The sequence below is a fragment of the Equus quagga genome, chromosome 15 (assembly GCF_021613505.1).
Source record: "Equus quagga isolate Etosha38 chromosome 15, UCLA_HA_Equagga_1.0, whole genome shotgun sequence".
Lineage (NCBI taxonomy): Eukaryota > Metazoa > Chordata > Mammalia > Perissodactyla > Equidae > Equus > Equus quagga.
Window position 1 is genome coordinate 11,300,588 of NC_060281.1, and position 288,358 is coordinate 11,588,945.

The 288,358-nt window shown below is 37.4% G+C and overlaps 1 protein-coding gene across 1 annotated transcript; it reads left to right on the forward strand.

The window, feature by feature from the left end:
• The first annotated feature begins 73,813 nt into the window (after positions 1-73,813).
• On the forward strand, positions 73,814-226,193 carry HMGCLL1 (3-hydroxymethyl-3-methylglutaryl-CoA lyase like 1). The gene is made up of 9 exons (XM_046640555.1): positions 73,814-74,266; positions 114,151-114,231; positions 114,462-114,569; positions 132,261-132,356; positions 134,356-134,504; positions 144,671-144,734; positions 147,874-148,062; positions 222,251-222,376; positions 225,174-226,193. Exons 1-9 carry the CDS (start codon positions 73,901-73,903, stop codon positions 225,294-225,296), a joined length of 1,302 nt encoding a protein of 433 aa, XP_046496511.1. The 5' UTR covers positions 73,814-73,900; the 3' UTR covers positions 225,297-226,193.
• Positions 226,194-288,358: the final 62,165 nt, after the last annotated feature.

Here is a 288,358-nt window from a genome sequence, read left to right on the forward strand (position 1 = left end):
AATATTAAAAAAATAGACGTTTGAGCATTGGAACGCATTTTTTGTGAAACTGTAAATTCATGAATGCCCCTTCTTTCTACGACATTTTTCCCTGACTTTCATAGGTTTCTTTTCTGTTATTTATTCATAATCCTATGAACATATATAAAATTCTCCAAATTCTTCACACGCCAACTCATTTTCATTGTCTATTCAGGATTTTAGCAACTTTAAAATTTTAAACGTGATCCTAATCATTGCTACACATCATGAGAATACTCTAGCCTGTGGTTTTTTAAAATGGAACTTTTATACTTCTTTTTCTGATTAAATTCCTCTCCACATCAATCCACTGAAGTTGACAAAATATTATCGTGTTTCTCGTTAGGAAACAGAGAGACAGAAAAGTGAATTTCGCTTAAGGTAAATTAGAGAAACCAATCATCTGCCTCTCCCTCTGTTTTTCTAGGGTGTCGGGGGGAGGCTATTTCAGTTTTCTCATGAGTGATGTAGTATGAAGCCACTCCTCATCTCACAGGCGCACCCATGCTGCATCACGGAAAACTTTTTACTAAATGTTTTTTTTTTACTAAATACCTAATGTTTCCAGACTCGGTTCCCTAAAAAGATACTATTCTTCACCAGAAGATCGAGCAGAGAATTTGTTCTGGGGTACAATGTCTTCAATTTACCAACTTTTCCCTTCCTCCACGTCACTACCACTCAACCTATGGCTTTATCAGATTTTTCTCAAAATTTGGTGGCAATTGTAAGGGAATCAAATCATAGGAGAAGAAGAAAACATAGGAGAATTGAACTTTATTGTTAAATTGCATTTCCCCATGCACCAATCAGTCTACTTTTTGGGGTACCCATTTTTTGAAGTCAGCTTTCTCTATTGCCAGTCCCCTGCTGGCCCCTGCCCAACGTTGCTTTTCTTTTAACCTCTATCATGTAAATATCCACTTTCTTTTAGGATACTCCACCTTCTATCTTCTTTAGGGTTACTTTGTCTCAAGACTCACCATCTTCCCACTGCCAAACCTTAATCAATCTAGAGATTAATAATTCCAAAGCTCCATGTGATTGGTCATTAAAAACCCAGGTCCTCCTGAGTGGTGTGGGACATATACGGCTTTGTCCTTGTAAGTCTCAACAGGAGACCTGGACATAATTCTGATACCATTGACATCTCTCCACCAATGTGATTCTTAGAAACTGTTTATTCTCCCCATAGTCTAGAAAATAACTGTAGACCCTCCCACACTCTGCTGTCTTAAAGATAAGCATTAATTCCCAAAGCAGTAGAGTTTAACTCCATAGTGAAGAAAGAAAATTTTCTTTCTAACTGCTTCATGCTCCATAATTTATAAAGTATTTCCCTCAGAGTAGGAGTTTGTCAACCTTGAGGAATGGGTGATGATGGACACTTATAGCATAACCTTTTCATTTAAGTCTTCTAAAAATTATTCCATTTATAAAACAAACATTTACTAATTACCAATCACCTATAGGCACTGTGTTCTAAAGGTGAAAGCCTTGGTTAGATGCTCTTCTCATGTACACTCCTAGTCTCCTGTACTTCTCAGTACAGTATTTGAAATGCTACATTTTAATTGCCTATTTACTTGCATGCATCTTCCATCAGATTACAAGCATCATGAAAGTGGGGATTTATAGGTTCTTTTTCTGTTATCACCAGCATTTAGCACAGTGTATACTACACAGTGTAGATTACATGTACAACATTAGCATATTCAGAGTAGTTGCTTAATGTGTGTTTTTGAATGAATGAGCTATAGATCTCATAACAAGGCCATTGACATTCTAGAAAGACAAACAGACATCTCTGTAACTAATTAAAAGTTGTGTGATGGGGGGCCAGCCCGGTGGAGTAGCCATTAAGTTTGTGCACTCTGCTTTGGTGGCCTGGGGTTCACCAGGTCAGATCCTGGGCATGGACCCACACAGCACTTATCAAGCCATGCTGTGGCAGGCGTCCCACATATAAAATAAAGGAATATGAGCAGACATGTTAGCTCAGGGCCAATCTTCCTCAGGAAAGAGAGGAGGATTGGTGGTGGATGTTAGCTCAGAGCTAATCTTCCTAAAAAAAAATTGTGTGATGGGATAATACATTGAGAGGTTATTTTGCAGTTTATTTTTGTTGTTCTGGTGACAGGAAAGCATCAGAAGTACATTTGCCTCCTTGAAAGAGCCCAAAAGTGTATATATAGACCTGTGTTCTGAATTCTAGGCTCCTTTTTAGTGGGGTAGGAAATAAGAACTCCTTCATGATCTTTGGAAATTCTTAATGATCCTTACACAGGTTGTATCTTGGAGACTGAATCCCATTGAGAAACTCATTCTAGGAATTGAGTAAGTAGAAGGTGCTAATCCAGGAGGACCAAATCTAGGTTCTCTCTCTCAGACTGTGGGAGGGATAGCTGTGTACCGTGCCTGGAGGCTGGACACTCAGCTGTGGTTAGAGAGCTCAAGACTTCTACTTTGTGTGGGAGGAGAAGAGCCATTTGAATGCTCCTGAGGGTCTGGGCATTCTCAATGAAGACAAGATGACCCTTGTCTGCCCGGTCTAAGTCCTTTATAACGTCAGCAGTTCTCTAGTAATGAGTTATGTTGGAATCTCCTGGCAATTGAGGGCTTGGAACCAAGTTTAATGTGCTGCAAAGTGTTCTGAAGTAACACAATCTCGTTAACTATAAATGAAGTGATTTAGGAGAGGGCAGAGAACAATGAATTTTTTCTGGAAACTTTAGTGTTGGAGAGAGGAATGTAAAACTTGGGTGGAATCTGTAAGCTTCGATTAGAAATAGAAGGGGGAAAGAGCATTTGAGGAGGAAGGAGGAGAATAAGCAAATGTGTGGAGGTAAAAAAATACATGTTGGAAGAAAAGTGTGTAGTTTGGTGTAACTAAAGCAGTGCTTACTCCCATTGGCTGGGCATGGGAACAATCGGTAGTATTGCGTATATGGTACATAGACCAGCAAAGTAAGTGGGATAGTCTGAATCAGTAGGTCTGGAATGGGGCTCTATTAGGTGGACTTTGAAGAAGTTCTACAGGTGTGTCTGATGCACTCAAAAAGGGTGAAAAACATGGGGATGGAGGGGTGAGTCAGCTTGAAAGAATGATGGGACTTTAGCCAAAATCTAGATAGATCTGGATTTTGAAGAATGCTGAACAACTTGCTCAGAAGTTTGGTCTTTGAATGGAGGTAGTTCCATCATTCTCTGTGTATTGCGTTGTATTTTATCATAAGAGTAGGTGTCATTTTTGTATTTTATATTGTTGCTCATGTTTATCATTTATGAAAAGTGCCCCCACAGCCTCATTCCTTCCTTCCTTTCTCTATTCATTCATTTAACAAGCATAAGTTGAGCACCTATTATGTGCTAGAGAGAGATAATGGATATGGATAAGTTCTTAGTATGGTTCTCTTAATACTTTACTAGACTCTTAGTAAAGATGTTACCATTGGTTAACGATTTAGAATTCATATCAACTAGTTACTTATGTAGGGAAGCTTAATCTATTTCCAACCAAAAAACCATACTTTCTCACAAAGACTTTGAACATTTTACCTCTGAAAGCAAAATTCTGCCTTTCACAGCTACCTAAAGGTACAAAATACTAAACTAAATCATAAGATCATTGTAATGAAATTCTAAATGAACCTGCTGAAACTCTTACCACACTGGTAGGCCTTTCTCATTTACATATTTACTATATATGATAAGTATCTTTAAGAAATTTCACTCTTCATAGGCTCCTAAAGAGTGGTGGTTGAGGGGCCAGCTCGGTGGCGCAGTGGTTAAGTGTGCACCTTCCTCTTCAGTGGCCCAGGGTTCACCGGTTCAGATCCCAGGTGTGGACATGGCACGGCTCGGCAAAAGCCATGCTGTGGTAGATGTCCCACATATAAAGTAGAGGAAGATGGGCATGGATGTTAGCTCAGGGCCAGTCTTCCTCAGCAAAAAGAAGAGGAGGATTGGTGGCAGATATTAGCTCAGGGCTAATCTTCCTCAAAAAAAAAAAAAAGAAAAGAGTGGTGGTTGAAAGTAGTTTTTGACAGTGACTTGTTCTACATAACCTGATATATTTTATGTGTGTGTGTCTGTGTGTGTGTACACACTTCAAGGCAGAATTAGTTACAAATGGTTCCGGCTTCCGATTCAGACCTCAGAAAACGACTTAATTCCATACCCTGACAATTCCACTGTTATAGGTTAATCTTCCATCAACTTATTTTAAAAAGATGTATTATAGTTATCCCAAAACTCCTTAAAGTAGAAATATTTCAAAAGTATAAAATGTTAATCATAGAGAATTCAAAGAACACATTTCTTCCCTCATGAAAATTTTGGTCACTCATGCAAAAGCCAAAGAAATACATTCCATAAAATGCTGAAATAACATATGGAAAATACGTGAAAGTAGAACCACCACACAATCTAAGTTCCATGCCCATATTTATTTATATAATGAGAGTACAGAAGATGTCTCTTTTGTTGACTGTGGTTTTCTTGTGTGAAGGAACATTGTGTGGCCGGTATTCTACTTAATTAAAAGCAATGGAGGGCCTTCCCAGATGTTAAAAGGGCCTGAGCTGAACAGTGTGTTGACATCAGATGAACGGGCAAGGCCACCTGCTAGCTCCACTCTTGGCTTTGTGGATGGTTTGCATTCCTGTGGCCTGTTGCTCGGCGTGGCCACTCTCAGCACTTCACAGCCCCCCGGCCTGTTTAATGTCATGGATGCCTTCCAGCCGTGAAGTCTCTCTTCCATATTAACATCAGCACACAATAGGGAGGGGCTTGTTCCATGATTTCCCTGCTTAGAGTATGATGTTTTTACTTAATTTCGGCAACATAACAGAAAAGGAAATGCTTTTCTACAGGCTGGATTAAGAGAAAATAAATTTCTTCTTTTGTTTTCCGTTTGTTCTTTCATGAAGATAACGCTCCTCGTTTTAATAGAGAAACAGTGTAAGTTAGACAAAAATATAAATCTTGACATTATTAATATCCACAGAGTGTTTCGATATTGTTTCTTTAATTTTTTGTTGTCGACAGAGTAAGTCACTCAAGTATGTTAAGATTAGACCACAAAGGCTGTGATGGTATTAGTCTATAAACCTAAGAAATTTCATGTTTCAGAGAGAAGAAATCGTAGGGGGCAACAGAAGTGAAGGGAATGATTCATAACACTGCAATCTAAAATATATTAAGGGGGCCGGCTCCGCGGCAGAGTGGTTAAGTTCGCGCACTCCGCTGCGGTGGCCCAGGGTTCGGATCCTGATCGCGGACATGGCACTGCTCGTCGGGCCACGTTGAGGTGGCATCCCACATCCCACAACTAGAACGACGTGCAACTAAGATATACAGCTGTGTACAGGGGGGGTTTGGGGAGATAAAGCAGAAGGAAAAAAAAAAAGATTGGCAGCAATTGTTAGCCCATGTACCAATCTTTGAAAAAAAAAAAAAAAGGAAGATTGGCAACAGTTGTTAGCCCAGGTGCCAATCTTTAAAAAGATAAATAAATAAATAAAATAAAATATATTAAGAACACAAAGAGAAAGAAAGGGATAATATCAAAGGAACTTGCCAAACAGTTCATTTTAAATTATTTTAAGAACAGTAAAACTTAGGGAATGTATATCGATAGACTTGGTGTATTGCCCGTGAGAAATCGAAACAACAGCTTCTAGCAAGCACCAGCAGAAGCACTGACCTTATGCGTGGAGTGCATCTGTATTGCTTTTTCAATAGTTATGGCTTTATATTAAAATGGAGAATTTATATTTAATTTTGTACTTACTTGTTAAAATAAAATGTTTGACTAATAATATACCTGACGCATTTTGCATATGTCTATCTGGGTTTGAGGTACAATTATTTAAATTGAGTCAACATTATTTAAGATACAAGTGACTCATGAGGGAAAGATTTCACTATTTTGAGATTGTCTAAAATGTCAATAATTGTCCATACATAAACCACTTATTACAGATCGAAAATCCATAGATGATAAAAGATTGCATTTTCATGCAGCATTTAAACCTAGCTGGACCCTGATTTTAAATAATGTCACCTGTGGCCTAAACAAGCATAGATGTGCTAATAGAAAAATGGTGTAACAAACAATACTTCCAAATGTGTTTATAATATTGTTTGAAAAATAATCATTGCCATTCTTTACAAAGTAACCCATTTGAATTTTATCAGTTATGAGGTAATGAAAAATTAGTATAATTGAAAATTTTATGTAATATTATTTATACTTATTACCTAGAATACTATTTTATGTTTAATAGTCAAATTTAGTTTTCAAGGGGTTGTACATTTTTTTTCAACTAAGCACTATTTTTAAAATTTTTACTCTCAATTATTTCATTATAATTTACCCACATTTCTTCTTTTTGAAATGCTAAGTTTCATACTTTTGTTTTTCTTTCCACAAGAACTACGAGCTTGTAACAGGTATTTGTAAGTAAGGCTATTGAAATAAATGTGAATGAAATTTGGCCTTAAAAATGGTTATTATTCTCTAGTTTAATTCTGTGTCTTTCACTTATTTCTTATGGGAGCTTGTGTTTAATCTATAGTGTCACATAGGAAACCAAATTGAATTCTGGCAACATGGTGGAATGACTGAGGCAGATAGTTTTCCCACTTCTATAAACACGGGAACTGTTGGATGAAGTAAAGTTATTAAAAATGCATAGCTGAAATTTCCACTTCCAGACAAGATGGAATAAAGGAGACTGGATTTATGCTCCCAACTGGAATAGCCAAAAAGGGACAAAGCACATGAAACAATGTTTTTCAAGACAGTGAGCATCACTCAAAGAAGGAGAGTGATCCCTGAGATATAGGATACAAATGAGGTGAGTCCTATGATTGCCCTGGTATCCTGCCTCGGGAGAAATTTCTAAGTCACAATGCAGGGAGTAGGAACCCAGAAATTTATATCCAGCTAAAATATCTTTTAAAAACAAAGATGAAATGAAGACTGTTTTGGAATCTAAAAGCTGAAAGAATTCATCACCAGCTGGTTCATAGTACAAGAAATGTTAAAGGAAATTCTACAGACAGAAGAAAAATGACTCTAGATGAAAAGACAGATTTACACAGAGAAATGAAAATTACCAGATATGGTAACTACGTGGGTAAATATACAAGATTTAAAAAAATTAAATATCTTTAAAGTAATTGACTGTTTAAACAAAAATAATAGCAATATAATATGGAGTTATAACATATGAATAAGTAAAGTGTATGCAACAATATAGTCTGGTAGGAAGGAAATAGAAGTATACCATTTTACACTTTTTATACTGTATAAGAAAGAGTATTAATATCAGTTGAATGTAGACTGTAATAATTACTATCAATCCCAAAGCAACCACTGAAATAATAGAGTTATAGCCAATGTCAATAAAGGACATAAATTGGAATAATGAAAACTATGCAACTAATCCAAAAGAAGGCAGAAAAAAGAGGATAAAGAGAACAGATGGAACAAACAGAAAACAAATAGCTAGATGATAGACTCAAACCTAATGATATCAATAATCACATTAAATGTAAATGGTCTAAATACTCCAGTTAAAAGATAGACTTTGTCAGATTGGGAAAGAAAGCAAGACCAACTACATGCTGCTGTAAGAAACAACGTGTAAACATAAAGAACAAATGAGTAAAAAGTGAAAGGATGGAAAAAAATGTACTCTGTTCACAGAAGTAAAAATAAAGCTGGAGCAGCCACATTAATATTAAGTCAAATATTTAGAACAGAGACTATTACTGGGCTAAAGGGAGTCGTTACATAAAGATAAAGTGGTCAGTTCTTGAGAGGATGGAACAGTCTTTAAGGCTGTGCTCCTAATAACACAGCTTGAAAATACATGAAGCAACAACTAACAGAACTGAAACAAGTAAAAGACAAATCCGCAATCATTGTTGGAGATTTGAGAACCCCTCCTCAATGAGTAACAGAACAAATAAACAGAAAATCAGCAAGGACAGAGAAAACTTGAATTACTACTATCAACCAACTTGACTTCATTGACATTTATAGAGCACTTCACCCAGTAAGAACAGTATATGTATTATTTTCTATGAACCAGACCACTTCTGGGATATAAAACAATTCTCAATAAATACAAAAGTATGAAGGTGATAACGAAGTATGTTATCTGACCATGGTGGAAATAAATTAGAAATATACTAGAATAAACAGTAGAAAGACATCTGGAAAGTCTTCAAATATGAGGAAATGAAATAACACACTTTTAAATAATTGATGTCAAAGGAGTGGAAAGGAAAATTGGAAATTATTTGTAACTAAAAAAATGAAACACAAGATGGCAACATTTGTGGAAAGCTGCTACAAAATGCAAAGCAATACAAAAGGGAAATTTATAGCCCTAAATTTCTCTAATTAATGAGAAATTAATTTCTACCTTAAGATAGAAACAAAGAAAAAAAGAGCGAGAAATAACAAAGACTTTAGCCAGGGGCCAGCCCCATGGCCGAGTGGTTAAGTTCGAGCGCTCCACTTCATGGCCAGGGGTTTTACCAGTTGGAGGACATGCCACTGCTCATCAGGCCATGCTGAGGTGGCATCCCATGTAGACCAACCAGAAGGACCACAACTACAGTATGCAGCTATGTACTGCGGGGCTTTGGGGAGAAAAAGAAGGAAAAAAAAAAGAGATTGGCAACAGGTGTTAGCTGATGGGGAATCTTTCCCAGCAAAACAAAATAAAAAAACGTCTCACCAAAATAGGAGAAGAAGGAAACATTCTCAAACCAATAAAGGACATCCACAAAAACCATACAGCTAACATCACACTTAATAGTGTTAAATGCTTTTACACTAAGATCAAGAACAAGACATGAAGGTCAGCTCTCACCACTTTGGTTCAGTATTGTACGAAAAGGTTTTGACAGTGCAATAAGGCAAGAAGGAGAAACAAGAGGAATCTGATTAAAATGGAAGAAATATGGGCTGGCTCAGTGGAGTAGTGGTTAAGTTTGTGTGCTCTGCTCTGGCGGACCAGGGTTCTTGGGTTTAGATCCTGGGTGTGGACCTATACACCGCTCAGCAAGCCATGCTGTGGCGGTGTTGCACATACAAAATAGAGGAAGACTGGCACAGATGTTAGCTCAGGGCCAGTCTTCCTCAAAAAAAGGAAAGAAAGAAAGAAAGAAAATTATATTAATTTAATTTAACACACTTATTTATATAGAATATCCAAGAAAATAAAAAAAGCTACCAGAACTATTTATTTCATCAACATTACATGATACAGGATCACTATACAAAATTCAAGTGTGTTCTATACACCACTAGTGAAAAATGGCATATTGATATAAAATAAACAATACGTTGAAAACATGGGATAAATAATTATGGGACAAATCTTAGGGATAAATGTGACAAGAGATGTACAAGATCTGTAAACTGAAAGCTATAAACATCGTGGAGAGAAATTTAAAAACCCAAATGGAAAGATATATATATATATATATATATATATATACATCTTGTTCACGGCTTGGAAGACTAAATAATGTTAAGATGCCAATTCATCCCAAATTGATATATAGATTCAATATAATCCCTACCTAAACTTGGGCAGTTTTTTAAATTAGAAATTGACAAGCTGATTCCCAAATTCATGTGGAAATATAAAGGTGTAAAATAATAAAAACAACTTTGAAAAAGAACAAAGTTCAAGGCTTCACATTTTCTGATTTCAAGATTTAGCTATAGTGGTATTGGAATCAAGACAGACAAATGGATCAGTGGAACAGAATAGAGTCCAGACATAGACCCCTGCATACACAGACAAGCAATTTTTGGCAATGCCCAGGAAATTCAGTGAAGAACTGCTAGTCTTTTCAACAAATGAACAGTTACATACTCATATGCAACAAATGCATTGTACACTTACGTAAAAATCTTAAAATAATATAACTTTACAGAGAAAAATCTTTGTGACCTTAGGTTAGGAAAATATTTCTTAAATATGACACCAACAGTATGATCCATAAAAGACAAAAATTGATAAGTTGTACTTTATCAAAATTAGAAACTTTTGCCCTTCCATAGTTACTGTTTGGAGAAAAAAAAGACTTGCTGTACACTGAGAGAAAATATCTGATACAGGACTTATGTCCAAATATATGTGCTCAATCACAATAAAGCTTACAACCCAATAAAGAAATGGGCAAAGATTTGAGGTGACAATTTATCAAAGACATATGGATGGCACTGCACATGAAAAGATGCTCAACATTACTAATCATTAGGTACATGCAAATTAAAATCACAAAGGGTCAACACTACATCCCTGTTAGGATCAAGAAAACTGAGAAGTTTGACCTTAGCTAATGTCAGCAATGATATAGTGTTACCGAATCTCTCGTCCACTCCTGGTGGGAAGGTAAAATGGATATAAACACTTTGGAAAAGAGTTTGGCAGTTTCTTAAAAAGTTATACATACACTTATAACTATGCTGAAAGAGTCATTGCACTCCTAGGAATTTGCCTGAGAATAAAGGAAGCGTCCGAAGACTTGTATGTGGAGCTTCACAGCAACTCTACTGGTAAAAGGCAAGGATTGGAAACAACCCAAACATCCATGAGCAGGTGCCTGGATAAACAAATTGTCATATACCATATGATGGAATACTACTAAGCAATAAAAAAGACTAAACTGTTGAATCATTGAAGTAACAGGAAGCACGGATTTCAAAATAATTCTGCTGAGTGAAAGAATCCAGACAGAAAAGAATACATAGTATATCACTACGTTTATATAAAATTCTACAACATTTAAACTAACCTAACCTAACAGAAAACAGATCAGTGATCGCTTAGGGGTTGGTGGGAGGTCCTGGATGGAATGATTACAAAGGGGAAGAAGAAATCTTGCAGATGATGGATATGTTCCTTGTTTTGATTGTGATGATGTTTTCATGGGTGTCTGCATATGTCAAGGCTTATAAAATTGTACACTCTAAATATGTACCGTTTATTATGTCAATCATATCTTAAGCTATTTTAAAAACCTAAAAAATAATCCCACAATGAGATACCACTACACATACACAAACACGCATATATACAAATCAAACTGCGCACTTTAAATATGTGCAGCGTGTAATATGTCAATTATATCTCAACAAAGCTGCTAAACATTCCATGGCTAAATTCCCGAGGAAAGAACATCAATCTCCACATGCCAAAAGCACAGAGAAAGCAAAGGCCGGTGCCTAGAGGAAACTGTCAGAGCGCTGCAGCCCCTCATGGTTTCAGATCAGAGAAGGCCTTTGGGCTTGGGGTTCTGGTTGCCATTCCAGCATGTGAGACTTGCTGTGGGCCTTTTTGTGGTGGGGACTTTTGTCCACTTACTGAGAAAAGTGGGAACGCGAAATTGGAACTTTGGGAGTGGAGATGTCATCTGTGAGAAATCAGAATCACAGGCTTGTGATGTCTGACGTGATTCAGCCACACAGAATCAAAACTGTAAGAATTTACTATAAAATCTCTTTCTGCATCCTGGAAATCCTTGAGGGTTTTGGTGAAAGCAAGCAGCAAATAATTCTGTAGTGAAACTTTCACCGTCCAGAGCACAGTGTTATTGTGTGACAGCTCTACTTGTGTAAGGAAAGAAACCTGAAAACAGAAGTCTACACCTCGTGAAGCCATCGTTCAAGGGTGAGGGTGAAGGAAAGGCGTTTTCAGATAAAGTAAAAACGCACGAAGTTACTACTCCCAGGTCATCACCGAGAGAAGGACCAGGCACTGTGGAAGGGAACTGTATCCAGAAGGGAAGAATGGAAAAGAGCACGAAGCAACAAGTTGTTAATATAAAAGAAACGTTGACTATGTACGTTAACAGTAACAATTGCCTGAGGGTATGAAACAAAGTAAAAATACAATACTGGACAACAACAACATCTGGATTAGGATATAGGAGTTAAACCTTTTTCAGGCCTTTGTATTCAGTAGCAGGATAGAGATATTGCTTAATTTCAGGCTTTGTTAATTTTTAAAAAGTGATACATCTTTTGAGCAATTACTGAAAGAATAGAAATATAGTGTATAATATACAAAACATGAAAAGGAACTTAAAAATCCAACCCAATAAAAGGCAGGAAAGAGGAAAAATAGGGAGAAGAATAGGCATAAATAATTCATATTTATCAATTGCAAAAACTGTAAATAGATCATAGACATCTGTTAAAAGAAGATTTCTTAAAAAAAAACTGGGTTGGAATACAGATGGAAAAAACAACCAATTCCTGAAGCTGGGTGATGGATAAATGAAGATTAAGTTATATTACTCTTCATTTTCATATGTGTTTGAAATTTCCCAAAATAAAAATGCAAAAAAATTAAAATTTTCCTATTATAGTATTTTGCTATGAACCTTTAAAATTTAGAATCAAAACAATAAATAGACTGGCTTTTCAAAAATTCTTGTTGTGTTCTTTTTACACAGGCATGTCCAGAAGGTACTTTACAGATTGTCTGTAAATAAAAAGAAAGAAAAAGTACCAACCAAAGGCTGTGGAAAAATTAGTTTTTGACAAAAATGATTATAAGGTAAAAAAAAGGGTACAAAGTTAATTATGACTTATTGAGTTACAAAAAATTCAATAGGAAAATAAATTTTATTTGTGAAATTACCTCATAACAATGATTTTCCTTAAGAGAAAACAAAAATTCTTAAAGGCATGAAAAAGGTCTTTGTCTGCACTTTTATGATCAAAACAATCTAAAAGTAACAATTAGTTTCATTATTTCTTCCATCTTCACGGCCACTTGGAAGAAAAATGAAAAGAAACGTAAAGATAACAAAAGTTCAAATGATGGTTATCGACGATAGGTTTCTGTAAAGTGTTTAGAGGATACGGATGTGATTTTAGTAGGAGCATTAGAGGGATGAGGGGTTCAGAACAGAGGAGGCAGAGTGTCACTTTGCTGGTGTTTGCTCTTCCTATTATTTGGAGACTCCAGCAGGATGGGAAGCAAGTTGCCACACCGGCTAAGAGCACCTCGGTGAGACAGGCCCGGACTTGTGTCCTGAATGCTTTATATACTAGCCCTGGGACCTTGGACGTGTTCTTCAACCTCACTGCCCGTAATTTTCTCCTCTGTAAAATGGGGATAATGGTTCAGCTTTACAGAGTTACTGCGGGCACTGAATGAGAAAACAGTGTTTAGCAGGGTGTAATATTAAAGCCGCAATATGGTGCTGGCCAAAAAGAGGCTGAGAAGGTAGAGATGTGAGCACTGATAAAACTATAATAATAAGTTTCTGTTTTTGCTCTTAATTTTTTATTTCAAACTATTTTGGGATCAGTTATTTTTAATCTGAGCTATTTGTAGTTGTGAAATTTTTTAAAACATAAATTTCTAAAATTAGAGAATTGGCTAAATAAATTATGACATAACAAGGCAGTGGGATAATTTGGAACTTCTTTAAACCTCAGTTGTTTCATCTGAAAAATGGGGCTAATTCCTACCCCTTGAGGTTGTTGTGAAGTTAATAAGCAAAGTATTTAGCACAGTGACAAAGCAGCCCTCTATTTTGTAAATTAATGTATATATGCGTAGAAATATATTTGGAAGTCTATAAAATCTATAGGTGTAGACTCTGGTTGACTTTGTATAAACAGCTTTGTAACTTTTTGATATTCTTCTTATATTTGCCAATGTTCTTATTCTTATGATAGAACCATGATATTTTATATTTTTCCAATTTCAACAACAGTATTTGAATGGACTCAATAAGCCAGATAATAAAAAAGTTAAAGAAAAGAATCTGTTATTCGGAAGAATTATCTTACCCAATCCATCTCTCCATCTTACACAATTTCTTTTCATCCTATTGTAGCTGCTCTGATAATGTGTCAATATTTTGAAAATTTGTAAATTTTCATTTTATTTCCATTACTGAGTTCATATTTTATTATCTTGCTTATAACATACATATTGATGTAAACTAACAATATGAGTAATATAAATAGGGGAAAGCGATAATACTTGAATGAAAATGAAAACCAGGTATAAAATCTTTCAAAAGAACAAAAAACTGAATTAAAACCCAAAAGAGATTATAAAACTTCAGAGTGACCCTACAAAGTAACCAGTTCGTGAGGGAAAAAAAGTGTTCATCTGTTTCTCACCAACTAGTCATTTTGACAAAAATCTCATCCTATTCAACTAGTTTCTTCCAAATTTCTTTCAACCTAATTGCACATCCTCATTTCGGAGTTGGAGAAAATAAAATAGAGTCGTCAAGAGATTTGCGTCAGAGAACAAAGTAGACGCATGCTTCATTCCAAATCTTGAAAGCTGCGTTGATAAAAATGGGCTGTTTTCTAAAGCCGTAGAAAGCACTGAAGGTTTTATTGAGCAGGAGAGGGACATCAGAAATGTGATATTTAAGCAAAATCGCTGTTGGCGAGGTGGTCAATGGACCGGAAGGGACAGAGTTAATTGAGCTGAAAACCAGTACAGACGAGCAAAGACTCATTTTGCGGTTTACTTTATGTGTGAGGCCCTCATCTCAGGTTTGGTTTAAGGCGACAGGACATTTTTCCTGAAAAAGTTGTTTTCATAAAAGAGGGCTTTCCCGGAGGTACTTACGGAGTTCCTAGCATCGTTACACAGGGACGATGTCTGAGGTTAGAAATTCTCTCCCATTTATCTGTTCCACATATTTGGATATTGAGTACTGAGAGGAGTGAAGTGTTTCGCTTGAAAAAGCAGACAAGTGCTGCTAAGACTCATTTGAAAAAATGGCACCTCTGTAGACTGGAGCGTGCGGGTAGACAGCCTTCAGTTCCATAACACACATCGCTTTTGTTTGACGATTCCGTTATGAAACAGCCTTTCATTCTGCTTTTCCTCTGTCTTGAAGATACTGTAGGGTCTTAGCTTATTGTAGCCCAGCTTCATTTCGGCATAAGTCGCTTTGATAATATCGTCTGCTTAGAGTGGGGATCTTTTTCTTTGAGGATGTAAGTCCTCATTAGAAGTTTAATTAGGGAAAATATTTAACCTCTTTATTATAATCTACCACGAGAAAGGAAGAAAGGTGCTATTTTAAGACCTTCACTGAAGCTGCTATGGAGTGCCTGAAGCGGCGCTACCCACAGTGTGGTCTCTGATCTCCTGGCAGCCCAGCTGTCCTAACTCAGAACCTGCCTGTTAATGCGATACCAAGGCGATCGTGTGCCCAGCACAGTTTGATAAGCGCTGCTCTAGAGAACGACACGGACACCTGAGTCTAGGGTGTAAGGTTCCTGGACGGGCACGGAGCTTGTTGGTATAAGTAGGAGAAATGACACTCAACTTATTGGTAGACGCTACCAATAAATATTTAATAAGGCTTATGTGTTGGGGCTCCATTTGCTCTCTCTCTTTCCTCCCCCCTCCAATTTCTTTCCATCTGGTTAATAAACATAATTCTGTCAAAACCTTGTGTCTTTTCTCAGGCTGTGTCTAGTGATGGTAATGAACTGGAGAGTCAGTGAGACTATTGTTTTTCCAAATGATATAAAACTAGTTTTCGGTTTTGTTTTTGTTTTTCACTAAATGACTGAATTGATGAGATAGCATCAGATAGAAACAGCCACCTTGTGTTGTGGCTTCTCTTCTCCTCAGTGTCACTGGATGGATCAGGTTTCGTAGGTGCTGTACCTGACAAGCGAGGCGCCATTTTACTGTTACGTCACTTCCAGTCGTTGCACATAGGCCAGTCCCCTTAAGACCATAAATCAGATTTATCAGTTATTTTTTATTTATTCCCTGCATTTCCGTTTATTCCATGTGCTGTTTTCTTGTGTGTATGATAACATTCATTGAGATTCTAAAGTTTGTACCATTGACCTTTTTCTGTCCCTAGTAAGTTCAAAAGTCTTTGCAGCTATCCCTCCACTTTTAGTTCAGGTGAGGAATAATGATAACCGATTTGGAGGAGAAAGGCAAAGATAGACCTGGAATGATCTTTCCAGAGTAAATATGTTGGATGGTACCAAGTATTTAAATCCCTACTCAATATTACCTCAGCTAGAGCTCTGGTGTCTCAAAATACCACGCATCCATGAGCCAGTGCCCGGTCCTAAAGCAGTTAACAATTCTTCACATGTGTGAACTTTCTGGCTATTAACATACCCCATAGATGTTTTCAGCATGGTATTATGGAAAGAGTCTGGAGGCTGGAGTACGTCCATGAATCTATTCTGTACAAGGGTATAGTCTCACTGAGTGCCTGGGGGTGTGTCATTATCAACATCAATATTGCTATCATTGTCAGACACTAATATTAAGTCCTGAAACATGATAGATAGAAGCATGGAGTCAGCCAAGAAGCATAAAATGTGATCCTTCTATAGTTACCTCATTGGATAAACGTGAAAATGAGATGAGATGAATGCAAATGGCCTTTGAAAAGACAGCGTATGCCACTGTGATATTATCATTTGAAGGTTGTGTTTTACTTCACACTTACTCTCAATGGACTATAAGATTGAGCTTAAGTAGATGTGACTAGGTTATTTAGCAAAATAAATATCTATGTAATCATTTGATAGCAGGTATAGTCTAAAGCAGGAATTCCAGCATTCTGTGACAGATTTTGATTGAAAAATTACTGTAACGGAATCCCCAACCAGAGAAATTTCAAAAATTCTTCTGACTCTAAAATAGCAGCCCATAAGTATAAAGCAGTTTTTGGTTTTAGGGGAAAAACAATCTTTAGCGTTAGAAGTATGCATTTTGATGGAGTAAATTTCTTCTCACAATATATCTCAGGCTGTAAGGAGTATTATAGAGGATGGATTTCGTAAAGTCTTATCCTTTAACTTTCCTGTTATCTGGGCTTGATAAAGCCTAGAAAATAACAACTATATGACATTTGCTAACACTCAGATTATATCTACCACAATACTGCTTCTCTCCACCCTTCTAACTATGCGTTAATAGTTGCATCCAAGAATATGGGATAATAAATAGGCCCTGAGTGTGAAGCAAACGCAAAAGCAGGCAAAGCATTCTCCCTGCATATGGGAACTATCTCTTAAGAACTTCAGTCAAGGTGGGCTGTTTGAATTGTTTCTTTATTTCCTTTGTTAAGAAACTATTTTTATTCTTAAAAACAAGCTTTCGCTTTTGGTTCTTGTATGAAAACAGTGCACAACTAAAACATTTTGCAAACTGCAGCATTTCAATACACAATGTTTGTTTCAAGCATTTTTGAAAGAAAGTGTATGGGGATTATTATGACTTTGGATATTTCAAGGGCTATAAAGATTAGTCTCAACTGTAGGTCCCATGCTGTCCCTGCACTGGCGTCATTAAGTTTAAGGCAATGTATAATAGTGAGGGAAATGATTGGAAATGGGCCATGGACAAGGGGTGAGGAAAAGGGAGAAATTTAGGTTAGACTGTCGCTATCAGCACTTCCTCAGTGCAAGGCTATTTAATGAACTTAACCTTCACAGACTTTTAGTAGTGTTGAAATTTTGGAAGGCATATGTTTGAATATTCACACTGTTTTACAATGCTTTCTCATAAAAAAGTAGAAGAGAAGAAAATTGAAGGAACATTTGCTGCATCTCTCTCTACTGCCAGTTCTTTACAGTAGCTGAGACGTAGCACCTTGTTTTTGGTTTATCTTTGCCTATTTGTATGTTGTACATTAACTAGCCAGAAGAGTATCTGTTTCTCTGATGAGCAGAATTGTGCTTTGCTGGTCATTAAAAGTTGGGAAATGAGTAGTGTTTGGTATTAACCAGCTGTGGCCTTGAGTGATGAAATTCTAAAAATATGTAGTGCGCCTTCTCAAAAAGCATATGCCTTAAATATGTAGAAATAATCAAACACATAAGAACAACCTTTAGGCAAAATTGGCTGTAGGTGATGCAAGCATTCAGTTCTTGATTCTAAGTGTTGCAGCTCAGAAGCTAGAGAGTTTGATACGTAAATGAAATGATTGCATTACCAGCAATTTCAAAATAAGCAATAAGTAAAAACTTTCTTATTTTATTTTATATTCAGATGTAATAAAAATGAGCACACACACAAAGAGTGATGTAGTTAGGTTATCTTGGTTAAAGAAGTCTTAAGGATTTCAAAAAGGGTCACGCGTGACAGAAGAGAGAGCCAATGGCCATCGCGAAATATATTTCCTGCCTAAATTCATTTATTATTCGTTATTTCATATTATTGCTCTTTCAAATGCCTTAGGAGCCTTCCAAGAATCACAACAAGATAGCTAGTCATTATAGCCTTCTCAAAAAACCAATCTTTGATATTTTAGTCAGTTTGAACATAGCCGCTGACACCTGAGAAGATTCATCATTTTTTCCAAGGATGGAAAACTTTTTATCGTTACAGGCAGCATTAGCATCAGTATACTCAGAGAGGATAAGAATAGACTAGATAAAAATGTGCATGCTTCCCTGGCATTTTCTGTTTTGCCTGTGTACAAACGTAAAATGTATTCTTGAAACTCCCCGTAAACAGTTTTCAGTACATCCTGTACTCCTACCTTACACCTATGTTTACATGGAACTTTTGATTTAAATATTTTGATCAAAACTATTTACTTATACTATCAGATGATGCAACCAAAAATACTTCTTAGGCACAAGTAAATGTTTTTGTTTCCTTCCTTATTGGCATGACTGGATTTTTGTCTTTTATGAAATTGTTTTAATAATACTTTCAAACCTCAACTCATGGATTTCTTCCTTTTTTTCCATTTCCAAAAAAATATGGGGTCATTACGTCAACTCAGCAGATGTCAAATCTAAATTTCTCTTGCCACAATTGAAGCCTGTCTTCTCTTCCTCTGGGTTCGCTGGAAAAGGAGAACAGCTGTTGGACATCACCTCCTTACAATAATAAGTCCCTCCTTAACTTTCTCTTTTTCAGTTCATTTAAAAACTCCAAGCCCTGACTTTTTCCTCATAGGTCCTATTATCCTTGCTAAAATTGTTGAACGCAATCTTATAGTCGTATTACTGTTGCCCCACGTGTGTGGAGCCCCAAGCTGGGAAGAATAGCCTCAAAAAACTGTACTTTATCACAAAGGTATGGCTGCCTAGCTCAATCGTGTAACTTGTCAGGTAATTATGATAATAACATAGAGTAAAGGTAAATTTACAGATTCCTTGTGATCCTTGCATTGTTTTTTGTAATTTAGGAATTTTGTATTGGATATTGTTTAAATTAGTTATTCGTATTACCTATGACCTAAATTAAGTTAGTTATCTTCCAAATTTTTAATCCTGTTTTAGATTAGGTCTCTAATTCACTAAAGTCCTTGTAGGAGTCAATATATAAAAAATAATGGCATCCAAAGAATAATTTGATAATGACATGTAACTACACCAGTTTCATCCACAAACACTGTGAAATACTGGTGACTTTTGAAGCAATCTCTTTCTTCCCTGCTTACTCTCAAACTTATGGATCTTACTCTTAGTCTATTTGTATTCACAGATATTGACTATATATATATATGTATGTAGAGTGAGCGAGCGGGAGAGCAGTTGTTAAGAGTATGGGTTTTGAGTTTTAAATTTAGCATTTATTACCTCTCTGATACATGTGAAAGTTCTGGATATTTTCAAACTTCAGTCTTTTCATCCATAAAACGGCAAAACCAAAATTGACCACAACATCACAGGGTGGCTATGAGAATTAAATGGGAAGATACATTGGAAATACTTTGTAAAATATCTGACACACAACAAGCAGACTATAAATATTATTACTAGCATTGTAATTATATTATTTTTTGTTATTATCATCATCCCTTAAATGACATCACCACCAGAATAGACTTCTCTGTTACGCATTACTCATATCTACTTTGTAGCATGTTACTAGCCTTAGGAATATTTTGACATGTCTGCTTTCCAATCCTATCCTCTGTTGTTGTTTATTCGCTTGTTTAATTTTGTTAATGGTTGTTTACTATCTTCCCACAAGCTGTTTATTTGCACTTGTGCAAGTTTAAAACATTATTTCCAGCTTGGTTTAACATTTTTTGGTCATACTGCATCATTTATCTTTATGTGGGTAGTTTTTGTTTTCATTTCTTTTTTTTTTTTAAGTTTGATAATCGTCAACACAGGGAGAAGGCAACCACTATATAAAACACATAAGACATAAAACACGTTATACAGGCTCAATGAAGCTCACACGCAGAGGCTGGCAAGATGCGCACGGCTCTCCACAATTATGTCTACTTTGCTTCTAGACAATACAATTAGGTTGAATAGAGCTGGATTCCCCACTAAGAGAGGGATCCAGTTTCCTGCCTCCTTTGAAATTTATACAGGAGCTGTGAGGAGGCAGATCGTCCCCCAACGGTTGGAAGACTCTGGACTTTCATATTGACTTTAAAATCTTGCTGCATGAGAAACACCTTCTATTTGGACAATGACTCCCTAGGAAGTTTGCATCTTAGTATTTATGTCACCTGGAGGCCTTGAAGTCCACCCTGCTAAAAAGCCTACCTTTTTTAGATCTCCTAAGGAAGAGTTGTTAGGGTCATCCAGTGGCTAAACTGAGTTGTCAGTAATGATAGTTGCGAAAATTGGAAATCTTAATCCTGCAGAACTTTAAAAAACTTCCAATAGTAGTGTGCCTAAAAGTGTTCCATGCTAACGTGTAACATGCACTTATAATCAATATATATTGATTATAATTATATATTTATATTAATTCTTATGGTTAAATGGATCTTTCTACTTTTAGAATGCAGAAGTACTAATTATTAATAACACAAAATGGAAAATTCAAGTCAGATGTAGGTTCCTGTAAAGAGCAGGATCTAAGCCTATTGTAATACTGTACAGTTACATTCAATAGTAATGTCAGTGAGGTATAGACACGTTTGAATAGTACTTATGTTCAAGGCTGATGTTTGGTAACAAGACACTTAGGTGAAAGTCAACTGCAAAGCATCTACCTCCCACTTTCGCTTTGTTGTTCTGTTCCGTTATGGCATACCCTTGATGGTTGAAGGAAACAGGGGTTTTCATGAGGAATGGTGTATCTGAGCCCTTTGGCAAGAAAATGCAAGATGTGTTCAAGGAAAGAGAAAGTCGTTCCATTTGATTGTAATAGGAGGCTTATGAAGGAGGACAATAGCGTAGGTTAGGAAGGTAGATTAGGTATAAGATGGTACAGAATCTGGAATGCCAAAACAAGGAATTAAAGTTTACTCTTAGGCTAAGAATTTGAGCATAATAAATAAGTTCTTATTTTATAAAACTTAAATTCATACAATTAATTTATGTTTACTCTACAAAACATGGAAGACAAAAGTACACAGAGTATATTTTAATGAATCAGAAAATTTAAAAGGTAGTATATTACTTTATTTCTCTTTACTCTCCTTTCTAGAAATGTATTTTTAAACATGATTGTGATTGTACGGATTTTTAAAAAAATTAAGATTAGTTATTGATATTTGAAAAGGTAATACATTCCCAAAGTTGAAAATTCAAAAAGTGAACTGAAAAGGTCCCTCTCAACTCTATCCCCTGGCACCCAGTTCTGTCCCCCAAAATAATCAGTGTGTATTATCACTTTACACACCTGCCCAGCTAATCAGGAGCGTATGCACACACACACACAAACACGTGCCCTTATACGCTAGCGTATTTTCACTTTCTTTTGCACTGTCTCTTTTTCAACTGACAATGTATCTCAGAGATCTTTCCAGACCAGTATCCAGAGAGCTTTCTCATTTATCTAATGTTCTTACGGAATTTTATTATATGAATATTTTGTAATTATTTACACAATACCCTATTGAGGGAATGTATTGACCAAGAGAAGCTAGATGTTGCTGCAGTAACATCAACAAAAATCCCCAAGTCTCAGTTGATTATGTAACAAAAGGTTGTTTTTCCCTCATGCTCTGTGCCCACTGTTGTCTGGGGACCTGACTCCAGATATTCCTTCCTCGAAGGACTGAGTTGAAAGTTTCCACTATTTAAATATGAATAAATTAAAAACCCTCAAGCTTAGGTTCTTATATATCTTTGCTGGTTTTATGTCTGCTAGTTCTAACTATTCCTAAGAGAGGAGTGTTGAAGTCTTCAACTAGAGATTAAAATCCCTCATTTTTTCGGTTCTCTCAGTTTTTGCTTTATGTCAAAGCTTTTTTTCCAGTGTGCTTGTTTTTGTTTTCTGTTGCTGCATGACAAATCGCCACAGATTTAGTGGCTGAAATCAACTTACGTTTATTACCTCATGGTTCTGTAGGTCAAGAGTCCAGGAGGCTCTACTTGGTTCAGAAGAGACAGGAAACAATTGTAAATTCACCCCAGGTTTAGTGATGCTTTGAATTCTGGTGCATTTCCTCTACCCACCTGTTGCTCTCTACTTTTGGGAGTCCTCAAAGTGTGGCACGTTCAATCTGTCCAGGTTTGATAGCTGTGTTCAGTAAGAGAGACAGGGTGGTACGTGTGTACTCACATCTTATCCAGAACCAGCATCCCCAACTTGGAGTTCTTAAACATAAGCAATAGAAGCTGACTCTGGCTGATAAGGAAGAAAAACTGCCTTTTTTTTTTTTTTTAAGTTTATTGGATACCTCCTAGAATTGCTGGGGGTGTTGAAGACTCATGCTAGAAGCCACGCTTGAGGAACAAGGCTGCTAATCCTGCCATAGAACCTGCCTGATCAACAAGCAGCTGCCGTAACCACTTACCAGAGACAGATTTTCCACAGCTGCTGCTGCTCTCAGTGCGGAGTCAGTTTGGGTTTTGTGTCCCCAAACCCAGAACTCAAACCACTGTTTGTCTTACCCCCAAATGCCTTCTTGCTCAAGTCACTCACTTCTAAATCCAGGTCTGTCATAGGTGAACCTAATTGATGAGAATCATATTACATGCCTGTGTCTGAGGAGCCATAGGAGTGAGTCCTATGGGTTCTACCTCACGGAAGGTAATCACCTCAGCATGGCCAGGGGAATCAAAGGTCCGGGAAATGTGGTAAGTGTCCACTGTGTTTAGAGTATATCGTATAAGACAAAAGACGTGATCGTCCTGCTTTACTTACTAATAAGTGCGATCAATTATACCAGTAAAAGTACTAGTTTCTTTTATATACCTAGAAGGTTTAATGAAATTAACTAGTATTTTTAAGTGCTTTTATTGTGGTATTCAACATGAGTCGATAAGGAAAATATTGCATAGATACTGGTGTCTATTGTGCTTAGAGTTCATAATGACATATATTTCATTTTTAGGACTGTGCTATAAACAAACAAACAACAAACTCAAAGCACAAACTGGATTCTTGTCCTCTGAAATGTTTGTGTCTTAATGTGTAGTGGTTAAAAACACGGACTCTGAAGTGGAAAAGCCTGCGTTGTACCCTCTCCTGTTACTTAATAGCTGAGTAACGTTGGTCAAGTCACTCAGCTTCTCTGCATCCATTCTTTGTATCTGTCAAATGAGGATGATAACGTCAGTTCCAAACTCCTAGAATCACTGAGAGTGTTAACGAGGGAATTTTGGAGACTGGTCCATACTAATCTCTCGGTACATTTTAGTTATGCTTGGTATTATCCATGTCTTTTTTCTTAAATATGTTAATAAAAGGTATTCATTTTACCTTCTAAGATCTTCGTTGTTGAATAAAATGAAAACTAATTGTTTACAACTAGTGAATATTTTCTGATTCATGATGTGGTCTTGGTAAGTGTCCAGTAAATTAAAAGGCTTCTAAATGTTAAACACATCCACCTCCTCATATGTGGTGGTCTTAGAAGGTAACTAGAATCTGGACTGTCTCTACTGGAAACCCACTTATGCTTATCTTCAAACACAAGTCACAATGCTCTTCAAAGTTAAGAAGGCAGGGCAAAGGTCAATGGAAACTCAGCTCATGATTTTTATAACCCAGTCTGTATAAGCACATGATGTATAGAAGTCCAAACTTTTGGAGAAAACTGTGAATGTTTCTTGGCTTCCATGTACGATGTTATAAAAGAGAGTGTCTTTGGTACACTCCTCCATGTCTGTTTAAGGGGTGTTCTATGCAGTTCTGGCAAATAATGTTTCCAAAAATTTTGAAATGTTTAACTGGTGCAGCTTTCTAAACTGGCTGCTACCCATGCAGTAGGATTTGTTTCCTTTTGGTATAAATCAAACCTTTAAGATGATAGCCCAGAGAAAATAATTTGAGTTTTATTGCTTTGGAAAGAATATCTGTGTGAGTCCTTCATGCTCTGTTAGTTAGAAAATATTAAAGTAAAATGAATGAGTTCTGCTATGAAGCTATGATAATTTGTGGCCTGGTCTCCCATAATAAAAAAATAAAAACTCTAATCTTTACAAGCCTTTAACATGTAATACTAGATGTAATAACATGTAATTTTTTTTTCTCTCACATGGCAGGGAGGGAGAGAAGAGAATGTAACTGCTTTAGCTTCAAGTTTTAGAAAAACTACCTACCTTGACGAACTCAGGCACTTCACAAAGTGCAATAACTGACTTGTGATACTTTGAGCGGATAAAAAATGTGTTTTTTCACGAAGAGGGTTAACTTATTATTGAGTACCCTGTGGGTTAACTCTTGAAATGGGATCCTATTTCTAGCATATTGTGCAGTTTCAATTAATGCCGTTTTTAGGCCCTATTTGTAAAAATTATTTGCATGGCTGGGTCATGTTGGTTCCATTACTTTGCAGCATACGATTGGGACTGCCGAGTCCACGCTTGATTCAGAGCTGAAAAAAGAGAGTTTATAAAAGTGCATTCCTGTAGAGGAAAAGCGTGTGAGCTGAAAAGTCATGAGCATAGCAATTCCTTTCCTCAGCTTCTCCCTGTTACTTCATTCTCAGAAGCTTACGTTCCAGTCAAGGGAGCAGTAGTTTCTCCTATGGTTATTGAGGAGCAATGTGCCCCTTCCTACAGGTTCCAGTTGCATAATTAATAATTTATCAATTTATTCAACTTCCTAGTAGGTACATTATTTTGCCTTTATAATAAAATATAACTTAGAACTCAGGAAAATAAACATTTTAATGAACTATTCCATCTATTGACCTTGAGAAATATTTGAATAGGCTACATGAAGGATTTTTAAGCATGATTTAAATAATTATCTCGTGTAACCAGTTCAGTTAACATGAAGATCCTTGGCACCACAGTCGAGATTTGAGACAGATCACTTTTCAGTATCGTTGTAATTCCAGTTAAAAGCCCAAGAGGATTTCCCAAGAAGAATAAAAAGCAAGGTTTGGAGCTGGCCTTGCATGGGGAAGCGACTTCCACGGCTGCAAAACTGTCGCGTGGGCGAAGGAGGCAGATAATGTGCTAGTGAAATTATCAAGAGGGGCACCACAGGTTTCAGTGTTGGAATCTCTTCCTAAATCTTATATTCCCCAGTCAACTATAATCTGACTAACGTTTCCCCATCCAAAACATAAAGGAACCGCCTAATTAAGAAAATGTGTGTACTTAAAAACTGTCTTGTGGCTCCTCTGATGAACGAAAACTTACAAATGACTCAACGAGGGAGTGCACCCTCACTTCACAGTCACGCCCTAATTTGGAGTAAATTGCATTACCTAACTTGATTATCCACCATACTCTTCAGATTCTACTTAAAAAGATACTTCTCTGCTTCCAAACATCAAACTAAAAACATCAGAAAAGATTGCCCATAAAGACGAAATTAAAATTTTCTTGCATCATTTAGTTATAAGTCTATTTTCTTAAGGTAGACATTTAAAAATACATAGTAGGCTGCCCCTCCGTGGCCCCGAATGATTCCCCTTTCCTTGTATTCAGTCCTGTGTAATCCCCCATCCTCTTGAGTATGGTCTGAACCTATTAACTCGCTTCTAAAGAACTGTGTATGGTAGAAGTGAGAGGATGTCACTTCCAAGTTTAGCTTACAAAAGGACCACGGCTTTTTCTTGATCTCTCTCACTCTCCCTCTTGCTCTTCCTCTGGTCACTGGCTCTGGGAGAGGCCAGCTGCCATGCATTGAGGAGTTGCTGTGTGGAGAGGCCAATGTAGAAAAGGACTGAGGGCTGCCAACCACTACGTGAATGAGCCTGGAAGTGAATCCTTCAGCCCTAATGAAGTTTTGAGATGACTATAGCCCGGCTAACAGTTTGAACTCATCTCATGAGAGACCTCGAGCCAGAGGAATTCAGTTAAGCCTCATTCAGATTTCTGACCCACAATAGTTAAATAAACATTTACTGTTTTAAGCCCTGAAGTTTTTGGATAATGTGTCATATTGCAATAGACAGCTAAATCAAATACTTTATTATTTAAAAATGTAACATTTTACTTTATAGTTTTAATAGTATATTTGCTAATGCATATATACATATATAATTTACTTGTCTTTGTTTATGTTTAAAAAGTAAGTTTCCCTCTTATCTGTGCTCTCTGTTCTGTGGTACCCTTTCCCAGGCGTAACCACTATTACTGTTTCATGTATCCATCTGGGGATAGTCATTAAATATACAAGTAGGTATAGTTATACATCTTTAAAAAATACAAAATAGCCATCCACATAACTATTATACATGCTGCTTTTCAACTTACTGACAGGTTTGGGAATCAAGTTATTAGGTGCCTAGTTTATCCATCAAAATCCCCACAGATGACCATTTTGATTTACAGTATTTTGCTCTTACAAACAATGCTAAAATCAACATGTTGTATCTGGGCCTATTGGATAACTTAAAAATGGAGTTGCTGGAGCCAGCCCTGATGGCCTAGTGGTTAAAGTTCGGCGCTGTCACCACTTCAGTGGCCTGGGTTTGTTTCCTGGTGCTGAAACCACACCGCCTGTCTGTTAGATGCCATGCTGTGGCAGTGGCTCACATAGAAGAGCCAGAAGGACTTACAAGTAGGATATACAACTATACACTGAGGCTTTGGGGAAGAAAAGAAAAAAAGAGAGGAAGATTGGCAACAGATGTTAGCTCAGGGCAAATCTTTCCCTGCCAAGAAAAAAAAAAAAAGGGAACTGCTGTGTCCAAAGATTTTTTGAATTTTTAATTTTGGTGGATATTGCCCAGTTTTCCTTCTATGAAGTTTGCTCTAATTTACACTCACTTCAGCAATGTAAGGCAGTGCTCTCTTCCCCACACTTGTATTAATGTGGTTCTCAAACTTCTAGATCTTTGTCAGTCTCAAAGTCTAAATAAATAAATGGCTCCGTTTGGCCTTAATGTTTGCCTTTTAGGTCTAATTTTAATTTGCAGTGAGGTTGAACATTTCCTAGGATATCTAAAAGCTCTTTGTGTTTCTATGAACTGTGTATTCATACTCTTTGCCCATTTATTTTTAGTGGGTCACTGATCTTTTTCTGTGCGATTTGAAGAAGCATTTCGTATGTAAGAAAATTAGCTTTGTGTCTTTTATATATGTTTGAATTTTTTGCCCCCGTTGGTCATCTGTTTTTACTCTTTGTTTATGAGCATGTGGACATAAAATAGTGAGAGAACTGAATCAGTCATCAAAGACTGGTAAATGGAAGTGAAGCTGTGCTTAGATGACTTTGTGTTTATTGAGGGCCACCTACAAAGTGTCAGCTAAAGGGGTATCAGATGAGCAAGGAGTGGCTGCTTTCCTTTGGTGACGTCACTGTGGAGGGGCTGAGAAAAGACTCTATGCAAGTGCTGCAGTTCGATTTAATTTCAAAGAACAGCCACAGCTGGAGCAAGACAAAATCGTTCAGCAGGTACAGGGTGAGGGCTGAGGGAGACGACTGAAGGCGCGTGGGCCAATGAAAAATAGAAAAAAAGGAAAAGCAAAGTGAGAGGGCAGTGAGTATCCCTGGCTTTGTCCCTGACTTTCTGAGACATGGATAGAGTCCTGATCTACTTGTTAATTATGTAACTCAATTTACATAATGACTTACTAAATACTTGTTACTTAATGAATATGTTTCAGTCATGCAGGGTGTCAGAAGCTTTGATAAAACAATTCAGTTCGCTAACCAATTGTTCAGTTGACTCTTTGAATCTGAGGAGAATCTAGTTTGGATGAAAATTCTAAAGGATGCACTTGCTTTTGAAATAACATTGCCCCTCTCTGATGCTGGGTACCATGATACCCTGTGAAAGCAATGAATTAAATAAATTGCTAATTCTGCAGCCCTCTGCTGTGTGGCCAGAGAGCGGTATTTCCAAAACGTAAAGGAATATTCATAACTATTTAATCTTGCAGCTACATTATAAACTGCCACTTCTAGGAGGAAATGCTTTGATAACTTTAAGTTTAGAGGATACTGTAGGCTAATCTACCTCTCAGCTGTGTTGAGGAAGGAATTATCTAGTGCTCAATGCAGTGTCAAGTGAACAATGAAGACACACGTCTGTGGAACTTCAGGATAATTCGTTATTGTGTAAGGAAATCAACATCTCAGAAAATGTGAAAAATTTAAATATATAAGTAAACCAGTCAATGAAAAATAATACTTCATGTACACCTCTTGGGCAGAAAAAGGAAGAATATGATAGTTATCTGAGAGGCCTGGAAAAATCACCTACTTCTAATTGCATTTCCTTTTCTCTTCAGTTACTTGACAACTACCAATTAAGCAATTAAGCCAGCTATTTTCTTTAGCAGTCATTTGACATCTAAGACATGTGTTTCTGATTCTATCACTGTAGAGTGGGTTGCCCCTTCAGAGAGAGAGGAAGTAAATTTACTTTTTCAACCCTGAGAGTTTTTGAACTATGATTGAGACAATATCCAATAAAGTCATAAACTGTTTCCGTTAGGGCTATAGCATGCAATTCTGTTGTATTATGCATTTAACAAATAGTCATTTGCTTTTCCCTGCTCCCACTTTCTATTTTTTTCCTGTATTCTCCCTCTCAAGGAATGACAACTCCATCTACTCAGTTACATAAGCCAGAAACCCAGAAGTAACCCTTGATCTCTCTCTCTCTCAACACCTATATTCACCCATGTGTGATAGATTATTTCTCCCATACCCTTGCATTTGTTCACGTCTCTTTCTCATTTGTTCATTTCCCCTGCTGTCACTCAAGATCAAGCTACCATTAACTTCTGTTTATTCCATTATCTATATGTATATATACATATATGTACGGTATGTATACATACATACATATACATATATAATATACTCTTTATCCATTGATCTATCAATGCTCACAGGTTGTTTCCATATTCTGGCCACTGTGAATAATTCTACAGTGAATATGGGAATCCAAATATCTCTTCAAAATTCTGATTTCACTTCTTTTGTATATACACCCAGAAGTGGGATTGCCGAGTCATACACGATAGCTCCATTTTTAATTTTTTGAGGAAATTCATACTTTTTTCCATAATGGCTGTACCAATTTACATTCCCACCAATGGTGTACAAGATTTTGATTTTCTCCACATCCTTCCTAACACTTATTATTTTAATCTTTTGGGTAATAGTCACTCTAACAGGTGTGAGGTGATATCTCATTGGGGTCTTGATTTGAGTTTCTCTGATCATTAGTGATGCTGTGCCCTGTTTCATATACCTGTTGGCCATTTGTATGTCTTTTATTGAAAATGTCTATTGAAGTCCTTTTCCCATTTTTAAGTTGAGTTATTTATTTTTTTGCTATTGAATTGTTAAGCTCCTTGTATATTTTGGATATTAACTTCTTATCAGATATACAATTTGCGAATATTTCCTCCCATTCCATAGGTTGTCTCTTACCTCTGTTGATTGTTTCCTTTGCTGTAAGGAGCTGTTTAGCTCGATGCAATCCACTTTGTCTATTTTTCCTTTTGTTGCTTGTGCTCCTGGGGTCATACTCAAAATATTGCTGCCTAGACCAATGTCAAGAATCTTTTCCCCTACTTTTTTTCTAGTAGTTTTATAGTCTCAAGATTTACATTTATGTCTTTAATCCATTTAGAGTTTATTTATTTATTGAGGAAGATTAGCCTTGAGGTAACTACTGCCAGTCCTCCTCTTTTTGCTCAGCAGATAGGCCCTGAGCCAACATCTATGCCCTTCTTCCTCTGTTTTATAGGTGGGATGCCCACCACAGCACAGCTTGATAAGCAGTGCATAGGTCTGCATCTGGGACTTGAACTGGTGAACCCCTGGCTGCCGAAGTAGAACGTGTGAACTTAACCACTGTGCCACCAGTCTGGACCTTTGTGTTGATTTTTATAAATGGTGTGAGATAAGGATCCAGTTTCATTTTTCTGCATTTAGATATCCAGTTTTCCCAATATCATTTATTGAATGGACTGTTCTTTCTCCATTAACACCCTTGTTGAAGATCTTGGACCATAAATGCCTAGATTTATTTATTTATGCACCCTCTATTCTGTTCTGTTGGTCTATATATCGATTTTTATGCCAGTACCATACTATTTTGATTACTAAGGCTTTGTGATATATTTTGAAATTAGGAAGTGTGATGCCTCCAGTTTTGTTCTTTTTGCTTTAGATAGATTTGGCTATTTGGGGTCATTTGTGTTTCATTATGAATTAGGATTGGTTTCTATTTCTATGAAAAATGCTGTTGAAATTTTGATAGAGATTGCATTGTAGATTGTTTTAGGTAGTATGGACATTTTCAAAATATTAATTCTTCCAATCTATGAACATGGGATATTTTTCCATTTATTTGTGTCTTCTTAAATTTATTTCATCTATGTTTGATATTTTTAGTGTATAGATCTTTCACCTTCTTGGTTAAATTTATTCCTAAGTCATATTCAACAGTGAAAAGCTGAAATCTTTTCCTCTCAGATCAGGAACAAGACAAGGATGCCCATTCTCACCACTTCTATTCAGCATAGTAATGGAAGTCCTAGCCAGAGCAATTAGGCAAAGGAAAAAAAAAGCATCCAAATCAGAAAGGGAGAAGTAAAATTACCTCTATTTGCAGATGACATGATATTTTGTACCAAAAACCCGAAAGACCACCAAAAATCTTGTTAGAATTAATAAATTAATTCAGTAAAGTTGTAGGGCACAAAATTAAGATACAAAAGTCAGCTGCATTTCTATCTACTAACAATGAATTATTGGAAAAGGTAATTAAGAAAGCATTCTTGCTTACAAGTGCAATAGCCTTTTAACTGCTCCTCCTCAACTAACTTTTACCAGTTGCCCCTAGTCTTTTTCTCCACACAGAAACCAGAGTAATCTTTTAAAGTTTAAATCGTATCATGTTACTTCTCTGCTCAGAAACTTCCAATAGATAAACTACTTGCTTTTGGGGAAAAAAGGAAACCTCAGTGGCTTAACACAGTAATAGTTTATTTCTAACAACATCACAATTCAGTGGGCAGTATTTCTTGTAGGGATTCAGAGACGCAGGTTCCTTCCATGTTGTGACTCTACCATCCCCTAGGGACTCAGAATCTTCTGCTGGATCTTCTGGATCTGACCAACAGATAGATGAAATGAAAGAGATGGAGTGGAGAGAGGGAAGTATTCAAGATGTTTAAGTGGCCGGGCCTGGAAATGGCACATATAACTTCTACCAAATAACTCAGTCACATAACCCCACATAATGGCAAGGGAGCTGAGGAATATAGTTTAGCTGGTTGCCCAGGAAGAAATAAAAAAGCACAGATATTGGTGAGCCCTAACATTATCTGCCTACGTATTGCAAAATTTTCACCATGGCCATAGGACAGGACCTGGAGAAATTTAGTTTAGGGAGAGGATATGGTCAAAAATGACATATAATATTTGATTTGTGATAGAGATGTTACTGACAGAGATGAGGAGCATCTTTGGAGAAGGAAAGTTTGAGTATGTTAAAGTTGAGGCTGTGATGAGCTGTTCAGTTGAAAATTCTTGGTAGGAAGTTAGGTTTCTAACTGGCGAGTTTAGGAGAGAGATCTTGGGTACCCATATATTATTGGGGAGTTATCAATGTGTGGATAGGAATGGAAATCAAGAGAATGCATCAGATTAACTAGGAAGATTAAGAAGAAATGATATTTAGAGATAAACTAAGTAACAGCAAATTTTAAGGGAGGGCCAAAGTATAACCAGGAGTGGGTTAAGACAGGAGTTAAACCAGGAGAGGGTGATGTGATAGGAATAGATGGTTCTGAGAAGAGGAAATTGTTAAAAATTTCAAATGCTGTTGAGACATCACCTAAGATAACAATTGAGAGTTATTTAATAATTTAGCCAAAAGAAGCTGTTGATAACGTTGTCAAGAGGGTATTGCAGACAAGTATTGGTAAATCTTGAAGTGGCCGTTAACTGAGGAAGAAATAGGGGTAGTTAGGTGGAAAGGGTAAGTATACATTTTTTTCAGTATGTTAGGGTGGTTTGTAAGCAATCTCAAGGTCTAGAGAGGAAATCTGTATCTATCTGTCTGTCTATCTATCTATCTATCTATCTATCTATTTATCTATCTATCTACCTATCTATCATGTACCTATCAATTTGGTGAAAAAATACTGCAACATGTATAAATGTTGGGAAGAAGCCAGTAGAAACAGAATATGAAAGAGAAGATATGAGATCCAGAGTATGGGTGAAAGGGTTTACCTTAGGATGAAGAATTCTCTCTAATTTTAACAGGAGGATGAAAAACTCTTATTAAGGTTAATGTATGGGTTTTGTGAGTAAATTGATTTAATCACTGATTGGTGGACCATGTTTTCTCTAATAAGTCAGAGGAAAGTGTATCTACTAAAGCAATGAAATAAGTGGAAATATCACAGTTCTGATAAAAGTATGGTGGGTTGAAAATATGTTGTATAGAATTGAAAACATAGCTTATTAGGGAAATATAGAAATATTAATCAGCACCATTGAGGACTCAATTTAGGCTAGAGAAGTTAAATTTGTAACACAGCTGATTTGTGTGATTGTGAGGTTTTCTCTAACAGTGCTCAGCAGTTGTGTGCATAGGTGCAAAAATGGTGAACCATTTGACTCAAGGTTGGAGTTTGCAGATTGGATCAATGCAAGGCCATAGAAGACCTGATTTAAGGTTAGGAGGAAAAGAGGAGTTGACAAGATTAACCAGCCTGCAGTGGATGCTGTAGGAAACGAATCCTGGAATGAGTTGACAGAGAGGAAGAAATTTGAGGTGTCAAAATATTTGAGTCATAAAGAATTTGAAAACAAAGTGATATGAGCAAGCCAAAGGATGGGAAGTGGTGATGATTAAATCAGATATTTACCTTTAACACTTCAGAGATGGAGCTATCTTGGGTGTTTTTGAGATACAAATTTGGACAATAAGATTGAAGTAGGGTATGATCAAGAACTCTGGTGACGTGGAAGTCAAAGAACTAGGAAGTTATTCTGTTGGATGTATCATACTCTGGCACTGAAATTCTCTAGAGATGGCAGAACTTTTAGTGGAGAGAGAGTGAACCCTACGCTAAAGTCTTCAAGGAACCGGAGTTAGTCAATCGATGATGTACCATAAGGTCTACCATAAGATCAACTATTCACTCACAGGCACCTTACTCTGTTGTGCAAAATATAATTTTCTTTATATTTATAAATAACTTTAAGTTTTAACTTCAAGTCCCTAGGAGTTTGAATCATAAACTTTAATATTATAATAATAAATTATATAAGATATATGGTTACATAATATTGTCATTATTACAAGATAAACACAATTAAATTGGTGAGTATTCAAAAACTTTCATTATAAACAAAGTAAAATTCAAAGTTCTGTCCCTTCTCCTCCTCCTCCCCTTTCACAGATTTGTGTATTTTGTGGCATCTGGGAAAGACATTCCTTGCCCGTCGTCATCAGGATTTTTTCATGCAGGCTCTTGTTGAATTGTACAACCTGGTGGGCGGCCTTATGATGTGGCATTTGTCCTCTGCAGCTTATACTCAAAAGGCTGACCCATTCCTACCATGTTCACCGTTATAATACTGCCCTCCTTCTCCCCACCATCAGGAATCTGCATGGCTGCTGGTCATCTCTGTCAAACTCAACATAATCATTTTGAGATATGAAAAATTCTCGGATGTTTCTTTACAGGAAGTCCTCAGGGGCCTTGGACGATTCATACAGGTCTTCTCTTTGCCTAGATATGCTGGGTTCCATTTTTTATCATGTACTTTGGGGTCATGCTGGAAGGGTAACTTCTCTGGGAGGTGAGCTTTTCCTAAGGGGCCTTCCAGAATACACACTATGGTCCCTTGTTCTGAATTCCCTTCAGCCTCCTCCAGTGTTCCTATTGGTCACACCTTAATGGCTCTGCCTGTGGCTGGGATGGGGCATGGGGTACCTGTTTAGAGACTCTCAGCAAAGTTTATTTAATCTTATTGTTCATCTTTCCCCAGTTTTTTTCTCCAGCTGGATAGACTTCACCTATGCTGGTTGTCACACATTTTTTGCAGTCCTGTTTCTATCATCTAAATTCTACATATAGAGGGAGCCCTTCAAGCTTTTTGTTATTATTTGAAGACTTGTTTTTGATAATAAGAAAAAACATTTCCTTTCCAAGATCTGGCTCTTGAAAATCCAAACTCTTTTGGATTTCCAAAATGTTGTTTCTGCTCTGGACTTAATAAAATATATTTAAAAATTCAATTGGTTTCTTAAAATTCTTTGAGTCCCTTTGATGGCTTCTGTCCTAGAGTGATGAAGACCTTTGTACAGGCAGATATTGCTGTATAACAAGAAAAACGCTGGGGAGAAAAATCTTTGTTTTTAGCTAAGAAATATATCTTGCCATAATAGAAACAAAGAAGCTGAATGATGTGAACTTTAGGATTTTTGTTTTTTCTTTTTTTAAATGTAGAGTTGGAGAAGTAATGGCAGAGAATGGACTTTAGAAATCAAGTTGAGTACGGATATCATTCTTGTCCCTAGGAACATGGGTTTTCCTCTACAAAAGACTTACTGGGAAAATGGTGATTTCAGCATAAAGTCAGTTATTGGAGGAAAGAAGTAAATAAAAAATGTGCTAGTTTTTCGATTAGATGAACTAACAACAATAACAAATTTGCATGCAGATAAATGAATGAAGCTATTTAAGAAGATATATGTGTAAAATCTGTCCTGGAATGTCACAATCCAAGATCTACTCTTAATTTTTGTCCCCATACTCATTTATTCATGGATATTTCCTTATTTTTAGGATGGTTATAGGATGTTTAGAAAGAAAGACATAGACATTCTCTGCTTCCTCAAGTAGACAGAGTTTGCAGAAAAGACTGATTTGAACACGATTTCTGAAGACCACGAGATTCCTCTGACCTTCAGCTCTGCAAGGTCAAGTTCTGTAAACAGAAACGACAGACAAGCTGCAGAGCATGCGCATCCTTGACAAACCTAATCGTCTGAGAAACACCTGCGGAACCATTCAAGGATTCCTTACCACAGACACTGATACCTGCTTTCTATGTGGTGAAGAAGATGGTATTCTCTGTTCTCACAACAACTTATTCTCTTAAATTGTTTTTTCTTAGGAGTTTTTCCTACATACTGAACTGAAGTCTCTAAATTTTGTGTAAATTCCTATCTTTCACAATAACTTAAAATATACATCAATATAAACATATTGATTTTGTCCCTGTTAACCAAAAACTTCTATTTTCTCTTTCTCTTGTCTTTTTGCTCAATAATACCTTATGAAAAGCTCTCCAGATAAATTGGTATGGCTCTAATTCATTTTTTAATGGCTTTAAGATATTTCATAATGTAGATGTTCTTTAATTCTTTCAACCATTCCTCCATTAATGAGAATTTTATTCTTGTTTTGCTTTATAAACAGTAACATAATGGACATCTTTAAACATATATTTACTTAACTGTGTTTTTAAGAAAACATCAGTTAGGGGGCTGGCCTAGTTAAGTTCACATGCTCAGCTTCAGCAGTCCAGGGGTCGCAGGTTCAGATCCCAGGTACAGACCTGCTCACCACTCGTTAGGCCATGATGTGGCAGTGTCTCACATATAAAATAGTGGAAGATTGGCACAGATGTTAGCTCAGTGCTAATCCTCCTCTCCAAAAGAAAAAAAAAAAAACTGTTAAATTTAATCAAGACTGTTGGATTAATGTTCTCATTATAACAACCAAAAAGTAGAGAAAGCTTGTTTTATGAAAGTAAAATTTTAAAATATTTTATTAAATAGTATATATAATATGTAAAATGTAAATTATGTGCTATGGTATATAATATATTATAATATACATGATACATATATAATGTGTACATACGATGTGACCAAGGTTTAAAGAATGATGTGACATGTGCCGACCACAGTGATGCAGATCCCCAAAGCATTGAAGACTCTTCTCTATCTACTCCTGATTGTAGTTCACACCTTTCTTTCCTCCCCCTCCTTACAGTGCTAATGATAGACACAATCTTGAATGTGAAGTTTTTCATTTTTATGAATTAATTTATATATATATATCTTTAAATGGACAAAGTTTATAGCCTTATATAAAAGAGTAGTACTGTACAGACTCTTCTATACCTTGCTTTTTTGTTGTACGTTGCATTTATACAATTCATTCATGTTGATAGGCAAATCTGTCATTCATTAATTTTTATATTTTGGTATAGTGTTCTATTGAATAAATAAAGTTTGACAAACTTACTCATTTTCTTGTTGATGCACATTTACTTTTTTTACCATTTATATGTACTGAAGAGTGAAGTTGCTAGAATAAATGAGCATCTGCTGCTTTGTGAGATACTGCAAAATTCCTCCTCCTCCTCTTTCTTCTTTCTCCTTCTCCTCCTTCACTAGTCGTCACTGTTGTCGTAGTCTTACTTTTACCTGGTTTATATGACACGTGAAGGAAACTAGAAGAAAACAGAGTAGAGAAAGATTATGTGATAACTGTTAGCTCTACTGAATTTGTGCATCACAATTTCTTTAATGTCTGAACCTTGCAACATTTATACCATTCTTAAAAATGAGTGTGGATTTTCTGGTGCTCATGTGTGGAGAGCAGGAGACATGAGTTTGAGTTCCACTCTATCGATCCTTGCTTTTTGCTTTTTCATGGTTATTAGTCTCAATTTCCTTATCAATACACTAGAAAAATATAATTTTGCCTACCTCCTCCAGTAGAATTTTAGCTCTTGAAGGACCAGAAATATGTGTGTTAGCTCACCACTATATTTTCAGTGTCTGGAATAGTGCTGTCATCTAGTAGCTATTTAAGAATTGTTAGAATGGATTAAAGAATTAAATGATATAGCAACTGGAAAGATCTATGCACATGGTGAAAGCTCATTAAAGTTTGCTAGTAAGCCATTGTCCAGTCAGTAATAGTAATTTTGGGAAAATGCTGTCAGTAAGAGTGGTGGTGCCGGTGCTGATGATAGTGATGTTGTTATTAGTAATAATAACAGCTAACATTTATTGAGATTGTACTATACATCAGGAACATGAATTACTTAAGTCAATCACTTGGCAATCTTTTGAGTAGGCATGATTATCATCATTTTGTGAATAAGAAAACTGAAGCAAATTTATTTAAATACCTATTACTAATTACAATTTACAGTGATTACATATTAACTATAAAATTAGTCTATCTTTCAGATATTGTAAATATTATCATCTTGCAGTCTTTGCTTGAGCTTCAGAGAAGCTTATGTTTAAAATTACTGCTGACCTTTATCAATATTTAGGACCACATGGTATAAATTTAGTGTTTATTATACTCCTAGCTTTATTTCCCTATTCTTATTTTCCACTTATCCTAATTCCCTAAATTATTTAATTTATATTTTTTACTATATATATTTTTGAAAGCTACTACAACCAAACAGGGTCAGGAGACACTGAAATCAATTTCCCCTGGGCCCTACATCGTGTCATCGTGACAAGCACCCTGTGGGTTAGGCAGGCGTGTCATCTACATTTTACAAATGAAGAAAGTGAGTTTTCAAGAAGTTAATGTAACTTTCACAAGATAATAAAGGTTAAAAATGAAAAGTCCAGGACTCGATTCAGGTTGAGCACATGTTGTTTTTACTTGCTGTTTTGTTTTGGGGTTTAATTTTCTAGTGTTAACTGTGCTTTGTTATTTAAGGCAGCTTGGGAAGCCAAATACTGCTAAACTCTTCCTGAATGGGGAAAAATCCCTGTTTCTAAATTACTTTTTATTTCTCGTTTCTAATATCACTTTGTCCTACTCTGATATTTTGGTCTATAGTCCTAACAAAAGTGTAGTAAAATGATTATGATTGCAATAGTGACATAATTGTATCAGTTGCAAGCATCAATTCTAGAGTCAAAGTTATTTAGAACGTGTGTAAGGTGAGAGTTTTGTGGTTCTGATGTTTGGGACTAATGTGGATAAAATACATTACACTTTGGTAGCCACTGAGCACTCTTCCCTGTGTGCTTTCTTGCTGCCCTTTGCCTTGGGCTCACAATGCCACTGTCGCGACAAGCGGTTCAGTCCTAATTCTCTACTGGACAATTCTGTCAGTTACGCTGTATGTATATGTACTTGTGCACACAAACATGTACCCACACATAAAATTGTGGGAGAAAGACCAGGGGAACTTATGCTTCATCTTAATATTCATCCTGTGTATTCAGTATTCCAGGAAGAATACAGGAGTTTATACGATCAGATGTGGTCTCTATTCAGAGGGATGTATACTAGTTCTTTGGCTGAAACATCTAAATGAATATTAACAATGATGTGCAGAAAAGAGAAGACATTTCTTGAATATGTATATTTTAAAAACGGCATTATCTTTGTTTTTATTTTTATTTATTTATTTATTGGTGAGGAAGATTGGCCCTGAGCTAGCGCGTGTTGCCAATCCTCCTCTTTTTGCTTGAGGAAGTTTGTCCCTGAGCTAACATCTGTGGCAATCTTCCTGTATTTTGTATGAGGGATGCTGCCACAGCATGGCTTGATGAGCGGTGTGTAGGTCTGCTCCTGGAATCCCAACCCACAAATCCCCAGCCACCAAAGCGGAGTGGGCGAACTTAACCACCACACCACTGGTCTTGACCTTGTTTTTATTTTTCAGTTGACTTTTTTCTAAAGTCAATTTTCAAATGTGTTTTTGTAGGGGAGGTAATTTTATTATCACATTTATTTCAACTTTTGAGGGACAATTGAATCAGGGTTTTCAAAGTTTATATCACTGCAGGAAGCTCCTTCCATCATCCTTTACCCCTGGTAGGTCTGTCAGGAGTAAATGATGAAGCCAGGCACCTGCTTTTCAATCCACCTTCTTTTGCAGAGCTCGTTTCCTTTTATTAAATTTGTTAAACAGTTCATCACCTTGGTCTCTAATCTTTTTTTCTTTATTATTGTACAGATTTAAAAATGATACTATTTTGTCTGTAATAGTAATGAGAAAAATACATGGGGGACCTGGTGTGAATGCGAGCCACCGCCTTTGTTTGAACTCTCTGGAGGCGTATTACTCAGATGTTAGTTTAACACATCCCCACAGGCAAGAGCTCATTGCTTAAAGTGAAGAAATACGAATCCTCACACTAAGCCATAAGTTATTTAGCTTACTAGCAATTGACTTTAAAAGATTTAGGTTGTGAGCCCAGCTGCAACACTGGAAACAAGGCATTTATAGTAATAATGACATATGGAAATATGAAGGAGCTGTAGACTGGCATAACCAGGCAACTTTGACCTTTTGTTCTTAGTGAGAATACGTTACCGTACATTTTACTCATGATTCATATTAACCTTCAAAGTTCCATTGATATTCCATCACAATCCCTATCTGAATGTTTATGTATACCCTATGCCTGACATTTACAGACTATTGACACATAAACCTTTTAAAATGCTTTATAATGTTGATTTCTAATTTAAAATGATTTTAATCACTCTTCATTTATATTCCCTTTTGAGATGGTCTCAGTTTTATCAGTGTGTCAGTGGGTTCTATGTGATGTCCTGCGTTATAACACTGATCAGTTGTGAAAATGAGACAAGAGTCCCAAAGGCCAGTACTGTACTTGGCCATGACATTTACAGATTCAGTGTTTCAGAATGGAGTCTTGCTCTATCCAGGGGTTCAAGACACCATCGGAGGACTTCTGTTTGTCTCCCACCTGACTAGTGTCAGGTCAGATGGTGGGCAATGCCAGCAGACAAGCAAGGTTCTCACAGCAGCATCTGTGATCAGTTCTCTTGGCTGCTACAATTCTACTTCTCTAGTTACACTCCTTTTTCCGCGTCGCCATTCTTTGCGTTCAGCAATGGCCAGGGTCAATGAAGCTCGGACGAAGAATTCCCCTCTCAGACTTTGTGCTCTGGCACTTGAGCTCCTTTGCCCTTCCCCTGCCCCACTCCCTAGTGGTGTAGTAAAGAAGGAATCCTGCTGTAGGTGCCTGGCAAAGGATTCAAATGATGCACCTTCTCCACAAATTTAAGCAGAAGTGAAAATTGACCCTCTGTAAGGATGGCATTTAATTGACAAGTAGTACGTTTTGGAAAGAAGGTACATAGTCTTAGGAACTTGATATGATAATCAATTCAATCACAGAAAATTGAATATAATATACATGAAATTTAGTTCCTTGTTTTCAGCTAGTATATTCCACTAAAGTGAAGGGAATTTTTCTCACCCAGGACTCCTGGCTAGGGCCTCATAGCAGTCAGGTCTTCGTCATACCTGATTTGACAGTGTCTGGTTCTGTGATGTTTCAGATTAAGTTACGGGTTTGCCCTTTACCTAGTCAGCATTTCCCTTAGCTATGTAATGAATAAATAATAATAAATTCTATAGCTAAATAAGAAAAATATAGCTAAATAATAAAGCTATATAAACTTTCCCTGAAAAAAAATTGCATATATACTTCAACTTTTCTGTTTTTGTTGTCATGGGTATATGATTTTTTTCTATGAGTTACTCACATTTCTTGAGAATGATGTGAAAACATGTCTATCAGAATCAGGTCATTTTGTCTATCCAGACAATATCACTTTAAGTGCTTAGTCTAGGTCATTTTATTTCCAGTTTGTGGGCACATCCAACTCTCCCTTAGGGAGGTTTTGAGTTTTTATATTCGGAGGTTTGTATACGCGGAGACTCAAGCTACGTGTGCCTTAATAAATAATAAACTGTCTTGGTTACTTTTAGAAGATTTAGAAATCCTCATCTTCCAATTGCCTTTATAGAACGCAATTTTCCACCCTCACATTAGGCAGTGTTTGATTTTATTCACAAAAGGTCCAACTAGGTGGTAAATAAAGCGTATTCTAGGGAATCAAATTCTCCTCTGAGGAATCTTTCTTTTCCGGGACGTGAATAATGTTCCCCACACAGATGAGTAATTTACTCAACGTGCTGTGAGCGTGCTTATTATTTCAACCAAGGACGCTTTCAGAATTTGGGAAAGTATCAACAGATTGATCTACTTGGGAAAGAGATGTGATGGGTTTACAATCATTATCATGGACATTCAACGGCTGGAATGTTGGGAAGAAGCATTTTAGTCATTTTAGAAATGTCATTTATCACCTCTGGCTACATGGATTAAGAGGTTCCAAGTCATTTCTCTAATTCCTCTTTGTCTTAAATTCCTGCTGGGTTCACAGTAGTAGTCTCGAAGCAAATGCTAAAGTCAAGTAGCAAAAACTTACTTAGGGATTCTGAGGTTTCAGACATATAATTTCTCTTTTATCTCCCTTTCCTTTTCATTTCTTCTGTTACTCTCACTGAATGTTGTAGCTGAGCAGATGTTTTAGCAAACATTACACATTTATATGTGCACATGTGCACATACACATTTTCAGTAAAGATCTAAATCTATTGATTTCATTAACATCTGTCATTGGTCAATGGCCTCCTTAGCCTCAACTGCTGGTTGACACTTTGAATCCAGGACACCATGTTGTAACACTCCTATTCGTTACCTAACATTGTTTTCTGTCTTTGATGATGGGACTTTGGTGTTATTTTCAACAAAAATTTTAACTTCTTTCAGCTAAAAAAGAAGATGGTCAGAGTATAGACAAAAAATAAGTTAAAAATATAATTCTTTAATAAGTGTAAAGGGGTTGGCAGTAATAAATATGAGAATACATAATGGATTTGAGTGGAATATTTGCTAAGACAACCTGAAGCAATTCTCAAAGTGAGATGTGTTGATATTTGCAAATTTATTCAGAAGATATTTGCAACACCTAAGGAAATTGGCTTAAAAACAAAACAACTTTTTGTCACTTATCTCTCTTTCCCTATATCCAGTCGCTGAGCTTTGGTAATAATATAATTTCAGTGTCTTTTTGGTTTGTACATTCCTCTTTATTTCTCATTGCCTGCACTTTAATTAGTCACTTCAAAGTTTTTCGATGAGTATTCTTGCTATAAAATTTTAACGTCTTCAGTCTGTTCTGTTCATCAATATTGATTTACTCTTTGTAAAACACGATTTGCTTTCATCACTTTACATTGCTGGAAAACCATCAGTTGTTCCCTGATGCCTGCTGTGTCAAGGTTGAATTTCTCAGATTAACTTTAATGGTTTTTTTTCATAATATAGTTCCTCTATAGTTTTCTTACCTTGTTGTCCACTTTTTCATACATCTACCTGTTACTTGCATTAAATTGGTCTCTTCATTGTTCCATGAGTACACCATTCTCATTTCAATCTTTATTCCTAAGCTATGTGAATATATCTACTTGAAATGTTCTCTTTGCCTATTCAAACACACCCTTCTTCTGAGGCTGTTCAACATATCCTCTCCTCCATGAACAATTAATGACTAGACCAACCCACATTGGTCTGCTCCTTTTTGATTCCTGTAACTCAAGGGCACACTTGACCATATATTAGGCCATAGGCATTCTCACATTTACACTAGTGGTTTTGACCTTTGCAAGATCACAAAAGCCCATGTAATTTTTCCATGTAATTGGGTGAGGCGTAAATTTGAATCATACATGTCTTGAGGCTGTTGTGGGCTAGTGAGTCACTTACTAGCGAGCAAAGTGGCCAAGACTTTAGGCCTCTGATTTATATTCACATTTACAGTCTTTCGTAAAGTAATAAAATTTTTATTTCATGTGAATAAGAACACCCACCCCAAAAGCAAATCCTTGCCAATATGGAGGTCCAAATAGGACTCTAGATGATTCTCTCAGAGATGTCAAGAGCCTATGTGCCTTGTGAGGTTTCCTCATTGCTTCACGTATAGCTATGTGGTCTCTCTAGCTAGTCAATAAAATCCACAGGAGAATGAACTATGTGTTGAAATTCTCTATCCCCAAAATTATCTAGCAGAGTCCGAGGAAAAATATGATCATATCTTTATTAAACCAAAGTGTATTGATTACCTACCAGGCGTAGTATCTGATACTTTGAATATTTTACTCACCCTCAGGAGCTTACTATCCATTATGATGTGATATATATTATAATACAAATATGTAAAAACTTCACTGTCTCTCAACTGATGTGATTAGTAGGTCTCTTAGAAAGATAAGTACTTCCAAAAAACTTAAATTGATATGAATTTTATTATAAACGTCTAAAATAGAACAAGAAATCTGTTCCCGTAGGTTGAATCAAAATGCCAGGCTTGCTCTTTTTCTTTTATATAAAACAATAATTAATTTTGAACTATTAATAAATTATATATAACTTTATATAAAATTTACACATATTATTCTTAATAATAAACTATGTATATAACATAAACATATTAAAATATGTTCATTTAATTAATAAAGATGCTGTGACCATGCCAAGATCATTTTAGTTAATTGTGATTAGCTGTATATTATTTTCCATTTTCTCTCATTATAAGAATTCTTAGACTTGACCGACTAGAACCTTATTTAATCTTTTCTGAATTTCAATTACTATACGTTTTTACTAAGGTGAACAATGCGAGGCAAGTAGAAATGGTCCTCTCGACTTTTTTTTTCCAGTGCATCCTATCATAGGCTGCATCTCGGCTCAAGGGTTGTTATGCTTTCCCTGCTTTCTTATCTGGGGGCTTCCATGGGGTATTGATCTATTTCAGTCATGGCTTCGTTAAAAACTTTAAAAACAAACAAAAGCTGAATACTTAGGAAACACGCGTTCATAGAGACTAATCTCAGCATCCCTTCTGGGCATATGAGAAAACAGGGAAGGCTAGTGGAATACCTTTCCTGGAAGATAATTCTGCTCTTCTCTGCTCTTCAGCGCCTCCAAACTACACTGTCAGCATCCGATCTGATGGAGGAGGGTGGAGAGTATAAGCGTTATTATATCAAACTTAATTTATGTATATTTAAAACTGTCTTCATTTATTTCTCATACTGTACTTAGAACACATGAATCAATTCCAGAGTGAATTGTGGAGGTGGTGCCCAGTAACGGTACAGAGGAAATCAATAAATTCTTACATCTAAATGTATAAGACAATTGTTCTGACAGCAGTATCCTTTGTTCTAGTTTAGAATCAGGGGACTTCATGGGAAATGCACTGTGCTGCCGGGCGTTGTGGGTGCCAAGCAGGACGCTGGCTGTCCTTGGGACAGCACCGCTTCTGAAAGGCTGTCCCAAAATCTTGGCTTTTGGCAGACAACCATCCCCTTAGTGTCTTTCTAGAATCATTTTCTCCTGGGGAAGACGCTCATGGTTATAGTGGTATGAATAATTCATCATAAGGTATTCATTAACTCCATGGTTCGTCGAGGAATCAATGCATGTAACTGACCACATTTAAATATATGCAGCCTACAGGATCCCCCCACTCTTGAAACTTTGGTTTGAATTTGAAACATCTTAAAATCAGTAGCCTTATTGGCTCTGTAAAAATATAATTTACAGTTCATGTTAAAAGCAAAGTCTCATTTTTTTGGAGACACTAATTTATAGGAAGTGTGCATTTACTGCATGTACAGCACAATTCTTCTATACTGAAACATTTTCACTACAGGTGCTACATGGATTCAACCTCATAATAAATGAGTATACGGAACCCAGCATGAAAGTTCTCTCCCATCCTCCTCCACATCTTCCCAATGCATCCAATGTTGTATCAATTTCATCTTCTTTGCGACATCGCTATGGAGTCCTCCCCCTTCTCACCCCAAGTGTGTCAGCTTGCTCAGGATGCCTGCTGACCGTCTCCATCATCCAGTGTTAGATTCGTTGTTTCCTGGAATCCATGTTTTCCTCCCTTCCTGTTTTATCTTCTCTTTTGAGGAAACATCTCTGATAACTTCCTGGGAAAAGTTGCATGGGCAGTAAAAACTTTAAAATCTTGATGCCTGCAAATGTCATTAGGTCATTGTCACATTTGATATAGACTCACTAGGTGTGTCAGTCTAGTGGAGAATTATTTCCCTTCCACATTTTTAAGGTGTTTAGCTTTCAGTGCTTTTTAACTTTCAAAGATCTTTAGCTTTTTAATCTCCAGTAATCTAAAAAGTTACTCATTCAGCAGTCCAATAACATTCTGACTCCAGAAATTTTACTTATGAACATTTTTTTTCCTTTCCTCTCCTCTCTGTATGCTTTTGGGATCTTTGTTTCTAGAGTCATGAGCTTTCAAAGTTATATGCCCTACCTCAGTCTTTTTAAAACTATAGCGCACTAATCTGGAATATTAATGTTCTTAACTTCTGAAAAAATCTTGAATGATTTCTTTGATAATTTCTTCTGTATTTTTCTACTCTCTCTCTCTTAAATGTCTATTATTCATGCTCAGCTTCTTAAACTGATTCTCAATTTTTTTTCTCCTTCCCCTTCCTTTTTCTTTTCACTTTGTCTTACTGTTTTTTATTCTAGCAGGTTTTCTCAATTATATCTTCCAATGTTCTATTCGGTTTTCCATTTCTGCTATCATTTTTAAAAATTCCAATAGCACGCTTTTATTCTTAAAGATTCTGCTTTTATAACTTTCTCTTCATGTTACATAGTGAAATATCATTTCTCATCTCTCCAAGGCCATTAAGTAAGTTTTTATAATGTTTTATTCTTTTGTCTTTGCTAGTTTTGTTATATCCTATTTCTTAAAAAATTTGTTTTATCTGTGTCTCAGTTTTCTAAATAAGTGTTTTTCTCATCTGTGAGTTAAGACTGTACTTGACTTTTTTTTCCCTTGGTCAAAATTAGGTCCCGCAAAGCTGATAGGAAGTTCCACGTCCAAAAATGGGTCTTATTCCATGCTGAGTATTACAATAGATTGGTCAGCCAGTGTACCGGTTAGTTTTTGCTGTGAAATAATTCATCTTCAAAATGAGTAGCTTAAAATAATAAATCACTTATTTAGCTCATGATTCTGTGGTTCAGGTGGAGTCTGAGCTGGCCCAGCTGATCTCTCTGGGTTAGCTCATGCTTTTTTGATCAACTGCCATGTTGACTGGTAGCTGGATGATCTAGGATCTCTTGTGTGGCGGTTGATAGGCCGTTGGCTGGGGCATCTTTGTTGTCTTCCTCTCACCTTCCAGCAGGCTAGAATGAGCTTGTTCATATGGTCGTCTCAGGATTCCAAGTGCACCAAGAGAGCAAACTCCAGTGTGCGAATGGTTTTTAAGCATCTGTTTTGTATCATGTTTGCTAATGTTCCTTTGGCCAAATCAAACCACATAGCCACCACACATTCAATGGGTGGGGAAATTGTCCCTGCTTCTTGATGAGAAGCTCTACAATGTCACACTGTAAGATGCAGGGAGGAGAAGACTAAGTTGCTATTTTCATTAAATAAAATAATTTTTTTTATAGTTTTTTATACTCTACCACAGAAATGTTCCCAGCTGTTTTGTTGGATATTTTTAAATGTTGAGTTCTGTAAGCCTTTTCTCTTAAGAAAATTTCAAGGGAATATAAGTCTAAATGCTGCTGTTTCAAGCATGGTGTGGTGGGTGGCTGGAAGGGTCTTACCAGTCACTATGCCAATTTTCTCTTAAACTTCCTGTATTCATCTTGATGCCCCACACTCATCTCTGCCTATTGACCCTGAATCAAGAGACCGCCTGGCTTAGCCCCCTACTCCCCCAGAGTGTGCTCCCACTCTTCCGATAGTGTGGTAGGGAAGGAGTTGTCTGGCTGTGTAGACAGTAGACAAGGACTTAAATAGAGACGGAATGTACCTATGACGCAATAGTTGGCTTTTGAGCAGGATTTACTTGATACTATTATTCAGAAATAGTCTATGGCTAAATCCTTCCCTGAAGTTCAGTCCAAGACATTCCACAAAAGTCTGGCCATCCTAAGTGCACTGGATCAGGTAACCGAGTTGGGAATTCTTCTTACGAAGATTTCCTGCAAACTCCCCATTTTCCGCTCCATCTGCACGCAGACTCTTTAGAGGCACCAGGTGCCTGCAGCCCTGGCATCTTACCAGCTTCTGCAGCGCTACTCCAGCTGCTGGCTTTGGATTAGTTTTCCTCTGGTGTGCTGGGGCGGTTAGCCTTCCTCTGTACACCTTCCACATTTCAACCTTTTGTTGCTATCACCTTGCTATCATCTCCTCTCCTGTTTTCTTTGTTTCTGTGGGTTTTAACCATATTGTAACTTTTACAGGAGAAAGTGGAGGAGATATACATGCTTCCTTCCTTTTTTTTTTCTTCTCACTTTTACAAAACTGCAACCAACCATTTACATATAATCTGGTGTTAGAAAACCACTGCCTGGTTTACAGCAAAGCCAATCCAAAATGAAATGTGCCCTTGACAAATGGCAATAAAATATAGTTCATGATTATTGTTTCTATTCATAAAGTTATTCATTAGAATATAGTATGAAGTTTTCCATCTCATATTTAACAGAGAAACTGCTCCTAAGTAGGGGTATTTGTCGATATTGCTTGGGCTGAATGATATGTTTCTCATTGTAAATATTCTTGAAGTTTTATAATTCTAATCTTAAGATTAAATGTTAGAAAGTTAAATATTAAGTAATCTATAGAATTTGAACATAATAAAAACCCAAACTTTCTTTACACTGAGATGGGTTAACAACAATGACAAAAATACAAAACTCACAGATATCTCCAAATCTTAAATTAATCAGAAGAAAGAACTGTAACAGAAATTTCATAAACTAGAAAGATTATGTGCACGTGATTAGAATTAGTCCATCTTGTAAAAATATGTTAATTATGGCGTCTTAGTTAACTTGGGCCGTTATAAGAAATGTCATAGACTGGGCGGCTTAAACGACAGACATTTATTCCTCACGGCTCTGGAGGCGGGTAAGTCCAAGATCAAGGTGCCAGCAGATTTGGCATCTGGTGAAGGCTTTCTTCCTGGTTTGCAGACAGCTACCTTCATGCTGTATCCTGTGTATGCATCAGGGAGAAGGAGAGAGAGAGATGGATATTGTCTCTTCTTAGAAGGGCACTAATATCATCATGAGGGCTCTCCCCTCCTGACCTAATTACCTTCCAGAGGCCCCATCTCCAAATACCATCACATTAGGGGTTGGGGCTTCAACATATGAATTTGGGAGGGATAAGATTTAGTCCATAGCGTATGGTCATTTTTAGTGAAATTTATTTATATAATACATCTACACATTTCCACACATAATGTATATTAGTACTTTTCAGTACACTCAAACTCAACTTTAAGAGCTGTCATGCGAGCCATTTTATAATACTCTAGAGTTTCCACAGTGTGAGTTTCAGAAATTATTTTAGGTGAGACTGGAAAGAAGATAGATATTTTTCCTTAATTTCCACATGTACATTGGATGAAAAAAAATAGGAAAAGAAGAGTTGCCTTACCATGATGTATTGGGGTTTTTTCCCCCCTTTATTTTGACGCAATTACTTTGATTGGTCTTCTTGGCTGCCCTAAAATAAACTTTCTTTGGATTTGAGTTAGCTTGGTGCCCTCTTCTAAATTCTTTTTCATTCTCAGTACCTTTATCTAAAGAATGTCTGATTCCCAGCAGAAATACACAAACGTCAGCAGGGTTTCTTTTCAGTCTGGAACAGAAACTAAACATCCACAAACTTCTCTGGAGCCACTGACATATTGACCAGTAAACTTAGAATTTATTTCCAGCAAAGACAAGTGCAGGGTGTTGACTTTCTCCAAAGATGATATATGCAACTGTACACGTAATAGTGTCCCATAAAGGAAATATCAAAAGATACACTATAAGACTTTTGAAGGAAGGTCAGAAGTTAAGTGGTAGCAGTAGATTCTAGTCGACCGAGGAAATGGCTTTAGAAGGGGACAAACACTGAATAGTATTTGAGAAAACTGGGGAGAATGCCAAGATTTATATCCTAGATGTTTAACTAAAATAAGAAGTAAGTGAACGTATACTAAGAAGATAGAAAATGATCTTGGCCTACCAGGCAGAGGGTTAGAGTTAGCTGCATTAAAAGAACAAAAGTATTTTTCAAAATACTGTTTTTCATATGAAAGTAGAAGTCAGAATTGGAGGGGCAGGAAGGCTGGCTTTCTCTTCAACTTACAAATGTTTAATGGCAACAGGTAGAACTATATTTCAAACAACCTTATCTCTTGCAGGTTGTGTTCTCAAAGAAGCAGATTTTTAAAAATTTAATTATTTTATTGAGGTCATATTGGCTTATAACATCGTGTAATTTCAGGTGTACATTATTATATATCAGTTTCTGTATAGAATGCATCGTGCTCACCACCAATAGTTTAGTTTTCATTGAAAGGAGCAGATTTTTGTGCTGGAGTTTAGCATGTAGGATGTTTGTTAAGGACTCTTCTTGGGACCAACACCTGGGAAAGGGAGGGGAAGAAAGCAGGAATGAGTAGAGGGAAAAGTCAGGCTTTGTGATGGTCACAGCTGACCCACAGGGAGCTCTGGTGCTAGAATGGTCTTTGGCATTGTCCCCAATTGGGCTGAGATGCCAGGCCTTTAGACTCATTCTTTGATGTAGAAATACAGATTATCCTTTTTTTAGGATACCTGCCAAAAAATTCTTATAAAAATTTGCTTAGTATTGGTTCATACTGTACAAAAGATTAAATGAAGAACTATGGTTAGGCGGTCCAGGAAACACTGACTGGCTAATGAAAGGACATTGGACCAGGAACTGAACCACTTGGGTTCATGTCTTGCCTCTGCCACTAACTGATTGTGAAGGCTCGTGGTTCTTAGTCTCTCTTTCTAAATGTAGGATGGTTCATTAGAGATATAAAATATAAAAAGATATTTTCCTACATTCTTTAATAGGTTATTTGTCCCAATATGGAGATATGTGTATGAAAAAAATCCCTACATATCTCAAATATTATTTTTTCTATTTAAAAATGTTCTTCAACCAAAGCTTTAATCAGAGAGATGAACTTCACTCAGGAGCTTGAATTCTTGTTTCTTATTTCCCTTACTACGGGATGACCAGCCCTTCAATAACCTGCACCTTTTCAGTCTACCCCAACCAAAATTATAAAATGAATTCCTTATATTATTTCATCTATTTCAGAAAGGATACAGCAAAAGTTGTACTGCATTATTATTTTGCTGGAGGAAAATTGCAAAGCACATATGACATTGATGAAAACATAATCCCAAGGTTTATATAACAGGAATGATTTATGAAAAAGACAATAGTAAAACATTTGAAACGGATTTCTAAGTCAGGGGCTTGGGGCGGTGATTCAGAGGATTTCTGCAGTGGCAATTCCGATCACTCGTCACTGCAGAAACCGGCAATGTAGAGAACAGATAAGCAGATCACCAATCTCAAAAGATTTACTATTACAATTAGAGAGCTGTTGTGCCTTTTCTAAATCAAGATATGATAAGTCTCTATGACATAAAATGGAATACTAAACCAAAGCAAAATTAGCCATCAAATAAAAAATAATCATATCCATTAGAATATTAATTTTCACCAATTCCTACATATATATGTACAAGGATGTTCATTGAAACATTATATAGAGTAATTAGAAATGTAAGTCACAGACACAAATGTGTTTCATTATTACGCAGTGTTCCAGGTTAGGTGCTCTGAGAGGCAGATTCTGAGCTGGAGATTAGTGTGTAATATATTTATTAGGAGGTGTTCTTGGAATCCATACCTGTGGAAGGGAAGGGAGAGAAGCAAGACAGGGTAGAGGGAATACTCAAGCTGCAATGTAAGCCTGACAACACCCTCTGGAGCCAGAATGGGCAGCCAGAATTGGCCCATTTGGATGGAATGGCCAAGTCTTTTTACCCCAGTCTCCATCAGTCACTGGAGATAGGCTTCCCTGGGGAGGGTGCTGCTCTCTGCACTGAGGCCATCCTTGCAAGCAGTGCCAGCTGAAGGCTTTCTGCCAACAGCACTTCTAGCAGCTGGGGCTACAAATTCTCCATTGGGAGGATCTGGATGGCAGATCTCCCTGTTCACATGCAGATCACATTATGGGTTTAAATATCAACACATTAAATAATATAAACAACAGTACATGATCTTTTGCTAATTGACCTCTATGTACTTTAGTTTCCTCATTTTTTAAAATGGTCACTTTTATACACAGAGCTGTTGAAAATTAACACATGTAAAAATGCTTAGAATACTCTCTGTAATGTAGTGCCCATTGTATGAATGTTAGTGATCATAAAATAGTAATATATCTTCCTGCATTCAGAGAGGGTGAAATCTTCATAGCTTGTCTCATCCTAATAACTGTTCTGTACATTTAGGTTTTCCGTCAACTGGAATGTTTTCAAGGAAAACATTTCATTGATTATTAACTTAAAAACTGAAAAAAAAAAGACCCTTAAAACTGCAAACTTTTATGCCAGTAGCCCTTAAAACTTCCACTGTTTTTTTTTTTGTCATGTTTTTAATGTGTCCCCTTAGTATAAGTATCACAGTTTCTACACTAATATTTTAAAAATTCTTTTGTCTTAATCAAAAGCTTTAGGAAACTAAATGCACAATCTTTGAAGATGTAATTTGAAAATTATAAAATATAAACCTAGAAAACTTGAGCAACACAAAAGCTAATTGAAACTAATCTAGAAATATAGATTCAGCCTTAAGGCTTAAAACCCAGCTGGTTATGTGTGTTTGCTGTATACTTTGGCAGAGGTGGGAGGGGTTTGTTTTGTTTCAAAATAACTGTAGAAGTTAAAGAATGTGTATGATTTTCTTTGCCTCAAACTAATTTATATGTAATATTTGTTTTCCGAGGAATTGACTCAAGGGTTCTTATTTCAGAGCTGCTTTGTTGGTAGGAAACTTGGCAAAGAGCTCTGCAGATAAAACATATACTGGTGGGGGAACCCGCAGCATCTGGGCCAGCTCCCTGCCCCACTTGACCTTTCTCCTCCTTTAAAAGAAAAAAAGGAGAGGAAAATTTTGGATGAGACAATTTTATGAATGACCTTTCTCCCCACCAAACTCTCTAGACACCCAACAAACTACCTGTCTATGGAAATAGATACTGAATCAATATACTTCTGTATGTACTTACGGAATAAAATCAAGTTACGTTGTTTTATTGACTGCTTTCCCTGAGACAGTTTAACTTCGATACAGGATGAGACCAAGAGGCTTACTGTGCCTCTGCTCTTTAGTTTGCCCCTATTAAGAAAAAGTAGAGGGCCGGCCCGGTGGCGCATGGGTTAAGTTCGCATGTTCAGCTTCGGCGGCCCAGGGTTCACCAGTTTGGATGCCCGGTGCTGACATGGCACCGCTTGGCAAGCCATGCTTTGGTAGGCATCCCACATATAAAGTAGAGGAAAACGGGCACGGATGTTAGCTCAGGGCCAGTCTTCCTCAGCGAAAAGAGAAGGATTGGCAGCAGTTAGCTTAGGGCTAATCTTGAACCAAAAAAAAAAAGGAAAAAGTGGAACGTTCTTGTTGGAGAAATCATAAACTACAAGAGAAATTACTGATTTTTTAAAGGACATTTTTGAGAAACATAAACATGCTCTATAACTTTTAGTTTTTCCAGGTTAAGCAAGCTCAGTGTCCTAAGAACTTTCAGACTGGTGAGATGTAATAAAAGACTAAAGTCAATGATGGGCCATGGGGAGGACACCACCAATTCTTCCACAAGAAGACCTGCCATGGCGACACAAAATTGAATAAGCTGGTGGCGTGGACATTTTCTGTCCCCAAATCATAAAGTGAATGAATCAAATACCAAGACCACTGAGAAGAGTTTCGCATTCAGAATCTGTACATTCCTGTGCTGAGGGAACACAAGCGATTATGTCAGCTAAAATGGCAAACAATCACACATCTCCTGAATTGAGAAATGAGAATCCCTGACATGAATAGATACACACAGGTAGCAAGAGTGCTTACAAACATCTCCCTATCCTATAGTTAAAAATGGAGTTCGCTAACTACAGATAAAACCTAGAATAAATTATAACCTAAATAAACTATGTTCTCAAGTACCACCCCAAATTAACTAAGTCAAATTGTTCTCAAACTAAAAGATCTATGAAATTTCTTTTGGCACCAGCGGGTCAAATATAAAATGCCAGCTCTACACTACTCCGTGCTCTGCAGATTTTGTTGATTTCATTATTTGACTAAAGATATTCTTTTACTGTAATCTTTGTATATTTTTATTTAGCCTGCAACAGATCTAGAGCCAAATAAAAAGTTTTTAGATACATAACATAGATATATTAGTAATAAGATATTACTCATATTCATCTTCTTTTAAAATGAAGAAACTTTCATGGAAACTATGAGGAAAGGCCTATAAGGGGAAAACATGAGGACTGAATAGATTGCATTTGTCTAGATTGAAAAGAATGTATAGGAAAATAATTGCCAAAACAATAAGAAAACATACTAAGCTTAAGTCATATTACTTATAGTTTATTTATATTATAAAGCTTAAGTTGTATTACCTATGATTTAAATATTTATATTGTATAGCCTTTATTTAATATTAGAAATTAATACTATAAAACATACTAGTTAAGAAATTTGCTCAAAATCAGTGCTTAACATCCAAGTCGATTTTCTTAAACATTAATTTTTCTCCAGTTTACCTTTTTGTGTGTGTGAGGAAGATTTGCCCTGAGCTAACATCTGTGCCAATCTTCAGTCTTCCTCTACTTCGTATGCCTCCACAGCACTGCTGATGAGTGGATCTGAACCCATGAACCTGGGCCACCGAAGTGGAGTGTGTGGAACTTTAACCACTTTTGGCTGTGGGGCCAGCCCCCTCCAACTCACCTTTTAATCAAGAACATTTTATAATTAGAATGTGTGCTGAATTACTAAGAAAAAAATAGTTTTTAGAGCTAAACCACTTGAATCCCTTTGTGGTAAGTTTATTTCAAAAATGGCAGCGATTCTCCATTTATTCCTATATTCATCCCCTTTGCAGTGTGACTCAGTAACTTCAAGGAGTAAAGTTAATATCTTTACCCTTTGAATTTGGATTAAACATGGGACTTGCTTTGGCCCAGGCACCCAGTAGTCATAGTCAGCAGTCAGCAAACAGCCAGACAAACGAGTGAGGCCATCCTCAAACAACCAGCCCTTAGCTTTCCCACCAACTGAATACAGATGCTGGAGAAAGCCCACCTTTGATTAGCAAGGCTGGCCCAGATCAGCAGTGCCAGCCACCTGACCTGTGGACATAATTCAAAACACAGGTCTCATTCACAAGTTTTTGGCATTAAGGTTTTGCTATCTGTGGCCATTTGGGTTGCCAGAGTTAGCTAATCAAAATACAAGATGCCCAGTTAAATTTGAGTTATTTCTAATTAGCTATGTATATTACATTCAGATGAAATAAAATTTCCACAGGGCATGTCTATACTGAAAATTATGTCTTATTTATCTGCAATAAATTATAAATATTTAAGTTACTTCTTTCTTTAACTATTTCCCCATTGATGTGGCTGTATGGAACGGTTCCTTGTTTTGCACAGCTTGCTTATCAAATTCCTTGCAGTTACAATTATGCTCCATTTCCACTGTACAATAGTTTCTACTATTTTCATATCCAACTTATTTTGTTCTTTGGTCCATTGAGCATTCATTAATGAGAAAACCATCAACATTAGCATCACGAGGTAGTATACTGAGCACTTACTGGCATAAAATTCACAACTCTGAGAAAGGACTTTCGATTTGATTCGTTGAAGCACATGACACTATTTTTCATGGCAAAACTTGGTTTTGCATTCTTCAAGATAATGTTGCATATCTTGATCAACAACTTTTTAAAATGTCGTTCACTAACGAAAATGAGCATTGTTATCAATTTTTATTCCATTCTTCAGCATTACACATATGATTTCATATTCTCATGCTGGAAGAGTATTTTCTAATATCCATATACAAGAATCTAATTCTTTAAGGGATGAAATGTATTTCAAAAGATAGTCATGACTAGTACCTTAACAATTACCCTCTTCAAATCAGCATCTATTTTCCTATTCATAAGTGCTGTTGCCTCTTTTAAGAATAGCCTTGACACTTAACATTTTTCATTAATTCTTTTTCTAATACATTCAACTAGTTCCTTTAAGCACAGGAATAATTCAGCAATACTGTTTGTTCTTTTTTCAATTTGCACGATATCATTGTTAAAGCAATCATCTAGGCTTCATATAATGGATTATTAAAAATGTCAACAAGAATTTTGAGGGCCTTTTCAGAATTAAAACAGATTTCAGAGCTTCAAAGAAATTGAGGATTCTCTCAACTGCTTTTGTTAAAGAGAGCCACGAGGGTTTTGAATGTGAGAGAATTAAAAAACGCTGAAGGCCAAAGTAATTACAAAAATTCTTGAATCCTTCAGTTTGAACAAAACAAATGCTGAAGTGAGAGAATAATTTTATAACACTTACTTCAATGTCAATAGGGTGGACATCCAATGATGCTCCAGGAGCGTTATCCGAATATGGACAGAACAGCCAACTCCTTCCAAAGAATCGCTCATGTTTTGCTTCAACTTTGAATAAACACTGTTTTCACCTTTAAGCAAACATTCTCCAAATTTATATTCGTATTACATCCACCAAAAGCAGTACATTTTTTCTCATTAACTGCTAACTTAATAAGAGAGTCTGCAAAAATTTCTATTGTTTCTGAAGTTCCATCTTAGAAACAAGACTTTTTCATAGAAAAATATTGCATGGGCAAAGGGAAAATTTTTTCTGCATTGTGATTACTTGTGTCCACGGTTTATGCTGTAAAAAGTGAGATATTTATATCTTAGATAATCTCTATAATCATAATAGAGTCAATACTTTTTTTAAATTATTGCGGTAGATTTTGTCCTGGCACTTGAAGATTTGCTTGCAATTTTGGAATCAGAAAATACTTCTGGTAGTAAGGCATTCAGTTATTTGAGCTGAATGATTGACGAAATAATTTAGTGGGAAGGGCCATTACAACTTTTCTTTATCTGAATTTCTCTTCATAAAAAAATTTTTGTAATTTCTCTCTTTCTTTGGCACTAATTGAAGATCTCAGCTGGAATATGCTGGCCTGTGTCTGACTTTCCATCATTTTCAACACTGAATTAACAAATGTATACTGCTCAAAGAGCTTCAATAATTCTTTTTCCTTGTTTAATGTATGTCCACCGTTCAGAAAATTTATCACGAAATGTACCCTTGCATTTTGGGGTACAAATACACAAATAAAAAATAGATAACAGCAAGCACTGCAAGAATTGAAAAGATTCCATTTGATAATCTTGCAGCCGCATCAGTGCATCTGTTATTTCAGGAGTGCAAACTCATAGCTCACTGTAATTGGCTTGAACCATCAGAGTTCCAAGCTAACAATATTATGACCGATATCTGATACAAAAAATGGTTAACTTCCGGTTTGCCTGTATTTTAAGACACCCGTGCAAAGCCAGAGGTTATCTTCTGTAACGTTTTGGAAAGCCTGCCGTTCCAGGATTGGTGCACTTTCAGCAACGGGCGTGTTTTTGAAGGACTTAGCTGTGTTAGTGTAGGGCACAGGAGTAAGGCTGCTGTGGATTGGCTGAACTTCAAAGTCACCAGAGTGAGGTGCTGGCTGATTGGCTCTTGTCTAGACTCGTCCCTGATTGGCTGACTTTCAAAAGTTTTGGGCTATCGTTCATTTTCTAACTTTCCACAGCCGGACTGCTGTTGACTGGCTGATTCCAGAGCATGTGCGCATATGGGAAGTTATCTCAACTCAATGGTGGTTACTTGTCACGACTTAGCACTCTGGCTAAAAACAAAGTCTTTTTCTTTCCTTTCTTTGAATATGAAAAACAAGTACTTTTAGTTATCAGTGCCCCCTGTTGATCTTCCCTCATCCCAAACTGCAGGAGAAACATAAAAGATCGTCCAGATCTTTATTTGTGAAGTTGCGTCTTTCAGCTAATGTTGTCATTTAAGTGATTTAAGCCTCAATTACTGTGGCAGAAAAATAAGTCTGTCATACAGGACATGTTCTGTACACACAGGACGCCTGATCCAAATCCTCATCTTTGTAGTCAGACAGCACCAGTCTGCTCCTTCTTCCACAATGGATTTCCCCAGACATTTCCTTTTAGTTTCCATGCTCTTTTCTGAGTTTTGTCTCATTAAGGTGAAATATCCAGATACTCAACTCCATTTCCTTGTCTGACCAGGCTAATAAGCCTGTCAAAAAAAAGAAAATGGGTTTAGTTTAAAATGACATTTTTGTGATGCTGTGCTGGCCATAAAGAATAACATTTCTATTTTCTGTACTTACAAACTGTCCCATTTCTAATTTGAGTTAGCGTCTTACCTGGAATTTATATTGTAAGCCCTTAGTTTTGAAAATAATGACTTCCTTTTACCATGGTCATTGGTAGTTGCTTTCCACCATCCCTCAAAGATAATGGAATGAGTGCAGGCATTTCAAAGATTTGGGGCATTCCCATAGAGTCCAGACGTGTAGTTTTCTGGGCCATGAGCACCGGGCTCTTACAACCTCTTCCTTTTACAACTCCTTAGTATGTCTTGTGTTTCAATTCCCTCTTAACAACTTCTGTACCCTTTGCAATGGCAGTTTTGAAAATCTGGGATTAATTCTTATGTAACAACTGTTTTGTTATGGAAGAAGCAATGTCTTCCCAGATAGAAAACAGCTGTAAATCATATTTAACCATTTATTTTAATATGCTTTTAGTACTCTTGTGATGAAAGGGGAAGTCTCATAGAGGCATCATATTTTGTACATTCTAAAAGTATGCATGACTCCCAGATTTTTTCAGAATTTCTTTATTAAAGTACTGTTAAGTTTATTGACATGGTGTTTGTAATGAAACCCAAAAATCACAATATTTTTACTTCCTTTTGTTACGTTCCAAGGAAGATCTTACGTTATTCATAACATCTAAATGCTGCAACTTGACCTTGAAATAAAACCCAAATAAATTGTGGAAAAGCAAATGATACCCACATTTTGTTGCTGATCGAGAGTTACTGCATTTCACACATAACATTTTACTTTTTATGCATAACATGTTATTTTAATATATTTTTCATTTAGTTGGTAGTATTTAATTTAAATATTTTCCCATGTTAACAACTGGCTTTAGTTATGGGCTATGTGTATTTGAGTGTTTGTTATTGATTTTCAATATCCACATAGTAAATAGAATGTCACAGCTGTTTTAAATGTAAAATGCTTAACTTGGCAGACAATAGTTTAATGCAAAATTGTGCTTCTAGTGATAGAAACTTCATGAACTAATTGCTGATAACAAATTTGAAAAAAGAATTAAGTGCATATGTAATTAAAATACATAGGGAAATATACTTGAGAAGATTTTAAAATGCCAATCTATGAAGTTCCCAAACTTTCCATTTTTTTAATTCATAGTTTTGCCAGAGACATTTTGAATTATATCAGTTTTCTGATCTTATGATATTAAAAAAAAATCACACATAAGACCTCAATATACATTCTACTTGTTCTTCCTGTGTAACAAACCACATCGAGTTTAGAGCTATAAGCAGCACCATTTTATTACCCTCATGGATTCTGTGGATCAGGAAGTAGGAAAGGGCACAGAGAGGACAAATCTTCCTTGGTCCACGATGTCTGGAGCCTCAGCTGGGAAGACTTAGGAAAGGCTGTGGCCTTGAACAGCTGGGGCTTGGAGACTTACTTCCAAGATGGCTGCTCCACTCACATTCTCGCATCTGGGCTGGATCCATTGACTGGAGTACCTACACGTGACCTCTCCATGTCATGTGGGTTCCTCAGAGCATGGTGGCTGGGTTCCCCGGGAGGTACTTCCAAAGAGCGAGTGTTGGAAGCGAATCAGGCAAAAGCTGCATAGTCTTTCCTGACCTAGTCTTAGAAGTCACAACACATCACTTCCACAGCGTTCTGTTAGAAAGAAGTCAACTAAGTTTGGCCCTGGATCAAGGAGAGGACACAAAGACACGACCTCTCAGGGCAGGATTACCAAAGAACTTGAGGACATATTTTAAAACTACTGCAATGTATGAATAATATGCGATCATACGCCAGCACACTCATTTTCTTATTTTAAAATATCTAATATCGTCTTTGTCACAGGCCATCCCTATGTTGACACTCAGCAATTCCCATCTCCTGGGGTTCGCGTCTTTGTGTAATCCCCTCTCTTTGTGGGCAGAATCTGAACTTGCTTCTGACTGGTGGAGTAAGGCGATGGAATGTCATTTCTGTGATTACATTACATCATCTGAGGTGCTGACTTCGCCAACTGGAGCTGGATACTTTCCTGTGGGCTCAATGAAGTATGTGGCCACATTGGAGAAGCCCACATGGCAAGGAAGTATGAGTGGCCCCTAGGACCTGAGAGTGGCTTCCAGCCTCCACCCAGTAAAAAGTCAGGACTTGTATTGGTATAGCCACAGAACAATGGATTCTACCAACAACCAGAATGAACTTGGAAGTGGATTCTTCCCCTGCCAAGCCTTCGGTTAAGAATACAACCCTGATCAGAGCCTTGTGAGATGCTGCAGAGAGGACCCAATTGGGCTATGCCCAGACTCCTGACAGACAGAGCTGCGAGATAATAATGTATGTTGCTTTAAGCTTCTTAGTTTGTGGTAATCTGCTACACAGCGACCAAAAACTAATACAACCATATTGCAGCTTCCCACGTGTGCTGTGGTTTTGATCATATAAAATGACTATATGATTTTGTCATCCAAACCGAGATCATTTTGAATTTGAAAAGTGCACTAAAAGTAAAGTTATGTAAATTTTGAAATATTTATTTATTGACCAGTATATTGGTGCACCTACAAAATAGCTCTTTGCAAAAAGTACTTTGTTTTCTATAAAAAAGAAAAATATACATCCAAATAGATTAAAGCAAATAGATTTTGTTGTAGTAATTATCTGAACATTAAATGAACTTAATCCATTTGTTAGTCATATCTTTCTGTAACAGCATATCACTGATATTGTCTGAAATGTGTGTGTGTATGCTTTTTCAATGTATATTCCAAATACACATCAAAATTTTCCATGACACTTCCACATTATTTTCCAAAGATATATATTTTGTTTAATAAAATTGAAATTTTACCTCTTTATTGGACTCTTCTTTATGAATTATAATATTTTTTTAATTGAGAAAATAGTTTTATACAGTTGCTGAGGTTCTTGGTAAACTCAGAAAAAAACTTCTAAATAGAGAATGTTCTCAATTACTATATTTTATTCAAATTTTAAAATCTTTTAACCCAACTAATTATAAAGTACTGTCTTTTTAATTGCATTTAGAATACTTATGCTTTGACAAAGAAATTTGCAAGATAAAACTCACCCAGCAAGTTGTCTCTATGAATATTTGTTATTTTATTCAAGTTCAATATCTTTCTTTCAATATGAACATCAATATCCCATCCAATATCTATTTTGTTGAATATTTACAAATTAAATGTTGTGAAAGTACAAATCTTATCATTTAATTTTATTCCCATACAGAATATGAATTTATTCAAGAAAACATATGAATCTTACCAAAAGATTCTTCCCCAAATTCAAGAAATCACAAAACTCAATGACAGAATTTCAGACAAATCTTATACATTTAACTTTCACTATTTTCCTTGAAGTAGTAAAGATAAATAGTAAAGATTGCTCTTTGCAAGCTTTATTTTCTATAATTGCAATTTGCTAAGATTTTCAAAAGTTGAATTCTTGGACCCTCTATTAATTGAACATGTGTATTAAAGATTTTCAGATCTTTTTGAACAAAATGCCATCATGATTTAGAGAGATCTTTTGCAGAAACACTCAGTGCAGATTAGAGACTGACGTTGATTCACGGCTGTTCCCAAAGACTCTAATATTCTAAAATCAGATCAGAGATGACCCCTGAAGAAGGACTGTCCTTCTGCTGTGCTGCAGGGTTTGGTTGGTTTGGGTTGATTCAGCATCAGTTCATTGCAAAAAAAATGTGGTTTCAATGATATATTTCCTAATATGTGTAAATTTTGACATCCATATCTTCAATTGTGATTAGTAGAATATTTCCCCAGTTTGGCCACATTCATGTATTATTTGTGCTTCACAACCAATTCCAAAGACACTTTTTCCTCCATAGGTTCTTTAGTAGAACGCTGCTTTTACTATACTGCTGTGCTCCACTGAAATTTGTATTACAGCAAAAAAAACAAATTATCTTCGGCGTTGAACTTTGAACTGAAGAACTGAACTTATAATAGCATTCACAGTAAAGTCAGATCTTTTATCTTGGAGGAGTAAATATCAACAGCTTGACTTTGATTCCATGAATCAGGTAAAAAACAAAACCAAACTTCTGTGGTAATTAGCTGAGCTGCTTTTCTATTTGAAATCTCGGAAGACAATGTAATAAACAGGCTTCACTTACGAGTTCTCTTCCTCATGGAGTGAATATATTAACAGCCCTCTCTTTACTATCCACATGGGCAAACACATACACACACACACACACACACACACACACACACAACCCCCCAAAAGTCCTATAATGTAAATAGGCAGGTTTAACTCAGAATAGTCATTTATCTAAGTGAAAAGTCATGCTCTATAGATTGACACATATATCAGCTCTGCACTTGCATATGTTTAGATGATGTCTTTGGGTATAGTCTTCTTAAAATGCTGATGCTTCTGTTGTGACTTACGTCTTCTGATTTTCATGTGGTCAGCTCAACCCTCATGGTAGATGGTGAACGCTGACATGCACTTTGTTCAAAGAACAAGTGCATCATCCACTTTCTTCAGAAATGGAAATTCAGAACATTATTTTATATGCACATTTCTGTTTTCTCATGCGACTGCTATCAAAAGATTTTATTACAAAATGAAAGGTACTTGCTAAATACAATGTCAATTAACAGTTGTATATTTATATAGGACAATAATTTTTTTAAAAAACCCACAATATCTGGAGTGTTCACTACTCACGATGCTCCATAGTGGGACTACTCAGCCTCCCCTCTGACCCAGATGATTGCTATCCTGACAACTTCAGGCATCTCGCAGGACTAGGAAGGGATCATGAAACAACTAACTAGCTGGTAGACCAAGGGAACAGCAGGGGCTGATGGCTAGATTTCTTCTTCTACCATCACCACCCAGGACCAGAGGGAGTTAGCTGTCCCTACCTGCTTCTCGAAAAGCACATTTCATTTTATCAGCTGGCACCCCACATGCTGTCCTTGAAAGGGAGATAATAGTTATGTTGCCTCCGAAAAAGATCAAACAAAGAAAGAGGCTTGTTGCTGGCCTTCTTACAGATTTAACTACATGTTAAAGTGAGAACTCCACCCTTGGAACAAATGTCTCACACACTGCAAACTGAGATTATGGCAGAAGCTGGAAGTACAGGGTGGAGGTTGACTCAACCCATCCTGGCTTATTTTATTGTATTCATTTATTTATTTATTTTTTTTGGTGAGGAAGATTCACCCTGAGCTAACATCTGTGCCAATCTTCCTCTACTTCGTATATGGGATGCCTCCACAGCATGGCTGATGAGTGGAGTAGCTGTGAACCCAGGCCACTGAAGCAGAGAGCACAGAACTTTAACCACTCGGCCATGGGGCAGGTCCCCATCCCAGCTTATTTTAATACAATTATTAAATAAAATAATCTTTGTTAAAAGTGAGAAATTCAGGGAATTCTAAGTAGTATAGGACACGAGGACAAGTATAACCCAGGACTGAAACAAGCAAACTGGGAAATTTGGTCTCACTGACACTGGTGATGTGAAAGGCATGGAGGACCCAGATATTTAAGCTAATGAGAGGAGAAGAAGGAAAATAAATTAACTTTCTAATAATTTAGACTCTTTAGATTGAATATCATTTTTATAATTATTAATTAATTTCTTCATAAGATAAAATCCTCATCCTCTGCTGCCAAGAATCTCAGAGATGGTACAATTTTTAAGAAGCCAGGTACATTTTTCCTACTGTGTCAATATGAGGTAGATTTTCTTTCTCTTTTCTTTTTTTTAAAGATTGGCACCTGAGCTAACAACTGTTGCCAATCTTTTTTTTTTTTCCCTGCTTTTTCTCCCCATATCCCCCACTACATAGTTGCATATTTTAGTTGTGGGTCCTTCTAGTTGTGGCATGTGGGACGCCGCCTCAGCATGGCCTCATGAGCAGTGCCATGTCCTCACCCAGGATCTGAACTGGAAAACCCCGGCCCGCCAAAGCAGAGCATGTGAACTTAACCACTCGGCCACGGGGCCAGCCCAATATGAGATAGATTTTCTAATTTAATTCATCTATCTACTAAAATGAAGAATAAGATATGGTGATAATTCTCCCATTTTAGGAGGGCAGTATACATAAGTGATACCAGCACAGCTTTGGTGCCGAACTGCTCAGGTTTATAAACCAGCTACATCAGCTATGTGACCCGGTCAAGTTCTTTAATCTCTCTGTGGTTCTGATTCTTCACTTCTAAAATGGGGATATTAAAGATACCTACTCAAAATGTGTTTTTGTGAGGAGTAAATGAGTTAATGTGTAAAGAACTGTTAAGATAGTCCATAGTACATAGAAATCAATCAATAAATGTAAGTTAAATATAGGTTATTATTATTATTTCAATTTTCCTAGAAACTTGAAAGGAGATAATATGTACCATGCACTTAATATTATATAAGTTAATTGTGCTTGATTAGATATAAAACTTGGGTTATTAGACTATATTCCTTTAAACATTTTATAGTCAGCCTGAAATGAATTAAAACAAGATTTTAGAGCAAGAGAGAAACCACATTTTCTGAAGACAGACTACTTACAAAGGCTAAATCCTTATATATTATGCTGTATGATAGTTTTTATTTTGTGTAAAAATGTCACCTCTGCCACACACAGTTAAGATGGGGAGGTGAAAAAAGAAATCTAATTTTTGCTAGCTCTTATTTATAAGAATATAAAAAATGATATTTGAATGGTGAGGGACATAGGATAAATGCTATAAACTAATTTTAATCATTTTCTTCTGAACTAATAATAACAAGAATAAATAGATCCTCTTAACCTCTGAATGATGATTATAAAGTAATAAAACATGTCAGCAGCCTCATGATGTTCATGGGTTTCACACTCACGATTACGGTTTTGTCAGGATGTGATCCCAGGAATCTATTTCCTTGACCTGAGCTTTAAATGTCTGCCTTGGAAATCTGGTCTTTGATGGAGTGTCAACAGCTCAAAGAGCAGGACTAAGGGAACAAGGGAACCTACTTATCTGGAGAGGGTTCGAATTTGTAGGAAGTCTATTTTCCAAGTTTTAAATGTTTGAAATGACGGAAAAGAATTTAAACCTAAAAATTCCATGTTTTTGATGATTTCATTCTTGCTTAGTGTGATTTCAGCAAAGCACCAATAGCCTGACAATTAAAAATGTCAGCTCTGAAGTAGCTGCTTGGATGTGAATTGCAGCTGTCTTTCTAACTAGCCCTGTGATGCTAAGTGATTTGGTTAACTTCTCTGTGCTCAGGTTGTCTCATCTGTCAAGTGGGAATCACAGAGTCTTTCTTGTGGATTAGATAACGTACACTTAAAGTGCTTCGAATAGTTCCTGGTGCATGATAAGTTTGTTGTCATCATCGCCATTGTCATCCTTTACAAGACCAGTGCTCTATCCCCTGAGTTATGGAGACACCACCCCATCATCATCATTTAAACCACTGGTTCTCAAACAGTGGTGATTTCAGCCTCTCAGGGGACATTTGGCAGTGTCTGGAGATAGTCTTGGCAGTCATGACTTGGAGGAGGTACTGGTATCCAGTAGGGGGAGGCCAGGAATTCTGCTAAAATTCCTACCAATGCACAGGACAGGTCCTACAACAAAGAATTATCAGGCCCAAATATCAATAGTGCTGAGGTTGAGAAACATAGATTTAAATTATTCCACTGTGGAAGGCGAAGTTTAAAGGCCAAAAAACATTTTTAAAATGTTTCAAATAATGCTGATTAATCCTAACATGAAACTCTATATCACTTCTGTTAAGCAAAGTATGAATCATCAAGATTCAGAACTCTCCCTGAATATACCACTAAGGTGTATAGAAAAGTTTCTGAGGGAATAATAAAATAAATTAGGTAACAAGTTTGTTCCTGCAATGTAGAGTAAGAAGGTGAAATAGAAGACATTGGAGGAAAACTAACGGGAGCAGAGATTGAGCGGGGAGAGGGGACGTGGTTTTAGGGCTCCTGTTCCACTCCCCACCCCCAGGCCTCTGGTCAACTGTTTAGTTAATTTCAAACTTTAAATGAATAAGTGAAAAGTTATCCAAATATCACATATGAGGTTTTTAAAGTTACAAAAATTAATATTGCATTACACAATAACTATAAATTATTCCCTTGACAGTTTATATCATTCCACATTGGTGCATTTCCATTTGTGAATTTAGTGTAGATCTGAGGCCAGAAAAATGCAGGACATTGAATAATGCCAATTATTAAAGCACTCTTATGACTTTCTGCCCTTACGATTTATAAATAAAAGGTTCTTGGAGTGATGGCTTTCCAGTAAGAAAGGAACACTATTATCCAATCAGTTGTGAATTCTTTAGAGAATTGTACTTCCAAGAAAACTCTGGGAAACTGTTGATAAGGCAACCACTTTTTCCATGATGGTAAAACTTCCTAAAGTGGTAGAGTAAGAGTTCATTAGTTCAGGAAAAAAAAAATACCGTATGATATTTTGGAAATATACTAATGAATATGCCAGGTCATAGAGGGAAAAAAATGAAAAGAAAAAAATGAAATGATCAGGAACTCAAAAATCAAAATTCCTATCAGATACACAGATATTTTGACAAACTTAGATCCATAGTAAGTCCATGGCTTGAGTGGCTTATAAAAAGAGAAATCCCATTACCACCAGTGCCACACATCATTATCAAGATGAAGTACCCCTCCACAAATTGTCTTTGAAGATCTGGAAGTGAGGCTTACTCTCGAATAAGACAGAGCACACACAACTACTGAAGTTATTAAGAGAGTTCTTTAACTTTATGTTGTTCCCATGAATGCTACTTTTAATGTCATCAAACCTGAAAAGGTCGTTGGGTTTCATATTTAGGACAAGCCTCTTTCATATATATTCCTCCATATATTGTGGAAATCTCATGGAATGCAGAGTCAGAAGACTGAGTTCAACTCTTAGCTCTTAAGAAGCTTCTCTGGAAACATTTGAACCTCTCTGAGCAAGGGTTTCCTTTTCTAAAAGACGGAATGAGGAACAAATGACCGGATGTGTCAACAGTGTCTTTTTATTATCTATTCTTGAAAGTCATGAAATGAAAAATAAAGAGCAAAGGCTTTGACAGACACAAGTTTGAGTCCGCCTCTTACACTTCCTTTTTACTTCGGCACAGTTCTCCATGGTCTGTGAGCTTCAGTTCCTTCACCTGTTAAATAGCAACAATGCACACAGTTAAGATACCCAGCAGAGTGCTCCATAGGTCTAGTCACTTAAATATGTGATCTTTCCTCCCCTGGCCATGGAGAACAGGTATAACACCCTCTAAAAAAATCTAATGCTGTATATGGGGGCTGACCCAGTGGTTAAGTTGACGTGCTCTGCTTCTGCAGCCCAGAGTTTGCTGGTTCTGATCCCAGGCATGGATCTATGCACTGCTTATCAAGCCACGCTTGGCAGGTGTCCCACATGTAAAATAGAGGAAGATGGGCACGGATGTTAGCTCAGGGCCGATCATCCTCATAAAAAAGGAGGAGGATTGGCAGTGAATTTTAACCAAAAAAAAAAAAAATCTAAAGCTGTATATAAAAGCCTGACTTGCAAAATAAATACTTTAAAATCAATTTCTTTAGCACCTCTGGTGGATTTATGTATTTACCTTCATCTGTGGCAAAATTGAAAATGACCATTTTACCTATGATATCCACAGTGAAATAATCATGGATATAAAAATGTCATTAAATCCGGTGCTTTTATGAAGATTTTCCTTTGAAAGTTATTTCCATGTCTTGATAGTTCTTGGTAGTAATGCAGCCTGTTATCAGCAGATCTTTCTCTCCCCTCCCCAGCCCCTGCCCTTCATCCTGATAGGCACCGTCTGCCTAACTCACACGGGGCCTCCTTCAGGATGTCTTCCCTCATCTTCCCAACTGAACGCCGAGTCAATAGACTCTCTTGCTTCTACAGTTCTCAACCAGTACTATTACTTGATACTTGGCAACATGCTGCTCTGTTGCAGATATTTGAGTAGCATCATATTTCATTACTAAATTAGAAGTTTTTTGTGTTGAAAACTGCCTTGCTTATCATTACTCCCCACATAGTAGTATAGAGCACTATTTTATTATGTGATTAATTACTCAATAAACATTTGATGAATATGCAAATTCTTCTATAATTTTTTTTAATCCAGATTCTACAACATCGGAATTTAATTTCTTACAGTCCTCTGATTAGAACGCATCTGCTACATCTAATATTTATAATTAGGTAGTTTTCTTCAGATGTTGCTGCTACAATGTGAGATCTTCAAAGTCAAGAAAGCTTATCTTACATATTTGTTCATATTTTTTTCCCATTAGCTATTACCAAATAAAAAAACCAAAAATCTCTTTTGTGAGTTAAAGTTCTATAGAAGTCATTAATTAAATTGGGGTTTTACAGATTTCCTTGAACTGGAAAAATGTCACATATACATTCTTAACAGTGGACTGATTTAATTTGAAAAGAGGAAAAAGAAAGCTAAGCTTTATTGAGTACCTACTGTGTGCAAAGAAAAATACCAAGTGCTCTGTCCTTGTAATTGATATTGACATGTTGTCTTGTTCAATACTACTTGATACAGATTGAAAGATTCAAAGAATGACGTTGTCCATGAGTAAGAGCTAATATAGCTTACCTGTTAAGCTTACTTTACTATAACCCATCAAAATATATCAACTGATTGATAAAAGTATTTTCCAAGTAGAGTCTGAGTTTGTAAGTAATGGAATGAAAAGATATTTTTATATCTATTGGCAAAAAATATGTGCACCGTGGCCATCTAATAAACTAATAATAGTTAATGAACAATCAATGTCTGTATCTTTCATTTTACAATACAGTTGGCAAAGCTAATGCTTTTGGATCCTTCTGAATTAGTGAAAGAATAAATAGACTCCTACATCTGGAGAAATATGGTTTGCAGCTTTGTTCTGATTTCTGTATCGAGTGCCAGGTATCCATCACCTGGGGTGGGGAGTTATTTTGGTAAAATAGATCTCATTACTTATTCTCAAAAGAATGCTCTATTTCAGAGCAATGGTATTGTTAATGGAACTTTGATTTTAGTGACCAAATGCCAAGAATGTTTTCAAATGCTCTGTGATCCTTCCCATCAATTTAGATCAGCCAGATATAACATGTGTGAGAAGTTATCTAAATTTTTTAGCAATAAAACCAAGATGATGAAAGCTTTGCTTCCCCTTAGGTATCATCCAGTACTGATAACCAAGTTGTTTTCATTCTTTCTTTTTTATTGTTTAAGGCTGGAGCACATTACTGCTGTGATACTTGCCAAAGTTCTATGGCATCACTTTGCGACTTACCATATGTGCCTTTGATCCCTGCCCAGTAGGTACCTTGGCTACATGCCACTTTGGCACTTACCACTACTACAATTTTGATTTTTTCCCTTGCTTCTGAATCTTTCCATGCTGTCATCACACAGACCTGAAATAGCCATCTTTGGGAGCAGAGGGACTCATAAGATAACCTGTTTCACCTACACCTTTCTTCCTCAAGGACTTGCCACTTGAGAGAATTGATAAGGTCAGTCTACTAGTTTTGGCTTGACCAGTCTCCGGAGTATAAAGCCCTCCCCATTTTGTTTCTGAGAGTCTTTGTTTAGGATATGGGGGATGCACAAGTCTGTAATTCATTGTTGTCGTTTTCCACGGAGAGGAGATAGAGAGAAGGATGGGAACAGGTATAGAGAGTATGGGGTTTTCGTCTTTGTGGATTCATCAAGCTATCAGAACTGTAGTAAGATTCTCAGGCTCTCCGAGTGAAATGTCATGTTCTTAGTTCAGTTCAGCATCTCTGGGTTCCTACCTTTCCCTTCCTAGAGGAGAGAGGAACTCCAGAATGTATTGAAAAATATGTGCAAACAGAATGATCATAGAAAAAAGTTCAAGTTAGGATTCTAATAAACAGGGAGGACTAAGCTGATGTGAGAGATGCTTCTCCCTCCCCTCAAACACTGAAGGACATAACTAGGGGCTCAATACTGCCAAGAAGCTCACAAGAAGGTAGAGGGCTGGACAGCCAGAGCCTGGGCCTTCAATCTCATGGGAAGGAACATCTAAACCAATAGCCATCTGAGGAGAGGGAGCTCAGTGAGCCAAGATCCTGAACCACTGGGTCTCCAAAGGCGGTTCCACACATGCGAAATGGAAAAAGGTCACCGGATTCTGCAGGTGAGACCTTAAACCCCTGCAAGAAAACTGAAGCCAAGTTCCATTGTGCATGGTTTCAAGTTCCAGATTCATAATATCCCTGTGGTACCCCAAGCTAAGATGCTAACAAAAAAATAAATCCTAGAGCTGTCAAACCAAACTCATTAGAAATCCCGGCCAAGCAAAAGTGAAACCAGCCTTTAGGGGTATTCCAATAACCCATACAAGATCCCCATAGGAAACACACAAAATACCTTCACCAAAGATAAGTTTAAACAAGCAAATTATAAACCTTACTAGGAAATACTGTGTATATGAAGCAAAACTTCATTAAAAAGAAAATAGAAATTGACGGAAACACAAGTACAGTGGAAGATTTCCACTGCATGCTATTTTCGGAAGATTAATTAAATAACTATTTACACAAACATTCACATATTCATATTCCAGCTTACCATCTCCCTTTCAACAATAATTAAAAGGCTATACCTTAGAAGATTATGGAAAAATGATTTTGATTATACATGTATATATGAATATTACACAGCCATTAGCATCATAGTTTCAAAGAATTCAAATCAATGTTAAATGAAAAGGGCAGAATAAAAAGCAGAGACAGGAGAACGTTAATTTATTTTCTCCTTGAAAGAAAATATATTAAAGTATTTCTAGGATTAGTTTGATGGGTAATTTCATTGATAACTGTACACATCTTCTGTATTTCCCAAAATGTCTATAAGGAACAAAATTGGAATGATAGAGAGCCCTAAAACTTTGGGAATTACAAATAATTTGATATTCCTTGAGTTAAGGATGAGTTTAGAAAATGGACAGGAGTTGAGACAGGAAAGGTAATTAAGAGTCTCATCAAGAAAAATTGACCTTGTCATTTTAAGAAATAGCTTCTCTGTAAAGGTGATGGGAAATCTCTGTGAATTTTAAGCTTAGAAGTGTTGATTAGATATGGATTTTCAAAAATTGCTCATGCTGGAGACTGGTCCGTGGAGTAGTGGTTGAGTTCACCATGCTCCGCTTTGGTGGCCCAGTTTTGCAGGTTCAGATCCTAGGCACGGACATACACCACTTGTCAGCTATGCTGGGGCAGTGACCTGCATATAAGGTGGAGGAAGATTGGTACAGATGTTAGCTCAGGGTTAATCTTCCTCAAGCAGAAAAAGAGGAAGATTGGCACAGATGTTAGCTCAGGGCAAATCTTCCTCACCAAAAAAAAAAAAAAAAAATTGTTCAGGCTTAACAGTGTAGATTTGTGCATGCAAAATAAAGCAGAAAACCAGGCTACTGTAGTAATAATAGCTAACATTTATTGGAGGCCTACTATGTGCCAGGGACCACATGTTGAGCACTTTATAGATTCTAGCTCATTTAATCTTGGTAACAGCTTTGTCAGGTAGGAACTTTTCTTCCTCTCCCTAAAGCCCCAGTACCTAGTTGTAGAGCCTAGTTGTAAGTCCTCTAGTTCTTCTGTGTGGGGTGCTGCCACAGCACGGCTTGAGGAGCAGTGCCTAGGTCTGCAACCAGGATCTGAACCGGTGAACCCAGGCCACCGAAGTGGAGCTTGCGAACTTAACCACCAGGCCAGCCCCAAGTAGGAACATTTATTATCATGCTCGTACAGATCAGGAAACAGGGGCTAAAGAACCTGCTGGACGTCACTCAGTTAGTAACTAGTGAAGACAGGCTCCCACTGCAGGTAATGTAAGACGGGCACTTCAGCTCTCCCTCCCTTCACCGTGGTGGCCCCTGAAGTCAATGGAACACAGAGAGACAAGAGATGGGTCCAAGATGTTAACTAACACCTCTGGTTAACAGATTAGGAGGGGTAGGAGGGTAAAAGAGAGAAGGGAGTCAAGAACAATTCAGGAGAGACAGGTAAACTCAAATGTTTTTGCACGTAACTTAAAAGTTACTTAAATTCACTAGAGAAAACAAGAAATTTAATTCCTTTTAGTTTGCGATGAATTTTTGTATCTTCTTCTATTTGAATGATATGAAATGCAACGAAATAGAGGTAGCTTAGTCCTATGATGCAAGGGGAGTCGTATAGAGGGCAGATCAGGATATGTCACAAGCATTGTGATTTTTAACAAGTGATTCTTTTACTGTTCTGATGGAGCCCAGGTTTTCTAACCTTCAACATTAGGGAGAGAAAGCTTCATTATCTACGACAGGAGTTTGCTGTATTTATTATCATTTCACCTAGAGCTTTTTAGATTTTCAATAACAGGGATACATATTGGGAATGTTCATTTAATCATAAAACAAAAAGAGATGTATACTAATAACAAACGTTCAAATTTATAATTTGAAGCTGTGCAAATCTATAAATTTTAAGCATTCATGATTAGATTTACGATCAAACCATACTTTCTGCAAAAGCACATCTATTTTCACTCCCTTTAATTCATGCGATTAAACATTCTTAAGATATTTGGTCCTTATTATTGCTAATGGTTTTGTTATTTATAGGAATTATAGTTTAAATTTTTGAAATTATAGCATTTTCCATCTGGAATGCATTAAAATAAAACTGTCAAAAATATTTTCATATTTATAAGGATTTTTTCTGTAAAAGAACTATATTACTATGGTGAACTAATTGGGATATGAAATTTTTTGAAGACTTTTCCCATTTAGAAAATTGTTAAGCAGTAAAGTTTACGTCTAGGTGTTATTTTCCTTGGTAGCAGGATCATACAATATTTGGCTTATCTTAGAGGTCATATTCTCCAAAAGTTTAGACTTCAATGTCAATTGTCAAAACTTTTTGCTGTTTTGAACTTCAAACCCATATAACCCATTATGAAGGTTACCTTGCTAAATTACTGTTGTTCAAATTGGACCCTTTTAAATTCTTTCAGATATTGTGTTCCTTGTTATAAAATTGCAACAAAGAGAGAAAAATGGTAGTGGGCATTGATGCAGACTGTATGTTGCATTTCAACTCTGGTGGAAAAATAATTAATACAAGCTCTGCTAAAAACGACATATAATAGAGATTTAGCACTGTGAATATATACCTGTGAAATTGTCATGTTCAGGTAAATAATAATTGGAAACTTGGGCACTGTAGAGAGTTTTAAAGGTGCCCAATAACAGCACGGCTTCAGTTTGGCAGCTCAGAGCATGCTCTCCAAGTTAACCACCATTGGTCACAGCTGTGAGACGTCTAAGATCCCTTCATCCTCTTGGCCCTTCCCAGAGCTGTTCCTCTGCAGGATCCACGCTACCTCTCCCATTCTTTGCCTTTTTCTATCCTTAACCGCTTTGTTTCTATCACCAGCACAAGTCTCATCACCCTCATACAATAATGACGGTTTGTTTATTCCGGGTGTTAAACTCCTTTTAAGTGTGTTTACACTCTGTTTTACAATGTAATCTCTGGATCCTTTCATCTGGTGTGCAACTATGTGTGCAGCAGCGAGCTCTTAATTTATCTTTGCTGCAGCAACCAGTAAGGCGGACTGGGATTCCTGGCCATGCGCCCTTGGCTGCACGAGACTCTTCTTGATGAATATGATGGCTCACTAGCAGGCTGCCCAACCCGCTCTGATGAGTTTTAGAGTGGGTCGACATGTGTGCTTGTGAAAGTGGGGGAAGCAGATAGTGGTCTGTTCCAGAACCATCTTCTCTACCCCCTCCTCACCACAGATTGCTCCTATTCTAACGTCCTAAGGATTTGTTTAGAACCTTCAGTTGGAACGAATTAATCTTTTAGGGCTTCCATAATTTTGGGCCCATGCGTCTCTTGAGCAACTCAACGTCATTTCAGTGACTTATTGACAACTTACTGACCTACCAAGTTATCTGTGACATCTCCCTTAATTTAGTACCTTCTATATTTTCTTCTTTATTAGATTGTTGTATATATGTTTTAACCTTGCATACTGCCTCAAAATCTTTTAAAATCGAGTTTACTGTCATCAAGCATAAACTCAGTCAGTTCAACGCGGGACAAATCTACACTGAGCACAAAAGGATGTAGCTGGGAAGGAACAAACTCACCGACACAAAAACGCAGGCCCCTTCCTTTTATTTCGATCCCTTGCTGTCTCCATCCCATCTGAACCAGAGGAGAAGCCGGCAAGTGGGGCGTGTGCAGATGCAATCAGCCCGGCGTGCTCAGCGCCGTGTGCAAAGGGCGCCACACCTGAAGGTCCTCTGGCTCGGCGGGGCCTCTCCTCCCCGGTGCTGGCGGCATCCGCCGCAGGTGCCTCCGCACCGGCCTGGGCGCGGCCCGCTCCCCGCCCTCGCTCGCGGCGCCGCCGCAGTGCGCCGAGCCGCTGCTCCTCGCCGCCCGCGCCCCGCAGCCCTGTCCTCCGGCTCCCTCCTGTCGCCACCAGCAGCCCCAGGCTCCGCCATGGGGAATGTGCCATCCGCGGTGAAGCACTGCCTCAGCTACCAGCAGCTTCTCCGGGAGCATCTCTGGATCGGGGACTCAGTGGCAGGGGCGCTCGACCCCGCGCAGGTACCACCTCGCGGCCCAGGGCGTCCCCACCCCTTGCCCACTGCCGGCCGGCCTCTCCCCCATCAACCAGCTGGTGTTCTCTCCCCTTATGATGTCGCCTCCGCACCCCAGGGGCCTTACTGGAGCATTTCTGTCGTGTTAGGCCTCACCCCTTAAAAGGTTTCCCATCGTCTCTCTGCTGTGAACATATAGACCCGCCTCTAAAGATCAGACCCAGCAAAATTCCTACCTGTGGCCGTTTGCAGGTCGCCTAAAGGAGACTGTGCCTTCTTTGTTTTTCCCTTGGAAGAGATGCATTAGATAATTTAATTTGTATCTGTAGGCTCTCCTCCAAGGATAGCGCCCTTCTTTTTAGTTCTCTCCTTGTTCTGTTGTAACAAAGACGACAAATGCGTCAGAATGGCAGGCAAGAAAGGGAAGGAAGCCAACTTAGAAGATTAAGAAAACATAGTAGGAAGAAATTATCCATCATATCGTTAATTATCCTTAATGTATTTATGCTTCAACACACTGGAACAAGCTTGAAAAAAAATTGTAGATAACAGAGATTTCAGATCAAAATTTATTCCCCTGGGATTCCTGAAAACCCATTTTAAGACAATAGGCAACTTAATGGTATCCACATATTTGCGATTTAATGCACTCTCAACCAGAAATGGCAAGTAAATGAAAAACATATATGTAAAGAAATGTACTTTTCCCTTAAAAGAGCTTAAAATTCTCCAAAGCAATGACAGTGATAATCATTATGTAAGTGTTAAAACATGGAAAAATGGAAGGACAGTGTGAAGGTTTAGCTGTTAGTTTTTTGAATTTTGCTAGTTGCAGAAATGATTATTCCGGATTCATTTTGTGAACAAAAGAATAACTTGTATTAATTCTAATATTTTAGAGGGTAAGCATAAGTTTACGATGTGGCTTTAAATCAACTATTCTAACGTTAGATATCCATTTTCCTATAGTTTTACATTTAGTGTATTCTCAGTTGAGGGTATGAATATGTGAAACTGTAATCTTAGTTCTACAAGTTGGAATTCATCATTTGTGGATTCTTTACGAGACACTTTGCTCCTTATTGCTTAAAAGACGGTCGTGGTCATCCGACTCAAAGTCTGTTGCTGACAATGCAAGAGAAGGAAAGTTATTCTTTATCTTCTCCTATGTTCACGTCTTGCTATTTAGTTTTCCTACATTCTAATTTGATCTTGCCGTTACAACTTTTCTTTTAACTTTCATATTCAATCTGTTATATAATCAGGAATCTTTAACTTTTATTCCCTAAACCTGACTTCATATGACTTCTGTTGTGGGGTTAACATTGTATTTCTCTCTCCCCCTGTGTTCTGATTTTGTGGGCTTTGGGGACAATGATAGATGCTGGGCTGCCACGTGACGATGTCTAATTTGCCCTGTTAGGATGTGAAAGAAGGGTAATTGAAAATGACTGGATGACTCATCAAGGGATTCGAGGAATAGGATTTTTGGACATCTGTCAACCTAATGAAGAACTTCTTGCTCTTTTCTGAGAAATACCTCTACCTTCTCTAAATGCTGCCTTTTTATCCCTCAACTCCTTAGCCTGGAAAATTACTCATTCCTCAAACACGGCTTAAATATCACTTCTTTTATCAACTCTTTTCTTCCTCCAGAGTTCATGCCCCATTTCTGTGCACTTATGGCATTTTATGCATAATTCTGTTTTAGTCCCAATCTTGTCAAATTGTCATTTTTCATGTCTTGTCCTATTTGAACTCACAGCAGCATTGACACCTGACAGTGGACTCTCAAACGTATCTCCTTCCTTGGCTTCTGTTTAATGGCACCCTTCCTGCTTTAAGCCCTACCTCGGCTTCCTCAGTCCTAAACCAGACTGGCTCAGTGGCCTCTGTCTGTCTGGCAAGTGTTCAGCTTCCTCATCACTTCTTATCCACACTCATGGTTTCAGTTCCTATTTGTGTATCTCTGTCTTCCAGATTTATGTTCCCATCTCTCTCTTAAGCTCCAGTCCCGATGTTCAGCTGCTCACTTGACACCGTCACTTGGATATCTCAAAAGTAATTCAAACTCAACATTTCCAAAATTGGATTCATGTTCTCCCCCTTATAACTCCGGATCTTTTCCAATATTTCCTATCACACGGAACACCATCATAATTCATTCAGCTCTGCAAGCCACAAACCAAGAGCTCCTTATTTCCATTTCCCCACATCCAAGTTATCACTAAGTCCTGTGATTTTCCCTCTTGAATTTCTCTCAAATTCATTTTTCAAACTTTACTGCTACTGCCAATTTCAAAATGGCATTCTCTCATATGGACAACTAGACTATTGCAATCCTTCTCCAACCCAACGTCTGTGTAGATAGTTGGGAGATGTTCTCTCTTTCAGGAGGAATCATGCTATTCCCCCGTTTCACAACCTTCTATCATTGCTTTTAGGAATGAGTACCAAACCTTTTAAGGTGTTCTCTGAAGCTTCAAATGGTCTTTTCATTGCATCTCCCTGCAACCTTATCTTAAGCTGTTCTCTCTTGTTCTTGCACAGTGGCCTTCCTTGAGTTCTCTAATAATGTTTCCTCTTGAAATGCTGTCTTTGCTTGTTTTCCCTTCCGCTAGGAAGATTTTCAGCTAATTGACTTCTATTCACCCTTCAGATCTCAACTCATATGTTGCTTTCTCATGAGCTCTTTCCTAGACTTTCGAGGCAAGCAGCCCTCATTATCATATATTGCACAGTGCACTGTTCATTATATGTAATATGTATTATATACTTATTGTGATTATTTGATGTTTAATTCCCTACCAGACTCTAAGCATCATAAAAACGACGAAAAAATCCACCACAGAGTTCTCAGCAGCTAATAGAATGTCTGGTTAGTTTTTGATGGCCAGCAAATACTTGTGGAATGAACAAATAAATGAATGTTTAGCCTTCTAGGCCATAAGCATCTGATGCTTATGGGGACCATGACGTTCTTCTTAGCACTTTTTCGGGGTCTAAAACTATGACTGGTACATTGGAGTACAATGATAAATATTTCTTAAGTGAATGCAGAGTGATGAAAATTAATACATGGTGTTGATAGAGTTTGGTCTTAGTGATGGAAGATGAATATTGTTTCTGTTTGTGTCTTACTTTTTCATTTCATGGGACTTAGTCACGCTTTTATGGGGAGGAGAGTTGAATGTGGATTCTGAAGGCTGTGGAGAGACAGCGCAGTGTTTAACCAATTGCGGACTGTTAAGTCTGGCAGAGAGAGTCATGAGCAGGACCCCTGTGGTTTGAAATAATCTGATTGCAGCTGGGACAGATAGATTGCTGTATTAGGAAAGAATCCAATCTTCTATGGGAAGCCTAACCTTTTTCGGCTGCCAGTTTATTCTGTGATTTTGTGCAGGCTGTAGCTTGGCTAGATCTTAAATTTTCAGATTACACATTAGAGGTAATAATATATCCCTGATAAATTATTAGGATAAAATTAAATATTGGGTGTGTGTATGTATAAATACACATACACACATTTGAAGTTTAATTTATTATTAAATATAAAACGTGTCAGTGTGATTGAAAGAAAGACTTACTCTACTTTAGCTCTACTAACTAAATTCTTTGCCTCTAATTTTTTGCTAATGATACCAGTTTGCAGAAGATTCCCTTAATAGACCAAGAGGTTAAAATGGATCATTTCGCGGTTCAAGGTGTCTCTTAGGGCTTGTTTTATTTTCTATATTTGTCTCTGTTAAAACGAGTGTGATGAAGTTGGCTTAATTGCTATGTTTTAAAGATTCAATTAAATTTAAGTTTCCTAATACCTTGAGATTTCCGAGTGCTGCTTAAGCAGTAGCTAAATTTCTTCATATGTTAATACCGCATTGCAACAATAAAATTCCCATGATCTAAATTCTAACACAGACAGTGTTTCAAATATATTAGATTTATAAAAGCAAAATTGTAGATTATGTGAGATTAAATTTATAGTTATTTTACATTATATCTTGATCCTTTAAGTTACATTTGCTGTCAGCAAAAATTATGATTCAGAGTGAAGTATTTGGAATTTGAGTCTCTGGAATTAGACCTAAATGTATTATATTTCTACTTAAAATTAATTGGAGGATAAAGTGACTATATTCTTTTTAATTTGTCACCATGCACCTGTTAGGACATTTACTAAATTCCTTCCCATGTTTGGGGAGGAATTTTCGGAAGGAAACCAAGGTAGCTTCCCAGTGTTTGGTTTCTGTTTGTCTCAGGTGTTCCATGTTCCTTTTTACCCCTTTTTCTCCTTTTATGGCCCCTTTGAAATTATGTATTTTTATTATTTGTTTTCCCCCTGCATTAGCTTATTAGTTATGTACTTTTTGTAGTCTACTCTGTTTTTATCTATAAGATGTCAATACACAACCTTGACCTATAAAAATATTATATATTAGTACTACTGCAACTTATTAAAAATGCAAATATAGTAATTTAACTCCATTTACTGATGCCTTCTTTTTATATTGTTGTGTATATTAATTCTCTATATGATATATTTGTAATATGTATTTGTACAGCCAATATGCATTTATATTTATAGACTTTTTTTTTCCTTTGCTCTCCGTTCCTTTTTTTCTTTTTGGTGAGGAAAATTTGCTCTGAGCTAACATCTGTTGTCAATCTTCCTATTCTTTTTTTGCTTGAGGAAGATCAGCCCTCAGCTAACATCTGTGCCTGTCTTCCTCTATTTGTATGTGGGTCATTGCCACAGCATGGCTTGACGAGTGGTATAAGTCTGCACCTGTGATCTGAACCCGTGAACCTGGGCCTCCAAAGGGAAGCATGCCGGACTTAACCACTACACCACTGGGCCGGCCCCCTCTTCATTCCTTTGTTCATCTCCATTCTTCCATCTGAAATTATTTTCCTTCAACTAGAAGTATTTGCTTTAATGTTTTCTTTAGTAAAAATCTGCTGATGATTTCTTTCAGTTTTTCTTTGTTTGAAATTACTTTGTTTTGAAACACACACATGTACATATATATATAATGTGCATAAATATAAATGGATATTGAGTATAAATGTATATCCATATAAATAAAATACATGACAGCAATATAAAATGCAGATTTCTCAACATTGTCTCAACAGAGACAATGAAATCAGCTATCAGACTTATTTTTGGTTCTTCAATGATAATGTATATTTCATTCTCTTCTCTTCGTCTTTGGTTTCCAACAATATGACTGTGATGTGTCTAGATTTAATTTTCTTTGTATCTGCTAGTGGTTCATAGCACTTGGATCTATCGCTTGAAACTTGTTGCTTTAATATGTTTTGGAAAATTTTCAACCATTTCTCCTCAAGTATTGCTTGTTTCTTTTTTAATCATTCCACTTGGGCCTATAGTTTGAAGAATCTTAGAACTTTTCCTGTACCCCATTTATTTCTTACATTGTTTTTTGTATTTTCACCCTTTCTTTTCTCTCCATGTTCAGTTTGAATATTTTCTTCTCACGTGTATTCCATGTCACTAATTCCTTCTTCAGCTTTGTCTAGTTTGCTGTTTATCTAATTTATTGAGTTCATAATTTTCATTGTATTTTTGAGTTAATGCGTTTCTATGTGATTTTTAAAAGCAGTTGTTAATTCTCTGCCACAATTCTCAGTCTTATCATGAATTCTTGAATATTTATCAGAGTTATTTTAAGTTCCATGTCTGATAACTCCAATATTCAGATCTCCAGAGGGTCTGTTTCATGATGTTTTCCCTCCTGAAATGCCTACTAATTTTTGAGTTTCTGTTAGACACCTGATATGGAAAAATTATAGAAATAATTTGAGGCTCTGAGTGATACTATCCTTCTCCACAAGGGATTATTTGTTTTTTTCCCCGTTTCACCCACTCCCCAACTCCCACCTCTGGCAACCACCAATCTGTTCTCTATCAATGAGGTGTTCCTTTTTTCCCCACTGTATAAGTAAGAACATACAGTATTTATCATTTGCTTTCTGATTTATTTCACTTAGCATAATGCCCTCAAGGTTCATCCATCTTGTCACAAATGGCAAGATTTCTAAGAGATATATATACATATACATATATATATATGTGTGTGTGTGTGTGTGTGTGTGTGTGTATGTGTATGTATGTACCAGATTTTATCCATTCATCTGTTGATGGACACTTAGGTTGTTTTCATGTCTTGGTTGTTATAAATAATACTGCAATGAACATGGGTGTACAGATGTCTTTTCAAGATAGTGATTTCCTGTCCTTCAATTAAATACCCATTCCCCGTTTCAGAAGTGGAATTGCTACATCATATGGTAGTTCTATTTTTAACCTTTTAGGATCCTCCATACTGAAGTCCATAGTGACTGCACCAATTTATCTCAGCAACAGTGCACAAGGATTTCCTTTTCTCCACATCTTTGCCAATGCTTATTTCTTGTCTTTTTGAGAATAGTCGTTCTAACAGATGTGAGGTGGAGAAGGGATGATCTTTTGCTTCTAGCAGGCAGTAGCAAGTGTAAAGATAGCTTACCTTAAGCCAGTCAGATGCTTAGCTGGTTTGAGGCTGAGCCTTCTTCATTTGTGAGGACTTGTCTTTTTCTCTTCTCTCTTGCTTTTATTTTATAGCTCTTCAGGGGTTCTAACTAAAAGGCCTAGGGTGTTTACCAGGGTGTCTCCTCCTTGCTAAATTGGTCACTGAAGTCCTCACTACCTTTGCAACTCTCTCAGGCTATCAAGCAAGTGTTTCTCATTAATATATTGTCCAGATTTTCTGGTTATTCTCAGTGAGAAATTTGTTCCAAAGAAGCTAGTTGAAAGATTAACAATATAACAGGGAAAACGTAAAAAATACCAATTTTGCAATATAATTTGAGTTGTAAAAATATATTCATTTACCATATTACAAAAGTTTTGAAATGGTTATATTCCAGGTAATATGCAAACTGTTTAGAAAAACTATTTATTTACATATTTTTCCAGTTTTATTGAGATATATTTGACATATAACACTGTGTGAGTTTGTGTGCAGATTTGATACACTTACGTATTGCAAAATGGTTACCATCATAGCGTTAGCTAACGTTTGCATCACATCACATAATTGCCATTTATTTGTGTGTCAAGAACGTATAAAATCTACTGTCTTAGCAACTTTCAAGTATATCATACAGTATTATTAACTATTATCACCATGCTATGCATTAGATTCCCAGAATTTATTCATCTTATAGCTTGAAGTTTGTATAGAATAACAAAAGTTCAACAAAGGAACAAAAAGATTGGCTGCTTCATGGAAAAGTAATATTTTATGGAAAAATAGACTACTATTTGAATGTTTTTCACTATAGATAAAAGTTATAAAAGATAAAGAAGGTCTTTTTAAAAGAATATGAAAAGTAATATGCTCAACTTCAGTATTTGACTTCAGAGAAACAATGTACTATTTACTCCTTCTCTAGTGACATAGTTCAATAAAATTTGTTAAATGAATCAATGAATGATTAAATGGGTAATTCCTTTATAATATTTTATCTCTATTGATATATGTTTATTTCAGATCTTTCCATTTTAGGGGCACGAAGTTGGCAAACATTTTTTTCTTATTATTAACGTTTTCTTTTTAATCTTCTCTTTTGCTTTGCATCTTTTCATCCCTGGTTCATTTTCTCTTTCTCTGTCTCTCTGTCATTCAATAAACCTTTCTAGAAATCTACATATTTTATCAGTTTATTCAAAAAGCATCTTCTAGGTTTGTTAGCTCTCTCTGTGTGTGTTTGTGTCTGTGTGCACATGTGTAATGTACTGACAACTAATTGCTAGTTTTTGAAAAAAAATCATATATTTTTATTCTTTTTGCATTAGCATTTTAATTTTCTTTATTTGAATATTTAACTCATGAGATTTTAGTCTTTTTAAAAAGTAAATGCCTTAAGACACATGTTCATTTCTCTATTATTTTGCTTTAAATGTATCTCTTATAAGCCACTTATCTGATTGTCTTCCTTAATTAGGTGAATTTAACTTTAATTATGTGTGATGTGACTATTGATATGTTTATCCTGTTTTCTGCCATATCTCTCAGCCTCACTCGTGACTTTATATTTCTTATCTTTGAGGCTGTTTATCCTTTTTGGTTTTCTTATTTTACATTTAAATCAATACTGTTGTTTACAGAAAAAGTTGTATTTCACAGAATGAACTCACTCACCTTGAGAAAAATATCTGTTTCGTTATTATTACACCATGGTTCCTCAAATATCATGTTAGCGGGTACAGTGCCATTCTCAAGACCCGCTTTGTTGACATAAGATATCTGACAGATAAGGTGAAAGTAGGGAGTTCCAAAGACATGTAGAACTGATAAAGCCAAAGATTTTAGTCATGGACACAGCAAAGTTGGAAAGTTGAAAATATTGATATTTGTGGTCAGAGGCTTAATAAGTGACCAGTCACAAGCAATAATAAGCCCCTTGTATGACCGTGTGAATTCATGGCTCTAATGGAGTAAAACTCCAGTGAATTTCACTGGAATTCAAATAGTAAATGGAAGGTTCACCAGGACATTGAATACATTGGAAAATAGTGTCAAAATTTGGGGTAAGGGGAACAATGGTGAATTAAGTTTTAATGGCTTTGGTATTTGAGGGATACAAGTCCTCAAGGAGGGATAAAGGACAGTGTGGCCAAATCACTCAGATCTCAAAGGGGCAGGATTTTTTCTACAAGTTGAAAAGAGTAACAATTTTAAAGAAGTAATGGAAACTAAAGATGTCATTCATACTTCTAGTCACTAAGCAAGGTGTAGGAGACTAAGCAGTCTCTATATGAGAGGGTTACGGGTCAGGTGCTTTCCACAAGGGTGATTGTGGCTTCACTTAATGCCAGAAGATGGTGGGAATGTTCACTAAAGAGGTTGAGAATGTCATGGAGCTTGTTATTATAGAGCTGAGTTTTCAGCTGGAAATATAAAGAGACCTGAATCTTAGCATAACAGGAAAGGAAGAGAACTATGCAAGGTTCTACAGAAGAAGTAGGTGGTTATTGAGAATAATATATTGGGAAATGACTAAAGAGATGAGAGTTACCAGGCGAATGATCCTCAACAGTCTTGTGATGGATGTGGGTCTCTTTGGGTATCTCAGCATTGGCCATGTCCTGGATTTATTTCATTTCAAGAGAGCCCTTACCCCTGAGCATGGAGACTCTAGATCTTGGAGTCACTTTTAATTTGAATTGACTTATACATGCTTAAAAAAAAAGCTTTTTGTCAAGATTGTTCACGTGTTGATTCCCAAAGGGAAATGCCTGGTTTGTGCATGCTGAGACCAAGGGCAGAAACTCTGAGGGTTATGGCTTGATCTCTGTGCCATTGGGAAATGTGCTCCCAAGTGTTTTATAAGAGAGGCAGCCTTTTTTATATCTTCCTCATATTTTGTGTTTTAATCAATTAAAATGTCATTTTGCATGAGTTCTCTATTCAAAGGACTTTTATAGCTATATAGCTACCACTATTGAGTGTTCAATATGTACCAAGCACTGCCTAACTGCTTTATAGGCAAGAAGTCATTTAATCCTCACAACTGTCCATTGTATAGATTTAGTTATTGGGGTACACAAAGGTTAAATAACTTGTTCATGGTCAACAGCTAATGAATAACAGAGCCAGTGACTGAATTCTGGCTGTTCTGGTTCCAGAGCCCCCAGTCTTTTAGTGCTTCCTAAACTTTTCTGGTGATAGGAATCACCCGAGGTGTTTATTACACGTGCTGGAAATTCTGATTCAGTAGCTCTGAGCTGGAGCCCAGCTATCATTGTTTTTGCTTCACCTAAGTTGGAAGACACTGTGCTGGATGAAGCTGCCAGCCCTCCGTCCCTGTACCTGCTGTCAGAGGGTCTGCTGTCATATCGTGTTCCTCTAATCTGTCTTTGCAGAGCTCCTGGCTCCTGCCCATGAAAGACCCCTATGAGTTTCAACTTCCCTTCTATCCTCTTTGAGGTTCAGACTAGAGTTCTGCCTGGAATAGAATTGCATTGGATACAAAAGGAAAAACAACTCGCTTTCCAATAAATTTCCTGTTCCCTTCAATCTCCAATACTTTCTGTCCTTGGATTTCTGTTGGCTCCTGTATTCCTTGCTCTCTCTTATTCCAGCTGGCTTTCACATCCTTGCCTCCCCCCACCCTGTGTCCTTGTTTTTTTCATTAGCTCTGAGCTCCTCCAAGTCTTCTGGCTTTCTTTGTGCCTTTTCACTCTGTGTTGTAACTTTCCCTGACCCTTTCTTCTCTTCTCGTCTATCCCCTTCCAAGTTTAGCTTTTATTTTTGTTTCCTTTTATTTTCCCTAATCAACGAAGGGGCTAGACTATGCAGACCCATAACTTTATGGGTCACTCTCATGTAATAGATGGTATTTAAAAGAAATGAAGCAAAAACATATATTTGGGGAATATCATTTTGACAGAAATTCTGATTTGGAAGTGATTGTCCAGCTCGCTTGAAGCCCTAATAATAAAAGCAACATCTAGAATCCCAGTTTCCTCCGGCTGGTCTCTCTAGACTAAGTAGGAGATGCAAATTAGCTGCTGCAGAAGTAAGCTAGAATTCACCTCTGGGAATGTTTTGTTTGGTTGAGATTACACTTAAAAGATAAGTAAATGCGTCCGAGTGCCTTAAGCGAAACTTGTACTCTATTCATATATGTGGTCCAGGTTACCATATATGTGCCTGTGGATATTGGATTTTGTGATCCCTGATGGACAGTTACATGGGGAGACTTTGATGAGACCATCCAGGACATTTCTGAACACTGGAATATTTTTCAGCAACATAGAACCTAATCATCGTCATTCAGCAGGCAGGAAATTGTCTTTAAATTACAAGAAGTTTGTCATCTTCCCTTTCCGATGATCTTTCTTTTCTGAGTGATCGGTTTTTATTGCTAAATGAACACTCAGGTGTTTTAGAATTTCTTCTCCTGGGTCTAACCATCTTGATGAGCCAATTTTTATGTTCTTTTCTCATGGAAAATAGTATTGATTGGCAGATCTTGTTCCTAAAACATTTATTCTAAAATCAGACTTTATATAAAGAGAATTTTATGTGAAGATAATTTAAACATTATTTAGGTTCATAGAAGTTTATATTTTTTAAAACTTTCTTCATATAATTTATATGAAAGTCAAGTAATAATAAGAATGGAAAAGCTCTCTGAGAAATATGAAATATAACGAAAGCTATTGTTTCTAGGCAGTGATGAAGGAAGCAGAGATGTGAGTTCCCAACACGCTTTCATAGGAGGAGCTGGTGTTTCCTTCCCTGGTCTATAGAGAGGAGGAGCTGTGCTCTGGCTCTCTGATGCTTGCAAGATGGTGAGGACCATGGTCGGGGAGGACGGGCAGAGTGTTGTGGGAGGCAGAATCGCTGGAGTTTCTGTCTCAAGGGCACAGTCTAGGCCACATTTTCATTCTTCATTGCTGTAGTCCCCTGAAAGCTCATTTCTTCATTTTGCTTTGTATTTGCATCATTTTTTTTCCTGCACTCCTTTCTTGCAATTGAATTAAAAACACAAGCCTGTAAATTTGTTCTAATTCGGTGCAGGAGGAGTGCATGATGATGATAATCTTTGTGTCGGAGGTAGACTTGAGGTCAAGTGGGATTTGGGTGGATAGCATTCCTGGTCAGAATAAAATGATTCAAGATTTATGGCAGAATTATCTTGTGAAATCATGGAGAATTATTCATTTAGTTATAAATAGATATGAGTATATACATGCTAATCTATATCTGTATCTACATCTATCTATATCTATCATTTATCCATCCATCTATTTATCATATATCTAATCTATTGTTTTTACAGAAAAAAACTAATTTAAAGACCCCTAATCTTAACAATTGCCTTATTTGTTTTATATTTGATTTGAAGATGGATGCTCACTTTTTACAAGTGGTGAAACTTTTCTTCTAAGTGTTTTCTCTTCTGTCCTTCAACTCTCCCTGCACCAACCCCAATACTTGTATGGTGCTTAGTGGACCCACCTTTGTTTCCTGCCTTGAAGCAGAGTTCCCTCCCAAGTATGCTTGCATAGATTGAAATATCCTTTGTTAAATATCTATTTGTAGTGCTAGGCTGTGGTCTTCACAAGGGGTGAAACTATATTTTATTTACCTTTCTGTTATCCAAAAGACCTGAATACTTAGATCATCTTTAAATGTTTATAGAACTGAGTAGTTTATATGTGTTAAATATAGCAAATGTCCACAGGAAAAACTTCAGGTGCTTTTAGCCAAATTAACTGACTTTCTGATTAGCAAAAATATGTGTTTAGTTATATCAAAGATATTCTTTTTGTAAAATAGAATTAGTAGTTTTAACTCACATTATTTTTCGTGTTGGACTAATGTATATTGTAGGATCTAGATGCTAATTTTGGAAGTTTGAAAACCTATTTTTTTCTCTCTTGGCCACCTTTGTAAAGGTCAGAGAAAGTAGAATCTAGTTTTTCATTCATTTTCTGTATCTGTTTTTATTGAGTTAATTCACACAGTGTACAGTACGCATCTTCTAATGATTCCATTTTACAGGAGAAGGAGTAGGAACATTGAGGGGCATAAGGATACCCTCAGGGGGCAGCAGCTTCTCTGTTGCAGTGTCTAAGCTATGGTTGCTTGATTTGGATTCTGTGTTGGGGGTGAATATCCCACTGATAGGAAGCGCATCAAATGTCACCTTATGCTTGTAGCTTTCCAAGTCACGCTTCCTTGGATTTGTGAAGTAGGGAAATGCAGATGGCAGGAAACTTCAACTACATAAAAAGGCCTTTAATAGAAATTTCACTCTGTGAAATCAGCATTTCATAAAGTCTTTTTGTTAAACTTTATTAACAAGCAATGGGATCTTAGAAGCTTGGCAAACGAGGAGGCAGGAAACCCCGAAGAGAACATGTCTGTCAGACGTCTTTCCTTCTGGGATTTCCTTCCAAATGTTTTTGGATCTTGAAGGAAGTGGAGTGGCTCTCTGCCACCACTTTCATACATCTGTAACCCACTGGGTGTACAGAGTCTGGCATTCACTTTTTAAATTCTTTCCTCAATCTGTATTTATTTCACTGTGAAATAGAAGCCGATCATAGGTTAATGTTGAAGTCAAAATATAAATCTTATTTTAGTTAGACGCAATTTCTACTTTTTGAGAATTTTGATTTAAGGGCTGAGAATTCTTGGATTTTTAAAATGCTATGACAGAGTTCAAACATTGCATTTTCCAGAAAGCTGGGGACCCAGTAAAACGTAAAAATGGAGGGCAATTTGGAGCTCTGTTTGCCTAGATTTTAGGGCTGAGTTTAAAAGACGTTTTCAAGACTTGTGGAGAAACAGATGTAGCTATTCAGAGTTTCACTCATGGATGTCTGCTATCACTTAGTCCCCATTCCCTTATGACAAGATTTTAATATTTAATTCAATATAATTCTGCTGAATGCATGCTCCAGAAAATATTGAAAGGAAAACTTGAGCTAAAGGAGATGGAACACAAGCCTGCAAAAATACTCATCTCTGGAGAGCACGCTCTCCTCCATGTTTGCTCTTTGAAGAATGTATGCAGATGTTGACCTTTTGATGGGAAAGACATGGTGATAACTTGTTAAATAAAATGTCAATTATTTGTGTTAATCAAAAAGTATTTGTTTAGGGGCAGTAGTATTATTTTAGCATACCTGCTCTGGCTTTGCACTTGACATATTGCATGGGACAAATGAAAGAATATATGAGATACAAAATGCTACATTAACTGTTACTAGAGTATTATTAGCAAGAGTTTGGGAAATTATATACTAATAATAATATTAATATCAACCACTCATTATCATATAGTAAACTTATTCCTGTGACTTTGCAGAAGGCTTTACATAACTTCTGAACTCTTATAGTTCTGCAAAGAAGATCCTGTTATTCTCATTTTCTTTCCTTTGCTGAGGAAGATTCACACTGAGCTAACAACTGCTGCCGATCTTTTTTTTTTTTGTATGTGAGCCACCACTACAGCGTGGCCACTGACAGATGAGTGGTACAGGTCCGCACCCAGGAACTAAACCTGGGCCGCTGAAGTGTGGCGAACCAACTTGGCCACTAGGCCACCAGGCCTGGCCCCGGTTACTCTCATTCTTAATAGGAGGAAAGGGAAGCTCAGAATTAATAAAACTCTCTCCAGGCCACAGAGCTGATAGAGGCACTGAGTTCGAATCTATGTCATGTTCCAAAGCCTGTATTTCTTCCCTTACATCATGTTAGCATATTGACCAGTAGGAACTTAAATTATAAGAAAATTATTTTGTACTCATTTAATATAACTTTTCCTCATTTAACATGTTAGTAAAGTTCTAGATTAAGCTATCACTTTAAGGAAGCAAACTGTAGTTGGTTATAAATGGCTTAGATGATATAGCTCAACTTCCATCATTAGTTCAGTTTGAGACCCAACATTTAAAATTTGAGGTGGGTGAAACTGAATGAATCTCTCTTACTTTCGAGACAGGTTGTTTAGGCTCTTTAAAATGATTCCATCATTCTTTGTAACCTTTCCTGACCTCTCCCTTTCACTGTGTACCTACCAACATCCCTTCTTTTTACCGTGTGCTCAGGTAAATTGTTTTATAGGGTATTTCTGAGGTGTACATCCTTCCTTAGGTTTTCACTAAGTATCTTGAGCTACTTGCCCTGAGGGACAAGTATAGTTGACTCAAAGTCTTATCAAAGTGGCCAGATTTATATAAAATGTATTGTTGTATACATACCAAATATTGTATATGTAGACTTATATAGATATTGAAAGTTCCTGGGTAACTTCTGTTGGAAAAATCTATTACTTTACTTCAACCATTGCATCTTTACTCTTTTTGCTAAGTGGTCATCCAAAACCATAGTGTGTGGAGTAAAACCATACTATAATAGAATAAATGGAATAAAAAAAAACCCTCAGTAACCTCAAATGTGCTGAAGTGCTCTCGTGAAGTTAATAGAAATCTTTATTGAGACATGGGTTTTTGAAGCGTAGAAAACAGTAATTTCCTCTCCTTTGTCACTGAAAACACAAAAGTAAAGATAATGAAACCAATTATATACAGCTGCTCATAGAAGGAAAAAGATAATGGATGAGAAAGAAAAAAATAATGACAAGGCCGTTGTTCTAACACCCACAGTGCGCCCCTAAGAGAACTGCTACAGGATCCTTGGAGAAACGAAGAGCTCAGGAACCACAGCCAGTCACGTTACGACTGAATATTTGAGTTGTTTCCACTATCACAGACGCACTTTCATGCGGCTCTGCTGTCCCTCCATTTCACCTCAGCATTTCTAAACTCTGTGCTGAAGGCGTGGAATGTTGAGGTAGCCAGGAGTTCCCCATGGCTGTTTTAGCAGCTCCTCATTTCTCCTCTACACAGGGGGCAGCTTTGTTCAAGGAGACATCAGGCTTTGATGCTGTGCCCTCCACCTCTGAGGAAGCAACTTTCCCTCCTTTTCTAAAAGCAAGAGCAAGAGAAGACCAGCAGCTCGGTCTCAAACTGTTGGGAAAAGAAGATAAAAACACGACCCTTGTCATTAACTTTCTATGAACTCCTGGTTAGCTAATTTTGATGGAGCCACATGTACACTTGGTGTCAGATTATTTAATTACTTAAACTACATGTAATAATTTTCTTCCATTTTCAGACTCATCCTGTAGTTGGAGACATTTCCTATTAACCAGAAAGTGAATGCCGAGAACTTTTTTAGAAAGCGTAAAATATTTAAAATGGGCTGAGACATGCTGTAAAATAATGATATCTCATTAATTTCCAAAACGGAGAAGTAAGTGTGAAAAGGTAAATTTGTGCCTGATCGTTAGTAAAATATACAATTCTTATATGCCGTAGAAATCACAGGAATTGAAAACCATAAAAACTGAGCATATTCTTTCCAGTTTTGCTATTTGTATTACTGTTGTGGCAGAGCATAGTTATATGTGGTCTATAGGGTGTGTGTTTTATTGTTTACATTTTGACTTTAACATCCCCTCCAGCACATGTCAATACTTTCTTAGAACACTGGTTTTATTTATTTGTTAGTTATCAGCTAAAAATTTGAATATTTTCCAAGCGTTGATAAATTTTAGTTGCTCTAATTTTCAAAAGGACAAAAATTTATAGCTCGTGAACTTGTTCCTGTAAATATATGTTTATTTATCAACATGCGTATGTATATACACTCACTGAAAATGACAACATCCATATCCAGACGTGTTTGTGAGTGCATGAATGTCAGTCTTGTGTATGTAGGGTTATGTCTGTCAATATATGTAAGTACATATTTGCTGCTGTTGGGTAAATGGTGGTATGTCAAAGCATATTTTTTGGAGTTAGAGCACTCGGGGGGTAAATGATGAATTGACTAAAGAGAAATTAGGACCTGGAGCAGTTGAGGACATTGTCTGTAAGACTGATATGAGAAGAACTGAGAGAGACCATTGAGAAGTGGCATGTGGGAGAAAGCAATGATTGGGATAAATCTTTCACAGTGCCTGCTCCGTTAGTCCCAGCTGGCTTGTAGTTGATTGCTTCTCCTGTTCTGCTGTTGTCTTTGAGCATCCTTGAGACTTCAATGTATGTCAGATAAGCTTTCAAATGACCATTGTAAGTTATTATGTGCCTTTGGACAGTAGGATCTACTCTTACTCTTGCTAGACCAAACCTATGTTGGTCGGGCAATGATGTCCAAACCCTTCCCTCCACAAGGACTGAAAGGAGACCCCTAGAAGGAAGGTGGCCGGGGCCGGGGGAGGAGGGGCTTCTGAGCCCTTTCCTGAAAAGTCTTCTCCCATTCTGTCGAACTATGCAGCATTAAAATAGTGAAGGTATGTGTCTGTTTCTTTTAGTGCACTCTAACATATGTCGATCTTCCTGGTATTGGTATTTCTAAAATACCACTGGAAATTTAAAGAGGGATAGAAAAATGTTTAAATGACTTGTGAACTTCGTAAAGAGATTTTGTAGAATTAAGATTCTAGTGTTATGGTTTAAAATTTCACTCATTATTTACTCTAGCGTGTGCTGAGAAGACCGATTTGGAATGGTCTAAGTGAGGAAAGAGAAATCATTTCCACTTCGACATAAAATAGAGGTATTTGAAAGAAAGGAGTTAGAAAGTGGTATTCAAGCTATGGAATTAGAATGGGTATTAATATAAAAATTGGAATTTTAATTTTTATCATTTTTACATTATATCGATAGAGGGATTTTATTGATTTTGTAGTTGGTGGAGATGGGCTGTTACTTAAGCATAATCAAATAGGTGTTTGTTTTTTTAAGTTGGCTTAAGCTAGACTTGTAGTTCTCAAATTGTCATCGTTGGATCAACAGCATTGCTATCATCTGTGAGCTGGTTAGAAATGTAAATTCATGGACCCAGCCTGACCTGGTGAATCATAATCTCTGGAGATGGTCCCAGGAAACTGTTTTAACAAGCTCTACGGGGGGTTTCATATGCACAGTAAAGTTTGAGAAATACTGATCTGAAGGAAGAGGCCATGACTGCAGGCCGTTATGATCTACACAGGAAACAGCTGGAATTAGGGGCTTGGGTTTCGTCTCAGTTTTATATTGTAGGATCCTTATTTCCTTATTTCTAAAAAGGACCCTACATTAACTGAGATTGTAGAACAAATAAGATCAGAGTTTAAAAAATGACTTTTGTAAGATAATACAGTTTAGTTATATTCAAAGCTATTAATTAACATGAGAGCTTCAATGAATAATTATAGTAAATATATTGCATACTGTTAGTTTATAATTAGCAGTTTGTTGGGATATTTCAGTTTATTGAATAAATTAAATAATGCTGCCGAAATGAACTTCTGACTTTATGGGTATGAAATGAATTTATACACAGAATAAGATGAAAGATTATTGAGCAACCTGATGAATTTGTTAGCAATTAGGTTTCTAAATAGAATCTTAGTTCGATTAACTGGAAGGTATTAAGACTAATGAGTCGTTGCATATAACCTGTTTGTTAACTGCTCCTCCGAGGGCAAATAGAAAGTCAGTCGCTATGTTTTATTTTTTAATAGAAATCGAAAAGAAGAACATTGATTTATTGCCTAAAATGGCCGATCAAGGTTGCATCCAACTTTAGCAGAACTGTGCAACACTTTTTTCTTTGTTTTGATGTTTCAGTCTGCAGATGTTAGCTGTTTTTTTGTGAGGAAATAATGGTGTTAGCTATGAGTTTTCTTGGAAAGAAAGAGCTTAAAAGCTTTGGAGTGCCGGAATCGCAGCCTGCGCAGCCAAATGAGCAGGGCTGGAATGTTAGGTGAAGCCCGCGGAGAGTCGTTCCCCAGCAGCATCTGCAAGGGAACAATAAGTGACTGAAGGGTTTACCTCTCAGGCAAATGATTAAGAGGTGATTAAATGAAGGTGTTAGGATGTGAGGGCGGGAAGGAAGCACTGAAGGTGAGTATATAATGTGGAACGGAGGGATTGTGGAAGAGACTTAACAGAATTAACTGTAGATCACAGCTGAACTTATGAAAAGCTGGAATTGGAATTTGGACAGAACAGCTTATAGGTATCACGTGAAACAGAACATAAGATTCGCATAATACAGAACATACTGGGACATATGTTTTTGGAAAACAAAGGACAGTGATGATGTCTAGTTATTCAGAGCCACTGGAAATCATTTCTTACAGTTGGAAAGACATCCTGCTATCACACCTTTATAGTCTTACTCTGATTATATTGGCCCTACTTTAAAGTCCTAAAAAGCTCTGGGCTTTGATCAAGTGAGTGGTTTTACTTTGGCAGTTCAGTACTCACTCATTCATAATGCGTAAAGACAGTGCTGCTTTAAATTGCTTTACACCGTCATATCTTCCTGCCCATTTCTCTTGCCTGCTGACAATTCCCCACTCTCGATGGTGAATGAATGAATGAATTAGTGCATAAAGGAATGAGTGAATGAATAAATAGGACTCCATGTTTAGTTTAGATGATACAGGATGAAAACTGTTTTTCCCCGAAAGGCTTTTAAGTTTATCCTTAGAAACAAAATCGAGTTCCCTCTGAATACAAATTTTTCTTCTTGATGCTAGATTTTGGAATGTCTGGAAAAGTAGGAAATTAGAGAGAAAGATAAGGCAGCATTCTGCAAGCTAATGCCCTTCTCTAGCCCCAGCCATCCTTCCCAGCAGTTACTTAAAGGTCCTTTAATCCTAATGTATGAAGATTCTGCAAACACAGGCTCAATCTTTGCTCAAGACTCAAAATCTAAGCATAGGATTTTATTAGCCAGTACACCTAAATACTGTAACACACAGCTCCAAATTTTCCGTGGAAAATAATAATCATAGATGATTTCTTGCTTACGTCCATCGTGGATGATTTGGTCATTCAGGGACCCAGACTCCTTCTTGTGGCCCCGCCCTCCTCTACGTCCTTTCCGCTTAACTGGAGGTTAGGGAAAGAGATCATAGGACAGACACATCTTCTTAATGCTTAACTCAAGAAGTGACACACTTTTGTTTCACTTCATTGTCCGGAACTCACTTGAATGGTCAAACCCAGAGGCGAGGGTGGCAGGCGAGTGTCCATTGTAATCTCTACCATATAGACTTAAGCTTCCTGCCAAATCTCTAGGCAGGATCTTTTTCTGAATTAGAAGAAAATGTAAATCTAATTGGGTACATTCAAACTAACTGGGCAAATTAAATAAAGGGCTGTGTATGTAATTTTTGCTCCACAATAAAACTTTGGAACAAGAAGTCCCATTTAATTCTATTTAAATACCTCCCTGGCCTCTTATGTCCAGCTTTGGTGCATATCTGGCTCTTTAGACTGGTGTTCCCTTAGGATGATCGTTTCATCAAATGGCTCTGAGAAGTTAAAACCTAAGGAATTCTGGATTGCTAAAATGCGTCTTAGGGTTGGTTCCACTGGGAGGTGAAAAGGACAGGAATGCCCACAGGCCCAGAATTTGTTCTCAGCTCCCTCTGAGTGAAGATAGCACTTAGATAACCAAGATTGTAGTCCTGAGAGATTATGGTCCAGGCCAGGAAAATTTTGATGAGATTTGGGAAAGAGCTGCAGTTTGGATTCTTTTGAGGATGGTGGACCTATTGAGGGATAGAAACAAAATTTTAAAAAAAGAGTCAAGAAGCAACTCTGGGGGAAGCAGGGTTGAAAACAAGGTTCCTTTTTCACATTGCCTGGAGCTGACCCTCATTTCCAGAGAAATGTTCCGTAGAAACATAGAGACTGGAAAATGCTCAGTCTCTAGGGTGGGCCACAAGATTAAAGTATTTTGGGAGGGTAGCTTTGTTTATTTGTGATTGCCCTTGGTCATCATGGTCACATGGAGGGACCGGGAGAATTATATGCAGGGGCATAGACAGGAACTTGTTCTGTCACTGTGAAAGCTCTGTATTCTGGTAGGCGTAGAAGGGATGCATAGTGTAATTAAGCCTGCATTCCTTCAAAGTAAATTTATATGGGAAATTTAAATGAGATTATCATATAACTTATAGTTCACACATGGGCACTTTGAAAGTAAAAAGAGAGTATTAATTACCCTAGGACCACAGGTGTAATCCAGGACCACCTCACGCCACAAGGGATGTATGGCCACCTTGCTTTTAAGATATTGCATTCATCTAACAATAGGCCTTCAAAATATTTAAGAGCCCTGACTCTGAGAAAATTTCATCCTCACACTCAACCTACTGTTTCAATTTCTGTGTTAAATAAAAATCGACAGAAACACAAATCTTTGTAGGGTAACCCTTTACGTAGTATGTCATAACATGCCCATTAGTTCTCTATACACAAAAGTATTTCCAGTACTTTTTTCCCTCTCTGATCCTAGTTATAAACTGCTACGTTAATCACTTTGCAGATTCTTTCTAAGTTCTTTGTCTCTTAGAATGAAGCCTGAAGCAGGACTGTGTTCTCTCACTAGACTTCTACCGAACCCTGAGGAAGGCAGGGGTATCTTACACTGACCCCAACAGGTTAAATTTTTATCTGAGGATCCAATTGCTGACTTGTTCAACTTGAGAATAGAAGGTTGTGGGATGAATTAGGCACAGTCTTCAAGTATACGATGCACTTTCAATTACAGTATGGGTACCAGCTGTACTCTATTCAGGCAACATAATTTACTGAGTAACCCCCTCCTCCCTGGTGTATGGAGAAGATGTAAGCAGGGCTAGATTTTGGCTTACCTGGAATCAACAAATATACACGTGATGTGATTTAAGAAGGATCAGAAATTCAGTGGCTCCAGACCACCCCTCACCAGCCTGCTCTCGTTCCCAACATTAGAGACATCTCTGGGGTTCGACATAGAGCATCTCTAAAATGAAATTGGCCACCTGTAGCAACCTCATCAGCTGGGTTTGGATCTCTGAGGAAACACAACATAACTTTTAATTAGAGTTGGGACCAGGAGAGGTCAGTGTGTGGGCGGAGCCAGGTGAAGAGTCAGTGTGAGAGAAGCAGTCTAGAAATCCCTGAATGCAGAGCTGGGGTTGTGGTGGCAAGTTCTGTCAGGGAGCATGGAGGTGCTGCCAGGCAACGTGCAACGTAGCTTTTTTGCTGTGGGCTGGCCTGAAGTTAGCTATCACAGGCAGCAAGACAGAAGAGGGAAGTGCTCAGGCTCAGGGGCTCATCACTTAAAGTGGGAAACAGGTTAAACACAGCCTTATACTCTAAAGCTTAGTAAGTGGAGAAAAATTAAATCTTTGTATAAGCCTATTTGCCAGCCCTGGTGGTCTAGTGGTTAAGATTCAGTGCTCTCACCTCCGTGGCCTGGGTTCGTTTCCTGATCAGGGAACCATACCACTGGTCTGCCGGTTGTCATACTGTGGCGGCTGTGTGTTGCTGTCATGCTGATAGTTGTGGCACCGGGATTTCAAATACCAGCAGGGTCACCCATGGTGGACAGGTTTCAGTGGAGCTTCTAGACTCAGACAGTCTAGGAAGAAGGACCTGGCCACCACTTATGAAAAAATTGGCCGTGAAAACCCTGTGAATAGCAGCGAGCATTGTCTGATATGGTGAAGGGGAGAGGATGGCACAGAAAGACCAGGCAGGGTTCTGCTCTGCTGTGCATGGGCCGCTGGGAGTCACAATCCACTCCACAACACTAACAACAATAACCCTGTTTAGTAGAAATTAGTATCTGCAGATAAACTCTTAGTTTTGGGGGCTTGAGGGAGTCAAATGAAGAAAATGAAGTATTGGTATCTTTAGGGTGATTGAATTTATAAAGTGTGAGAAAGCTTCTTGTAGGAAAATATTTAATAGCGTTCTGGGGAAGGTAGGAAGGACGTTAATGGAGAAGCGGATTTTGAATAAATTTAACAATTTGTTTTTTCTTCCATTTAGGACTAGTTCTGTCTCCTAAGTATTCTGGCTTTCTCTGCCTTTTATACTGTCAAACTTACAGGGAAAATCAGAAATAAGGTTCTCATGTGTCCTGCCCAGCCCAGGAGTCAGGGTGAAGGTTATTGTTCCCTCAGGGTCTCCTCTTGCCCTCTGTACCCAAACCATCCTATCCAAGCTGCCCTCACCTCTCATCTGGATTGTTGTATAGCCTCCTAACTTTTAGTCTCTTTGTTTCTACTCTGGCCTCCTTCAGTCTATTTTCAATACATCAGCCAGAGTGAGTCCAATAAAACCTACTTCAGATCATGTCAGTCCTCTGCTCCAAAGCCCTCCAGTGGCTTCCCGTCTGCCTTGGAGGAAGTCTTTACCTGGGCCCTCTCTATATCTCCAATTGCTTTTGTCTTGTTATTTTACTCCTTGTTTACTCTTTGCCATTCAACACTGGCTTTCTGGCCCTTCCTAGAATGGTTAACACATGGGGCACATTTCCCCTAGTAAATTCAGAGAACATTGCACTGGCTGTTAGAAGACACTTTCCCAAAATATCTGATAGCTTAGCATCCATCCCCCTCACCCACCTCAAAGCATACCTGCTTACGTGAAATTGCACCGTGTCTCCTGTCCCCCAAATTCCTCTTTCCCTACCTTCTTTGATTTATTTTTCTTTATGACACTTATCACTATGTATTTTACTTTGCCGTTATCTATAAGCTCCTTGAAGACAGGGCCTTATGTCTGTTCTGTTCACTGCTGTGTGCCAGGGCTCATGAAATGAATGGGTAAAAGAAAGCTAAGCTGAGTAATAGTCTCAGAATTCCATGGGGCTCTTGGTAAGTTGATGCTGATAACAATGACCCCCTCCCCCCACACCCTTCCAATTTAGGGAACCCTGCAGAGATCTGGCACACTGCTAGGTATTTGGACCATCAGGATCAAGACTCTTGATGTATTATCTTGATATATCATAGCTAGTAATAGCAGTGGAAGATTTTTGCTCTGCCCCACCCTGCCCAGGAGAATCTACACAACAGAAAGATGCATATTCTTTTAGACCACAGGGCATTCTGTCTTTTAGAAAAGCAGCGGTCCAGGTATCTGGCCCACCTTCCCTTTGCTGAAGCCTCCTCACCACATGCAACTCTCTTTTCAAGTGTTTCTGAAGGTTTCCCTTGGACAATTTGTGTGCAAATAATGATTCCAATTATCTTCATCAGAGTTTCAGGGAGCATTATGTGTAGTGAACTTTTGTTAGTTTTCAAAGCCGTAGTATGAGTATGAACATCCTCCATTATGTGAATAACTTCTGTGAACTCTGATTGGATGAACCATACCTATTTGTTTATTCCATAGTGTTTCCGGAGCATGGTCCATATGCCAGGCTCTGTTCTGAGGGCTGGGATATAGCAGTGAACCTCAAAGAGTCCATGCCTTCAAGGGGCAATTTGTCTAATGGAAAGTAGACAGTAGACAAATCAACAGATCTGTATATACCATGCTAGGTGGTGATGAGGGCTAGAATGAGAGAGAATAAAGATTAAGGGTGACTGAGAGTGAAGAGGAGTTTTGTTGTTGTTCTGAGTTTTTTCTTTCTTGTATTATTTAGGCTTTTTGGAGAGCAGAGATCTGAAGGAAGTGAGTCACAGAGATAGATGGGAGAAGAGCAGTCCAGCGGAGAAGTGCAGAATGCCCAGGTGTTCAAAGAACAGCCAGGAATTCAGTGTGGCTGGAGCGGGGGTGAAGGAAGAGTGGGAGAGGAGCTCAGAAAAGTGATAATGCACAATGTCATGGAGGGCCTCCAAAGCCACGATAAAGACTTTGGATTTTCTCTAAGGGAAATGGGAAGTCATGGAGGGTGTCGAACCAGAGGAGTGATGTGATTGGATTTGTTTGGAAAGTATTCATAAGGCTACTGTCTGGGGACTGGATGTCAAGGGTGGAAGCAGAGAGACCACTTGTCATGCCCTTGTAGTAATCCAGGTGAGAAATGACTATTTTGAAGATAGAACATGGTTTGCTGACTGACCTGATAAAAGGCATAAGAAGAAGAGAGGAGTCAGGGGTGAAGCCACATGCAGGCTTCAGCAGTTATCTTCCTCTGTTGGGATGCTGTAACAGGACACCATAGCTGGGTGGCTTATAAACAACAGAAATTTATTTCTCGCAGTTTTGGGGGCTGGGAAGTCTTTGATCAGGGTGCTGGCTGATTCAGAGTCTGGTGAGGGCCCGCTTCCTGGTTCATGGACAGCTGCCTCTCACTGTGTCCTCACAAGGCGGAAGTGGAAAGGGAGCTCTCTGGAGTCTCTAAGGCACCATCCTGTTCACGAGGACTCCACTCTCACGACCTACTCACCTCCCCAAGGCCCTCTCTCCAAATACTGTCACCTTAGGGATTAGCTTTCAACATATACATTTTGAGGAGGACACAGTCAATCTGTAACAGCAGTTTAAAAGAAAAATATGCTGTTTACTGAGATGGGGAGGCCCGCAGGCGGACAGATCGTGGAGGAGTGAACTCAGTCTCCATGTCAGACAGAACCACTCCTAGACCTGGGCAAGCAGGGCCCCTGCTCTGGACTCCAGGCTCTAGGGGCCACGTGCGTTGGCATAACTTTTTGAAAATTGTCTAAGCCACCCTCCACTGCTTCAATTGTTCAAAAGTATATTTCATTGCCCTTATATTATGAGTGTCCCAAATGATGTGGTTTCTGAAAATTCTGATAGATTTTGAGGTCAAGAACGTTTTCCATTCTGTTACCTATAGGGGCAGTTGGAATAATCAGTGTACTCCAAGAATGATGACAAAATGAGTAATTGAGTTGCTTTATGGCATTGTGAAATCTCTTTTGCTCAAGGGTGTGGATCAACTTAAATCCTATGCTGTGGTGTGAATGTCTAACCCTTCATCTGCCAGCTCTGTATTCCACAGGAAGATCTACATTTTTACAAAAACTGCTCTATACCCCAAAACTACTCTGAAGTTGAAAGGAAGCTCCCTGGGGTTGGAGAAGAAATTAGAATCTGGCTTGTGCAGAGGATAGAGGGCTTTTTTGATACTCTTGCCTCTGAGCGTGTGATGGCCAATCAGAATTACTAATGTATTTAATTTGCCTTTTAAATTCATATTTTTTCCATAAAAACATTTCCAACAGGTAAATAGCTGTGATTCCTGTGTTCACTTATGGCGTTCTTCAGCCAGGTTTTGAATACGAGCTCTTATTTACTCTCATGATGAAGTGAGTGCCCACTGTTGCCTCTCAAAGGTTCAACCCGGGGTTGACATTGCCAAGTGGAACAGGATGGGTGGAGATGATGGTGTCAGCACTGGAGGTGGATAAAATTGTTGGCAGGCTCCAGAATGGGATAATGTCTCCAAAGTGTTTTGAGCTCCTTGCTGAAAGACCTTGAATGATTTCCACGTATTATTTTGATTGTGGCAAGAACTGGATAAGGTAATCTGCTCTGCTATCAACAATGATTCCTTTCATTGCAGATTTGAAAGAAGTTGGTGTATTTTAAAATGATAAATGGAATAATTTTAAGCTATTCTTCTCTCAAAGTATTAGCAAAAACTTTTCATGTCTTCAAGTTAGCCTTAAGAAAGGCAAACAAAACACATTGATCAAGTAGGAACTCTGCACCAAACACTGTGCTACATGCTTTATATTCACATTCTCATTTAATCTTCTCAGCGAACTTATGGGCTAAGTGCCATTTGGCTCAGAGGAGAGTCAGATTCCCAGTTTAAATGTTTTTCTCAAGTTTGTGCATCAGCACACGGTTGGTCATCTCCAGAGCTTTTCCCTACCACACTGGATGGCCCACTGCGTTATCATTTTAAGAGACTGCTAAGATTTGCTTCAGTAGTAGCATTAGAAACAAAGCCACTAGAATAACGAATGATTTGTTTTAGGAATATTTTAACGAAGGTACCTCTTTAAAATTGATCTTCATATTCAAATGGGCTCTCTTTGACCAAGTCTGGTATGGGTTCGTGCATACGTTAGGTGTCCAGTCAGAATTAAGTGAATGAATGAAAGAATGAACAAAACATGATTGCCCGTACCTATTTGTCTAATGGCTCTTATATGAACAGCACTATGCATGGCTTTGCTGCAACTCTTTAGGGCCATTATGATCTCAATATTATAGAGGAATAAATGAGGCACAGATTGGTGAGAAGAACACTTCCACTATGATAGGTCTGGCAAATAGGTTGTTATCCTGGCTGAAAGGTTAAATCGTTGATAGTAGATTCCTGCACTTAGATGTTAGTGTCTACCTGGATAGTAGAGATTCAAGTAGATGGTTGTCCTGAGAAGGCCTCGGAGACCATACCTGGACTCGTTGTGAAAGACTGCCATGTTTGATTCCTGCTGTCCACCCTGAGTCTGAATTAGAGGAGTGGTAGTATTCATGCTTGGAATTTTTGACCAATACAATGCCCTACAGAGACAGGTTTTCTATGGTATTTATCAGACTGACACCTTGAATTCAGTACTGAATATTCAGCAGTCATTTTTGGTTTGTTTTGGTTGTTTTTAGATGCCTGCATTAAAAAACAGCCCCAAAGTCCCCTGAATTACTTCTAAAATTTCTTAATGCACTTTGAGTATCCTTTCATACTGCTAGAACTTGGATTAACTATTCATTGATATAGTGGATCAATGTGATATTCTCCAGAATCTCCAGATATTTCAGGTCCCTTGAAATATATTACGAGAGATGGTAGGAGAGATAATATAGCCCTGGGTGAATTCTATAAATGTTTGCTGTTGTTTATCCCAAGCCAGTGGGAATTGTTTATGCTCTCCTTTCCATCAGGTTTAAAAAACAATGCATTTGCCCAATCAGTGGCTACCTACATATATCTGAGGCAATATTACTTTGTCTTTGCAAAGATACCACAATTGACACAGATGCGCAGAAGCTACAATTGGGGTTGAGTTTGGGGTGGTCCGTTGTCGTCCTTCAAAATCTTAACATCTTTCTGGTTTTAGTAGAGGTGGTACAGGTGATTGAAGTGGGTTTATGATGGGGCTGTCACCCTGTTTCCTTTACTTCAGATACTTAAAGATGGCAATAATCTCTGCCATTTCTCCCAGGATGCTTTTTTCCTTTGATTTCTTTTTTTTTCCCCTGCTTTCTTGGCTAAATGGGGCATGGAAGGGGTGAAGTTTCAGAATCTAAGAAGCTTCCACCTGCCCTTCCCTGCTATGACACTTCTTACATTGTAGGTCAAGGAATGAATGTGCAGTAAGAGCTGTTCCAATGACCAAATATGTCTATTCCAATTACACATTTGGGGACTGGAAGATGGCCATGGGGGAACAAGGGCTCAGGACTGCATTTGTTATGTGGCCTCCATATTCCCCATTCTAACAAAGGGAGTATTATGACACTTTGCGTCTCCAAGTGTCAATGTCAGCTTGGACCTTGTGTCCAAGAGTCTAAAATGTATGGTATTCTCTTTTGCCCAGTATACATCTATTCAAATAAATGGCTGCAGCTCCCTTTGGGGAAAACATAATATAAATTACTATATATAGTTGCCACAGTAGTACAGGGTGTTCCTCAGGGGAATCTGGCTTTTTCTTCAAGTAGTTGGTTGTTGGTCTGAAAATTGGGTCAGATATGTAAACCATGCAAGGGGTCATGACTTTTTATCGAGGCAGCTAACCTCAATTACCTGATCAGCTATATTCTTGGTTTATGTTGATTATATAGATCAAGAGGCCTGAAACTCAACACGTGACATTTTGGGTGGGATAATTATCTGTTGTGGGGGCCTGTTGCGTACATTGTAAGATGTTTAGCAGTATTCCTTGTCTTCACCTATTAGATGCCAGTAGTGCCCAGCAATTGTGACGACCAAAAATGTCTCCAGACATTGCCAACTGTCTTCTGGGGGACAAAGATTACTCTGGTTGAGAACCAGTGAATCTTTTAACAATTGTGTTACTGCAGATTGCCAAAGAGTATTAATGTCCCACCTATTTCCAAAAACGAAAAGTAACTGGAAAAAAAAAAAAACAAAACAACAAGCAAGTGATCTAGCTCCCAAATCCCATTTTAGAGACTATGGTACTTGCTCAGCTTACTTCTGCCACCAATTTTCTTAATTCTGGTTCCCCAGGAATCAGATTCTTGGATGATGGAAGTTCTTGCCCTTGATTCGATACCTGTGAAGAAGCGAGGGAAGATGGAGTAGGCAGAGGGAGAGGTGGAGCTGTGCTGCAGTCATACCAAAGGCCTCACTCCCTCCCACAGGGCTCTCGAGCTGGTTTGGCCTTTCAGAGTTGTACTACCTTGAGGAAAGGGGCAAAGCTGGGATTTTATGTTTCTGTGTCAACCCCTCCTTGGATATCATGGGGAGCGGCTATGACTTTGGGTAAAGTGGCTTTCTTTAGCTGAGGTCAGTTCCTGAAGAAGGCTTCAGTGACATGTCATCAGCTGCCGTAACTCCAGCTTCTGGGAATGTCTCAGTCCTCAAAGGGATATCTGAGCAGCACACCAAACATCCTCTATAGTCCATTAATAATAGAAACCAAAATTCCCAAAGGTATAGACTTCACCGAATTCCACTAGCATATGGTAGCGTTTCTATGAACCTCTTATTCTGCCACCTTTAGCACTCAACAGTTCGTCCCTACCAAACATCAAAACTGTTTACATATTGTGAGGTATGAGACATTATAAATTATTAATTAAATAATCTGTTTTCTTATTTTCTGAGAATTTTTGGTGTACATCTATAACCATGGAAATCCTTTGCATTTCTATTGACTTTTGCCAGTCAGAAAATACACATTACTGAAGGGAGTATTTTGATGGAGGGGCTTCATTAAGATCTGGAAAATTTTATTCAAAGTTTGAATGAATTCTGTGGATGACTGAAGAGTCTTTCTGTGCTTAACAAAGAGTATTAGAAACCTGCAAACTCATAGCACATCTCTGATGTGATTTCCCAACTTACCATTGTTAACAACCAACATGGCATAACCAAAAAGTAATGTAATTGCTTTTCGTCAATTATAATGACAACCCAAATTTAAATAACTATTTAGAACAATGAATTGTGGCTTCTTAGCCAATAAATAATAAGCTAAGTCTCCCCAGCAAAGGCATCGCTATAGCAGCTTGGGAGTATGAACTTGAAACTCTGAGAAAGTTATATATATCCCGACAGTTTTCTTAAACTTGGCTGTAAGGTCATGCTTCTTGTATAACTAGCTTAATATAGTTAGTTGTGCTTTCTATTATAAGCCAGTGTTTTCAGAAATTTATCATCCTGAAAAATATTTCCGTGATGAAACTTGGTATATTACATGGCATATCATATTTTATCCTGGGAGATTCAGCTTTTCCAAATATGTATATTTTTTTCAATCAATCTGGCTGCTTTTGTGTTTGCAAAAGGCAAAAACAATCTTAGTGGTTTAAAAAAATTCTTAGCAAACACACTGAGGAAAAGGTAATTTTCCATACTTAAAATATTTCAAGTCAAACTTTTTCTTTGGATTTTCTAATTAACACTTGTCTTACCATCTTATCCTTAATACAGCAATAGTGATAATAATAGTAATGAAAAATCTATAGATGATGTCTATTTTTCGTAGAGTTTATTTAATTTTATTGCTAAATTGCCATGAATGCAAGAATAAATAATGTTATTTCTTGAAACTAAATAATGTAAATGGCCACCACTTAAAGAAGCGTAACTTGGTGTGTAGGATCTCATGCTATATCAAGGCATAGACGTTTTTCTTTTTTGAATTCTTTTAACTGTTTTTCTTTTGTGAGGAAGATTTGCCCTGAGCTAACAACTGTTGCCAATCTTCCTCTTTGCTTGAGAAAGAGTGGCCCTGAGCTAACATCTGTGTGAATCTTCCTCTATTTTGTATTTGGGACATCACTACAGCGTGGCTCGATGAGTGGTATCTAGGTCCGTGCCTGGGATCAGAACCCTTGAACTCCAGGCCGTTGAAGCAGAGCATGCGAACTTAACCAATAGGCAACCAGGCCGGCCCCATCTTTTAACTTTTCTTAATGCTTTCACTGGGTGGTTTATTGAATTCTTGAATTAAAAATTACTTTTCTTCTTAATATTTTCAATTTGTTCCTCCCTACATGTGCTTCATCTCATTTTTGTTTGATTTCTACTATTTTATCATCCCATAAACTGTTCACACAATCTAGTTTAATATTCTGCATTTTCAGTTCCCACACACTATTTATAATATGGTTATGCTTTTGTATTAAAACAATAATTAACAGATGACTATTAAATACATATGTATGCATTTATTGCTCAAGACACTTTTAAAAATGGATTTTATTTAATGGGGAAGTGGGCTTACATGATGCAGATGTTAAGAGCCTCATTCTTTAGCTTTTAATAAGTAATTTTATATGATCTTATATTGTCCATCATTCTACTACATTTCAATCTGCCGTATATGGCACATACCCCTTATATAATATTTTTAATTCTTTTTTTGTAACTACTCTTGATTTATCTAAGCATTTATAAAATTTACGCATTTCCAGATGGAATTCATATTTAGTCATGTTGAATATCTACACTGACACTCAGCACTAATTTTCCATCGAGTGCCGAGAACAAATATTCGTATCATACATGCAGATGAGTGTTACATTTTTAGAGCTTGTTTTTAACCTTTGTCACCCTGACTGAATGCCGTTGGGAACAAAGTACTGTACATGCTCCACTTTTCCTCCTGGCTGTCCAAAAATTACTAAAAGGTAAGTGGATACCTTCCTTTACGTTTAGATTTAGTAAATTAAAATATATTATTCTCGGAGTTTGAGGTGGTTAATAGCACATTACAAACTTAGTTTTACTTGGTTACAAATAAATTCTTCTTAAACTGCCAGAGATTGGCTTTGAAACAACCTTGGGAGAGGGATATTCTGAAAGAAGGGTTTCAAATGTCAGCTTCGCGGATTCAGTCCTTCATCCCAGAAAGGCACCCAGAGAGAGAAAGGTCCTTAGATTGCTCCAGAGGACCAAGGTTACTCTGGCTATCTACTCCATCCGTGATAATGCTGTGTGTGTTTCTGACTATGTTTGGTTAAAAGAGAAATTAATATCTAAGAAATAACAAAGAGCAAGTGTGAAGAGTTTAACATTACCACAAAATGCACCATGTGCATATTTCAGATGAGATGACAAAATTAGATTCTTTGGAAAAGTGGACGTCTTATGCCTCCTTCAAAAGTCCGACTTAATTTCAAAAGAAAATGATACAATTTCCTGATTCAGACTGTTCATCTGTGCTGTGGGAACATTGAGTTTGGTCACTGTGGCAGTTCTCCATGGGAGCACTGACTAGGAAACAGGATATGTCAAATTTATAAAGACTTTATTTACGCATAAAATTACTCTGCAAGAAATGAAGTGAGTGGAACATATACAAATCTGGCTAGAAATTTCTACTGTGGATGGTGTCATTTTCCTATGGGGAGAAAAATTAAATGTATATATATGTATATATATAAAGTGCATCCACACACACACACACACACACACACCCTGAAGGTTTCAGAGAAATCTCCATTAAAACATGCCTTCCATTTAATTTTATGCAAGATTGCAAAATGTGAATAAAGCAGCCCACTTATATTCTGCATAAAAGAATGGGTCTTTATTACTTTTTCAACCTAGGCTCAGTGGTCGGTGATGTATTTAATCTCATCCTAAAGAAAACTAGAATAAGAGCCAGGGAACCTGGTTGGGTAACCTTAGAAAGTCTTTCTGTTCTGCCTACCTCACAGAGTAGCTTCACAGATGAAATGTCGATAGAAAAGTGCTTTGGAATAATAAAGCAACATATAAATGCAAGATAGTATTGCTTTTGTTGTTGCTCTATGAAAGTGAACCATTAGAAATCTGATGCCAAATGTGGGCATATGCTCAGCCATACAACATGGTTTTTTGAAACCCTCATTCTGGATAATACGTCTTTTGTTTTTCACTGGTATCATACACTTCTCCACATTAAACAGGATACACTGAGCTCAGTAACATAGGGACTTTAATGCTATAAAAATAAATTTAGACTATAGAGCTGCTTAAAGACTATGTTGCTAACTTCTGCAGACTATTTTTTTAATTCAATTTCTTGGAACTCCCAAGTCATTCATTGACTTTCATATATTCAGTATGTAAGAAAAGTGCCATGTCGGGGCTGGCCCCGTGGCCGAGTGGTTAAGTTCGCGCGCTCCGCTGCAGGCGGCCCAGTGTTTCATCGGTTCGAATCCTGGGCGCGGACATGGCACTGCTCGTCAGACCACGCTGAGGCAGCGTCCCACATGCCACAACTAGAGGAACCCACAACGAAGAATACACAACTATGTACCGGGGGGGCTTTGGGGAGAAAAAGGAAAAAATAAAATCTTTAAAAAAAAAAAAAGAAAAGTGCCATGTCCCCACTCCCAGAAGGTAGCATGCAGATCCCTGTGCCACAAAAATGTCAGCTTGTGATGGGCAGAGGTTTCTGATTGGTTGGTTCATTTCCATATATCCAATAACTATAATAGTGCTGGCTAATATGTGTTAGATAAATAAAAGGTCAACCTTACTTTTCTAAATTTTGGATGTGAATTCATTCATTGATTCTTCCATTCATTCATTCATTTAATAGTGACCATGTGCTTAGTGTGTGTCCATTCTGATGACTCTGAAGGTTCCTAATAAAAAATGGGAAACAGGCAGACAAAGAAGTAATTATAGATATATTTTAACAGAGGTCTCCACAAAGTATTATGGAATCATAGAAATGAAATTACTTAATTCTATCTGGAGAGGTCAGAAAAGTCTTTCTTGAGTAGATGACAAATTGAATCTTGGAAATGAATAAGAGTTTTGACTGAGGACAATAATTGAGTATTAATTGAAGTAATAACAATGTTGAGAAACAGTTCTTCATGGATCCCTCAGGTTTCTGCAGGTCTTACTATCAAGGCACTAATTACCTTTCTTGGAAATATTTTTTTGAGGTATTTCTCTGGTAAAGAGCCTTGGGAGATAGAGATAGTGTCTCCTGGAGCAAAGGGCAGGCATGCTATCTGACCTTTATGAAATATTCAGATTCCCCAAACACAGCTCCTGTCATGTTCAGGGGACCAGTGCAAGAAAGGGTTGATGCTCTGACTACTGCTATTAATGTGGACAATAAAGCCTTTATCTTTGATTCAAGAGTCTCATATCTTCTGCCAGCAGCCATAAAACTGTGGTAGGGTTCCTTATGAGCTAGCATGCACCGTAAAAAATCTCAACCCTTACAGGTTTTGACAGTTTTGTTGATGAGGATGGGATGCTGAGGGAGACATGACTTTCTGAATGAGGAAGAATGAAGGCTCTTCAGGTGGATTAAAGAGATTAGAGGGAAGACAATGGGAATTGGTAACAAACTTGTTGACCAGATTTTATATTTAATTGAGCAATATATGTTCCTCTACGTTATTGCCTGTGAATAATGAGGAGTTGGGAAGATGGTTGCAGTCTGGTTTCCAGGAAGTAGGTTCAAAGGCTGAATGGTGCCCTGGTTGTGCTAACTTTCCTAGGGGCGGGGCAATGTGGCGGTCAGCCTCAGTTCCACCCTCTGTAACAACTAGCACTAAGCTGACTCCTGTGTGGGCTGAAGGTTCTCTTCTCTCTTTCCGTAAAGAGTTACTATGAGTGTAGAAGGAAGAAATTTGGCCAACTTTATGAGAAGAAAGCTGGTGAATCATAAGGACTTTGACTGGTTCAGTTGGGAGATGAGTGAGTGGGGTATATAATGATTGTTAAGGAGGACTAGCAATAACTAGAACTTCTTACAGCTTAGCCCATGCTGCAGTCTATCTTGCCAAACTTAGATACGATTGGAGATGACAGCAGAAGGTCTCTGAGGTTCTCTGCTGTGAGTCTTGGCTGTATACAGGAACTCCAGCCTTCTTCAGATTTCACTGGGATAGACAAACTCCTGTGAGGAAGTGTAGATGGGTAATTGACTAGTGTGTGTGGTCCTATTGCCCCAGATTGTGTTTATAATGCTGAAAGGCAACCCACCGGAGCATAAGAAAGGACCCAAAGTATTCAGGATAAATTTTATAGTCAGCCGTGCCACCTTGCAAAACTCCCTTAGCCATTATATTGTAACTGGATGAGGACTTAGAAGGTATTATCTTGATAATGGAGCACATGCAAGTCAAGCGCATTTCAGTCAGAGGGAACAAACCATGTCATCATACTGGAAACCACTGGAGCGATGGATGTTAAGTCCAGGGGTTCCCAAGGTTAAAGTAAATGGTGTTAGTAATGATGATTTTGATATCCAGTGTAGGGCTTTATATGGGGCCAAAACACTGCAAGTTCATTTGGTTGAGCCACTGAGCAGCTGCTATGCTACTTTAAATTGAAGGTAAATGTGCTTTGCTTACTGATGTGGAGCTGATCTCTCCCTCTGCGTCCCCTGATTATTCCCAACCTTCCTCCTTCTGCTACTTTAATGATAAAGATGGTTATCGGTGCCTGAAGATCATCCATCTGAAAATGCTGGGGAATTTTGGGGAGACCAGGGACTCAAACTTTTATGACTCTGTCAGATAAAGGCATCAAAGTCACCAGCCTGCTCAGTCCCACAAGAGTGGGAGTCCTGATTGAATTGATGGGGTTCGGGCAGGGTTTGCAGTGGGAAAGGAGAGCCAAAGTAACCTTGGGGTGGGGCTTTGGGCCCAATTCAATGGACTGTTGTTGCTTCCACATCTGAATGTGTGGTGAAAGTTGACATATGATGTGATTATAATTTTCTGTCCCATAAGTGCCAGAGGGGAACATTTCAGTTAGGAAGAGCTGCGTGTAGTGATGTGAACGTACATTTGGGGGTCCCCAAATCCTTCTGACTTCGTTGAGCTACAAGTCTCAAAGTGACTTTGCGAATGAGAGCTTCTGATAAAGTCAGGCAGCCTCTACCTGGAGGTGCTGCTTGGGGTTTTGGAGCCCTCACTTCCCTGACACAGCTACCAGGTATCTTTTAAAAATCAGCTATTCGCTTGCTATTGAGCTCTTGTTGAAACTGGATACCTGAGTCATGGAGGCCTTGTGACTCTCTGGCCTATTTCCATTTGGGGAGTCAACTTAGACTCAATGACTAACAAGGTAGGACAGTCTCAACAGGCTTCACTAATCAAATGGAAATGGTATATTCAGGAAAGCGGTTAGCCTATTCCCAGTGCAATCTCAGCTTTACACAAAAAAAGTAGCAGTTACCATATGCTGCCCACTCCACTGGCTAAAACAGAGCTCCTGGCTCAGTGGGGCCCCTCTGTTCTTTTCTTAACACCTGGGGCTGGTTGGATGCTGTTTTGGCTAAGCTGAGACCTCATGTCCACTGGGCTGCTGCAGTTGTGTAACCTCCATAACAGCTGTGCAGAACTGAAAATGAATGTGATTGCTCTCCTCACTCAGTAGAATGCATGGCCATTCCTGTATTTTTACTGACTCTTGGGTTGTGGTCAGTGGTCTAGCTTATTTACCTGCCATTTGGAAAACTACAGACCGAAAGATTAAAGACACATTTTTGGGGAGCTCTGGATTGTGGCAACAAGTCACTCTGCTGATTGAATCATTCGAGGCCCATGCTCTCATGAGGCCCACCGCAATCAAGCTGCTGATCAGGTCTCCATCACCTGCATGGCCAGCCACCATTGCTGCCTGATCCATCGTAGTAGTAAACATGGCAACATCCACCATCATAAAATAGGCACAAAGTAAATAACTCTTGGTTTCTGATGCAGAGGCCACTACTGCATAGGATTTGTTCAGCTGGTTGGGTCCAGGACCCCTGGGAGGAGGGGGCATGGCTGAAGTCAATACTGCAGGTTGGCTTTCTCCTGCTATTGGGAATGCTGTTGAATGTAGCCTTAATTAAATGTTTTATGACATAGGTTGAACAAATTTGGTCTCAGCATCTGTTCGACACATTAATCAGAGAGGCCAACAGAGTAGCTTAACTAATTGGAAAAGTTTGCCATAAACCAAGATGACATAAAAATAAAGAGAGGATATTATTGGGAAAGAATTTTCCACTGGTATCTTGAATTTCTGTATGTCTTGCAAGCAGAGTCACAATTGCCTTTGTTCCTGAGTTCCTGACTATCTTTTCAAGACCTTCTATATGGGAGACAGCTTTGCATGATAGAAATAATGCCTCCTTCTGTAGCAAAGGCGAAGTGTACTTAAAGCTGCAGATGAGAGAGATAGTGTCTTCCTTTGAAGCAAAAGACAGGCATGCTCATGGTCCAGCATAATAAACATAATGTCTACCTCCATTGCCGAGGGAAGATATGCTTGCTGCCCATTACCAAGAGTCGGATTCTCTGTGCTTAGGGTTCCTTTCCTGTAATGCAACACATTGCCTGTGCAAGCGTCACATGGTTCTCTTTGCTTCAGTTGGGGAATTGGGGCTCGAGAACCCAGCACAGATCCTGATCGTCTAGCTATTGCTATTGCTGTGAGTGATAAGCTGTTTTTCTTCTCTGACCCAGGAGTCTTGTGCCTTCCACCAGCGTCCATGGCAGGCTTACTTCTTAGCTCACAAGTAGGGTAAGATTTACGACCTTCAACATTCTTCACAATTAGTAGCTATAAAAGATACACCTCTAATCTCAATTGTCTAAAAGAGTTGACATTTATTTTTGTCCATATAAGGTACAAAGTGATAGGTGCTTCCTGGCATGGAATTCTTATTCAAGCAGTGATTCAAGGATGTAGGCTCCTTCAATTTTCTTTGCGTTTATCAGCTTCTAAGTTTGCCATGTGCATCTGCATCAAGCTGGCTGAAGGGGAAAGAGCATGGAGAAATGCACATGGGATGTTTTCATGGACCAAGCCTAAAAGTAGTGCATATCATTCACTTTTACATTCCATTGACTGGAACTTGTTCAAAGATAGCTCTTAGGTGGGGGCGAAATGCGGTCTAGTCCTGTGTCCATGAGGAAGAGAAATGGATTTGATGGAAAGTCTTTCCCACAGATGGAAGCTCTTTCCAGCTGACAGAAACTTCATGTATACAGACCTGAAAGTGAGGAAGATGTGATTTTAGCGTGGCTGAAACCAGAGGATGCATGAAGTAGAGTGTGGTAGAAGATGAGAGGCTAGTCGTGAATCGTCTTTTACCATAGGCTGATAGATCTCTCTGAAGGTGACTGATAGATGCTGAAGAATTTTAAAAATGGAAAAGCAAGATTAGGGAGAATATTTAGGGAGCCATAGAAATAGACTGGATGAGAAAAAAATGACAATTTTAATGAGGCCAGTGACAGGAGAGATTCGCTAGTATAATCAACATAATTATTGAGCACAGTCTAAGTGTCAAGCTTTGTGCTGGGTGTATGCTGAAATAGAACAGGTAATAAATGGACTAATTAGATATAAGTGGTAAGAGAGAAGGTGAAAGAGTAGCATCTGATGGGGGAATATCTGAGCAGAGGCATGAGGTGGGGAAATAATGAGATCTATTTTGAATTATTGAATTCTATGTGCTTGTTCAACATTTAAGGAGATTTTCCCAGTAGGCATTGTTTTTGTATAGCAGAAGCTCCTTAGAAAAGTCAATACAGAGATAGTAATGCCCAGAAAGAGATTAAAGATCACCAAGAGAGGGCTCTCACATCGTGCATATTCCATAAGTATGTGTTAATTGACGTTATTTTTTTCTTTCTTTCTCTCTTTCCCTCCCTCCTTCCTGTTACTCTTTGACCTTACCCAACACATTTTAACTTTCTTCTGATTTCTCAGGTATTCAGGCAGAGGGAACTCATACCCATGCCTAGAAAGACAAAATAGTAGCATTAGATTCAAGAAGAAATCCAAAGTAATATCAAGTGAGCACGTATTCTGCTTTGACTGAAATGGCTGAGATTGGTAGTGGTTTATACTTTAATTTCTTCAGATTGTTTTTTAATTCTGCTACTACAACAGTGATGCAAAGGAAGGTCCTAAGCTCTTTAATTGTACGTAGCATTTTGTTATCACTTTAAAAAACCCTATGTTCCTTTTTTTTTTTTTTTTTGGTTAAACTTTGCTGTTTAATAAAAAAGTATTGTTCATCCGTGAATGCTCCAAGCTAATTGCTGTTGAAAACGCAGTTTCAGGAAATAATCAGCAATAAGGAGGCCACATGCCTTAAGATTGCCTGGTTTTGTTTTCGTTGTGCCTGTTCATTTCTGCAGTCTTAGGACTGGAGGTAATAAGAAAGAGGCGTGAGCTTCTCTTGTTTACTCCACCTTCCCATGCCATCCCTGTCCCTTATTGCCTGGGTGACATTATGGGCACTCTGTAAATGCGGCACAATTTCATGATTACCATCCCAAACTGAGCCTAAAGATAAGGGACCTCATCTTCCTCTCTCACCCCCACCCTCCCAAATGCCTGCATCACAATCTGCTCAGAAGATGCAGAAATGAGAATTCTTTTCCTTCTTGGTTAATTTTTGCATATTGAATTGCCTGATTTCATGGAAACTGTGGAGGGTAGTATGTAAACCTTGTAACAGGGACCATCTGGATTCCTTTGCTGAGTGAGTTAGCGTAGAATGCTAATAAAACCAGATAACACTATGGACCGAAAAAGGGCAAGTGAGCATTTTTCTGTGTCATAGAAACAAACTGGGTCCTGTATCCAAAACAGCCACCTCACCAGTATAGGCCAGTGATTGTTTCAAGGACAGAGTGAGACAACACAAATGTGAAGTTGAGAAAGGCTTTTCCTATTTTTCCTGTTTTAAACTAGTGTTCTTGTAACTATGGTGTATTCATAGTTCTTAGTTTAGGGACAGGGGTTCCAGAGTCCAGACCCTCTGTCATTTCATATTTGGGCGAAAAATAGAACAGAGTGTTCCACTGGGCTAGAGCTGGGCTAGGGTTAGGTCTTACTGGAAAGTCTGTCCTTCAGGAAGCTGTGTTAGGGGCTGGTTGTGCTGTGTGACATAGAAAAGAAAGAAACAGCACACCTTCTTCTCTAGCCTCAGCTTTCTGGGCACAGGCTGGAAAATCAAATCCATGCTCCTCAAGTTCAGGCTATGGAGTGTGGCATCTGTATGACTGTACTTGGTAGAATCTTGTTGATACAAAGATCTAATTTTTGAATGAACTCTAACCATGGTCAGTTTATCATCACATGTAGAATTACTCAGTAGATTTGCTCTTTAGATCTTGAGTAAGGTGTCTTTTCCACAGTTATGTTTCAGAAATTAATCTTTTGAATTTTAATCACAACTAGACTGAGTATCACTGAGTTATAAGAAAAAGAAGAGCTCAGACTGCCAATAATATAAACTTGGTATTTGGATTATATCATTGTGTTGATTTCTTACTTGATTTAACAAAGTGTAACTGTTTGACTTTTCACATAAGCATGTTTGATGATCTAACAGTTGTCTGTTTTTCTTGCCTTATACTTTCCATTTCAGGAATCATCTCAGTTTTCTGGACTCCCTGAGTATGTTAAAATAGTAGAAGTTGGACCAAGGGATGGATTGCAGAATGAAAAGGTAGTTTGATATTAGTTTTACACAGTTTATTTCAAATGGTAAATCTAAATATTAATATTTATTAAGATTCTAAACATGGATTTCATATATGACATGATTATGTTTGTTCTCAATGGCTACTTGAATGTATGAATCTAAAATAGGATTTGCTTTAAGTTATTAAGTAATTTTCTATTTATGTTTCAATAGGCTCTATACAGATTTACTTATAATATTTAATGTTTTCATAGGTTATAGTTCCTACAGATATAAAAATTGAATTTATCAATCAACTTTCCCAAACTGGCTTGTCTGTAATAGAAGTGACCAGCTTTGTGTCTTCCCGATGGGTTCCACAGGTATGTAAATCCCTAATTCCTTAGCTGGACACTTAATTCAACTTTACCAAGATTTAGTAAACAATGTTGATATACATTGTGTTGTTAACCTGATAGAATGACTAATTCGATGTGTTTTTACAAAATATTAGCCCGTACACTGAGATATGATTAAAGAGGAACTCTTTTGATGAAATATATCAGTTAAGTCCTAAAAAGTTTTTTGAGACTCTGTCCTAAACATAGGTGAGTATACGATTCAATGTAATGAACAGAGGGTAAGGCCCATCCCCAGCGTCTTTTCACCACCACTAAGTTTAAGGTTCTCCTAAGATTCTGCCATCAGTGATTTCCTCTGCCTATGCTCTCTTTGCCTATCCTTCCAACATCAACAGTCACTTCTAAGAGGGTGACAGATCTATGTTTCTAGCCCTGCCCTCTCTGATAAGCTTCAGCTGGATGTGCTACCAACACCTCAAACTCAGTGGGTTCAAAATCAAACTCATTGTTGTCCGTCCTACTTTATGCTAATAGCTTAACTGTTCCCTGTGGAATCATGGACTTGAATGCTCAGTAGGCTCTCTTCTATATCTAGTCGGTTACAGACTCATGAAAAATTCTTCTTCCTCAATATAGCCTACCTGCCTCTTCTTTTCAATCCCATTGATACAGTGGTAACCCACACTCTTATTGACTAATTCTTGTGATAGTCCCTTAAATGATATTCATGGGCACTGTTTCTCCCTTTCCTTATGTATTTTGCCCATTGCTCCTAAAGTAATCTCCCAGAAATAGCAGCCTTTATAAACTCATGTTCTATATTCTTTAGAGGTTTCCTTCTCTCCACTGAAAAAGTCTGGAAACTTTGGCCCGATAATTGAGGCCCTCTATACCTGGTCCCTCCTTTCCTTTCCAGCCTGAACTCTATTTCCCCACTTCATTTTGCTGAAGCCCTGCCCAACCAAATTGCTTCTTGTTCCCTGTTTACATGTCCTGTGTCTCCATCTATGTAGCACTTTATCTGTATCTGCTTGTGTACGTCTCATTTTCTGCATTGCTCTGACATTATAACCAGATGGTGTAAAAAGAAGTAAAAAAAAAGCTTAGAAGCTTTTTAAGTTACAAGGCAAGGGAAGCAACAGAAACTACAATAGGATTAATAGTTTTAGTAATATGTCACTTTTCACAGAATCAGTATTTAAATATCAGGGTTACTTTTATTCATCTTCAAAACAAACTGTAATTTTTTCATCCCAGTTGTCATTGTTTATAATAATATATTTTTGAGAATGTCTTCTACTTATCTGCTTCCTAGACTGTACGCCTTAAGGAGGTAGTGGCCACGTCTCTCTTGTTCGTCACTGTATCCTAGTGCTTGGTGCCTTGTAAGTAGGTGCCCAATAAATCGTTGTGAAATGAACAATGAATCAGTCAGCCTGAAAAAGTAATAACGTATTACTTTCAATTCTTTGGTATGGACAAGTGACTTGCTTTTGTTCACTTATTTGGTCCTGTGTGATGAAGGCCACAAATATTTTTCTTAGGAAGACGTACATAGCTTGATGAGACTAGATGTATTTCCTTGATATTGTCGCTTTGTAAAATGCTAGCGATTATTTTACTACCTGTCATTGATTTTAAGGGAATGTGAGACCCTTTGATCATCTTTAAGTCTTCATGAACTTGCCTCTGTGTTTGATTCAGTCAGTGCTCCTTTCAGATGTTTGATTATTGTTGGAGAGATGCTGGATAGGCTGGCATAACTTGAGAGTGAGTATTAAGAAAGAGGACAGGTCGTGGTAATATTAATTGATGACCATCCAAAGATATATTTCAAGCATTATATTTTACTAGTCCTCTTCAACATACTTTTATTTCCCAATAGTTTTATGAAGCTGCCTGCAAAATATTCTTCTTTACTATTACGATGCTTCTGGTCATATTCTGTTATCATACAGTACTGGAAATTGATTGATACATTATTCTTCAGACTGATCTAGGACATACCTCGTGACATTTAGAAGGACGAGGCCAGACCTCTTTCTAGAGGGCCATGCTTCTTGTTGAACAGCTAGTTCAGAGAAAAGATGGACAAAACAAAAGGGAAGGCAGTCCCTCTGTGAGTAGTAATAGGAAAATGCCCTCTGGCCTCACATTAAGTAGATACATGTGAAGGGACCATAAAATAATCTGATTTATTCTGGGCTTGGTCCTGAGGTGAATTCAGGACTTAACCTATTGAGATTCATGAACTCTTCCTAGGCTCAAGGTATTATGGAATAAATGATGGAATTCCCCACGTAGCTCCAGAGGACAGCTGTGAGGAGGTAGAAGGACCTCTGGTATTGCGTTCCTGTCTACATTCTGCCTTGAGCTTGAGTAAGTGACGTAACCTCTTTGAACCTTGGCAGTCCCAGCAATGGCACCTGCAGTATGGGAGAGTTGGGGCACTAAGGCCTGTGAATGGGTCCCTGTGTGTGAATGCCCAGAATCCAGAGCACCTGGCTCCTGACAGTGCTCAGCAGTGTTATTCAAGTGAATGCCTGACTCACAGAGGGACTGACTGCCTTATCCTGGGTTCCATACATGCTAACTGCCTTCTCTTTGATAAACAGCCTTTCTTGTAAAGATTAAAGTAGATGTTTAGTTTACATATTTGTTTGGGCCAAATCTGAATAATGAAAGATACTAATCATTCAAATACCAAAGAATATGTTACATATTTCACTTTTAGTACTCTTCCAGTTACATGCATTCCAATCCAAAAAAACAGAAGTGTTTTGAATAAATCACATATCTGTAAAAGAGCAGGGTGCCTGAATCAAAGATAGTATGAGATTCATATTCCAAAGTTATACTGGTCACTGACTATACAATATAGCAAGTGTTTGTGAAAGGGTGTTATTGAAAATATTCCATTTTTCAAGTTGATTTTCCATAGTTGTGTTTGCGTTTAAGAATTCCCTGAGCTTGCCTCAGCAGAGCGTTTTTTATTGTTATAGTTGCAAGTTCTCTCATCATGTCACTGCTGATTTCATTGTTTTTATGCTAACAAAAAAGGCCTTAAGTCAGCAGAACTAATTCATGATGTTAATTTCTCTTTTGGAATTTTATCTCATTCTCTCTCATTTTGGAAGAGAATCTTAAGACATCAGACTCATCGAACCTAAAATAATTTCTGAGATTTGTGACAGAACAATGTTAGCGCAACAGCTTACATGTCATTGTCTGGAGTAATTTCTACTTCTTCTGAAGACTATGAGTGTGGCTCGAAATTGGAATTCTGTTAATTCTCTGCCGCTTCTTCTCTTTCTTTCCCTCAAACATAGGTCGTGGGAATAGTCCTCTAGTTTATGTTTAGATGGCTGCTTGTTCGCTTATTTCTTTTTTTAGCATTTTAAAGCTTTTTTTACAGTTTTCCTCCTACTGTTTTATTTGGCAGCAGCTTTCCAACTAAAGCAGCTAACAGAAAAGTTCCACGGTAGCAGGGTGCCATATAAAACAGGATCCCACACCTATAATATAAATGGCCAGAGATAATAAAATACCTGCCATTAAAAAAAAACGTTCTTTACAACTTATCTGGAAAACATTTTCCTTAGAGTGACATATAATATAAGGACATTTGAAATGAGTCCAGCTAGCCTCTCACTTCAATGGAACAAACAACAATGACAGCAGAAAGAAAACGTATTTATAAAAACAGAGACGATTACTGCAACTTTGGAATGTGGCCTCTTCATAGGAAGCTATTTAAATCATTATAAATACAATAATTTAAAAAAGTGAACTAGAATTTTACATTCATCTTTCATTTAACCATTTGGTTTTAAACATTTTCATTCACATGAGTGATTAAAGTGAACATCATTTATTTAGAAATAATACATTAAACATATACAACAGTGTATGTTTATATATGTCATATCCAAAGTCTCAATTATAAATATTTACTCCCTGTTTAAATTAATTTGTAACTGTTGGAATGGGTGGGTCACAAGTCTTGACATGTCTGCGAGGGCTAGAAATAGACTTTCTCTATAAAAGTAGAAAGAAATATACATAAAAGACGGTAAGGATTATTTACAAGCCAGTCTCACACTTAGAAATGAGGCCTAAGTACAATGTAAGCAAGGAGGAACGTGTAAACTTTTCCCTACCCTCCTTTTAGTGTGTGATACAATTAATTCTTTATTGGTAATGAAAACACAGTTGCTAGGTTGAAGTTTAAGATTTAGATTAATGTTGATGAGTTGTAGGAGGCTGTAGCTTTTGCTGCTGAGCCCCTTCCTGGCTTGTCTTCCTAGCTCTGCTCTTTTTGAGGGGGATCAGTGTGTGCGGAAGAGGCAAAGAAGGGGGTAATTTAGCAGAGTCATTGGTTGTGTGTGTGTGTGTGTGTGTGTGTGTGTGAGAGAGAGAGAAAGAGTGAGATCGTGTACAAATCCACAGAACCCTCAAATTCTCTTGCTTATGAGGCACAGTTAACTGGCAGGATAATTGTATCATCTGGGAAGTGTTCCAGGAGGAGTCTCATCCATTATTACACTCTAGATGAGTTGGCCTCTGCCATCTCCCCAAAGAGGATCCTGGTGAGATTTACCAAGACCACAGTGCCCATATCATGGAGTTACAGGAGTCCTTTTACTCAGATAGGTGGGGAGGAGAGCAAGATTTAATCTAAACTCCCTTCAAAGGAGGCTGACTTCGAATGCTCAATTCTCGGCTTAGTACACTCTTTTCTACACACTAAGATGGACTAACTCTCAGTTGCCATCCTCCTGGGTATTCTTACACTTTCCACATGTTATTTCTCTGATAGAGGTGGATCTGTTTAATTATCACTGTCAGCGTTAGAAACCAGCCAGTTGAACTCACCCAGACTAGTCATTGGTGAAGTTTCCATTTCCTTGTCTTTTTTCCTGAATTGGTAGGCCAGGAACACACAGGAGAGCTGCTCGCTTGTGAAAAGGTTTGCATTAAAGAAGTTTAAGAGTATATTTTCTTTAGCAGTAGTTTCTAAGTCTACCAGGCTTGTTTCATTTTTCAACTTATTTGAGCATGTTGAATTTCTTACATGGCAAATAATAATTGCTGCTTTGTGTTTAATATTTGGTCTCAGAGAGGAAATAAAGATACTAAGTTCTTTAGTAAATGACCTAGGATGGTTATTGAAAGTTAAATAGGGATAAAATTGTGCTATGAGAGCTATATCCACATAGGTAAAATGTTAGCTCTTCGAGAAAATAGAAAGCAAGCATACAATATTTTCTAACTCATTTTGTTCCCAGCATTTAATGGCGTGAACCATAGTCTCTTTAGATTGCTTCAATAAGTCTGATGTTTTTTCATTGACTATGTAGCTTGTGGCAAATATTCAAGCTGTGTGTTTGTGCAAATGTGTGTGCATATGTGAATTTAAGTATGTGCAATTGCCACATATCCCTGAAAGCTGGTAGAATTAATACTGGTTCTTTTGATTATCTGCATAACAAATAATTCCAAAATTTTGTGGTTTTAAACAATAGCAACCTTTGTTTTTGCTTATAGTTTCTGGGATCAAGATTTCATGAATGGCTCCGTTGGGCACCTCTGGCTAGAGGTTTCTCAGAGATGGTGGTCAGAGCTGGAGCAGCAGGGGCTAGAAGGCTGGGGCAGCTGGGGGCTGGCTAAACACCTCTTTTTTTTCGTATGTTCTCAGAGCCTCTCCCTGTGGTCTCTGTCTGGGCTAGTTTGGGCTTCCTCACAGCCTTAGACATTAAAGGTGACTCAGAGCTGCAAAGGTGGGCGTTCCAAGAGGCAGGCAAAAGTGTTATGCCTTTAATAACCAAGCCTAGTACATTTGATAGCATTACTTTTCCATACTCTATTCATTGAGATAGTTACAAAGGCATCCGGTTTCAAAGGGAGGGGACAAATGCCACCTCTTGATTGGGGAATGCGTTTCAGAAGAGCACATGGAGGCAGAAATATCACTAGAGCCATTTTTATAATCTGTGACACTTAATGTTTCTAAAACTGGTCTAGTACTTAATCTAGTTATGTGCTTTTTCTTCCTAATAATTAAAGAATAAATACAGTTGATAGAAAAACAGGTTCTGCATTCTGAAACACCCAAATTCCAAAAAAAAAATTAAATATTTTAGCACTGTCAATGCTGCTAATTCTTCCCACTCCTGCTCGCTCTCTTTCCGAAGTTGTTTTGCCTCACATGGGGTTCAGGTTGGTATTTGAGGGAGAGGTGTGTTCCCTGGACAACTTAAGAGATGAGGGGAAGGCACTGCATCCACAGCCCCCTCCATGTCTTTCTCATCCTCACCTCTGGTTCAGGCAGAAATGAGGTGGAAGCTGGTAAAAGAGTAAAACGCATTTGCCTTCATCACCGCTTCTGCCCTGGAGTGAAGCCAGCTTCCCCCTAAATACCGATTTCTCAACACGTAGCCCAGGTTAGAGAGGAGGCCACAGGAGGGGAGACTTACCTCCTGCCAGAAGGGGATGGAAGGAAGAAGAAAAAGCCAGGAAGAAGAAGGGAAAAGGTAGAGCTTGCAGTTTCGCTCCACACCCCAAAATCCCTGCCGTCCACTCTGAGAGCAGGGAGCACACACGGCTGCGGGAATCGCTGCCTTCACTGTAGAATATGTTGTTTCTAGATCCCCGTGAAGCTGTGCCTTCCACATCTAGACCTGCTCAGCAGAGTCCTGACTTCTAGACTAACACTTTTTCAGAGAGTCGATTGTAATCTATTTGTCATGTACATATGATTCAGTTCAATGTGTGAAATTATTTAGGAAATGCCTGCTTACTTTCAAAATGATAAAGGGCAGGAAGGCCTTTTTTTTTTCAGAGCAATTGTCAATGTCCTCAAGAAATGAAAAATGCAATTAGATTTTTGTTGCTCTTTCTTAGCACAAAACACCCTGCATTTATTTTAAGTTGCTGTGTTAAAATGTTTCCCTAAATTTACAGTGAACATTTTCTTCTTTTAAATGAAAATAATCCCATGCCTTCTGAGTACTAACTCTCTACAATATGGCGGTGAATCTGGTTTATATCCTATATTAACGTTGCTGCTAAATTAGTGGGCATTGCTATAACTTTACAAATAATGGTCGTGTAAATTCCTGCATTCCTCTGATCAGGGAGGGGGCGGGGGGAGGTTTGCTTAATCATTTTCTGTGTTTTTAAGCAGTGATTATCCTGAATGGCAATATTTTAAAGTTGTTCCTTTGTACAATTAGATCATTGCTACTATTCTCACATCGGACAAGCAAATTGCCTAAAGCACATTCTCAAATTTTTAAAACACATTTTGTGTCTCTCAGAAAAGAACATGGAATTATAAAAATGGTTATTTGGTTAGAATAGTGGGCACTACATTTTTTTCTTTCTGAACTTGTTTAAGCTTATACTTTGTGATAAAATTGGAAAAAATATGTATTGTTAACATTGTACATATTACTTAGCATTCAACAGCAACTTATACTCTAGGTAAGATGTCATTTCACTACTGTGTCCAATGCAAAAGCGAAGCTTATAATTAAGAGCAATAATGTCAACAGTTCCCCTGGTTAGATTTTTTTATCTTTTCACATTGATGGTATAATTCAATATTTTTTTGGACTTTTTTCCATGAGGTCCAAAGCTATAATTATACTCAAAGATTTATTACGCTTAGCATGCACTGCTTTTCTAATTACTTAATTTGATCAATTACATTTTGACGAACAAATTGGGTATTTTTGTCCTTATTATTGAACAAATTGGGTATTTATAAGACGTTATCTGACCTTTTATTCAATTATGTTGTTTATCAAATTTTCTCTAAGTTTTCCCATGAAAGAAAGAAAGAAACTTTCCAAGCCATTTTGATCATATTAAAATTCCATTTGTGTATCTGATTAAAATTATCTTAAAATTTGGTCCTGTGGGACTATCTGTATGTGTTGACAGTTGAAAGGTCTGTACATAATATAGTTGCATAAAAGCTGAATAGAGGTACAGTTTGGCACAAAAAGACATTGGTCTAACTTTTTAATGGGCTTTTCTACGTTACTCTGATTAGTTGGTTGACAGACATTGCCAGTCTTACTTCAGTGTAAGCGCATCCCATTGATGTGGCTCCTGCCAAGCCTCCTAAGTGCGGTCCGCTTTAAGGGAAGCCGAGGATGTCCTGAGGCCTAGACTGGAAGGAACGAAAGGACTTCCAGTGAGCCTCAGGTATGACTCGCTCACGTGGAGAATCACGACCATTAGTGAAAACGAGGTTTAAAGTTTAAAGTGGTAAGAGATTACATGTGAACTGCTTTGCTCCTCAGTTTTAAGTCTGTCCAAGTGGCACCTCTTTTCAAATTCATGATCCTTGTCCCTGAACTGTGAAAATGAAAATATCATAGCAGTTATTTTTAAATAGATTATGATTTTAAAAGACATATTTTTGTTAATATGCTTATAAAGAATTGTGCTTTCTAGTTAATTTTTTTAAAGAAAAATTTTTGGGCACACATACGCACACCACATATACACTAATCTAAAATTGCCTGGTTAGATTGTTGGAAAGCTCTCTAGGAGTAATATGTAGGAAACATAAAGAACGAGATAAATCTGAATGCTAAAAGTAATATTGCTTTCCAAAAATCACATCAAACAATAGGTAAGTTTTATATTTCAAAACTTAGACACTGAGACATATATGTGCTAACGTTTCACTTCTTCCACATTTAATAAAATAAAAGGACTAGTAGTGTGTATTTTTTCACTTAGAGTATACCTGTAAGTAGAAAACATATTTTATAAATAATTTTATCTTATTATACTTAAAATTTTATCCAAATTCATTTAACTTGAATATTTAATTTATAGAATTAACGTTTGATTAGAATTATACTTTTTTTAGGAGAATAGAATTTTTTCTAACATCCGTGAATTTCAGATATTTGTTCATTGCTAATATATAGAACATTCTTTGAAGGATGCTGTTTGTTTTATGAATGGCTTGGACAACTTCAAATTTGTAGCTGCAAAAGTTCACAGGTTATGGTTTTAATTTTTCTAGGTACTCACATTCAAGTTTGCCTTTTAAAATACATAATTAAGTACTCTTTGAAATATCAGCATGCTGAAGCAAATTCATTCCAATAACTTCAGAGCACTAATACCACTTACTCCAGATCTTCTTGTCCTGCTCTGATGTGGGATCCATTGACAAATTGTAATACTACTCTTAGTCAAGACCAATGCATTTTCTATTGAATCAGCTTATAGTATGTGTATCAAGGTCGTAGGTTTCCTGAGCTTTTGGCAACATAATTGTATCTGTGGTTTAGATATAACAACATATGAATTTTCTGATGGAACGATAGAAAATCTGAGACATGACTCTCTCGTTTATCATATGATTTGCCAAAGTATTTTCATCTCTCTGTGCCTTGGATCATTTCCATTTATTCATGTACCCATTTATTGCTTTTATTGTATCTCTATTAAAAAGTACATTGAATTCTTTGTTGGATTCAAAAATTGAATAACGCATAGTCACTAACAATAACCATAATATCTATGTAATAAGCCCCAACTGTAAAGTTTAAATGTGTAATGGGAATAAAACCACTAAAAAAATTAAAACTCATGCAAAGAGGTTTTAAAGTCAAGTGAATAAATGTAAATGAGTCACACTAAAATAGAAGCTGGTAACTGTAATATGTTAAGCAGCTTGTCATTGGTCACTCTGGCTAACCTTTTAAAATTCAGCCTTCTGTGCTGCTTACCAAAACAGAGACCTCCAGATGCATATGATGGCTGAATCACTGTAGCCATTGATCACACAAGCTGTTACAGTGATGGCATTTCTTGTACGGTAACAAGACCCTTTTTGCGATAGGCTTTTCTTATTGCCAGTATTTTATTGCCAGTGAGTGAGTCTCCCTCAGACAACCCAGGCTTCCTCTCTCCTCATCAGTGCAGCTATCCACTGTGAGCAGAGGCGGCTTACACAAGGAAGTATAGGTGTAGAGGGAAACTCCATTTACAGTTAGGATCAAATGAGTGCAATTAGATACAGTATTTTAAAAATCACTTGTGCTTCCATGCATGGGAAATAACGACACGGGCAATGTTATTATGAAACACAGAGGCATGATATATGAGAGGCAACACAGTTGAATGGAGAGAAAATTATACTGGGAGCTTTGAGACTTCTTGCCCCTACTTCAGAGTGATGTTGGGAACATGATTGTTTTGACAGGGGAAGACCAAGAGGGTGGTCACAAAAGGCGTTGACCTGAACAAAGAATGGCGAATGCATAGTTGGTATGTTTATCTTAGGAAACCGGGAAATGTTATTGAATAAAATGGCTTTGGTTTCTCTGTCTGGAACATTGGTCTCCTTCTTTATAACCCACAAATCCATTGGGTAGATTGAGTTTATTTTATAATTTAAAAGTGAATATTTGTAGACATTAACGGATTATGATTGAAACGTCTTGTGTACATTCACAGTAAAAGACTATGGGTCATGTGCTACTTGCTTTGGTCACTCTTAAAAAGCATGTGCATTCCATGCAATAGGGGGCAGTACAAAGGTCCTTAGAACACAATGGTAATGTTAAATAAGGAAGTCTAGGAAATTATACACCAGACCAAAATAGTTTTAAAGGCTTCTGGACTTAAGAAGTTTTGTGAATATGGTGTCAGACCACTTTAGCAGTGGCAGCCAAGACAGGGTATTGGGTGGGAAAAAAAAACTGGATGTTCAATTTTCCAGAGATTTCCTGTGTTTATTATTGTAAGACTGTGATTTATTAAAACTGTCTTACTACTTCAAGCAGACCAAGATTTCCTCTGTGCTACTGAGGCTAAGATATATGGGGTTTGTGCAAAGAGTCTGTGAATGAGAAAGGGCTATAGTACCCAGGCTACAATGCTGTTCATAGCTGGGTAGAGCATTTTCACCCAGGGTTGTCAGGAAGAGCTCTAGTCTCATTTTTTCTCATTACTGAATTTACGAATGTATTACCTTTAAGAGGAGTTACTGCTCAAATTGAGTTTTGAGTTATAGGGTCTGAAACCACATTATTTACATTTTTATAGTAATCGATGGCATGTGTTAAAGAAGTTGGACGTCCTATATCCGTCTTTCCTGTTGCACTCCTGCGTGGAGAAAGTAATACCATCAGTTATGTCTCATCTGGCCAGTGGAGAATGTAGGCAAATACCTTCTGACATTATTTTCTTTTTTGAAAGAGAGAAGAATGTTATTCTGGGTGATGGGGTGGGGGACAGGGTGTGCAAACAAAGAATTCTTCAAAAATATTTTTTAAAATTATTCAATAGCAGGGCCGGCCCGGTGGCGCAGCGGTTGAGTTCACACATTCCGCTTCTCGGTGGCCTGGGGTTCACCGGTTCTAATCCCGGGTGCGGACAAGGCACCACTTGGCAGAAGCCACGCCGTGGTACGCGTCCCACATATAAAGTAGGGGAAGATGGGCATGGATGTTAGCTCAGGGCCAGTCTTCCTCAGAAAAAAGAGGAGGATTGGCAGCAGTTAGCTCAGGGCTAATCTTCCTCAAAAGAAAAAAAAAATAAAATAATTCAATAGCAAACTATATTAGTGAGCAGTGAAAATGAATTTAAGTCTATTTCCTGGCAAAATTTAAATTGATTTATTAGGCAGAGAATTTATAAATATGGATATACTCGGAAGTATTATGGATATACCAAGAATAAGAAGTGCCAAAATGATATCACTTCTTTCTTGATAGTATTTCTGGAGTGGTGAGCAAAAGGAATGCTATAGACACCATGAATCTGTATTTCAGGAAGATCCTTAACTATCTTGAGATTGCTAGGAGCAAGATGGAAATTTCACCAAGGCTGGTATTTTCTAAATTTTTATTTATTTATTTTTTTATCTGTGGAACTGTTTTCACCCTGGGTAAAATTTTATTTAGAATGTCAGTATATGACATAGACAGGAAAACTACCATAAAATATTTTTATGGATCTCTCCTTGGTGGGGCCCTAGCAATGTGCTTTCCTGTTTGTATGTTTTAGTGAAATTTACAAAAGTTAGATATTTTTGTGGTGTTTGTCTTAAAGAGGCTTCCTCCAAAATGGCAATCATTTTGGACCCATAAAACCTGGATTTACCTCTGAATAAAAATAAAATGAAGCTTCCTTATTGAAGCAGAGGTGGGGGCCTCAAATTCACTGTTTGGCCTCCCACAGCCCCAGCGACAGCCTTGGTGATGGAATAACTGTGATTCGCAGTCTTGTTGATGTCCAGCGTCTCCTGAGAAGTTTTGTGGATGATAGCTTCCTGGGTCCTATAGAAGATCAACATCAGAATCTGGACAGATGGGTCCAAGAAATCTGTATTTTTTTTAAAGTACCTGAAATTGTTCTGATTATGAATGCAGTTTGAGAGACATGGGTTATGTGATAAAATATGTCCCCTAAGCTGTGCAGCCGGAGTGTAGGATCTTTCTGGGAGCTCTTCCGTTGACATTGTGATCCACAAAATCTTTAGCAATGACTAAGATAAAGATATAGAAGATAAATGATCTAAAGGGTGTGTTTATCAAGGAGGTATTAGAGAGTGTGCTTGATAGTCAGACTTGGGTCTCATCCCAACTCTCCTAGTCACTAGCTGGATGATCTTCCTCATCCTCAATATCTCTGTCTAGTTCTTCAACAGAAACTGTCTCTCTCATTAGGTAGTGAAAAATGTTTAAAGAGAGAATGCATTTAAGAACTCAACACATATAGACAACACATACACTGGCGTAAAGTAAATATTTGCTTTTATTGTTTATCACCGTCCTTACTAACAATAAAATCTTAGAAAAGTTAATGGAGAAAAAGAATCATGATTCAAAGTGGATTGAATTTAAAATTAATCCAAACTAGAATATGAGGCAAGGAGGAGAAATTTCCGTTCAATTCAACAATCATTTATTCAATGCCCCTTTTATGCAAAGTCTTCAAGGAACTAATAATTTAGCCACAGAGAGAGACACATAGATCAATGTAAATTATACAAAATTTGGTAATGAGATATATATATATCTTTCTATATATAATATATCTGTATATATACAGAGAGAGCTATGGAGCTTTCTATATATAATATATCTGTATATATACAGAGAGAGCTATGGAGATATAGAGAGACATGTGAATCAAGCTGGTTGTTGATGATATCGAATAAGAGGCGTTTTTGAGTTGAATATTGAAGGATGAAATAAATTGACTAGTTGAAAAAGGATGAGTGGTTTTCAGGCAGGTGGAATGATACAGGCCAAGGATGGGAGTTGTGAAGCAGCATGGCATAGCATTGCAGACATTTCGCTATGGCTAAAGGTAAGCTGGGAGCACTTCAGCAAGACTAGATAAGCTATTAAGGAGAAATAGGATTCTGGAGTTCTCAAGACCTTCAAGGGATTAGCTGAAAACCATTCTGGAATCTCAACAGTGGGGAGGGGAGAGCAGGGTCCCAGCTGGGGAATGGATAACCTTGATGTAAGGCTGTCCTCAGCTATATAGTGGTCAGGGGTGTCTGATTCAAGATAACACAATTTCCTGGAGTCCTATAAGTTGGGTGTGGTGTGACCTGACCACAGGACTCTGGACAATGATGATGCTCATATAAAGTAGAAGAAAAAGGCTTATTCTATAGGGCTTATGTGGGTTGAAGGAGAAACGTTTTTGTTTCTCACCTCAGGGAGGGGTTTCAGACTTCTCTAGACCATGCGTATAAATCACCCAAGGAACTTATTGAAAATGCAGATGTCCAGGTTTTACTCTCAGAAGTTTTGGCTCATTGGTGCTGCTATAGAAATATGTGTCTTAAAAAGCATCCCAGCTAATTGTGACCCAGGCAGTCCTCAGAGCACAATGTTTGAGAGGCACTTTTCTAGGCACACCTGACCTTGCAGTAAGTGCTGCAGACTATGCCCATTCCTCTTGGTGGGAATGGATTTTCTAAGAGATTTCCAGGCCCGATTCACTGTAATGCTGGCTCTACCCAGAGCGTCGCTAACAAGATGAAGGGTCTTAATTCTTTCAGTTGGGTGCAATTAAAACAAAATTTGGGGCCCCACAGGATCATGGCTTGGCAACAACTTGAATATTTAGAGGTACATTCAGAATGTCAAAGTAATGAAAAGTCATTCCAATCTTCACTTGTCCGTCACATAGAAGATTAAAGGGGGCTCGATTCATATCCTACCACAGGACATGGAAAATCCACTTTCCTTACCTCTGCAGATGTCTTTTCCCCCACATCTGTTTTAGAGTTTCTCATTCTCTAATGATTCTCCTTTGCTTTATGCCTCGTAGGCCCTGTATATCTTTGTTTAGTCCCCTGATTCCATATTATGATGGGTGCCTGGCTTGGGCCAGCAGAGAGAAAGTCTATGGATCTGGGTAAGGGAAGGATCTGTGCTGCAATGACAGAGCTTTCTTTGAGTGATGGTGGGTCATGGAAGTGGTGAGGTCATGGAGAGTCCTCCAATGCTCTGATCCAACTTTTATTTTGTTGGGTTTTTTTTTTTTTCTTCCATGAAAGATATCAGTGTTAGTTGTGCGACTCAAAAACCTATCATGGTTGGTTGGCCCCGTGGCCGAGTGGTTGAGTTCGCGCGCTCCGCTGCAGGCGGCCCAGTGTTTCGTTGGTTCGAATCCTGAGCGCAGACATGGCACTGCTCATCAGACCACGCTGAGGCAGCGTCCCACATGCCACAACTAGAAGAACCCACAACGAAGAATGCACAACTTTGTACCGGGGGGGCTTTGGGGAGAAAAAGGAAAAAATAAAATCTTTAACAAAAAAAAAAAAAAAAAACCTCTCATGGTCTATTCCCCTTCTCCTCCCTCTCTTGGTAAATTGGTAAATTTACTTCCTGTTCGATGCTTTTGAAGTTCTGACAAGTTTAACCTTATTGCCTTCTGTCGGGGTCTCTCATCATAAACATTTGAACTAGAGAATATGCAGTTTCCAAGGAACAAGCACTAGGGATGGTTCACTCTCCTTCCTCTTCAAGGATTGTGTTTTTGATAAGGTGCCAAGTATGGTCTGCTCTCTGAGGTCATTTAGTTTTGAGAGTGGGTGGCCAGCACCCAGGCCTCATCACTCCAAATGAAGCAACTGCTGTGCTGGTGCTCATGGCCGTCTCTCTGGCTGAGATCTGGAAATCACTAGGGGACATGGGCCAACCACTTGCAGGGAACTTCAGGTCCTGGAGGTTTCAATTTGGAGAACCCTCATTAAGAAAAAAATACGTAATGTCAAATACAAAATTAGGTAAGAAAATAAATGTTAATTTTGAATGAGGAAAAAATTCACAAAACTTTAAAGTTTTGAAAGTTATCAAATATCCAAGATATCTCATAATTAAAGGAAGAGTATTTTAAAAATTCAAGTAATATCTGAGGTTACTTCATATGCTCTTTTTCTTTATTGTGGTAAGAAAACTTAGCATGAGATCTACCCTCTTAACAACTTTTTAAGTGTACACTGCGGTAGTTCTAACTAGGCAGAATGTTGCATAGCAGATGCAGACCTTAACTATGTTGCTGTTGTCTGGAGAACACGTGGAAAGCCTAAATATTTGGGAGAGATTATTCAGGGAGTATTCAGATAGTGGCAAAGTATCAGTAAGATGTCTAACTATGTATAATTTGGAGTGTCCAAATTTAATTACCCCATGAATGGAGTTAGTAGCAAATAAAATCTCTAAACTATATGACTGTTACATTCTAATCCTTATGACCTTTTGCATATCTTTAAGATTACTGCAACGGGTTGCACAAATATTGTGATTATTTGAATCCACATCAAAATGTAGAGGCCTAAGACATTGATTAACCATTGTATAGGCTGTTTTGTTGGCTAGATAGATACAGGTATTGCCATTCCTAGACTGTGGCCAGATGATGGCAAAGCATGTTACCAAACAAATCATGGGGATTTTTATGATCTTAAATGAAAGGTCAGAGCAAAATCTTATAAATATGTTAAATCAAATCAGATGTAGAAAATCGTGTTAAAATGTCAAATAGTACTGTAAAGGAATAGTTCCATTATTGTTTGAATAATAGTTAAATTTTACACATTAAAATAGCATTAAGATTGAAATATAATGTAGACACCCTAAGAGTAAAAAAAAAAAAGGCAAGGATTTTATACCTTTAATTGAAGCCTGCTCTATTTTATTCATTGGAATAAAATTATAACCTGTCAAGATTTCTTGAAGCTCTTTATATAATCATTTTTACTGACCAAATTTAGACAGAATACTGTTATTTCTTAAATGACCTTATTAAGTTGTATTTATTTTTAAAGATGAAGAAGTACTGGTTTATTGGATTCTAATTAGTGCATTTATCATCGTTTCACTAAGGTGTCTTCAATGGTTATAAAGTTTAGTATGCATGACCTGGGAATTTGGTTACTACCATCTATGTTTATTTTCTAGTTTTACTGATTGAAACTTCTATTAAATCAGTGTTTACTTAAATAAATTTCTTCATAGTGATTCAAGATTTTTGTTAAATTACATGTAGAATGAAATAATCCCTTACGGGTTAATTTGACCTATACTTCTTGAAAAATAAAATTGGTTTTGTGCCCTTTATGCTGTTTTATGATGCACTGCCAGACTTTATCCAAGTCTATATATTTTATATTTTTCAAAAGTGTGTACTTATATTGAGAGCATTTATACTTTAATTTTCTTTTATTTTTAAATCAAAAGCAGTACATGCTTATCGTAATGAGCCAAGATGTAAAGAGAAAAAAGCAAGTCTGCCCTCATTCATTCCAATATTTTTACAGCTTTCTCCTTGCTCATTTTGTATACTTTTTATTGCTTATATATTATTCCTTATATTTATTGTTCATGCCATAATTTGTTATTTTAAATATGCAAAGCTCATGGTGTGTCAATGGCAATTTCTCTGTGTGATGACTGTGGGATTTGATCATCAGTTATTGCTCTAGGAGGCTAAATTATAGACTTTGTGGCAAACTAGTAAATTTGATATTTTAATTCAAAGTTGGCTTTTTATAGATTCATAGAAAAGGTCTTGGCAGGATGGGTTACATTTTTCTGTTGTGTACTCCATTGTATTCATTTGTTCGCGTTATGAGAACAAATAGTAATCTGATGATAGCACTGCATAACGCGTTATGACTGTTACTGACTAAAACATCTATGCTAACCAAATAATATCCTAGGGTCTCAGCCTTGTTAGATTATTCTAACAGAGACGTGTAATTTACATTTTACTAAACATTGTAAAATTTCATACTCTGAAAATTATTTGGACATAAAATTTTCATGTGGAAGGTAAATGCATAGCATATTGCCTTTCAGACTCTCCCCAATCTCAGGAGTGTTTGAGGCTTGGCCATGAAATGCAAGGAAGAGAATAAAGATCAGTCAAGTGAAAATAGTAGAGTTCAGAATTCCTGACTTTTGTAATCGCTCGTTTAACCAGATCCTATTACGTGATTAAATTAAACCCATATCTAGTTATTATGTATTTATGATACCAAGAACTACTTGTCTTTAGCAACATTGACATAATTTTGTTATTGCAGACATTTATTTATAGAAGATAATTGCATGCATAATTATAACTGTCCCGAAAAACTAAAAGAATGCTTGATAGAATATCCAAAGTTACATATTTATATATAACTATTATATATTTAAGATGGCTGATCACACTGAAGTGATGAAAGGCATTCATCAACATCCAGGCGTTCGATATCCTGTCCTTACTCCTAATCTTCAGGGTTTTCACCGTGCTGTAAGTGTGTTACTAATTTTTCTAAAATCGCTATGCTTCTTTTTGTTTTAAAGATCTTTACAAAGTCAAAATGGTGTCATATGTAACTCACTTTTTATCCTGCATAAATACTGTGCTAATTTACTCACATGATACATGGAGAGAGTAACCTCAAGGCATTCCTAGGGACTAGAGCACTCCCCATAAATGGCTCTTCCAGAATCAAAATAAAAAAATACAATTATCCATTTGGATGAAATTCTTTTGAAGGTATATTTTGTGCTTCCCTCTTGAATAAGGAATATGGAATATAACAAACATTTCTTAATATGATATTATAATTATTAATGTTTTTATGGTGGATAATTATTTTTGTTAACTTTTTTTGGGTCAGCTCTCTCTTGCTCTTCTCTCCAAGGGAAGCTAATTGCTGTCATTGGAACTGTGTCTAGCAACTTTCCCTATTTCTCTTCTGGCTTGTTTCTTCCAATCCTATGTGACTTAGGAATGTATATGCTAAAAGCTTTAATAATTACATATACAAGAAGAATCAATGCAATTTAAGTAAAAGCTTGAAGTCTTATGCTTATACAGCTTTAATGTAAAAGTTTTGCCGCAGCCGATTCTGGAATTAATGGTTATTTTTCACTTTTGTATTTGGGACTGTGTTGCGTGAAGTTGAGGTTGTGAGGGCTAACTGGCATATGGCCGTTAGTGTATCTTGTTGAAACCACTTTTCTTTTGTTTGATTTGGTAAAATTTTTTATTGCATTGTAAAGAAAGAAAAAGGCATTTTGAAAAATTGGAAATATGGCTGCCATCCGGTGCTAACAAAGTAGGGAGTGTTTCCACTTTGAGAAAGATACTATCTCAGAGGACACCCTCATACGATAGCTTAGAAGAGCAAGTGATGAGGTGGAACAAATCTTCGTTTGGGAGTCAGGCAAACCTGTGCTCAAAACATGGCCCCAGGACGTTTATTAGCTTTGTGACCTCATACTAGTGATTTAGCCTCTTTGAGCCACAGTTTTCTCATCTGTAAAAGGGATGTAATAATACTTAGTTGACAAGATTGTTTGTGGATTAGAAACAGGGCATGCAAAGTACTAACAACAATAATGGCACATAGTAGCTGTTCAATAATTAGAATTTTAATTTTAGAGGTTAAAATTTTACTTTGGATGGAGGAATAGAAGCCAATATTTTTAAAACTGTTGGAGGAAAGATGACAGATTTTTTTTATTTCTTAATGTATTGCTGGGTATCAGAAAGAGAGGGGAATCTAGGCACAATGCTAGAGATACATTAACAGACAATCTTAAAAATCCAGGTGGAAAACTAGGAGGCTTGACCTTTGAAATCAAGTCACTAGAGAAGCCTGGGGGAGGAGTGGAGATGGCAAAGGGGCAAAGGGAAATCAATGAGGTTAACAGTGGATTTAAAGACTGGCGAGAGGATTAAGGCATTAGACACCCAAGAGTATGGTTGATGGTTGCAGCAGTCAAGGTATGGAACAATAGAAGCTAGGTTAAGAGATAGGAAGAAAATTTGGGGCAAAATCTAAATAATGAATTGGAAAAACATTTTTCCATTGGATTGTAGGAAGAGAAGAAAACAGCATTTACTATCCTCTATTTTAATGATTTGTCTAAAAATAATGTTTTCCATAGATGTTAATAAGTTTTATTAGGGTGCTAGTGTTTTCCATAATTAGGGTTAAAGTATTTCTGAGGATAACATGTAATTTAGGAAAGGCAAAATGAAATTGGAACATTATCACTGTGTTTTTATGCCTCGTAGATTTATGAGTGTTGCAGTTTGTGGCATTATTCTGCTGTTATAAATGTTTTTACATCGAAGAAGTGTATATGTGGCAAGATGAGAGGAATCTAATTTTAAATTCTAAGGCAAATGTTAAAGAATTACAAGTATGCCTTTATAGAGTAGTTAATATTTCTTCTACCGCTGTCATTTACAGTTTTGAAATTATTAGCTGTTGCCTTTAAATTATATTTTTCAGGTTGCTGCTGGAGCCACTGAGATATCAGTTTTTGGTGCTGCATCTGAATCCTTTAGCAAGAAGAATATTAACTGTTCTATTGAAGAAAGTATGGAGAAGTTTGAGGAGGTTGTTAAGTCTGCAAGGCACATGAACATTCCAGCACGAGGGTACTAATGAAATACCACAAATTCTATTTAGCTAACTTCCATTGTGAAAGCTCAGTTACGAACCATCTAGATCCCGTTTTACCATTTAGACTAATTTGCACAGGGTATCTTATTTGTATGCTATGTGATCAGGGCCATCACTGTTTAATGATACATCTCATTAATATCAGTTACCAATTATTAGGGTGTATCTAGCTTGTGAAGTGTATAATGCAGTTGGCATCATAGAGACTAGTATGCAACTCTGACATTGTTACTTATTAGTACTGAATTATCTAAATGCCACCATCTTTTCGTCTCAGCCGAGTGTGAGTTGATAAATTGGTGTAAACTCATTATAGCATTTGGGGAGGAATCATCAACTGTTGTTTCCAAATATTTTTTTAATTTTTTTGAGAACCATGACTTTTCTTCCAAGAATATTTTATGTAGAACTTCAACAGAGTATGTAAAACCTAAAACTGAGCCTTTGAGCTACATTGGGAAGTTGACTCCGTCGTTTCACCCATTCAACCTCTCCCTCAATGCCAAATTCCCTGCTTTCTCTCTGTGTCCCCAAAGCAAAGGTATAGGAGGAGGAAGAGAGAAAACCTGCTTTGGTTATTGTCTGCTTCCAGGACCAGCAGTGGCAGCCTCTATTGAGAACAGGCTCTACACCCAGGCCTGTGTTCTGTGAAATGCATAATAAATTCTGTGTTACTTAAGAAAGAAGTTGTTTCTAAGACGTTGGCTAATTTTCTATTGATTTTTATAGTTATGGAGATATGATAAGCATACCTATCATCTTAATAAATTAAACTGCGTGGCATTTGTAAGAGAAGGCTGAGTGCTCTAATTGGATTTAGATGCAGGTAGGACTTCCTGTGGTTGAGGTGAGCAAAATTCACAGTGGCAGGAAGGGTTCAGTGACTAATGAGAAAGACAAGTGGATCCAATTCTGAGTGACAGTATTAGAAGAAGATTGGAATTCATCCAAGGTCACTTGGATAGCAAATAGAGTTAGACTACGCCACAGTGAATGATCTTGCTGGTTTGCTTACTTTTTTTTAACATCTTTTTCCTCTCTCCATAGTAAATTTCCAACATGAGTTTTTAAAGATGTAAAATAGTTTTTCTTATTAAAATATATGCATGTCATACAAAGCACATACAAGAAAATTTAAAAATCAAGAATGTATTTCCATAGACAGAAAATCGAGGATGTGTATTTTTAAGGCAAAAGTTACATAACCACAGTCAAAAAGGAGAGATGGACGATAAGTTTCAAAATTGAAACATCCATAAATTGTTTTGTCTTGCTTTCCTTTGAAAGAATGGGAAAAATGAAGAAGGTTGTCTATTTCAATATGTGTTTCAATGTGGAGTATAGGCTTTAGAGGAAAGTAATTCTCATTGGAAAGGATCCTATAAGAAGCAGAGTGCATGCGCACTTCAAATAGGAAGATTTTTTTAATGTCAAAAGATGGATGTAAACATAAATTGTGTGATATCAGATTTTGTCATCCTAGTTTTCTCTTATAAAATAGAATAGATCATGCAATAAAGCTAACTGAAACCGTAAATCCTCTTTAATACTGATTGTTGAACAATTAATATTGTCCCATCAGTAAGGAAACTTCTAACTATGCTACAACCTAAAAAGTTTTCCCAGGTTTTGATAAAAAGGGCACAGATTACAAGACAGACAAGAAATGGGCCACAGTTGAATAAAATCGGCAAAATACATTGGCGACTTGTTGTAGAGTTATACGGTAGACAAAAAGATGTTTTCCAATGCTAGTTTGTTACTTTGGAGCACTCCTGGATTTTCTGAAACACTTCATTTTTAGAAATATGCCTTTCAGTATGTGAGTTCACTATTCATTGTGCAGTTGAAAATTATATTCTTCTTCCCCCAAACTTTCACAGAATTTAAATTACATTTTATTTTTCCTGGCCATCTAGATTTTAGGCACTCATTATTATGAGTCACACACCATTGGTGCTCGTTTAAGGAAAAGAGCCATGCTCAGCTAGTTGAAACTGAAGTAGATACTTCAGTATGTCTTAGTATGACAGCAGCTGCATCAACATACACTTGATCCTTATCCAGAAAATTTATGTCTTCATCTGTCAGATTTAAAGGCCATAAGGCAGTACACGTTTTATAAATGCTCACTAAAACCATTTAAATTTTTATAAAAATAGTAAACTTTCATATGGGCTAAATAGCAGCTTTTATTAAAGTTCCGAAGGCTGTTGTTTGATTCCCTCCCTCCCCGAAACACACACACACACACACACACTCATGTGTATGTTTTTTATACATGCTCAAAACTTTACATAACATCTGGGACACATTGGGAAAAGATACCATGCCAAACCATTGACATAAAATGCGGAGTCAGCTAACTACTGCTGCATATACATTATATGTGAATGAGCAATGAAATGTCTATCTTTTGGACTTCATTCTTTGATGTGTAATTCACATGACATGTTGAAAAAATCTAGGTTATTTTTCTCTTATCTGTCTAGATTTTTAAAAAGTTAAAAAGGCAAAGAAAAATAAAAGCCTGTGATAAATGTAATCATTTTCTCTCTTTTTATCCATGGCATGCATTGAAAGAATTCTCTCTTAGTTTGTCAAGATCTTTTTAAAACTGAAAGGCCTGTGATAAATGTAATCAATTTCTCTCTTTTTATCCATGGCATGCATTGAAAGAATTATCTCTTAGTTTGTCAATATCCTTTTAAAATTGAAATGCCTTCATATCTTTATATTTAGGATATGAAGTAGTGCTCTAATATATATTAGACATTCAGGTTTTATTCCTTTGTGTTTAAAGCGAGTATCAGCTTCTCTTTAATGAAGTCACAAGAATCACATGCTCACTCTCTTTGTGAGAATAATAATTTAAAAAGGAAACTGTCATTAAGGTACCATTATTAATTTCTCTATTAAAAGGCTTATAAATATAAATTCATAAGGTCAGCCGTTGTGCATTTCAAAGCAAAGCTTTTTTACATAATTATGGCTTAGGCCTCTCCTGTAAGATGGCTGATCTGTGATTAACCTCCTGAAAGTTGAAAGAAGTGTATTTGTAACATCTCTCCTAGGGGCCAAACAAAAGTTTTCATCCATCATTAAAAAATTACAAAATGTAAGAATACTTAACTGTGAACTATAACTGCTCAACTTCTCAAATTCCCAGAACAAGTAAATGTGCAAAATAATGAGAACAAGGAGTAAAAGGCACATTAGTAATTAAACCAACATAGACAATGGTAGATAACTTTTAGATACAGAAAAACAAAGACAATTGTAGGATGTGATAATGTTTTACTTTGGTCATTAATTTCTGTATAAAATATCCTTAATATTTATCAACATTTAGGAGGGGATGAGGAATCAGGGCTCCCCACAGCCGTCATGCATCTACAGTGCGTATTTGATACATCTCTTCATCTAGTGTCTATCACCCTCGCCTCCTACTGTCCTCGGATCCCAAACCAGTGAAAATCCAATCTGGTTTTAAAGGTTCTGGATAAGATTGTATCATGTGTATTAGTGACCATTTTCTTTGATGAAAGACACTCAATGTTAGGAAATTCTTCCTGTGCTGAATTATATTTTGACTGTGAAATAAGAACACAGTGTTTTTCCCTCGAAATGGCCAATTTTCACTGGTATTCCCTTTGAGAGAGAATTTATAACTCAATACACTTATTCAAGAACTTGAAACCTGCTTGTTTGATAGCCAAACCAGCTAGATGATATTGTATTTCCTGCCCTTCCCCTATCTAATGCAAAATATCATTATGGGTTCTGATCCTGACCCTGAAGTTAATAGCAGTCTTATTGAGTGAGATAATGAGCCTCCTTATTAAGGGTTCAGTTTTTTAAAAACATAGTGACTGGCAGGTGGTGTTTCTCATGACCGATGTAGCAAATACCTTCCATCGGATGACCTACCCCAGTGGAATTCACTTGCACATATGGCACCATCTTCTTATAAATGGACAGCTTATTGGTCAAGTCCATTTCCAACTTCTACTGTTAAAGTGAGTCCTTTCTATCGGTCTGGCAGAGCAATTCAAATCTTCATTTACCAAAATATGGTTCATAAAACTCTAAAGTGAGACATCTGTTAAAGCTATTTTCCTCCATACATATGGTTTGTTTGAGAGTTTATACTTTTTTTAGCCTTACATATTATCCCATCATTGCTGTGTGCCAGAATAACACATATAGTTAATATGTGTAAGCTGTGTTTGTGCAGTCATGTTTAATAGCTTTCGTATAGAGCTTTTGAGGAAAGAATGTGTTTTGTCATTTTTCATGAAATTAACATTTTAGAGCAAAACGAGAATTTTAGTAGAATTGCTCCTTGAGACTAAAGGACAGTCTTTATTTCTTATATCATCCACAGTGATAAGTGCTTAATAGGTGCTCAAAATTTGCTTTTGGTTGGCTTATAAATAATGGAATGCTATTTTGTATTTTGTATAGTGCATCAAAGCAGCTCCTGTATTTAAATGTCTTAATTACTTTTAATTGACATTACGTATTATCTCATCACTCTTGGCATTGTTTTTCTCTTCTGAGGATAGCCCTTGTTGGCTCTTCCCACTCCAGGTGTTTATGATATTTATTCAAGGCTTTTACCCATCCCTTTGTTTCTTTTTGTTAGGGTGATTGGGGGAACGTGGGGTAATTGTGGGAAGGTAGGCCTGAGGACGGCCTGACTGCCGGTGCTTTTCCATGACTCAGTTCTACTGGGTAATGTTGTTAAAGACTTGAATACCTCAGTTTTATCTTTTATGATTTTGCAAAATACTGATAAATGGCCCCAACAAGCATTCACAAAAATTTTTTAACTCACATTTTTATCTGCATAGTTTATTATAACACTATGCTTTTTGTTAATTTTAGCACAATTAGCTTCAATACAGTTGGTGATTTCTGTATTACTCTGTCATCCCTGGCTAAAAGATTTAGAACATTAATAACCTGAAACTAGCTATATGTTTATTGTGAAGATTAGGAATTTGGTAGAAAATTATTCAGAAAGTGAAAATGATAACATATTTGTACGTTAATTGATTCCAGAAATATTGAGTGTTTTACCTAGTGTTCTGACTGTCTTGTGATAATATGTGGAATATGAAAATGAAAAAGTAGCCTAATTGCAAAGAGTTTCTAGCTAACTTGGAAAATAATACCTATAGAAATAATTATTGTATTGTCAAAAAAGGCAGTACCTTAAGAGAGACACAGATAAATCCTATTAAAGTTTAAAGTAATACTGTATTAAATTTCTCTGGAGTTATTTGTAGAAACTTCATGGAGAAGGTGTCCATAGAAAGAAATGTCTAAGGTTGGTAAACATCTGGAAACATAATCAGAAATAATGACCTTTTTAAGCAGGGCAAGAAATCCACAAAGAGCAAAGGCATAGTGAAGAGAAATCTCAAGAAATGTTTATGTAACAGGAAGAAGTTAACTTTTACTGGAATAGGAGTTTTTGAGGCTGTGTAATGGAAGAGAGGTAGAAAGTTAGACTGAGGTTTCACAAACTGTTGAACTTGAATACCAGGTTTGTTCAGTAAACTATGGCAGATCATTAGAGCTCTTCAAAGGGGAAAAATATGTCATCAGATCTATGCTCTAGGCATATTGCTTTGGCAATAGATATTGCAGTAAAAATGAGTGGCGTGAGAATTGAGGCAAGGAGAACTCTTAGGAGACATCTGCAGCTGTCCTGGAGAGGGCACTCAGGGACTGTTCTGTCCACTTGGGCTGGCACTGGCAGAGGCCACTCTAGGTCATGCTCTAGCAGCTGGAGGGGAAGAATCAGCCAACCTTGGTTGTTGAATATGTTCTCAAAGGTGACCTTGAAGTAACTTAGCAGGACAGACTCTGAAAATGACTGTATGATTTTTTTAAATGGCAAATGCAAGGGACACAGGGATGAGCACCATTTTGGACATATTGAGCTTAATATACCGGGTGAATGTGACAAGCAATCAATTTCCATAATGTTCATGAGGAGATTTTCAGTTGTTCCTGGAGACACCTGCCTAAGAGTGAGAGAGAGAGACTATGGGGGCCTGAGGTAATGTGGAGACTCCCCTTTCTGTTCCCATTACAGACATGTAATTATAACAACTTTTAACACATAGCCAAGTTCAGAAAAATCCCCAGATGTCATCAAAGAAAATGTGGCAAGCACACAGGTTGATGCCACTAGCACATCGGGGTATCTATTCCAGATATGATCCCTAGTGGCTTGGAAATGGGATTTAAATGGTAGAAGATAGATGTTCTGCTAAAACATGGATTTGGAAGTGAGTATTCTTGGAGTCTGGAAGCACCTCCTTGCCAATGCAAAGTCACTGGAACCTGTGCGAGGTATAGTTACGGGTTATGGATTTATGACACATGAGTATTGTGGGAACCCAAATTGAGAAATTAAGGTAGAAATTTGTCCAGGAACTGGTAAAGTCTGCAAGGCAAGAGCACAAGGAAATTAGATATCCTTTATTAGGGACGTTTAAATAACTCAAGACTCTCATGGAACTCATAAAGAAACAAAAATCACCGTGAAAAGGCACTCACAGTAAAACTTATAAACCACGTCAGGCAACAAACTATCTAAGAAGAAATAATCAAAGGAAAAAGCAGGAGAACTTGAGAAAAGAAGGAAACAGAACAACCCAAAAAGGAGATTGTGAATTAACCCCTTAAATTTGTATGGAGGGAAAGGAAGAACGTAATGAAAGAAGAGGCCTTTTTGAAAAAAAAAAAAAAAAAAAAGATTTGACCAAAAAAAATTTTTGTCTAGAAATGAAAAATACATTTGTTAAATGAAAATGATTAATGATTTCATTGAACAGCAAATTACATACAGTTGGAGAGGGGATTAGTGATCTGGAAATAGGATTTGAGGAAATTGCACTAATGAAAGATAAATTAATAGAAATTTTGAAAGTGAAGTTAAAAGGAAATTCCTAATAGAATTTCCAGAAGGAGAAAAGGGGGTAGATAGATATGAGAGTACATTTGATAAACTAGTACCTTTAGAATTTTCTAGAAAAGAAGAAAAGCATTAATATTAATATTGAAGAAGTATGACAAGTCCTGACATACTCATGGTAAAATGCAGAATATTAGATATAAATAGCTAATCCTAAAAACAGTGGAGAAAAAGTTACTATGAAAGAATTATCATTAGACAGCAAAATTCTCATCAGCTACAACTGAGACTAGAGATACTAAAATAATATGTTCAAAATGGAAAAATGAAATAACAGTCAACCTAGATTCTATACCTGGACAAACTATTACACATTAATGAAAGTGAAATAAAACTATTTGCTGATAGAATAGTCTGCAAAATTCTGCCATTACTGAAAGAACTCCTATAGGATATAGCTCAGTAAAGAGGACATTGAATGAGAAGTAAGGAATGGGATGAAAAAAGAAATGGAGAGTTGGCAGTTTGAGGCTTCAGCAGAGTAGAAACTATTTGGAATAGGTCTGTAAGAAATTTAATCACCAGCCAGTAACAGATGGCTAAAAATGCTGTGGTGGAGGAATGAGGAAATTCCTGAGATTAGATACTGTCAAGTCTGTGTAATATCACTTTTTACTAACGGAAATCAATCAGGCATTCCAGGTGAGTAGTATTGCTAATAGTTGAGTGGTTTTCAATTTTGGTAGAATAATGGAACTTTAAAAATTATTTTAAAATATTAGTGGTTGGATTCCATTCCCTAAGTTTCTGAATTGGTTTGGAGTGTGTCCCAACCATCAGGGTTTGGTTTTGTTTTTTAAGCTCCCCAGGTAGATTCTGTACAGCCAGGGTTGAGAACCACTGTAATAGATTGCTAAAGAAGAGCAGAAATCTAGAAACTGACTTTAGCCACTAGTCAAAGCAGAGTATGTAGCCTTTTCATCATGATACAGCCCTTTTCACCCTGATGAGAACGGCTCACTTTGTACTGGTGGTTGGCAAGCTTTTTCTGTAAATGGCCTGATAGTAATATTTTAGGTTTTGTGGGTCAGATGGTCTCCGTTGCAATTACTCAACTCTGCTGTTATAATGCAAAAGTAGCCATGCAAAATAGGTAGACAGATGGGCATGGCTCTGTTCCAATAAAATTTGTTTGCAAAAGAGTGAGGAGCAGGATGTGGCCTGTGGGCCTTAGTTTGCCAACCTCTGCTTTAGAGTGTTAAAGTACACTTAATGGACCCAGTTGAGGACCATCACATTTGCTTTGGAGAAAGTAGCCACATATGTGAAAAGGTTAAAGAAGTGACAACTCACAAGGATGGAGAAGAGCATATGAGGATGAAATGCAATGGAGTGTGCAGACCAGGCAAACCATAGGCCTGGGAGGATTCAGAGGGAAAACTGGGATAATGCACACAGAAAGAGTTAGGGTTATGACATAACGGGGTAGTTGTAGCCGGGTAGTAAGTTGAGAATACAAGAGAGGTTTGTTTGTTTTCTGTTGGTTTGCATTTGTTGATTTTAGCTTGTTTGATTTTTCACATTTAGAGGGGTGGCATGTAAATGGATGGCTTGGATTTTCTATTTAATCACGTCAAGATATTTTGGGTTTAGAATAAGTGTACTTATATTTTCAGCACGTAATCTATAATCATTGTATCTGAATTGAAAATATTTATCCTTTTTCGTCCTTGGCCACCTTCTCAGTGTTACCTTCACATAAGAACATTTTCTTTGCATGTATCTGATTAAATTTATACAGATTATCCAAAGAGTAAGCTTAGATTATAGTAATTGAAAGAGCAGAGAGATGTTTCCTGTCCAGCATAACGTCCAATTTTTACTTGAATTTGTCCTCTTTTCTTCTTCCCTGTCCTCATAATTGCTTGCCTGGCTTATGGAACTGCTTATTTATTTTAATTCCAAAGCACAACTTTTATTCACATTTTAAGACTTTTGAAATTAGGTTACATCTTTAGAATCAATGGATATGTATTGAATCATTGAATGTATATTTTATTTCTTTACTTCAAAACCTTTTATGAAATTCATAGTGTATCTTCTAAATGACAGCATCTTAGAAACAAGGAAATAATGGTATTGTCTTCTCTCACGTTTTTGCCTCCATTGTCCTCTGGCAATCACTTCCAGAGTTCCCAAAGAGTTACATTTCTGGAAAACAAATCTGATCTTGTCATTACCTTACCTAATAATTTTGTGTGCCTCAAAATAATTTTGGGCAGTCTCAAAGTTTCAGACTCCTTGGTGTGGCATTCAAAGGCCTTGTTATGTAAAGCCTTTCATATTCTGGCCCAAAATATTGGATCTCCAGCCTCATTTCCCACCACCCGTTTCTCCCTTATGTGAATTACTTCATTCCTGACAATCAGACACATGATGCATTGTTTTAATAGAAGTATTATACAACCTCTGAGAAAAGTTTAATAAAATGGGATTGGTGTTGAGCTGAAAATAGCTAAAACAGGCTTTTTCTAAAGCTTAATACTTTAAGATGGAAATTGTCCTTGCCGGAAAGGCTTGACTTTGTAGATTAGAGTAAATTGTTGAAGAAGTTTATGGAATATCTTTATTTGGAGCCTAAACACAGACTAGACACTCTTCTGTTTGGGATGATTCAGTACACCCACGGGAGATAAACAAGATGAACTTTGAGGTTGTGGCCAGTTCTAGGAGTTTGGGGATGATTAATGACTGTATCTAAATGAGGCCAAAACATCCAGATGGGAGTGAAGAGAGAAATTCAGTTAGTCATCTACATGCTCTCTCTATATAATTCCAAAGACCTGGATATTTAACAGTTGAGTGTATGTACTTGTTTAAATAATACGATATATTTCACTGGTATTTTGTGTTGAATGTTCATATGTTGCTATAGTATAAACAACCCCATGAAATAAACACCTGTTATCTTATCACCATCTGCCATCAAATGACATATATCAAATTTTAATTTTTAGAAAGGTAAAAATTGCAAGCTAAATTGAAAATACAAAATTGCTTTTGGTTGGTCTGAGAATAAGACAATAATGAAAGAATAGTGTAAATTTCTTATACATTTTTGGCTATTTCTTCATTTGTATAAAATGGAAATTAGGAAATGGCTTATCCACCATAGCAAATTTATATGGCTCTGTATTTTAAATTTAGGTATGTGTCTTGCGCCCTGGGCTGTCCATATGAAGGAGGCATCACGACGCAGAAAGTGACAGAAGTAAGATAGACCTCCGGTTTTTTGGTTCATGGTAAAATGCCATATATTATTTTAAAAAGTGGGCTATTTTACTTGCTATTTATTGCACCTGCACAACAAACAACAAGGAGAACTGTGGAATGGCAGACATGTTTGCTCACTTAACTAATAGTTTCATGTTAACACTGAAGACCTGTATATTGGCAATAACTGTTCAAAGTTAAATAACACTTGCGTCTGATCATTTGGGTGCACAGTAGATTATAGTTGTTAAGAATTTGCTTATTGAAGTTCATTTTTTACTTCCTGTTCCTGTTTATTAATTGAAAGCAATGAATGCAAAATGCTCAGTCTTGGAGGTTCTATTAGACTATCTCAGTAACTCATTTGTAGATGAAGTATATTAATGTTTAAGTGTTGTTAAGGTTGTTAATTTTCATAAATTTAGTAATATGGTCCTGAAGCAGTGACGATGACGTTGTTAGAAAATCAAAATTTAGACAGGATAAACTTTCAGTTTGGCTAAAGCCATTCCTATTTTGTACATTCATTTGAACTTTTGAAATATATTGCAGATTTTTCAGAGATATCCCATGGTCTATTATTTAAGCAAGACCTTTACACGCAGAGGCAAGTGTACTATAAAATAATGAAGCTTAAATTTTTTAGTCCTTCACTTGCATAGAACCTTTCCAAAACTCTGTTATTAATTTGTATTCACAATGACACATTCTTTTCTAAAGAACACTTCCAAAATGGTGTAACTTCAGGCTTCACAAAACCTGGATGCAATTCTGTCTGCACACCAAACCCTTTGATTTTCTGCCTTTTGCCTCCTGCCATCTCTGGATGGACAACACACACCCTCGGGTTCTTCATTATTTGCACCAGAATGCCTGAGGAGTTGCTAAAGAGAATCATGTGAAAGATCGGAAGCATTAGGAATTCAGGACCAGCAACCTTAAATGGGTCTTCTGTGCTATTCTAATACATTATGTGGCCAACTCACTCTCCATCTCTCTGAAGTGACTACTGCAAACTGCGTTCACCCTATTCAAGCCTCTGGTCCTTCCACTCATTTACTCCCATTTATTCACCTGCATAGAATCCTTCCCATTGACTCTTGAACATGTTCAAACCTCTTCCATCTGAAAACTTCCTTTATTAATTCAGCATCCCCATCCAGTTATTGACTATCTGCCTCCACCTTCCTACATCTAAACTTCTTCACAGGGCTGTCTACAGTGGTGGTGGCCATTTAGTCACGTGTCACTAACTCTTCATCATACTTCAAGACGACTTCTAGACCCTTCACTCCACTGAGATCCTTCTTTATAAGATCACTAATTAGTGCTTGGGTCAGAAATGCAAGATCGTATTCAGTCCTTGTCTTGACTTCTCAGAAGAATTTGGGACTCATGATCCTTCCCTCCTTCCTGACATCCCTGTATCCCTTGTATTCCCGTGACACCACACTTACAATTTTCCTCCAGTTAGGTTTCTCCTTTGAAGCCTCATTCTCCTCTACCTGGCCATTAAGAAATTCCGGCATTTAATAGGTAGTTGAGGAGAATGAGCATTATGCTTTTTTAACCCCAGTTTCTGTCCAATAATCGTCTTCTGCCTGGACTAGGTAGCCCTTCTGAGTACCCTTAAACCTGTCTTAAATATTGTTATTGCCTTTCTGAAACATAAATCTGATTATATCACGACCTCTCCAAATTCTCTCATGACTTTCTATTGCACTTATGGCAGAGTCCTTAACCAAAATCCCAAACTTGGTTGGTTTATAAGACTCTGCAGGGTCTGTCCCACGCCTGCTTCGCCAGCTTCTTGTAGCCCCATTCTCCCCTGGTTTTTGCTTTCTTATGACCCCTGTTCTTTGCATTTGACATTTTTCCTACCTGGAATGCCCTGTGCATTTTATATTTCAGCTGCCTGGAACATATCAGCCTTTGCATTTGATATTCCACCTGGAACATTCTTCTCATACACTTGTTCTCACCCACTTCAACAAGTAAATGCTTACTACGTCTCAGGCCCTCCTGCTTGACAGACCTAGGCCAAGTTCCTTCGCCACATGCTCTTAAAATCCTGTTTCTTTGTTTAAAAATTCTTATGTTAGCTGTATTTACACATTCCTGAGTGGAATTGATTAAAGTCTGTCCTTACTTGACCCCCAGCTGCATAACAGCATGAACCATCTCAATATTTGTATCCCCATTATATTCGAGCACTTAGCATGGTGCCTGGCATAAAAGAGGCACTGAAGAAATACATAATAAATGAATTAATGAGTGATCACCTGCCAGAATTTGTACAAAGTGATCTCCATATATTCTTATTTCATTTTTACAACCAAACATGTCATTATTAACATCAACATTATTATTGTAATTTTTAAAAATTAATAAGGCTTAGAAAATATGCTAAGTAAGGGTGTTTTGGCATTTGTATTTTACAGAGTAGGGACTGAGGCTTATAAAGGTTACTCTTCTGCCGAGTATCACATGTCTAACATGTGTGGCAGCTATTTAAATCCAAACCCGTCTGTTTGCAGAACCCATGTCTTTGTCAACATACCATGCAGCCCTCATGCAAAGTCACATTGCTCTTTGAATGTAACGTTAGTTATTCAGCTTGAAGGGAACTTGTAATTTACCTTGCACAAGTGCATCCATTTATGAGCCAGAAAAATTAAGCCAGAAATATTGTGATGCTACCAATTACAAAGCTAGTCAGTAACAGAGCTGAAATTGCTATTGATCTTTCTCGACCCCTAATCTAATGCCTTGAGAAAGACTACCTTCAAAGTAAATTTGCAATGCTTCTGTTTGATTAAAGGGTTGAGGAAGCAAGCCCCCTATAATTGGAATGGTAGCTTATGGTTTCATAATTGAACATGTAGATAAATAGTTGTGACTCTAAGACAAACTTGAATATTAGAAAAAGATAATTGCAGTGATGTCATTCCAAATTTTATGCAATGCTTAGAATTTAGTGAGCAAGGAAAAGGACCAGAAAGCTGAAATATGTTTCCCATGGATACGTAACTGATCTTGGTTGTGACTTGTACGTCTAGGTGATGTTTGCTAAGGAGACCCAGGGTTTGAGTCTGTTCATTTCCATTGTTTTACTAGCTTTTCACCTTTCCCAATAGGTGTCTAAGAGATTGTATGGCATGGGCTGTTATGAGATCTCGCTGGGAGACACAATTGGAGTGGGAACTCCAGGAAGCATGAGAAGAATGTTGGAAAGTGTCATGAAAGAAATCCCACCAAGCGCTCTCGCTGTTCACTGTCATGACACATATGGACAAGCCCTAGCAAATATCCTTACGGCACTTCAGGTATTTGGTATTACTTGTGTCTGTGTGTAAAGGTCTATATCCTTATTTGTAATATAAACACGTTAAGAGCTTTAATGAGATAATATTTATAAATTGCTATGACTACACTGTTTAAACAGTGCCTGCCACGTGGCAAGCACTCAGGAAATATTTGTAAATTGCACATATTTTCTAGGGCAACGATATCTCTTATTAGTGTTAATTTGATTTGATAAAATCCCTGAATTCGCTCTTTTTAAAGTATTAATCCTCTTAGAGCTATGTCTGCTTTTTTCAACTCCCATATGCTCTCAGCCATAAAATTTAATAGACTGAAATATGATGGCATTTTGAGGAGCACAAAGCACAAGGATAGTAGAGTGCACTGTTGCAATCATGTAACTCATGCTCCTCTTGATAATTTGGTGCTCCGTGATGAGAAGATATGGTGCTGAAACATAGAATACTTTGTTTAAGATGTTTTCCTGATGTTGGCAAGCATACTTTTGAAAGAACCCCTGGTTTTTATCAAGTATATTCTGTTAGATGATCAAAACAAAGAGATTTAGAAAGTCAGGGGATGAAGAATTTCTTATTCAGTCCTAGTGATAACTCAGTGATTTTGAATGTATTTAAAAGAATAAATATAAATAGCATTTGAAGGGTATTATTTTCAAACTAATGTTAGTTTCTTAAATGTGGCTAAAATTAGATTCATTTGATGTTCTTAAAACCCAAGATTTTGACAACTAAAGATAAGACTAAACGAAAGCTTTTTGATGCGGTTGAAAATCAATATGTAAAGCTTAGTGTCACAGTCCTAAAGTGTACAGTTGCTTGGCAGAAGTTAAAAAACAATGTGAAGATCAAGCCCCACAAGGGCTTATTCTGATTTTGTAACATATGTGCACAAATCCTTATTTATCCTCTGGAAGCAGGCAAGGAACGTTGTATTGAATTAGAAGAGAAAATGATATCCCGTGGACTTTTGGGCGTGGGAATTTTTACAATTTCCCTTCCCTAGGTATTCTAGTTTCTAAAACAATAGAGAACTAGGCATCACTTCGGGATTCTGTGTTCAGCTCCTCTGTAACTTATTAAGTGTTCCTGACCAGCAAGTTCCTAAAAAGGTCTGTTTGTGTGTGTGTGTGTCTCTCTCTCTCATTTCTCTATATGGATATATCGTCTATGTGGTAACACTTGGACTCATATTTTATTCATGTAGCATATTTATTATATAATTAATGATAGGTCAGTTCTTTGGGCTACAGGGCGATAGTGCAAAATCTGGGAGCCTAGACTTCTGCTTCTGGAAACTGTCTTCCTCTTGAAAATGTCCATGTGCCGAGTATTGTGATACCCCATTGTGATTTTAATGGTTAAGGAAAGCCTATCCATCTGAAGAAGTAATGTTTAAAGTCAGATGTAAGCAATGAGGAGGAACTAACTCCAATAACGTGTGTGTGTGTGTGTGCGCGTGCACACCAGTGTGTGAAACAAATAGTTCAAGCAGATGAAACTAGTTGGGCAAAAGGCCTTGGGAGAGGGGAGGATCGTGCCTCAGGAACTGAAGAAGACTAATGTATTCAGAGGAGAAGCTAAGTTTTCTGACATTTGCTGAATGAGTTGAATTGCAAAGTCTCTATTTACAAAGAGGTGAGGACTGAAATCCTGGGGCATTTGCCCATCCTGTAGCAGCCACTCAGGGGACCGGAAACAACCTTGGGCCCCAGTAAAATGGGGAGCATGGATGAGCACCTATATAAGGCTGAAACCCCCAAAATACCACACCCTCAGTCAAAGGGTGAACCCCCCCCAATATTCCCCTCACAAAGGGAGAAGGCAAGCACATTCATTTTCAGGGCCTTGAGTATGGGGAGAGGAGAAATCCAGTCTCTGCTTGTATATCATAACCTTTTGTTGACCTTCATGTGGGTTTAGGGTTCAAGTTCACATTGCCTGCAGACTTGGAAAGACCCAAGCGGATAAATTATTTTCAAATGGTTGTGGGTTAGTAGCACCTACAGGTGCCAGGAAGAATATAAATCTTTTCTGATGGAAGACATCTTCAACTTAAACTGAGCTATTTAGGGTGTGTGTCTGTGTGTTGTGTGTCAGGGGAGGGGTGGATAGTCTGCTCTTCAGCAGCTCGGTGGTAGTTAGTAGGAAGTGGGTCTACAAGCATCTGTCACTGTGTCTTCTGTTCTTTGACTGTGTGCTCAAGCTGTAGGTATATGTGGGAGGCAAGAAGGCAGGAGGGAAGCTAGGGACCTGGGAAAGCAAGAGTGTTTTTCCAGGTCAGGGTTCCGTGGCCCCAGAGCTTAAGATGTAGCTTAAGTGTGAATGGGTGGAGAAGAGGGTAACAGTGGCTTGTATAAAAAGCAACCTGACTGGAAACCTGAGGGACTAGTTAACATGAATGATTGAGAGAAATAGTCAAAAAGCAGAGACCTGCTGAGGAAGCTAAAAGTTGGAGGGGTAGAGTTTTTTGTGTTTTCTGCTGTTAACTTTCGTATAGTTTGATGAGTCAGTGACAGCATAAGAAAGAAATATACTGCTGCTACTCTCTTTGGAAATGAATGTGGCTGAGACAACCTTTAAATGTTTGGAACTTTTATGTTCCTAAAGATAGCCGAATGTGGTCCTGGAGCGTCACTGCAGACACACGTTGGTACTGGTCCCAGGCAGCATCCAGTAAGGTGGTGTCCTCCAGTCCTCTTTTCCTTTTGTCATCTCATGTCCTCTCCTTAATGATGGCAACAACAACAAAATGAGCAAGTTTACCTTTAGTGGAGGAGAAAAAATGTCTTGGAAAAAACTGCCAGGGCTTAAATAGAAGAGAAGTCAGAGAAAGTCTCGCTTCGTTATGAGCAGGGTAACCTTGGCTTCAGGAAGCAGTGGGCGTACCTCAGTTTTCAAAATGCTCTCTTTGAAGTGGCTTCTAGTAAAATTGGTGGTGGCTGTGGAGTGGATAGCATTTGCTTTCATTTAGGGGTTGAGACATAGTTTACAGTGCTCCAAACTGGAGGTTAATATTAAGACAAGGAGACGTGGAATAGTGGAAACTTGGCCACAGAGGTAGAAAAGAAAGGAGAGTTATAAATGGACCATCCCCCCAGTCTGGAAAGCACACAGTAACTGTGTAGTAGACAGATCTTTCTTGGGTTCCCAGGTTTTATTGTATTTTTTTTATTACTTAAACATATGACTTATAGGACTGTAGATGGTTGTATGGGAGTCAAGAACTCATAATCATCAGATATTATTTAATATAGAGAAATAATTCTGAGACTATAGATTTAAGTGCAGGATATTTATAACCACTCAAAACCGAAAGAGCAAGAAAATGAGGTGATAAAATGTACAGCATTTTAATAATGGAAGAAACGTACACGGCCCAATATACTTGTCTTAATTTTCTGTGTAAAAATTGAGACTCACCCTCCTGCGTAATCCCAAGTACCTGAGTAAAGCACCAGTGAACAAACTGTTTGGCCTACTGAATACCAAACAATTGCACAGTCTCTGTTTTTCTCCACTCAAGTGATTTGAGTCTTCATAATTGGGTAAAAACAGAATAAAACAAATGAGATCCAATACCTCAAATACAGTATCCCATTAATTGGTAGCATACAGACAAAGCACAATAGGCAATATTTAGCTTTCTCCTAAAGAAAGAAGACGTGCCCTTTTACTTTTAAACTTAATAGACTCTTAGCTAACGTGCCCTTCCTCATAATGTTTTTCGTATATTTATTGTTCTCCTTTAGAAAAAGCAAATTATTTACCTAATTTTTACATCAAAGCATTCATTTCTTTCTTTTTTTTTTTTTTTGAGGAAGATTAGCCATGAGCTAACTGCTGCCAATCCTCCTCTTTTTGCTGAGGAAGACTGGCCCTGAGCTAACATCGGTGCCCATCTTCCTCTAATTTATATGTGGGACGCCTGCCACAGCATGGCATGCCAAGCAGTGCCATGTCCTCACCCGGGATCCAAACCAGAGAATCCCGGGCCCCCAAAGCGGAATGTGCTCACTTAACCGCTGCGCCACTGGGCCGGCCCCTCGAGGAGAATTTTAAAAATTCTAATCACTAGCCACATGAGTCTCTCTGTTCTCAGGTCTGTATTGTAGAATGCATACCATGATGTCTGCCTCCTCAAATTACACCAAATTGAGATGAGATGCAATTTCTAGAATGATTTCTGTGGCAACAGTACATTTGGTTAATACCTACTATTATTACACCAATTACAATTAAAACTACTACTAATAACAATGATACTAACTCTTATTACTCTTTCTGTGAGTAGAGCCAGTAAAGCATTGTGTTACAAATGTGTTTTGTAAATACAAGCATTAGATATTGTTCATTTCATCATCATCTGTTAAAGAGCTAAATAGAAATCAATGAGCAAGAAAGAAAACAAAAAGTTGAAAACCGGGTGTTCCTACAGAGGTTTTAGAAAATGCAGCATAAATTTATTCAACAGATATTTGTTTTATCAGACACTGATGTAGCTGTCAGATTCACATGTTAAAGGCTCTGAGCAGTACTGCTCTGAAGAAAACTGTTTTAGTTTAACTCAGTATTTCTAAAAGCTTTTTGATCATGAAATAGTTTTGTTTTTTTTTTTTTGCTACACAATTAGCTTTCTACAGCATGGCATCCTGTTGGAAAATATTCTCATAGGAAGGTGGGGTAATGTGTAAGTTATCATTAAAAAATAAATAAGTAGATAAAAGAGGACAAGAAGTCCAGCAGAAATTACCACCATCCACTTCTCGTGTGTACACACAGGGCTCCTGAGCCATAAAAGTCAGTGAGAAAAAGATGAACCAAGGCCCTTCTATATATTTTTTTCAAGTTGTTCAATTGCCTACATCAGTGATGAAAAATGAATAAACATTTGAATAATTTTGTTTTCTTTATGTCCAACGTCTTTTAATTAATATAAACTTCTCTCTGGTTTTGGCAATAGGTGACCAATTAGTTTTTATTTTCAGAGATAACATAATTTTTATCTATTTCTACATATCCACAGGTATTTAAAGGGTAGTTGAGAAAAGCTGCTTCTGAGCTTGATGGCTTTAAAGTGGTATTCAATTAATCAACGTTGGGAAATAATACATGAAATTCTTCTGTAATTTGCTAAAAATGAAAGTATTTAATCTTTCTATAGTAGATTACGCTTAGATCATAAACTTGAAGCTCACCAAGAAAGAAAACATGTCCAGAACTTCTCTGCAAGTCATCCCTGCTCATCAAATAAGTAAATGTTATAAAAATTGAAAATCAGTTTTTTTCTACTTAAAGTCTGATTAGGCAGAAAAGTATAGAAGAAAGGACACAGAATTCATCAGCAGAAGCTTTTGTCTGTCTTTGTAATCATGGTTTCACTTTTTTTTTTTTTATCCTTGTTTCCCCTTATATCAGCTCCTTTAATTTACGTTTGATTGACGTTCCAGGAGCAAGGAGGAGGCGTGAGGAATAATGGTTATACCTTGTGATCTCCGTTCCACAAGTCACAGCTCATAGGATCCAGGAGCATCCCTAACACATGATAGATAATTAGAATCTCTCTCTTGGGACCCAGAGGCTGAGTCAGAGGTGGAGCTCTGGGGAGCAAGTGTGTCCAGAGCAGTAGAGTCAGGGGCTGTGCTGCTGAGAGAGAAGAAGATGGAGAGAGAGCTGCCTGATGACTTTTCCCTCCCCACTAGGCTAAGTGTTGTGCTTTCTGCTTCATTTTATGGAAATTCTCCACTGTCCTCTCAATGTGCATTTTTCTTTTTCACTTAAGACTTACAAACGACGTTATGCTAAGACATTGACCTTTCTATTATCTACAAAATGTGATATTGGGAAAGTCTCATATTTTTCTAGATTCCCGTTTCCTCATATGCAAAGTCTGTTACACTAGAAGATAAATCAAAGTGTGTGTTCATATGTCTTTTATGAAATTTTCTTCATCCATTCAAAGCATAGTTAATCAAAATATCTTGTTTGCTCTTCTTAGCAATTTTGACTTTATTAGTGTGACCATATTAATCTGAAAATTAGATTAATGGCTATCTCTTTGTCTTTCCCTCTGATTGCACCAAAACAGCAATCCAGGGCTGAAGCTCTTATTTCATTTTCTTTGTGTATAACAATATAATTTTTGAATAATGAAGACAGACCTATCCTAGTAAATTTTTACCTTTTTTTTGGCGAGGAAGATTGGCCCTGAGCTAACATCTGTTGCCAATCTTCCTCTTTTTGCTAGAGGAAGATTGTTGCTGAGCGGACTTCTGTGTCCATCTTCCTTTGTTTTGTATGTGGAATGCTGCCACAGCGTGGCTTGATGAGTGGTGTGTAGGTCCACACCCATAATCCGAACTCACCAACCCCAGGCTGCCTAAGAGGAGTATGTGGACTTAACCACTACACCACCAGCCTGGCCCCAATTTTTACCTTTTTTAAAAAAACAACCATTTTTAATTTTAAATGAATCCTTGTTGCTATCATCACCTTCAAGAAAAAAATAACATCTGTTCATACAATTATTTTCTTCTCAGTCTCGTCTTTCTTCTCTTTAGGACTTAACTTTGGCTTTTATGTTATTGGTGGGGATGGAGCCAGGATATGATATGATTCTTCCCTTGGCATAAGAGGTGGAAATTGCAAAACTCACTATCTTTTCGAGCGTTTCTCATCCATTCTGCAAATGTCTCATCTTATTGTTTTAATCTTGTTTTTAATATCTTGTTTTCAACCAAGTACTTGTCCTATCTCTCTCAGCACATGTGGCTTTAATGTGGAAAGCTTGTTGTTTTGCTCTGTTGTTTGTATGAAGACACATTAAGCTTTTCATTTTCTAATTTCCTTTCTCAATTTTTTCTCTGTATAAAATGCATATTTACAAGGATGCTTTATGCACATACTCTCTTGCCTTGAATGTAATGTGACAAAGACCTTTTCTTTTTTGAATATTGGTTTGAAATTGGTCAATTTGATATTGAACAAGAAGTATTATTCTCATGACTATTTTTTGGCTTACTCTAATATAACCAGTTAATGGTTATGTGCCCAGCACTAAAAACTAAAACAAGTACACACATGAATACACACACACGCACACACAAAATTGGAGCCACTGATAACTGTAATAGTCAAAAGTCAAGAATCCTTTGGCTTTATTGTTCGAGTAACTTTCTCATATGTTGTTGAATGTTTCTAGTTCAGGATTTGAATGAGGCAGGCATAGTATATGCTATTAGATCATACTGGCTCATTTTTATTAAATTACTTCTCACTTTAGAACACCGAACTTATTTAAAAGTACTAGTAAATGTTAGCTTCAAGACTGAAAGACAGTGGAGAATGAGGAACTCAGTAAGTGCAAATCAAACGTGGAACCCAATCTGGAAGCTACAAAGCTTTTTTTTTGTTCCATTTATTGATAAATCTCTTCAATATAGAGCAGAATATAAAATGGAAATTATATCTATCAATTCTGACCATGAAGAATTATCTTATGAATTATTTAAAACTATTTAACCAAAAAATATTTATTGGCTACCTTCTGTGTGATAGCCTCTGCTATGGGGTATAAACCACAAGAAAGAAGCAGGGTAAAACACCATCAGTTGGCTCAATAACTTTTTCATCTATCAAATAAAATGTGGAAATCATGTCAAACTTCTTAGGCATTTAGTCAAGTTAAATTCAAAAAATTGTATATAAAATTTATAAAATTGATTTAAATTTTTAAAAACCTATAAGTTATAATAACTGTAAGAATCAGGTTATGATTATATATTTCTACTAAAGATTTGAAATTAAGTAAAACTTTTTGGAATAATGGTGCCTTTTTCCCTCATTTTATTGAGATATGATTGAAATACATCACTATATAAGTTTAAGGTGTATAGCATAATGATTTTGCTTACATATATTGTGAAATGATTACTGCAGTAAGTTTAGTTAGCATTCCATCATCTCATATAGACATAATAAAAAGAAAAAGCAAAAAAAGAAAGCAACATTTTTCCTTGAGATGAGAACTCTTAGGATTTACTCTCTTAACAACTTTCATATATATCATACAGTAGTGGTAACTGTAGTCCTCATGTTGTACGGTACAGCCCGAGTACTTATTGATCTTAAAACTAGAAATCTGTACCATTTGATCACTTTCCTCTAATTCCTTCTGCCCTGACACCCTACCTCTGGTAACCACAAAACTGCTCTCTTTTTCTATGAGTTTAGTCTTTTGGTTTTTTTTTAGATTCTGCATACAAGTGAGATCATACAGTATTTGTATTTCCTGTCACTTAACCTAATGCCCCTCAAGGTCCATCCACAGTGTCGCAAGCAGCAGGATTTTGTCATTATTTATGGCTGAAAAATATTCCATGGTATATATACCACAGCTTCTTTATCCATTCATCCATCAGTGGGCGCTTAGCTTGCTTCCATGTCTTGGCTTTTGTAAATAATGCTGTAGTGAACATGGAAGTGCAGATAGCTTTTTTGTGTGTGTGTATGTGTGTGTGAGGAAGATTGGCCCTGAGCTAACATCTGTGCCAATCTTGTTTACATTTAACATAATTATTCACAGGTAAGAACTTACTATTGCCACTTCATCAGTTGTTTCCTGGGTTTTGTAGATCCATTGTTTCTTATCCTGCTGTCTTTTTTGTGTGTTTTGATGTTTTTTGGTATCAGCATACTTTGAATTCATTATCATGATCTTTATATAATTTCTACAGATGTTTCCCTGTGGTTACCATGAGGCGTACATAAAATATCTTAAAATTATAGCTCCCTATTTTAAACCAGTAACAACTTCAGTAGAATTCCTATGTTTAGCTTTTACTTCTCCTCCCCCTCACATTTTAGGTTATTGATGTCAGATATTTTTTATATTTTGTAACTAATAACAGATTCTTATAGTTATGGATGTTTTTACTGTTTGCATTTTAACCTTTAATCTAGAGTTGAAAGTGAATTACGTACCACCATCACCATATTACAGAATCTAGCTTTGATTATATATTTACCGTTACCAGTGAGATTTATACTATCTTTTTGTGTTTTTATGATGCTAATTAGTGTCCTTTTACTTACACTCAAAGTCCCTTTAGCATTTCTTGTACCTTTGGTCTCGTGGCAGTAAACTCCCTCAGCTTTTATTTGCTCAGGAAATTCTTTCTCTCCTTCATTTCTGATGGACAGCCTCACTGGGTGTAGAATTCTTGGTTAACAGTTTTTTTCTTTCAGTATTTCATATGTATCATTTCATTCTCTCCTGGCCTGAAAATTTTCTGTTGATAAAGTTTTACAGTGGTTCCTGTTCTGTTATTTTCTTTTTTCTCTTTCTGCTTTTAAATTTCTGTTTTTGACTTTTGACAATTTAATTGTAGTGTGTCTCCATGTAGCCCTCTTAATGTTCATTCAATCTATTTGGGGTCCTTTGGTCCTCATGGGTCTGGATGTCCATTTCTCTCCCCAAGTTTGTAAATTTTTCAGCCATTATTACTTTAAATGTATTTTCTATCATTTTCTCTTTCTCTTCTTCCGCTATTCCCATAATGTGAATATTATTTCTTTACATTGTGTCTCATAGTTTCATAGGCTTTCTTCACTCTTTTTCATTCTTTTTTCTTCTGCCTCTCTGATTGGATAATTCCAATGTCCTCTCTTTCAGGTCATAGATTCTTGCTTCTGCATATTCGGATCTGTTTTGGAAGCTCTCTATTGAATTCTTCATTCATTGTACTTTTTGACTCTAGTATTTCTGTCTTATTTTTTTTCCATTGGTTTCTATTTCTTTGTTGAACTTCTCATTTTGTTCATGCATTTTTTCCCTAAATTTGTTTAGTTGTCTGTGTGTTTTTATAGTTCATTAAAGTTAAGAGGATTATTCTGATTTTTTTTTGTCTGGCAGTTCATATGTCTCCATTTCTTCAGGGTCACTTTTTGGAGCTTTGTAGTTTCCTTTGGTGGTGTCATATGCACTTGATTTTTCAAGATCTTCACTTCCTTACATTGATGTCTGTGCATTTGAGTGAGCTGGCTCCTCTTCTAGACTTTTACAGGTTTACTTTGGCAGAGACACTTCTTCACCAGTGAGCTCAGTTTGGGTTTCTGGGGGTGTCTTCTGGTAATGTTCTTGGACAGATGAGGCCTGCTATTAGAATCTATTATGGAGTCAGGCACCTGTTCAAGCTCTGCGGTCAGGGGTAGGAGTATGTGCGTCTGCCTGAGAAATTTGATAGGACTGCTGGCTTGGTTCCCTGCCCAAGTGAGGCTGTAAGATGGACTTCAGAGTTTCTGGTCAGCCTTACTAGATGGTTGCGACTGGGTTCTATACTCGCCTTCCCTGCCCTGGCAGGGCAGCAGGACAAGACCCTGGGCCTCTATGGCTTGTTATTTGGGGACCCAAATCAGACAAGAGTTATATGAATTCCCTGATCAGGTGAGGCCTCTGGTTTTGCTCTGCTGTCAGAGAAAGCCACAGGCTGTGCTCTCTATTCAAGTGCCACTGTAAGCGGGGCTATTGGATGGGCTACGCAGCTTTCTGTGTGCTCTGCTTAGGTTCCCTGGTTGGGCAGGCTGAAGGCTGTATTCAACATAGAGTAGGCTAAGAATTGTTCCCCATCCTGGGCATAGCAGGAAAAGCAGCTCTAAAGCCAGTAAGGCTCTTTGGGATGCGAGTCGGTTTGAGTAAAGACCATAAACAATTTTCATGGCTGAACAGGGCCATTGCATTTGCTCTGCAGACTATCAGCTGTGCCCACCCATCTCTTGGCTCAAGCATTTTCAGTTTATGCAGCTTCCTGGTGTTCTCACCAGCCCTTCTAGTCACATAGGCTTTCTAGTTGGGAGAGGCTGGAAGCTACCCTCAGACAGGGAAGTTCCCCTGTCTGGGTGTAGCAGGGGAACCACCACCCCCCCCCCAACCCCTGGTACAGGCTTTGCTCTCTGGGCAGTTAGCTCTGTCCACTTACCTCTCTGCTTGAGCTTTGCTAGGTTATACAGCTTCCAGGTATTCTTGCCAACCCTTCTAGTCAGATGGGTCCAGGAGTCATGCTCTACAATTGGTGGGGCTGTAACTTAGTCCCCTGGCATGGGCAAATCAGGCACTAGTGCTGTCAAAACTCCTTGTTTAATGACCCAAATCAGGCAGACCTGCACGCTACCAAGTTCCATGGTCAGAGTGTACCATCAATTTGGTTCTGCAGGTGAGGACAGCCACTGTTGGGGACTACTACTTGGCCCTGCAGGTGTGAACTGGGTCTGCCGAGATCTGAGTGCTGGTTGTTGCAAGCCCCTCCCCCTTTCTCTGTCACAGTCAGATTCCCAGTGGTCGAAGCCTGCAGATTCTCGTGCAATTCCCATGGGGCAAAACTGGAGTAGGAGCTATTATGAAGCAACCCACAACACTGAGGGGGCGGGGGGGTTGGGGGGGCGCTGCATGTCTCCCCTGGGCTTTCTTTTCCCACTGAATGAACCATAGGCTCAGGGGAATCCTCTCTGTGTGGTGCTGTGCCTGCCTAGGAGAGGGGCAATGCAGTCAGTGTAGCCATTCCTCTTATCCTTCTAATGCAGTTCCTCTTCATCTGTGTGGTGTGGGGGAGTGCTTCAGCCTCTTTCCCATGTCCTGGGATTGTCTCAGTGGTGTCTTATCCATGAATAGCTATTAGTTTTTGTTCTTGTGAGGGGGAGTTAAGTCAGAAATGACCTATGTTGCCATCTTGGGGATGTCACTTCTCCTATTGGTTGGGTTTTAGTGGTTAAAAAATTATGGTAATTTGTAAATATTTGGAGAATATAGAAAAGCACAAAGAAAAATTAAAGTCATGCATTGCTTAGCAATGAGGATACATTCTGAGAAATGTGTCATCAGGCGATTTTGTCATTGTGCAAACACCATAGAGTGTACTTACACAAACCTAGATGGTATAGCCTAATACACACCTAGGCTATATGGTACTAATCTTATGGGACCATATACATATAATCTTCTATATATGTTGTTGACTGAAATGTCGTTATGTGTGCATACCTATACTTATAGTCCCACCACACAGCTTACATTACTACTAGTTATTAAAATACGTCATTCTCATATATATAAAGATATATCTATCTAGATATCAAGACTATATATACATATATATAATGAATGTTTTTGATCGTGTATTAAGCTAAAATTTGAATTGACTTCACAATGAATTACATGTGGAGCATAAGGGAAGGACAGGAATCATAGATGCACCAAAGTCTTTACCTGAACAACCAGGAGAAAGAATTGCCATTAACTGAGATGGGGAAGGCTATGAGTGGATAACATTCGGGGGTGAAGATCAGGATTTCAGTTTGAGGCATGTTGTTTTTGAGAAATCTACTAAACATCTAGATGGAGATGTTGAGTAGGCAGTTGGATATATAATAATTGGCTTTTGGTAAGGAGTCTTTGCTAAAGATATAGATTTAGAAGAAATCAGCATATAGATAGTATTTAAATCCAAGGGAATGCGTGAGATGGTGGGTAGAGAAGAAAAGAGGACCAAGAATGGAGCGCCAAAACATTACATCATTAAGAGATCAGAGAGAAGAGGGATATCGAGGAGACTGAGAAATAGTGACTCATAAGGTTGGAGAAAATCAAGACAGTTTTGAGTCCTAAACTCTAAAGGAAGAAGTATATCAAGGAAGCAGAGGAGATCAATGTGTTAAATGCTGGGTAAAGTAAGATGAGAACCAAGGATTGACAATATTGTCTTCTCTTTATGGCTTCTGCCTTTGGAATTTTGCTTAGAGGCACCTTCAATACTCCAAAATTATATACATGATTACCTATCTTTTCTCTGGCTTCATTTCTGACAATTAAATCTTTAATCCAAGTGTGCTATATTTTTATTCATGCTGCAAGATAGGAATCTATTTTTTATATAAACACATTACTATCCATTCATCACATAACCCATATTTTCCTCACCAGTACAAAAATGTTCAGCTATGACACATACTATGTTTTTATGTTATTGAGTCTATCTCTAGAGTTTCTATTCTACAATAACATTAGCTGGCATTTATTGAATTTTTAAATCGTGTTTTACCTGAATAATCTTATTTTGTCCTCACAACAACGCTATGAAGTAATTTTTTATAACTTTTTTTTTACGTAAGGCAACTGTGGCTTACCAAGTTTAGGTCAGTATCCAAAGCCCGCTGCTTGAAAGGAGATAGAAGCAGGATGCCAACCCACTTTATCTTGGCTCTTCCTGTCCCTTTGGTCTATTTGTTTTTCATAAGTGCCATACTTTTAATTAACATGGCTTTATTAGATTTTAAATTTGATATGGCATGACCCCTTTCTTTAGTCTTTCTATCAAGCCCTTCTTAATTATGTCTATACATTTCTTTTGTCTGATTGAATTTTAACTAAATTTGACCAAAATCTCATAACCAAAATATCCGTTACATTAAGTACATAGATTAATTTAGAGAGGATTGACTTAAGAATATTATCTCCCTGTCTAAGAAACTGCCATGTTTTTCCAATTATTCAGGTTGTTGTTTGTATAAAAATGAAATATCATTATTTTCCTTCTATAAAGGCCTACAAATTTAGACTTCTTCCCTAGTTGAGAATCACTGTAATATGTGCTTGTTTGTCTTCCCGATTTTGAATTTCTCCTTCCTTGTGTTCTATCAATCTCTCTTCCTCCCTTCATTCAGAAACTATGAGTCTCCCCAAGGCTCATTTTCTCATTAATCAGGAATATTTCTTAGAACATTCTTCTATTTAGTTGTGCTTAAAACATTTAAATTTATTTATATTAAATGTATGAATATCTTGACCTATTTGTTGGGGAAAGACTCTCCTTGCAGGATATGGAAAATATGTTTTGACATCAATTTCCTAAGATAACAAAGTTGAGGTTTGAATAGGATGCTTTGAGAATTATATTCTTTTTACTTTGATCTCATAGTAACTACAGATAACTAAATAAAGCTCACATTTCTTAGTAAAAAGTTTTCAGTTCAGTAAACATTCTTAAAGGAAACTTGCTTCAGTAACCAAAACCCACTGTTTTCATTGAAGGTCCAAATTAAAAGAATACTGTTTCTATTTTGTAAAGAAAGAAAATCTTATTTTTCTACATAGAACATTTTGGAACACTTCCCCTTGAAAATATACAAGACTTTATAGATAACAGACCTTAGAGTGAAAATTATTAGTACCCACATCAGCAGAAAGAAGGCCAAGAGAGTTACCCACAGCCAAGTCTACTAAAAAACAAAATAAAATGTTGAAAAGAAGAGGGACTCATTTTGATTGCTAAGACAGAACTTCAATAAAGAGGTGAAGACAACTTTCTGAATTTTATCCTATTTTATTATTGCCTCATTTGCTTAAAGACACAGAACTTTCCCCAAGGATTAACAGTCCCCAGTGTGTCTGAGATCATGTTAATCCAAAGTATTTGTCATTTAGAAATGTTAAGGTCTGCCATCCTGGTTATGGTGTTTGTTTTATTATTTAAAATCATGGTATCCTGCTGCAGGATCAGGAAACAAGAAGTGTGTTCCTGTCTGAAATTCCAGGGGATTGAGTTCATGTGTGGTATGGGTGGAAAGACGTGACTCAACTATGAAGAAGTCAAAATGAAATCACTCTTCCTTTAAGGAAACGTGATATATGCGTTGAGCAAAAAGTGGAGGAGGCAGATGAAGTGGAGCTTCTCTTGGCCATTTGACTTGAAATGTGCAATTTCAAAGGGAACATTAATAAGGGAGTATCTAATGGCAAGTATGTGTATGGAATGTTTTTCCATTCGATCTTGGTGCACCAAGTTAGATAAAAAGATAGATATATAGGCATTGATTGCTTAAATTGTGAGAATTCACATGAAAATCCTGCTTTGCTGTAGATTTTAAAGAAGTGCTAACTTATCAAAATGAGTTCATAGTCTTGCATGACAAAAATAGGCTGGAACTAAGTTACAAGTAGCCCCTTGAAATAGGACCCACGCCCTGTAGTTCACACTGACCCGGCATGCTCTAAGATCTTAGATCTGGTTTGCATCTTGTATCCCATTACTTGTTTCACCCCTTCAAGCATTTGAGTTTTAGAAATCTGATTTAAATTTTTGAAGAAAGAGATGGTGCTAGTGGCATTAGGGAATAACAAATTGGTGAACAGAATTTTGGCTCCTTTCTAACCCAGGATTGAAATAAAGACTGTGGTCTCTAGTAAGTAGAGGGGTCCTGAATTAGAGAAGTAGGATGTAGAGATTAAAATGAATCCTGTTAAATTGTGGTGAACTGAAGTGATTAAAAATCTATACATGTACATTTGTAATTACCTTTCTGTACATGCTTTTAACATTCAGGCTTCCGTGCACTGAAGTAGTATTTTCTTTTTTTCAATTAAAAAAGGAAAACATTAAATGTCTACCGTGAGTTTCTACATTATAGCAACCTGCTGTACTAAAACAAAAATGAAAATAAAAACCCCACATGGATATAAAGATAGAAAGGATAAGATTACATGAGGCTCATTTGTGGTTATATCAATGAAAATGTTAGGATGAGAGGGGCAGAGGATTTTTAATTTCATGTTCCATGAAAAATGGTTCAGAACATTTATTAAGCTTGCTTAGATTTTATTAGGCCTCCATATTTCAAATAAACCACACCCTATACTTTCGGACATATCCTAGCACATGTTGTAATGCAAACACGTGTGCAGTACCAAAATACAAACACCGTGTAAGGAAGTGTACCTTTTCTATTTCAAATGTTGTGATATGTTGTGAGTAAGAAAAATAGGAATGGTGAAATTGTTCTCAGCATATGATAGATTGACTGAGTAAAAAGTCCCCATGGAGAATGTGGAAAGGCTGGCAAAGAGCTTTCCTGTTGCACAGTAAATGATTCATACATAAGCTCAGGCCTGGTGAGGATGGGCCCCATATCCATAAACACAGTGTCTTTGGCTGTAAAATGGGAGAGCTGACTGGGAGATCTCTGAGATCCCTTTTAGTTTTGGCTTGGTTTAATGTCAAAGACACTTAAAGCTGTGCGTAGTTCAATTCATTGTTAGCAGATAAAGAAAGAAAAGAGACAAATTAAGAGACATGGGGACATTTCAGATCCATGGTCTTTCAATTTTTTTTTAATATGAGATATATGTATATTTTTTATTTTTTTATTTTAAAAATATATTTATATATTTATATTTATATTTATTATATATATTATATATATATTATAATTATATATAGTGAAGAATACATTTCTAAAGGATATTTCTTCCTTGATATGCTGACTTTATACATTTATCATGAAAAGAAATTAATTGAAGTGAAATCCTCTTTCAGTTAGTACAGTCATAGGTGAGAATAGCCTAAATAAGAATTAATTTAGCTGAGTGATGTCACCAAGATGATAACAAAGGTCATTCCTGACTCCCTCCCCCTTATGAGAACAACAACTATTTATGGACAAGACACCACTGAGAGAATCCTAGAACACAGGAGTGAGGCTGAAGCACCCTCCTGCACCATAGAGACCAGGGCGGACTGCATTAGAAGGATAAGAGGAATGGCTACATGCTGACTACATTGCCCTAGGCCTGTGCAGCACTACGCCAAGAGGTGTCCCCTGAGCCTCTGGTTCCTTCAGCAGGAAGAGAGAGCCCAGGGGGATATCTAGCCCCAGCCCCAGCATTGCAGGTTGCTTCATGGGAGCCCCTGCTCTGGATTCACCACACAGGGATCCTAAGGGAATCTGTGTGGCTCACCACTGGGAATCTGATTGTGACAGAGAAGGGGGAGGGGCTTCCAACAACCAGCACTCAGATCTTGGCAGTCCATGTTCCTGCCTATAGGGTCCAAATAGTAATCCTAAACAGTGGCTTTCCTTGTCTGCAGAACCAAGTCAATAATGCAGTTTGACTAGGGAACTCAGCAAGGGGCAACTCTCCAAACACTAAACCATGAGGCCCTCAGTCCTGTCCTTCTGCCCAGCCAGGGCAGGGAAATGAATTCATGACCCCGCTTACTGTTGAGTATAATACACAGTCCCAGCCATTTACTAATCCTGACCAGAGAATCCAGGTAACCATGAAGCCCATCCTACAGCCTCACTTGGGCAGGGAACCTAATCAGCAATTCTGTCCAGCTGTTCTCAGCCAGTGGCACACCCACACCCCCCCAACCTCAGGGCTTGAACAGTAGCCTTGCCTAAAAATGGACCTTAATAGCAGGCAACACGTGCCCAGGGATGTTACCAGCAGACCCTTCCAGAAACCCAAACTGAGGTGACTGGTGAAGAACTGTGTCTACCAAAGCCAACCTGTAAAGTCTAGAAGAGGAGACAACTTACTCTAAAGTGCAGACACCAACGTGAGGAGTCAGGGATCATGGAAAACCAGGTAAATTTGGCACCACCAAAGGAAACTAAACAAAGCTCCACTAACTGATCCTAATGAAATGGTGATCTACGAACTCTCAGACAAAGAATTCAGAATAATCCTTTAAACAAAGTTAGGGTACTACAACAACACACTGACAGATGATTTATCAACATCAGGAAAACAAGCATGAACAAAACAAGTTTGATAAAGAAATAGCAACTATCAAAAAACCAAAAAACAAATGGAAATCCTAGAGCCAAAAAATATAATAACTGAACTGAAAAACTCAACAGAGAGTTTCCAAAGCAGCAACAACCATGCAGAAGAAAGAATCAGTGACCTAGAAGATAAAACATTTGAAATCACCCAGAGTATGAAGAAGAAAAAAGAATTAAAAAGTGTGAAGAAAGCCTACAGCACCTATGGACCAGTGAAAAGAAGCAATATTCACATTATGGGAATTCCAGAAGGAGAAGAGAAAGTGTATTTAAAGCAATAATGGTTGAAAACTTCCAAAACCTGAGGAGAGAAATAGACATCCAGATCCAAGAGGAGCAAAGAATCCCAAATAGGTTGAACACAAGTAGGGCTACACTGTGACACATTATAATTAAATTGCCAAAAGCCAAATACAAAGAAAGAAGTTTAAAAGCAGTAAGAGAAAAGAGAGAAGTTATATGCAAAGGAACCTCCGTAAGACTGTTGGTGGATTTCTCAACAGAAATTTTTCAGGCCAGAAGAGAATGGGGTAGCATGTTAAAATATTGAAAGAAAAAAACCCTGTCAACCAAGAATTCTATACCCAGTAAAACTGTCCTTCAAAGGACAGATAAAGACTTTCTCAAACAAAGAAAACCTGAGGGAATTCATCACCACTAGATCTGCCTTACAAGAAATGCTAAAGGGAGTCCTTTGAGTGGAAATCAAAGGATACTAATTAACATCAAAAAACATAAAAGGCGGTGTAAAACTCACTGGTAATAGTAAATATGTAGTCAAAGTTATATTCTGTAATATGGTAATAGTGGTGCATAATTCATTTACAAATCTAATTTGAAAGTTGAAAAATAAACACAGTAAAAATAATCCTAACTACAATAATCTATTATTGGTTACACAATATAGAAATATGTAAGTTGTAACATCGATAACCTAAAATCTGAGAGGGAGAGGGTGGAGGAGTAAAAGTGTAAAGCAAAGGAATTCTATTGAAATTATTGTTTGAAATAGAGAGTTATAATTTTTTTAATGATTTGTTTTTTGATGAGGAAGATTGGCCCTGAGCTAACACCTATTGCCAGTCTTCCTCTTTTTTTCTTGCCTCCCCAAAGCCCCAGTACATAGTTTTATATCCTACTTGTAAGTCCTTCTAGTTCCTCTATGTGGGATTACACCACAGCAAGGCTTGATGAGCAGTGTATTGGGCCACGCCCATGATCTGAACCAGCAAACCCTGGGCCGCCAAAGTGGAGCACATGAACTTAACCACTATGCCACTGGATTGACCCCCCGAAGTTATAATTTTAAGATATTTTATGGGGGCCGGCCCCGTGGCTGAGTGGTTAAGTTCATGCACTCTGCTGCAGCGGCCCAGGGTTTGGATCCTGGGCGCAGACATGGCACCGCTCGTCAGGCCGTTGAGGTGGCGTCCCATATGCCACAACTAGAAGGACCTGCAACTAAGATATACAACTATGTACCAGGGGGAATTGGGGGAGATAAAGCAGAAAAAAAAAAAAAAAAGATTGGCCACAGTTGTTAGCTCAGGTGCTGATCTTTAAAAACAAAAAAGATATTTTATGTAAACCTTGTGGTAACATGATAGCCACAATGGAAAAACTTGTGGTAATCACAGAAAGGAACATGGTAAAAGAAGTCAAAGGATACTGATACAAGAAGACAAAAAAAAAAAAAAGCCAATAAAAAAGCAGGATAGTAAACAAGGAGCAATGATTCTACAAAACAACCAGAAAACAATTAGCAAAATGGAAATATTAAGTGCTTACCTATCAATAATTACTTTAAATATAAACAGACTAAATTCTCCTATCAGAAGATAGAGAATGGCTGAATGGATAAAATAACAAGATTCAATGATATGCTGCCTATAGGTGACTCACTTTAGCCTTAAAGACACACACAGACTGAGAATAAAAGGATGGAAAAAGATATTTGAAGCAAATGGTTACCAAAAAAAAAAGCGGAGGCAGCTATACTTAGATAAAATACACTTTAAACTAAAACTAATAAAAAGAGACAAAGAATGTCATTATATAATGAAAAATTGTGTCAGTATATCAAGTAGATATAACAATTGTAAATATTTGTGCACCCAATATCAGAGCACCAAAATATATAAAGCAAAAACTAACACAGCTAAAAGGAGAAATAAACAGCAATACAACAATATTTGAGGCCTTTAATGCCCCACTCTCAACAGTGGATAAATCGACCAGACAGAGAATCAATAAGGAAAGAGTGGAATTGAACAATACTACAGGCCAAATATACCTGACTATATAGTCAGAACATTCTACCCAACAACAGCAGAATACAAAATCTTCTCAAGTGCGCATGGTACATCCTCTAGGATAGACCATATGTCAGGCCAGAAAACAAGTCTTAGCCATATCAAGAAGATTGAAATCATACCCAATATCTTCTCTGACCACAATGATATGAATCTACAAATCAATAACAAGAGGAAAACAGGCAAATTTATGAATGCATGGAAATTGAAAAACACTCTCCTGAACAACCAATGGATCAAAGAAGAAATTAAAGATGAAATAAAAAAGTATCTTCATACAAACGAACATGAAAACACCACATACTAAAACTTATGGTATGGAGCAAAAGCAATTCTAAGAGAGAAGTTCATAGCAATAAACACCAACATTAATAAGCAAGAAAAATCCCAAATAAACAACCTAACAACACCTTAAGAAACCAGAAAAAGAAGAATAAACTAAGCTCAAAGTTAGCAGAGGAAGTAAAATAATAAAGATTAGAGCAGAAATAAATGAAATAGAGACAGGAAAACAATAGAAAAGATTAAACAAACTAAGAGTTAGTTCTTTGAAAATATAAAATTGGCAAAATTTTATAGCTAGACTAACCAAGGAAAAAAGAGATAGGACCCAAATCAATGAAATTATAAATGAAAAAGGAGACTGTACAACTGTATCCACAGAAATACATATGATCATAAGAGACTACTATGAACAACTATACACCAACAAACTGGACAACCTAGCAGAAATGGAAAAATTCTTAGAAGCATACAAACTACCAAGAATGAATCTGGAAGACACACAATATCTGAATAGACCAATTCCTATTATGGAGACTGAATCAGTAATCAAAAATCTCCCAACAGATAAAAGCTCAGGACCAGATGCCTTCACTGGTGAATTTTACCAAACATTTAAAGAATTAGTGTCAATTATCTTTAACTCTTCCAAAAAATTGAAGAGAAGGAATCACTCCCAAACTCATTTTATGAGGCCAGCATTACTCTGATATCAAAGTCAGAAAATAAAACTACTGACCAATGTCCCTGATAAATACAGATGTAAAATTCTTGATAAAATACTGGCAAACCAAATTGAGGATCACATTAAAAGGATAGTTCATGGTGATCAGTGAGATTTATCCCTGGGATGCAGGCATGGTTACATGCATGCACATCAATTAATGATACATCACATTCATAGAATGAAAGAAAAAATTTATATGATTATCTCAGTAGATACATAAAAAGCATTTGACAAAGTTCAACATCCATTTATGATAAAAACCATGTATGATAAGCCCATAGCTAACATCATACTCAACAGTGATAGGTTGAAAGCTTTTCCTCTAAGATCAGGAGCAAGACGAATGTACCCACTCTTACCACTCCTATTCAGCATAATTCTGTAAGTCCTTGCCAGAGCAACCAGGCAAGAAAAAGAAATGAAAGGCATCAGAATTAGAAAGGAAGAGGTAAAATTATCTCTAATTACAGATGACATGATTTTATATATTTAATATTCTTGACTCCACCAAAAAATTGTTATATTTAATCAACACATTCAGTAAAGTTGCAAGATGGAAAACATACAAAAATTCAGTAGCATTTCTATACACTAACAACAAATTATCTTGAAAAGAAATAAAGAAAATTATCCCATTCACAATAGCATCAAGAACAATAAAATACTTAGGAATAAACTTAACCAAGGAGGTGAAAGATCTCTACTTTGAAAACTACAGGATATTGATCAAAGAAATAGAAGACATAAATAAATATAAAGCTATTCCATGTTCATGGGTTAAAAGAAGTAATATTGTTAAAAGGTATATACTACCAAAAGCCATCTGTAGATTCAAACCAATCACTATCAAGATTCCAATGGCATGTTTTTCAGAAGTAGAAAAAATAATCCTAAAATTTATGTCTAACCTCTAAAGACCCCAAATAGCCAAAGCTATCCTGAGAAAGAAGAACAGAGCAAGAGGTATGACACTTGCAGATTTCAAGCTATATTATAAAGCTATTGTCATTAAAACAGTTTGGTACTGACATTAAAACAGACAGATAAATGGAACAGTATTGAGAGCCCAGAAATAAAACCAAGAACATATGATAACTAATATTTGACAAAGCAACCAAGAATATGCAGTGGAGAAAAGACAATCTCTTCAATAAGTGGTGCTTGGAAAATTGAAACTAGACTCCTATCTTACATCACTCACAAAAATTAACTTGAAATGGATTAAAAATTCAAGCTAACACTTGAAACCATGAAACTCCTAGAAAATATAGGAAAAAAGATTAACATAGGTCTTGGCAATGCTTTTTTGGATATAACACTAAAGCACAAGCAACAAAATAAAAAGTGAACAAGTGGGACTACATCAAACTAAAAAGGGTCAGGGCCAGCTCAGTGGTGTAGTGATTAAGTTCGTGCACTCCACTTCAGTGGCCTGGGGTTTGCAGGTTCAGCTCATGGATATGGACTTACACACTGCTCATCAAGCCATGCTGTGGCAGCATCTCACATACAAAATAGAGGAAGATTGGCACAGATGTTAGCTCACAGACAATCTTCCTCAAGTAAAAAGAGGAAGATTGGTAACAGATATTAGCTCAGGGCCAATCTTCCTCACCAAAAAAAAGACAGTTTCTGCATAGTAAAACAAATAATAAATGAAGTGAAAAGATAATCTACAGAATGGGAAAATATATTTGCAAAACATATATCTGATAAAGGGTTAATATTCAAAATATATAAAGAACTCATAAAGAAGATATATGAAAGACCAACAGGTACATGAAAAGATGGTCAACATCACTAGCCATTAGTGAAATGCAAATCAAAACCACAATGAGATACTACCCTCATGCCTATTAGAATGACCAGCATCAAAAAGACATGAAATAAATACTGGTGACGATGTGGAGAAAAGGGAACCCTTTGCACCGTATTTTGGGATTATAAACTGGTATAGCCACTATGGAAAACAGTATGGAATTTTCTCAAAAATTTAAAAATAGAACTACCACGTGATCCAGCAATTCCACTTCTGGGAGTATGTCTGAAGGAAATGAAAACACTAGCTCAGAAAGACATCTGCACACCATGTTCATTGCAGCATTATTTACCATTGTCAAGACATGGAGACAACCTAAGTGTGCATGGATAGATGAATCGATAAAGAAGTTGTGGTATATATATATATGATGGTATATTATCAAGCTATAAAAAATAAGGAGATCTTGCCATTTGCAACGACATTGATGGATCTTGAGGGCATTATGCTAAGGGAAGTCAGTCAGACAGGAAAGTCAACTACTGTAAGATCTTACTTATGTGTGGAATCTAAAAAAAGCCCCAAAATACAAAACAAGACACTAAACTCTTAGAAAAAGAGATTAGATTTGCGGTTATCTGAGGCAGAGGTAAGGGGAGGGTGAGCTGGAGGAAGGTGATCAAAAGACAGAAACTTACAGTATAAGATAAATAAATACTAGGGATGTAATGTACAGCATGATGGCTACAGTTAACACTGGTGTATGATCTATATGAAAGTTGTTAGGAGTAAATCCTGAGTTCTCATCATAAGGGAAAAAAATGCCTTTTTCTTTTTATTGTATCTATATGAGATGTTGGATGCTAACTAAACTTATTGTGGTAATCATTTCACAATACATGTAAGTCAAAATATATGTAAGTCCATTACACTGTGTACCTTAAACTTATAGAGTGTTGCATACCAGTTGTATCTCAATAAAACTGGAAAAAAAGAAATAGTTTTATGGTAGTTGAACAAGATGTCCACTTCAAATGCAAACTTTTTCTCCACATAAAACAAGGAGACTGATTGCAATGATCCCTCACTAATAAATTGAGAATTTTCTTATATCATTGAAAAAATAAACAATTGCATAAAGTATTTAAACATCTATGTGATTACTAACCCAGATTCATGTCTGTATTTAGATTTCCTCTAAATAATATTTTCATCTTTAAGAACTTTTTTTTTGGTTATATGCATTATTTTGGTAACAAATTTCTTATTATTTTTAAACACATATGTGTTCTCTTTTAATCCATTCGCCCAAAGAAGGTGGTGCTCTGTAAATGTGTAAGATTTCTCTCCACCATGCCTGACAGATCAAACTCATAAGCTCATTCATGTCTACTCCTCTCTTATTTATTTTTTTCCTTTCTTCTCCAGTTTAGAATTTATGTGGAAAATCAGCTACATTTTTTTTTCTACTTTCTACTTGAATGGCTTTTGAGTTTCTTTACATTATCTTGTCTTTACATCATAAGTAGGTATGAGAAGATGGAAGGAATTAGAATGGGCACGTTACAAAGATAGCACAGATCAGACATAATAAGAGATTATTTTGACAAGGTTATGCTAACATATTTGAAAACTTAGGTGAAAAAGAAAATTCATAGGATGACATAAATTATCAGAAATGGAAAAGGAATAGAACCTCATCAAATCAGTTGTTTACATTTTTTTTCACCATGAAAATGTCATACTCAGATGCTTTTATAGGTAAGGCATATTGAATGTAAAATAAGCAGGCAGTTTTAGTATTACACAAATATTTTTAGAAAATAATGAAATATAGAACCTATCCCAGTTCTTTTTACAAGTAATATACTCTTAGCTTGCAAATCAGATAAGGACAGTATATGAAAGGAAAATTATGGCCACTCTCTCATGAACATTGATGCCAAACCCTAAACAAAATATTAGCAAACCAAATCCAGTAATGTCTGAAGAGGTAACATATCACAAAGAACTTAGTTTTATTCCAGGAATTTAAGTTCAACATTAGAGAATTTATTAGAAATCACTACCTTAAAAGGTTAGGAAGGAAAAGACATGATTATCTCAATGTATAATATATATAAACCATACGTTATTTATTTACTTATCTATTCTTCCTTCTTGGGGCATTTGTGTGTCCAGTTTTTCTCACTATTCAATTTTTCTTTTATTGCCTATAATTTAAAAATAGGTCTTAAACTCAGGGGAGAAAATTCTTAAGTTGCTTCAGGAGCTGCTGTTGCTGTCGAGGTCCCAGTATGATATCATATGCTGAACTGCGCTACTCTCCCCACTGCCAAATCATTTTGTGAATCCAGTATAACCTTGATGACAAATCCTATAAGGATATTACAGGAAAGAGAAATCACAGCCAAATCTATTTCATGATATCCTAAATAAAATATTTCAAATATAATCTAGTGACATATAAAGAAACATCCATTTCAACCAAGTTGGATGTATTCCAGAAATTCTAGTGAAATATTCTAAAATCAATCAATGAAATAGCAATGCAATAATAGTAGGGGTCTTTAATATTACACTTATATCAATGGATAGATCATTCACACAGAAAATCAGTAAGGAGACGTTTACCTTAGATGACAAAATAGACTAGATGAACTTAAGAAATATATATAGAGCATTCCATCCAAAAGCAGCAGGATACACATTATTCTCAAGTGCATATGGAACATTCTCCAGGATAGATTATATGTTAGGCCACAAAACAAGTCTTAATAAATTTAAGAAGACTGAAATCATATCAAGCATCTTTTCCAACCACAGTGGTATGAAACTAGTAATCAATTACAAGAAGAAAACTGAAAAATTCACAAATATGATGAGATAAAACAACACACTCTCAAACAACAAATGGGTCAATGAAGAAATTAAAAGAGAAATCAAAAAATAGTTTGAGACAAATGAAAATGGAAACACAACATACCAAAATTTATGGGATGTAGCAAAAGCAGTTCAAAGTGGGAAGTTAATAGTGATATATGCCTACCTCAAGAAGCAAGAAAAATCTCAAACAACCTAATTTTACACCTCAAGGAACTAGAAAAAAGAAGAACAAATGGAGTCCAAAGTTAGGAGAAGGAAAGAAATAACAAAGATCACAATGGAAATAAATGAAATCGACACTGAAAAGACAATAGAAAGATCAATGAAACTAAGAGCTGTTTCTTCAAAAACATAAACAAAATTAACAAACCTTGAGCAAGATTCACCAAGAAAAAAACAGAGTGGACACAAATAAAATCAGAGATGAAGGAAGAGATGTTACAGTTGATACTACAGAAATACAAAGGATCATAAGAGACTACTATGAACAATTACACGCAAACAAATTTGACAACCTAGAAGAAATGGATAAATTCCCAGAAATATACCACTTACCAAGATTGAATCATGAGCAAATAGGAAATCTGAATAGACTAATTACTAGTGAGGAAATTGAATCAGTAATCATAAACCTTCTAACAAAGAAAGGCCCAGGACCAGACAGCTTCACTGGTGAAATCTACCAAATGTTCAAAGAAGAATTAGTACTGATCATTCTCAAATTCTTCCAAAAAGAAAAGGAAGGACACTCCCAAACTCATGACCCTGATACCAAAACCAGACAAGGATGCCACAAGAAAAGAAAATTATCCTCAAAAATCCTCAAAAAATATTAGAAAACCTAATTCAACAATACAGTAAAGACCATTCACCATGGTCAAGTGAGATTTATTCCAGGGGTGCAAGGATGGTTCAACACCCGCATATCAATCAATGTGATACACCACATCAACAAAATAAAGGATAAAAATCACATGATCATTTTAATACATACATCGAAAGCATTTGACAAAACTCAATGTCCATTTGTTATTAAAACTCTCAACAAAGTGGATATAGAGTAAACCTACCTCACCGTAATTAAGGCCAGTTATGACAAGACCACAGGTAACATCATACTCAATTGTGAAAAGCTGAAATCTTTCGCTCTAAGATCAAGAACAAGATAAGGATGCCCACTCTTGCTTGGTGCTTAACAAAGTAAAAGCTTCTAGCCAATGCAATAAGAAAAGGAAAAGAACTACGAGGTACACCAGTTGGAAAGGATGACATAAAGTGTTCATTATTTCAGATGTCATATTCTGTATTCAAATCTCAAAAGAATTTTTATACAAAGTATTAAAATTTATGAGTAAATTTAGCAAGGTTGTAGAAAACAAACAACATATAAAAATTAAACTCAGTATTCCTGTGAATACTAGTAACAGTATTTCATTATGAAATGAATTTCCAAATGTAATATTAAAACATCAAATAATAAGGCATAAATATAATAATGGACATGTGATTTTCTTTGTAGAAAGCAAGCTATATTATGAAAAGAAATTTTTAAAGATTTAAATAAATGGAGAGAGCAAATAAATTTCTGGCTTGGAAGATTCAGTATTATACAAATATCAGTTTTTACTAAATTGATCTGTAGATTCAGTATGAGCCCAATAAAATCCCTAGAAGATTTTTGCTCTTTTTATTGGTGGAAATTGACAAGTAGATTCTAAAATTGATGTTGGACTACAAATGATCTAAAGTAACCAAGCAATCTAAAAGAGGAATTTCAAACCTGAAGAACTTATCAGATAACAAATATTATAAAGATAAATAAATAAGACAGCAGAGTAATAATGCAAGAATAGAAATATAGACCAAAAGGGCAAAATAGGGAGCCAAGAAAGAGACGTGAACATATACAATCATCCGACTTGTGATAAAGACATCACTACACTTTAGTGAGAAAAGCATGATCTTTTCAATAAATGGTGCTTGTTCAACTGGATACCCACATAGAAAAAACTCTTAACACTTACCTTACACTGTACACAAAATCAAGTACTGGTGGATTGTAAATCTAAATACTGAGGAAAATAACATGAGAGAAAATATTTTTCTTAGGCAGAGATTACATTTTACATAATAAAGGGCTAACAAGATAGAAAAATATTGATAAAGAGGCTAGAATAAAATTAGAGATTTTTCTGTCCATAAAAAGATACATTGTGAAATTCTGGTGTCAGCTCCACCACCAGAGCTTGGAAATCTTCACCCTCATCCTTAAAAGAAAAAAAGCTAGACACACTAAAAATAAATGACTTTTCCTGGACCCCTCAGAGAAGTGAGGTTGCAGGGCAAACTTCCACCCTGAAATCTAGAGAGAGAGACAGATCCAGAGATGCACAGCTGAGCTCTTCTTACCTGGTGGAACACTTAAATGATAATTTTGACAGATTTCTGGAAGGCGAATGTGGATCAGCATGAGAGTGAGAAACTCCTGGAGCCACCTTCTCAAAGGTGTCACCACAATTTCATGAGTTTTACCTCCAGGAACTCCAACAGGTTCTAACAGTGAGGATCTAAGAATGATCTTCCTGTGGCTCAGGCAAGGAGTGGGAAAGAATAATCATTGTGTAATATTAACTACAGCATTCTTCATAAAAAGACCTATTTTCTAGGAAAAATTAGCTTACTAAAGCCTTATCCCAGCTGGGGAAGGGCATTCACTCCACCCACTCCAGTCCCGTCTAGACTTCATGTCTCACAAAGGGGTAGAAAAAGTTGATGCTGCTGGAGAAACACTTGTGAAGGTCACCTCCTGAACCACAGGCCAACTAAGTCTGAGATTCAATCATTCAATTGTTCAGTTCAATCATAAGATTACAGAGTGCCTCCCTTCCTGTACACCTTATCACCTTACCAACAAGGCTTCAGTGTTGTAATAGTGAATTATGGCTGGAAGAGCTGCAGGATGCTGACTCTCTCTGAGGGGGAGTACTTAGGGAAGCCCACAGAAAAGACAGAAGACAAATCAAGGAAACTAGAGAAATTTGAAGCCTCTGGCAGTTATAGCCACAACAAACATTAAACACAGCCAGACTCCTAGCCAGATTAACAAATTCTCACACTTATACAGCCCATTTACCTCCTTTCCAATCATCAGATACAATATGTCTGCCTTTCAACCAAAAATTCACAAGGCAAAAAGCCAGAAAATCAGCTTGAAGAGATGAAATAAGCATCAGAACCAGAATCAGATAGCACACAGATGTTGGAATGTTCAGAGAGAGAATTTAAAGTAACTGTGAGTAATATGTTAATGGCTTTAATGGCAAAAGTAGAAATATGCAAAAAGAGATGGAAATATAAGCAGAGAAATGGAAACTCTTAAGAAAGAGTTGAAAAGAAATACTAGGGGGAAAAAAAACTGTAACAGAAATGAAGAATGCCTTTAATATGTTCAGCAGTAGACTGCAAATGGCCAAGGAGAGAATTAGCGAGCTGAAAGATATGTCAATAGACACTTCACAAAACTGAAAAACAAAGAGAAAAAACAATGAAAACATCGAAACAGACTACTAAAACTGCAGGGGGATTTTAAAAGGTATAGCATAGGTACCACTGGAATACCAGAAGGAGACAAAAAAGAGAACAGTGTAGAAGAAATATTTGAAGCAATAATAGCTGAGGATATTCAAAAATTAATGACAGACACCAAACCACAGATCCAGGAAGCTCAGAGAATACCCAAAAAGATAAATATAAAAATATCTACCCTTATGTATATTATTCAAATTGCAGAAAACCAAAGAGAAAGAGAAAATCTTGAAAGAAGCTAGAGGAAAATAAACATTTTAACTATAGAGAAATATAGATAAGAATTGCATTGGATTTCTCATCAGAAACCATATAAGCAACAGGGCAGTGGAGTGAAATATTTAAAGTGTTGAAAGAAAAACCCACTAACCTAGAATTCTATATTCAACAAAATTACTCTTCAGAAGTGTCAGAGAAACAAATGCTTTCTCAGACAAACACAAACCGAAAGATTTCCTCATCAGTAGATGTGCCCTATTAGAAATGTTACAAGACATTCTTTATAGAGAAGGAAAAACATGTCAGAGAATCAGATCTGCATAAGAAAGAAAGCATCAGAGATGTCATAGATGAAGGTAAAATACCATCTTTTATTACAATTATTCTTAATTTATCTAATAGACAACTTTTTGTTCAAAGCAATAATAGTTATGAAGTATAGGGTAATTTTAGCGTATGGAGAAATGAAATGAATGATAGCAATGTTATAAGCGATGGGAATGAGAAATTGCAAAAACTCTGTTATAAGGTACCAGCACTACACATGAAATGGTATAGTATTATTTGAAAGTGAACTTAGACTAGTTGAAAATGTGTATTGGAAACTCTAGGAAAATCACTAGAAATTTTTACAAGAAGAATAATGGATATACCAAAAGAAGAGGTACAGTAGAATCATAGAAAATGCTCTGTTAAAACCAGAGAAGGCTGAAAAAGAGAGAGAAATATAGAAAAAACAGTGCAATGAATAGAATATAATTACAAACATGGTGGATATTAATCCACCTATAATCAACTATAATCATTTCAAATTTGAATAGTTTAAATACACTGATTTGAGGACAGATTGTCAGCGTGGACAAAAAAGCAGCACCCAACTATTTGTTGTCTACAAGAAATATATTTTAAACATGAATATTCAAATGTTTTAAAAGTAAAGGGATAGAGAAGTATACACATACCATACTAAAGGAAAGTTGGGGTAGCGATATTAATTTCACACAAAGCAGACTTCACAACAAGGAAAATTATCATGGATAAACAGGTATATTAATAATGATAAAAGGATAATTATCCAAGAAGAAATAACGGTTTAAATGTGCATGCATCTAATAGCACAGCAACAAAATTCATGAGGAAAAACTGATAGAACTGAAAGAAGAAACAGACAAATTCACTATTATAATTGGAGACATCACCATATCTCTTTCAGAAATGGATAGCCAAAGCACGCAGAAAATCAGTAAGGATATAGTTGATCTGTACAGCACTATCAGTGAATTTGTTCGAATTGACATTCATAGGTTATTTCATCCAATGGCAGCAGAATACATACTAATAAATGATGTTAATAGGAGAAATTGGACATGGTAATTGGGTCTGGTTAATATGATAACTCTCTGTACTGTCTTCACATTTTTTTAGTAAACCTAAAACTGTCCTAAAATAAAAAGTTTGTTCAAACAAAAAGAGATACATTATGAGAGTGAAGAAACAAGCCACAATGTGGGGAAAGATTTGCAGTTCATGTATCTGACAAAGGAATAGTGTACAGAATGCTTATAGACCTCCTACTAATCTATGAAAAAATAAAGATTAATAACCCAGTGGAATAATGAACAAATGACTTGAAGACACATTTCACAAAAGAAGGTATACCAATGGCCATTAAACTATTTATTAATCAATAATAAATAAATGTAAATATAATATAAAATATATATAAAATATAATATAAAAATAAAAGTAAAAATAATAAAGAAGTATAAATTAAGACCACAATGAGTTACCACTACACTGCCACAAGAATCGTTAAAATTATAGAGTCTGGCAAGTATTGGCAAGAATGTGGAACAAATGGCATTCACACACTGCTGGTGGGAGTTTAAATTGGTACCACCACTTTGTAATGTATGCATACTTTAGAACCCAAGAATTCCATTAGTGTAGACACGTGTTCACCAAAAGATATGTTCAAGAGCGTTCACACTAGTACTATCTGCATTGCCCAAAATTGGAAGCAACTCAAGTGTATATTAGTAATTGAATTTATATAGAGAGACTGTGGTATCTACATTTATCATTTATGAGAATGAACGAAACATTGCTACGTGCAACTTGGTTCAGTTGAAAAAAAGTGTTGAATGTGAGGAGTCAGACATGATAAAGTGTCTATGATATGACTACATTTATTTAACATTTGAAAACATGCAAACCTAATCCGTAGTGGTAGATGTTAAGAGGGGAGTAGGATGATGTGGGAGAGGGTATGAGAGGGGCATCCCTTGCTGGTAATACTGTTTTGATGTGGTTGGTGGTTTCACTTGTGATCTGTCATACGCTTATGCTGTGTGCTCCTTTGTGTATGTTATACTTAAAGAGTTTCCTTTAAAGAAAAAACTGGAAGAAAGAAAATGGTCAAAGGATTTCATTAGGTATTAGCACAAATGGGAACAGAAATGCCACATAAACATAAACTATATTCAACCTTGTTATCAATCACAAAAGTTCAAATTAAACTATTCAATTTTATACCAGTATATTGGCAAAAATTTAAAAGTCAGACAATATCCAGTGTTGGTAATGATGTGGATTTACAGAAAATCTCACATACCACTGGTGCGAATATGTGGTAATACAACCACTTTGAACAAGGCTGGCTCTTTATAGTGATTTTGAGCATGGGCACACCCTCTGATGCAGCAATTCATTCCTTGTTGTCTACTTAGAAAATCTCTTGTACGTGCACAGCTGGAGACACGGCAAAAGAGTTTGTGACAAAATTTTTCATCATAATAAAAACCAAACCCGTTCAAATTTCCATCTCTAATTGGCTAAAGCGTGGCATAGTCATACAATGAAATATTCCATGAGAAAGGATATCTAGAGCCATTTACAATCACATGGATTGAGCTCAAAAGCCTAATAATGGGTGCAGAAAAGCCAATTATTGAAGAATGCATAAAGTTATGTAATTTATAAAGTATTCCAGTTATGTAAAGTTCAAAGACAGACAAAATTAGCAATCATGTTATATTGTAACACTAGAAAGAAAAAAGAATGACTTGCAGAATTTTCTGTGGAAGGGAGGACATGCAATCAAGGAGAGCTTACAGAGGAATTCAAAACTATTGGTGATGCCCCATTTCTTAAACTGTGTGGTAAGTAGAAGTATTTTTTTATCATGTTTTAAACTGTATATCTAGTTTAAATATGTTTTTTACATTAACAAATATGCTTTTTACATTAACAATAACACAAATTAAACAAAAAAAGAAGGAAGTATGTCAGTGGAAGCACATTTAGACTTTTGGCCATGATTTCCTGAACCATAGCTATCAACTAAAATAAAAAAACATTTTTGTGTTAACTGCTACAGTTATTTTAGAAAGTGTCCATCTGATATCTTTCAGCCCGTGGTTATTTGAGAACACAGTGGAGGGACCTATAGGGTAAATCACCAGGGCTTGTTTACACAACAAAAAATGTGGCTGGTAAAATGTTCTCTACTGATGTTTCTGAAACCAGAGACCGGAAACATACAGTGGAAGTGAGACCCTTTACTTTTCCCGTGCCAACACCAACAACAATTATAGCACCATGTGAGAAAAGCTGTAAGAAATATTGCTGGGTTTCAGTGGTTCAACCAAGTCAGCAGATTTCTGGAATTGTGGCAGTTTGGACCCAAAAACTTTACAGTCTTCAGCAAGGAATGGCTCTTAAACATTAAACTGATCCCTGATAAAACAACCCCAGGGTCATGAGAAGGCTACTCTGCCAATTTTATTTCACTGTGGGACCCACTGACATCTGGCTCGGCTGCGGAAGCTGGAAAACTTTTTAAAAATTCTCTTGACAGTAAAAATGGACATGTGGAAAACATTCTAATCTGTTAATCTTTGGTGCTCCTGAAAAAGGGACATTTGGCTTTATACTTCATGATGATAAATATGAAACCTCCAGATCTTGCTGTAAATAACTTAATGGCATTTGAATAAAGAGTAGAATTTTCATTTCCCAAATGTGCCGAAGGATACGTATGCACCTGCATCAACGCCGTGACAGAAGCAGCACTCTGGATTCTTTGTTCACATTTGTTTTTTTCCACAATATAAAAAGTTGAAATGTATTGCAAATTTCTGAAATTTTTCATCAATAGGCTATTATTTGATTAAACAAACAATGGAAATTTTCACTGGGCAATGTAGTTTCAGTACAGTGAAATTCATATGACTGTATTCCAACAGAAGTTCAGTTTAGGTTATTTTCAGGCCGCAATTTACATAACATATGTTCAAAATCCCACTGGTTCCTTCTTAACAGTCTGATAAGAGCTGGAACTGACATCCTTCGGTGCTAATTTCTCTAGGAGTTCTGCTAAGACTCATGTAAAAGCAAACAAGACCAAAGAGTGATGCTATGTTTTGACATGGGCTGCAGCTAATTATAAGTGTATGGGCTTTTAGATAATAAATAACAGACTTTATTGTTTTTGAAAATGTAGAATTTTATTTTAGCCCTCTTTTGTATTAATGCTTTCACTTCCTAAGTTTGTTATATGTAGTCATGTATTTAACTCAACATTTAATTATTTTATTTAGTTTTCAGTATTTTTACAATACGGGTGTAATGTGTAATTTGAGGGAAAGTTATAACTTCTTGGTTTCTTGAATGTCTTAGAATCCTAGGTAAAGAAATCAATAAAAAGAAAACCTTTTCATTTAAAAGAGCTTTCAGTTAAACAAGTATTGACACAACTAAGGACGCAGATATTTTAATTAGTGTTTACTTAAGGCTTTCTCGAGTGAAGAGATACTGAATACTGATGATATTCTGGTTGTTTCTTTAAAGCTTTATGTAGAAATATAAAAATAAATACATTCTTACATTAATAGCTACTCATATTATGAAAAAACATTAGCAGCTGTTAATAAAAAATGAAATTCTGCAAAAATCACTTCTTTTTGTGTTGGCTTAGGCATATTTTGACCTTGACTCTCTTATAAGGAGAAGGGAACCAAGATGTTAGTGGGTGACCAGGAAGTCATGGAAGAGTTCACACTGATAGTGATAGTTTGCAGGGTGTTATCCCTAAGAGTGATTTATTTATAAGATTTCAGACTAATATACTTGAGTTTTGTAATTTGTCCCCTTTTACATTGATTCCATTGGGCCAGTGAAAATTAGTAAACAGTACCCAGTAATTTCTCCATTTCCTCTCCCTGCCCCTCCTCTCTCTCTCCCCTTCTCTGCTAGCTAGCTCTCCTGCTTGATCAAGAGCTCCCTCTTTTCCTTCCTCCATCCCCTTGCATTAAATATTTCAAATAATCAAGGATATAAAACATCAGAACTATTTATATATATATATATATTTGCATGTTATCAATAAGTGGCTTTTAGAGTCGCTGCAGAAATGTCTGGCTTCAAGATCAATGGACTGTGGAAGCTGCCTCTGTCTTGTGGTGTCCACAATATGTGTAGGATAGCAGTGCAATGATTTGGGCTTCTTGTAATTCTTCACTTCAGCTTCCCTGCTGGTTCAGTCTGCCTACCCCTCCCCACTGCATGTAGCATGTTCCCTTGTTATGAACTGCTGTTTGAGAGTTGTTGGTTTTTTTTTTTCATCTTTTGAGCAATCTTTTGTCTGTTTTTCCAGTATTTTACCTCCATTAAATTCTTCTTTTCAGCATTAATATATTTGTTCCAATGTCAAAAATTATCCTAAAAGCCCTGGATTGAAACTCATAGAACAATTTAGAGAATAGAGGAAATATGCACAAGTAAATATAGATCTGCATAGTTCCCCGTTAAACTCACGCTACCCAAGATGTTTGCTCCCTCTGTGCTCAAACATCCAGTGTAATGTCTAGTCAAAATAGATATGCAGATACATAAGTGAATACACTAATTAATTAAAAGAAATAAAGTACAGCTATTGCTTCTGATAAGCCAACTCATATTTTTTTCTGATTCTTTCTATAGCATCTTAGCTCCTGAATTAGGAGGGTTTAGTATTGTAGTTACAAACAGGACCTCTGGAACCTAAATGTCTAGGTTCCAATTTTGACTCTGTGGCCTTGGGCAAATTACTTAACTTTGCTATGCCTCATGTTTCCTCCTCTGTAAATTTGGAACATTAATAGTATCTACTTGTGAGCAATTGTAAGGATTAAATGAATGTGAGTACCGGTAGGCACTGGAAGTGTTCACTTTTCTCTTCCTTCCTGTTGGCTCCATTCCTCAGCTAACAGTCAGTCCAGCATTCGTACTAGAATCAAGAATACCACTCAATCATTCTACCTTTCCACTGGAAGGTTGGCTGTTTCTCTAAATCCTGAATGTAAAAGATAGATATGTATTTAATTGGGTGTGGCGACATTGAATTATGAAAGAACTTTCCTATGTTCCTCACAGGAATGCGTCAAACATCTGTCAAGCACCTTCTATAAGATAGCGTTCTTTACTAGGTGTCAGACTTGACTAGTTGTGGAACTTGTGTGTGTGTGTACATTCTTGAGATGATAGTAGGTCATTCACTTTCAAATAATTTCAAAATCATTGAAGTTGAATCCATTGTTACCTTATAAAGTAAATTATTTGACATAATAAATCACATTCTGCTTAAAGTCTTTAGTGACTTCATTGTATCTTTAATATCAAGTCCTCAAAGTAGATCTCAAAACCCTTGTTAGGCTGCCCTTAGCCTGTCACCACAGCTTCATCTCTTGCCACGCTCCTCTTCACCCGAACCGCCTAGGCTGGAGAACTTCTCACAGGCTGTTATTTGTGGCTCAGTTCTGCCTGTCTCTACCTCTGGACAACCTCTATTCATCTTTTAAATCACAATTTAGAAAGACTTCCTGAACAGGTGTTTCTGGGCTTTGTGCCTGTACCATGTGGCACATCCCCTGTCTTATTGCTGTTCACACAATATCTCTACTGCTTTTTAAAAAAATTTTAGCTGTATTGAGGTATAGTTGACAAATAAAATTGTAAGATATTTAAAGTGTATGTCATGATTTGATACACGTATACATTGTGAAAGGATTCCCTCCAGCCAGTTATTTAATACATCCATCACCTCATATATTCATCCTTTGTGTGTGTGTGTGTGTGTGTGTGAGAGAGAGAGAGAACATTTAAGTTCTACTTTCTTAGCAAATTCAATTATACAATACAATGTTATTATCCATAGTCACCATGTTTTACATTAGATCCTCAGACCTTATTAATTTTATAGCTGAAAGTTTGTACCCATTTCCCAACCTCTCCCTATTTCTACCTTCACCTAGCCCCTGGTAATCACTTTTTTACTTTCTGTTTCTATGAGTTTGACTTTTTTTCTTTTAAGATGCCACATATAAATGATACCATGCAGTATTTGTCTTCTCTGTCTAGCTTATTTCAATTAGCATAATGCTCTCAAGGTCCATCCGTGTTGTCACAAATGACAAGATTTCCTTCTTTCTCATGGCTGAATAATATTCCATTGTATATATGTACCACATCTTCTTTACCCATTTGTCAGTTCATGGGCGCAGGTTGTTTCCCCATCTTTGCTATTGTGAAGAATGGGTGGTCAACATCACCAATCATCAGAAAAATGTAAATCTAAACCACAGTGAGATATCACCTCACACCTGTTAGAATGGCTATTATAAAAAAGACAGGAGGTAAGTGTTGGTGAAGATGTAGAGAAAAGGGAACCCTGGTGCATGAGTGTTATACCATTCAAAAGTCAGTCATTGAGGACATAAGCATCATAACAGAGTGAATTATTCCCCTGATCAGAGAACTTCACACTGCGAAGATGCACAAAGCAGGGAGCAGGTCCGTTCTCAGAATCTGCATCCTGCCCCTTCAATAACTGGTGAGATTGTACATTGGCTCAGCCTTTATGGAAAACTGTGTGGAGTTTCCTTAAAAAATTAAAAATAGCACTGCCATATGATCCAGCAATCCTACTTCTGGGTATATAACCAAAGGAAATGTAAACAGGATATCGAAGAGATACCTCCACTCTCATGTCCATTGAAGCCTTATCCACTGCTCATTTACATGTCTATGCTCCACTTATTAGTGAGAAGAAGGACTGTGTGTGTTATGGTGAGTCATAGCTCTGAGCATAGGGTCTAGCACATAGTTTATGTTTAATGTTTAATTGAACATTATGTGAATAATATTCACTATTTAGTCAAAATAATGATTAAATATTGCTGACAATATACAATTTCAATAGAAACATTCTATGTCTTCCATCAGTGATGAGGAATTTCTTTACTTGATTTCCTTGTGGAAAAAGTAGATGATTACTTGATACCACCGTACCTAAGGATACAAAAAGAGCAGGATAGCTGCGCGTAATGAGGGAATCCATGGGGAATCTTTGAAAAAGTTTTAAAATTCAGAAGCTGTTTCTTTTCAGGTCTGCTGATTTTCCCTAAGTGAGCTCTGGTTGTCCTCTTTCATTCAATTCTAGTTGGGGTTAGATGTAAGGTGGAACAAGAGTTAGATAATATCCACTCAGGTAGCATAGTTAGCATAGTAACTTGATCCTAGATGTCTATACACAAGAAACCTAACTGACTCTTGGTTGAAACATTTGCAAAAAATATGATGAAAATATACACATAGAGAAAATACATTCCATATTATATGGAGGCTGTATAGTTGAACTCCAGGTATGGGAATCCGTAGAGTAAATGTTTTTTACATGTGTGGAGGAACTTCTTAAAATGAGATCTTTATTAGTTGAAGCTATAACGTTATTCCAAAAACATGGTTTCTTGGAAGAAGCAATTCCTTCAGATGAGGAAGAATTAGTTAATATATAGGCAAATTTCCAGGCAGAAAGACATTATGGTAAGAACAAGGAGGTTAGAAACAGTATGGAGGAATCTATAAGAAATTTTATGTTGCTGAAATATAAAGTTGGAGACAGTGGTAACATAAAGACAATGGTAATGTAAATTTCTCATAAGACAATGATAAAGGATGGGGCTGCACAACATCTCCAGATGCCAAAACATGAAGGGCCACACCAGCAATGGTAAGAATTTTGGACTTCATCCAGTAGGTTATTATGGAGAGCCTCAAAGGATTTTAAGCAGGGAAGTTATATTTGCACTTTAGATTTGTGTTTTAGAAAAACCAATCTGGAAGATCTGTAGAGGGTCGATGTAAGGGACAGAGGACAAAACAGGTAAGATCACAGACTCTTTCAGTGAGCCAAGCAAGAGACATTGAAGGCTTTGTGTGTAGGGCATACAGGATACAGAGAACAAAAAGAGGGCTACTGGAAATTTACTTAGGAGGCATTATCAGTAGGACCTAATGATTGGCTGGATATGGAAGGAGAGAGAGAGAGGGAAGGAGAGGCTGATTCCCATGGTTTTTGCATGAGTGACTTGAGCAGTGATCAAACCATTGTCATATAGGAGCATTTATTAAACTGCTATTACTGTCCTCCAGTGCAGAGAACAGTTGTGCCTGAACTGTGGGAGAGGCGGTGGAAACAGAAGTGTTAAAGCACACGAGTCATTTCACATTGTCAGACTAGCTCAAAGTGGGACTTGGTCATCAATTTCTTGTGGCACTTGATGACAAAGCTCTTGTTCTTGAGTTGCTACCTCATTCATTCCCCTCAGCTACCACTATTCTAAAAGTTCGTCCCTTACAAACTTCCTACAAAACTGTTCCCCTCTAGCATGGCTAGTAATATTGCCTCCTGATTAGTCAAAGTAATTAAGTCCATCAGGTATAATGTTGTGCAAATTTCTGCCCCTCTAACCATAAAGGATTATGAACTAGGGTTCTGTGCCTCAATACTGGACCTGAGAGAAGCAAAGTCTCCACAAATAGACACTGCATTCAGGAGTCTTACAGTCTGGAATACTTTCATCCAGCTTTTATTTTCACCTTAATACGTCTTTGGAACATTATTCCCTTCCATTGCTAATGGCAGTATACAATAGAGATTAAGTGCAATGGTTTTGGAGTCAGACCAACCTTAAAACGTAGATGGACATACAAGCAAATGTAAAAATAGAAAAAAAAATCTTAAACAAAAATGAGAAAGAGTTTTAACACAACAGATTTTAAACTGTTACAAAATTGAATGTAGTAAGAATGAATACAACATGACCAGGTGTTATGAGTTAGATATTTGTGTCCTGCCTTCCCCATTCATATGCTGAAAGCTTAAACCCCATGTGATGGGATTAGGACGTGGACCCTTTTGGGAGGGAATTAGGTCATGATGTTGGAGCCCTCATGAATGGGATTAGTGCTCTTATAAGAAGAATCACAGAGATGATTTATCCCTCAGCCATATAAAGATACAAGGTGAAGATGGCCATCTGCAAACCAGGAAGAGGGCTCTCACCAGACACTTGATCTCCCAGTGTCTTGATCTTAGACTTCCCAGCCTGCCAGAAATATGAGAAACAAATGTTTGTTTTTTAAGCCACCCAGTCTGTAGTATTCCGTTATATCAGCCATAACTGACTAAGACACCATGTAAGGTTTATACCAGGAATACGTGAAAGGTTAGTTCAATATTAGGAAATAGATGCAATCAAACATTAACAGATTACAGCAGAAAAACATGTCTTAAGAAATGCAGAAAAAAATTATAAACACTTTTATAATAAAACCCTCTTAATCTAAGAGTAGATGGGAACTTGCTGGAGCTCATGAAGAATATCTATCAAAAACCTACAATGAATGTTATGCTTACTGATGAACTTTGAAAAACAATCTCAATTTAAAAAAAGACAATGAAATAAGATGTCTGTCACTGTTTCAGCATTGCATAGGAAGTTTTAGCCAATGTAATAAAATAAGAAAAAAATGATAAAAAGTAATTAGAGTAAAAAATCTATATTTTCAAATGATTGATTATCTATAATGGTATATATTCTCTTGGATTTTCATCTAGACGATTGTATCATTTGCGATAATTTTGTTGTGCGTGTGCATGTGTGGTAATGGGAATATATATGGTAAAAGAGCATTCAGGATAGATTCAGGTTAAAAAATATTCAAAATAGCAATGTTCCTACACAGAAATAATAAGATATAAAAGAAAGAATAAAACATTCAAGTTAGCAACAAAAAATTCTACAGTACTAGAAAAAAACAAATATATGTTAAAACAAAATATATATTAAATCTTTGATGGCAGACCTGTATATCAAGTTAAAATTGGTATCAAAAGAAATATAGAAATTTGAATAAACAGCTAGATATGTAATGTTGACATAAGAGAGAATTCACTATCGTAAAGATGGCAATTGTCCAAATATTAATCTATAAAGTTTGTTTTCTTTCAAATGATCTTTGTTCATGAAACTTGATAATTAAATCTATAAAGTCCATATATGACAAACCCACACCCAAGATCCTACTCAACGGTGAAAGTTTGAAACTTTTACCTCCAAGATCAGGAACAAGACCAGGGTACTCAGTCTCACCACTCCTATTCAACAGAGTACTGGCAGTCTTAGCCAGAGCAATCAGGCAAGAAAAAGAAATAAAAACATCTAAGTAGGAAAAGAAGAAGTAAGATTGTCTTTATTTGCAGATGATATGATCTTATATAGAGAAAATCCTAAAGACTCCACCAAAAAACTGCTAGAACTAATCAATAAATTCAGTAAAGTTACAGGATACAAAACCAACATATGAAAAACAGTTATGTTTCTATACACTAACAAAAAGAATCTGAAAAACAAAGGAAACAGTCCCTTTCACAATATCATGAAAAACAGTAAAATACTTTGGAATAAATTTAATTCAGAAGATGAAGGATCTATAAGACTTAGTTGAAATAAATTGAAGAAGGTACAAACAAATGGAAAGACATCCTGTGTTCATGGATTAGAAGAATTAATATTGTTAAAATGCCATACTACCCAAAGCCATCTATAAATTCAATGCAATCCCTCTTAAAATTTCAATGGCATTTTTTACAGAAACAGAAAAAACAATCCTGAATTTTTATGGAATGAAAAAAGACCCCAAATAGCCAAAGTAACCCTGAGAATGAAGAACAAGGCCAGAGAAATCACAATTCCTGATTTCAAACTATATTACAAAGCTATCATAATTGAAACAGTATGGTACTGGCATAAAAACAGACAAATAGATCAATAGAAGAGAATCAAGAGCCCAGAAATAAACACTTGCATATACAGTAAACTAATACTTGATAAGGGAGCCAAGAATACTCAATGGGGAAAAGATCTTCTCTTCAACAAATGGTGTTGGGAAAACTGGATAATCATATACAGAAGAATGAAATTCGACCCCTATCTTATACTACTCACAAAAATTAACTGGAAATGAATTAAACTCTTAAACGAGAAACCTGAAACTGTAAAACTGCTGGAAGAAAACAGGGAAAAAGCTCCTTGACAAAGGAGACATGATATATATGTTTGACATCAAAGGAGCCCTAAGTGTCTATCTATTCATATATGAATAAAGAAGATGTGGTATATATACATACACACACACACACAATGGAACATTATTCAGCCATGAGAAAGAAGGAAATCCTGTCATTTGTGATAACTCGGATGAACCTTGAAGGCATTATGCTAAGTGAGATGTCAGACAAAGAAAGACAAATACTGTAGGATATCACTTATATGTGGAATCTAAAAAAGGCCAAAATTAAAGAAACAGAGTATGGTGTGGTTACCAGGGGTTGGGAGGTAGGGTAATGCAGAGATATTGGTCAAAAAGTACAAACTTCCTGTTATGAGATTAAAAAGTTGTGGGGCAGAGTGATGTCTGCAACATGGCGGAGTGAGTTGTTCCCTTAGTCTTTGCCCCCTAAGTCACAACCAAACAGACATTCATTAACCAACAGAAGATTCCCTACAAATCACAATAGGACGTCTGAGAGATCCATGCAGCCATATGTCTGAAGTGGGGGTACTGGATCCCTGGGAAGCAGTAGAAGGAGGTAAGTGGATCCCCTCCCTCTCCCCAGAAACAATGATCTAGATTACTCATAGCAGCGAGTGTGTGACTGTAAGAAGAGGCAGGGGGGCAGGCAGGCCTGAGCACCAAAGCTTTTGCTTTTGGAGTTGCAGCCTAGCCCACAGGAATGCTCCACATCGAGTGATGTGGTTCAGCCACTGCATGGATGCCCTCACCAGGCACAGCTGCCCAAGCTAACCACATGTGAGCACAGAGCACACATGAAAGAAAGTGCCACTCACCTCCTGCCTAGAACACCAGCTCGGGTGGTCCAAAACAAGGTGGCAGTCCTGCACTAGAGTGCCTGCATGTGCGTATGTGGCCCGCCAAGCGGCTGTGACCAGCAGGCGAATGCAGATGAACCCTATCAGCACAACTTTCACTGGATGTCATGGGTTTGGAAAACACAGCTTCTGCCCTCCCACCCCCAGAGGTGGCAGGTAGAATCTGTGACCTGATACTACAAATGTCTCAGAGAAGGATGAGTTCATCAAACCCCCTCAAAAACTATAGTAACACTTCAGAGCAGAAGGAAAATGACAAGTGTCCAGAAATAAACCCTGAAGTCACAGAAATTTGCAATCTAAATAACAGGGAATTCAAAATATTTGTCATAAAGAAACTCAATGAGTTACAAGAAAACTCAGAAACACAGTTCAATGAACTCAGGAATAAAATTAATGAGCATAAAGAATACTTCACCAAAGAGATTGAAACTCTAAAAAAAAGAAACCAAATGGAAATTCTGTGAGTGGAGGCAGAGGGCCGCCTCTTCATCTCCAGAAGAAATTCTGGAGATAAGGAATCCAATGAATGAGATAAAAAACCAATTTAGAAACCTTACAAAACAGAGTAGACTTTATGGAAGACAGAATTAGAGATGTTTCAGGTGGAGGAGGAGAGAGAACTGAGACTTTAAAAAAATGAAGAAATTCATTGAGAAATATCCTGCTCAATTAGGAAATGCAACATGAGGATTATAGGTATTCCAGAGGAAGGAGACATGGAGAAAGGACCAGAGAGCTTGTTCAAAGAAATAATAGCTGAGGACTTCCAAAACCTGGGGAAAGAAATGGACTTACAAGTACATGAAGCCAATAGCACTCCTAATTATGTCAATGCAAAAAGAGCTTCTCCAACACATATAATAGTAAAACTGGCAGAAGTCAATGACAAAGAAAAAAAAATTTAAGGGCAGTAAGGAGAAGAGAATAATCTACGAAGGAACCCCTACCAGGCTTTCAGCAAATTTCTCAGCAGAAACCTTATAGGTTTGATATATTGGAATGGTATATTCAGACTACTGAAAGACAAATCTCTCAGCCAGAATATTCTATCCAACAAAACTCTCCTTCAGATATGGAGGAGAAGTAAAAGCTTTCCTAGATAAACAGAAGCTGAGGGAGTTCATCCCTACTAGAACTCCCTTACAAGAAATGACCAAGGATGCCCTCATACCTGAAATAAAAAGGCAAAGGTTTACAATACCTTGAGCAAGGAGATAAATATAGTCAAAATCAGAAAATTGCAGCTCCATATCAGAACATGTTAGTAAACAATTATAGCATAAAACATAGAGGGAAGGAAAGCATCAAAACTAATAAACACTTTAGTTTAGTCACAAACTGACAATACAAAACAGAATAATTTGTGACAACTATAACCTATAAGGGGAGGAGCAAAGGGATATAACCTGTTTAGGCCAATGGAGAAAAGAGCTATCAGAAGATGGACTATCTCAGGGCCAGCCTGGTGGTGTAATGGTTAAGTTTGCATGCTCTGCTTCAGGGGCCTGGGGTTTGTAGTTTTGAACCCCAGGTGCAGACCCACACACCACTCATCAAGCCATGCATGGCAGTGCCCCACTTACAAAATAGAGGAAGATTGGCACAGATGTTAGCTCAGCAGCAATCTTCCTGTGCAAAAATGAGGAAGATTGGCAATAGATGTTAGCTTAGGGCTAATCTTCCTCATCAAAAAAAGAAAAAGAAAAAAAGAATATGGACTATCTCATCTATGAGATCTTTTATTAACCTCATGTTATCCACTAAACAAAAAATCAGAGCAAAGACTCAAATTGTAAATAAAGAGACAACTGAGGAAACCATGACAGAATACCACCAAACTGAAATGACAGTCAGAAATACAAGGGAAGAGAAACGATGGAAATACAGAGCAATTGGAAAATGACATGAAATGACAGTGTTAAGCCCTCTAATGTAAATAATCACTCTAAAGGTAAATGGATTGAGTTCTCTAATCAAAAGACATAGAGTGGCTGGATGGATTAAAAAACAAGATCCAACAATATGCTGCCTCCAGGAAACACATTCAGCTCTAAAGACAAACATAGGCTCAGAGTGAAGGGATGGAAGGCAATGCTCCAAGCAAATGGAAAGCAAAAGAAAGCAGGTGTTGCCATGCTTATATCAGACAAAGCCAACATTAAGATAAAAAAGACAGTGAGTGGCAGTATATAAAGAAAAAGATAAAAAAGAAAAAGAGGGACGGTATATAATGATAAAAGGGACACTCCACCAACAGGACATAACACTTATGACTATATATGCACCTAACACAGGAGCACCAAAGTGTATAAAGCAACTATTAAGAAACTTACAGGGATAAATTAACAGAAACACAATAATAGTAGGGGACCTCAAGAGCCCACTTACATAACAGATAGATGATCCAGACAGAAAGTCAACTAGGAAATAGTGGATTTAAATGAAACACTTGATCCGATGGACTTAGTAGATATATACAGAACATTCCATCCAAAAACAGCACAATACATGTTCTTCTCAAGTGCACATGGAACATTCTCAAAGATAGACCATATGTTGGAAAACAAGGCAAGCCTCAATAAATTTAAGAAGATTGAAATCATATCAAGCATTCTTTCTGAGCACAATTCTATGAAACTAGAAATCAACAAGAAAAAAGCTAGGAAAGTAATCAATATCTGGATACTAAACAACATGCTACTGAAAAACCATTGAATCAATGAATAAATAAAAAGAGAAATAAAAAAATACCTGGAGACAAATGAAAATGAAAATACAACATACCAACGCTTATGGGATGCAGCAATGGCAGTCCTAAGAGAGAAATTCATAGCAATAAACTCCTAGCCTCAACAAACAAGAAAAATCTCAAATAGGTAATCGTAAACCATACCTAACAGAACTAGAAAAAGAAGAACAAAGAAAGCACAAATTCAGCAGAAGGAGGGATATAATAAAAGTTAGAGCAAAAATAAATGAAATAGAGAACACCAACAAAAAAAAAAAACAGTAGAAAGGATGATGAAACTAAGAGCTGGTTCTTTGAGAAGATAAAACAAAATTAGAAAATCCTTAGCCAGACTCACTAGAAAAAAAGAGCGAAGTCTCAAATAAATAAAAGTAGAAATAAAACAGAAGAAATTACAAAAGATACCACAGAAATACAAAGGATTATAAAAGAATGCTATGAAAAACTACATGCCAACAAATTGGACAATCTAGAAGAAATGGATAAATTCTTAGACTCATACAGCCTCCCAAAACCAAATCAAGAAGAAGTAGAGAATCTGAATAGACTATTCACAAGTAAGGAGATCAAAACAGTAATCAAAAACCTCCCAAGAAACAAAATTCTAGGACCAGATGGCTTCTCTGGAGAATTCTACCAAACATTTAAAGAAGATTTAATACATATCTGTCTCAAACAATTCAAAAAAATTGAAGAAGCTAGAACTCTGCCTAACTCATTCTATGAGGTCAACATTACCCTGATACCAAAACCAGACAAGGAAAACACAAAGAAGGAAAAGTATAGGCCAATTTTGCTGATGAACATAGATACAAAAATCCTCAACAAATATTGATAAATCGAATCCATCAATACGTTAAAAGGATCATACACCACGATCAAGTAGGATTTATACCAGAGACGCAGGGATGGCTCAACATCTGCAAATCAATCAATGTGGTACACCACATTAACAAAATGAAGAATAGAAATCACATGATCATCTCAATAGTCTCAGAGAAAGCATTTGACAAGATACAACACCATTTATGACAAAAACTCTCAATTGGGGCCAGCCCAATGGTGTAGGGGTTTAGTTCATGCACTCTGCTTCAGCAGCTTGGTGTTCTCATGTTCGGATCCCAAGTGCGGACCTGCACACCACTCATTGGGCCATGCTTTGGTGGCGTCCCATATACAAAATAGAGGAAGCTTGGCACAGGTGTTAGCTCAGTGACAATCATCCTCAAGCAAAAAGAGGAGGATTGGCAATGGACATTAGCTGAGGGAAAATCTTCCTCACCAAAAATAAACAAACAATTAAATAAAACAAGTACATTAACAAAAACTGTCAATAAAATGAGTATAGAAGGAAGGTACCTCAACATAATAAAGGCCATATATGACAAACCCATAGCCAACATCATACACACTGGGGAAAAACTGAAAGCCATCCCTTTGAGCACAGGAACAAGACAAGGGTGCCCACTCTCGCCACTCGTATTCAACATGGTACTGCAGGTCTTGCCCAGAGCAATTAGGCCAGAAAAAGAAATCAAAGGCATCCAAATTGGAAAGGAAGGATGACGTGAAACAGTGGATGACATGATCCTATATATAGAAAATGCTATAAAATCCACCAGAAAACTATTAGAAATAATCAACAACTACAGCAGTGTCAGGGTACAAAATCAACTTACAAAACTCAGTTGCATTTTTGTGCACTAATAATGGACTAGCAGAAAGAGAAGTCAAGAATACAATTCCATTTACAATCGCAACAAAAAGAATAAAATATCTAGGAATAAATTTAACCAAGGAGGTGAAAGACCTATACACTGAAAACTGTAAGACATTATTGAAAGAAATTGAAGATGACGTAAGGAAATGGAAAGATATTCCATGCTTATGGATCGGAGCAATAAACATACTTAAAACGTCCATAGTACCTAAAGCAATCTACAGATTCAATGCAATCCCAATCAGAATCCCAATGACATTCTTCATGGAAATAAAACAAAGAATCCTAAACTTTATGTGGAACAACAAAAGAGCCCGAATAGTTAAAGAAATCCTGAGAAAAAAGAACAAAGCTAGAGATATCACAATCTTTGGCTTCAAAATATACTACAAAGCTATAGTAATCAAAACAGCATGGTACTTGTGCAAAAACAGCCACACATATCAATGGAACAGAACTGAAATGCCTAGAAATAAAACCACACATCTATGAACAGCTAATCTTTCACAAAAGAGCCAAGAAGATACAATTGAGAAAGGAAAGTCTCTTTTATAAATGGTGTTTGGAAAACTGGACAGCCAAAGAATGATAGTAGACCATTATCTTACACCATACACAAAAATTAACTCAAAATGAATTAAAGACTTGAATGTCTGACCTGAAACTCTAAAATTCCCGGAAGAAAATATAGACAGTACACTCTGGCATCAGTCTTAGCAGCACCTTTTTGAACAGCATGTCTGCTCAGACAAGGGAAACAAAAGAAAAAATAAACAAATGGGACTTCGTCATACTAAAGAGCTTCTGCAAGGCAAAGGAAACCAGGAACAACATGAGAAGACAACCCACCAATTGGAAGAAAATATTTGCAAATCATATATCTGACAAGGGGTTAATTTCAAAAATATATAAAGATCTCATACAATTCAACAACAAAAAGACAAGCAACCCAATCAACAAATGGACAGAGGATATAAACAGACATTTTCCCAAAGAAGATATACAGATGGCCAACAGGCACATGAGAAGATGTTCAGCATCACTAATTATCAGGGAAATGCATATCACAACTACAATGAGATATCACCTTACACCTGTCAGAATGGCTACAATTAACGAGACAAAAAGTAACAAATGTTGGAGAAAATGTGGAGAAGAGGGAACCCTCATACACTGCTGGTGGGAATTCAAACTGGAGAAGCCACTATGGAAAAAAGTATGGAGATTTCTCAAAAAATTATAAATGAAACTACCATATGATCTAGCTGTCCCCCTACTGAGTATTTATCCAAAGAACTTGAAGTCAACAATTCAAAGAGATTTATGCACCCCTATGTTCATTGCAGCATTATTCACAATAGTCAAGATGTGGAAGCAGCCCTGGTGGCCTTCTACAGATGAATAGATAAATAAGATGTGTTGTATACATACCATGGAATACTACTCAGCCATAAAAAAGACAAAATCATTCCATTTGCAACAATATGAATAGACCTTGAGGGTATGACGTTAAATGAAATAAGCCAGACAGAGACAGGCAAACCACATTATTTCACTCATATGTGAAAGATAAACGGGCACACATGTGGTGATGGATAAAAATTAGACTATTGGTGGTGAGCATGATGCAATCTATACAGACACTGACAAATAATAATGTACACCTGAAATTGCACAATGTTATAAACCATTATGACCTCAATAAAATAATTGGAAAAAAGAAAGAAAAAGACATAAAAAAAGTTCTTGGGATCTAATGTACAGCATGGTGATTATAACTAATAATACTCTGTTATATACTTGAAAGTCACTAATTGAGTAGGTTTTAAATGTTCTCACCATAAAAAGGAAATGGTAATTATATGATGGGATGAAGGCATTAGCTAGTTCTACGGTGGTAATCATTCTGCAATATATAAATCTGTCAAATCGACACAGTTGTGCACCTTGAACTTATATAATGTTACATTTCAATTATATTTAATAAAACTGGATAAGACAACAAAACGGGAATAAGAAGCAAAGAGTAAACAAGAAATGTTTAGAACAAGATAGGAGAACCTGCGTTATCAAGTTCTTAGCCTTCACGATGAAGCAGCCTCCCGGACTGTTTCTACTGGGCATCCCAGGCAGGCTCACAATGCCTGGGATGATGATCAGCACTTCATTCCTAAAGGCTAGAAAGTAGGAGAGTGGCTGGAAGCCTGGCCTCTGAGCGTCAACGCTCTCCCTCTGGTAGGAATTTGGTTTTACCTGTGGAGGACCACACAGAGGGCACTTTGTTTTATGGTTCATCCTGACTAGGTTGTTGAAGTGAATGAATCTGAGTCCCTATCAGAACTGAATGCTAGGCTCATCTATTGCCATATGATTTGTTTGTGTTCGGAGAATTTTGTTTTAGGTTATATTTATTAAAAATATTCTTTAGGTGATTATCCACGTGGCTACATAGAGTCCTGGCAGTAGAACTGTTTTCTTAAACTCAAAAAAGCAATCAATCATTAAAAGTCACGGTAGGCAGTGTTATGGCTGCAGAATAGGACTTTCACGTCTTTTACTTTGTCCTTTTTTTTTTAAAAGATTTTATTTTTTTCCTTTTTCTCCCCGAAGCTCCCCGCTACATAGTTGTATATTCTTAGTTGTGGGTCCTTCTAGTTGTGGCATGTGGGACGCTGCCTCAGCGTGGTTTGATGAGCAGTGCCATGTCCGCGCCCAGGATTCGAACCAGCGCAACACTGGGCCGCCTGCAGCGGAGCGTGTGAACTTAACCACTCGGCCATGGGGCCAGCCCCTTACTTTGTCCTTTTTTTATTTAATTTCTACCTGTAGCTAGGACTCTAAATTTTTTTCCTGTAATAAACTTGTGAACTTTTTTAAAACCAGTAAATCATCTTCATGAAAAGCTAATGACATACACAGATTCAATTACGTTTTCAGTTGATATCACACATTAGCAAATTAGGAGAATTAATTTCTCTTGGAATTTAATGTTAATATTGTTCATAGTTATGTGCCCTAGAAATGTGTATCTTGACAAAAATTTTAACTCTAGGTAACTGTACAAGAGTCTCATTATTAATATAATATTTATAATTTAAAGTATAGAAAAAATGAGAAGCAAAACAAGCTAAAATCAAAATGAAATAAGACATTTTAGTCTAAAGCCTCGTGTGGTGCCTGATTTCCACCTGTTTTGTATTCTCATTTCTTTTTTTTATGATCCTGGACATACAGAGTATTGCCCTGGAGGTGAGACTCAAGACATTCAAAAGAGCTTGGAAATATTTTATCCTGAAAGTGTATCCCATGTGTTCTCTCCGAAAAGCAGGAGTGTGTGGAGCAGAAAAACGAACAGCTCAATCAGAAACAGAATGAACACAAAGCTCGCTTTCCCTCAGCGATGATTCCATCTGGAGAGGTGCCTAGGGGTTACTACACTTAGAGAAAACGTAGATATTTTCTTTGAGATACTTGAAAGTCTGCCATTGCACCAATGTTTCAGACCGAAATTTTTATGTTTCTCCTGTTATATTTTGCAATACTTGTATCGGACTATATTTTATTGTCTTACAGGAATGCTTTGAAAATTTGTGTAATCTAGCATAACTTTTCTGGAATTTTCTCTTTAGTAGAGAGTTCTAAATCAAGGAAACTAAGGCATAAAAGTTAATAAATTATGAATTATAACATCCATTTTTCCTTTGCTTTAAAATAGCTTCACAGTTTTTCACATTGCAAGGGCCGCTTTTTCCACATAGCTTTTATCTCTCATCTCAGACAAAGATTCTGTGTACCCCAAACCCAGCATAAGTTCTTTGTGAATTTTGACCACACATATTGTTCCAGTTGGGAAGAAATTCTTTGTACCTTCCATGCACAATTTTCCTTCATAAACAGTGTTTTTAATTGGGAGGGAGTCATTGTTATGTCTACACATTCTGCAGTTAGCTATCCCTGAGAAGCCTTTTGGCTGAAATGTACAGCAGCAATGTGAGGTCCAGAAAACTGATGCATCTAGGGCATGCCTACAACATAGGAAGTTTGCATAATCAGTTTGATCTTGGGTGGTATTCAAAATAACCTCTTGACCGTTTTATGGCAGCTTATCCAAGCACAGATGAAGATGGCTGGCATTTTCACTGATCATTTGTCTGCTTTAGTTTAGATCAATTTAATGAATTTATAAGATTCTATTGGTACAATATTGTAGATTGTATTTTGAAACAAATCTCTAGCTGAAATTAAAATCATAATTGTTACTTCAGATATTGTGGTTGAAGGCAGATATGTGAGGGGGGAGACGAGAAAGCTATGACGTGGTATAATTGAGACAGGAAGCAAAATATAGGTTTAACAAGTGCGCATACATGGCCAGCATAGGAAGAGAGGAAATGATTTTGTGTATGGTTGCAACAGCTAAAGGTGAGTTTTGAAGAAGGCAAGGTCTCAAGAGAAGGGGTTGTAGCATTTGCGATAAGTAACTCATGGTTTAGCAAAGTGAGCATAGACAAGCAAAGCAGTCTTTCCTATCACATCTTGTTTTAATTTATAAGGTATTTTTATATAATCTTTCGTAGTTTTTGACTCTAACTTTGACCAAAGGTTGCATTAGGATGCCCAAAGTCCCCATAATCACATGCATGTATGGCATATATGGCATATCTCGTGGGACTGAAAGATTGTCTTGATTTACAGTATTTGTCATTCATATAGATCACAATGACTCATACAAACCTTCTCTCCTATTAGTACACAACCACTTTGAATTATATTCTTATTTAGTTTTACCACTGTTTAACTCATCTCTCTAAAGTTAGGAATATTACTATTTCCTTATAAATGTGCGTTAGTGTAGTTTTGCACAGCTATATAGTTTGGAGCCAATTTCTTATTGATCATCTTGAGTGCTTCTTCAGTTTTTCTGAGTCCAAATAGTGCAATCAAGTGTACCTATATTTAAAATATAAATTATTATGTTGTAGATATGTTGTCTAATTTTATGCTGCTATTTTTTCAAGTTCTGATAAAATTATGGTCACTTTTTCTGATTTGAAGGGTGGTTTTAATTTTAAATGAAGTATCAAGTCACTTCTCAATAAGTGAATTTACTAGTCAAAGTAACGTGAAGGAAAAAGTTCTATTCTTGTTCTTACCATGTGCCAAGTATTTTACTCAACCCTGACTGTATTTCAAAATTAGCAAATCTTCACATATTTGGTTTTAGCCACCTCTCCCCAAAATTGATTAGTGGACATTGAAACACTAGCTACACCTTCTTGATAGCAGCAGGATTTGGTAGATATAGTATTATTTATTTGGAGAATTATAATGTGATTTGCCTTTCTTGTTTCATTTTTTGGAAACTTTCAAAATACTGTAATGTGTCACTCACAGTTGGAGATTTCAGAAAGCTAAGGAATGCTTTCCACATGTTTCTTCTTTTGACTCTCCAAAAATCCATTTACTCTCAAAAAGAAATCTTTACTGCCTTGAAGAATGTCTAGATGACTAAGAAAATATGGTGGGTCATTATTCTTTAGGATGTTTACACTGCTTGCCAGCAAAACACCACAGAATAGAGTCTACAAATTACGTTGTATTTATTCTTTTTCTTTCATATTCAGGACATAGAGTTAAATGATTTTTGGTTCCAAATCCCGTAGCAGCACCATAAGGGCAAAAGTCTTAATAAAACACATTAAGTTGTTTCTCATGAGAAGATATTGCATCTTATATTTTGTATGTTTCATAGAGATTTCCTACTTAACTTTATTGGTCAGATAAATGTTTAAACGTTGTTAGTGTTGTAACAATAAATAAAGAATGTTGACATTAAAACTTATCTTCATACTAAATTTCAGAAATTGCTGAGTTAAAAAACACTAAATGACACAGAAATGTTTAGATACACGGGCTACAGAGTTCACAAGTAACAACAGAATGTTTTTTCTTTCTCAGAGATGGTGACAATTAAGTGAATTCAATATGTTTCTTTTAGGAAAGTGTTCTTCCCGTGGATCAGATCACTATCTACAATTTTGAGTGTGTTTCTTTTCTGTGGACTTTTTTTCTAACAGAAGGATATAATGTTTTCTTCAGATTTCTAGAGGAATCTGACTTAAAAGTATTTAGAACAGCGACCTTGAAGAAGAGGCTTTCTTTGTAGTATTAAGAAGCGTGAAGATTTACAGCACAATAAACATGCTATTCTTTTTATGTTAAACATGCATTTTTTAACTGTCATATTTTTCAGGTGAATAATATATTAGAAGTGCAAAATATGTTCATTTAATCAACATTTATAGGCTGCCTGCCTACTATGTGCACAACTGTGCTATAAATATATGGCAGGTGTAAATATTAGTACCTTGGATGCCATTTTATTAAAACTTTATGGCGAATTTTTAAGCCACTCTCATTTCTTTTATAATTAGGAAAGTAACCATGAACCCTATTCTTCTTGTTTTGTTTTTCAAGAATATTGTTACACACTCTAAAGGTAGGACTTTGAAGGGAGCTACTTCAAATGCTTTCAAATGTGGAAACTGAGGCCCAAAGAATTAAAGCGACTTTTCCAAAGTCAAATATCCAGTTACTGAAGAACTGAAAGCAAAACCAAAGGCCACTCTGCTGTGTTCCACGAAAGCTTGTTTGGTTTCAAATAATGTTTGTAAACATGTGGTTGGTGAAAGGCACAAAAACTTGTGTAAAGTTAAACTTTCTATGAATTTCAGTTGTCTGTCATTTTTCTCTGGTAAAGTGAAAATAAGTTATTGCATACATAAATGATTCAATTTAGAGCTAAATACGAACTTGAAAATAATATTTTTGTTTTATATGTTGAAAGAAATAGCTCTTTTTTGCATAGATAACTATACTATGGTGTACTTCATTTTGTGTAAAGTTTTGGGTTTTTCTTATCCGTAGTGAGATATGACACCTGGAAGCGATCCGCCTCTGTAAGGTGTCTAATATAGCTGTATATTCGAGAAGCATGCGTGCATTTGTTAGATGGCTCTCAGACTTTGATATAAATTCCTCCTGGACATGGGAGATGCTGTGAGTGATTGATACATGATTAGGTACTGGCCTCACGTACTGAGCAAGAACAGACTTGTATTAAGAAATGCAATAGTACTTACAGATGTCCTGTAGACATTAGCTGTAATGAAAGTGAGAATTCTAAATTAAACAATTATTATGTGGTATAGCTGAAATATATACACACACATAGATAACTAGATATAGATATGCATATCTCTCTATATTTGTATATAGCTATTTTAAACACATTCATTAATGCAGCATTTGATTGAACTTTAAAAGTTTATGTGTGTGTATATACATAACATTACCTTAAAAATCCATTCTTATGTAGCATCTAGAGTTATTTATCATACTGCATCTTACTCTTATTTATGTCACCCATACTGAGTTATCCATAGAGAATACTTAATAAATAGTGAATGAATAATATTTGGGGTACTTCTACCGAATTGTGCTACATAGCAGAAGGGATCCAGCATTAAGTCAGGGTTAATGTTAAACGTCAGTAAACAGGAAATTGTTATTGACAAGTTGAGTCGCTGGTGTTGTTTTGAGTTCTTTTGTAAGGACTGCTCCCCAAGGCCATACTCTGTAGAATCTTCCTACTGTTCAAGGCCAAGTTCAGATGTCGTTTCCTCTGTGAAAGCTGTCCTGATTAAACCAGTCTGAAACAATTTTCTTCCCCCTTGAACTTTTATAATATTTTCCTAATTTTAAATATTAACTTATAATATTTCTAATATTTTCCTAATTTTAAATATTAACATATATATCATATCTTTTCTACTAGGTTGTGAATTTTCTCGGTCAAGGACTGTATCTTAAATATATTCGCATGTAACCCTTTTGTGAGTGAGTGAATAATTAGTAAATATTGGCTGATTGCCTGATTTATTCTTTAATTTACATAAATTCTTTAATTTACATAAAACTGAATGTGCTCCTAAGAGCTATCATTCTGTAGTAATTTTGACAGAAGAGGAGGTCTCCCTGTGAAATAACTTGTTCAACTAATAGACATTTATGAAATTCATATTGTATTGTCCACTAAGAAACTAAAATACCCCGTAATCAATTGCAGGAGACTTTTGTTCAAGTAAACATATTTTATTAGACAGGAAAGCTTAAATATGACCACAATTAATTTAATAACTTCTTATGAGCTTTGGTTCATAACATGCTCCCTAGCCCATTGTGGCTTTCTAATCCAAAACATTGTGGTCTATCAAACAAGAAAGTGTTTGTGATATGGAAGAAAGTAGAGTGAGGGGCCAGCCCAGTGGCGTAGTGGTTAAGTTCATGTACCCTGATTCAGCAGCCAGAGGTTCCCAGGTTCAGATCCCAGGTGTGGACCTGATGGACCTAGCACCATTCGTCAAGCTACGCTGTGGTGGCATCCCACATAAAGTGGAGGAAGATTGTCAGAGATGTTAGCTCAAAGCCAATCTTCCTCATGGAAAAACAAGAAAAGAAAGTACAGTGAACTTTTTATTCTATTTCTATCATTGAAAAAATGCTGATCGGGGCTTCAAACTGATACATTAATTATACTGATGATTAAAATATACTTGTCCACAAGATCTGGCCCTGCTATGTATCTCATGTTATTTTTTCACACTGTCTTCCCAGTTCCCTCTACTCTAGTCACGACGGTCTCCTACCCCTCTCTAAACACACCAAGCATCATCCCTTTTCAAGGATCTGTTCTGACCTTATTCATTTTGCCTTAAACACTATTATTTCAGGTAAGTTCATAGTTTACTTCCCTACTTCATGCAGGTCTCAGCTCAAATTCTCCTTTTTCAGAACAGTGTTCCTCAAAAGAATGGTCTAAATTAGCATCTCTCCTCTTGCTTTCCTGCACTATTCTTATCTTTTTTAACCATCATAGGTGGTTTTCTCCTCCACTAGAAGTTTGGCTTCATGAGAGCACAGATTTTGATGCATGGTTTCCACTAGTGTGTACCTGACACCCAGAACGACGTAGGAACTCAGTAAATACCTGTTCAATGATGGAATGAACAGTCGTCACTACCAAGCATCAGTGGTATTTTAAGTCTCCTAAAAACAAAGACTTAAAGAGATGCAAGAGAGCTCAACACTAATTAATCTGTCTATGATATTAGACTTCAAATAGAATGCATTGAGTGACTTGTATAAAAGACATCTAGTAAATATTTATTATTGGGTCTGCTCAAAGTAAAATCCCCCTTCTTCTAGGAAACTGTTTCCCTCACCATGCCAACCATGTGGTTCTTGTGAGGGCCTAGAAAGTGCAGCATTCCCTCCCTCCCACACCCCCCTTATGGCCCCAGTGCCCAGGGCCGGCCGTCTTTGTGTTCTAGTATACTGGCTTCAATAACTGGTCCCGGGATTGACATGTGACTCAAGGCAGGTCAATAAAGATCCCTTTCCCAGGAATTCTTTAGCTGGAGCTCATGAAAAAGTGCTCACATTTCTTATATAAAACCCTGTGGCTTTTGGCATAGCGGACATGAAAGAATAAAGCCCACACGGAAAAGAAATGATGGGGGGAGGAGAGAGAGAGACAGAGACAGAGGATGACAGGAAAAAAAAGGAAAGGAAGGGAAGGAAAGAGAAGCGAGGAAGGGAGAAAGGATGGTGTTGGAGTCCTTTGTCCCCGTTCTTCCCGAGATCAGCTCCACCAAACTCTTTCCACAGTCCACTTAAGTGAACCAATAGTTTTCCCTTAAATAATTCAACCTAATCACACTGATTAATACAGGATACAATATAGTAAATTAATGGACAATAGCTCCAGCAGCAGTTTTCAGGATAAATGTGGGGGGAAAAATCTCTCATCACAAGATTATTTTTTTAATGTTTTGTAAGACTATCAATAAATGACAAGAGAGTAACTTTAAAATGGGATTCAGGGAAGCTCTCTCTGCAGGAGTCTGAGGTAATGAGATCCAGGTATGTGTCTTTCTGGCGAACTCAACTGATATAAGGAGAGAACTCAAATACTTGGAAGAGGATGGGCACTATGTTCCCTAATGCATCTTCCTTTCATATTCTCTCAATTTGCCTTTGACAAGAGCTAGGTAGAAGCAAATTCAAGATTAAACTTTATGAAGGAGATGCTAGGATATGTCAAGGTCCAGCAAGATAGCAGGAAACATACAAGCAAATGACTATAGGGAATTCGTTCTACAGGTGATGAGAGCACCGTAAAACAGAACATTAGACAATGAGGCAACTCAGAGACAAGAAGGGCCTGTATCGGGCAGGACAAACCAGGTTCCCAGGGGACAGAATTTAGGAGGCACTCCTTCTTGGTGCTGACTCTGTACTTGTCCAACCCTGAGAGTGAGTGCCTCCTTAAATCTTGCTCCCTGGGAACCTCACTTTTAAGGAGGCACTTCTGAGATTAGCAACAGTAATGGGGTCCCCAGGCTGGAAGAGATGGGAAAAAGGAAGGGGACAATGTTACTGGTGCCCAGCATCCGGAATCACCAGGAGGGAGTTGGCACTATGGTGGGCCTGTCCATAGTGAACAGGGCATTTGGAACCACAGAGGAAACACAGGCAGTGCCAGAGTTTCCACCTGAAGCAGTCAGAGAGGGAAACTATTCTGGCTTCTCCTGCCATCAGAGCCTTAGGCTGGCTGGATCCAGCCGGAATCCAGCTGATAAGTGAGCCTGGGGAATGCAGCCTGCAGGGATCAGTGCCCGTGATAAGGAGCAGAAAAGGGATGGACAAGCCAGACCTCTCAGAGCAAACAGGCGCTTGACTGTGACAGGGCTGTGTCCTTTGGAGATCAGAAGTGCAGATGGTCCCTTTCTTGTTCTGTTGTGAACCTTGAGGAGCCTACCTCGTATTCTGGCCAAGATAGGATATTTGGCCATATCAATCTGGTCTTTTCATGATTAACATTTGGTGTATTTTCCTGCACATCCCGTAAGTGATTTTTTTTTTTTTTCCAGTGAGGGAAATAGCACTTGAATTGGATTCAGATCTAAAGATTCTCATCTGCTTATCTATTTTTATTCTTAACTAAGGGTGGCATTGAATTTTAGGTGCTTGGAGGTATTAAAGTTTAAAAAATCCTAAAATATGTGACAGGTCACATGGAAGCGTTTGTAAGCCTAGTGGTATTTGGCAGCCTTGGCACAAATTCCAAGTATGTGTGGGTTTGGCACTCTTCAGGGGAATCTTCAACAAGTATTTTTCTTTTAAAACTATGTTTTATATGACTTTTTCTTGGCTATTAGCACTGGACATCACAGTTGTATGCCATCTGGAGGCTTATTGCATGTGGCCTTCCCAAGAAGTCACTGTGTCTTGCTTAGAATGTGCCTGTTGGATGTTGAGATGCCAAGGAGTAGACCTACCCCAGTAGTGTGTGCCTCAAACTACAATAGAAGCCCTTAGTATTCTAATTTTATCTGGCTATGTTTATAACTTTATGACAGAATAGATGTTACTGAGCAAGCTATATTCAGTGTGCATTTATAGAAAGCCTTAGGATTGGATAAAACCCTAGAGGTCCAAGCCAATAGCTTCACTCACTTTAGAAAAGATTTCTTCTACAAACTTGGATTGGCTTTTAATGCTTTCACCGGAAGGGAAGTCGTTATTTTGAGAGCTAACCCACTTAAGTTTCGGCAGTATTAAATAGCTAGAGAGAGTTATTTCTCATAATTAACCAAAATCTACCTCTGTCTACTTTCCTCTGGAATCATATAGAATATGTGTGCTTTCTTGAGCACATAGTTATCTTGAACTGTGTAACTACAACTGTCATCTACCTCCGAGTCTTATCCAGGATGAATACCCACAGCTGCCATAAGCATTGATTATATCATGTTTTCCAGATCTATTGGTTGCTCCAAACCTGTTTCATCTCCTATATATTTAACTATAAGTATACCTAATTTTGTTTTCCTACCTTCTTTGAATAACTGATTTGAACAGGGAAAACCCATTCTGGTTGCAGTGGGCTCAGCTTTCTCTCTTCTTTCAAGTTGTACTCACTGCTTGGAAAAATTAATACTGCTGTTACCATAAATATCTTGTGAGATATTTTGATAAATCATGGCTCAAGAATAAGCAAGGTCCTTGGAAGTCATTTAGAAATCAAGTTGAACTTGAGCTATTTGAGATGAACAATAAGGATGTGAGTAGTAATACTCATACAGTGATGTAACGTTGTAAAATATTTTAAACTCTATTATCTAATAAATATGTGACAATGTCCAGTTTCATGAATCCTTCAGTTGAAATGCCCCCAAATAAATATCTGCTAATAAATAGCTGAATACACATGTTAATCAGCTTAGTCATTTCTCATTTAAAATAAAGTATCTCAAGTTTCTCCCCCATCTCTTCCTCTTGTTCCTATGAGTGAGCTAAGTTTGAAGGGAATTTACGTACTATCCTGTCATTAATTAGGGGTTACCTGATCGGCTGGCATTCTTAGTCCTCCTTGTCTCCCCTGCGTTGTTTCTCTCCAGCCCATTCAGCCTCTGTCCTTGTGATAGTACCCTAACTGGCCTATGGATGTTGGCCCATACTCTCTACACCTTCCTGGACGCGATCCCAGGTCCCTCATGCCCACCAGTGCTCTATCAGCCCTACTGGGGGAAATGGGAAATGGTTGTATGCTTTCTTTCTAGTCAGGTTTGAGTGCCCTATTATCTTTGTGGCTGCCTTGAGTCCCACTTGCCGGGCACCTCACTTAGACCTTGCTGCCCTAGCATCTCAGCCAGCTGGATGGGAGCTTTTGAATCTTGTAACCCCTTCAGTACACGCCTTTGGATGCAGTCCCCTCTGTTCTAGGGCCCCCCTAAACCTGTCTGGAATCTCTATCACACATTACCCCCAACCATACCCCTGGTATTCAGCAGAGAGGAGGAGCCTTGGACTCTTCTCAGGGACCCAGGAAGCACATTGTCATATGTTTTTAAGTTATTTTATTGCCCAAGAGAGACTAAAGCTTTGGGTTATAAGAATGTTTAATCTTGTATTTGAGCATTACCAAACCATGAAATCACCCCAGATGCAAATAAGCAAGTGGAAATAGGTTTGTAATGAAAGATTTAAAAAAGGAATTAAAGTTAGTTTTGCGAAATCAAGGATGCTTTAAGAAACATCATATGTTAAATATCCAGTTTTCTCTGTCTATAATGATCTTTAAGAAAGCAACTTCTACCTTTCACTGGAGTTGATTCTATATTCCATTCCTGTTAATGGATCATCCTCCACTTGGTTGTTAAGCTAGAAATCACAGTGCTTTTGTTAATGATGCCTCTTTCTGCCATCATTCCGCATTTAATTAGACAATATTTTACCCCAGAAATTTATCTCAAATTTATTCCTTGACAAAAATCCTCCTTCTGCTTCATTTTAAATACTCATCACCATTGACTTGATGCATTGCACAAATTTTCTAACTAGTATTCCTACTTACGCATTTCTCAACCTTCTATTCATCTTAGTTATCACTACCTTACTAACAAAATTTAAGTAAAACAAAATGCTGATGATGACATGATTATTCATAAACTTTAGGTAGGTCTTTATTTCCTAGAGAATTAAACTTATACCCTATGGAAAGTCATTCAGGGCCTATTGTGATTAGGATCTGTACTCCATCCACACTGCAACACTACCTACAATAAAAAATCAATATATCCTTGGCCTGTTCATTGTGTGTGTCTTTTCTCAAGCTCTTCTCTCTCTGTAGAATATCCCTTCCCTTACCATCCCCCACTTGTCAACATCCTTCAAGACCCAATTCAGAGCCAAACTATTCATCAACCTTTTCACCCTACCCCTTTTACCCCCTTCCTTGATCCACTAGAAAATATCAAAACCATCACACTAGTGTTTCTGAATCGCTTCGTTTATAATTCTCATAGTAGTTCCACACTGTACTTTGTATTATAGCACTTTGTATTTATTAATATCTTCTCTGCCAGGTCATTAACTTGATGTTGTGTTAGTTACTATTTGTTTCCAGGCAACAGTAGCCAACTCAAGCTACCTTAAGCAAAAAGGAGACTTTACTATGAGGATACAGGGGTGTCTCATGGAAACCGCTTAGAGGAAGTATATACACACGTCAAGAGCAAAGATTTGGAAGCCTTTCCACCTGATTCTGAATCTCAGCTTTCACTATTTACCAAATGTGTAACACCGGGTGTGATCATATTAAACATTCTGTAGCTCAGTTCTCTCATTTACAAAATAAAGATGATGGTAATAGTACCTACTTCCTAGGATTATTGTATGGTTTAAAGCACTTGGCACAATTCTCATTAAATGTTATTTCAGAAACAAAGGTGGGGAGGAAATGAAGCTGGACCTCAGGAAGGACCGTAGCTGTCTGGAATTCAGGTAGCATTTCTGATTCAACTATGCTTTACTTTCACTCTTACTACAGACTGAATTTCTCTCTCCCCGTTGTTCGTAGAAAAAATTTCTTGTCCATAGCTCAGATGCTGTACATCTCACCTCTGAGAAAGATGGATTCTGTCTTTGTCTCTGCTCTAAATCCTGGGGAGGAGATTGTGATTGACTCAATTGAGGTCCAATCAGCTGCAGCCAGGATTAATAGAGTCACTGAGCAAACAAACAGCTTCTAGAAACCCATCTCTATGACAAGGCATTTCTCAGAGAAGAAGATTTCGGGAGCAAACAAAACAGGTAGTGATCCACTGAAATTTTTCATTTACTTTGGTATGCTTAGTCTATCGTTCTGTTTCTCCAACTGAATTGTATCAAGTTCAGTTATTACCACGGATAGACAAACTTGCTTCAAGGTCTTGTTTATTATTGTTCTATGCACAATTGTTCAATTATTCTTTGAAACGTATTTGAATAGTAACTTGTTATGTTCTGAGTACTGGGCCATATATTGAGAGTATAATGGAGTGAGATACAGTGAAGTTCCTGACTTCGTGAAGCTAATATATATTGCTTTATGCTTGGACTTTTTTTGTTTTTGAGCGAGATTAGCCCTGAGCTAACATCCGCCACCAATCCTCTTCTTTTTGCTGAGGAAGACTGGCCCTGAGCTAACATCTGTGCCCATCTCCCTCTACTTTATATGTGGGATGCCTACCACAGCATGGCTTGCCAAGTGGTGGATAGGTCCACACCCAGGATCTGAATTGGTGAACACAGAGCCACTGAAGTAGAGAGCGTGTGAACTTAACCATTATGCCACCGGGCCTGCCCTAAGGACTTTTTTATTTGTTTTTTTTTTTAATTTGGTCTTCCCATTCTCACAGGCCCTCTCTGGTTTGTGAGTATTGATAACTCTCAATTCTTTGTCGGCACCACTGTGTTTTCAATTCTTTTTTCTTTTAACTTTGTTTTTTTACTTTAACATTTAGTTATATTTTCACAATATTAGGCAGTCCCTCCTCTGACATCCATTTTGGAACTAGAAATTACTTACCTCCTACCAGTGCAATTCCAGAAACATGAAGGCCTAAGTTCTAGATCCATCTCCACAACTGAAGACCTCTGTGACTTAGTTCCCTGTAAACCCAAAATCAATCAATCAATCATATAAGGGATTTTGGCTAATTTGGGGGATAATTTAAATTATCTGGCTGTAAAAATCCGTGATTTGCAGATTCTTAGGAAAAATACATGGAGACTTCTGCCTTTATAGATACAATATTTTTATTGTTTACACAGTGTTATTTATTGATCTGTCCACTTTTCTCTCTCCTCCTCATCCTCACTGCCATCATTTCCATCCATTTCTCTGTATGCACACATTGAAGAGCATTGGGAATGTAGGGTAAGCCTGGGTCTAAGGAGCAAGTGTCAGGGAGCTGGAAATGAGTCGATCAACTCCTTCCACGACTCTTAACAGATGGACTCAATTACTACATTTCTGAGAAGACGCATCATTTATTTTCCTCAAAAGCTTCAAAGTCCTTGTTCCTTTGACATATTTCCATACCTCTGTCTGTCCTCTCCTTTCACCCTACCTCAGAGGATTTTTCACCACTAATTTCCCAGCTCAACTCCATTTTGCTGCCCTAATCTCAAACTCATCCTCCTCTCTAAGATTTTGTTCTCTGTTAATTTTCTCCTCCATATGCAGCATCATCTTGACTTCTAATCAGTTAGCTCTGTCCTTCATGGCTTCCAACTTACATATCTCACATAACTCCCATATCCCTCTATTCATACATGCCCCCGTCTCAAAGTCTGCCCCAACTCTCTTCTTCATTTTATCTCACACACACACTTGTCCTCTGTCTGCCTCTAAATCCTTGTCGTCCACTTCTTAAAACCAACGTTTATTGAGTGTTATGTGCCAACCTATGTGACAGATGCTTTCCATGGAAGATGTCATTGTCTCCTCAACAAGCCTATGAATCAGAACTTTTATCTTCATTTTGCAGTTGGGGAGCAGAGAGGTAAATCAACATTACCAAGATCACACAGTTGACTAGTGGAAGAGCAAATTCAGACAGAAGTCTGTCTCCTAAACTGATCTTTTAAGCATTAGGCTGTATGCTCTCCATTTGTTTTTAAATCTATTGCCAGCTCTCCCCATCCTGCCTCTGCTGAAACAATCCACTTCAAAATTTGTCAGTGGCATAAGTTCAGTAGGTTTTCTCGGCTCTCGTTTTCCTTGACTATGTGAAGCATTCATCACTGTGATATTAGTATTTAGAGAAACGTTCTCCCCTCTGGCTTGTGACACTGAACTTCCTCCTGAATTCTTTTCTCTTTCACTAACTTGTCTTCCTTCTCTTTCCTCCAAAAAGTGTGTTCACCAAAACCCAGGATTTGAATCTCTGCTATTCTTATTCTAGACAAGTTCCTGCAGAGAACTCAGAAATGGAATAAATCAAGATAAAATTACTGTTTTCCCCTATTTTTAATCGCTCTAATGATAACTGACTGCCTAAAGTGAAAAGAATAGCAATGTATTGTGAGTTTATGTATGTAAAAGTAAAAGGCAGGGAAACAATATCAGGATAAACAGTAAAGGATGGGTGTAAAGAATTGAGAACATACTGTTGCAAGGTCTTTCCCACCTGTGGCATGGAGATTTGAAGGCAGAGTATGATTAATTAAAGGCGTATATTGTAAACCACAGAGTAACTACTAAATAATTTAAAGGAAAGGTGGAAATATTTAGTCAATAGAAGAGGTAAAATGGAATCATAAAAAAATACTCAATTAACAAAAGAAAAGGTAGAAAAAGAGAAAAACAAAACAAAGAACAGATGAAACAAATAGAAAATTTATAGCAAAATGGCAGATTTTAATCCAACTATATTAGTTGATATATTAGTTCTAATTGGCTACCCTAATATAAACGGACACCCCAAAATGAATAGTGGTTCAAGCACAAGGATGTTTGTTCCTCGCTCATTAGATAGTCCACTGCACATGTTCCTGTCAGTAGGCATTGCTCCTCCAGGTGGTGATCAGGGACCCAGACATCTCTCGTTTTGTGGCTCACCATTCTCTAAGGCAGCTTTGTCATCTGCATTTGACTAGTAAAGAGGAAGAAGACACAGTTTCTGAAAAGACCTCTAGAAACCTACATCACTTTGCTCACATGCCATTGGCTAACTATAGTCACTTAGCCACACCCGACCACAAGGGCAGCTGGGTAATGTCATCTAGCTGCGTCTCTAAAGAAGAGACCTAGCACTACCTGCCACAGAGGAGGAGTTCAATAAAAAGCTTAGAGGTTTTCAAGGTTCATCATCCATAAAGTCATCTTGGGGTTTGAAACGATGCATATACTTGGGCTTTACAATAAAAAATTCAGATTTTGGGATAGAGCAGAGAAATCTGCATTTTTAACTAGGACTTTAGGTAGTTCTGGTACTCGGATGGGGTCATTCTGAGAAACACTGCCAAGGGCAGGAGGGAGCCATTGTGGTGACGGGAATGTGGATATGCTGACACCTGAGATGTTGCCTAGAAGAACCGAGTCTGTTGCCGCTCAAGTGTGTTCTGGGGACCAGCAGCTTTAGCACAATTTGGCAGTTGTTAGAAATGCAGAAGTCCGAGAGGTCTCATCTGTAGAATTTGAATTGGGTCCAAGAAAGGGGAAAATCGAGCATAAGGTAGGCCAGTTTACTTTTGGGGGAGTTGTCCTGGCAGAAGAAAGGAATGATTGTGAAAGAAGAGTATACATTTATTAATAAGGTTCATTTGCCCTAACTACATGAGTGGTATGTGTTGATTATAGAGGATCAAAAAAGTCTTAGAAACACAAATGAATCATACCAAACATACTTAGTATCTTGCTCTCTTATCTTCCGTTTCCTTATAATCATTTTCCCATACTGTTAAATGTTCTTTGAAAATATTTAATTGTTTCATAGTAGTCTATCTTACATACTTTGTTAACATTTCCCTATTGTTGGACATTTAACTTATGGACTTTTTTCCACCGTTACAAATAATACTACAAAGAATATCCATCCTTGAACATAAATCTTTATTAACATTTCTGACTATTTTCTTGGACTAGCTTCCTACAAATACAATCACTGGGACAGCAAGTCTCTTGAAAATGTTGTTAGGTTGTGTAGAAACTTTTCAGAAAGTTGAAGAAAGTCTCATAAGAAAACGAAGCCTTTTGATCCATCAATGCTCTCTCCCTAATTCACACGCTGCCCCCTGGAGTTGTTGGATGGATAAATGAAACAGTGCACGTGAAGTCTTCAGTAAGGCACCTGGCATGCAGTCGGTGCTCATTAAATGCTAACTGTTCATATTGGGCAGTGGTGCTTAGTGGTGAGACGTGGGTTTCTGCCTCATACTAACTGTATGAAGCAGGAAATATCACTTGCCTTCCCTGAGCCTCAGTTTCCTCATCAGTAAAATGGGCATGTCTTACTACCCACTTCACCTTGATTTGTGGGGCTTTATCATAGGTGAAGCATATGGCACAACACCTGTGACAAACTAAGCGCTCAATATGGACCAGCCCGCTGGCATGGTGGTGAAGTTTGCGTGCTCCACTTTGGCGGCCTGCTGTCTGTGGTTTCAGATTCCAGGTGCGGACCTATGCACTGCTCATTGAGCAGTGCTGTTGTGGCGTCCCACAGAGAGAAAAAAAATAGAGGAAGATTGCCACAGATGTTAGCTCAGCAACAATCTTCCTCAAGCAAAAGAGGAAGATTAGCAACAGATGTTGGCTCAGGGCCAAACTTCCTCACCCAAAATACCCCAAAACAAAAAACGCACTCAATAAATGCTTGCTATTAGTATTTATTATTTTCTCAATCCTACTGACATCGAGAATTTCCTTGTTATCTGTTTTTCTATTTCCTTACCCCCTTCTATGTACACACTCCCATCTCTATCACAATTTGAAATATAGTAAATAAGGCTAAGAATATAATCTGTCTCACTGAATGTGGTAAGGTAAGGAGAGAGGCATGTAGGAAAACCTTTCAAAGGTGAGCGATGTTATATGAAAGCATTAGTAATCAATCACCATTAGCTTAATCCTCCCCCAACAGCAGTATATATGCCTATCATCATTTACCTGCCAATTTTGGTATATACTTAACTTTATTAGAACACTGGGCTTTACTCATGTATGCTAACTACCCATCATCTTTGCTTTACATAGAATATTATGTTCACAATACACATGAATGGCAAATAGGGTTCTTTCTCAGATGGTACCATAACTCCGTATATTGTAACTATTTAGAGTACTGGTTGAGAAGCACCTCAAGGCAAGATCTGGGCTTATTGGAAAGAGCACTGTGATCCATTAGTGATGCCTGGCCTGGCCACTGGAATAGAGGTAGCGCCTCATGTGTGGGTAATTGTAGCCCTCTGTTGGAGGGCATATTGTCTAAGAGGAACAGTTCAGGAGATAAATTTTAGAAAAATGAGTATATTTTTAATATTTTATCCTACATGCACTTTGCCTTTTTCCCCCTGAGTAACTTAAATCCAAAAATGAGTAATTTCCACTATGAAAAATTTTGTTATTTTAAATTAAATCTAACATTATTACAGATTTTTAAAGAAAAATTTGATCTTAGATGGTAAAGTAGATTTCATTTCAAAAAATGTTACCAAAATTTTAAGTTTCTTGAGACTTTAGTATCTTCAATACCTAATATTTCAGATTTCATTAAATATTTTGAAATCATGAATATACGGAAGATAATAAATTTGCAAAATGATTTCTTTGACTTCTCTTATTGTAGTTCCCAGTTTTGTTTGGGGAGTAAGTTCTTACAGCACCAAGAAAAAGTCAAGATGTACTTTTCTTTGAGTTAGCATATCAGCACGGTCTGGGGAACTACGCAGCACACAAGATTAATACTCCTGAGAGCTCACCTAAGACTGTAGTACAGAGTGATATGCTCATGGTATACCTGCAGCCAATTTACCGTTTTCCAGAAAAAGTGGCCACTAATATTTTATCCATTTTCCTTGTCCCTTAAGTCCTAATGCACATCTGGAGAGCCCAAGCAGATAAAGCATGCATAATTGAATTCACCAGGTTTATCATATCTGAGTCACTGGGTTAATAGTTTTAATCATGAGCTTTGAGGAAAGTGAGAGCCAAGGACACCTCAATCCTTTAATTCTGGGTTTGTTTTACTTTAGGGAGAATTAGCGTTCTGGGCTCTAAAGAGAAGTGTGTCTCATTTGATAATAGTAGGCTACTTCTCAGTAACAGACAGAACATATAGTAATTTTAACTTCTAATTTTTAGCTCTGTGGGCTACAGGGTTTTACATGTTCCAAGTCCCTGGCACATAGAACACGCTTAATGAACATGCTTAATAAACACGCTCAAGTCAAAGGAAGAGTAATAAAAACTATACTGAATATATTGGAGCACAGTTTATGTGTCCTACATCATTAGTGAGTTTCCTTTTTTTAAAAGTAAGAAAAATAGTTATTTGGATTATATAAAGTGATTTATTTAGCTGTTTGCCGTTATCTTGGGCTCGAACACGGTGAGGTTGTAAATGCTTGGCTTGAACTTGGTGGATCTTGGTGCTACATTGCCACCTTCTGGTTACTCATCTAAAGTTGCACTTTCCTTCAAAATAAAAAACAAATGCTTTGTTTTTGCAGTATATAGCGCAAAGAATCACTTGTGCTTACACACACACGCCGCACACACACACACACCCCCACGCATTCCCCCCACCCTGGGAATCTGAAAGTCTGAAAGTAGTGCTTGATATTTTGAGAGTTGAGAAAGGGAACGACATCTTTCCAAGAATAATCTTTTAATGCAGATATCTCTTGTATGATAAAATCAACCAAGTGGCCCATCTGTTATTTTTAAATATATGATGATGTTATAGTAAACGTAATGGCATTTACTATAATATGATGATTTCAATAATAAAGTACAAATATGTTCCCTCTATTTGCCATAAAGACAGGATCAAGAGAAGAAATAATGTTTTTCTTCCTACTCTGTTAGGAACTTGCTTCCATCATATTACGCACTGTTTCTAATGGCATAGGAAAGCAGATGTAAATTAAAACTGCATAGTAAAATCAAATATTCTTAAATGACTATGACTAGGAACTTCCAAAGCAGATTGTTTGTAAATAAAAGCGTGTAACTTTGTATGTGGGTAACATTATCCATTGACAAGATTTCTGGGGAATAGGACTGCACATTTAATAGAGGACAGACTTTGGGGGATATTGAATGAATAGAAATATTTTTAAAGTACTGTTTGGTTTTTTTTGAAGAAAGGCTTTAAAAGGAACTAATATCTTAATATTCTCTTTCATAGGTGATGTATACTTTAATAAACCCTCTTTAAATTTGCTTATTTAAACTTTAGATCCACATATTGCTCTTAGAATTGATTCAATTAATTTGTGAAGAGCTTACTGAAAGAGAATTCATGTCTAGAGCTAATCTAATAGCAGGAAAGAGGGAAAGCCTTTTCCAGGGAGCCTTTCTCCCAGACCATGTCTGCCTTTACCAGACTATGTGTGCAGACGAGCTGTGCAGTCCTGGAAGGATCAGTTAGATGCGAAATAATGATGTTAATCAAGACATTCAGAGTCTTGCATTTATTATGCTCCTTCTCATTTATTTACTGTCATTCTACGACAGGCGAAAGTTTGCAGAAACCTTTCTTTTTCTGCTTATATATGTATTAGCATTCATTGTGGGGACATTGGAAAACAAAGACAAACAGAATTAAAATAAAAGAAATATCTACAATCAGACCACCCAGCATTCACTGCTATTAGCATCCTGGTATATCATACAAATCCTATTATTTTTTAGAAATCTGGATCACCATTCTGTTATAACATCCCCTAACCTGTTTCTTTCCCTTAACTATGCATTTACATAGCATTTATCATTCTATTTTATAGCTACACCATAATTAATTTCAATTATTCCCCATTATAGACATTTGGATTATTTTCAAATTTTTATTCTTTTTTTTTTTTTTGAGGAAGATTAGCCCTGAGCTAACTTCTGCCAGTCCTCCACTTTTTGCTGAGGAAGCCTGGCCCTGAGCTAACATCGTGCCCATCTTCCTCTACTTTATACATGGGACGCCTACCACAGCATGGCGTGCCAAGCAGTGCCATGTCCGCACCCAGGATCCGAACCGGCAAATCCCGGACAGCTGGGAAGCAGAATGTGCGAACTTAACCACTGCGCCACCGGGCCGGCCCCCAAATTTTTATTCTTGTAAAACATACTGTGATGAATCCATATTAGGGGTGTTGTGATGGGGGTGTGTGTTTCATGTGCACACATACATTCACCCATATATATTTCTTTTTATTTCTTATCTAATTATTTACTTAGGATTTGTGAAATATTCCTAGGAAGGACTTTTTTGATAGGAATTGTTTGGATGATGGATGTTAGCAATTAAGACTGATTACTAATTAATTGCTAACCAGAAAAAAGAATTCCAGTTTATTTTCCTACCAGTTTAAATTTCCCTGTTTACCTTCAGTTCCGAAAACACTGCCTTTTCTGTCATTGATATTTATTGAAGTCTAATGCACATACATAAAACTTCACACGTCATAAACTCAAACTGATGAGAATTATCACAGAGTGATATTATCAGTGTAACCAACCCAGTTCAAGAAATGGAATGTTGCCAGCATCTTGGAAGCTCTCCTTGTGTCAATTTTTATTTACATTTCAAAGGTTAACATTATCCTAACTTCTAGCAGTTTTGATTGTTGCCTGGTTTAAGACTTATCTAAATGGAATCATATTTGTCCTCTTTTGAGCCTGACTTCTTTCATACAACCTTTTGTTTGTGAGATTTGTCCATATTGTTGAAGTCGTAGGTCTTTCTCGTATTCCCTCGCTCTATACTATTTCATTGCCAACAGCCTTTGTCAGTCTGAAAGCATAAAATATCACAGTGTTGTAGTGTTCACTCAACATCTTCAGCTTCGTGTGAGGTTGAACCTGTTTTCCTACCTTCACTTGTTATTATTAGAACAAGTTTGTTCTCTTTGGACGTTGGTTATTTACTGTTCCTATTGCAAATAAACCGTTCCCTTCTGCCCATGCAATGGGTCACATTGGCCCTTGGTTACAAAAGGGAAGAGTGACTTTTGTTTTTTTCACTCTCTCCCAAAAGGGCAGTTAAGATTGTGTTCTTTTGACAAGACAACATGTTTCCTTTCTGTAGTTCTGTAGTTGCAGGGTCTTGACCCTCAATAGTGGGCAAAGGAACATGATACGTGGATTCCAGACCTCAAGAGTGAATCAGCCCACATAGCGGGTTAAAGCCACCTTCTACCTATCGTGCTGGTACCTCTGACTTTTGCTACCTCATACTTTTTTTGGGTCTTTCAAAAATTGGTTTCCTTGAAAAGTTGACCAGCCACGGTTAACTCTTTGCTGCCTAGGGTACAAACTTTCTCTAAAATTAAGGCTGACTCACAACCAAGATTGATGAAGGGTGAGAAGGATGAGAATCTCTGTTTCACGGGTTCCCACACCTAGTTACACAAGAGAATCACCAGGGGGAGCTTTAAAGAAATACCAACGCTTGACCCCATTCCAAGACAGATTCTGATTTAATTGGTTTGGGGAGAAGTTTGGGTTTTAGTTTTAAAAGGTCCCCAGGTGATTATAATGGGTAGCCAGGATTGAAAACCACTGAAAATTCTTTCTCTGTGGGCGGTGGATTCAATTCTTCTGAATTGATAAGTTTTAGCCTATAAATGAAGAATGCCTCTGCCTATTTGATGTCACGGCAGACTCCCGGAGACGAGTCAATGTCTTAATGTTTGTCTTTCCCAACTACTGGACAATACCACATTTCACTCCTAGATCGTAATTCTTTATACTCATTATTTTGATTCATAGCAAATGTAGGTTGTCCTAAATGGACTAGTACTGTAACTGGTGAGTTGTTCACACCTGAATAGGATTGAGCTGGTCAGATCACTATTTGAGTGAGGTTGTGGTAATGGAAGAAGAGCTATTGAGACCTTCCCATTTGGAGGAGTATGATGAGGAGAAATGGAGGTGCAGAAGCAAACATTATATTTATAAATCTGCTTTAGGTCCCAAAGACATCCAGGGCCTTTGAACTATGATTTTGCCCTTGTGAGCCTTGGTAAATGTCCTCTTAAGTCTAGAGGAGTGGTTCAAAAAGTGCAGTCCCCTTAGCATGTCAAAGGGACACTGAAGCCAACTGAAAGAGTTCCCAATGGCCAAATCTCAAACAACTTCAGTAACAAAATATATAAAGTAAATATTGGATTGTAAAACAAAGTGGAAAATAAGTACCATGACTCCGTATTAATAAAAAATGTTTGAATAAATAAATATGGGATAATGGACAAATTTCCCACATGGGAGAATTCCAAATAACTTATGTGGATATTCTCTGCCCCTTAGGTGTGAGGTGCACATAGTGACTTTCCCGAAGGGTACAGTATGGGAAGTGGGGGATGGGGTGAAGGTGAGGGCTTTATGGTACAGAAACCTGGCGGGGCCGGCTCCGTGGCCGAGTGGTTAAGTTTTCGCGCTCTGCTGTGGTGGCCCAGGGTTCGGATCCTGGGCGCCAATGTGGCGCCACTCGTCAGGCCACATTGAGGCGGCGTCCCACATCCCACAACTGGAAGGACCTGCAACTAAGATATACAACTGTGTACGGCGGGGGGCGTTGGGGAGAAAAAGCAGAAAAAAAAAAAAAAGATTGGCAAGAGTTGTTAGCCCAGGTGTCAATCCTTAAAAAAAAAAAAAGAAAAAAAGAAACCTGGCAAGCGCTACCTCAGCCAGGTGATCAACATTAATATCATCAATCATAAATCATGTTGCTAATAGGTTCCCTTGATATGATGTATTGAGCAAGGCACTTTACCTCTGTCGTCTTCCTCACAGAATTTCAGAACTCCAGTCTAACCATGAGAAGAACATCAAACAAATTCAAATTGAAAGACATTGTACAAAATACATGACAACTACTACTCAAAATTGTCAAAGTCAACATAAACAAAGAAAGTCTAAGGAACTGTCCCACAGCCCAGAGAAACGTGAGGAGACATGAGTACCAAATGGAATGTGGTGTCCTGAGTAGGGTCCTGGGGCATAAAAAGACATCAGGTTCAAAAGTAAGGAAATCTGAATCACATATGGACTTTAGTTAATAATAACATCTCGATATTTGTTCATTAGTTGTGACAAATATCCATAATAACGTAAGATAATGGAACAATAGGGGAAACTAGGTGCATAATATATGGGAATGCTCTGTACTTTCTTCACACATTTTCTGAAAATCTAAAACTATTCTAAAATAAAAAGTTTATCAAAGAAAAAAGAAAGTATGATTTCCCAGACCAGCGAGATCTTGTTAAAAATTCAGATTCTCGGGTCCCAGCCCAGCCCTTCTATATCAGAAGCTCTGGGGATGTGACAGCAATCTGGGATTCTGATTCCACGAATGAGAACGGCTGATCTAGCAGGTTGGCCAAGAACTCCGCCTTCAGGTGCTTCTCAGTTTAGATGAAGCTGTGTTACTTTTTCTTCAATGCCCAGGAGTGAAGAATCACGTTAGGCTTCTTGGTAGTTTCTGATTACCCAGCTGTCACCTTTCACAGAGCAATGATATGCTTCCCGTTTTATTCACATCTGATCTCCGGGGCCCTTTGCAGACTCTGTTGTGCTCATGTCTTCCACAACATCTGCAGCACACCCAGATCCCCTCTTCTTCTGATAAATTCAAACATATAACGTGTACCACCTTGCATGTTTCCAGAGGCCACAAATCATAGCAGAGTGTGAATTCTCTGGAGACAGAAGTGGCCTTGGGCAAACTGTGTGATCCCTCTGTACTTGAGTTTCTTCCTCTGTGATTTGGAGAAGATAGGAGAGTATTTACCTCATGGGTTTTTGTGAGGATTGGGAGTTAACGCTCATAAGGTAAGAATCATATCCAGCAATTAGTGAGGACCGAATAAATGTGAGCTGGTGCTATTGTCAGTGGCAGGTGTCTTGCCTCTTAAATATCTCTTCTCTTCTCCCAAAGCAGCAGGATCGTGTGTGCAAAATAATGGCTCAGTAAAGATTGGGTGGATTGAATGGGTGAATTGAGCAAAAAGTCTTATTTTAAACACAGTGACCCCACCACCCCCTCGAGTCTTCTAAGGCACCTTGATTTTGAGTTGGGGGGTTGGAAATATTTCATGTTGTTTATATAATGCCTTTTGGAGAGAGCAAGGGAAGCGGTTGGAGAGTTTATCTGACTTGGGAGTGAGTTAATCTTACTTCAAGCTTCATTATCAATGAATAGCACCATTTTAATTTTCATCTCAAATTATTCTCGTTCCTGAGATCCTTAGCAGAGTTCCTGTTAGCCGAAAAGACAAGATTAGTCAGAAAAGAACACCCCAGGGGCTGTTCTGGCAGCAACAGGTGAATATGTTCAGTTAACAGGTTCAAATTTTGTTTCTTTGCTCTGTGGAACAGGTTAAATAGAAATGCAGCAACTTACCTGCCATAAATGCACAGGCCTTGGGTGTTTTGGTTTGTTTTTCAGATGGGGATTAATGTGGTGGACTCTGCAGTAGCGGGATTAGGTGGCTGCCCTTATGCAAAAGGTGCTTCTGGGAACGTAGCCACTGAGGATTTGATATACATGCTTCATGGCCTAGGGCTCCATACAGTAAGTTAATTTAACATAGTTTAATATTCATGAATTCCTTGCAGATACAAATTGGAATGCATCTCAGATATGGGAAGCAATTTTGAGGTCAGACTTTTACTACGTTTTTGCTATTTGCTAAAATGCACACTGGGAAAACACATTAAAAATTCTTCAGGGGGCTTTATAAAGTAACTTATTGCTATCGCTCAATCGCCAATAAGGCTACCATTTCACATTTTTATAGTGCTTCATGACCGCCAAAGTACTTCTTCACGTATTATCTGATTTGATTTCACACTCTGTGAGTTGGAGCCCCTGCATTTGCTGTTATGATTGTTGTTTCTGCCTGTTTTTTTTTTTTTTTTTTTTTGGTATGGATGTTTTCCTTGGAGGAAACTGAGATCTTGATTTTCTCACAGTGACAACTAATGCTTCTGGAAAAGAGCCCGGGACACTTTTAAAATGGTCAGTGGGAGAGCAGAGCTTAATGACATTTAGCATGTGAGACACTGGAGAGCAAGAGTAGCCTCTGTACAGGTAGTCTGTGAAAAGTCACATGCTCTGTAATAACACCCACCAAAATCAGCACCTTTTTTGCCACGTATTTGTTAGCATGACCTATTAATCTATGAGACAGATTTTTTTTTTTTAGGGAAAAAATATAAAAGGGGAGAAAACTGTTCACCAGTGATTAGAAGTTCAAAACCTTTTCTGAGATGTAAAAGCATCATCTGGATTACAATATGGAATTTTCCTTCTCTATCTATTCCATCTCTCCTCTTTCCTCAATCTACTTATGTTGGTGCTCCTGCAACACCAAACTGGCCTGTCCTCCCCATTTCTGCACGATTCCGTCTCTTACCACCCCTCATTCAAGCTTTCACCTCCGCTTGGAATGGCCTTTGCCCCCATACTGGATTTTACCTTGTGAACGAGGCACCACCATCCTCAAAAACTCTTTCTTCTAGCATCTCCTTGTCTATCCCCCAGGCCATACTGTTAGGTTCCTCTCCTAACAGTGTGCCTCTACCTGTGAACCTGCCCTGAATTCTATGATGATCTTATTTCTGTGTGTAGCTCCCTCTGCAGGCAGGAGCAATTATTACAGCTTATTCATACTCCATGCCTGCTTGTTGCATAGAGATGCTCAACCATATTCACTATGTTGACTAACTATAGGAGATGACTTTCTGTTTAGGGGTGCATATTGCCTACTTGATCATAAGCATCCTGCAGACAGAAACCATATTCTACATGAGGCTCTTGAAATTCCAGAACATATTATAGTACATGGGACATATTTAAGCACCTGGTGAGTGATTCAAGAATAAATACAATGTTACTTCATAATGATATCTGCTAATTAAATAAAATATTAGAGAAATGCCAAAATAAAATTCTTCTTTGATATGATATCAACAAATTCCACTGTATAATTGCTATAAGTGAAATTCTTGCAAAGCTAAGAACATTGGTGACTAAAATCTTCCTATGATCCCTCGCTACGTGTAAATCAGAAGCGAAAGACACATGTAGCTAATTATTTACAAAATTTAAATATCACTGGATTAAGGATGTTAAATTTACACAACTAAAGGATGTGCCTAACAGATACTCCACCTAAAGTCATCACTGTGACAAAACCAAATTTCTCAAAGCAAAGCAAATGTTAGTACCCTAAGAACAACTTTATAATCAAAAGAAATAATAAAATCACTTATGTGTCATTTTACAAAATATTTTTCTTGAATATTCTTAAATGAAGAGAAGTAAACTACAAAGAAGCCAGTGCTCTGAAAGTGTCTAGAGAGGAGTAATTGGCTATGTTATAACGATGACCTCTTTATGATCATTGTTATAAAAAGCCCCTATGAGTATTTATTCTGTACTTGTGTATTTTAAGAAAATGACAGACTTACATAAATATTAAAAACTACTCCTTGATAGCAGGAAGGCCTGAATCTGTTCAATTTTAAGTGCACGTTGTTTCTAGTCCATTTTGAGGGAGGACATAGGAGCTTATGAAATGCTACATGAGGACAGCTCTCTGGTTAATCCACCTCATGCTCTCCCCACCCGGTGACAGCAAAGGTGTAGGGTGGAGACCTCGATGGTGACCTTTCATTACACCAAGCCCAAGAGATGAGGAACATGCCCTGATTTTGGCCTTCATACCTGACTGCCTATCTGTCATCCATGGATTTACCTAAGCCTTTGTTGATCCTATTTATGCTTTCAGACAGAACAACTTCTCAGGCAAACAAGTTCCAGATGTGTACTAAATACTACTTCATTTTATTTGACCTACAACTACTTCCTTCAGTATCATACCAGTAATAGTCCTTCTGAATATGGTAATAAAAATTATGCATTCACCTTTCATATTTCTTGTAGCTTTGTCAAGTTTGTTTCTTTATAAAGATTTTCTTTTCTAAATCTTTATCTAAACCATTAATCTCCTCCAAACAATTACCGTTAGAATTATCCTTCACTGGTGTTTTATAGACTGTTTCTAGTTCTATTATTTTCCTTCCTAGAGTTTAGGTACCAGGCTGAATTACACTGAGTTACTCAGGTGTGGCCAGCCTATGGTTTTATACACGGGTTAGGTTCAAGATATCTTTTAGTAAAGCAGAAAAATCTAAAATGCTGACTACATGATTCATGGAGACAAACGTTGCCCCCAAATCAATCATGAGCATTTTCTTTAATAATTTTAAGTGGTTAACTAACTGCTAATAAAATTAAAAGAGACCCGTCTGTTCTCTTCTTCCCTAATCCCCTTCCCACCTGGTATCCCTCTTTCCCTTCCCAGGGTGTGAATCTTTACAAAGTGATGGAAGCTGGTGACTTTATCTGCAAAGCCGTGAATAAAAGCACAAACTCCAAAGTAGCACAGGCCTCCTTCAAGGCTCGACTTGAAAGAATCTGTGACTGAGGCTGAGAAGATCCATTGCAGCTCCAGATCTTCATCTGAAAATCATTACTGTCAACTCATTCTGAAATGTGAAGTAATAGACACGAGTGGGAGAAAAAAGATTAGAAAGAGTATAACTGGATAGATTACAAAGCCAACGGAAAGCAATACTAGTTATCAGGTAAACTGCAAGCTGAGGCTAAATAATAAAATTTGTCGACATGCTTTTGAACTTGGAGAAGAGTCTACTCTTTTGCTCTCATAAAAATAACTTTTTAATTTAGTAGACATGAAAACTGACTTTAGATTTCCCTAAGTATCAAATACCGTGTTAATACTTAATCAAGCTGGCTTAGCACAGTGTATATATTGTCAGTAGTTTATGAGCTCCTGCATAGTGTGCAAAGTGTGTGGCCTCGATATTATGTGTTATGCCTCTGGATCTCAACTTTACATTTGCCAAGTCAGTGAAATTATGGACCAAGCGCCAAATCACCATCTGACCCTACGTAACTTTTTGCAACATAACTTTTATATTTCAAGTGTGGCTAACATCTGTTAACTATTTCAATGACTTTATCTTGTTCCAAGAGGCTGTGGTCAATGGCAAGATGCCATATCCTGGAAACATATTACAACCTCCCAACCTCCAATGTTTGTTACATGCATCCAGTTTACCATCCTTTCCCTTTCATCAGTTATAGTAAAAACCAGCATGGTGTTACTCAACTATTGAGAAATATAAGGTACAACTTCATCCTGATGTCTAAGTTGCAGTGATGAGAATAGATGTATACATATACCATAATCCATGTTTGTCATTTCCAGATCACTTCCAAATTGTCCTAGGAAATGTCACTGTGAGTCTGGGAATATTAAGGCAGTTTTTAATTCGTGAAATAAACTCTATTCCATTGATTCAGTGTCCTTTGATTAAATCACGCCTTTTTTTTTGGCTGGCTTTTTTATGCTTATTTTTGATGTTCAAGCGGCTGAAATTTTATGTTATGTGCTAGAAAGCATTGCCAGAAATAGCAAAAATTAATATATCAAAGTTGAGAAGAGGAGCAAGGAATCTATGTTAAGAAAAACACTTCTGTAACCTATGCAAATCATACGGGGACAGTATTATTACATGCGGTTCTGAAACGTCAGTTCTATTATTTATGCAGACTTCTCCAATAATACTGGGTGATCTTATCTTTGAATAAATTTGAATATAACTTGGAATATGAAAGTGAACATTGTGGGATTTCTATTAAATATTCATCAAAACCATTGAGATAAAAAGAAATTCAATAAAATAAGAGAAGTACTGATTACAACTAAGTTAACTTTAAAGATATACAGTAATAGGAAAAGAATCACAAGGGAAATATATTGGTAATTGACGAAACCAAGTTTTATTTCCGTGGAAGAGGCCAACTCATCAGGTTGTGATGGGCAGCAGAGCAGGAGCTTGTCATCCAGAGTACCGAGCAATTCTTTGCATTTGGGTTAGTGATGAGGGGTGGCGGCAGTGCAGGGAGCAAACAAAATTGCAGCTCTTCGTGGATATGCCTGTTCCATCTCCCTTGTACATCTCTCTTCACAAAGAACACAGTCCTACGCACTGGGGCAGTAACGGGACACCTGCCCTAAGTGTGCACAGCAGGATATACACCTCCTGTCTTCTGAGGAGACTGACTTTTCCTATCTCTTACAGAACTGTGAAGTTGTTAGTTTTGAGATATTTGGGAAAGCATCTGTTGATAGAAACTGCTTATAGAAACAGCTAAGGACGGAACTTTGCTGTTCTGGAATAAACACCATGGACTGTTCAAAAAAGCAGAGCAGGTAGTCAGAAACCCCAGGTGCAGCCTAGCACACACTTGCATGGCACACGCATCAGTCTACCAATTCATTTCTGAGAATACCTCGATGCTTCCTGATCACGCTCACCCCGAGAAAGTGTGTGTTCTAGGTGTTTGTTATCCTACCTCCACCCAAACCGTCTAAACCCCTCTGCTAGCTTAAAGAGAATTTCTTTTCTGGTTTTTGAAAAAAAACCCCACATGATTACATAAAGCTGCCTGATGTCCATAGGCAGAATCCCCCAGAGCTATATTTCAACGAACCAGGACTATTTGGAATCATTGCAGGACCCACCCAAACAACCTACCCACACATAAACCCGTACCAGGGTTAGCCTTGGGGAAGGCTTAGAAGCAGCCAAGCAGTTATGACCTTTACTGAAACACATACCAGCAATCTTTTATGACATGCGCCTTTAAGTTAAGGAAAACATCCTTTCTATGTTCTAGAATACGTGATGTATTTTACCACACATATATGTTGATGACCTATTATAGACAAAGACTTTAAGTCTTCTGAAAACTAAAGATTTTCTAAATTCTGGATTCATGAAACTCACAAAGCACATAAATAGAAGCTAGCTATGACTTTATGAGAAAATTCAGAATACCCTCATTTATTCTGATTACTATAACATTTAATAAACACCCTTTTAGCTGCACTTACATGGCTATTCATTTCTATATATGTGCATCCTGCATCTCTGAAATGATGAACTCCAGATGTAAGAGTCACAGGTGATTTAGCATTGAATAAATAAGCCACAAATGTCATCCCTAGCACAATTGTGAAGAAGAGAGAAAATTAAGGCCTGGGAACCAGCCAGGAAACTGAGTTGAAATAACAGGCAAGTGAAGGATTGTTGTGAATACCAATAATCATTGCAAATTGCTTTCGTGGACTGGGAGATATAAGTTTTCTGCTTGTGTGAGGCAGGCCTGAAAGGGAAAAGAATAGTTTTGGAGATATGGAGATAAGGAGGAAGGGATGGAGGGAGGGGGAGAGGGTGGGAGAAAAGGAAGGAGAGAGAGAGCACGGAGAGAAACTGTGTTTCCTGCCTTTGAGCAGCTCTGGCAGAAGGGCACATTCTGCTGTGGTAGAGCATATTGGTCAGGCTGCTTTAAACTGTGGTAACAGAAAACCTTAATAGGCTTAAGCAAGGACAACAATTTTCTCAAATATTTCAGAAATATTGCTTTTTCACCATTGTTTAACTCAGTGGCTCAATTGTGTTACAAGCAAAAAGTTTCTCCCCGTGTTCCTGTCTCGAAGTGCTGGCTCACCTTCAGGCTCCTGTTCCTCAGACTGCAAGGTTTCTGTGACATTTCCGGGCCTCACGTTGCACACTGTGCTCAGCCTCTTCAGAGGGCTTTTTTCTTCTGGAATGTCTTTTTTTTTTTTTAAATCAATGAAGAGTGTTTCCCCACCGCCATCCCAGTCTTCCTTTCATGTTTCATTGGGCAAACTACCATCACATGCCCCTTCCTTAAACTCTTAAGAGTGGGGAAGACCTTTTGGATAGACCACTGAAGGTCATTGGTGACCTTGAGCAGATCAGGGACGTAGTGGGGAACACCAGCTGACAGGAGCGCCTTTGGTGGTGAGACAGGGTAAAGGAATTGAAGGCAGATGAGTTAACAACTCTAAGGAAGGACCATATCCAATTTCTCAGAGACAGGACAAAAGGATGGAAATAGGACAAGTTTTAAATTTGAGGGGTGTAGATTTTTTAAGAGGAAAGTGGTCGATCCTACTAATTGGTCTCTATTTTTTTCAGGACGATAGGAAGTGAGATGTCAGACATTAGAGTCGGGTGGAGTGAGGGCTTGAAAAGAAGGGAGAAGTTTGAAACCCACCCAGAGCAGGATTAGAAGGTCACTTACTTTATGAAACGTTCCTAAGGGCTGCTACCTGCTAAGCCCAAGTCCACCCATGCGTCCTCCTGCTCTTGTTACCTCTCTGTTTGACACAGTCCCAACTACACGAAGCACTCCTTGGGTTCTATGTCCATCTCGCGTCCCACTACTACCTCCTTGGTCCCATGTCCTACCACCTCTTTAATTTTGGGGTCCCCTCCTTCTCTCCTTTGCGTTTAACTATAGACTCACAAATACAAAACTGCCTACATCCCCACTAGTCGAAATGTGTTTGACAGCTGGCAGAGTTCTTGTCGCTTGGGACCTTGTGAGAAATGCAGAATCTTGGGCTCCACCCAAGATGATTGCATCACCATCTGCATTTCGAACAGGCTCTTCACAGGACTCCTATGCTCTTTACAGTCTAAAACGCACTTGCCTGTTGGACGCCTCTCGTTAGGTGTCTGCTGGGCATCTGAAGCTTTGTGTATTCAAAACACCTGTACCACCCCCTTCAGGCACTGCGCTCCAGCTCACTGTCTTTTCTCTGCTCCTGGGATGAGCCAGACTCAGCCTCATCTTGGATCCTTTCCCTCAGTTATTCTCTCTGCCTGTAAAGCTCTTTCTCTGGGCATGACTGGCTCCTTCTTGCCATTCGGGTCTCAGCATAAATGTCACCTCCTTAGTGAGTCTTCCTGGATAACTCAATCTAGAGTAAGGCCTCAGTTACCTTCTCTCGCATCAACTAGTTTAATTCTAATTTTCATTATAGAATTTTTCACTCCTTATTTGTTTATTTTCTTTCTTTCCTCGACAGAATATATGCACCAGCTTCACTCTTACTTCTGAGGGCCTAGTACAACAGCTATCCAATAAATATTAGTTAGAAGGAAAAATAAAAATAGAAATGAGGGCCCGGCCCGGTGGCGCAGCGGTTAAGTTCACACGTTCCACTTTGGCAACCCGGGGTTTGCTGGTTCAGATCCTGGGTGCAGACATGGCACCATTTGGCACACCATGCTGTGGTAGGCGTCCCACATATAGAGTAGAGGAAGATGGGCACAGATGTGAGCTCAGGGCCAGTCTTCCTCAGCAAAAAGAGGAGGATTGGCAGCAGTTAACTCAGGGCTAATGTTCCTCAAAAAAAAAAAAAAATAGAAATGAGTTTAACACAAACATTTAGGAATTTAAGACAGGAAACCGTTCCACTTGAACTCTGTCTTTTTAATATATTTTTTAAAATTTCCTGAATCCTTGATAGTTCATTAGAGTTTATTTGTTTCATAACAGTTTGGAAGTAATGCTTACTAAAAATCCTCAAAATATATATTGAATAATTGAATTAAGGAATGGATACATATATGTGCCAAAGAAATTTAAGAGAATGTTAAGAAATGCTAGAGAAAGTAAAATTGTCAGAGAAACAAATATCCTTTTAGCAGGAATCAATCCATCAGAATCAGTACAAAAGGTTGACCATATCAGTAACAACAAAAACCTTCCTGAGGGGGAAGAGAGGCATTAGCTACAAGAATACATGTAATTCCTTCCTATCTGTATCTCTCTTACACACACACACTCACAGGCACACACTCACACGTGTACACCATTCCACTGAGGGACAGTAAAGCCCAGTTTCCTCATCGAAACTTTCTGGAACCTCTCTTCTCCTATCCAAGGAGCCAGATCTGCATCGCCTATTCAAAAGTCCACTGGGACATGTCATCAAGAAGAGCAAGCCCGTTCCATCAGCTGCCATCTTTGTGGTTAAGAGTTAAAGATTTCATGATAATTTGCTGTGAAGACCTCATTAATTTAGTATTCCTTAAGTAGTTCTCATTTATAGGTATTTCAGAATCATTTCTTGGGAGAGATATAATACTCAATTTTTTGTGGCTGACACAAACTTCCTCTCTGTGGTCTCACTTCCGGCCACACATTCGATCCATCAGTGGAGGACAGGTTGGTGGGGGTTGGGGGTGCAGGCAGGGGGAGGAAACAGCACTGATGCCCGGGCTTCACCTCCAGAGATTGTCATGTAGCTGGTCTGGAGTGGGACTTCAAGTATCAGCATTTAAAAGAGCGCGTGTACAAGGGCGGTCTCATGTGCAGCCACAGTTGAAAATCTGCTCTCGTGTAGTGGCTTTTAAAATGTGGTCCCAGGACGAGCAGCGTCAGCAACATGGCCTACTTTTCCCAGAAGCTTTATTCAGATGTACCTGGGTCCTCTGGGAGTCAGCTGACAAAATCCATATCATTAATATGTGTCTACTCCAGAGATGAGGGAAGCAACAGAATACCAATTCATTAGAAGACAAATTAGAACTTACTAAAAATGCAAATTTGAAGTCCCAACCCAGTTCTACTGAATCGGCAGCTCTGGGGTGAGACCCAGCAATCTGTCTTTTTACAGGCCCTGCAGACACTTCTCAGGCACCATAAAGTTTGAGAATACTGCTCTAGGGTGAACTGCCTTCCAAAACAGTGATTTACCACCCTTGTAATTGAGGAGAAAAACAGACAAGACTCAGTTTATTGCGTGTTCTACATTCACACAACAAAGCATCATTTAAAATAAAACTCATATAATCCAAACAGCCATATCACTCCACGTTTCCAACATGAAACAAGGGAGAGTGGAGCATGCAGAACAGATGTCAGCATCCCCTGCCACATTCATCCCCTTGACTCTGTTTCCCTGCTGCATAAGGTGGAAGAGCCATGTGAACAGGCTTATCCTCAGGATTTCTCCAGGAGGCATGGATGAGAGACAAATTCCACCAGTTTTCTATATTTAGTATCCCTCAAGCTTATTAATAAAGTATAAAAGCAAATTAAAGGGAGCACTAGGGATAGTCGTAAAGGAAGATTAAAAATAATGCATCTATTGAGGGAGGGAGACATTGTCACCAAATTATGCTGTCCCATTGAGAGAGGAGGTTTAATGGACTCACTGCATAGCCACCAGTTTTGAGTCTTCTTTGGCACCATCTGATCTGCGACTCAGTGACTATATAGCCTTGGTCAATACCTTTAAAATTCACTTCAAACCTCACTTCCTTCACCTGTAAACTTGGATAATAATAGCACTTAGTTATACAGCTGTTGGAAGGATTTCATGAAATAATGGTTAAAGCATTTGGCAAATTGTCTGGCATTTAGCGAGTGGTCGGTAAATGTTAACCATCATCACTTTTATTGTCCCTTTCTATGGCACTGCCTTGGACTGGAACTCTTCCTCCTTTACAGTTGTTTATGGCTCAGAGAGCCTCTTGTAAGAGATCCTCCTCTTCCATGTGAAGGCTGCATTGTCTTAAAGGGCCTGCCATGATCCCAAAAGAGACAGCTCACCATCAAACTCCAGAATCATGTAATCTCGGATTGGCACCAAGGTCTCAGGACTTACTTATTATGCTGCATCACTGAGCTATGCACTCTGAGCTGATCCTTTTTTGCATTTCACATGACTATAGTTGCTGTAGCAATTTACTATGCGATTTGCTGAGTAAACCTGTCTAAAGAACATCGTGACAGGCTCAGGCTCCATATTCGGCATCACCTAAAGTCAGAAATTTCATGAACGTTGGGAATTTGTCCTACTCTTTGGGCAGTTGGACAAGTGAGCAGGTGGATTTGATATCTATTGCCACACAAGTGGCCAGTATTTATTTGGTGGGCTATCCAGCGAGGCAGGCTCCTACTTCCTTCTTGTTCTACAGGATACTATTCTACATGCTTCCATTGTGAAGCTGTGTGCTTAGTTGAAGAGGACGAATCTTTGCTTCCATAGGAATTATCTATCCTCTGACCTAACTGAACCATAGTAGCAAGTTTATGTGGTTTATGGAAGAGCTTAAACCCTTCTAGGAATCAAGAAGAAATACCTCATAACTTCTGGTAACTGTTTCATCTGAACTTTCATTTTTCCAGCTAGTTCTTTAAGGCCTCTCTCACTGGTAAAGTAAGCCAACACATCACAGGTAGCCAGACCATTATCCTGAATCCTCTGAATCCTGAAAAGCTTCCTCTCAATCAGAAGGTTTTCACAATGGCTTCTCTCTTTCAGTACATGAATGCCAACGTCTTGGATGGGTGGGAAGGCACTCTGGAAGCATTGTCAGAGGCCTGTGGCATTACAAAGAAACACTGCCTGCTTTCCCCAGGAGCTTCATCAAGTTGAAACTGAATCATCTGGGAGTCAGCTGACAAAACATGTGTTCTGAATACGTGTATACTCCAAAGAAGAGGGGAAGCAATGGAATTGGAATACCAATGTCTGGATTTTTTAAAAATTTATTTTGAAAATAGTTTATTTGGAAATATTTCCATTATTAGATTTTTTTTTTTTTGCTAAAAATAATGTACGCCTCCCCATAAAAACTTCCTATTTTCTCCCTTTAAAACAACACTGGAAAGTGACTATTTCACTTTGTCTAAAAATCTTCCAATGAGAATTTCAGTGGTTTTATTTTTAAAATTCATTTGTTATAAAAATAAAAAATTCTATTTCGTCTCCTAAGTTTGCAAGAACAACTGACAGACTCTAGGAAAGCAGCCATATGTTAGTGAATTTCAATAAACCTTTTCTACGAAACTGGTCAATGAGATTTAAAACCTCGGTCATGTTTTCGTAAGCGTAACCCCTAACGCATTTCTACTTAGATTCACATGTGTTTACTAGCTTCCCTGCCTCAGCTTTATGTGCTATAATTGCCATATACCATTGTGTAATCTTAGGGTGTACCGTGTGATGATTTGATATATATTGCAAAATGGTTGTCACTATAGTCCTACTTAACACCTCCACCATGTCACATAATTACCGTTAAGACTTGTTTGTGGTTAGAATGTTTACAATCTACTCTCTTAGCACTTTCAAGTATATAATACAGTATTATTAGCTATAATCACCATACTAGAATGATGGTTACCAGGGGGGTAATGGGGACATGGTTAAAGAGTACAAACTTCATAAGATGAATAAACTCTGGGGCTCTGCTCTCTGTCTCTTTCTTATAGCAGCCTATACGATCAGATACCTATCACTTTTGTATGAAGAAAAACATATCTATGGACCTGTGTTTAAACAAAAAGCAGTATGTCCTAGGTTTGTCAATTCCTAAGGGCTTCACAGGCGTTGAGTATCAGAGAAGTTCAGTTAGAATTATGGACAATGAGGAAGAAGGGAGAAATATGTGATGACAGATGTTAGGAGCATGAGTGAGGGTAGATGTGTGTGTTTCTGTAAGGCATTTGTACACACACGTAAAGGACGGTGTCCAACACAGACATTGCAAGGCTCTTAGTCTGCTGCTGTTACTGGTCTTTTACCACTCGGGTGACCAGAGACTGTTCTGTGGACCTGCTGGAGTTCTGGAACAGTAGAGCACCATCATTAGGTATTTAATGTGTACAGGTGAGGTTGTCCTCCTAAGTTGTCGTTTTGTGAAGCCATACATTCATGTCAATGACATTATCTTTTAGAACTGGAATTGCATTGCATCTCTTCCATACAAAAAACTAAATTTCGCTAATGTATAGTCACATTCAATTTTTATATTATGCTGATATTGTTAAAGATAGTATTAACCAAATTTTGTTATGTTTTGTTAATATTATTAAGAATCATGATATTAAACAATTCAATTATTCACTAGATTTTTATTCAAATGATATTCACTTATTTCTAAAACTCAGATCTAGGCTGCCACAAGAAAAGTTCTCAACTTTCTAGGTAATTTGAAAGAATATGTCAAATTTTTCTAAAATAATTTCAGTGAGCAGTAAATAAACAATTGCTTCACTGGCAGAATGTTTGAGGAGGTGTCCAGAACTACAAGGCAGCAGTTTTGAAGGGATATCGGTTACTTCTATCTTTAACTAGTTTGTTTAGAAAAAATCATATTTTATTTCTTATTTCTCATAACTCATATATAGTACCATTTATCTAGATGGATAATTAAAGATGGGCTATTAAAGATACATGATTTTCCAGAGTAATTGAAGGTTTCTGCTTTAAATCCCAAGTATTTTTAGAATAAACATTTCTGTAGGAAGTATTTCTGTGGTCAGGATTTATTTGCTCACCACGCACAAGGCCATTCCTAATGGAGATTTAATCTAGCATTCTAGTATAATTTCCTGTCATCTTCTACTACCCTACCCTCCATAGCCTCTGTTCAAACCCTCTCAAAACGCATCACTACTGAATATCCTCCCCTTCCACGTGCTCTTCTGGCCTCTGATGTCGATCTCCCATGGGTAGCTTTACTCATCCATCATGGTCCCATGCCAACTTGCTCATCCTTGATCACTCTTCTTTGTGCCAGTCTTTCTGACTAGACTGTGAGCTTCTGAAATTCAGAGACAATGTTACATGTACCTGTGTATCCCCAGTGCCTCACATGATATCTGACATGTTGTAGCATCTCATGAGTATAAGTTGAAGGAATAAATGAATTGACATAACTTGCTGTCTTGATAATTCGGGGATTTATTATAAACTTCATTTAGTAACAGTCTCAGTTGCTATGAGATATAGGGCTAAATATAAGGCCTAAGATTCCATGGTTTTGGGAAACTTTGCCTTCATTTTCCTAAATTGGCAGAGTTCTTACTTTTAAATCATGTCTTGGCATTTTCCGTTTCACTTGCTATTTTAAATCACTGAAGATGGGGAAGCCCAGCAGAAAGTTAGTAAGCAGCCAAGATATATTTGATATGTGCACCACTTTTGCTAGGATTGCCTCATGCACAAATTAATGAGCTGTTAATGAAACCTGTAGGTTCTGCTGTAAGTGAATTGAAAAAGCACAAGTGGAAATCAGGGTTCTTATTTGCCTACAGCTTTCAGAGTAGTAAATTTTATTCATTCATTTAACAAGTATTCATTAAGCACATACATAAAATAAACACTTTGCTCAGTTCTGAGGTTTCAGTAGTGAACAAAGCAGCTTCAGTCCTCTCTTTATCAATATTCCACTCAAATTCTTGGAAGGTACCTCAGTGTAAGTTTGATATTCACTCTACAGGGTGACAAGTACAGATGTAATTGAATGGCTCTGAAGTGTACCTGATGTGCTGAACAGGGTCTTCCAAATAAGGATCTACATGGAGTCCAAGATCTGGACCAGCCAATGCTACTGGGAACCAATGACTGGACAGTGCTTAAGTGGGAAAATATAAAGAGTTTCTAGACGAATAGAGTTCATTTCAATTGTTGGCCTTTCTGGCACACAATGTACTTCTGTGTATTTGTCTATTTTTATGCCAACCTTTATCTCTTTCAGTCGCAATGGCTCCAGATTACTTATCTTGGGTTTGCCTCACTGTCTGGCCTGAAACTCTAGCAAGTGTAGACAATCATGTACCATTTCATGAATTTACTTATCACCTCTGTACTCAGTTCTTTGTTACAATGCCCAAGTTAAAGGACATAGTATGCACAGAAAAATATAAGGGTTGAGACCCTGAAAGTCTAAGCCTGTGGATACTTTATAAATTCTCAGCAATTTCTTCATCATTTAACAAGTACTTATTAATGAAATATAGACTAAAAAGACAATAGAAAAGATCAATGAAACCAAGAGCTGGTTCTTTGAAAAGACAAACAAAATTGACAAACCTTTAGCTAGAATCACCAAAGAAAAAGAGAGAGGGCTCAAGTAAATAAAATTAGAAATGAAAGAGGAGACATTACAGGTGATACCACAGAAATATAAAGGATAATAAGAGACTACTATGAACAATTATCTGCCAACCAAGTGGACAACCTAGAAGGATTGGATAAATTCCTAGAAACATATAACCTTCCAAGACTGAATCATGAAGAAATAGACAATCTGAATAGACAGATAACCAGTAAGGAGGTTAAATCAGTAACCAAACACCTCCCAATTAAGAAAAGCCCAGGACTTAAGATGATGGCTTCACTAGTGAATTCTATCAAAGATTCAAAGAAAAATTAATACCAATCCTTCTCAAAGTCTTCCAAAAAAATAAGAGGGAACACTCCCAAACTCATTTACAAAGCCAGCATTATCCTGACACCAAAACCAGACAAAGATGTCACAAAAAAGAAAATTACAAGCCAATATCCCTGATGAATATAGATACAAAAATCTTCAATAAAATATTAGCAAACTGAATTCAACAGTAAATTAAAAGGATCATACCTTACAATCAAGTAGGATTTATTCCAATGATACAGGGATGGTTCAATCCACAATATCAATCAATGTAATACACCAGATTAACAAAATGAAGGTTGAAAATCATATGATAATCTCAATAGATGCAAAAAAGCATTTGACAAAATTCAACATCCATTTATGATTAAAAATATCAACAAAGTGAGGATAGAGGAAACATACTTGAACATAATAAAGGCCATGTGTGACAGGCCTGTAGCTAACAATATATTCTATCGTGAAAAACTGAAAGCTCTTCCTTTAAGACCAAGAAAAAACAAGGACACTCACTCTCACCACTTTTATTCATCACAGTGTTGGAAATCCTAGCTAGAGCATTAGGCAAGAAAAAAATATCAAAGGCATCCAAATCAGAATGGAAGAAGTAAAACTGTCACTATTTGCAGATTACATAATATCATATATAAAAAACCCTGAAGACTCCACCAAAAAACTGTTAGAACTAATAAACAAATTCAGTAAAGCCACGGGACATAAATCAATACAAAAATTCTGTTTCTATACACTAAGAACAAACTATCAGAAAGGATAATTAAGAAAACAATCCTATTTTGGGGCTGCCCTTGGGGCATAGTGGTTATGTTCGCACACTCTGCTTAGATGGCCCAGGGTTCACAGGTTCAGATCCCCAGCACGGACCTATTCACCACTCATCAACCTATGCTGTGGTGGTATCTCGCATACAAAATAGAGGAAGATTGGCACAGACATTAGCTCAGGGACAATCTTCCTCAAGGAAAAAAAGGAAGATTGGCAACAGATGTTAGCTCAGGGACAAACTTCCTCATTGAAAAAAAAAAGAAAGAAAACAAAAAGCAAAGAAAACAATCCTATTTACAAATGCATCAAAAAGAATAAAATACTAGAATGGATTTAACCGAAAAGATGAAAAACCTGTACACTGAATACAGTAAGACACTGATGAAGAAAATTGAAGCAGAGACAAATAAATGGAAAGTTATTCCATGCTCATACATTGGAAAAATTCATATTGCTAAAATGTCTATACTACCCAAAGTGATCTACAGATTCAATGCAATTCTTGTTAAAATTTTAATGGCATTTTTCACAGAAATAGAACAAACAATCCTAAAATTGGTAAGGAATAACAAAAGACTCCATATAGCTAAAGCGATCTTGAGAAAAAACAAAGCTGAGTGCATCGCACTTCTTGTTTTCAAACTATATTACAAAGTTACAGTAACCAAAACAGTGTGATAAAGCAGGCACACAGATCAATGGAACAGAATAGAAAGCCCAGAAATAAACCCACACTTATATGTTCAATTAATTTATAATGAAGGAGCCAAGAATATACAATGGGGGAAAGACAGTCTCCCCAATAAATGGTGTTGGGGAAATGAACATCGACATGCAAAAGAATGAAACTGGACCACTATGTAACACCATATACAAAAACTAACGCAAAATGGGTTAAAGACTTGAACATAAGACCTGAGACCATGAAACTCCTAGAAGAAAATGTAGGCAGTAAGCTTCTTGGCATTGGTCTTAGCGATAATCTTTTGATTTGACAACAAAAGCAAAGGCAACAAAAACAAAAATAAACAAGTAGGACTACATCAAACTAAAAAGCTTCTGCATAGCAAAGGAAGCCATCAGGAAAATGAAAAGGCAGCCTACCAATGGCTATTATCAAAAAGACAAGAAATAACAAATGTTGGCAAGGATGTGGAGAAAAGGGAACCTTGTGCACTGTTGGTGTATTTCAGATTAATTTTACATTATTTACATTACATTATTATTTTACATTAATTTACATTGGTGTAGCCACTATCGAAAACAGTAGGGAGGTTCCTCAAAAGATTAAAAATAGAGCTACTATGTGATCCAGCAGCTCCACTTCTTGGTATTTATCCAAAGGAAATGAAAAGCCTAACTCAAACAGATATATAAACTCCCATGTTCATTGCAGTGTAATTTACAGTAGCCAAGATATGGAAAGAACCTAAGTGTTCATCAGTGGAAGAATGGATCAAGAATTTGTGGTCTACAAATACAATGAAATATTATTCATAAAAAAGAATGAAATCTTGACATTTGGGACAACACAGATGGACCTCGAGGGCATTATGCTAAGTGAAATATATCAGATAGAGAAAGATAAATTTGTATGATCTCATACATATGTGAACGTAAAAAAACTAAAAACCAACCAAACTCATAGATACAGAGAACAGATTGGTGGCTGCCAGAGGTAGGGGGTGGGAGTTGGGTAAAATGGATGAAGGGAGTTAAAAGGTACAAACTTCCAGTTAGAAAATAAGTCAGTCATGGGGATATAATGTACAGCTTGGTGACCATAGTTGATAATACTGTATTGCGTATTTTAAGGCTGCTTAGAGAGTACATCTTAAGAGTAATCATCACAAGAAAAAGAAATCTGTAACTACGTATAGTGATGGATCTTATCTAGACTTATTGTGACTTATCATTTGTAGCTAGATTTATCATTTTCCAATACTTACAAATCTCAAATCATTATGTTGTATACCTGAAACTAATACCATGTTATATGTCAATTATACCTCAACAAAAAAAATAAGTATTTATTGAGCACCTACTGTATAGTTAGGATTGTGTGTGCTTGCAAGTAACAAGAGTATCTAGGAACATGGTTGCGGTTATTGTCTAAAGCCCTGTGTAATAAAATGTCTGACTCCATTGTTGACGTGTGACCACTGACAGCTTTCCAGTCCCCCTACCCTGCCTTACCCTTCTGTGCTACATTGGGGCAAGCTGATAAGAAAGCCCAGGTGCTCCCTCCCTTGGGGCTGGTGGGGAAGTTCAAACCATGCAGTCACCAGCATGGAAGTTCAGATTGTGCAGGAACTACCACCTTGGCTCTTTCTCCTAGCCACAATAAAACCTAGGGCCATTTACCCCTTCTTTCGTTCAAGCTGTTTTCAGATCTGCTTGGATATCTTCCCTAATCTTCTAAGATTCAGTACGAGAATGCTACATCTCTCCCTATCCTCTTGGTATGGGTGGCATCATCAGTTTCAACATCTGAACCAATTTTGGGTGGAGGCCCACTCTGTCTATGTGAGTGATCACAACCCTGATAAGGCTGATTCTGCTCCACATGATGAAAGCATGTTATCTTTCATCTTTATGCTGGTTTTCTCACAGTCTCAAGATGGTTTCTATAGCTCCACTCTTTATATTCACATTCAAGGCCAGAAGAAGGAGCTATAGCAGTCTTGCTGCATCTGTCTCTTTTTATGAGGAAGATTGCAGCTTTCCCATTATCACTGGCCAGAACTGTGTCATATCACTATACTTAGTTGTTAAAGAGTCAGGGAACTCAAGCATTTTATTTGAGAATATTGCTATCCCAAACAAAATAATAATTCTATATATGGAAGTGGGTGAGACTGGATCCTGGAAAAGCAGCTATTTATGTCAGCAAGGCCAAATAGGGGCCAGGTGGTACTATGTTCTAGGAATATGACAATGAATAAAATTGCCAATGGTTCCTCATACAACTATCAAATGGGAGAATCATAGAAATTATCATCAGGTGACAATTGCACTGGTAGTAAGTGCCATGAAGGAGAAGCTTGTCTTTCTCTAGCAGTGTACGGCAGAGGATATGACCTTGCCAAGTGTATCCATTCATAGGACAGGATTCGTGAGATCAGAAGGGGAAGAAGAATTAAGTGCTAAACAGCAGAAGAGGAGGGAAAAGACCATCTCACGTGAAGGGAACACCATGTGTAAAGACCCTTTGGAAGGAAGGGGCATGATGCATCTGGGAAACTCAAAAAAGGCTCTTGTGGCTGAAGCACAGGGAAAAATGGGGGAATATGGAGGTGTGAACACAAACTGGTTAATAAAGACCTCATAAATTATAATATGCAAGGAGGTCAGACAGGCAGATGCTTGGGAGTTATGGTTAGAGGCTCAAACCTCTTCTACAGCTGTGTGCTCAGTGCTCAAACACAGCAATCACTCTCCCCAACTATATATTTTGTTCAGGACAAAAAGGCAGAAATAAAAATGACTAAATTACTTAGCAGGAATCAATTTTTTCATGTGATGTGATGTTATTATTCTAATAAATATTTCTCAAACACCCAATTCCTTAGGACTAAACAAAAACAAAGAAGAGAGAGATTTATCTTTCCTCCTATTGACCAGCTGACCAGCCCTGTGGTCTAATGGTTAAGACTTGGCTCTCTCACCCCCAGGGCCTGGGTTCATTTCCCAGTCAGGGAACCACACCACCCATCTGTCAGTTATACTGTGGTGGCTGTGTGTTGCTGTGATGCTGAAAGCTATGCCACCAGGATATCAAATACCAGCATGGTCACCCCTGGTGGACAGGTTTCAGCAGAGCTTCCAGACTAAGACAGATTAGGAAGAAGGAACTGGCCACCCACCTCCAAAATATTTGGCCATGAATAGCAGTGGAGCATTGTCTGATAGAGCGCTGGAAGGTGAGAGGATGGTGCAAAGAGCTGTATATAGAGTGACAAGGAGTCGGAATCAACTTGATGGCACTAACCAAAAAATTGACTGGTCATTAAAGAGCATTTAGAATGAAAATAATACCTCTTTTTAAAATTTTTTAATTACCTCGAGATTCTTGTAATGGGGGAAAGAGAATGAACTGTGAGCTCATTCCCCATTCTTGGCCATAAAACTGACATTCTACTAGAGGTGAGGGGCCGTGGTAAGTATAACAAGAGAAAATTACTGTCGCTTTGATCTGGATACTCAAACAGGAATCAGAGGGTGAAATTGTAAAATATGTTCCAGAAGACAAATAGCGTATAGCAACAAACTAGAGATGTGTAAAGAAGGCTACACAGTGGATAATTAACATGACCTTTTGTTGCCCTGCTTTGCACTAGATGATACACTGAATATTGAAGAATCTGAAAGACTATGCTAAGAGAAGACTAAGAAAAAAATCATCCTATAGTTAGACTTTACTCTATTGTACAGAATGTTTGGTAGGCTTAACATTTTGCAGGGTTAAATCTAGGAGATAGTTTGTGAATGTTTGGATCACTTTCAAAAGAAAGTGATCATGTATTTAAGAGGAAACTTCATATATTTGAGAGGGACTTCTATAAGCCCTGGTTTACATAGCCTAAAGTTAAAGTTCTGTGTCTTGTTTTCTAGAAACATCATCTAGGGTAATAAATTACATCATTAAATTTCTTTGTGATCCTCAAAGCACCTAAAACAGAGCCCACAAACTGCCGATGTGCAATTATTTATTTATTTGATGTTATTTTTGTCAGTATGTAGGCCTTCCTCAGGAATATTGGCATTGTTCTGGACTATAACCTGTGTTAGAGGTTTTCGAATCTACAGTTCTTTACAGAATCATGTCAATGTGAACCAATAGCAAGTGCTTAGGATGGAATTAATAAGAGTTTTATTGATTCAAGGTGCTTTGCACCAGCTGTCAGACACAGACCAGACTCCTTAGCTATTCTTCACCCTGAATTCATAAAGAATAGCATCCCCATAGGACAATTTTAATTGGAAGCATATTTTCCCCCATAATGCAAACTCAGGGTCACAACAGGTAACCTGAAAGATTGTTCCACCATATGTGATCCCCAGAAAATATATTCCCCAAATATCATGATACACAAGGGGCGAAGATTACATAAGTCTTAAGATAAACTTCCCATCAAGTCAGTTTACCACAACTGAATAGTTGGGTTTCAAATGAAAGCAAGATGTAATTTAGATTCTGGTATACATTAGGAAAATGAAATTTATGTTATCCACCTGTTTGAGGGCCTGTTACTTTTATGTTAAGCTCCACAATGTGCTTCAAGATATTCAAGGATGAGCATAATATATGGTCATATATTCTGGATACCAGAAACTGTAAGGCTTCTTATTACAATAAAGTTAAATGTATAGTACTATTTTTATAAACTCTAAAAGAAGTCTATTAGTAACATAATTTCAGTCCTCATAAGAAATGGAAGAAAGTTTAATCCAGATATTTTTCTACATTAATGTTACTGGTAAGTAATTTGAAATAATTTTTGAATGTTGGTGTATAATTTAAGTATTAAATACAATTTTTGATGTTCATGAGGAAATTTTAAACGTTTTAAGCTTTCAAAAATGATATGCTTCAAGATAGAAGTTTTCAATTCTGATAAAAATATTTCCAGATCTCTGCTGTGTAATTGTCCAGGCATGAATAGTCATCACCATGACTAACAAATACCTACCTTCTATTGTACCATATATACTAATGAGAATATGTCTCAGTCAGTTTGGGCTGCTATAACAAAATACCATGTAGCTTATAAACAACAGAAATTTATTTCTCACAGTTCTGAAGGCTGAAAGTGTGAGATCAAAGTGCCAGCATGGTTGGGTTCTGGTGAGGACCCTCTTCAAGCTTGCACACTGTTGACTTCTTGTGCTATCCTCACAGGGGGAAAATAAAGCTAGAGAGCTCCCTGGGGTCTCTGTTATAAGGGCGCTAACCCCATTCATGAGGGCTCCACTTTCATCAACCAAATTACCTCCCAAAGGCCTACCTTCTAATACCATCACACTGGGGGCTTAGGATTTCAGCATATGAATTTTGTGGGGGATACAACCAATTGGTTCATAACATAATATTAAAGTTGAGGTGAATACATTTGCATTTTGCTTTTCTGTCAAATTCAGGATACCAAGTAAAGAGAGTGCAAATGGAATGTGTGACCAAAATGAAGGCTGCCATGCTTGATATTAATTTGCAAAGGTATTTGTGCAATTATTTATCTAAGCTCCGTGCAGGGAGGGTCTTTGTCACGTCCAGGTCCACCATAAGAACTGGTGCATAATTGTGTCTCAATATTTGTTGAATTAGTGATGTTTCCCTCATATACTCTCAGGGGAGCCATAAGAAATCACGCTGGAAAATAATGGAAAAGCAAGAGCAATTTTATGTGTAAAAAAAAATGGCATCCAGGAAACTATAAAGCTGTTCATCCAACAGCCCAAGAGTGGTTGTAAGGAGGAAAAGCACTGTGATCACTAATTGGTTAATCAGGAGGCCTATGACATCATCTAATTACCACAGTTCTATTTTCAGCTTTAAAAGGATGGCATCTTAAAAAATACAAAGGCAAGTAGTAAGTCTGACTTCATTTGGTTCTTTGGTTCTTTCTCATACATATAACTTAACTTCATGTACATAATTTCTATATTTCAGAAATCTGGTTTGACTTCTTTCAGCTATTCCCATTGACCCCTTCTTTTATTGATTTTCTGAACACCTACTGGTCAGTGCCCCCAGGCTACAAGTTAATTAATTACTAGTGAGAGAAGATCATTAGCTTATTTGTAGCTATTTTGGCCCATTGGTAGTTGGTTTCTCAAATAAGGCTAGAGGAAAACTCACTGCCATCAAGTCAGATTTTCTTAACACTGAAGTGGTAATGTGGATCCTTCAGCTTCTTACTGGTTTTTTGTATTCAAATATTTATCTCCCCTTCCTTATCCCAGATGGATTATGTAAACATACACAGCACAATAAACAGAAGACTGGGTTTGGGGCCAGAAAAATCCAGTTCCAATCCCAACTCGGCCCCTTATCAACTGGTAAATTGATAACTGACAAATTTCCTAATCTTTCTAAACTCATTGTTTATCTACAGGAAAAAAAAACCTAGTACATACCAAACAGGACTCTGACCAGTATTAAATTTATGTCTTAGAAGAATGCCAGGTTCAGAGTAATTACTTAAAGAAATGTCTCTATTTTGGTAGACTGTTTTTATCCCCCAAATCCCCTGGGTTTCTCCAGAGGAAGAATACACTTCCCAGCCTCACTGATTCAGGCAACCATGAGACTTGCTTTGGCCAATGAAATGTGACAGAAATGACATGTGTCACTCCTAGATGGAAGTATCAAGACCCAACAAGTACCTTGTCATAATCTCCAGTTTCCCTTTGGTAATATTCCAGAGAAAAGCTATATTGTCAGCCCAGATCCCCCAGTAAAAGCAACAGAGCAGAGTCAGAGCTTCCCTGTAACGGACTTGCAGTGCAAGCAAGAAAGAAACCTCTGTTATTGTAATCCACTGACACTGTGTGACCGCTTGTTACTGCAGAATAACCCAGCCTATCCTGTTTGATACACTTATTACTTGTAGTGTTATTATAAATAAGGGAGATAATGAAGGCAAATGCAAATAGGTATCGGAAAATAAAAATATCTTAAAAGTCTGTACAATTAAGAGTACTTTCTAAAGGTTAGATGCAAATGAAACTCTGAGCTTTATAGCAGCCAGATCATAAAGGGGAATGTATTTAGGTACTAGATTCAGTGTCCATTATCTAAAAATAAATCAGTTACTAAGGGGAATCAAACTACTGCTAGTTCAGAAATCTTAGAGAGCTGTGATCCACATACCTTAAGGAAAGGGGTTATGTTTGGCCAGCAAATGAAATGCAATGTGGGGAAATTGCTTGAGGTTGGGTCTTCTTTTCTGATTGACCTGTGGCAATGATAATTGCAATGACTTGCAAAACAAGAATGAAGCAACTATAACCTCCAAAGTTCTAATCAGAGGGCCGGCCACATGGCATTATGGTTAAGTTCAACGTGCTTTACTTCATCAGCCTGGGTTCGCAGGTTCAGATCCCAGGCATGGACCTACATCACTCGTCAGCCATGCTGTGGAAGCATCGCACATATAAAATAGAGGAAGATTGGCACAGATGTTAGCTCAAGGCTAATCTTCTTCAAGCAAAAAACAAAGAAAGGCTTAATCAGAATAGGCCTACAAAGCATCGTCTTACAGGTGGTTTCATATTTGGGGTCCTCCATGCTATCGTGAGAACTGTCTTATCATCGTCTATCTGCAATAGGGCTAAGATACTGTAAGAAGTGGAAAGAGAGGGAAGCAGGGCCAATTGTGATATCCTTTAGCACCTTGTTCTTTTCTCCCTTTCTCTCAATTTCTCTCATTTCCCAATTTCGTTTCTTCTCATTCGCCTTGTCCTTATTTCCTCTTTCTCATTACTAGCTCTAGCTTGTAGTTGAACTATTGTATGTATGTAATAGGAAAATAATGAAAAATCTTAAACCATTCCATTTTTTTACCCTTGAATTGAGATACTCTACAGCTACGAAATCAGCAAAGCAGCAGTATTCATTACTCCTGAGAAAGATTGGGTCCAGTCTTAGAACAAAGAAGCCAGTGTTGAGTTCAAGCTTAAAATCTAGCCTTTTCAAGCATGTAAAGAAACAAAAGAATTGAAAGCTAGGCTTTGTGTAGAGACAGCGGTGTTTTTTTAAATTCAGAAAACCTCCTTTTACATATCATGACCCAGCTCAGGTAGACTCGAGTTGTAAAGCTGTCTAAAAGTCATAATGTGAAAAACATGGAGGATATGCTACAAGAAAAGTCCACAATAGGTGTGAGCTTTCAACCTGGGAAAGATGGAGGGAAGAGGAAGGCAGAGGCAAGAGGTTCAACTTTGGCATCCTGCCCCAACTCCTTCCCAACCACTGCTGCCCCCTCTCCCACTATCTCATCCTAGCCATGGTGGATCTCACTGTGGGTTTGGGACCAGGGCAGAAATGAGGAATAATACTCATATATGTTTCGGGAAAACCTCAGTAAAAGAGGGCCTTATTTCTTTCTTTTCAGCAAAGCTGTGCATTGATTACATTGCCAAACCAGCATGACGCTGCAACTCTAGCACGAAGGATGCCATGGCTGAAGGAGGGGTTTGAAGTCAGCTTCAACAGAGTACGGCATAATATAGCAAGGCACAGAGAAAGTAGCTATTTTCCTCCCCAGAGGAATGCAGGGAGGCTGAGACCCTCTCTAGAGAGCCAAAAGAGGCCCAACCTTAGAATAAGAAAATCCACCATATACCAAAGGCTCGAAGCTGGAAGCCATGAAAAGGAATCATGAAACTCAAAGTATCACGGTGGACCAGCCACTCCTCAGCACTCTGCTGAAATACAAACAGAGACAAGCCAAGAGAGTCACTCCACAGGAGAGACCAGCAAAGACACAGAAGGCAGCCTGCACACCTGAACATGCTTTCCATTCAGGAACATATCCTCTTAGGGACGGAGAGAAAAAAAGAGGTGAGATGTCCTCTAATTGGGAATTCAAAAGTTAAACTAGCTGATTAGTTTTCCTAGAGGACTGAATTAATCTGAATCAGCATTTGGGTTACTTTTCTCGGCAATTTTAAGATATGTTTCTCACCATCAGGAGGAATAGAGCCTTCTGAGTTCGGACCATGAATAAATAGGTAAGCATTCATTATCTTCGCATGCGTGCTAAAATATGTTGCAAGGAAATCATATAATGTTTTGATCCTTTACTGTTTCTTAAGTTGCTTTGATTCCTCAGAACTGTTTCATGTGTTCCTGTGTTAGGCCACTTACCCATTAAAAGGGTAATATTTTATTCCATCTAATATTTTATTCCTTTAAAATATTAGAACTGTTGCTATAGTAAGTTTAGGATCTAGATAACATAAAGAATATCCTCAATTAACATACTCAGATCAGCAGAGGATGAGAATTTGGCCTTATAAAGTGGTATCCTAACAAATAAGAGGAGCTATTGGTAAAAGTTTGCTTCAATGACTAAAATGTTTATTTTTAAATTTTTTATGCTTTGTATAATTTTGCTTCCTGGCCACTCAAGGCAGATGGAAAAATAAAGTTCAAATTCATGTGGCAATATCTAACCTCCCCAGGTGCTGCACGTCGAAATGTGCATCAGATCAAACACCCCAGGCTCATCATGTAATTAAGTCATAACATTAATGTTTAAACCCTATGTTGGTGAAGCCATAAACAAAATCTGGTTATCTTTACCAATATATAAATTATTTTCTGATAGTGCTCTCTCTTCTTTCCTACTGAATGGTTCAAAGACTCAAACACATAGAATCTATTTGGGGATGTATTGGAAGCAAGATTATGTTTTTGCCCTCAGCTTTACTAAGGTATAACTTACATATAACATTGTTTAAGGTTAAGGTTACAATATGATGATCTGATACACTTATACATTGAGAAATGACTGCCACAGTAGGGTTAGTTAACGCCTCCATCACCTCACATAGGTACTGTTTCTTTTTTGTGGTGAGAACATTTAAGATCTACTCTCCTAGTAGCTTTCAAGTATTAAATATGGTATTGTTAACTGCAGTCACCATGCTGTACATTAGATCCCCAGAACTTCTTCATCTCATAACTAACTGGAAGTTTGCAAGCTTTGACCAATATCCTCCATTTCCCTCAGCCCCTGGCAACCACCATTCTGCTCTCTGTTTCTATGAGTTCAGCTTTTTTAGATTCCACATCAAAATGCTACCATATACTCCGTTTGGCTTACTTCACTTAGCATACTGCCCTCAAGTTCCATCTATGTTCTCGCAAATGGCAAGATTTCTTTATTTCTCATGGCTAATGTTCCATTGTGTGTGTACATGTATGTATCACATCATGTAAGAAGATTATATGTAAAAAGATATATTTTTTTTCCCCTGAGGAAGATTTCCATGACCTAGCATCCATGCCTTTATTTTTTAGTATGTGGGCCGCCAGCACAGCATGGCTGCTAACAGAGCAGTGTAGGTCTGTGCCAGGGAATCGAACCTGGGCCTCTGAAACAGAGCATACTGAACTTAACCACTAGGCCACTGGGGCAGGCCCTTATCTCTTATCTTTTTGATGATAACCATTCTAAACTGGTATGAGGTGATATATTACTGTGGTTTTGATTTGCATTTACCTGGTGATTAATGATGTTGAGCATCTTTTCACATACCTGTTGGCCATTTGGAGTCTTCTTTGGAAGAATTTGTATTCAGCTCCTCCACCCATTTTTATGTAGGATTATTTCTTTGTTGTTTTTTTTTTTTTTTGCTATTGACTTATATGATTTCCTTACATATTTTGGATATTAATCCCTTATCAGACAAATGATTTGCAAATATTTTCTCCCATTCTGTAGGTTACCTTTTCATTTTGTTGATTGTTTCTTTTGCTGTGCAGAAGCTTTTTAGTTTGATGTAGTCCCGCTTGTTTAATTTTGTTTTGCTGCCTTTGCTATTGCTGTCAAGTCCAAAAAATCATCACCAAGACCAATGTTGAGGAGCTTACCATCTACATTTCCACTTGCAAGACATCAGTTACAAGATCTTCATTCTCTTCATGCATGGTGATTTCCAGAAAAAGTCCAAGAGAGCCTCACATGCCATCAGAAGTCCCAGCTGCCCAGATCATCCATTGTTTTGTGTTTGCTTATCCCTTCACTCTGCTTTTTCCCAGTAGAGTCCCACCTACCATTCTTCCCTGCCCTTCCAGATCCTTCCATTGGGCTTCAGGACTTCACTCTTGGTCATCACCATACTTGTCTCTATCTTTAGCATGTTCACTTTACTTTCTCCTTACTCTCATTCAATTATTCTTCATCATAGACTGGATATAAGAATCATCATAGAAGATCAAAAAAATACCAATGTTCTGGACTATGTCACATCAATTAAATCCAGAGGGAAGGAGCATCAACATCAGTAAGTCTAAATGCTTCCCAGATGATTAGGTTGGCTACACAGGGTTGAGAGCCACTAGACCAGTGGTTCTCAAAGTACAGCCCCTAGGACAGCAGTGTCAGCATCACCTGGGAACCTACTGGGAATGCAAATTCTCACCTCACCCCAGATAAACTAAATAGAAACTCAGGAGATAGACCTCAAAAAGCTTTGTCTAACAACTCCTCAAAGTGATTATGATGAGGATGAGTTTAAGAACTGTAGCATTGGGCCAACTGCAACCTGATTGGAGCCTGGAGACTCGATCCTCTCAATTTTAAGCCATTTCCTCCCACAGCTCATGTTCTTCAGGACTTGAAGTTCTACATTCCCCTTCATTCCTTTTTCTGCTCCAAAAACGTTTCTCCTTCCTGCTGCTTCAAAATACCTCAAATCTCTGAAGAAAATGTCATCAAATTTAGGTACCCATTACTGATCCTTTTTGTCATCTTCTATTCTCCTAATAATTCCTTCTCACTCATGATGACTTCAGTTCCTGGCTCACTGTTTTTTGCTTGTTTCTTTGCTTTTTTCTCCATTACTACTCTTGTCTCCATTACCACTCTTATCATCCTCTTTGGTGACTTTCACACCCCTGTAGGTTAACTACCTGACACCTGACCTCTTAGTCCTTATTTGCTTCATTTAAAATGTCTTTCGTCTCGATGTCCCCTTCAACTCTGGCTACTTCTCCCACAGTCCTATTGACTGTAACTTGTGAAATTGATTTCACCTCCCACTTCCCACTTATCCAGTTGTTATACCAGCATTCTCACTTCAACTCTTGATCTCCTGCAAGACCACCATGCTTGGATCCAACTATCCTCCATTTTCTATGACCCATGCTGGCTTCCTCTCACTGCCAGAATGGCTCAACTAATTTGTAATTAAGTTCCCCTGCCTCTTCTTCTGCCCTCCATTGAACTCACCTGGGAAAACTCCAACTGTGGTAAAATCCAGCTCTTGACACCTGATTGGGTGATGGAGAAAAATCAACCAGTTCTACTGACATGTATATTTTGATTTTTGACCACAAATCTCAAATATGTCAGGTAATTTGAATAATAATTATATAGTAGAAAGTCCACATATAATTCTTACCATGTTCCAGGCACAGTTATAATGGACTTATGCATACTAGCTAATTTCTTCCTTTTGAAACCCTATAAGGTATGTGCTTTTAATCTCCTTGTTTCATTATTGAGGGGACGAAGCTCAGAGAATTTAGGCAACTCAACCTAAATCATAAAACAAGTAAGTGAGCCAATAATGACTTGAACCAACATAGGCTTAGACATATTGCCTCTACAATACTTCCCTTGTACATTTATTTATTCATTTTCCAAAATAACCATTTCACTCTCTCCCTTCTCACATTTCTATAAACTCCTCTTCTCACTTATCACTTGATGACCTCATACTTCACAGAAACTCTACATATAAAACCCCATTACAATGGTCCCCTTAGGAACAAAACTTCTCACAAGGATTAACTACATTCGTTGTCTTCATTTCCTCATTTTTCATTCTCTCTTTAACCCAATGTAATTGAGCTTCTGTCTCCACCCTGTCAATAAGATCTATTCAAGATCTCAATGACTTACATTATGCCAAAGTCAAAATTAGTTATCCTTATTGTATTCAATCTCTTGGCAATATCTGACACCATTGAACATATCCTCCATTTTGGAAACCTCTATCCACTTGGCTTGTCCCTGGTAACCTTCATTTCTTATTGGCTGTCTTCATGGTAGCCTTGTTTTCTCATCTTGCTCTTCCCAGACCGCTAAGTGTTGAAATGGCCCATGGCATTTTTCTCAGTCTTTTTCTATCTTTTTCTACATTCCTTTGCTAAGTGATTTCTTAAATTCTCATGATTGTAAATAACATTCATACACTGATGATTCGAGCTAGACTTTACTCTGGGGCTCTACCTTCATATGACAAGTGTCAATTAAAAATTTTTATTTGAATGTTTATGCCATCTTGAAGCATAATTGGATCCAAAAACCAGACATACATTTCCCTTTGCTCTAAATTACCAAATATATTCTACTCCAGGTAAAAAAAATCCAATATGTATCTACATTGATTTCTAGATTTTCCTCATGTCCTGTATCTTGTATATCAATAAGCCTAGTTGGCTTTACCTCCAGTATTTTTATTCCAAACCAGATGATATTTCACATCTCCAGTGAGACAATCCTCATCTAATCTACATTCATTTTCTCCCCTGGATACAGAATCAGTCTCTTAATTGGTTTCCCTGCTTCCATTTTTGCCTACATTCAATCTTTTTTCCAAACAGCAGCCAGATTTCTCCAGAACCTAATTTAAGTTATATCATTCTTCTCTTTGAAACCATCTGAAGAATTCATGTTGCAATCAGAATGAAATGCAACTCACCTTAAGTTTCCTCCTGTTGAGTCCTCTGACTTCATCTTTGACCACTCTTATCTTCCTTACTCTCTCTGTTCTACACCCTTCACTTTCTGTGGCTTGAACATATGAAGCTCAATCTCATCCTAGGGACTTATCACTTGTTCTTTCTCTTCTTTCTGCTTAGAATGATTTTCCACCACGTGGTTTCTTCCATCTCAACTTTTAGTTCTCAACTCAAATAGTACTCCCTTAGAGGATTTTCTGGATCTTCTAATCAAGAAACATTTGTTGACTGTTGAACTAAAAGAAGGCATTAGCATAAGTAGGATTGAATTTACCTTTGATGTGTAATTGTCTTCATGCTGGCACCTTATGAGATGAGTAATGTACTTATTTTACTTTACTGGGTGTTTTCCTTGAAGTGCATTTGTGAAGGAGAATGGGCTATGAAATGACTAAAGACGTTGATCTGCATGTTCCTATGGACAGTGTCTCTTTGTTAGTCATTGTCACAGTATTCTACTTTTTCTCTGCTGCTAGCTGATTTCCCCTTTTCTGAGATTGTTTCTCTCCTGTCTTTCATGAAGTCAGATAAAAAAAAGTTTCTAAAAAAAGATGGGAGGAGAAGAAGAAGAAAAGATGGGAAAGAATTAATACCTGTGATGAAAGAAATTTACAGTATTTGTAAGACAATCAGATGAATGCATAAAATGATATTTTGTTTTATTTCCTAGTTGTATGGTTGAAATAACTAATACAAAGGGTAGAATACTTCATATGATTTTTACGGTAAACAATCCTTGTGTGTTTCAAGATTGCTGCCAATAATGCCAAGGACTGCCGGTTCTACTCACTCCTGATCACCACTCTGACCCACCGCCCCAGTTCCATCAAGGTTCAATACAAACATGGGAGTGCTAGATAAATCTTCATGTTCTAATCAACCATTTCGCTCTGACAAACCCCTCAAAACTAATCTCCAAGCTCTTTCTCTATTATTGAGATATCAGGAAGACAAAATATGTTAATGCCCCTATTATATATCTTTAAATTCTAATATTTTAGTCAAATTGCTTATTATTTGTAGAGACTAATTTTGATCAAATAATCCAAAAAGAATAGGATGTCTCTGAAACTTGCTCCTAATAGATATCTACTACTTCTGAATTTCCTCTTTATGGAGATTTTGTTTCCCATCATTTCCTTTTATATATTTTATCTCACCTTTAACTTCTAAGCATTACCTTTCTGACCTGGATGGTTCACTTATTTGGCACCAGGAACCTTTGCTATTCTTTCTTTATTATTGTCTGAGAAACATTTGTTCCTTTAACCTTTCTAGAGCTACTAAGGCAGAGATGCCAAACCAATAGACGAGTCCTCTAAAGAGCACATCTGTGTGGATTGCAGTTTCCAGAAAAGAGGAGAAAAGCAGGCAGTGGTGGTTCCACCAAAACTCACTGCGTTCTGCACGTGACTGTCAGCAGCAAAGCCTTCAATCTTTTCCCCTGCAATGAATGGATGATCCCCATGTTTCTGGAAGAAGTTCCACTGGAAGGTGATGAAAAGTTCTTATTGACACAAAGCAACCAATATTGATTTCTACTAAACAAATTTTGTTCATTAATAAATAGAGGGAAAATCCTGAATTGGTAAAGCTCAAGCATTTTGATAGGCTGAGAAATAAATTTTTAGGTTTGGGCTATTTAGTTTCAAATAGCCAAATGAAAAATAGAACTTAAACCCAAATTGATCTGGTTTATTTGGTCACGGCCATGATATCCATCATTTAATTAGTAGTGAAGACTTTTGTAGGAGAAAACTCTTGGCTCCCTACCCAGGTACCCTCTCCCTTTCCTCTTTGCTAAGAGAAATCTGATTTTATTTGGGAGACTACCCTTGTCCCAAGTGATTCAGCGTCAATTCTTATTAGAGTAAGTCAATTATGACATTTTGAATTTCTATATTTCCATTTCTTCAAATACAAATACAAAGCCGGAACTGTGCCAGACATTCAGGAACAGTGAAAATGGTGGAGAAGAAAAATTTGAGTCCTCAAAGATATCATTGAGCTGCTAAGTTAATCCATCCTTGAGATGTTCTGCCTTGAATTTGTTATAGGAAATAATCTGTATTCCTTATTGTTTAAAACACTTTATTACAGGTAAAAGCATCCAAATTATACACATATGATCTAAGTTGATATAGATAGCCCCTCAGAGAAGAATATTTAAAATAGGTACTTCCTGGTTGTTTGGCAAGTATATAAATTACATAATTACAACTGGAGTGGTCAGGAGTAGAGCTTAGGAATGAAGATAGAAGATTCTGAAATCTGCTGTATCTGTGTTCAATTACAATTTTTTATTTACTATTCTAAGACTGAGAAATTGCTTAACCTCTTTAACCATTAGGGTTTGAAAAATTCTGTAAAAAGACAAAACTAGCCCTCAAAGAGTTTTTTGTCAGTATTAAACTAAATAATGAATGTAAAACATATAGAATCTTAACCTTATCCATAGCTAGAAATCAGTTTCGTGGCTCTTACTATTTTCTGTAACCCCATTGGTTAAAAGATTTATAACATCATGAATATTTGGCATCTGTGGACACTTCCTTGAGGACCTTCTCCACCTTTGTAATTATAGCTATTTCTTTTCTTATGTTTACATGGTCCTCATAACGCCTCTGCTATTCTTAAGAGGCACGTTATCTTTAATGACTCACTCAATTAGACTTTTCTAGGAATGTAATAAATACAATTAGGTATGTAATAAATGTAATTAAGCATTCACTAAAACTATATTGATCTTATAAAAATTTTTCTGCAAAAACAGTCGATTATGCAAAATAACTCATAACAAAAAAACCCAATGAAATCTCAAAGTATTTAACTTTGAGTGTTTGCCACCCTAAATATATATATCCTTTTTATCTGTCTTCCAATATTATTTTATGAAAAATAATAGAACTCTTTTCAGTAATCATGGAAATACATCCTCCTTAACCCCTTTTGAGAACGTCTATCCACAGAAAATAAGACAGTAATATTTATGTTCAAAACTATTAAATCATGAATCAAAAACATACGTCCACAGTAAACTCTGGGCTTACAAATGAAGATTTTACTTGAAAGATAGCTGTTTTATATGCATAGTTGTGTTTTTACCTAGGCATAATATATTTAGAAAATATTTTAGCTAATTATATCTCTAGTGCCTCTGGTATAGATTTAAATTGTATACAAATGTCAATCTATTGCCTTCAAAATGGATAGTTATATGTATTATTTCATAGACAAGTTAACATTAGTATCTGCACTAGATGGAGAAATTCTATTGTTTTATGAAGTTTTATGAATTTACCATATATTTAGATCTGACAATCTTGTCTAAACTTTAAACTGCTGTGTGTTGAAGGCACATTTCCTTCTCTGTAGAACCAAGATAATAGACACCTGTGTTATAAGCCCCCTCACTCCACCCCCCCACCCCCCCCGATTAAGGATACATTTATTGCAACTGACTTGTCTGCAGAGAAGTATTTGGAAACACTCATTCTAACACCCTAAGTTCGGGGGTGCAACCAGTGTGGTCTGACTAGACCCTGAGGTCTCAAAGAGGCACTTAGGGAACAACTTAAGAAACTAAGTGCGGTAAATCACTGCCGCCCAGATGGGATTCATCTCGGGACTCTGAGGAGGAGCATGGTGTGAAATAGCAGAGCTGGTGGACAAGGACATGTAAGGACAGCAGCGGCAGTGTGCCAAGGGGGCATGCTAACCTGGCACTGCCGTCAAAGCAGCGAGGTCATCATTTTGACCATCGGTCCCTTAGATTTTATTCTTTGATTGTAGAGCTCACAATTTGGATTGTTCTAAAAAATAAAAAGAAGAAATCTTTCAGTTTCTCTTTAAGTTGTTTGTATTCATTTTGCAGATAATGGCAACGAAAGGGATGCATGTTGCAAGAACTCCCGAAATATGTTTCTAAGAACTCTCACAGGGAATTCAAAACTGGGAACAGACGCAAGCCCCAGCTTTGGAGTAACCACAAACTCCCTGTTTTCCTTCTGCTGTAACGCCCTTCCCAAGAGACCCTCCTGACTCATTTAGCTGAGTTCTGGCTGGTACCACTCTGCTGACTTATAGTGCCCAGTAAGACCTGTGGGAGTTTATGGACAGAATTCTGGGGAGGAAAAGAGGCTGTGGGTAAACACCCAGAAGCAGCTAGAGGCACAAAAGCTTATTACTGGAATAGCCAGATTACTCTGGAGGGAATTTCATCAGTGGTCGAGTTCTTCTGAAGAGAAGTCTGTGATCTGGCAACACTTCCCTCAGTGCTTCTTCCCCAGATATCACAGGCAGCCCCCCGGTGGTAAACTTGCTTCTTATCAGGGCAGAGAGAGATGTGAGGAAGATATTGGAAAACTCTAAGTTCAACGGCTCTAGTTCAGATTTCACTTAGCAGTGCTATGACCATATTTTCCAGTTGACTACTGGATAACTCCACACAGATATCCCACTGGTGTTGGAAAGTCAAAATTGGTTCCAACCTGAAATAATTACCAGTATTATTAGTCAGAGACCCAGCAGAAAACAAATGGTATGTTCAAATTAGGATAAATTCCAAGTTATCTAAATTGGATGACTCTGAGTATTTGATTTAAGGAGTCTTTATACAGTTGTGGGTAGTAGGAAAACCACAAGGGATAATCCAGTAACTTAGGAGCTGAAAACTAGTAACACCTGAGCAATTAGTACTACTAGTCCTGAAGGGAAAAGAAGAAGAATGTTTACTGGAATCTAGAAGAAAGATTCATGTAGAAAAGGCCACACTGACAGAAACGGTGGCACTCTGTCAGGGGAAACAGCCAGCCCAAGGTGGGCCCTCAAGGAGGGATCCAGAGGCATATCTCTCCCCATTTTTTGCCATTTTTCCCCATTGGCTGAACCCAACTGGAAGCCAGATGGCGAGGGAACCTGTATTTCATATAGGTCACCCTCCTGAGGTGTAGAAGAGGTGGGGAAATGTGGGAACTGATCTGAAGGTAAGTGGCATACTTCCTTTCCTATTCCAAGTTCATCCTCCTTGGGTATGAGCCAATTTTCTAAGTAGCAACTTGGTTTATCTAATGGCATAAATCAGAAGGCCACACTTAATCTCTGTTCTTGCCATGATCTTTACATCACTTCTCTACAAATGCCTCATCCCAAATCTCCTTCCATTCTATTTATGAAATACTCATGTTCATTCCATTCTCTCACATCACTGCTACTTCTTCTCTTCACATCACTTTACTATCACGCCAGCCTGCGATTTCTTAGCAGCAACTTATCACTTTCAGAAATTACCTTGTTTACTTCTTTGTTTTTGGAATCTCCAAGAGGGCCTTGTTCAGAGCTCTATCTCTAGTGCCTAGGCCAGTGGCTGGTACATAGTGCATGCTCAATAAATAAGTGTTGAACAAATGAATTAATGCAGGCTTTCAAGACTTATTAGCTAAACATTGAAGTACATTTTTAAGCAGTTTCCTTGACATCATTCTTAGTCATCTTCATTCTATCATTAATGTTTCTGCCAGCATGCCTTTTTTCATTCATAAATCGGATGATGTCACTCCCTTGTTTAAAATTATTTTATGGCACTTTATAGCTTTCCAAATGAAGCAATCCATTCATTGAACAATTTTTATTGAGTATACCCGATGTGTAAAGGAATGGAAATCAGAGATGAGCGAACAGATTCAATCAGAGGGCTTACTGTTTGCTGAGAAAAACAGTAATGAAGAATACATTGTAGTGAGGTGCATTATCTAAGATAGAGGAAGCACTGAATACCTGACCCTGGGGCAATGAAAGGCTTCTCGGAGGACAGAAGAGTGAAAGGTGAGGGTGGAGATGGGGGCCATGTCCTGAAGGGGCCGAAAACCACATTCCAATTGTCTCAACTCCTTGGCCTCATGTTTAAGGAACTTCAGCATCTCAGTCCTGATGGATGTCCCATATTTAATGTTTTATGTCCCATGTTTTCTTCCTTTTCTTTTTTTGGTGAGGAAGTTTGGCCCTGAGCTAATACCTGTTGCCAATCTTCCTCTTTTTGTTTTTTTCCTCCCCAGAACCTCAGTACATAGCTGTATATCCTAGTTGTAAGTCCTTCTAGTTCTGTGTGGGATGCCACCTCAGCATGGCTTGATGAGCGGTGTGTAGGTCCATGTCCAGGATCTGAACCTGTGAACCCCGGGATGCTGAAGCTGAGCACCCAAGCTTAACAATTCTGCCATTGGGCTGGCCTCCATATTTTCTTGCTTTGGACTCCCTGCTCTAGGGGCAGATGACTATTTAGAGTTCTCTAAGCATTCCATGCTGATTCTTGCTTCTGCAATTCTGCCTAGAACGGCCTACTCATTCTTGCTGGCCTAGGAGACAAGGTTCTGATTTTAAGGGAGCCCTTCTACTTCACACTCTGTCGTCCCCTTCTCTGCTCGACACAAACTTTAAAAAGCAACTTGACCTCCTTCCTCGGTTTTCCAGAGAACAGTTTGTGTATTCTCAGGCATTAGCGAGCCCAAATTAAATGGCAGTGATTTGGAGACAGAAATGCCTCCATTCTCTTCACAGTAACTTAGACAGTTAACAGCCACTGGAGTACGTAGAACTCCTTGAGGGGAATTTGTGATTCACCAAATTATTCTTCCTTGTTTTAAAAGATAAAGGATGGCTACTTCAATTACTCTGAGTAAACATGGCCTAACGTTAACTTCAAATTTAATTTACTGTAGACAATTGGATCTGGAGTGTAGTGAACAGCAGTAGACATGAAACCAAACAAGTAAAAAATGTTTGGTCTTCAATTGTAAATATATCACTAGTGATTAGTATGCTCAGGTTATTGAATATTTGTACCCTTGTGCCACTATAGGTGAAACAAGTTCATACTTATTCTTTGCACTGGGTACTAATATGATTGCAGACAGCTGAGAAGCATATATGTATCAAAAGCTTAACTCAAAACATCTTTTCTACAATTTTCTAATCACAGTATAACTCTGATGTCAAATCAGGCCAAGAGCATCCATATAGAAACAATACAGAATGGAACAATTATGACGTTACTTTATTATTGCAGAAGTTCAATTGTTATGAATTGGCATAGAAAAAAAATAAATGAACAAATAAAAGATATCATTATTGAAATGCACACTGATTTTTCAGCCAATGTTGCCTTACATCTTTATGAGTGTCAAATAAGGACATCAAGTTAGAAAAGTCAAGTCCAACAGTATTCAAATTACAAAAATCCGAAGATACCATTTCTGATTTTTAAGACTAATTTTCTAACCAAATATATTTAGAAACTTAAAGTCAATGCTAATGATTTAGCTAATGATTTGAAAATGGATATACAAATAACAAATATACTGGATATTTTTATTAGCATTTTCCTTTTGTCAAGTTAATGGGAATTCACAAAATTGATCAGAAACAAAAGGCCCCACTAACTATAATTTGTCATATTATGATGCAACTAATTACTACTATATGGATTCCAATTTATCATGAACAAAATTATGCAGACCATAACTTAGGATAATACTTTTTGCCTTTGAGGGCAATTCTGTTATTCTGTACCAGTTTCATAAAAGATATCACCTATGTTTAGACTTCAATATTTTCTTAAGAAAAAGTAAATCTAACATCATGCCATATTATTATACTTTACATTATTATACTTAATGATCCAACATCATTAAATCAATCTTAACATTTTCCTTATTGATGATGGTTAGGATATTCTGTTGACTGGCTACAAAGACTTGCTTTAAAGAAAGTTAATGATCCGTGACTCCTGATGAATCATGAGTCCTGCAGGTATTTGGATTGGAGAAGGATCTCTTGTTTGACTTGATATTCTGAAGGTTCTATAGAAAAATAAAAGTAACAGTTAACAATATGCCATTTGAAGGATTTTATAAATGTGTGTGTGCTTATATTTTGGATGGATTCTGCACCCAGAAGGGAAACATAATCGAGTTCCTAAGTGTAAAGTCCCAATAGTAGAATGTTCCATGATCTTTCAAAGAAGTATCATGCGTGTGTCTGTGATCTCCAAGAAGTCATTTTCAAAAAGAGTCCTTTCTTTCCTCAAAAATATAAGTTTTTAATTATCGGTTCCTCTGCAAATTTTTTTGAATGGCTAGGGCTGTTTTAATTTAGCATAACATGAAACAAATGCAAAAACCGTAATCTTTACTGCAGAAAAGTATTCACAAAGATTAGACCTGACCGCCAGGTGAGTGGCACCAGCCTTCTGTCATGAAGGAGGCATTATGTATCTCCAGACGAGAGAGCACATAGGTTTTGTTGTTGATGATGCTTTTGTTTTGTTTTGTTCTTTCTTTCCACCACGGCTTTTACTTTTATCATTTATCTAACTCTGGATCTGGATCTTTCAAATTACATGTAAGGATCAACTTTAAATTGGGAGGGAAAGTAATTTGTAACTAAATATGACATACTTAACAATGAATGATTTGCTTTAGAATACATATTACAGCAAATTCAAAACTTTTGTCTATACTGCTCCCATTGTCATCCAGTAAAAGCGTATGCCTTTCTATGTAGACAAGAAAGAAAGAAAGGTTACAGCAGATACACAGGGAATTTTGAATAGCTGTCACCTTATTTATCTGTGGCACAACAGTAACCTGGAAAAAACTGTGGGCCCATGTGGCAGGTGTGAACTTTATACATTATGTGTGTGGTGCTAAGAAATAAAGATTGAGAACTATTAAAATAAGATTTTTGCTAGGCTAGAAAACTGTTTGCAGGTCTCTGAAACAATATGTCTGTGATGAAATATCGAGGCAGGCCCAGTAACTGAACAGTGCTCTCAAATATTTTAAACCAAATAAAGGAAAGTTTAATAAATTCCAAATGCTATTTTTCCCCTTAAAACTAACTTTAACTATTTGGCCTTTAAACTATATCTTGGAACCCAAGGAATATCGTCTCATACAAATACAGTTTTTAAGGCCTTGGAGAAAAGCAGTTTGTTTTAGTCTTGGTATTGGTAAGCATCAAATCATATGTTTAGAGGGGTGGGGTCCAACAAGTGGATATGTTTAGCTGGCATTGCATTTAAAAATCGGTAAGATTGAAAGTCCTTAGGCAGAGCCTACACTCATCATTTGCCCGACTCCTTCGTGTTGCATACACCTCCCCACTTGAGTCTTTCGTTTCAGCTGCCTGGTTGTCAAGGCCTTTAAGTCTGAGATTTCTGGAAGAGCAATATGTGTACACGCCTTGTGTAGTTTACCGAGTCCTCCTTGCTGAGCATCACGAGATAAGAGAAATGTCCATGGCCTCTGCTCCTCTCTGGGCCTAATCTTACTAATAAATATATTTTATGTGTGTGTGTATAATATATGTCACATATATTATACATATGTGTCACATATATTATACACACATAAATATATATTTCTTCATTAACACTTACGACATTCAAATTATATCCAAATACACACATATGTTAATGAATAAGCAAATAAACATCATTGATATTTAAATATGAAGCTATTTTTTTAATTAAAGGTAAGCTAATGTATACCATTTTGTCTCTATTCGTAAATGTTTTATAAATGGAAACATTTTAAACCCTAGACATTTAGAAATCTAGGGATTAATATGTCTCTAATCTTGAGTCTCACATGTAGCTGGAGCATTACCCCATTCCAGCAATGAAGGCAGCCAAGGAAAAAGAAGATTTGGAAAGAGTGAATAATAGCAATAAATCTTTCTAAGGGTACATTGGGAGGCCTCATTAAATGTCTCTTTATAACTGTATATTAAAACATGAATAAAATTCATTAATAGATAAGAAATTAGAGTGAAGAGTAAATCTTCAGGTGAATATCCGCTGTATGACGCATACAACAGGTCCACTGTGAGAGCTGATTAATCCTGCAGATGATTTGAATAAAGAATGCAGCAAAGTTCAATTCGGATTTTGTAGGAAAACCAGGGGAAAGATTGATCACAGTTTAATTGGGGGGGAACAATGCATATGTGCTGTAAAAGCCAATGTAAAAAAATCCCCTATGATCACATTTCCCCTACATATGAAGACTGAGAAGAAGGTTTCCACCGGCCTAGCCCACATTAAAAGTTGATTTACGGTGTCTTAACGGAGAAGCTTTCCTTCTCCAGCCCTTTGTAAGCTCTGCCATGTGCAATGTGCTTTCCCAGGGCTGATTCCCTTCCATCCTTCCTTCTGATCTGTATCCAGTTACCTCAGCTTGAACATAGCCAAGAGAAGGATTCCACAGGTGACTGTCATGCACATGACAGCATAGATTACTTCTCCTGGAAACAAAAGGTTCAAAAAAAAATTACTGGATTTTTAGAGAGAATAAATAATAAAAACATCACAGAGGGTTGATTTGTAACTGACCATTGAAGGCGGAACGAAATCCACTTAGAGTGATTTCCTTTGCATGTTTTCTTTTATGCAACGAAATGCCTTTGACATTAGACAGGAGAGGATAATCTGAAAGAAAATAATGAAAATGAGATTAAAGTATTTAAAGGTCATGCATTAATTTTATCCCATGGGTTGTAATTTGCTCTATACTATAGGGCAGCAATGTATTCCTATGACAGTATTTTAATAAAATCTGATGGATTAGGATGAAAGTGAGAACACTTTTCTTAAATGTTGACAGCTTTTTTTCCACCTTTTAATCAGATAATTACCTTATATAAACTGGTTTTTGGGGTTTTGTTTTGTTTTTCAAACCATGATTAGAAAAAAGATGACATTTTATAAGAGAGTTCATTGTATCTTATATAGAGAATAGGAAAAAAGAGACAGTAACTCTAGGCTACCATTGGGATATTTAAAAAGATTCCTTCTTTACAAGAGTGATTGTTTTAATGTGCTTTTAATCACATCTCATTTTCCTAAGACCCACTGTATTTACGAATTCTTATAAAGGAGGGGCCCTAACCAGTCACTCTTCACCCTTCCACTCAGACTCCTCAATGTCTGCCTTTGCTTATTTCCCATATTTTGTCTCCCCTTTGTTACCCCTTCTGTTTCTATTGTTGTTACCTATTTTTGTCTCACTTAAGGGCTCCTCTTGGCAACTCTGCAGCCTTAGTCTTCTTGGTTCTGTTTTTCCAAAGACATTTCCACCTCACCTCAGAACTCACCAGAGAAAAGGTGCAAGCCTTAAAATTAATTAATAGATCTATTTTAGGTGGTTTTTGTTGATAACTTTGATGTGAAATCACCTCTAGTTTTGACTCATTTCAACACAAATATGAATGTCAAACATACCAATAGCCAAAAAACCAATTTCTTTGATGATGATTTAGGTGGATTTTGAGGCTCAAAAAGAAAGAAAGAAAGAAAGAACCCCCTCGAGAGAGCCTTTACTGCCCTCTGTTATAGATGCCTCATGCATTTTGAGACCTGGAAGTCTAAGTTTGAGTAGACAGTTTGCAGAAATGAGTGTATCAAATAGTGGATATTACATCCGATGACAATGAGTGGCGCTAGGCCCTGAGCAGGAAGGAACATGAGAAGATATATTACTGACAGTTCCATTCTCCACCCAGGGCTGCTGCTGTTCAGAAGCCAGCTCTGTGGAAGCCAGGGTTTGAGGTCTATGTTAGGAACAATCAGTAGAAATCACAGGAAACAGACTGTTTCAGATGAGTAACAAAACTCTCAGGGTGGGCCCAGGAGAAGCAGCCCGATATAAGAGCTGGAAAAGTAACTGAGGATTTCCTCATTAGAAAACCCTTTCTCGAGGAGTCTGGTACTCTAAAGCAGTTAAGACATTTTTAGTTCAATATTTTTTAATCTCCAACTCACATACTGTGTTATCATGTATTTATAGAAGTCTGATCTTAGGAAGGATGGGAAAAAAATCAACTCTTCTTAATGAAAAAGTAATAGAGATAGAACTTGTGAAATTTTTTTCACTTTTGTGGTTATAAAATATATTTTTTATTTACTATAAAATTGGAATGAAAAAATTGAGCTATTTCAAATAATATCATTTTTAAAATAGTGGTCCTTCTTTTTGAAAGAATTTTAATCAAATTGAGCATGCGGATTTTTAGTGAAATAAATGATCATAATAAAATTTCATATTTAAATCAATTCAGAATATGAAGTATAAATTATTTTACTTCTTTTTAATTCTATGGCATTTTGTGAAGTTTTTGGCAGATTCACGGCCTAAACGTAAAGGTGTATGATACACTTTGGCCGATTATTCGAACGATGCTCTAGTTTTCCTTTTTGAAATTCTATCCCTAAGTATATTTGGTCTAGTTAGGTATCACAATTCATCTTGGTATAAGAAAAAATGTACTATTTTGATAAATTAGTCTATCATTTAGATATACAACTGCCTACAGTAATTGTTAAACATTCACCTAGCGAGGTTTAGAAAGAATTGTCTCATTCACTAAATTTCACTCACATGGAACTCATTAACAAAGTTATAATAGATCAATGACAGAAATGCTAGCTAATGATCCCAGTGAAAATTTTAATATGTCTAGCAATCACTCCACAATCTTAAATATTGCACCCTAGGAGGATACCAAATATCAGTGCGAGAGATTAATGTTACAGAGAGTTTCTTGGCTACTGAAGCCCACTGGAGATTCTTCCCCGCCTTTTATAAACAGTGAGGTTTACAGTGTTTTATAACCATGAAATTAAAGTCGGCAGAGTTAATAACCAACCTCAGTCCCACACCATCTGCTATATTTATAGATAAACACTGTCAGTGACTTGTTTATCTTAACTCGTCCCCTAGAGGAATTAAACGCTATTATGAACTATATTGTAAAATCCCCCTGCATTTGACGGGAAATCAAGATTAATTTCAGTCTTACATTAAGAACAAATTTAAATAGTCTTCTCCCCAAATGAGCTAGAGACCCGATCATTTCTATTTTCTTCTTTTGCAAATCCTTGGGTGGCAGAAGCCGAGAGCTGATGGAGACTGAAACTCTACTTTGCATAATTTATATGAAATGGTAAATACGTTGTAAAAAATGTGGTAGACCAGATACAAAATGGCTTAAAAATAAATGTCACAATACTTGAACTAGAAATTAAACATATCACAAACTACACATTTGTAAACCTTCAATTAAAATTTTAATGAAAACATAACCTAGAAGAGTCTGGTTGGAAGAAAAATTTTGTGAAGTGAACATTTTCATAGAATGGTTTAGAAAATATGTTTTTTAGCTGTTTTTTGAATTGTTAATGCATCACATGGCATAGTTAAAATTTTATTGTCATCTTTCCATGTTTAAATAAAAGAAAGCCAATACTGCGGCAATATCTTGGTGAGAATGAAAATTCAAGGATGACCTTCCTGGGTATCCAAAGGTTGGTGCTATTTCTAATTTGGTCAAAACACTTTCATCTGAAGGTATATAAATTCCCAAATTGGAAGAGAGTTTTTAATTATTTATAAACACCTAAGAATCAGGACAGAGATTCCATATATCATGAACTCTTTCAATCATAGTGTATAAAAACCTCCTTCTAAAAGGGAGTTAAGGAGCATTGCTATTGGGAAGAAAGGAAAATATATAAGCATCTTTAAGTTTGAGAAGACAATACATTTGTAATATGATACAACAAGGTGTAAACACATATAATGAGGATAGACTAAATGAACTAAATAATATACTTTTCCTGAACGGTCATAACATGCATCAACAAGGCATATCATTTATTTAGTTCACAAACTTCAAAGGAAATAAAACCATGTCTTAGGTTTATCTTCTAGCACTATGGCTAAACACGAGATGGTTGCCAATCTATGTCTAAACATATAGATTGAAAATAGGAATAGAATATTCATGGTTAGAGTATATATCTATAAATACACATGTGTATGTATAGTAGAATTGCAAAATTGAATAAGCCTTCTTAGATTAATTCAAACTTCCAGTGCAATGATCCATTCTGCCTCATTCTTGACTGATAGTCAACACCACTCCAAGAATGAGCCATTTAATAGTTTCTACCCTTCTACTACTCTTGATGCTCAGTTCTAGTTAAAATAGAAAGTACTTTTCTAGACTGCTCTTTTCTCAACTCCAGATAGTAAATCTACATTCTTTTGTTGGTATCACTGCCTAACTCTCCGGCTGCTACGTGTATGTCTGTGTTTTCAGAGAGAGACAAAGAGAGAGATCACACTGTAAGTAGACCACATAGAGCAATATTTTCAAACTTCAATATAAATCTTCTGTTTATCTTAAAATTCCAATTTCAATTCTGTAGGTCTAGGATGAAGCAGAGATTCTGAATTTCTTACAACTTTGCAGGTGACGCTGATGCTGCTAGTAGAATATATGTACATACATATATATATATATACACATGTTCGTATATATTTTCACAGAATGGAAGGGACAGATACATGTACCTATCCATATGACACATAAGATACTTTGCTTCTATGTATGTGGTGCTTAATAGTTTACAAGGCGCTTTGACAAACACTGCTTAATTTTATAACTAACCAAATAGGAGTTATTAGCTCAACTTAATAAAAAATATCAGACAGAATAGTTGTCTTGTCCAAGATCACAGAATTGGTAAATAGTGAAGACGTGATTTGTAGCAAAATCTTCTACCAATTATATACAAAATCCACCTCATGGTGGATTACATTACAAAACACATGTAACATGTAAAACATTTGAAGCTTTTTTCAATGTGGCTGCCAATTGGATTAGGAAATAGATTTGAAAAATATTATGGGCAAGTTGTACTTATACAATAAACGTTGTACAATAAGAAGCATTTAATAGTAGTGTCTGATCACAAATGTTCATGCTTATGTATGTTTCTGTTGTTGAGATTCACAATAGAAGAAGTGAAATACGCTCTAACAACTAAAGCATCTGAAATGCCTCACATCCACTGATAGGACACTCCAGCTTGCACACACCTGTGAAACATGTTCATCATTTTCAATGTATTCAGATAAATTAACCACTTTAACTTTGACATTTAACAGAAATATAAAACTGAATGCTGCAATTTTCAAGGCAGTTATCTTAGACCCATTATCAGTAAGAGAATTTTCTGTTTTTGCAGATGTAGAGTTAGGACCATACATAAAGCTTTCCAGAGCAAAGGGCACACAAAGAATAATACACAGAAGATTAGTATAACTGTTTAAAATCAGGCTGGGCTATTGCTTTGGTTGCTATAATCTATGTCTACCTTGATAACAACCTGACTCTTAGAAAAAATATAAAGTAACTCCACTGTTTAAAAACTGCCTATATCTGGAATGAGTTTAATAGAAAAAGAATGTATTCCCAAAAGTGAACAGTAATTTTTACCTTGAATTATATTATAAAAGCACTAGGAGAGCTTGTAGTAAGACAAATTTAAGATAAGAATGGGAATAATTTACACTGCATTTTATCAGTTTCATAAGTCTTTGTTTTCATAGATGGATGTTTTTAATGTACAAAATATTTTTTTATGAAAAAGCGTACGTGACAATACTATTAATTTTCCAGATAGCTTTCTGACGTTTCCATTTGGAACTGAATGACTCACTAATGGCTACCTTTTTGGAAATGTACAAGACTTTACCTGGCTGGCTTACACAATTTTCTCGTAGGCTGATAGAAAGCACGAGGGAAAAGAGAGTTAGGAAAAAAATAAAGGAAAGAGATATATTTTGGAGGGTCTTCATAGTCATTTGGAATGATGAAATGATTCGGAAAGTTTTGTAAGTTATTGAGTTTTAAAATGGAAAAAAAGTATACAATTGCAGCATCTCCCCTGAACATAATTTTGCAAATCTTCAGGGAAAAGTTGGATATAAAAATGTAATACATGTTATTAATTCTCCTTAGACAGTAACCGTCTTGAGAATAAATACCACATCTATCTAATTTACAGTATAATGTGGCTATCACAATGCCATGCCCGTGCAATTCTCTAATGGCCAAAATATATATATCAGTAGTTTTCACATTTCAAATAGCATATCTGTCACTGTGTAGTGACGTGCACTGTGTAGTATATGATTATATAATGTTTAGCTCTGTCTCATCTTTAACTGACATGAGCCAAGGGTCTTCACGTAAATCACGTTTTTCACATATTATCATCATTTCTTAAAATGTAAGTTCATGTACCAACTGCACTGCATATGGTTACCTAACCTACAAAAACATATTAAGAAGCTATTTTGCCTAGCAATGAATTCTAACAGTCAAGTTTGTTTACCCATGGGCAGGGGGTAAGTGTCTTGGATTAGGAGATATCTAAGAGCAAAGAAATTCTCTGAGCTTTAGTTTTCTCATTTGTAAAATGAGACTGGTAATACCTACGTTTGCAAGATTGTTTTGAGGATGAAAACTAATATTAGGATAGTAGAGCTTTGGGGAACTTCATGAGAAAGAATGTGCAGTTTTAGGGAGCAATGGAAGGGAAAACAAGGATAAGAGAAGCGATTCCTTTGATCGTTCTTTTTCTCCTTCCCTTTCTCTGGAAAAATCTTTGTGGCCAATTTACTGAAGTAGAACCCTCTGTCATTTTCTATTTCAGAAACCTGATTCCAGGTAGACACGTAAATTCAAAGCTTGTTAGGAGAGGCAGAGTTTTCTCAACTGTGTTCCATGAAATACTAGTTCAGTAGAAAACTTTTACATGCTGGACAAATAAAAGCTTCCATAAGAAAATGACTTTGGAAAATTCTAGATTGGACAAAATAAATTATGTACTTTTTTGGCTGCAAGAATTTTCTAGTTTTTTGACTACAGTAGAGGGGCACACTTTACCTAAACTCATTTTCTCCATGAGATATATCTGGGAATCTGTAAAAAAAAAATCTTGGAAAACATGGGTATATGTAAATAATATACAAATATTTATATATTTTGGGTGGGTATAAGACATTTATTGAGGATTCTTATTTTTACTTAGTAAATGGAAAGTCAGAGGACACCATACTAACAGTATTTTGTGTCCATAACTGTAGGCACTAATTTATAATCATTTCCTCTAGTAAACTCATATTCACAAGCACCTGAAACCACAATTTTTCTTGTTCTCTATTCCTGGGAATCAAGCAAATTTTTCATCCTGTGGTTTGGGAGACTCATGCTGCTCCTATTGCCCCTTGGAGTGGTTGGTGTGAATCAACATTAGTTCCACGTTCACTGCCAGTTGATCTGCTGTTCTTCAGTTTTTCAACTTGTCCTCATGGGATATGGAGGATTCAGGATCTGCCCTCTACTTAGGAGACTCAATCCAGCAGAACTAGGAGTTCATGGATCATTTATACCTAGTCACCTATAAATGTCCACAGGGCTATGTGGAAGAAACCACCACATTTGGACCCAAGTAAAGATTTTTCAGTTAAGTAATTACTTCCTGCTTCAAAGCCGGCACCATCAACAATGGGGTATTTTCATAGGATTATTCGTGACCCCATTCTTATGAAGTTCTCAATCTAGTTTTGGCTGGGGGGGGGGGGAATAATGTGAATTAAAGTGAGGAGGGGATCAACAAAGGACACCAGGGGAAAGCATGCATTTGCCGAAGGGTGGGAAATAAGGCTGATTTGCATTCTGGGTGTCCTTGGGAATCAGATGAAGTAGTTTCCATGTGGGAAGGATGAAAACAGGAGCAGTGGAGAGCAAGAGCTGTCTTCTGCAGGCAGAAATAACATAACTAAAGCTGAGCTGGAGAATTAGTCTAGTCATGGGAAATAGGCTGGTTGGGTGGGGAGAGCTAACTAGGAAGCTACAGCAGTTTAGGCATGAGAAGATGAAAACTAAAAATAGGAGGTAGAAGCTGGAGTAGAGAAGAGAGGAAGTGTAAGAGTATATTTAAAACAAAGAGGTTTTTGTTGGAAAGCATAGTACACAGCATAGTAGCACAAGCGTTAGAGTCAGACATGGATTAAAAACCGGCTCTGTCTCACCCCAGCTCTGCCATTTCTGGCAACTTACTGGGACTCTGTTCCCTTATCTTTAAAATGGAATAACACCTACCACAAAATTTATTGTTAAAAATTAAATATGACAATACATAAAGAGAGTTTGGAACAGTGTTTGGCACAAAATAAGCACTCAATAAGTATCAATATTAAATATTATGTAATATAGAGTTGTATTTGATATGGAAAATGCAGAGAGTTCAATCAGAGATGACTCTTGGGTTCTTGAGATGACATGATATTTTAGAATAGTTTTGGTGTTAAAGATGAAAGAATAATATAAGAGAGAACCATAGTGTTTGTCTCTCTACTTTTCAACCGGGCTGCTCAGAGAAAAGAATACAGGCTTTGGACTCAGAAAGAACTCCATCACAGTCTTGGTTGCATCATCCACCAGCTGCAGTAGCCATGGACAAGCTAATTTAACCTCTGAGCTTAATGCTTCTCAAATGTAGAAAGGGAACTGAGATTAATAACTCAAAATAATAATAACTATATTATTTTGCACAAAAATTCACTCTTCTTTCTCTGTAATGGATTATGCATCCACCACCCAATGCCATGTGACTTAGAGCACTGCTTTATGTGGAAGAGTATGTTTATTGCCACTCTGACATTGAGCTTGACCTTGATTTGAGTTAGTCAAAAATGTGAGCAGCAATGACGTATGTTATGTTCAAGCGGAAGCTTGAGAGGGATTCCATTGCTTGTTTTTTGTCTCTACCATGAGAAGGGCATGTTCTAAATAGTGGCTATGCCTTTAGTCTGAGTCTAGAAATGGGAAGCAGAGCCTTAGCTGTCAACCCACAGCTGCCTCCATGTAACGTGACCTAGAAATCAAACTTTGTGTTTGTAAGCCACTGAAGTTTGGAGATTGTTTGTAACCACATAACCTAGCAAAGATGACTAATTATAATACATCACAAATGAAAAATGTTGACAAATGGTATGCGCTTAGTAAATATTACTTCTTTCTTTTCTCTCCTCTCTTATATCTGTCAATCGAATTTCAGTAGAGGAAGAAGACAAAAAGTAAAAATAAGGTTAAAGACAGGTGAGAAAGGAGGATAGTGAACTCAGAGAAAAGTGGGGAGAGCATTGAAGAATAGTCTTCATCTTTGGGATGGGAACACTTTCCCCCTTTTGGGGGTAAATAGTGGACAGGAGGATATGCATTCATTGCTGTCTCTCAAGTTCACTTTATTCTCAAAAATAAGCATGAGATGCAACATCATTATCTATACCAGGATTTAAATCATACTCCAGTCAAATAGGGTCACATTACTTTTATTCATAAACACCTTCAGGTTATATTACAGTACAAGGCCCTTGGAAATACGGATGTTTTGAGCTGTTTTGTCACTTTAAATAAACCCCCAAAGACATAATGAGAATTGGAAATAGAGGCTACTAGTGGGTATAAACAATAGAAGGTAGTGAGAAGTAGTGTAGCATAGTGGAAAGAGGCCAGCCTTCGGCTTCAAGCTGCAGAGGCAAGTCCTTGCTCTAAAATTTGCTAAACGTACGACCTGGAGTACTTAAAAAAAACCCTTCTGTGCCCAGTTTCCTATTCTATTAAATAGGATAATAATATTTATTGGCTTGTTGTGAGGATTAAATGAGACCAGACATAGAAAGTATCTTGCAGAGGGTAGACATACAATAGGAGCTCTGACTTTTTAATTAGAAAAGCATGTTTTGATTGTGGTTGCATATCAGTATTAACTGTGGAGCATTTAAAATGAAAGATTCCTAGGCCTTATCACTGTAGGATTTGATTTAATAGGTCAAGGGAAAAGTAGGGATAAAGTTCTGGACATTCATAATTTCAAAAAGCTCTCTAGACACTTTCAATGCATGGTCAGAGAACTATTGGCAAAGGGTGGAAAATACATGATTTTGGAGGTGAAAGAGAGAAGTCAGACTGTAAACCACTTTATGGTAGGCTAGTGAAATAGAAGCTCTTAATGAGAAAGAGAGAGGAAGAGGTTAGGAGTCATGTTTCATAGATAAACGCCTTTGAAAAAATCAGCAATTGGTGGAGAATAACCAGATATAGGGATGGAACTGCTAAGCCAGTTTTGCCAATTGAAGAAAAATTTATTTGGATCAGTAAGAGATCTTACCACCTTGAAAGTTCTCTTTCAGCTACCTGGCAGTATTAAAAGAACGAAAACAGATAAAAGCAACAATATTTCCATTGCAGAGGAGGGATGCTAGAATGAAAGCAGGGGCCAAAGAACGGTGAGAGAAATTGACTGGGTCGAAGCAGCCGTGTGGAAGTGTTGGAAGGAGCTATTAGGGTTGTAGACATATGCTTAGTGTACATTTTCAGTGTAATAACTACCATATGTACTTTAAACAAAATACCATTGTACGTTTTAGGCGATCTGTTACACTAGGAAGGGTGAGTGAATAGAGATGCAGGTACTGAATCATGGCTGACCTGGAAACTTAAACCATCAACAGAGGCATCTTCCTACACAGACCCCAGTGACACACAGCAGTGCTTCACTAAGATAATCTGCCCTTTGAAGAAAGCCTTGCAATCTGATTTGTATGGCTTCTCTCCATTCAAATTGCCTCGACTCCCAACTACAGCAGAGGTACAATCAGGAACAAGTGGGCTCTGGCCTCTTTTTGCAGGTGAGTTGTTTTGAAAGTCCTGAGCGTATGCCTACAGTATCTGGTCTCTCGACATGGGTGCTAATGCAATGGTAAAACGTCAGTCCCAGAGGTCTGGCAAACTCAGAGCATATTGAGAATTGGGAAAGCTCAGTCTTCAGCCACAGTGGCAACCAAAGGAAGCCATTCTACCCGAAGCCAGAGGCTCAAGAACGGAAAGAGACAATGGGGATTAGGTTCTGAGAGGCATCCTTTAAAAACATCACCAAGCGCTCACACTTTGCCATAAAGCGACTTTCATCCATTCCACATTCTTTAATCTAGACAGAAAACCAATTTGTTTACTGGGTTTTGCACCACAAGCCACAAAGAATTGTAATGAGTGAGAAGAATAAAAATCATGTTGTGCCCATTCTTACAGTTTATTAGATATCTGTGTGATGTTAGGGCATTCTTGCAACTTTGAGACTGAGAGAATGTTTACTGATGTTTGCAGTGCTGTAAAGGCTTTTCTTGAACCCAAGAAAAGAACTCTGGAAGATGTTTTGGGACAATCTGATACTAATGGAAGATGAATGATTGTCATTAGCAATGGATTCATGACAAATCTCTACTCCTTGCTCACCTATCTCATCTAAGGGATTCTAATCATCTAAGTATCAAACATTCTTTTTTTTCTAAAGAGTCCCCGTTTAAGATGATATCCTAGCATGAGGTGCCAGGGCAATAACTATTAAGTGCCCACATATGGTGTTTTATGGGAATACATCTGATGCTATAATATTGTTGTCACAAGAACACTTGGCTCTTCAAGCCAGGAATACACATGCTCATAATAAATGATTTTTATGACTTCACATACACAATCATGATGCACAGAAAGTATAAAGGAAAGACTGCTTATTTTATGCAGCTTTGGCACTAACTCCATCCCCAATTATAGGCAACCAGGGGATTGTACGAAGCCAATGAAAGCATAAGGGTGGAAAATGGAAAAGATAACACTATGCTTTCACATACTGAAGGCTGTTATTGTTCAAATTGTAACAGTATTGTTTTGTTGTTTTATTTCCCTCCATGATCTTAAATGCTCCTTCCTTCTTTAGTGATGCCAAAATGTGAGTTGTCTCACTCATCAATGGCAACTCTTTAATCTTTCCTTTTTGGCTTAGAGCAAACAACAAAGGTAGTCATGGATGATTCATACTGTCTTTCATGCTCAGTGGCAGGCTTTTTCCCCTCCCTTAATAATACCTGAGCTTTTAAGGGTAGAGTTGGGAGAAGGTGAAGGTAGGAGGCAGCTGTTCTCCTGTTGTTTTTGCTGAGGGTTTGTACATTTCAGGATTTCCAGATTACAGCCGGGTAAGCATTTTCTGCAAAATAGGAAGCCAAGCCAAATTTGCTGGGTTTCAGGTCTGCAGACAAAATTTAAGCCAGCTGGATTTTATTGGGAAGTTTTGCGTGCAAGTAAACCTAGTGGTGAAACTCAAGCCAGCATTTGTCTCCACTGGAATGGGCTCTATCTTTAGGGCTATCCCGCTGGGGCTCTTCCCTTGAGGGCGTTTTGAATTTTGAAAGGTCCTCAGAGAAAGCTGCCAGATTATTGCCTAGAGTATCTGATTGGAATCTTAGCCTGTGAAGGTGGAAGGTGCAACTAGATATGATGCCTTTCTCAGTCAATTCTTCAGAGAGATGAAAGGAAGCTGGGTCTCTCTCTGTAATCTGATTTTAAATTACCCCAATTAAAACAGTTAATGATTCTCTATCCATATGTACTTACAAAAACAAAAGCCAACAGACATATATTCACTTAAACACACACACACACACACAACACACAATAGTGCCTGGTCAAAGTGGCAAAAAAGGCCAACTTATGGGATTTGAATACAACAAAAGTTTCACATCATATTTTGAGTGTGCCTTAGGTAAAATTTATCATGTTCCTTGCTAAAAATATGCAGTTTTAGAGATTTAAACTTGTAAATAATAGAAGGAAAGAAACACACTCTATTACAATTATTTAGTGAGTTTGGGATACATTATTTACGAAGCTATTTAGAATTTGGAAAACAAAGCAATAAAAGGTAATACAATCCTACAGAAAACACTTTTACTCTAAATTTCAATTTAGATCTCTGAAAGAATAAGTACTTTTCCAAAGGCAAAGAAAGAAATGATACAGGCTTTCTTAAAATTTCAGTAAAATCAGAGGAAGGAAAAGTTCTTGGCAGACTAATGGTTTTTTTGGCATTAAAAAAAAAAAAAATCATTCCAGAGCTTGTCCTGTATACAGACAGCGTGGAAGTTTCCTTAAAGTGTACTGGCCTCATACATATCTGCAGTTGCCTAATCCAAGAATATTAGGGCACATCTAACATCAGAGATCATCTATTTCTGTTAAACTCTTACTAAAATTTAATATGTGAGAAACCTGGGGTCTGGGGAGAGGATAACCAATTTCTTGCATACCACTTGCTGTAGTTAGGGATCCAACTTGTTTCCTGGGCTCCCGTTCTTTATATGATAACATGCTGCCTCCCATCAAGCACATTTTTCAAGGATTCCTTTGTTATATACACATGTTCCCTAGGAAGTGTAATATTTATAATCAATTGACAATGATAAATTTCACCTGATTAGATGAGAGGAGTATGTTTTGGTTGTTAAAATCACAGTTTCTGGTGCCCCAGACTGCCTTGTGTAAATCCTGCCACTATTGCCTTCTGTGTCACCTTGGACAAGCTACGAACCTCTAGGGCCCCAGTTTCCTCTTCAGTAAAAGAAATATCATCTACTTTACATATTTCTTGTGAAAATTAAAGTAAACAAGACATAAAATGAAGAGAATAGTGTTGAACACATAGCAAGCACTCAATTAGGTCACATGACTCTGAGTAAACAAAAGACAAGCAAGTTAGCGTTCTCAGCCAGGTACCACTTTAAACCGGCAAGCGACACCTTTAGATGGTTATTAAACCTTCATTTTAAGGATATTTTATATAGCTTCAGTCCTCCCCACATTATCATTTCACAATGTTGAGATGACTTTGCAAGCAGATCCGTTAAAACGTTCCTGCGGTTTGTCAAATGTAGGATTATTTTCAAGAGTTTGTCCAGATCTTGATACTATGAATATTAATTGGATGTTTTAAAGATCTGCTTCTGGCCATTAGTCATTCACTCTTTCTGCAGTTTCTCTGAGGCAGGTGATAATGTGCTCGAACAGCACCAACACCTGATAGTCTTTACTTTCCATAACAAGTGCTGTCAAATGTAGTAAAGCTAAATGCATGGGAAGACCTTGTCTATAGGCTCCACCTCTCTACTCTAAACTCTGGAGCCTTCCAGGAGCGTCCCAAGTACACTGTCAGAGAGATTAGAGCATTCCATGTAGTCTAACCTGGTAACTGAGTCTGACTTATTCACTGCTATCCTTGGGAGGTTGGGCAAATCTAGGGTGGACCTAGAGGGCCCGAGATTTTTCTATATGCAGAGATCTGATGCAGATTCCAACTGCCAGGACAAAGTGTCCGTAAGGTCACGGAAGTTAGCAAGAGAAATATGACTTCCTCAACTATAATGAGGTTTCACATTGGAGGTTCAAACGAGTAACATTACCTAACTGGTCTATCTCCCTCACCCTGTGGTAGCTTCTCACCTCCAAGCCTAATCTCATTCAGCGTGGAGCCCACATCCCGCACTGCTTTCTGAATATCGTGAGTTATATGCTGAAACTCAAGAGATGACGCTGTTCTGACGTTTTCTGACTCACGACTTTTCTCCATCAGATCAGTGGTTATCATCGTGGACAGTGAAACTGTGGGGCCAATAAGAGTTCTTCCAGTGATCCATGTTTATTTTTTCATGTTTATAACATGACCATCTTGGTACTAATACATCTGGGATATATTAGTAATTTATTTATAGTTAATAAAAAACAGGCATCACCTCACTATTCTTTAATCAAAACCAGTGCCTCTCTTGCTGTTGACTCTGGGGATGTTTATTGTGTGGGGATAAGGGACAGTGGGGGCAGGGGGTGATGAGATCTTACTCCATCAACTTGGTGAGCAAATTGAAACACATTTAAGAATTATGGTTCTAGGGATCATATCTCTTTTGGTGTTCCGAGATCAATTTCAACGTGGTGGGGGGTGGTTCCCCACAACAAGCAATTTTGAGACACCAGCTGGGTGTCATACAGTTCAACTCACTTCTTATACTATCTACTCAGAGACAGCATTAGATCCCACAGGTTGAGGGTTCAGTTCTTCGAGACTCTGCCTGGCTTCAGATACAATGCAAATCCAGGTGCTTGTACCTCTGATGGACTGGCTTTAAATTAGGGGTTCCCATGACCTCCTCTCCAGGTTCAATCAATTTTCTAGAGCTGCTTACAAAACTCAGAAACATTTTACTTCCTAGATCACTGGTTTACTATGAAAGGATGTAACTTAGGAACAGGCAGATGGAAGAGATGCCTAGGGCAGGTATGGGGAAAGGGCATGGATCTTCCACACTCTCTCCAGGCACCACTCACCCAGCACCTCCACATGTTCACCAACCCAGAGCTCTTCAAACTGGTCCTCTGGGGTTTTTATGGGGGCTTCATTACATAGGTGCACTTGATGAAATCATTGGCCATTGGCGATTGATTCAACCTCCAGCCCCTCTCCTCTCCCTAGAGGTCAGGGGGTGGGACCGAAAGTTCTAACCCTCTAATCACAAGGTCAGTTCCTCCGGTGACCAGTCTCCATCCTTAGGCTACCTAAGGGCCTTCTAAAAGTCACCTCATCAATATAACAAAAGACACCTTTATCCCTCTATCACAGGAAATTCCAAGGGTTTTTGGAGCTTTATGCTAGAAACAGGGTGGAAGAGCAAATATACATTTCTTATAAATCACAATATCACAGTATGTCAAAACAACGAATGTTGAAGCTCCTCCATTGGAGGTACAGAAGTGTATATTGACATTGATGATTCAAGTAAGAGAGGATTGCTAGACAGTAGCTGATTTCAGGAAAGAATCAACGAGTACTCTAAGCCAGTGATTCCTAAAGTGTGTTACCTGGACAAGCAGTATCCGAAACCCCTGGGAACTTGTTAGACATGCAAATACCCAAGTTCAGTCTCAGACCTATTGAATCAGAAACTCTGGGGGCGGGGACCCCCTCCAGGTGATTCACAAGCAGCTGAAGTTTGAGAACCACTACTCTAAGTCACTCTCTCAAGAAGAGTTTTAAGAAATTATAAGGACATCTGCTTGAACGCTTTCATGACACTGACACCTAGTGTCCACGAAAAACAGATTCCTAGATTGACACAATGCATCAGGGCGATTAGGTTGACCTATTTCTCAGTAGCAGACAGGTTGTTATATACCAGATACGTAAATTATTTGTTATATGGCTATTACATTAGATTTTTTGTTCTTAAAGTGTCCTTAAGAGATTGTCTAGGCCCATGCTACACAAAGTGAGATCCCCGGACCAAGAGCATTGGCATCACCTGGGAGTTTGTTAGAAATGCAAATCTCAGGCTCCACTCCAGACCTCCTGAATCCGAATGTGCATTTTAACTGAAAACTATGTGATTCTTATACACGTTAAAGTCTGAGACCAATTGTCCAAGTTCATCATCTGCCCTAAAATCATTCAAAGAATATCATATTTAAGAAGTCACTTATCCTGAGAAAATACAACACTTTAGATCTTCCAGAAACGATCGTCTCCCACATCACCTGTGACATCATAATGATTATACAAAAATTATTGATTTGCGTGATTTTCCAAATCCCTCGAAATCTATAGGAAGAATTAATATTAACTGAATTTTACTATGTTCTGAATATTTCTTTATATGAATTAACTGATATAATCTTTGCACCAACATTCTAGGTTAAGACTGATTATTATATTTCACAGACAGGAAATTGAGGCAAGGAGAGTGAATAACTTGTTCACAATTACTTATCTTGTAAATGATGGAGAAATTATTTGAACCCAGACATTCTGTGGTCGTATTGCCTCTCCAAGGCTATGTTCTCTAATAAAGTCTGTTAAGACTTCTACACATGGCGTCTGATTATTATAGGCATTGTTGTTGATCATAGTTTTTAACCAAAATTCAAGAGTGCGGCTGAGGAAGAAGGGACATAGAAGAGGCTGTGTTTAAATTTTACATTTGAAAGCAAATAAAGATGAAATACATTGATTTATCACCGAGGCCCAAACCAAAAGAAATATCCAGAATTCTAAGTCTATAAATTAAATAGCATAAAAGGCGAAAGTTACAGAATTTACCATGGATCTGAATTTTTACATTGGGTGGTAACTAAAGTCTTTCTAAAGAAATGGTTTATTTGTTTTTATTATTCTTTTTATTGCTAACTTGTAACACACATGCCTGTTCTCTGTAGAATTCAAAAGAGTTTGCAAATAATGAAAAATAAGATCCTAAAGGAATCATCATTAATTTCTAAGAGGAAAAAGATACATTTATACGTGAGCGTCTATGAATTTGCTGGACTGCAAATTCACCATGGAGCCACTTTAATCCAGAAAATACAAAATACTGGACTATTTAGAGGCTATGTTATAAATATGAATACAGAGTAGAGAAATTCTGTTGAACTTTCCTTGGAAAACCAAGAGACGTTTTTAGCACCTGGACTGAATTTGAAGGAAACTGGACGTGAATTAGAGTTTTGTGTAGAAACCAAGAAAAAGTCAGTGGTTTTGTCTAGATGAAGTGATTTATTTAAAGCCAAAACTTAACATAAAGCTCCTGGAATACTAACCTATATGAATTGGCTGTAAGAGAAGGCGGTGTGTGTGTGTGTGTGTGTGCATATGTGAAAGAGACAGAGAGAAAGAGAGATTTTTGCAATGGAAATGTCTTTCACAATTCACTTGGCTCACTGTTTTATTTATAGTCTATAATCTTCCTTTCTCAGACAGCCAGGTATCAGATGACAATAAAAATTAAAATGAGAATTTACAAAAGTGAATTTAAGCCTTTATTAATCCATTTTGCACAATCTTTAAATTATTTTGCTAAACATAAGTGTAGAATTTTATGTAACTTAGAAAAATATATAATACCCTGTATTATGCACCTCCATACATTCCCGGGTATGTTTCAAGGACTTTCTATAAAAACGCTCACTAACGAAATGCTATTTTTAGATCGAGACCTTCACTGGGAACAGACAGATCAAACGTTGGAAGGCAAGATGAAATGCAGCCAGATAAATAATCTACCCATTGAATGCAGACAAGTAAGATGAATAAAACAGTCTTACTAGCAATCTTGATATCTAAGATGAGGCCTCAACAGACAGATGAGTGAGAAGTATGGTTACAAAAAAGAAACTAAGTAGTAGAAATCGGCACTAATGAGAAGGGCTCTTTTCTTGAGCTTCTCAAAAGACTATACACATTTTTAGCAGTGTTATATTAATATTTCACAAAAGCTGCTAGTTCTGCAAATCTATTGAGGACAACCTTCTTTCATTGTCGTTATTAACAGGGCTAACCATATCATGTAGTTCATTAAGGAGATACATACATTTTAGAGCAAATATGTGTTTGGATCAGTTGCTTATTTACAGTGTTGACACCACCCAAGAATCAACTAAAACAGTTTCCTATTACTCAGATCTTTTGAAAGTAGACCTATAAAAAGGAAAAGTGTTAGAAAATATAAGGGGCTTGAAATGTTTTTACTAAAATGAGCAGTAGCAGCCTAGTCTTGTTAATTTCTGAGTCTTTTGCTCAAATATTTGAATTTAAAATTCCAGCTTAAGTGGAAACACAAATGAGTGAGGCTCTTAGTAGGGAAGCTGTATTATTAGGAGGGTTCTAATAAGGGAATGAAAAACAATGGTATTCAGAAGACAGCGATACAAAAGAGATATAGTAGACATTGCTTCCTTCATTCATCCATTCATTCATTCACTATGATGGAGTGGCTAATGGGTACCAACTGTGTTTTTCGGCACTGGGGTGAAGCAGGCCACCTTGAGAGCTGCATGGTCTTAGTCTTGCCTTTCTGAGCACAGACGTTTCTCATTCCCTAAGAGGTGTGAGCAAAAAGAGGCTCTGGAACCCTTGGCCGGTGACAGGGTTTTTCCCACCTGTGGATTAGAGCAGTGGTTCCCAAACTTGGTTGAAAATCAGAACCACCTGGGTGAATTTTTTTTTTTAAACACAGATTTCTGAGCTCTCCATCCCAGGCCCACTGAATTAGAATAACGGAGGTTAGGGCCAAATATATATAAATTAAACAGATTCTCTAGATATTTCTTCTTTTTTTTTTTTTTTTGAGGAAGATTAGCCTTGAGCTAACTGCTGCCAATCCTCCTCTTTTAACTGAGGAAGACTGGCCCTTAGCTAACATCTTCCTCCACTTCACATGTAGGACGCCTACCACAGCATGGCTTGACTAGCCGCAGGCCGCCAAAGTGGAATGTGTGAATTTAACCACTGCGCCACAGGGCCGGCCCCCCCTCTAGATATTTCTGAGGATTAACAGGTTTGAGGACCAAAAATTCAATGTCCATATTCTCCATCTTTGGTATGGTCTTTATGATCAGCAGGTTCTTCATTAATAGTGCAAAGATTGTTCCTAAGATGAGCTGTGGAACCAACTGGCTTTGGTGAAACATTAATATAGACTCCTCAAAACTCCTAAAAATGTGCGTAGTCTTTGTAAAACATCAGAAAAAGAAATTCAATGGCCCAGTCCTAAATCCTGAACCAAAAACAATGGTTTTTAAAGTAAGGGCAATTAAAATGTATAGTTTATTTGCTATGTAACAGGCACTTTGTACACTTCATCTCATTCACACTCTCCGGATGAATAGGTGGTCTCCAGCAAACCCTAATAGGAGAGTTACAGCACAGACCCCTTGGGTCCTGGAGCAAGGCTATGCCATCTGCAGTGGAGGACCATCTTGTATTTGAAATATAGCTCCTAACATGCCACCGGCTATTATCAGATCCATTAAGTCATTGCTTCCCAGAAAGATGAGCATAGTATATCAGGGCTAACTGTAAATAGACAGCTGTCACACCACAAATCCACTTAGAAGATACTGGTGAAGGGAAATCTCCCCAGAGGCAGAATGCCAACAGTACTCTTGATTGTTCACTTTGTAGAGAAAGAAGCGGATAGAAGTTAAGACTGAAGTGGTAAATTGCTTGACCAGAGAGATGAAAAGAGCAAACCTGAAGACTGTAGACAAGGAAATGAAGTGAAAAGGCATATAGAAGGACTCATAATAGCGGCTCAAAGGAGGCAGATCTTTGTATCTGAGGTTAATGCCTAGCAGAGAGTATCTATAAGAGTGTAGGACCTCAAGGTAGACTGGTGATCTACCCGGTGAGGCCAACCATGCCCTCTCTTCAGCCATGCAATGCCTGTGCAATAAGCATGAAGAGAGTAGCTATGGTAACAAGGATCAAGGCTGTGCATGGGCTCCACAGACTGGATCCCTCTCCTTAAGGCTGATCCATCAAAGTTCTGCCAGTGCTGAAGGCCAAACCTTCTAGCAAGGGCAGAGACCTATACTGAGCCCTCAATTTGGCAGGTTGGTGGCAGACTGACAACGCCGTTACACTTCCACCCTGAAGGAGGCAGTGATGCTTCCATATGGGAATTTATACCTACTCTGGACATGGATTTGCCTTTGTTCCTCACCATTATACTTCCCAAATGCCTAATCTATCTTTGTGCAGATGCAGCCTGACAATGCTTCACCTTAGGCCTTGCACCATATGCCTTGTGCCACTGCACTGTGAAATGTCCATGGGGCTCCACTCAGCATTCATGGATGTACTGTATACAATTTCCAGGGAATCAAGGCTCATGGGCCACTCCTGAGAAGTAGGAGACAAGATCCAAAGACTAAATGCTTTCGCCTTTCTTCTGCCATGAAGACAGTTCTGTGATGCATTTCTCAAAGCACCTCGAAGGTCCCAAAAGAAGCAAGACAGCTTGAAAGAGCTAGAGTGATAGGGTGAGTTGATTACTCTTGACTGAATTGTGCAGTTTTACAATAAAGATAGGAGCTTAGGTAAAAACTGGCTAGTTTTCAAGCAGAGATCAGAGAGATTAAAATGTGTACTCTATAACATTGAAAACTGACTGCTTCTAGATCCCAAATAGTAAGAGATAAGACTTAAAAAGGTCTCCAGTTATAAAAGGCCCAGTATTTCTGAGTTAAACAAATTGACTCAACCATGCAGCAAAAATCTAATTAAGGGTATTACATTTTCACTCAAGTCTATTGTTTAGATTAGCTTAAATCATTAAATCAGAGGGAGGGGCATCGGGGTGAGGAAGCAAGGAAATAAGGCAGACTTGGGAACTAAGTCCGTAAAATACTTTTTTATTGTGGATATTGGCACATGTAACTGACTAAAAGCAAATAGATTAGAAACCTAACACATTTTTAAGAGATTATACAGCCAAAGTAGCCACCAGTCTATTTGCAAAAAGTCTGTGACTGCTAAACTTTAAAACAACTTTCAATTCCTCAAACTGTGTGAGCAGGATACAGTCTATGAGAGCTCCAAGTTCCCCAGAAAGGGAAGCCACTAAACCTACTTCAGACATGGCTATGGAGGAAGAGGGATAAGGAAGAACATTCCAGGAACATAATGAGAGCCATAGAAGGTGGTCCTTCCTGGTTATCCAAGGAAATCCACACTGCCAGAGAGACGTCATAATGCCCATCAAGTAGGGTCTCAACACTGTGTGTGATAACTCTCCCATTTTTCCTTATTTTGAAAGAGAGTTTTTATTGAGGTTATGCTGCCCCTGTTACAATATATAGTTATAGCATGTACGTATATGGAAAGAGAGAGAGAGAGAGTGTCTGTGCATGGTGTTTGGTGTTCATGTCGGGAGGACGGCAGGGAACAGCCGTTCTTTTTAGTTCATGAGTTGCCTGTCTACTACAAGGCACCACAACACCTAAATTGCACCTTACCCAAGATCTAGCAAAATCTCAAAATCCAAAAGAAAATATCAAGTGCGTGGGCAGATAATTGTGTCAGAAGCTTAGAGAAGACGTCTGCCCTAAAGACTGAAAATCAACCTAAGGAGTAATGATGTTGTGGCCACGGATGAGCTCTCCTAGGGCAAGATTATAGAGTTACTCTAGCAGACAGCCTACAGCCGAACCTGAAGCAACACAAATATTAATTGGCCAATTGGATAAGCTTACAAGGTAGACATAGAAGAAGCATCCAGAGTAATCAGAGGAAGACAAGACGAGAGAAAAAAATGTGTATCAAGAAAGAAAGAGTATTAATCTATTCGTGAAGGGGGCTTAAAATTCCAGCATGACAAGGACTTCCAGAATCTCTGAGTTGGATGTGGTTGGTAACCTGCAGGAAAGATGCTTTTGTGAGGGGTCTATACCCGTCGGCCAGACTGGAGTGGGTAGATCACCATGTAAGAGAGGAAGAAATTGAAGAGATGAGCACAGGCAACTCTTTGGGGAAATTTGCTGTGAAGGGGAGGAGAAAAGGTGTTAATTAGCGAGTTTTTTTTTTTTCTTTCCTTTTTCATACAAATGGATATTCTTGAGTGTATTTAGAAATGAATCGAGTACTTCTATTTCTGGCAGTATGACAAAATTGGCATCAGGACCAATCACCCTTCCACAAGAAAATGACCACAAGGTGCTGAAAAAATTTCGAATGACATCTTCAAATGTAGACAAAGCACTTACTAAAATTCAACAATGATTTCTTAAAAGGGAGTTGCAGTCTAGGAATAGAAGAGAACTTCTCTTTTCTGACACAGAGTATCTACAGAAAACTTGTGAGAAACATTATACTTAATGGCAGAATAGTGAAAGAATGCCTTTTAAGATCAGGAACAAGACAAGTGTGCTCAGCGTCACCATTTAGATTTAACACTTTTCTGTGGGTCCTAGATGTGGAAGAGGAAAGAGAAACAAGGAAAGGAAAGGTCTGAGCATTGGACAAAACTATAAGTATTGAAAAGCGTATAATTATCTACATAGGAGATATAAAGGAATTCAATAAATTGTTAAATTTTGTGAGTATTTAACAATGTTGCTGCATGAAAATTCATGTGTAAAATCGATTGAATTTCTATAGTTCAACTACAAGGAGTTTGAAAATATCATCCTAAAAAGATGATTTACAGCAGCACTTGTAATATTTAGCAATATCTGGAAATAATTATAGCCAAAGCTATGCAAGAAAATTATTATAAATTAAAGAATATTATTGAGAAATAATAAACACTTATTGAAAGACATCAAGAAGATCTACATCCATGTACTGAAAGGCTCAATATCATTAAAAAAATAAAAAGGCAAATCCGGTGACAGGTGAAGGGTGGGGGGTGAGGGGAGTGGAGGGATGCTGAACAAGGCCCAGGGCACCAATGGGTGGGGCAGGCAGCTGAGAACGTGCCCAGCCCAGGAAAGTGGCAGGAGGCAGGAACACACAGGGGCTAAGGCTCCAAGCTCCTCACATATGCTCCATTGGAATTCATTTACAAAACACAAATTCAAAGATCATAGTACGAATTTCAAGGCCGTGACTGAAGAACACGAAACCCTAAGCTCAGGGGCCCTCTGAGTGCAGAGTCCTGTGCGACAGCATTGGCCACGTGCCGGTGAAATTGGCCCTGCTGATACCCAGGTCCAGCCTCCATATAATGTAATTGTATTAGTTTATTGGGTATCACGATTTTTAATCTCTTGGCGATTCTCATCTTCAGGAATGATTGAGAGCCACTGTCTTAGATAACATCATGTGTGTTGTCTCAGTTATGTATCATGCATGTGTGTATCAGTGTATGGTTGGTTACCTCTGTGTTACGGGAAGAAGGAACGTAATATGAAAGGCACTTAAAAAATAATGACAATGTTCTATATCTTAAACTCAATGGTAGATACCATTATTCTTCATAGTTGTGTTTATATTATAAATTTTCTTTGGTAACTATAAGACTTCAAAAAAAACTATCTTTTAAAATGGCAATCGAATTTAATCCAGCTGAGGAAAAATGGTTGTCTATTCAAGAAGCCGCTAAAAAATTTCCCCCTTTACATAACCCACATAACACATAGCAGGGGCAAGATCTACACCAAACTAAAAAGCTTCTGCATGGCAAAAGAAACCATCAACAACAACAACAAAATGAAAAGATAACTTACCAGTCGGGAGAAGATATTTGCAAGTCATATATCCTATAAGGGGTTAATATCCAAAATATATAAAGAACTCATACAGCTCAACAACAAGAAACCAAACAACCCAATTGAAAAATGGGTGGGGATCTGAACAGACATTTCTCCAAAGAAGACAAAAAGATGGCCAACAGGCACATGAAAAGATGCTCAACATCAATAATCATCAGGTAAATGCAAATCAAAACTACAATGAGATATCCCCTCACACCCATCAGAAGGGCTATTACTACAAAGAAAAGAAATAACAAGTGTTGGAGAATATGTGGAGAAAAGAGAACTCTTGTACACTGCTGGTGGGAATGCAACCCAGTGTAGCCACTATGGAAAACAGTATGGATATTCCTAAACAAATTAAAAATAGAATTACCATATGATCCGGCAATTCCACTTCTGGGCATTTATCCAAAAAACACCAAAACATTAATTAAAAAAGATATATGTAGCCCTATATTAATTGCAGCATCATTCACAATAGCCAAGACTTGGAAACAGCATAAGTGCCCATGGACACGTGAATGGATAAAGATGTGAGATATATATTTATACACACACACACACACACACACACACACAGTGGAATACCACTCAGCCATAAAAAAGATGAGATCCTGCCATTTGCAACAATATAGATGGACCTTGAGGGTATTATGCTAAGTGAAATAAGTCACTAAGTGAGATAAGTCAGAAATAAGTCAGGAGAAAGACAAACACCGTATGATTTCACTCATATGTGGAAAATAAAACAGCAAGAGGGCCCAGCCTGGTGACATAGTATTTAAGTTTGTGTGTTCTGCTTCAGCAGCCCGGGGTTTGTGGATTCAGATCCTGGATGCAGACCTGCATACTGCTTATCAAGCCATCCTGTGGCAGCGTCCTACATACATAAATAGAGTAACACTGCTACAGCTGTTAGCTCAGGGACAATCATCCTCACCAAAAAACAAAACAAACAAACAAAGAAGAACAACAAACACATGGAGAGAACAGATTGGTGGTTTCCAGAGGGGATGGTGGTGGGGGAGGGCAGAAAAGGTAAAAGGGCACACATGTACCATGACAGATGGCAACTAGACTTTTGGTAGTGACAATACGTAGTATGTGTGCATGCGTGTGTCAGGGTGAGGGAGGCATCTGTTTGGTGTATACAAGGTAGTCAAGGTACATGTGTATTGTAAGTAAAAAAAAAGGTTCCAAAAAAAGTACACCAACCTTCTTAACCTTGACTCTCTAGAGAATGGGATTGGGGGAAGAATTTAATTTGTTTTTATATCCGTATTCTTTAAATTGTATTTAAGCTTGTAGCACCTTGTATTGCTATGCTTCCATTCCCTGCAGGATTTAGTGGAGATAAGGAGTCTCTTTTTATTTTTATTTTTTTTTAAATCATTCTTCAAAAAGAAAGGAATGAATCTTTAGGGGCAGAATGAAGATATTTCCAAATCTCTTTTGGATGACTACAGTCGCCATAGAAAAAGACAACTTTGAGCAAGATGAAGAGAACATTCCTGTCAGTGCCAGGTAAGCCCGCATCTGTGGACTGAACGCCTCAGTGTAACAGAGAAACACAACAGTCATCCTTCAATCCTTCCCATTCCTGTGGTCCTCTCTGTCTTAACTCATGTCTCTCTCTTCCATTTCTCTCACCTCTCTATCAGCTCTAACTGCCACTGATTTGCTCTGTGCTGCAAGATACCAGAGAAAAACAAGTCTACGTGCATACAGAGCTTGGTAGTTAAGTGGAAGTTGGTGGTCAAATACAGTTTGTTCAGGATGCTCATTTGCCTAAGTGTCGTCCTACACGCAGGAACAGAGCTGTGTTCTTCAAGCGTGTTTTCCAAGCTTAGTTCTGAGACCAGAACTAAGAGGTTCTGACCGAGAGGGTTTGGGAGCATACTGTACAGACACGGCTTTGTGGTCTTTACAGTCTTACAGCCAGGTGGACACAGTGGGTTCCACGGCAGCCAGCCAGGGTTTGGATTCTGATTCTACCGCACTACGGATGTAGAACACTGAGCAAGCCATTTAATCTCTTAGCTTCCTTTGCCTCAAGTGCGAAACTATGGAAATAATAGTATCTAGCTGATGAAATTGTTAAGATCAAATTAGAAAATGTGACCAAAAATAAGCAGTGAAGAAATGCTAGCTGCTCTATAATCGTTATAAGACTCTGACTTGGATAGATCAAAGAAGATCGTTTCCAGACAAACCGATGCTCCAAGCAAGTGTTCTGCAAACTTCAGAGAACAGCACATTAGTGAGTCATGAGATCAATTCAGTGGGTAGTAGTCAGCACTGAAAAAAATTGATGGAATA

Excerpts from the sequence above, each read along its gene's own strand:
- HMGCLL1 (XM_046640555.1), top strand. The coding sequence starts at position 73,901 with ATGCAATCAGCCCGGCGTGCTCAGCGCCGTGTGCAAAGGGCGCCACAC. Across the intron at positions 114,232-114,461 it reads ATGGATTGCAGAATGAAAAG|GTTATAGTTCCTACAGATAT; the intron begins GTAGTTTGATAT and ends ATGTTTTCATAG. Across the intron at positions 114,570-132,260 it reads CTTCCCGATGGGTTCCACAG|ATGGCTGATCACACTGAAGT; the intron begins GTATGTAAATCC and ends TATATATTTAAG.